The sequence below is a fragment of the Bufo gargarizans genome, chromosome 2 (assembly GCF_014858855.1).
Source record: "Bufo gargarizans isolate SCDJY-AF-19 chromosome 2, ASM1485885v1, whole genome shotgun sequence".
NCBI classification, from domain to species: Eukaryota; Metazoa; Chordata; class Amphibia; order Anura; family Bufonidae; genus Bufo; species Bufo gargarizans.
In genome coordinates, this window is record NC_058081.1 from 360342414 (window position 1) to 360630771 (window position 288358).

The 288358-nt window shown below is 43.0% G+C and overlaps 2 protein-coding genes across 2 annotated transcripts; one reads left to right on the plus strand and one right to left on the minus strand.

The window, feature by feature from the left end:
- Positions 1-6252: 6252 nt before the first annotated feature.
- Positions 6253-148686, plus strand: SH3PXD2B (SH3 and PX domains 2B). The gene is made up of 13 exons (XM_044280729.1): positions 6253-6480; positions 32782-32862; positions 44316-44391; positions 65961-66037; positions 87783-87874; positions 109637-109662; positions 113548-113682; positions 119302-119406; positions 120782-120899; positions 128117-128316; positions 131688-131737; positions 138545-138670; positions 145144-148686. Exons 1-13 carry the CDS (start codon positions 6409-6411, stop codon positions 146647-146649), a joined length of 2664 nt encoding a protein of 887 aa, XP_044136664.1. The 5' UTR covers positions 6253-6408; the 3' UTR covers positions 146650-148686.
- Positions 148687-152229: 3543 nt separating this feature from the next.
- Positions 152230-219291, minus strand: NEURL1B (neuralized E3 ubiquitin protein ligase 1B). The gene is made up of 5 exons (XM_044280730.1): positions 219087-219291; positions 169908-170468; positions 160288-160992; positions 157504-157623; positions 152230-156316 (listed from the first exon to the last, which is right to left on the minus strand). The coding sequence occupies exons 1-5, from the start codon at positions 219115-219117 to the stop codon at positions 156075-156077; spliced, it is 1659 nt and encodes a 552-aa protein (XP_044136665.1). The 5' UTR covers positions 219118-219291; the 3' UTR covers positions 152230-156074.
- Between the last annotated feature and the right edge of the window lie 69067 nt (positions 219292-288358).

Genomic DNA, 288358 nt, shown 5'->3' on the forward strand with positions numbered 1-288358 from the left:
GATGGTTTTTGTGACTGCACTTGGGGACACTTCAAAGTTTTCCCAATTTTTGGGACTGACTGACCTTCATTTCTTAAAGTAATGATGGCCACTCGTTTTTCTTTACTTAGCTGCTTTTTTCTTGCCATAATACAAATTCTAACAGTCTATTCAGTAGGACTATCAGCTGTGTATCCACCTGACTTCTCCACAACGCAACTGATGGTCCCAACCCCATTTATAAGGCAAGAAATCCCACTTATTAAACCTGACAGGGCACACCTATGAAGTGAAAACCATTTCAGGTGACTACCTCTTGAAGCTCATCAAGAGAATGCCAAGAGTGTGCAAAGCAGTAATCAAAGCAAAAGGTGGCTACTTTGAAGAACCTAGAATATGACATATTTTCAGTTGTTTCACACTTTTTTGTTATGTATATAATTCCACATGTATTAATTCATAGTTTTGATGCCTTCAGTGTGAATCTACAATTTTCATAGTCATGAAAATAAAGAAAACTCTTTGAATGAGAAGGTGTGTCCAAACTTTTGGTCTGTACTGTACACTGCGCCCACCTGACGCTGCCATACACTGCGCCCACCTGACGCTGCCATACACTGCGCCCACCTGACGCTGCCATACACTGCGCCCACCTGACGCTGCCATACACTGCGCCCACCTGACGCTGCCATACACTGCGCCCACCTGACGCTGCCATACACTGCGCCCACCTGACGCTGCCATACACTGCGCCCACCTGACGCTGCCATACACTGCGCCCACCTGACGCTGGCATACACTGCGCCCACCTGACGCTGGCATACACTGCGCCCACCTGACGCTGGCATACACTGCGCCCACCTGACGCTGCCATACACTGCGCCCACCTGACGCTGCCATACACTGCGCCCACCTGACGCTGCCATACACTGCGCCCACCTGACGCTGCCATACACTGCGCCCACCTGACGCTGCCATACATTGCGCCCACCTGACGCTGCCATACACTGCCCCCACCTGACGCTGCCATACACTGCGCCCACCTGACGCTGCCATACACTGCGCCCACCTGACGCTGCCATACACTGCGCCCACCTGACGCTGCCATACACTGCGCCCACCTGACGCTGCCATACACTGCGCCCACCTGACGCTGCCATACACTGCGCCCACCTGACGCTGCCATACACTGCGCCCACCTGACGCTGCCATACACTGCGCCCACCTGACGCTGGCATACACTGCGCCCACCTGACGCTGGCATACACTGCGCCCACCTGACGCTGGCATACACTGCGCCCACCTGACGCTGGCATACACTGCGCCCACCTGACGCTGGCATACACTGCGCCCACCTGACGCTGCCATACATTGCGCCCACCTGACGCTGCCATACACTGCCCCACCTGACGCTGCCATACACTGCGCCCACCTGACGCTGCCATACACTGCGCCCACCTGACGCTGCCATACACTGCGCCCACCTGACGCTGCCATACACTGCGCCCACCTGACGCTGCCATACACTGCGCCCACCTGACGCTGCCATACACTGCGCCCACCTGACGCTGCCATACACTGCGCCCACCTGACGCTGCCATACACTGCGCCCACCTGACGCTGCCATACACTGCGCCCACCTGACGCTGGCATACACAGCGCCCACCTGACGCTGGCATACACTGCGCCCACCTGACGCTGGCATACACTGCGCCCACCTGACGCTGGCATACACTGCGCCCACCTGACGCTGCCATACACTGCGCCCACCTGACGCTGCCATACACTGCGCCCACCTGACGCTGCCATACACCGCCCCCACCTGACGCTGCCATATACCGCGCCCACCTGACGCTGCCATATACCGCGCCCACCTGACGCTGCCATATACAGCGACCACCTGACGCTGCCATACACAGCGACCACCTGACGCTGCCATACACAGCGACCACCTGACGCTGCCATACACAGCGACCACCTGACGCTGCCATACACAGCGCCACCTGACACTGCTACATACATATTACATACACAGCTCTACCACATGCCCGTTACACAGATAGTTTACTATATACACATTGCACACACAGCTCGCTACATGTCCATTTAACTACTGTGTGTGAAAACTGGACAAAATAGCCCTGCTTAATACAAACCTTCCACAAATAAAGTACCTCTGCATTCTCCACCAGGACAGTCCTACACAGAGGCTGTGTTCCCCTAACTCCTCCCACACATAGCTGATTACATGACTGTGACATCACCACAGGTCCTGTAACCACAATGTAGTTTGGAGCTGCTCCTGGTGAGAGAGATGTCTGTGAGGGGTGGGGCTTCTCGGGAGAGGGGCGGGCTTCATGTGTTCCAGACGTGGCAGCTTCTGATACAGCGCTCCTGACTAGAAAAAGACCATGCGTAAAAATACGGACAAGTCTTTTTCCCAGGGAGTAAAATGGCCTGAACAGGCGTCTATGAGGCTTGTACAGGCGTTATTGCGACCTCTGCACACGTCAGTGATTTAAATCAGTGACTGTGAGCCAAATCTAGGAGTGGGTCTAAACACAGAACAGGTGCAGAGCTTTAAATGATACCTTATGTTTGTGTAGCTCCACTGCTGGTTTTGGCTCACTGACCAAACACTGACTGTGTGAATGAGGCTTTAGAGAGATGAGCTTATCAGTGCAGGTTAAGTCATATGTGGACATGCAACACACACAGTAGCAGTTCAGTCTGATGAATACACTGGAAGTGACAGGATGGCAAGTGCAGTACAGTGCGGGTCTACAAAGAAAGTGAGGGATTTCGGCCTCTTTCACACGAGCGTGACTGATTGGCTCCAGATGTGTTCAGGGAAACTGGCACCATTTTGCAAGCAAGTTCAGTCAGTTTTGTCTCCGCGCGGGTGCAATGCGTTTTGATGTGGTTTTCACACGTGTGATAAAAAACTGAAGGTTTACAAACAACATCTCGGTGAAAAACGCATTGCATCCGGATACAATGGTTTTTTCACTGAAGTATCATTCACCAATATCAGTCATGATGTTTTGATTATGTCAAGAAAACAAAAAAAAATCTGTCGCCGAAAATTCAGCCAAGAGAATTTAGACCTGCTTAGAGAATATCCAGGAGACTTCTATTCTCAAATTATTATGAGTGATGAAACATGGGTCCACCACCATGATCCTGAGACCAAACAAAGGTCTGTGCAATGGAAGCACAAGGGGTCGCAAACTCGTGTGAAGCAGTCAGCTGGAAAGATCATGGCAACTTTTTGGGGGGATGCAGAAAGTGATTTACTACTAGAATTCATGCCACACAAGACAATTACTGAAGACACTTATGCTTGTGGGTATAACTACTGTAAAGGAGCACATGTGGGCATAAATACTGTGAGCGGGCACAATGTGGGCACTGCTGCTGTGAAGGGCATTGTGTGGGCACTACCACTGTGAGGGTCACAATGTGTGCACAACTACTGTGAGGGGCACAATAGAGGCACAACTACTGTGAGGGACACAATAGAGGCACAACTACTGTGAGGGGCACAACTATTGTAAAGGACACAGTGTGGGCACTACTACTGTAACAGGGCACAATTTGGGCATAACTACTGTGTGATGGCATACAGGTGGAATAATTACTATATGTGGGCATTAAGGGGACTGGGAGGGATTGAGTGTGTGTATAGTTATATTTTGGGCGGAGTCAGAGGCGTGGCCTAGTATGAAAAAAACTTGCAGCGGCACACTACACAGTTCCTCTTTTTGCTTTTCAAGGTTTGGGAGGTATAAGACCATGCCATACCAATGATGGATTGGTTTATGGGTACCATGTTGCTTTTGAAGTTGAGCAGCCTCTAGGGTAGTAGTGCAGCCTTTTTCTGACAACCATACATTTAGACAACCCCTTTAAGGCAAGCTCTCAAAACTACACCCTCTTCACAATGTAAACTTGGCAGAAATAGACAACCCTATCATAGGTCAGAAGCTAGACTTAGGGCTAATGCACATGAACGTGTTCCCGTAAATTGTGGTCCCCAAGGCCCGGGCACTGTCCTTTGGCCGGCGCTGACCCATTCAAGTTGAATGGGTCCAAGATCCGTCCGCACCACATAAATAGAACATTTTTGCTGCGCGGAGACACGGGCCAAAATGCCACAGAAGCTCTTTGTAATGCTTCTGTGGTCCTTCCGTTCCGTATCTTCTGGATTGCGGACCTATTCAAGCGAGTGGGTCCGCATCCGTGATAGGGTGCGCACACGCAGGGCTGCACAGCCAACCTCAGGCTGCGCGGCCCTGGTACCAAGTGGGGGGCGGCAGTGCAGCGGGAGATGAGCGCTTCCATTGTGGAAGCGCTCATCTCTATAGGCGATACAAATGGATGCTGTGGCAGGACAGGGGAGAGGTGTCTCCCTTCCCGATTCCTCTGATAGCCTGCAGGCCTGACATCATTGCACCGCCTGAGGCATACTGCACGGGACACAGGCCGGAAGAGGTCTGCATCACATCCCTGAAAGCTGCATGGAGGTAAGTATTTGAGTTTATTTTTTTATATGGCACAATGCAGAAGAGGATTGTTATGGGGGCATCTAGGGGCACTTCTTACTGGTACATTATTGGGGGCACTATAGGGGCATCTGCTAAGGGCAGAAAAAGGGATATTTTGTATGGGGGGCACTATAGGGAAGGGGGGAAGAACACTATGGGGGCATCTACTGAGGGCACAAAGAAGTGGTATTTTATACTGGCAAATTATGGGGGACACTGAGGGCATCTACTGGGGCACTATATAGAAGCATTTTATACTGGCACATTATGGGGGCACTATGGGAAAGGGGGGAGAGGAGTAGTATGGGGGCAGTTTATACTGGCTCACAGTATGGGGGCACTATGGGGACATTAGCTCAACTGGGGGCATTAAAAGGGGGTATTTTTTGCACTGCTACAAATTATAAGGGGGCATTTTTCTATTGTCACATTATGAGAATTATTACTACTGGGGGCATTATGGTGGGCTTTATAACTACTGGGGGACTATGTGGGAACATGTTGGTGGCCCTGTAGAAGCACTATTACTACCAGGCGTGCTCTGGCAGAGAATTATTTCTATTGCTGACCTTGAGGAGCACTATTACTGTGGGTGCACCCTGGCACAGTATCAGCTTAGCTTATTTTCGGGGGACATAATGTTTAAACTATTAGTGTCAGGGACAGTATTTGCTGGGCGCAGTTATTTTAGGACACTGCGTGCCAATAATTATTGAAGGGCACCAGCTGCATGGCACTAGTATTATCAGAGGGTTTATCTGTTTCTTCAGTAAAGAATTTAAAGGGGTTCTGCACTTTGTATTAACTGATGATCTATCCTCTGGATAGATCATCAGCTTCTGATCGGCGGGGGTCCAACACCCGGGACCCCCGCCGATCAGCTGTTTGAGAAGGCAGCGGCGCTCCAGCAGCGCCGCAGCCTTCTCACTGTTTACCGCTGGCCCACTGACGTCACTTGTCTGGGCGGGGCTAAGCTCCGTTCACTTGAATAAAGCTTATCCGCGCCCACGCTAGTTGATACTAGTCGTGACGTCAGTGGGCCGGCGGTAAACAGTGAGAAGGCCGCGGCGCTACTGGAGTGCCGCTGCCTTCTTAAACAGCTGATCGGTGGAGGTCCCGGGTGTCGATCAGAAGCTGATGATCTATCCAGAGGATAGATCATCAGTTAAAACAAAGTGCAGAACCCCATTTAATTTTTGGGGGGCTGGAGATAAAAACATGCTGCGGTTTTATCTTCTGCCTGATCAGTCAAAAAGACTGAACTGATGCATACTGAACGGATTGCTCTCCATTCCGAATGCATGGGGATATGCCTGATCAGTTGTTTTCCGGTGTTGAGCCCCTATGACGGAACTCTATGGCGGAAAAGAAAAACGCTAGTGTGAAAGTAGCCTAAGGCAGCAGAAAGGCTAGGCGCACCCCTGCGCACATGGCCAGTGCCCATATATATTGCAGACCCACTGTTTGAGGGTCCCAATATGGGCACGTTTGTGTGGGAGGTGCTCACTGAAAAGCCTGTAGTTGCAACTGTTAAGAGACTGTGCCACAAAGCATCAGTGCCATAGGACCAGCAGCTCTCCCAGACATGACTGGTGTGGACAGCAGAGGACAAGTGAAGGACCTCTGTCCTGTATGTGGCCATTGTATCAGACACACGGTGCTGCCGCCTGGTAATGAGGGCACAGCACGTACTGAGGCAGTGGAGGGGCTGTGCTGGAATGACTGGCCGCTCCTCCTCACACAGAGGGGAGGGAAGAAGCGCTGAGGGAAGAAAGACGAGCTGGGCGCTGAACCTGGCAACGGGACCGCTTTCTCCCTCGTCGTGAAGAGTCAGGAGCCCACCGCCAGCTCACCTCTGCCCTGTCCGCTGCCCGGCTCAGCCATGCCCAGGAAAAGCATCGTGGAAGTCAGCGTGCAGAACGTGCAGAAGAGGCGCAGCCCCAACAAGCACTATGTGAGTGGCCTTTGTATGTGAGGGGCTGACTGGCCAGCCGGGAGGGCGCTTACCTCAGGGTCCTGGGCTGGGAGTCATTGTCCTCAGGACCTCAGTCATTTCCTGGTGCTGCTGCTGCACTTCTCTACTACATAGCTATGCATGGCACAGCAGATAGTACTGCCACATGGAGGTCTAGGGCACTTGGCTCATACTGAGATTGGTATTGGGGGGCATTTACTTCAGGGGTGTACATCTCAGTTGAGGTCCATTGCCTGTAAGTGATTGTTTCCTACCTCTGGTATGTATACTGTACGTAGAATACATCTATAGGCGATGATGCAGACAGTATGCGGCGGTTGCTTATTGGCAAGGACTTTTCAGTTGGGCGTGTTTGCCAATGTGCAACAGACTAATCCTCCTAATTGCAGCCTGGCGCTGGCTCTGGCATGGCAGATGATGCCCCCAGAGGAGCTGACCGTATATTTTCTAGCTGGATATAGCAATGAAATCTGTGCTGCAGGATATGAGATGGCGGACGCGGGATGGGTAGACCCAGGGAACATTGGGGTCACTGGGTTGGTAGTTGAGCTAGGTAAGTGGCTGCTTCTCCACAAAGGAGGTTTATTAGTGTTCTGCTACTGCTGGGACCGACCCTATCAATATGATTTGTGGCGAAGCGCTCGCCCCTTCCACCAGCGTCATGCAGATCAATAATGGGCAAGACGTTTAGCAAGGATCCTCTGTCTTATTGACTGGAGGTTTACATACCGGTAAAGTGAAGCTCCATTTTAAGGGCTTATGCACATGACCATGGCCCTACAACAAAAATTTAAATAAAACATGGCCTATTCTTGTCCGTTTTGCAGACAAAGATAGGACTTTTCTACAGAAGTGAAAAAAAGAAAGTTTCCTGCCCTCAGCCGGGATCCATGTTTGGTAGATCTGCGATTTGTGGACCGCAAAACGCTTACGGCCACGTACATGAGCCCTAAGGGGGAGCTCCATGGATACTGTGAAGTCAGGATATGTGTGCCAGTTACCATGTAGTCAGTACAGATTAGAGCGTCCTCACACAGGGTAGAAAAAAACGCCACATAAAGACTTTCCCCGTGTTATCCTATGGGGTTGAAAAGTGTCGCTCCCTGCCCTGTGCTCCTCTGCAGGATAACATTGTGCCGCATACGTAATGATGGGTGGCCACTTTTCTCCATTCATTTCAGGGGGGGTGTAATCTGCACAGATATCTGCATCAAAATTCTCAAAGAAATCTGTGCCTTTTGTAAAAACCTGCCCTCTCGTAATCGTTCCGCCCTTGATGTATTGTATGGGTCCATCATATAAAGTATTTTAGTACAGAAAGCTCCATATGGGGCACCATGTTACCTGTAGACAATGCATGGCACAGCCAAGAAGACCTTGCATGCCCGGGTATCTGCCTGTACAATGACCGTATGGCTACATGGTGACGCGTGTCGCAGAAGTCGTACAGCACATGTACTACTTGTCTGCCTGTCGTAAGTCCCTGACGAGTTGCACGCAGGTCTTCTTTTAAAGTCAATGGATGAAAAGTTGTGTGCAACCTGCGACACAATCCAGCATGTCTGGATTTTTTGCGACTGACGCGTTGCAGTCACGGCATGTTGCATTGTAACACCATAGACAATCGTCACATGAAATGCTGCGGAGTAGCCGTACCCTTAGGGCTCATGCTCACGAACGTATTTTCTTTCCACTTCCATTCCATTTTTTTTGCGGACCACATGCGGAACCATTCACTTTAATTGGGCTGTAGAAAATACAGAAGTTACTCAGTGTGCATTTCGTTTCCGTTTGTCCGCATGGGCGTTCCGCAAAAAAGTAGTGCATGTCCTATTATTGTCCGCAAATCACGGGCTGAGGCCCCTTTCAAGTCAATGGGTCCGCAAAAAATACGGAACACACATGGAACACACCCGTATTTTGCGGATCCATACTGTAGAAATGCTATGCCCAGCCCATATGGCTCATGTGTTTGGTGATTAATAAGTTACTGTTTCCGATCCGCAAAAAAACAGATCAAATACGGAAACCATACGGATATGTTTTGTGCAATAACGGTACGGAAGAGGACTTAAATCAGAGAAAACAAAATCTCAGATACTGAACAACGGATCCGTGAAAAACGGACCGCAAAACAACAACGGTCGTGTGCATGAGCCCTTAGGGAAATCATCTCATTTTCTACAGGGCTTTTATGTTCAGTCGGAGTTTCAAAGCCCGTCGCGTGTCCCCTGGCAGAGACTGCTGCGTTTTTTTTTGTGGGTTTTCACGTAGACCCGCAGTAGGTTTTGCTCCACTGAATAGAGCTAAACCACGAGCAGGATCCCGCTGCCACTTTGCAAGGCGTCTGAGCGGCAACAGTGCCAAGAATGGACCTGTGCATTTTTGGGCCAGTATTGAAAAGCGCGCCAAAAATCCCTGGTTGCATGATCCGGGGCGTGGCCTCTCATTGAATCCAGTGGGGGGGGGCGGTTTCATTGCAGATTTGTTTTTGGCATCAAATCTGCACCCAGAATCCTCGGTCTGAACATGCCCTTACAAGGAGGCTGCATGGCTGCTCTTCTGGATTATTGGCATCATACCCACTTATCGAAGGCGCAACATGATGTGAGAATTCACTTCTCTGATACCATGAAGGCCAGCGGGAAGGTCTCCGTTCTTGCTGGTGTGTTTCTGCTGAGAATACTTGTGTCTTGTGCCTTGACGGAGCTGTTAATACATGTTCCTATCTGGCAGGTATCATTTCCAGGTAGAAGGTGCCAGGAATTTGCCTTCAGGTCACTGATTGTAGTGATAGCAGTTACCTCTGAACTTTTGGAAGATGCTTTGGAATGTGAACAGTGCCCTCTGCTGGACAACTCCTGAATCAGTAGATGAAGGCTAGGGCTACACCGCTGCGTTATATAGCTGCAGAAGAATGCATTCAATAGTTAAAGTTGTGCTACAAAAAGTTGCAGTGTAGCCCAGGCCTAAAGTATATATGTGTTTTTTTTTTTAAATGCCACAATTAATACATTTACAAAAATATTGATGCCTTTGTTTACTAAAATAACATACAAATTAAGACCATAGAGCAGTATGAAGAGAAAAAAGATCACTTTTATTTCTGTATTTTGTAAGAAAACTCATGGCAGGGATGTAACAAGTAAACCTGAGGCCCCATAGTAGAGCTTCTTATAGCACTGTAGGACTGAGTAGTCATGTCTCAGATTGAGAACCTTTCTCGTTGACTTTAGGAAGCCACACCAGCCAGGAAGCCAGGATCCTGCAGAAACGCTGGTCAAAGAACCAGGATTAAAGGGGTTTTGCCATCTCAGACAATGGGGGCATATCACTAGTCACCTCTGGGACCGGCATCTACAATTAAGACGGAGCGGGGAAATGAACGGAGGGTGCACTGCGCATGTGCAGCCACCCACCATTAATTTCTATGGGGCCGCAAAAAATAGCCGAGCGATGGATGGGCTATTGCCGTCTGTCCTATAGAAATGAACGGAAGCAGGGGCCGCGCGTGCACGGTGCGCTCCCATTCACTTCTATGGGAGCAGCACTTGGTGGTGGATGGACCCCGGGAAATCCGTGGTCCTCCAGCCACAGCTCTCCCCGCTCCGTTCTCGTTGCAGGTGCGGGTTCCAGAGGTGGGACACGCTCCTATCAGACAATGGGGCCATATCCTAGCGATATGCCCCCATTGTATGTGACGGGAATACCCCTTTAAGGCTTGCTATTGAAGTGCTACAGTAGAAAGGCCTTCCTAACATGTCAAAGATGAAAGAGATCACTGCCCATCTGTAACTTGATGCTCTCCATGTGTGGTGTCCGCTGATCACTTTGAGGCTTTTTATGTATATTGCAGATGTTCCTGAAGGGAAAGGTTCTTTTCCTCCTGGCACTCACTTATCCTCATGTATCATTACCCATGTTTAAGCCTAGGTCTTAGTTAATACATAGAGACAATCTACACAAGGTTATTTTGCACATTCTTTGGTTTTGGTCAGAATTTACATTATGCTCACCCAAAGCTGCCATGTAGGTTGCACAGTACCCTGTCTAGTAGTGCTCTGTGCTACTTCTCTTCATCAGATTCTACAACAGTGGACCACCTGAGCATGGTCTGAGCAGACATTAAAGGGCTTGTCTGAGATTTTGATTATTCTCAGGATCCGACTCCAGCTGTTTGAAGAGGTCTCAGTGCTCTGGTGAGTGCTGTGGCCCCTTCCTAGTGACGTCAAGTTCATTGGTCACATGGCCGAGATGCAGCTCAGTCCCACTCAAGTAAATAGTCCTAGGTTGCAATTCCAAGCACAGCCACTGTACAATGGACGGCACTGTGCTTGGATAGCTGTGAACAGGCTGCAGCACTCACTGGAGCACCGCCGCCTCATGATTGATGGAGATGCCGGTAGTTCAACCCTCAGTGATCAGACACTAATGACCTATCTTGAGAATAGGCCATCGATATCAAAATCTCAGACAACTCCTTCAAACAAGCAGGGAATGTGGGAAGATGTGAGAAAAGAAGCTAAATATGTTATAACACATATTACAGGTACAGTACAGAAACAAACTGGTGTGAATACAGAGTTACTCTGCATTTTATGTGGGTTTTAGCTAGGTCATATTTTATAAAGAAAACCATGTGTTATCTGATGAGTCTAAATACAGGCTAGGGCAGCGCTAAAGCCCACCCATGACATCAGCGGGAACACTGCTAGCAGAGACCCGGTTCGTCACTAGATCTGCTGAAAAAGCCCTTTTCCTGCACGATTCAGCACAGGACAAGGGAGATCATCAGGGCATGAATTGCTCCGATCCTCATGTCAGAGGGGCTGCCTGGGTAAAAAGAGCATATGTCCGGGTTCAGCTCTGAACCTGGACATCCCCTTTAAAATAAGAATTACTTATATGCAATAATATTGTTGGTTTGTTTTTTAATGTACATTATAGTTTTCCTTCTGATGGCTCCTAAGAGACAAGAGCTGCAGAGAGGTGAACATTGCATTGGAGAACAGGGTCTTTTGCATTAATATAATTAAAGGGTTTTCCGGTTTCCTATACTTATGACCTGTCCTCAGCATAAGTCATCAATGTCAGATCAGTGGGGCTGTTTACAAGGCCCCTTTACGTTGACCGACTGAGCAGGGAAATTTTGAGAATGAGACATTGTTCCCTATAATTGCCTGGTTGTCAGTGGAGGTGAAATCTGTATGCACATGCAGCAATCGCCTCCATTGGATGGGGATGAGCGATCGCTACTGCAGACAGTTGTCCCCATACAGATTTATTCTTTCTGGGCAGAAACGGTGATTTTGGTGTTCACAAATCGGGTGACTGGTGGCATATTTACACAGGGCAATTATTGGGAATGAGCATTACTAGGAGCGTTCCTTCCCATGTTTGCTCGATCTTCAGCATATGTAAAGGGGCCTGTAGGGTTTGGAAGTCAAAGAGCTGCTCCCACCAATTATCGGCAACTGGGACAAAATAAAAAATGTGTGTTTTTTTTTATTGGACACAGGTTATAACCATTGGGATTGTCAACTTCTAGGTCACACAACCCCTTTAATGGAAAACAATCAGATAAATGGGGTTAAAATGGATTGGTGTCTGTATAAAGGCGCCCATACCTGTCAAAGAAATATTCTATCTGTGCTTTTTTATATGTTCTTTATTCTCCTAATGCAGGGATCAGCAACCTTCAGCACTCCAGCTGCTGTGAAACTACAACTCCCAGCATGCAAACATGCTCGGCTGTTCTCACAACTCCCAGTGAATGGTGCATTCTGGGAGTTGTAGTTTCAGAACATCTGGAGTGCCGGAGGTTGCTGATCCCTGTCCTAATGTATAACTTCAGCTACAACTGACCAAACTCTTCTTATTCCTCCTGACCAGTGTGGGGAGAGGGGAGTAAGCCTCCGGCAGCAAGTTAGGGTACTTTCACGCTTGCGCTGTTGGATTCCGGCAGGCAGTTCCAACGCCGGAACTGCCCGCCGGATCCAGAAATCCATATGCAAACGGATAGCATTTGTAGACGGATCCGTCTCACAAATGCATTGCAATACCGGATCCGTTTCTCTGGTGTCATCTTGGAAAACGGATCCGGTATTTATTTTTTTCACATCTTTGAAGGTCTGCGCATGCACAGACCAGAAAATCAGATCAGTTTTTCTGGAACACTTGGTGTCGGATCCGGCATTAATGCATTTCAATGGAATATAATGCCGGATCTGGCATTCTGGCAAGTGTTCCGAAATTTTGGACGGAGAAAATACCGTAAGAGTGACTGAACTGAAAACATCCTGATGCATCCTGAACGGAATGCTCTACATTCAAAATGCATGGGGATAAAACTGATCAGTTTTTTTTTTCCGGTATTGAGTCGGGTATTAAGTACCCTTATCTGTCCTGAGGATTGAACAACAACATTGTGCGTGCTGAAATCCAACAGCCTTGATCCTTCTTTCTCCCGACATCTGTCTTCATGGGGAAAGTCCTGACACACCCATACACGTTAATAGGTTGGTTGGTCCTGGCAAAATTGGCAGGTTTCGCAACATTAATGTGAATGGCCAGCTTAGTTATGTGACCCATAACTTATTTTTTTGCGATTTTAAATCTCATATAAGAACTAATGTAAAATTGTAGAGCCAGTACACTCTTGCTAGTGGGTTTTAAGGGCGATTTGGGCTAGCAATGTGGAGTCAGAAAGCTGTCCTACAAGAGATATCCTGTCTGATCATATGTGACTCAGACGTGCAGGCTTCATGGCCAGAGCGGTGATTATAGAGCCAGACACTAAGCAGAGGTCATTAATATGAAGTCATTTCCCTTATCTTACATTTTAATTTTTGAAGGATTCTATAATGTACACTTCAAAGGCTTGTATGGTTACAATTATAAGATGAAGAAACTTGGACACAGCGGTTTCAGGTCAGATAATTAAAGGGAGTCAGGACCTTGTAGGGCTAGCTTGGCTGAATGTAATGATAACTTTCACATAGTGATCTGTTGCTCCATTCTGGAGAAAAAGTACTTTTAATCCATATGCAAATTAGCAGTTAAAGGGGTTGTCCAGGTTCAGAGCTGAACCTGGACATCCCTCCATTTTCACCCCGGCAGCCCCCCTGACATGAGCATCGGAGCAGTTCATGCTCCGATGCTCTCCTTTGCCCTGCGCTAAATCGCGCAGGGCAAAGGCATTTTTCTGAGTTCCGGTGACATACCGGGCTCTCTATGGGGCTGACAGGCAGCCCGGTGACGTCACCGGCACTGATGGGCGGGATTTGGCTCTGCCCTAGCCAGTAAAACGGCTAGGGCAGAGCTAAAGCCCGCCCCTCAGAGCCGGTGACGTCACCGAACACACTGCTGGGCGGAAGTTACCGCCCGGCAGTGTGTTATTGAAAACAAAAGAGCCCGTGCCCTGCGCGATCTAGCGCAGGGCACGGGAGCGCATCGGAGCATGAGATGCTCCGATGCTAGGCTCAGGGGGGCTGCCGGGGTGAAAATAAGGGTATGTCCGGGTTCAGCTCTGAACCCGGACAACCCCTTTAAGTGCACCGAGGGCAGGCACAAGCTACTGTGTGCACCCTCCCTTCTCCTGCTTCCTTTGCCAGTCCCTCTCTCTACTTCTTGAGTGACAGGACTAGGTTCCTGCATAGTCATCTCCCCTGGCCATGGAGACAGGTTCCCTTTAATCCTCAGGTCTACGCTGTTATTGGCATCTCTTAAATCAGGCTCATATTCATCTCCTTTATAGAAACCCAATTGCATTCTCATGCTTTTGGCAGTAGCTTGTGCCTGCCCTCCTATAAGTTAATGTTCGACCCTTTAAATAGGCCTTGAGACATGACTCGGCTGTCTGCAGATGAGGTGCTGGGTTATTTAATATCTGAGTCATGTCTCAAGGCCTATTTAAAAAGGGTCACATCTGCCTTACATCTGGTGGCATTAGAGGCAGAGCTCCATGCTCAAATCTGTGAGCAGGTGGTCAGTGATGCATCCGTGAAGGATCTGTGTTGGGTCCGTGTTTTACTGACATTGAACAGCTGAAAAATTATTTTCAAAGCATCTCTACCTAATGATCCGTGAAACACGGATGCAACACGGATGGCATTCGTGTTGCATCTGTGGTTTTCAAGGACCCATAGACCATAATGGACGTGATGGATCAGTGAACATGGACAAAATAGAGCATGCATCTGTTCTAAAAACACTGACCCACGGACCGTGCTAAAACACTGATGTGGAGAACACGTACAGCACGTCCGTGAAACACTGACGTGTGAATGAGGCTTTAGAATCTGTATTGAAAAACTGATGGTTTTGCATGCAAGTTTAATCAGTTGTGTCTTCGATTGTGTTCAGTATTTCAGTTTTTTCCGAACGGATGCAATCAACCTTTGAAGAATAACACTTCATATCATTTTCTAGCAACCATCAGTGAAAAACGCTTTGTATCCAGATGCCTTCCGCTTTTCACTCAAGTCCAATTTGCTTCCATGGCGCCAGGGCTGTGTGAAATAGGCTAAAACTATGATTCACAAGATGTAAACTCGCTTGGATGTTCTCAGAACTCCATAGAAATGAATAGAGCATGCTGGGAGTTGTAGTTTTGCCACAGCTGGAGTGCTGGAGGTTAGCCATCACTGATTTACTATATGCTGCGATTTTTTCCTAAACACAAAGATGATCAGTGATAAACGACGCTCATGTGCACAGACCCATTGAAATGAATGGGTCAGGATTCAGTACAGATGAAGTCTGTTCACAACACGCTTTGCATCCGGAAAGAAAACTTGCTTGTGTAAAAGAGGCCATACAGTCGAAGGGGGGAATCGGATGAGCTTCTGGGACACATAAAGAGTTCTCTATATATTCTCATTAATTCTAATATGAGACAAAATAGGACCTAGGCCTATTGCACACGACCGTAGGTGTCCCATGCTGCGGACAGCACATGCGGATCCGCAATTCACGGGCACCGTTCCGTGGGCATTCCGCATCACTTCAATGGGTCTGCAAATCCGGAGATGCGGAATGGTGCGGAACGGAAGCACGGAACGGAACACTCTGTAGTCCCGTACTTCTGTTCCTCAAAAAGATAGAACATGTCCTATCTTTTTGCGGAAAGGGCGGATCACGGACCCAATGAAGTGAATGGGTCCGCTATCCGCTTAGGCTGTGTTCGTACATTGCCAAGCATGGCCACGTGGCGCACATGTGTTTAGTGTTGCTATAATAAAGCAATATCCAAGAAAATGTATTTGAGAGTTTATTATATATATATATATATATATATATATAATGGAAGTGCGCAGATTCATGGTGCTTAGCCTTGTATCATGTGGTAGAGAGATGTTAATGATGCTGATGGAGTTGTTAGAAACATTTATAGGCTCCCAGAGGAGACATGCATCCCATCCTGGATGTAATATATCCTTTACTGATAGTAAAGCTACACCAGCTCCTTTCCTTCCATTACTCCACACTTTAGATGAGCAAATCGTGAAAAGCTTCCTGTCTGATGCAGCACCGAGGAATTACAACTAATTTCAAGTTATTTGATTTATAGTCCCTGTGACCTTCATGAAACCTGAATGGAAACAGTCAGGGTATGTTCACATGTGACTTACAGAGGTTTTCCAAGAATCCTCTGGATAAGTCATCAGTATCTGATAAGTGAGGGTCTGGCACCCAGGACCCCCACCCATCAGCTGTTTGAGAGGGCACTAGCGCTCCTGTGAGCACCGCTGCTTTCTCCATGCTCACCAAGCACAGCGCTTGGTATCGCAGCTCAGCCCCATTCACTTCTATGGGGATGAGGTGCATCTAAGCCACATGCACGTGACGCACTGGCCTAGAGAAAGCTGAGAGAAGCACTGGTGCCTTCTCAAACAGCTGATCGAAGGTGCTCGACGGTTATCAGACCCCCACCGATCAGATGCTGATGACCTATCCTGAGGAGTTAGCTTTTATATGGTGGAGGGGTGGAAAGAATACTTACTGCTATACACCAGGAGAGGGAGGAGAGACATACGGAGGGGGAGGTGGAGGTGACTGGGTGACAGAAGCCAGCTCTCTAGAACCTCCAGCTTTAGCAGAACTAGATGTCTTCCCGATAATAGTAATATTTCTGTTACTATTGCTTTTTGTGGCTGATAGATATTTACTATGACAGTATGGTAAGTTTCGCTCCTTGTACTGTCCAAAGGTGATGGCCAAGTGACTCTCCTTGTCCCGTCTGCGCTGTCGAAGCTTTGGGCTGCTCTGTCTGTGAAAACTGGCAGGGAAAATTCTGATGAGGTGAAAAATACAGCTCAAGAGTTAGTCCTGGCATGGCTATAGATAGTGTGGTACTGAGCGCGCTCACTCTTTTCCTTGCTATTTTCTAGCTCTGTCGCGGTGTCCAAATTCCTTGTATGGTTCTAGTTCAATAACTGGAGGTGAGCAAATGATGGGAGTATTTGCTTATCCACAGCACTGCAAACAGGGAGAGCTGCAGACTGAATGAATGCAGGGTTTATTACCCAGCTATGTGTAATAAACCTCTTTAAAGTAGACTACTCAAGGTAAGAGGGAGGATAGGAGAGAAATATGAGCGTTCCACAGTACTCCAGGGAAGTCCAGGGGAACTCCCCCCTGTATCCTCTCTCCTGCCCAAATTGGATATAGTACAGTACTGGCCACATTATGAAGGAGATTAGAGAGAAGTATCTGGGTGGAACGGTCAGGAGGTCACTGATCACTTCTTATCCCACACACATCTGTTGAATCCTTTCCTGGCCCTCTTCCCACATAGACAGATCTTTACTAGCTCAATGAGGTGTTTATCCTGCTTTTTGGCAGGTTTTTTATTTTTATTTTTTAGTCCTTGAATCAACCTTATACTAAGCTCTGTGCACATCAAATTTGGTTCATGTATAGTTGAAGCATATGTATTCTTTAAAGGGGTATTGCATCTTTAGGGACCTTTTATAGATTCAGCTGGAACTGCGTTGTACCTAAACAAACAAATCCACCCTCATGCTCCCTGCCATTGAATCCCAGCGCAATGCTTCTCTCAGATATGCTGGACTTCGGTCACATGCGCTGCTGCAGCCAATCACTGGCCTCTGCAGTGAGGTGTCTCCAAGAGTCACATTAGAGCTTGGTTACATAGTGTTGCCTCCTGACTCTCCCAGTTGGATTTCAACATCTGCCACATTTGTGCTAGGAAGATAAACCGTCGCCAACAGCATCTAACAATGGTGTACTCCCCTCTGAGCATACATGTGTATAAGCGGTTGAAGGTGGGAACAGACGGCTATCTTATGTGTATGGCCAGCCTTAAAGGTCTTTTACATAGGGTGATAATTGCCCGAATGACCAATACATCGAACATTCCCAATCATTGTCCAGTGTGGACATGTGCAGCGAGTGACGACAGAGAAGTGATCAGATGAACAATCGCAGTTACGAAAAAATACACACTATTAGGGCTCATGAACACGACCGTATGTATTTTACAGTCTGCAAAAAACGGATCCGCAAAAAATAAGGGTGACATCCGTGTGCATTCTGTATGTTGCAGAACAGCTGGCCCCTGATAGAACAGTACTATCCTTGTCCATAATGAAGACAATAATAGAAACATAGACATAGAAACATAGAATGTGTCGGCAGATAAGAACCATTTGGCCAATCTAGTCTGCCCAATATACTGAATCCTATGAATAGTCCCTGGCCCTATCTTATATGAAGGATGGCCTTATGCCTATCCCATGCATGCTTAAACTCCTTCACTGTACTTGCCGCTACCACTTCTGCAGGAAGGCTATTCCATGCATCCACTACTCTCTCAGTAAAGTAATACTTTCTGATATTACTTTTAAACCTTTGCCCCTCTAATTTAAAACTGTGTCCTCTTGTGGTAGTTTTCTTCTTTTAAATATGCTCTCCTCCTTTACCGAGTTGATTCCCTTTATGTATTTAAAAGTTTCTATCATATCCCCTCGGTCTCTTCTTTCTTCCAAGCTATACATATTAAGGTCCTTTAACCTTTCCTGGTAAGTTTTATCCTGCAATCCATGTACTAGTTTAGTAGCTCTTCTCTGAACTCTCTCTAGAGTATCTATATCCTTCTGGAGATATGGCCTCCAGTACTGAGCACAATACTCCAAGTGAGGTCTTACCAGTGATCTGTACAGCGGCATAAGCACTTCACTCTTTCTACTGCTTATACCTCTCCCTATACATCCAAGCATTCTGCTGGCATTTCGTGCTGCTCTATTACATTGTCTTCCCACCTTTAAGTCTTCTGAAATAATTACTCCTAAATCCCTTTCCTCAGATACTGCGGTCAGGACTGTGTCAAATATTCTATATTCTGCCCTCTGGTTTTTACGTCCCAGGTGCATTATCTTGCACTTATCCACATTAAATTTCAGTTGCCAGAGTTCTGACCATTCTTCTAGTTTTCCTAAATCCTTTTCCATTTGGCGTTTCCCTCCAGGAACATCAACCCTGTTACATATCTTTGTGTCATCAGCAAAAAGACAAACCTTACCATCGAGGCCTTTTGCAATATCACTTATGAAGATATTAAACAAAATTGGTCCCAGTACAGATCCCTGTGGAACCCCACTGGTAACATGACCTTGTTTTGAATGTTCTCCATTGACTACAACCCTCTGTTGTCTGTCACTCAGCCACTGCCTAATCCAAAATAGGACATGTTCTATTTTTTTGCAGAACGGAAATACGGACATACGAAAACGGAATGCACATGGAGTAACTTCAGTTTTTTTGGCGGACCCATTGAAATGAATGGTTCCGTATATGGTCCGCAAAAGAAACGGAACGAACACAGAAAGAAAATACATTCGTGTGCATGAGTGTGTATTCACACGGCTGTGTCCATTTGACGTACCATAAACCGTGGATCCGCAAACCATGGACACCAGCTGTGTTCACCTTGCATCTTGGTGCGCACTCATTGACTTCATGGGTCCGCGATCTGCATATTGCGTCCAAAGATAGGACATGTCCGTGTGAATAGACCCTGTTGTAACTTATGAATCCAAGCTCTGGGAATGTTAACCACTTGCTAATACAGTCCCGATCAAAAGTTTAAGACCACTTGAAAAATGGCAAAAAAAAAATCATATTTAGCATGGCTGGATCTTAACAAGGTTCAAAGTAGAGCTTCAACATGCAACAAGAGAAATGGGAGTGAGACAAAACATTTTTTGAGCATTTAATTTAATGAAAACAACGAATAAACTGAAACAGCCTGTTTTTCAGCTGATCAAAAGTTTAGGGCCACACCTCCCAAAAAAAACTAAACCCCCTAAAACAGAAATCCAACTTCCAAACATTAACTCAGTAATGAGTAGCTCCGCCGTTATTGTTTATCACTTCCAAAATTTGTTTTGGCATGCTTGATGCAAGCGTTTCCATGAGGCGAGTGGGAAAATTTCTCCAAGTGGTGAAGACAGCCACACGAAGGCCATCTACTGTCTGGAACTGTTGTCCATTTTTGTAAACTTCCCTTGCCATCCATCCCCAAAGGTTCTCAATTGGATTTAGATCAGTGGAACACACAGGATGGGCCAAAAGAGTGATGTTATTCTCCTGGAAGAAGTCCCTTGTCCTGCGGGCATTGTGTACTGGGAAAAACCCAGTCGTTACCACACAGACGAGGGCCCTCAGTCATGAGAAATGCTCTCTGCAACATCTGGACATAGCCAGCGGCCGTTTGAAGCCCCTGCACTTTCTGAAGCTCTATTGTTCCACTGAAGGAAAAAGCACCCCAGACCATTATGGCGCCCCCTCCACAGTGGCGCGTAGAAAACATCTCAGGTGGGATCTGCTTGTCATGCCAGTAACGTTGGAAACCATCAGGACCATCAAGGTTACATTTTTTCTCATCAGAGAATAAAACTTTCTTCCACCTTTGAATGTCCCATGTTTGGTGCTCTCTTGCAAAGTCCAAACGAGCAGTTCTGTGGCGTTCAAGGAGACAAGGTGTTTGAAGACGTTTTATGTTTTTGAAGCCCTTCAGTCTCAGGTGCCATCTGATAGTTATGGGTCTGTCGGCACCAGTAAGGGCCTTAGTTTGGGTCGAGGATCGTTCAGTGTCTTGACGTACAGCCAATTGGATCCTCCGGCTCAGTGCTGATGAAATTTTTGGGGGTCTTCCACTTGACTTTTTTGTGCTTGTTCAGTTCAACAACCCGACCACGTTCAAAAAGGGAACGTGTGACTACCTGACAGAAAAGGACAAGGAATCCACATCTTTGCACAGATTTGGCCTTTTAAAGGCATGTGGTCCTAAACTTTTGATCAGCTGAAAAACAGCCTGTTTCAGTTTATTCGTTGTTTTCATTAAATTGAATGCTCAAAAAATGTATTGTCTCACACCCATTTCTTCTTGTTGCATGTTGACGCTCTACTTGGAACCTTGTTAAGATCCAGCCATGCTAAGGCCTCTTTCACACTTGCGTTGTACTCGGAATTACACGCCGGATCCGGAAAAACGCAAGTGTACTGAAAGCATTTGAGGACGGATCCGTCTTCAAAATGCTTTCAGTGTTACTATGGCACCCAGGACGCTATTAAAGTCCTGGTTGCCATAGTGGGAGCGGGGGAGCGGTATACTTACAGTCTGCGCGGCTCCCGGGGCGCTCCAGAGTGACGTCAGAGCGCCCCATGCGCATGTCATCCATGCGCGTGGGGCGCCCTGACGTCACTCTGGAGCGCCCCGGGAGCCGCACAGACTGTAAGTATGCTGCTCCCCCACTCCCCGCTACACTTTACCATGGCTGCCAGGACTTTAGCGTCCCGGCAGCCATGGTAACCATTGAGAAAAAGCTAAACGTCGGATCCGGCAATGCGCCGAAGCGACGTTTAGCTTAAGGCCGGATCCGGATCAATGCCTTTCAATGGGCATTCATTCTGGATCCGGTCTTGCGGCAAGTCTTCAGGATTTTTGGCCGGAGCAAAAAGCGCAGCATGCTGCGGTATTTTCTCCGGCCAAAAAACGTTTCGTTCCGGAACTGAAGACATCCTGATGCATCCTGAACGGATTTCTCTCCATTCAGAATGCATTAGGATAAAACTGATCAGGATTCTTCCGGCATAGAGCCCCGACAACGGAACTCTATGCCGGAAGAAAAGAACGCAAGTGTGAAAGAGCCCTAATATGATTTTTTTTTGCCATTTTTCAAGTGGTCTTAAACTTTTGATCAGGACTGTACCATTTGTCTTCTCATGTTAATGGACCATAACATTAGGATCACACTGCCCCTTGCCTTTTTTCGTGGATTTTTTAATATTTTAATTTAATTTAATTTAATTTTTATTTTTTTTGGGGGGGGGGGGGCAGTTTTCCCTTAGCAGTTTATGCTATGCATATTGTAAAGATGTTCCTTTTCCTGCCTGCATTACTCCTCTGAGTACTCATAAAGTATGTGGTTTACATGCGCTTTTATGTATTTGTGGCTTTTTATTATATGACAGCCAAACAAAAAGAGCTTTTCAAGTTGAAGACTGAGGTTGGTATGTACTGCGCTAGTCCTGCAGCACATACTGTTTGTTCCAAAGCTTACAGTCTGTGGTGGATAATCCAGGATTGTACTGTACACGTTAATAGCCCGTACCACGCCTGAGGACTACCCAAACAATACAGATTTGGTGCTGCAGAACATCTGCAGGTTGTAGGTTGTGACATAACTGGGTTGTGCAAGACAGAACAACTCTGTTGCCCATCAAAACCATTCAGATTCTAAATGCAATTTCTATTTTTTTGTACAGACTGATGAAATTGAACCATTACAAATTGTTCTAAGAGGTTGACTGCTCGAAACGCTGCCTCCATTCTAATGAACTACTGCTAAAGCTGGATGCAGTCACGGCCTGGCACAGGGATGCCTCATCCCGTCTACACTGCTTATACATTTTGGTAGAGTAGCCTCATGGTTAGTGATGCAAGTAACATTTCCAAAGGAAATGTTTTTTTTCTTTCTTACTTCTGCTGGGACCTGTTCCGGTTTTTATGTATGATGGGATCTAAAGAAGGGAGGGGGGTCTGAAGTTAGTATGGGATGTATAAGCCACAGACACATACAGGAAACTGAAGGCATTTAAAGTGAATCTGTCACCAGCAACTTCCCGATCTGTATATACAGACACATAGCTGTGGTTCACCTGATTAAAACGCGGTTTTTCTTAGGTTGATCCGAGACTCTGTTACCGAGTTTTAATACTTTTGTTCCTGATATGCAATGCAAATTAGAACTTTGGTGCAATGAAGGCGAACCATTGGTATAGGGAGAAGGAGACGGAGGCGTTTCTCAGGGGGAGTCTCCTTCTCCCTGACTGTGGTGCGGTCTAATCGCAGCAGACCACGTTACATCCAGGGAGAAGGTGAGCTGTTAACTTGGTTGGCTGCCATTGGACAGCTCATTGCCAGGGAGAGAAACGGGTCCGTCTCCTCCTCCCTGTACCAATGCTTTTGATTAGAATACATTGTGGCAAAGCAGAAAGGGGGCACAGCGGCACAACAGAGCAGTGTATGAGAAAAAAAATTGCGATATCATATCTCCTAATCTTGGCCTACAGTGCCAGGTTTTGATTTTAGAAAGCACAAATTGATGAAAGGTCCTCTTTATTCAGACGGCCGTAGTGCTTTGCGGATCTGCAAAGCACGGATACCGGCCATAATAGAAAATGCCTATTCTTGTCCGCGATTGCGAACAAGAATAGGACATGTTCTATCTTTTCTGCGGAGCTGCGGTATGAAATAACGGATGTCCGCATCTTTTGAGGGCTCATAGAAATACGCCAAGTAAGAATTATTTAAAAAAAAGTGCTAATAGTTTATTTTTATCAATTAACAAAAGGCAAAGTGAATTAACAAGATACATCTAAAGCAAACCAATATTTGGTGTGACCATCCTTTGCCTTCAGATCAGCATCACTTCTTCTAGGTTCACTTACACACAGTTTTTGAAGGAACTTGGCAGAGAGGTGGCTCCAAACATCTTGGAGTACCACAGATCTTCTATGGAGGTACTGTAGGCTTGCTCAGATCCTTCTCTTTTCCTGTAATCTCAAACAGACTTGATGATGCTGCGATAAGGGCTCTGTGGGAGCCAGATCATCACTTCCAGGACTGTTTGTTCTTCTTTACGCTGAAGAAAATTCTTACTAACGACATTGGCATATGTTGGGGGTCGTTGTCCTGCTGCAGAATAATTTTGGAGCCAATCAGATCCCTTTCTGATGGTATTCCATGGTGGATAAGTATCTGCCTGTATTTCTCAGCATTGAGGAACACATTTTTTTTCCACATCTGCCTAAAACTTTTGCAGTATTGTATATTGTGTGACAAATTGTTAATCATTCCCCTTGTGCCATAAAACTGGCTCCAAAAACTGTGTTTCACACTGTTGTTGTGCAAAATATTGTAATTTTTTGGTGGTTTTACTCACCGCTGTTCACTTTTCAAAGTGGCTAGCGGTGAGGAGCCGAAGTAGGCGGTCTGTCACATCTATTATAATCTACACCAGGAAACTGGTATAGACTGTAACGGAGTCCTACACGAGATCCCTTGCTAGTTTAGATGTCCGCTTTAACGCACGGACCTGAACAGATGCAAATATTAACAGTCATGCACCTTTTATTAATTGTGCCGCATCAATGCCAGCGGAGAGAGGTTAAGGCTGGGTTCACACCTGAGCGTTTTACAGCGCGTTCCTACGCGCTGTAAAACGCTCAACAAGGAGAAACCAATGATTCCCTATGGGAATGGTTCACACTTGGGCGTTTTACAGCGCGTACGATCGCGCTGTAAAATGCCCGACGCTCCAAAAAGTACATGAGCGACTTTTGGGGCGTTTGTGGCCATAGGACACTGTAGTGAATCACACAAACGCGCGTCAAACGCGCGTTTACTATTACAAAAACGTGCATAAAAATGCGCGTCTAAAACGCGCGTTTGCGCAACGCTCAAGTGTGAACCCAGCCTAAGACTGGCGTGTAAAACGCTGGTGTTGATAACTGTCCCCCAGAGTCTTGCCATTTTTGGAGTGATTTTTTTGCTGCCACATTGCACTTGAGCTATAGTCCCCCAAGATCAGCCTTTGGGGTCTGCATTTTGACTTGAGCATATTAGAAAGTTGAGGCACGTGCAGCCCTCGGCTGTATAGATGCTATTATTTATCCCTTCCTGTAGAGGATGCAATCCAATTTAATAGACTGTGCATTGCTTTTTACTCCTCAGAAATGTTCAGGTACCAGTAGCTGAACGTTACCTTATGAAGCCTGGAGCTCTCGTCCCAGTTGGATGAGGCTGTTTTGCAGTAGTGAAGCAGAGTTAGTGTTTTCCTATGCAGCCTTGGACTCCTAATGTGGGATCTGGACGAGCGCTCGTGAGGGCGTGGACCTGAGCCAGCAGTCATCCCAGCCAAGAGGAGAAATCTCTTTGTTTCCTGGCATCTCCATCATTACTCTTTTTTTTTTTTTCCTCCTTCTGATTTTCCACTTTCTTTGTAACCCTTTGCTGATAAAGTATTATTGTGTTTTTCTCTTTTTTTCAGTCTATATGTATAATTTAAGGCATCTTTTTGCCTTGGCTTGATTTATTCTCTACTGTACAGGAAAACAACTTATCTGTGCACTACAATGGTAGTCGATGGGTGACATAAAACTGTAAAGCATTGATATATGAAGATTGGAGCACCTCAGTTATGGAGCAGAGAAGCTGTATGTGCTGCTCACCCATTAGCAGATGCAAAAATAGGTCAATACAGCATATATTTGAGTATAGGCTTATACTATAACTGTATGGGACAGAGTTTTTTTTTGTTATGGATTCTGCATGACTGCAAATTGTGGTCTGCTGCATCACATGCATTCTTCACAATATAGCAGTACACTAATATGGACCTCTAGGCCGCTATACCACTGAACTGTGTTCATGTTCACAGCATTGCCCTAATTTGTTTTTCTATACACTTTTTGGACTTTTTCTTTTACATTTTTCTACATGTCATGAATCTTCTTTGAGCAAAGGGGGTAAGTGTAGGCCTCTACTCTATTGTATATGTAATGAAAGTCATTTGAGGCAGTGGATTTCAACTGACTCATCCCATGCACAGTCAGTTCATCTGGGTGCACATGTGTTCTCAATGGGAAGAGTAAGGGCATGCACACGGCCGTTGCCCAGCCACGGTTGTATTGTGGCCCGCAAACAGCGGGTCTGCAATATCCGGGCACCAGGTCCGCAATCAGGAAGGTTGGGGCGGAACGCAGGCACGGAATCCTACGGAATCACCACGGAGTGCTTCCATGTGGTTTCTGTCAGTGCCTCTGCACCACAAAACAGTACTGCATGCATTAATGTTTTGCAGTGTGGTATGACTACATTAATACCTGTAAAGCAATACTTAAAATCCTAGATAAATCTAAAATTGTTTGTCATGTTTTAGAGATCATAATTATGTCCCCTGATGTCACTGAATACTCTAGACCCAGTAGATGATGTCATCTCACCCATAGTCTTTACATAGGTATACTTCCCTCATTAAATAGTCTAGGCCTCCACAATTCCTTTTCTTTTCTGAGACATGTCCAGTGACCTAATCTGTACACAGACTGTTTTACAAAGAAATCAATCTTGAGATTGACATTTTAATTTAAACATAGTGATGACTTCCCTAAGCTGCTCATACAGGAGATATGAGTCATTGGCCAAATTCTTTGTTCAGTTAAGAGCTACTGTGTCTCTTCAGGCTTCCCCTTCCCCCAAACCGTACATGTTTATGTCAATGGGGAGAAAGGAGTACAGCAGCTCCAGTTTCTTCCATCTGGAAATGGCAAAGGAATTGAACCTATACCATGGAACAAGTGTCTGGAGTGGTGTTATCACCCATTGTTCCCTGTATAGAGATTATGGGGGTCTAAGACACCAATGAATGATACTTAAGAACGACAGGAACAATCCCTAATGTTTCTCTTCATGGGCCCTGAAGTGAAGCTAGCTTAGACTAGATAAATCTGCAGAAACAGATACCATCGGTGATGAACTGGTCACTTTCATTCATCCAAAGCATAATCCTTTATTACATTAAGGGAATAAACTTCTGCCAACCTATTAGACATTGTACTGCCACATACTTTCATTGTGTCCTGTCACCAGGGGTAGTTTGTCTTCATGAAGTGTGTCACCAGCCTTTTATGGTTTCTCAGCCTCCTCATAGGTAGCTTGAGAACCTACACAACAGGGCGCCAAATCTGGATAATCACAGAGGGAGGAGTGGACTTCTGCAGGTAGTTGTCTTCAACTGAAGGTGTTGACACACATTAGATGAATGTCAGCCAAACCTGAAGATTTCTGCAAGTCCTGATAACTATCTAATGTGGATGTGGGCCGCGTAGTAGTTTTTGCATAGGCTGGTGTATGGGGTCTCTGGACATAATGGAGGTGTACATTGGGAAATGCATCCAGCATGGTCAAAAATGATACGTCCTAAGCCATCACCAGAGGTGTTTAACAGCAGCATATTTCCATCTCTCCATTTAAAGGGTTTTCCGAGTGTTTTGTACTAATGACCAATCCTCAGAATAGGTCATCAGTATCTGATCGGTGGGCGTCAGACTCTGGGCACCCCCGCTGATCAGCTGTTTGAAGAAACCGCTGTGGCTTCTTCCTAGGCTAGTGACGTCATGTTCATTGGTGACAGGGGCTTGGCACAGCTCAGTCCTATGTGAATGGGGCTGAGCTGCGATACCAAGCACAGCTGCTATCCAATGGACGTTGCCGTGCCTGGTAAGCTGTGAGGAGGCACTAGTGAGCATCGCAACCTCTTCAAACAGTGGAGATGCTGGGTGTCAGACCCTTGCCAATCAGATACTGATGACCGGTATAAAACACTCGGAAAACCCCTTTAAGAGAATAAAAATGCTCAGCCAAGCATGCATGGTGGGGGGGAATGAACATTCTGCCGATAGCAATCTTAGGTGTATGGGTACCTTAAAACTCTGCAAGCTTTTTATTTTACTACAAAATGAAAACCTGGCCACTTGTTTCTTGGAGACTTGAAGTAGTGATATTGGGATGTCTCCAGTTTTATTGATCTCTCAGGTTATGATTCTTTTCATAGTTTGACTGTAGTTTGCTAGATTTCAGTATGTCGTTATGATTTGTGCATCCCTTCCTTATAATGAGCTGCTTCCTGCACCTCTCTCAGCACTTGAAGAAACAGCCAGCAGGGAAGCCAAGCACGGGTTCTGCTGTTTGACAAATCTGGGAGTACTTAGATTGTGAAATCTTGATGAATCACACAAGTCCTCTCATGAACCCTCATCTCATTATCAAATCAGCTTCTCAAATTGTGAATGCCAAAAAAGACTTCAAGCAAAAGTCCCTTTCAAATCTGGTGGGACTGTTTTCTGTTATGGCTATAGATATATGTATACATCTATATTTTACTGTATTATGGTTTCCAGTTACAGCAAAGAGAACTGATTCTAGTCTAAATTTTTCAGAGAGGAAACGGTAGGACAATGGACAAAAAAATTAAATGCAGTTGAGCTGTGGTTAACACGGAGAAGGTCTTGTTGGTCACATGCAAGTGAGAGGTCCTGTGTAACAAAGTCGAGTAGATCAGATATATTCTGTGACTGATTTAAGCTGACCCCTCCGCCCCCACTTCTGGTTTCCCACAGCCCTGGCAAGGGCACCTATTTTCTGCATAGTAATATGGCACTCATACCACAAGAATATTGCACCATTTGCAATGGCGATCGAATACCTGGGCTTAGGTGGTATGCAGGCATCATTGAATCTGGTTTCTAGATTAGCTGAAAAAAAAAGGTGCAAGCGGGTAAAAACCATTGGATATATGTTTTTTTAATCACATGTCACTTTTTCCATTGCTCACATTTGTCCAGTTTCCAAAAATGTTATTTTGGAATTTCTATTCTACAGAATTGACATATACTGTAAGAGATAGAAAGTGGGGAAAAGCAATTTTTTGTTTACATGCCTGATTTAATGTGAATTTCTAGTAAAAATGACTGGATATATTACTTCATGATTATAATCTGCCTGTACCGACACATACATATAATAAAAGTGCAAGCAGTGTTTTTAGGTTAGATTAGTCAGCACTTTGGTTTACCAACTCCACAGCTCTGCTGATAATTGTTCTATTTTTCTTTTTTCCTTCTTTTTTTTTTTTAATTCTGTTTTCTGTACATGATTATGGGGGCAGCAATTTTTCCTGACCTGTTAACATCATTCAGTGATATGCTTTAAAAGGAACCTGTCATCACCTTTATGCTGCCCATACTAACGGCAGAATAAAGTAGAGAAAGGTGAGTTTATTTCAGCGGTCTGTCATTTATAAGTTAAAAGTAAGTGGTTGCCGAGAACCAACATCACAATCTTTGCAGACTGGGCCCGGAAAAGAGTCCCGGCCTCCTGAGAAGAGTCCTGGTTATTCATGAAGTCCTGCTCTCCTGCCCACCTGCTGATGACTGACAGTCTTCTACCTGGTTTTCTCCCTTTCTGTCTAGGAGAGAACTGCCAATCATCAGCAGACGGGTGGGGAGAGCAGGAGATTAGGAATAACCAGGACTCTTCCCGGGTAGATTTGACTCTTTTTAGGGCCTGTGCTGAAATGATTATGATGCTGGTTCTCAGCAACCACTTACTTTTAGCCCATGAGTGACACCTCTGAAATCAGCATTTCTGTCACTAATGTATGCTGCCCTCAGTGAGGTCAGCATAAAGTTGATGACAGGTTCCCTTTAACCCCTTAAGGACACGGCCATATTTCACCTTAAGGACCAGGCCATTTTTTTCAAATCTGACCAGTGTCACTTTGTGTGAATAACTTTAAAACACTTTTACTTATCCAGGCTATTCTGAAAAAAAAAAAACATTTTTATTTATAAAAAATAAATAAAAATTTACCAAAAATTTGGAAAAATTAGCAAATTTCAAAGTTTCAATTTCTCTACTTCTATAATACATAGTAATACCTCCAAAAATAGTTATTAATTTACATTCCCCATATGTCTACTTTATGTTTGGATCATTTTGTGAATGCCATTTTATTTTTGGGGGACGTTACAAGGCTTAGAAGTTTAGAAGCAAATCTTGAAATTTTTCAGAAAATTTCTAAAACCCACTTTTTCAGAACCAGTTCAGGTCTGAACTGAAAATGGCCCAGTTCTGAAGGAGTTGAGGAGGTTCAGCACCCTGCCTTTAACTAGGATAATAAACTTCATGGTATGCAGGCTGAATGGGTTAAGTCTCCAAACTTTTCTGTAGGATCTTGTCCAGTGATGATGTAATCCCGAAAAACCTCTGTTCACCCTGGGGTCGAAGCAGAACAAAACTGTTTGATTACATGATGTCATCTGGCAAGGCCAAGCGGACTTTTCTGGAACACTACAGTTCTTATGCTGCTTGAATTGGGCTTGCTGCCTGAGGTTTGGGGAAACTGCAACATTTGATTGTCTTAATAATTTAAATGGTGGACTTCACATGTGATTGGTATATAGTAGAGAACTCCATGAAAAGTAAGCTGTTAACCAATTGCAGTTGGATATAGTAAAATTCTGGTTCTACTCCCACAGTCTGGCTGCTCTGGTTTGTACCGGGGATCATACAGTATCTTTTAAGGTATTCCCCAGTAGATATTAGTAGTTATGAGGCTTCATTTATAGACACTTTTTATGTGGCATTTTTTCTTTGTGGAAAAAAGCTTGTAAAAAAGGCTGGAGTTTATTTTATTTTTACGTTCCATGTATTTTGTTGTATTCATTTTTGCAGAATGTTGTGTTTTAGTCCCTGTATTTTTATGTATTTTTCACATTAAAGGGAGTCTGTTGGGTAGTACCAGCAATGGCCCTCAGAACTTTGTACAAGAAGCATGCTAAACATACCTTTTATGTCATTTAGCTCTTTTATTGAATGTCCTATGAAAAAAAAAAAAACGCTCCCAAATGCTCAGCAAGGCGGGCTTTGCCTTTAAAAGGCCCAGGCCCACCGCCCTTCCCCCTGTGTGCTTCTCCTCCAAGCTCCCAAGGCTTTCTCCCCCTCTCCTCTGACGTGAGGGCGATGCAGGCAGCACTACATCATTGTCACGTCAGTGGAGAGGGGTAGAAGCCTTGGGAGCTTAGGGGAAGAGCACACATCGGAAAGGGCGGCAGGATACATAAGGCCAGAAACCGCAGAAATGGCCACAGTTGGATTTCTCAAGTTGACTGAGCAGCAGAAATAAATAACTTTGGCCTGTTGCTGACTATTGATAAATTTGTCTTACAAGAAAACGACAGAACAGTTGCAATTTACTCAGAAATAAAAAACAAATCTGTTTGATAAATCAGGGCTATAGTTCCTGGGAAGCAGATCCATGTAAAAAGGATCTGCTGCCCATTGGCAATAATTCTCTATGGGGTTAAGCAATCACAGCAGCGATCACTCTTCCCCATACAGTGGAGATGATTGCTGCATGTAAATGCAGCTCTCACCTTCACTCACGAACAAGCATTACTGTTACTAAATGGTGCAAAATATTGGTTGGACAGGCATAAAATTGTATTCCCTGTTGTAAAAACAGTTTTATAACCAAGATAATGAATTCCAATTTTGATATTAGAAATCAGTAAAATATGAAACACCAGATGGTTAAATAAAGCCATTGAGAGTAGATAGAAACTATACAGTCAGTGGAGACATTGTGGCTGTCCTCACATGTATGTCTGCCCAAACCTTGGTTTCCTGCCAAATTCTCTCCATTCTGCTGCCTTTTATGTGAAATATCTTCATGATGGTGTAGTGTGTATATTGAGTAAACATTTCCATTTGTGACTGCTGTTGTGGCCTTCACATACTTACTGCTAGCTAATAACCAGGTTATCAAAAGATGTGTTCCAGTAATAATGCTAGTTTCACACTAACGGCAGGGGAGTCCGGCGGGTGAACAGCCTGTCGGATCCGTCCTGCCGCTAGTTCACGTGTGCCCCTGGACTGCCGCTCTGTCCCCATTGACTATAATGGTGCGGGGGCAGAGTTCCTGCGGCAGCACGGCAGCGCATGGTGAGAGGCAGCCGGACTCAAAGTACTGCATGTCGTAGTTTTAGTCTGGCTGCCTCTCGCCGTGCTGCCGCCTGAACTCCGCCCCCAATATAGTCAATGGGGATGGAGCGGCAGTCCGGGGGCACACGTGAACTAGCGGCAGGACGGAACCGACAGGCTGTTTACCCACCGGAACAGCCTGCCGGACTCCCCTGCCACTAATGTGAAAGTACCCTAAGGCTAGGAAAGCTGGTAACAACCTCTGCAGGTATGTAATAGAGGCCACACTTGGTACATACATTCTGGATGCACTATATCCATAAATATGCTATCAGGACAACCATGAGTATATACTATATATGTTTTATCTCCAGCATACCTAAACATGCTACCCAGCTTTCTAGAGCTGCTCAAAGGAAAATATTATGTAGTGAAAGGAGGAATTATCACTATTACCAAGAGATTCCTTCCAACAAAATGCCCAGGCTCACTGTATACACAAAGGTTATCCAGACTAAACCTGCCCACTCCTCCTACACTTCCTCTATCATGTGCACTAGCATCAGAGGGGGGGGGGGGGAGACATGGCTGCAGCCTGAAAGAACAATACACAGCATTTCTGTTGTGTTTTTAATTGCCTGCAATTGTGATATCTAACGAAACAAGAGCAAATAACAGCCACATAAGTTATGTTTTGTTGGTTGTTCTTTGTGTTTGGATTCTGGGTTTAATGGACCTTTAAGGCCTTGTTCACATCACCGTTTAATTTTTTATTCTTCTGATCCGTCAGAGGAACAGAAACATTTTGTTTTAATGGATCCTTTATTTTGAGAATCTGTTGTGCTTATTTTGCATCCGTTGTTTTCAGTTCCTTCAGAGATTTGTTATTTTAGACAAGAGGAAACGTCCTTTGTGGAGGACTTTTTCTCCTGTGTAAAATAATGGATCTTGAATGGAACTGACAAACACGTATGCAAAATAAGCACAACAGATGCTCAAAATACAGGATCTTTTTTTACCTGTTCTTCTGACTCAGAAGAACAGAATACGAAATGGTGATGTGAACATGGCCTGATCAATGTCTGCCTTCACTTTCAGAGTCTCAGACATGTGAGACAAATGGATGTAACTTTATGTGAGAAAGCTGAGCAGCCGTGTGGCTGTCAGAGATAGTAGATCACTGATTGAGCTTTCTTTTCTCTTTACAGGTATATATTATTAATGTCACCTGGTCAAATGGCACCACAGAGGTCATCTATCGAAGATACAGCAAGTTCTTTGACTTACAGGTGAGAAATGGAGAGTGACTATTAGTTAGTACAGAAGAGTATTGAAAGGCTTACCAAAGGATGGACACACACACATTATGATCCATTTACATGTCAGTATTTTGTAATAATTTTGCGGAACGGAATGTGGAGCCATTAATTTCAATAGCCCCGCAAAAAATGCGGACAGCATTCAGTGTGCTGTCTGCTTTCGTTGTTCCGTTCCGTTATGCGGATCCGCAAAAAAATAGAGCTTGTCCTACTATTGTCCGCAAAATGCGGTCCGTAGTCCCATTGTAGTCAATGGGTCCGCAAGAATGCGGATGACATGCGGAATGCATCAATATGTCATCCGCATTTGTGGATCCGTTTCCAGGAAATAGAAAGGCATTTAGTACCCTACCAACATATATTCCTCCTCCAGAAAAATACTGACGTTTGAATGGACCCTTAGTCTAAGGTTGTTCAAAACGGAAAATCTCAACGAAAACCACTGTTCTTCAGGTTGGAATTTAACAATGAATGTTTGTTTTAGTCGACCAATGACAGAAGACGTACGTGTTGATTTTCATCAGACTAGTCTACAATCTTCCCATGAAAGAACATTCCCAGAAAGAGTCATTCCCTTGGAGACATTGAAAAAGTGTGCCTAATTTTAGAAACAGCCAGAATAGATTAATTGTCTATGGTGACATTGGTGTAACAGTCTTATGCTAGATGATCGCTCATTCAACGGTTGTTCCTCCATCAACTTACTCTTTCTAATGTGTATGACTACCTTTAGTCTTCAGACTAGGACAGGTACAATAACATGATACTGGTTGACCATGGAATCCAAGGGGTAAAATGGCTAGGATCAGACACAGCTGCTGAGTCTGCTCATTGTACTCCCCTGCGATATGTGATGTACATGTACATTACGTGTCGAGAAGGGTGGTAAACTATATCATGGAAACTAGCATGCCCCTACTCAAGCTTTTATATTTTTTATACTACATATTAACTTTGATAAAGTTAGACAAAAACAATATGATTTTCAAATATGTTCTATAAAAAGAAAAGATAGAATATCATTGGGTGTCAATGTTTAATACTCGAGGCCCCATGTTCTCCACCAGAAGAAAATACTTCCATGATAACCTGCTCCGGTGAACCCCATGTGCCCATGCATTACATTTGAAGACAAGGGATTATTTACATGAGACAATAATGTTTATGGAGGGGAAGTGACAGGGTTCAGATTGCCATCAACCCTTATTTTGGGGGCAGCTGGATAGGAGAACTTGGTTTAAGCCCAAATCTCATTTCATTGTCCTGTTTAAGATTGAGCAAATGCAGATCTTCGGGTTAAACCGATATTCATTACTTTAAACACTGGGCCGTTTTGACCTATTTTATAAGTCTATCTATAACTGACTGACCAGCCCCAAAGGTGGGGTCTTACTTTACACTTTAACTCTTATGATGCTGCAGTGATGTCAGTTTCTTTCTCTGAATCTAGTTCATTTCTAGCTTTTCACTGCCTCTAAATAAGTCCTTTGGATTTTTTGCCTGACACCACAACATCCTGTATTCTTAGTCACTGTGATATAAATATGCCATTACTTTGGACTTTCCAGACTTGCTGTCACAGAAACGCCTTCTCTGGTTGAGATATGTACAAAGACCACATCCATCATGTGCAGAGACAACATCCAGGTTCTTGATTCTAATCACATTTATTACGGTATCCAGAATCTAGATTTTGTTATACTTTATTCACCAGATCACTAGGAGAGAAGTGGAACGATTGTGCTGTCTTTGGTTAATGCTGGTACAGTCCACCCTACTGGGATTTTCCATATTCAGATGATTCAAATGGCTCTACAGTATCACAGAGGCCAAAGATGCACTCCCCTTTTATGGCAGCCAAAATGTTTCAATCGTTGAGCACACCAATAAACAGTATCAATGCTTTTTTTCATCTAGACATAGAATTAAATGATAAAATAATGGCAACATTCAACCGCCACCAGGGGGAGCTCACTATATATAGTTATATAGCTCCTATTAAAGTCAAAAGGATAAACACAAATACTTAGACAGCAAGTGGTGGATGTCGGTAGCACTTAAAGGGTCACTAGCTTTTTCAAAAAACCTTTGATATATCATCAAGACATATCAAAAGTTTAGATTGTGGAGGTCTGAGTGCTGAGATACTTGTCATGTTTTACAGTGAATCCTAGAGGCCAATAGACGTGGAGCGTTTCTCTGGTTTTAATGTTTTTCCAGTGTTGATAAATTTGGATTTGGTTTCTAGGAAGCCTTTTTTTCTGTTGATAACATCTGTGAGAGTAGGAATATCCTGACGCTTATTAACCCCATTAGAACTGTAGTATTTCTGTTCCTTGAATAATTCGGATACCCAGTTACTGTGGAGGTGTATTTACTTCTGAAGTAACTGCATGAAAATAGATGTACTGCGCACAAATTACATGTCGGGAGTGGCTATTTATACGCCTCAATGGCATGGTCCTGACTGGTGATCCTACCTGGCAGGCTATCTCAGCACCTCCGGGCCATGGCTAGTAATTATATCCACAGTAATTGCCTGCCCATTACAGACTGCTGCTAAAGGATTAAACCCTAGAGGAAAGAGACTTGTAAAGGGTCAGCGAGTCTCAGGGCTTACTTCCTTTCTGCAATACCTTTTTACATTACTTTCACCACAGTTATTGACCCGCTCAGTTCACTCCCCATTGTTTTGGTAACTTTACAAGCTTTTCTGATAAGCAATTTCCTGAACTGGAAACTCTTTACTGTGATTTTTAACATGGATGTCCAGACATCAGACTCAATAACAAACGTTTCATATGTTAAAAAAAGGTATTAAAGGTTAACGTTATTGTTTGCTAAAAACAACTCGAGTGCTGTTATGACTAGACTGATAACCAAAGATCATGAGAACGTCATAAGCAATTTTTTTTGCACGTTATAGCCCAGTGCCAGCCTGTGGGAAACTGAGATCCTTGAGGCAAATGCCAGAGGGACATGGTTTGGGGCTTCCTGCAATACTAGTGGTCTCTCTCTCTTCTAGAAATTTGTGAGGGTCCCAGATCATAGGAGCTCATAAAAGTTTAACAAAACCTGATATACCCCTTATTTCATATCCATTCCATGCACAGGCCTGAAGAAACCCTAGCATCCCTGAAGTAAGATGAAGGGTACAGTAAATGCAGTATAAGAAATGCGCAAGCAGTTCTCTACCTGGAGGACAAAGATGGTCCTGCATGGTAAAAAGATAGCAGAATATTATTAGAATTTTATCATATTTTTGGCTGCACACTAGTTTCTGTGGTGCCAATTTTGCTCCAATGCAGATTCACCACCACGCACAGTAAGGGACATCAACTCAAGCCCACAGCACAGTACATTGCATAGTGGCATAGTTGGTGATGAGGATAACATAGTCCTAACACAGTAGAAAAAAAATCTTTAATGTACTACTACTTTCTGTGGTGCAGATTAAACACTGATTGGCCATAACATTAAATTCATGTTAATTCATTATTTTGTTGACATGTTTTAAGGAGTGGGATATGTATGGCAACAAGTGAACAGTCAGTTATTTGTGTTGATAGCATGAAAATTCTGCACACATAAGGATTTGAGACATAAGGATTCGAGAGACTGAGACAATCCAAACTTTGATGGATATATTACTGGGTCATAACATCTACAAAATTGTAGGTTTTGTGACATGATCCCTGTAGGCAGTGGTAAAAACCTACTAAAAGTGGTCCAAGGAAGGTCAACCAATGAACCAGGACCAGGATCATGACCATTTAAGGCTGATTGATATGCATGGGAAGAGAAAGCAAGCCCCCTGTTCTGATACCTCAGAAGAGCTACTCTAAACGGCTAAAAAAGTTACACCTGGGTGAAATAGAAAGGTGTCAGAATGCAAATGGGACCACAGCTTGCTGAATATGGGGCTACATAACCAGAGACTGTTCATAGTGTCCATACTGATCCCTCTCCACTGGAAGCATCTACAATGCGTACATTACAACTGAGCCATGGAGCAATGGAAGAAGGTGGTCTTCATTCCTTACTTGAGGATCAGATAGCACCAGGATGCCTTTTGGGAAGAAGACAACTCTGCAGAGGCACTGTGATGCTCTTGGCAAAGTTTTCCTGGCGTTCATGTAGGCGTGACTTTGACATTAACTATGTTGCAGACTAAGTGCACCCCTTCATGGTATCAGTATTCCCTAATGGCAGCAGCCTTTTTCAGCAGGATAATGCACTTTGTTACACTGCAAAAAAATAGCTCAGGAATGATTGGAAGAACATAACAAAGAGTTCATCTTTGATGCAAGATTGAAGACAGTTAATGTAATTTCCAGTCTGCACAAGCCATTCAGGGAATTAGCATACTGCCCTTCACTGAGAAAGCCCATTACCTCTAAATGGAAAGTTGCAGGTATGCTGTACTACTCATGTACACAATAATTTGATTGTCATGTGTTCCTGTGCAAGGAAAATACATGTGTATCACTTATAGATGAGTCATATGCATTGAAATACATCGGTAAAAATCCTGTCTTCGGTCCCTTTATTACGTTCATATGGTTCTCATTGATTGTGGTCATTCTATACATTCTGTAACATATGTTTTCAACATTGTCTTTCTCATATTTCTATTTAAGTTCTTAGTATGTGTTGTGCAATCTGTTTTGGAAGAACTACTTCAGAGCGAACCACCCACTGACAACCTAAAACAGCACAAATTTACAAAAATTTACTAACTTTCTTCTTCATGGTTTACAAAATAATCCTCCCCTTTAGTAAATGGCAGTTCAAGGAACACTAAACAAAGAAAATGCAAAAAATATATTATCCCAGCACTTAATCCCTTAATCTCCTCCTTTCCATAGATCTTATTTTGTCTCATATTACTGTTAAAACTGAGGAACACTTTACGGAATCTTCTCTGTGTGTTGGGAGCTTAGCCATCCTGCCCCTTTTCTCCTCCTCACTGTCTAGTGAGCATCTCAGCCTACTTGCAGTTTGCAAGCACAGCGCCGTCCATTGGATAGCGGCTGTACTTGGTATTGCAGCTCAGCCCCTTTCACCTAAGGGTCTGGCTTTTTAACTCTATCAACTAAAAGAGAACAGTTCTCTGCATTACATGTTCTGATGACAATGTAATGTAAGTCCCAGGTTGAGTGTCATTTGGATGCAATTGAAATTTTAATTTCAGCAGCCATTTGCGAACAGCGCTTCTAGCCACTGCCTTTTCTCGCATATACATTTTACACTAACTTGTAGGGAAGAAGGGAGTTATTAACGAGAGAACGCCAAAAATAATTTGGCTCCAAAATTCTCATGCTTGGGAGCCAAAGGTCCCTACTGCACTAGGAAATGTTCCTAGAACGGTTTCTAGGCCACATGTTGGTCCCTTATTTAAATGTCCTGGTTCTTAAGCTCTGTTCCCATCATACTAAGCCTAACTAAATCCCTTTCTTTATTCTACTTTATTCTACCACTTTTTCACCCCGCTACTGTCTCTAATGGGCTAATATAATGTCATCTTGTGTATTTATTTCAGGTCCACTAAACTGTGCATTCCTATTTCTAATGCAACTGTTATGTTCATGTAATATTCCTGGTTCACCAGCAGGTGGCAGCAAACATGGCAGAGCTACACTTAGGTAGAATGGAGATTTCCATTTTCCATTCCATTCTAACCCCCTCTGTGGAGGACTGGGCGAGTCCCACTTCCTGCAAGAAGGGTGGGGACCAGTTCTAGTTAGTCTAGCTTACCCGCTGCTAGGGGAGAGGTCCAGCTTACCCCCTGCCTGCCAAGAGAGGGTCTGTTGGGCCTAGGGGTGGGCAATATGTCCTAAAATCTATATTGCAATATAATTTGAAGCATGTGCGATATATATTGCAATGTATTATTTTCTTCTGTATGTATACAAAAAATACAAATTACAAAACTTTTCAATACATTTTTAATATGTGTGTTGTGTAACAGATCTTTTCCCAAACAATGTAAAGATGACTAAGTGTTAGTAAAACACAAATTTCATACATGTCTCCCAGAGCCAGTGCCATCAGCCCCATGGCATTTGCCATCATCATCATCATACATGTCCCTCAGAGCCAGTGCCATCAGCCCCATGGCATTTGCCATCATCATCATACATGTCCCTCAGAGCCAGTGCCATCAGCCCCATGGCATTTGCCATCATCATCATACATGTCCCTCAGAGCCAGTGCCATCAGCCCCATGGCATTTGCCATCATCATCATAATACATGTCCTTCAGAGCCAGTGCCATCAGCCCCATGGCATTTGCCATCATCATCATCATACATGTGCCTCAGAGCCAGTGCCATCAGCCCCATGGCATTTGCCATCATCATCATACATGTCCCTCAGAGCCAGTGCCATCAGCCCCATTGCATTTGCCATCATCATCATACATGTCCCCCAGGGGCCCAGAGCCAGTGTCATTAGCACCATGGCATTTGCCATGATCATCATACATCTCCCTCAGAGCCAGTGCCATCAGCCCCATGGCATTGGCCAATTGCCATCATCATACATGTGCCCCAGAGCCAGATCCTCCAGCCCCCCCCCAGAAGAATCGCTGTTTTTATACTTACCTTTCCTTCCTGCAGGGTGCTCGGCAGCAGCTGGCTGATGGAGTCCGCAGGTGTCGCGTCTTCTTCCCAGCATGCATTGGGCGGGACCTGAAGTCACACACTGCGTCAGCAAGCGGTCTGACGCTGTGTGCACGCCAGGCCCTGGCCAGTACAGCACGGTGCGGAGTTAGGAGGCCACGGAGCGGTGAATGAGAAGCTTCTTCAATTCACTACCGCTCCGTGGTCATATCGCTGTCCGGCGATATATGCAATATAGACTAAATCTGTATCGTTGCACAAATTCATATCGTGCATATCGCCTATATTGCCCACCCCTACTGGGCAATTCTGTTAGACGTGCCCAATCCAAGCCAGCCAGAGCACCCTCAGCTCTGCTGGTCATGGAAGCCAAAGCTTGAAGCCTCGGGAGCCAGGAGGAGTGTTCCCTGGCCTAATCTAGAGTCAGACTAAAGAGAGAAGTTGCAGCTTAAAGAAGAAAGTAAAGTTATACAATCAGCATGTCAGTACAGCAGAGCCAGAGAGAAACAGAAGTAGCAGAGATAAGTTTTCCTGCCAGAGTTTTACTGCTAAAGCCTGCAGGGACCAAGACAAAGTTGGAAGATTGTGTCTGATAAAAGTTTACCAAAGTAAAGCTGCTTTTAAACTGCATCTTAAGGTCTGGAGTTATTCTTTTATTCCTCAATAATTCCCCCCTATTTGCTGCTTTGGAGCCAACGCCTGGGGTCCAGCTGTATCCATGTAGAAGCACTGTGACACTCACTCAACATAAAGGGACATTTTAGGCCACCCTATACCACTCTGCCATTCCTACACCTAGGTACCCCTTCTCTAATATGGCCCCAGGGGGCGGCCCGTTGCAAATACATCTAAAGTTACTTTTGCTTTTGTTCCGTTATTTTTTGCTACCCGTGAAATTTTGCTACCCTCGTCACTTCCTGTTGTGACGTAGCCACATCGGAAGGTGGCCCGTCATTTTTACCTACCCTCGGCGCTCATGCGCATTGGCTCGTCATTTTTACCTACCCTCGGCGCATTCACAGCAACTCTAAGTGTGAAATTTGCCTACCCCGTCGTTATGCGCCTGCGCCAACACACCTCCTTCTCGGCCACTCTGGTGCCAAGCAGCGAGACACACCTCCTTCCAAACCTTCAGATGCGGCTACATCACAACAGGAAGTGACGAGGGTAGCAAAATTTCACAGGTAGCAAAAAATAACGGAACACTTTAGTTGGAGGAACTAAGGTGAATGGGTACCTGCACCTAATTCTGTATATTGGGATCATTTTACTTATATTTATAATATAAAGTGTGGTTAGAGTCCTAACCAGATGATAAACTTGTAGGATATACTTGTAGAACTTTGAATAATATACTTTTTTTTATGATGTATGATATTCGATGATACAGTACAATAATGAACTGATCATTCTATTGGACAGAAAGTCTTCATTTGGTAGCAGGTTGCCCCAAAAGAATTCAGACTTTTGATGAAAGTTTTGTATTGTTAATGGACTCACAGCACAGTTTGTCGGGAGAAGGTTTGATATCTTAAGAGTCTTTAAAATAGCAGGCTTCCCACATTTTGAATGTATCCGTTTTAGACCTTATTCAACTATGTATTTGAGAAAGAGGAGCCATCTTTGCACCAGATGTTGCACCACCTTCATTTGGATGGCATTCTTCGTCTGTGGTTATACAGTCGTGCAGAGGAAAAGGGAAAATCCTGGACATGTTAGAGAGGCAACATGCAGCAGACAGAAACTCCAAATATCTTTTTGGAAGTAGTAAGCCATTGAGAGTGACACCTTATCAGATGGAGGACTCTGGGAAAAGATGTGTAGGAGGTTTGACATTAGCATTTACTGTACTCTAAGTACAGTAGATAAAGATCTGCTTCTTTTATTTTTTTATTGTTTATTTCTCTTTTTTTACTCTCAGCGCTGAGTTTCTTGTGGTTCTAATTTTTGGGATGTCATCAACAAAACAGCTGTTATCCGTTTCGTAATTCTGCATCTTTTCAGAATGTGGTCCACCCACCCTTAATGCAAACCAACTGTCTTGGTGGTTAGAACCGAGTCTCGCTTTGTTTCTTTTGGAGTAGACTTAACACATTGGCAGCTGCTCACTGCTTATACATTACAAAGGGCTGAGCCTAGCATACTCGCTCATGATTCATTGCAAATGTGATGTGGCAAGCACTCATTCATGTTGTATTTACTGAGAAGGCTTGTTCAGATGTTAACATTCTCAGTGGGCTTATTGGGGGAGATTTATCAAGGCTTTTATGTTAGGCGTTATGCCTATCTACACTGTTCTAAAGTGGCGGGAAATGGGATGCACTTAGCAGAAGTGGGTGGACCCTCCACGGCTGGCCAGATTTACTGTCATTTACAGCAGAAACGGACAAAAATTACAGCTCAAGTCTACGCCATCCCCTATCTGGTGCAGATTTGAGTTTCTAGCACATGGAGGGCCATAAGATGAGCCTACCTTTTGACTCATAATAAATTAAGTGCATCTTACTCCAGCTCACAGGAGATCAAGACTGTTGTATCAAGCACCAATTGGGATAAATCTCCTCCATAGGTTCCTGCTAAAAAGACGTACAGTAGATAGATTGATAGATCTCATCATGTTCTTCTTTGATGTGTGTTTTATTCCCTTTGTGGAAAATGATGACAAAACATAAGACATGGGAGTTCTAGGTGATGTCTTTGGTGAGGTTGATTTCTTATACTTACATGAGGATTAGACATCAGTGCTTTTCTCATTTAGGAATTATCAATGCATGTTTAGGTGGTAGTCTTCTGCATACAAGGGAGGGTACACTGACATACAGAGATTAGTCAGACATTGCACATTAATAAATATCTACTAACCGTCCTGCTTTTTTTGTAGGAGTTTAATATATGGACTTTGAGAGGAATTAGAAGGCTACCTTAATTCGTCTTATGGTTTTCTTGGTACCAAAAATTTCCATCTGAATTTACATCTTCATAGCCTACAGTTTGTTGTGTTGAATCTGACCATAAACTGTAGGTTTAGATATTGCTCCATGAGAGACTTGCTAATTTTGTGTACAATTTGACAATAATAGATTGAAGTAATACGTTGGCCAGTGCAGTCGTAATTAGTTAAATTAGAGATTGTGCAGTACCCAACCGCAGCAGGGCCACACCGTCTGCTCGTACCCTGAGGATATGGGTACACAGGGCGACCATGCTGTGGTCAGGATGTGGCTGCCTTGCATCAGAGTACCGTATGGCAGGATAAGCCACTGCAGCATCATATTAACTAATTAGAACCAGATTGTCTATTTCATCTTTATTTTTAATGGCTGCACGGTTTTGCAGGTTACCGCACAGCCATAAAAATGCTTTTCCCATGACTAATGTAAAAAATGAAAATCAGACCTCATATAGTACAAGACAACCTCTTTCTAACAAAGCTAGAACCAGCCTTGTACCTCACTTGGATCCAGAGATCTCCACATTCATTGCTCTGCTAGATTTATATCAAGCTGGCAGCTCAAGGGGTGTGTCTTTTCTGCTGCAGCTCAGGGGCGTGTCCATGCTCTCCCTATAACAGCTCAGGAGGCAGCTGAAGGATGAAAAGAAGAAAAATACAAAATAGCAGGTGGCGCTATACAGATAAATTCTATTGAATAACTCAGTGGCTATGCAAATTTTTTAATAACATACAATTACCAAAGTATTCAGATCCAGATGCTGTAATGAAAACTGTACAATATTTTTCATGGAACAACCCCTTTAACAATGAGGAACGAATAAACAATGCAGTTCTAATTAGTTAATATGATGCTGCTTTGGCTTTTCAAGCGACGTGGTACTTGGCCGCAAAGCGGATGTATTCCCAACTCCAGCATATCCGCTCTATGTGGCCATACCCTGACAGAGCCCAGTCAGGGATGATAGTATCAAATTGTGTAGGAACACAACCCTTTGACAAGGAGAATTGTAACGCTCTGTTCATAAATTTCGAGAATCAATAATAGGAAAGGTACACTGCAGAAACAGATGTTGCAGAATTATTGTTTCATGGGGAATAAAAGCATTTACTAAAACAGACAAGTCAAGAGAGCTGACAGGTCCTCTTTCCGGACCTCCCCCGTACACGTACAGTGGAAGTCTGGTCTTTAACAATGGCGCCATAGCTGCTGGGTTTCTGCTGTTTTAAACAGCAGACACCCGGTGATAATGTCTGCGAATAATGCTGATCACAGACATTTAGACCCATAGATGCTATGATCGATTGTGACCACGGCATCTGAGGCGGCTTTTGCAGAGATTGGGTTAAGCCGTTTATTCACAGGAAAAAAATAAATGGGCGATATGCCGTTATTTTTGTCACTTCACCTTCTTCAAAAACATTGAATAAAAAGTGATCAAAAAGGCATACACACTCCAAAATTGTATTAGTAAAAACAAAGGTTCGGCCCACAAAAAGTGAACCCTCACACAGCTTCGTAGATGATAATTTTAAAAAGTTTTGGTGGTCAGAATATGGAAAAAAAAGTGAAAAATTGCATGGTCCTAAAGGGGTTGAGGATAGGGCCAAGATCATGTGACAGCCATCAAATGACTGCTGAAGTGTCTGCTTCATTTACTTGCTTTTGTATTTATTCCTCCAATTCTTTCTAATGTACTAGAAGATGTAAAAGAAGATCTGTGTAATATGATCTAGCCTGGCATCTGGTGCTTAAGAAGTTTAGTTACATTTTAGGAAATAGATTTCTGGCAAAATATGTGTGCCTTTAGAGTAGAATGCCATTAATATGTCAATCCATTCTGTTTCAGATGCAAATCCTGGACAAGTTTCCAGTGGAAGGTGGGCAGAAGGATCCCAAACAAAGGATTATCCCATTCTTACCAGGTTTGTGCTATCTGAAGTTTCTTTTTAGGCAAAAGTTCTTCTTTAATCTCATATTGGCTTCCCACCAACAGCTACAGAAGACTAGTGTAAATAAAGCCTTATCACAGTTCTGACACTCTTGGATAAAATCATGTGTCTTATTGAAACTTCAGAGCCAGACAGAGATCACTCTTCAGGCTATGACCAATGTGATTGGGACTTATCAATGGCTGATAAAAGTATTTGAATGTTGAGTAGATCACTTGAGGTAGAGTCATTGGAGGGCATTTATTAATGTGTTTACACTACAATAGGTGTAAAAAAGTTGCAAGTTATGGCGCACGCCATATGTGCACCATCATTTTAAAGCTTCTTGCCACTTTTCAGGAGGGGAAGGGGCTTTGCATGGCCCACCAGATTTATTAGAACTTTCGCAAGAAAGTGGCAGAAGTTATAGCTGAAGTCTATGCCATCCTGCAGCTGGCGTAGACTTCAGTTTCTGGTGCACAGCAGGGCAGAGATGTGCCCGATTTATTAAAAGGCATCTGCCTCACGCTCGTGCAGGGAGATCAAGACTGGTGTATGGATATAGCAGACTTGATACATTTTCCTCATTGTGTTCATAAAACCAGCAGCTGAAATGATTTTTCCCACTCTATAAAATGATGGCATATTGCTAGGATATGTCATAACTTTATGATTGGTGGAGGTCCAAACTCTTGAAGAAAGGGAACGGAGCTCTGGTGTTTTCCCTGCATATCGCCACTCCCCGATATACCTGCACTGTGTCGCCTTCATTCTGCAGATCAGCCTGGATTCAACCTCAGAAACCTTGCCATATACAATCATTTTAAAGGAGTTATGCCATGATTGATGTAAAAAATGAAAATCAGACATCACATAGTACATGACAATCTATTTAAGGAAGATATGGCTGGTGACAGTTGAAGATTTAACCTGAGAGTGTGCGACCAACTCAGTAAGGTGGCTGAAAAATAATGAAAAGCACAAACAGAAGGTAGCGCTATACATACACATTTTTTAATCGAATATATATATATAATTATATGTAATTCAGATGGTGGTGCTCGTGGCTCAGTACCTTTAACAATTATTTTGATGGCCTACATGTTGTACTCTCTGTATGCTGCGAGCTTAGCTCTTTAGTCCCACGATGAGGCAGGTACTTGTAGATTTCAGTTCCATTATATAAGACTATTGCCGGACACTCAAGAGGGAGTTTCATTTAACTGTACTTTAAGAAGTCTGGATGACCAAATATAGCATAGTCTTCCAAGGTGATGAACGGAAGTCCTGGGTTGCGATTTCATTTTGTAATCTAATTCTCATTACTAGGATGACCTGATACAGAAGTAAGTAAAGGTGGAGCAGATCCACTTATTAGATTCTGCTTTCCTTAGAGCTCTCTGGTAGACATCTGCTTCTAATAATGTAAAGAGGATGGAGAGCTATAATGTTAGACTGAATGAAATGTAATTACGGTTTCAAATAATGTAATTCTGTTGTGTAGTGTATGTACCTTATCGTGTACATCAAGGGTCGGCAACCTTTGGTACTCCAGCTTCTGTGAAACCACGATTTTATATAAACCGGCGCATGAGACTTCATTAAAGAGGTTGTCCTGGTATTTAATATTGATGACCTACCTTTAGGAAAGGCTCCGACTCCAGGCACCCCCATTGATCAGTCGTTTGAGATGGCTATGACCGCTGTGGCCTCCTTGCAGCTTACATGAATGGGATTGATCTGCACCAAGGATACAGACGTGGACAAAATTGTTGGTACCCTTTGGTCAATGAAAGAAAAAGTCACAATGGTCACAGAAATAACTTTAATCTGACAAAAGTAATAATAAATTAAAATTCTATAAATGTTAACCAATGAAAGTCAGACATTGTTTTTCAACCATGCTTCAACAGAATTATGTAAAAAAATAAACTCATGAAACAGGCATGGACAAAAATGATGGTACCCCTAGAAAACACAGAACATAATGTGACCAAAGGGACATGTTAATTCAAGGTGTGTCCACTAATTAGCATCACAGGTGTCTACAACCTTGTAATCAGCCATTGGGCCTATATATATGGCTCCAGGTAATCACTGTGTTGTTTGGTGATATGGTGTGTACCACACTCGACATGGACCAGAGGAAGCAAAGGAAAGAGCTGTCTCAAGAGATCAGAAAGAAAATTATAGACAAGCATGTTAAAGGTAAAGGCTATAAGACCATCTCCAAGCAACTAGATGTTCCTGTGAGTACAGTTGCACATATTATTCATAAGTTTAAGATCCATGGGACTGTAGCCAACCTCCCTGGACGTGGCCGCAGGAGGAAAATTGATGACAAATCTAAGAGACGGATAATCCGAATGGTAACAAAAGAGCCTAGAAAGACTTCTAAAGAGATTCAAGGTGAACTTCATGCTCAAGGAACATCAGTGTCAGATCGCACCATCCGTCGTTGTTTGAGCCAAAGTGGACTACATGGGAGACGACCAAGGAGGACACCATTGTTGAAAACGAATCATAAAAAAGCAAGACTGGAATATGCCAAACTACATGTTGACAAGCCACAAAGCTTCTGGGAGAATGTCCTGTGGACAGATGAGACAAAAATCGAAGTTTTTGCCAAGGCACATCAGCTGTATGTTCACAGACGAAAAAATGAAGCATATCAAGAAAAGAACACTGTCCCTACTGTGAAACATGGAGGAGGCTCTGTTATGTTCTGGGGCTGCTTTGCTGCGTCTGGCACAGGGTGTCTTGAATCTGTGCAGGGTACAATGAAATCTCAAGACTATCAAGGAATTCTAGAGAGAAATGTACTAGCCAGTGTCAGAAAGCTTGGTCTCAGTCGCAGGTCATGGGTCTTGCAACAGGACAATGACCCAAAACACACCGCTAAAAACACCCAAGAATGGCTAAGAGGAAAAAATTGGACTATTCTAAAGTGGCCTTCTATGAGCCCTGACCTCAATCCTATTGAGCATCTTTGGAAGGAGCTGAAACATGCAGTCTGGAAAAGGCACCCTTCAAACCGGACACAACTGGAGCAGTTTGCTCATGAGGAGTGGGCCAAAATACCTGCTGAGAGGTGCAGATGTCTCATTGACAGTTACAGGAAGCGTTTGATTGCAGTGATTGCCTCAAAAGGTTGCGCAACAAAATATTAAGTTAGGGGTACCATCATTTTTGTCCATGCCTGTTTCATGAGTTTATTTTTTTACATAATTCTGTTGAAGCATGGTTGAAAAACAATGTCTGACTTTCATTGGTTAACATTTATAGAATTTTAATTTATTATTACTTTTGTCAGATTAAAGTTATTTCTGTGACCATTGTGACTTTTTCTTTCATTGACCAAAGGGTACCAACAATTTTGTCCACGTCTGTATGTCACCAATGAAACCTCTGAGAACAGCTGCTCATCGGGGGTTCCGGGAATTGGATCTCCGTCTATCTGATATTGGATCACCTATCCTGAGGATAGGCCATCATTGTTAAAATCTTAGACAACCTCTTTAAAGGAGTTGTCCATCCCTTACTAAGTGACGGCCTATCTTCTTAGGCTACTTTCACACTAGCGTTCGGGCGGATCCGTTCTGAACGGATCCGCCCATAATAATGCAGACGGAGGCTCCGTTCAGAACGGATCCGTCTGCATTATATTAGCAAAAAAAAGCTAAGTGTGAAAATAGCCTGGGACGGATCCGTCCAGACTTTCAATGTAAAGTCAATGGGGGACGGATCCGCTTGAAGATTGAGCCACATTGTGGCATCTTCAAACGGATCCGTCCCCATTGACTTACATTGTAAGTCTGGACGGATCCGCACGCCTCCGCACGGCCAGGCGGACACCCGAACGCTGCAAGCAGCGTTCAGCTGTCCGCCTGTCCGTGCGGAGGCGAGCGGAGCGGAGGCTGAACGCCACCAGACTGATGCAGTCTGAGCGGATCCGCCTCCATTCAGACTGCATCAGGGCTGGACGGCTGCGTTCGGGTCCGCTCGTGAGCTCCTTCAAACGGAGCTCACGAACGGAAACCCGAACGCTAGTGTGAAAGCAGCCTAACACTGTCTCCTGGTTACGGCCTTAGAAGCTGCTTATTAGCACTGTAGGCTGGTATTTTCTCTGCCATCCTCTCCACTAGTAATTCTGCCAGTTTTGTCACCCACTCAGGACATAAGGGGCATTTGAATTATTAGTCCTAACACCTGACCTAGTGTTACACACTGTATTGTATTCAGATTTCTGCTTGTTGCTGCAACAACTAGTGACCACTGTTCATATGTACATAGTTTTTTCCACCTTTCTGTTCAATTCTAGGAGCAAAACTGCAGCACTGGATACATTGTATGCCTATAGCGCCAGGTGGATCCCATTGACTATAATGGGGTCTGTCAGGTTTCCATCAGGCAACGCAGCAATTTACTAGACAAAATAGCGCAGCATGCTGTGCTACATTGTCCTTTTTTTGTAATGGATCCCGTGACTGAGGCCCACACAGGAGGTCGTTTCTGAGCTTGTAAAGTGGAATCCTCAGTGCTGCAGGCCATTTGTAGTTTTCACCACATCAATACTGTGCAGAGCCTTGTAAAAGTCTATACTCCAAAGAAGGTACTAAATAGCAAGGGTTGCTGTAAGATGAGACTTCAGGATTTTGCAGAATTATGACTGTAGTAGAATATATAAAACTATAAAATGGTGAAGGCTGAGTGCATTTATTAAAAGTGTTTTCCCACAAACCTTAAAGGGCTTGTCTCACTTCAGCAAATGGCATTTATAATGTATTGTGATTGTCCATATTGCTTCCTTTGCTGGCTGGATTCATTTTTCCATTACATTATACACTGCTCATTTCCAGGAGTTACGAAAAAGCACTGGTCTCTCTGGAGGCCAGGACTGTGGGAGCGAGCGTATGTCAGCACTTTAACCGCTGAATACAAGAAGTGTATAATATGATGGAAAAATGAATCCAGCCAGCAAAGGAAGAAATATGAATAATAGCAATACATTAGTAAGTGCCTTGTATTAACTTTATCTACATGATAAATGCCTTTTGCTGAAGTGACACAACCCCTTTAAAGGGGTTTTCTCATCTGAGACAATGGGGCATATTGCTAGGATATGCTCCCATTGTTTGATTCGTGTGGATTCCACCTCTGGGACCCGCACCTATCTCCAAAACAGAGCCCCGAAAGTGGTGGAGGGCGCACTGTGCATGCGCAGCCGCTGTCCGTTCATTTCTATGCGGCTGCCAAAAATTGCCAAGCACTGGCCCGGCTATTTCCGTTGGCCCGTAGAAGTAAATGGGAGTGGTGGCCGGTCATGCGCGGTTTGCTCCCATTCACTTCTATGGGAAGAGCGCTTGGTGGTGGTGGGACCCGCACCTATCAGACAATGGGGCATATCCTAGCGATATGCCCCCATTGTCTCAGATGAGACAACCCCTTAATGTAAAAAATCCCTATGTACATAAAGGGGGTCATTTATTAACCTGAAATATGCCTATATTAGGCGTATTTCAGGCACAGATTGCAGTGCAACAGTTGCACTGCAATCAGTGACTTTTCCCCACTCACGTCAGGTCTAAAAAAGTGGGTGCGTCGGGAAGGGGACTGGCCGGTAGGCCCGTCTCATTCATCATTTTCTACACCTGTTTCAGGCGTAGAAAATGGTCTAAATGTAAGACAGCTAGAAAGTTGTCTTACATTTAGAAACGTCACTGGATGCACCGAAGTTATGTAGAGCCCGGCGCCTCTACATAACTTCAGCAGATTACCACTAGAGCAGGGGCTTTTTTTAAGACTGGCATCTAATACGCCGGTCATAATAAATTACCCCCAAAGTTTGTAAATATCATTTTCAGTTGCTCACTTTACATAATGAATCTTGCTTCACATTCTTTGTGATCCCTAGCACATCCTCTCCTACTCCTATGGGCATTGAGCGAACAGTCATATGACTACATGCTCTGCAGAATACTAAGTCAAGCAGTACATTGTCTGCAGAGTGCGTTTGCTGACTGTCTTGAGTCATCTTTCTTCTACTAGTCATGCTCAGCCTTACCTGTGTTTTTCAGTAGCCTATGTGCTTTCCCAGTGTATAATGTGATGGAAAAATGAATCCAGCCAGCCAAGGAGGCAATGTAGACAATAGCAATACATTAGTAAGTGATGTATATTATCTACATAATAAATGCTATTTGCTGAAGTGAAACAACCCTTTTAATGAAAGATGTATGGGCTGCTTCACTATGAGCTCACTTAGCCTGTACTAAAAGGAGTTAAGGAGCACCGAAGATACAGTCCACCACGGCATACCGAAGAAAGTGGACCAGAATTTCAGCCACAGGAAAAACTGCAGGGGCTCCAACAGAAAATATACTTTGGAGTATACACACAAAATTACATGTATATTGCAATGATACTTCATTTGAAATGGCCTATTGGGTCATCAATAGCAGGTATGCTGAGAACTATCAAACACAGCAAATCTTTAACATTTCTTCCAGTTAACAAAATCTTGACATTTACATTTCCTGTACATTTAAAGAGGGTAAGGTTTGTGGGAAAGCACCTTTAAGTGATTAAATGACAGAACTTAGAATATGCATGGCGAGCTTTTACTAGTCCAGATGACCGGGGTAGGCTTCTTCTTGAATGTGTACATCTGCATAAATGTTCTGTTACTCATTATGTTCAGAACGGTCTTGTCAGCAGTTTTCGGCTCTTTAAAATATGAATCAGCAATTTTATTCCTGATGTTCTGCAGAGCTCTGTTCCTGTAGCCAAATGTGTTATCATTGCACTATGGAGTCATTACATATGGGCAGAGACTGCACTTTCCCAGACACATTTTGATGTTTTGGATTAATAAAGTAATCAAAGTATTCTTTATTAATAATTTAACAGTAATGACGTTATGAGGAATAAGCCCAGCGGCAGATTAAACACTGAACAAAATAAAATAACATCACTTCCTTCATCTCATCTTTTAATTTGATATTATTATTTCCCATTGTGTATTCCAACAAAACCCTTCCCCTATGATAATACATGGCAAACACAAACACGGAGAGGATTTCTGAGATTTTTATACTGATGACCTATGCTCTGAATCAGCTGTTTGATACTGATTCAGAGCATAGGTTTGGCACTGTTGCTCACAGTAGCTCTTTGGCCTACTCCGAGCTCACCAAACACAGCTCCGTACATTGTATAGTGGCCGTGCTTGGTATCGCAGCCCAGCCCCATTCACTTCTTTGGGGCAGAGCTTCGCCTAGGCCCTAGGCCATGTGACCAATGAATGTGACGCCACATGGTTTAGGCAAAGCTGCGAGAAGGCCGTGCCTTCTCAAACAGCAGATTTGCGGAGGTCCCGAATGTTAGATTCCCAACAATCAGATACTAATAACCTATCCAGAGGATAGGTCATTAATATAAAAATCTTGGAAAACCCCTCTAATTGCATATAGGGGACGAGTGGCTGCCAGTTGCTTCATTTTTTATTTTTTTTCTCCAAACTATAGCATTAGAGCTCCTGAGCGCTGTGTCCGTTTTTGGCCACCCCTGGCGCAGCCGCAATATCAAACAGGGCAGGAAGTGTCCAGTTTAAAACGGATGAATTCACTGCTAATAAATACTAAGCTGGCATTTTCAGCATGTCTCATTCCCACGTCCTAAAACCACCCTTCAGTTCAGAAGCCAAGCAAAACTAAACCTGGGTAAATGCAGTCTGGCCAGATTGGAAAGTCACACATAGAAAAGACATGATTAGTCTTTTACCTGCTTCTCTCCTTCCTTCTTAGCTATAGACGCCACTGTCCTGTATGTTTATTTATGATGTCCTTTATTCTTTCTATAGCCCTTTTATTTTGGGAAAATTCTTCTTTATATAAGGTCTTTGGACATTTAGAAGAGTGCTGCTGAAGCTTGTCTGTTGCCAAGGAAGTTGTGTGTGAGGAACACTGATCCTTCTGTATGGAGAGACAAACGTCCATTCATTTAATAGACGGTACTGTGCACGACAGGTCTTCAATGTGTATAAAACAGACTGTGGTCAATATATAGAGTGACTAAAAGACTTTACAGAACCTTGCAAATTATTTTTTTTATTTTATTCTTAGTACAGTAATTAATTGTGTATCAAAAAGAATATCACCCATATTGGGAGCAGGACTTTGAGAATTAAAGATCTTGGTTCCTTGCCTTTATGAAATGTTGTTAGTGTTTTATATATAGCTAACCAATGTGTATTTTAGTTTTGGATATCAGCTATTGCAGTGGCAGTGCGTCTTATAAAGCGAATACTAATGAGTGCTTACATTATGGAAGCGCTTATTAGTACAGTTGGTGAGTGTAGTGCTGCTAGCGCTTGTATTAGTGATGGCTTCCTGGTCTTCTCTGTCTGTGCAACATCCAGCCACAGTGCAGTGCTGCAGGAGGAGTGCCCTGCATCTCCCAAGTGGTGCTGCTGTCCAGAGCAGGAGAGGTATGTTGTTTTATTTATTTTTCGTCTGATCTGAGGTATGATGAAGATTGGGGTCTGATGAAAAATATTTATTTTCTTATTTTCCTCCTCTAAAACCTAGGGTCATCTTATAGAACAAAAAATATGGTAAAGTCTTTTGATATTGCCTTTTTGAAAGTGTAGTGGCAATGTTGGGTTACTGCAGCTCAGCTCCTATCCATGTCAGTGGGTGCTGAGCTGCAATACCCCAACACAGCCACTACACTTTTAACGGAGCTGTGCTTCCTGTTCCATTTTAAGTGCTAATAACATCACCAAAGACTTCTGGGAAAAGATGATAGGTTGGGTGTGGGGTGTCAGATCTTCAGTGATTAGATATCAATGATCTATCGTGAGGAAAGGTCAGCAATGTCAGGAACGTGAAAAACCCCTTTAAGGGTCCATCCACACGTCCATAAGTGTTTTGTGATCAGCAAAACACGGATATTGGCCGTGTGCGTTCCACATTTTGTGGCCCGCACATGGCTGAGCCTATGATAGAAATGCCTTTTCTTGTCCACGGACAAGAATAGGACATGCCCTGTCTTTTTTGCGCGGCCACGGAACGGAACTACGCATGCCGCCAGCACACCATGTGCTGTCCACATCTTTTGCGGCCCCATTAAAATGAATGGGTATGCACCAGTTTCGAAAAATTGCAGAACCGATGCGGACCCAGAACAACGGATGTCTGAATGGACCCAAAGCCAACATACAATACCTTGTTCCCCCCGACAGCAGATGGCAGGGGACTCCCTCAAACACATTGTCGCTGTCAGGTCCTTTTGACATCAGCAGAACATTCCAACAACTGTCTTTTTATTCTTTCTACAATGCACAACATTTTTTCCCTAGTGGCCTCTCTAATGTCCACCATTATGAAATATTTGATATGTCGATGAGACCATCTCTCAGCTGAGGATTGCCTCATCATCTATAAAAGACTGTGTGAATGGGGCAATCACCCTCTGCAATACCACATAAATTATTGATCTCTGGGAAAAGAAGGCTAGGGCATGTTGAAGACCTGCCGGAGGTGTCTGACAGCAGAGGTCACTGACCTCATTTACCCACTCATCCTGCACAAGTAGTTTGACACCTTTCTAGGAGGATGTGTTGTCTCCGATTTGTACAGTACAGGAAACAGCGTGAGACCCTCAGTCTTCACTTACTAAGCCATCAGCAATTTCACACCTCATTCTATCCTTTCCTGATATCGGAATACTTCCATAAACAATCTGCTTTGCAGATGTATAATAGTTCATTTATTGCAACAGTTAGGATGCCTGTTGTGCTGGGACTGTTGTCTCTGTGTCCCCAAATCTCAAAATGTACTCTCAAAGTTAGCCATGTCCTTGTTGACTGATTAAAGGGACAAAGGGATGTTCATGGGTTTGTAAGGCTGCTCGTAAGTTGTCAAGCCACTGAGGGAATTGTTGCCCCCTGCAGTGAAGTTTTCTCCATAGTGCCATGTGGCGTGGCATCACTATGGACTTTACATACTATGACACAGCTGTCCAAGCAGCTAGTCACTTGATCCAAGAATTTTTATGGGGGTGATTATTACATGTCTCTTTATCACCATTGTTTTCCTCATTGTTATTTATGTTGGGGGGGAATAGAAATCCCTGACATTTTGCTATGGATGTGGCATAATGCCATTTTAAAGAACCTGATACATCACACTACAGCCAGCTTTCATATGCTGAAGAGATTTTTTTTCTGCATATACCAGTCATATTGTAGCACAGTTGCAGAAGACCATTACAAGAAAAATATACAGAAGTTGGGATGGTCAAACTGGGGTTCCTTGGTCTCAACAGAGAAAATGATTCTTCCCAACCCCCATATCATCAAGTCTAATAGGTTTTGATTCAAAGAAATAGACCCTTGCAATTTATCGTCTTCCAAGGTAGGCGCCATTTTTTTTTTCCCTCCGGACCACTGCAATGTCGATGGTGAGCCGGTAAACAGAGAAGAGAAGGCACTGCTTGTACGAGCACAGCTTTATCTTCAAACAGCTGATCAGTGGGGGTGCCGGCAGTTGGGCCTCCGCTGATCTGATATTGAAGACCTATTCTGAGGATAGGTCATCAATGTAAAAAAGTGGATCGCCCTTTTTAAAGCTCTAATGAGGAAACTAGTGTTGACTACAGATATGAAGCCTTGGTGCATTTTATCCCTGAGTCTGGAGAGGATGACATTATTACACTTTGTTATGGGAGGGAAGGTGAAATTAGGACACAACATTTCCCGGTCTGCTGACCTGATGAAACGTATGGAAAACATCTGCTTGCTATAGAACTACTCCTACGGCCCCATATTAATCATACTGATGCATTTAGATATTTCTTGAGGACAGCGATTACAGAACCTCCCTTTTAATTCCCCAAATCCAGCAACTCATTTAGTTGCCATTTTATGTGTTGATCAGCACTGGGGATGTTCTCGGATGAGACAAGCTAATGTATATTACATATGTGTCTGTAAAATAAAACATTTACAGGGGAGTCAGTGTCTGGGCCAACTTATACTATTGCATATTCATTTTAAATGAGAAATAGAAATTTAGGAATGAAGTTTTTGACCACAGGTCAGCTTTATAGAGTTCATTGAGATTACCTCATAGTATATGAATACATGTCTTGTGAAACAAAAAGTTCATGAGACACCTCATGATGCAAAAAAGTAAAATTTTATACAGAACATATCACATGAGCGCAGTACCATGTTTGTAGTTTCCACTTGGTTCTTGCCTGTGCATCCTTAGGGTACGTCCACACCAGACAGGTCTGCTGTGGGTTTTACACAGGATATACCCATCTGCAATATCCACAGCTAAGGGAACATCATGACAAGAAGAAAAGACTCTGTCAATGAACTCACAACATCAGAAACTCACCATTATATAGTGAGAAGGACTGCAATAGACAATATATTGGCAGAACCAAACGGCTGTTAAAGACGAGACTGGCTGAACATATAGCCAATATCAAGAAAGGCTATGACAAACACTCTTTGTCTAAGCACTATAAGGAGGTCCATAACAGTGACCCAGCCAGTCTCGTCTTTATGGCGCTGGAAAAGGTAGATCAACATTGGAGAGGAGGCAATTATATTAAACACATGTCCAGAAGGGAGTCTCGACGAATATATGAGTTTGGGAGCCTGCTACCATCAGGATTAAATTCGGAGCTGGAACTCTTTGGCTTTTTGTGAGGGTGTCCTTAATGTGGGGTTATAGGTTGGGCCGTATATTGACACTGCGGCCGTCCCTTAACAGGAGGTTCCCTACTAACCCTATCATTGGAGTAACGAGTATTGCCAGCCTTGTCATCACTGCGGTAGACATGTATTGTGGCATCTATGGCAGGAATTATAAATTTGTGTCCAATATATTCAGTATTGTCCAACCGCTATCAGTACCTTATATCTATATTGTATCAGATATCCACTATAGCCACTTTATTCTGAATCATCCATATCTATTTTAACGTATATTTTAACCTTTATTTGTACATTATCTTATGTATTTATTAAGAATTTTTTATTTAGTATGAAATAATTTCCTCAGCCAAGCATCCAGTATAAACTGGTGTACTATGGCTTTAAATAAAAGCGTATATCCATCAATGGGGTATAGGTTGAATGGAATTTTTCCCTTCTCTTCTGATATTTGTAAGAGAGGGAAATATATCAATGACTGAAAGGCCACATCGATCTATACTAAAAATCGGATATTGTCAATTAAAACAGACAATAAAGACAGATTGTGAGAATTAGAAGTCTCAGACATTAAACCGTGTAGAAACGGAAGTATCAAATCCTGAGGTCCGATCCAGGCTTTGAAGATAACCTTGGGAAGTATATAAGGCGTATTTAGACAGGTATGGCGCAACCACTGAGGAAGGGAGAGTGATAACTCCCAAAACGCGTTTGGGCTTCACGCCATATACCTGTCGACATCTCTTCAATTGCATGGCCATGCAGACAGGACTTCGATATCTGCAAAACTAAAACATCGAAAAATTGCAGTTTGAAATCATCGGACGAAATACAAGGAATACGTCACCACCTGACTATACAGGAAGTGACGCAAGTGTTACTCCGCAAGTATCCAACGCGGACACCAAACAGAACAGCGTGAGACGCTGGCTCCCTACACCATTCGGGGTGCTCCACGTACTCTAGCCGCACTGCAGGACTAAAGTGTATTATCCTGAAGAGGTAAGCAACACAATAGTCGGCAAGTCCGGTCACTGAACACAGCAACGTGAGACGCCGTACCCGATGTGCTCCATCTGTTTAGACTGAGCAAACCGCAGGACTAAAGCTACATATGAAGGGGAGGTAAGCGGCTGAATAGCCGGCAAGCTCACCTTTACTGCACTTCATTGTATGTTACGGGACTATTATCTGATATATGAAATACTGCTAGAACCTGTGGAGTTATGTCAACATCATCCCTATGGACATATAGGCCACAATCAGAAGGCCTTACACACAACCTTGTCTTAGGATTGTCTGGATATTGATTATTACCAATAACCAATTACCCCATTGTGGTTACATTGATATACCCACATTTTATTGTGTTGTTTTATAAGTTTTATATTGCTAGCTATTATTTTATTATCTATAATAAATGTGTGCCAATTGGTAGAGTGCTCGTCCATACACCTTTGTTCAAATATAGTGAAAAGGACCGTTAACAAATGGAGATCATCTCAACATGGGAAATGGAAATAATCTGCTGCCAGACATCTCCGGTGGCAGATTATCTCCTGGAAGTATAAGGTTAAAATCCATCATTGTTTTCTCCGATATTGTTTGACTCAGTTGACAGTTGCTCCAATGTGTCCCCTTGAAAAGCTGATTTCTATCAGTACTTCGGTACCTGAACAGGTGGTTATCCAAGAACCAAGGATTTATAAGAACTACACATTGTAATGTTTTCCTATGTAAATTAATGCTCTTACACTTGTAGAATTATCACATGCTTATGCAAACTGCTTCCCATTCCTATTCTGGCCACATGTTGGTGGCAAATTGTGGGTGTGGGTATGTTTCGTTGACAGTGTTCCCTCTAAACGACTCTTTGGTTACTCCCCCCATCTCAGTGTTTATATCTGTCCTGTTATGATACAGTTCACTAGCCTTGAACAAATTTTGAATAAGAAAAAATAATGCTTCAAAATGGCACAATGTGCCAGTGCAAATACCCAAAATAAAACGATCATGAGAAAAATATCAATGAACAGTGCAGTCACCAGTTGTGTAAGAGTAAGAAATTAGCACATGTTACTCTCAGGCAATAGGCATGTAAACCACCCATTATTAAGGTTAGGATGAAAACACTGCATGCTAACTTAGTACTTACTGGGAACTTATTGAGAAAATGAGGCAGAAATTAAAGGGGTTATCCAGGAACAGATATGGATGACCTATCCTCCACATAGACTCGTGGAACCCCGCCAATCAGCTCTTAGAAAAGGACAGGCGCTCAATAAGCGCCGCTGCTTCTTTCTAGGCGAGTGAAGTCACCATACGTCAGTCACGTGGCCTTGTTACAGCTTAGCCCTATTCAAGTCAATGGGTATGAGCTGAATTACCAAGCATAGCCGCTCTACAATGTATGGCACTGTGTTTGGTAAGCTGCTGAGTTTTGTTGAACATTGCAGCTCCCTAAAACAGCTGATCCCCCCACTGATGTGATAATGATGATCTGTCTTGAGGATATGTCAATAGCATTTCCCAGGATAAGCCCTTTAAAGCACAAATTAATATATTTAATCATTTTATGTTTATAGGCTATTGAGCTTAAAGAGAACCTGTCACCTCTCCTGACATGTCTGGTTTAGAAGCTATGTGCATTCCCCATGTAATAATTCTGGAACATCTATTCTTATGACTTTATGCTGTGTCATTGCTTTATTATTCCTTCTAGAAGTTATGAATGAATTGATAGCAGTTTGCAGTGAAGGCCCAGATGGCTGTTGCCAGTGGGGGAGGGGGTTTCCCTGCACAGTCTGCCACAGGCAGCACTGATTGGATAGTGTGACACTGTGCAAGGACAAGACTCCAACTGGTAACACTATTCATTGCAAACGGCTATCAATTAATTAATTACTTATAGAAGGATTAATAAAGGAATGGTACATAATAGAGTCATAAGAATAGATGCTCCAGAATTTTTATTACATGGGAATGCTAGTAGTTACTAAAATTGTCATGGACGTTCCCGTGGCAGGTACCAGGAGATTGTAGAGACTGGCAACTCGTGGGTTATATTGATAAGTTCCTTGTGGATCTTATTGTGTCTGCGTTTTGGTGAATGCCGCACACCTTGCTTCAGGTGTTGCTTGTTGGTAATTTACCTTTCCCATAAGTAGCCGCTTCTCACTCTTGGAGGTGCGGTTTATAGATTTTCTTTCTGTCTTCTAACTAGCTGGTCGGTTGTACGGTGTGGTGTTTCTGGAGTTGCCAGTTTTCTGCTTTCAGCTAAGTCTTGTGTTTTGTTATTGTATTGTGTTTGTTATATTCCCTGTTGTTTGTATCTGGGCCTGAGACAGAGACTTCTATTCGTCCATCTGGGGAGGAATGGGTTGTCTCTGCTCCTAACCTCATTCCAGGGCCTTATAGGTATATAAGGGCCTAGGTATCCAGCTTATGAATATTCCTACCTTCAAGGTCTATTCATATTGATAGGTAGTTAGGGCCTGGATAGGGGTTGTTTAGGAGGTGATTCCCTAGTTTCCAGGCCCAGTTACTGTTCCCCTTCCTTCCTGTGTTCAGTGCGGAGTTTTTCGCACTGATCGTGACAAAAATAGATGCCCGGAGAGGTGACAGGTCTTCTTTAACACAGACCTATCATATTGTACATTCAGGCTGATCAGTAGGTAGGGATCCAACACCCCATACTCCTGCCAATCAGCCGTTCCTGAGTAGCCATGGCCCTTGAACTACAGTGGATGGAATTGCCTTGTTCCTGTGCTAGAGCCTCTCAGGAACAGCTGATTGGTGGCAGTGTCGGATCCATGCCGATCAGATATGTATGGCCTATCCAGAGGATAAAATTCTGGAAACCCCTTTAGTGATCGGGCAGGCAGTGGAAGGCCACTGTTCTGATTTTGGACAAGAACATCTAACTTGGTAACATCTGAGTTTATTAATTTAAAGGGAAATTTGATTTCTTTTGCTTTCTCTGGATGGCTCTTTACTCCGCACTCTTGATTTTTACTGTAGGACACCTAATTCATGTGAGTGCACATTTTATGTGTGTAAATAGTTGAGCTGCTCCTGCCCTGCAAAGACGACCTGTGAAAAGACAGAAGTAATGGCTGTACATTAAAACCTGAGTCTGTGAGAGAATTCCTTTAGAGGAGAAGACAAATAAACCCTGGTCAGGAAGGAATCGCTTGTAGGATCCCACTCTGGTCTGGTGCCTTATATAAATAAATGCATTAGCTTGACTTGCACAGATGGCAGGTGAAGAATGCTTAGTAAGGTATAGGTTTGTTGTTGACTGTAATGGAAAGTACTGGCTAATGTATACATGTCTTCTAACCTAGCTTCTTCTGATGTATATGGTACTTGAATTGATGTGACTGGAGAAAAAGCCATGGGTTTAGTTAAAACTATTCAGTTCTTGTATATAACATCACTTCCAAAGCTTGAAATAATTAGAGTACATGGGAAAATGTATTCCTTGTGTAAATGTATAATGTTTAGCAAGTTTTTGTTAGAATAATGGTGATTATTTTCCTTGGCAGTGCAGAAATGGGTGTCAAGGGGTTGTAGATAGGATTGCTCTTTGTTATTTGAATCTAGCAGAGCAATGAATGGGGAGATCTCTGGATCCAAGTGAGGTACAGAGCTGCTTTTAGCTTTGTTAGAAATGCATTGTCATGTACTATATGATGTGTGATTTTCATTTTTTATTTTAATCGTGGGGGGATAACCCTTTTAAGTATTAAAGTGAACAGATTGTATATACTTTAGTTTGATGTTTTTTTTCCCAAGTGTTTACTACTGATGACCTATGTTCAGGATAGTTCATCAGTATCAGATCAGTGGGTGTCTGACTCCCGCTTCCCCATCAATCAGCTGTTTAAAGAGACCGAGGTTGCCCCTTCCGGACTTTTGTTAGGCCAGTGACATCAAATTCGTTGGTCACATAGCCAAAGCACAGCTCAGTTCCATTCAAGTGAATGGGGCTGGGCTGCAACAATACCAACACTGCCACTATTAAATGGATGAGCTTAGTAAGCTGTGAGGAGGTCACTGCACTCACTGCAGTGCTCCGGCCTCTAAACACAACTGATTGATGGGGGTGTAGGGAGTTGGACCTCCACCGATCAGATAATGATTCCCTTTAGTGAGAATAGGTCATCAGTGTTAAACACTCGGAAACCCGTACTAAAAAGTCATACTAATTATATGTGTAATTTTGTCCTTGGATTGTAAACTAAAGGCACCTTTGGAAGGGCTGACTTAGCGGGAACTAACTGTTAATTCCCAATCATTGCCCGCTTATCAGTAGAGGTAATAGCTGCATTTACATGCAGCATTCCTCTCCTCTGTATCGGAGACGTGATCACTGCTGTGATCATTCCTCCTACAGAGAATCATTGCTTCTGGTCATCAAATGCCGGTTTACATAGGATGAAATGCTGTCTACAAACAATGATTTCACCTGATGAATGAGAATCTGCGTATTCATCAGGGGATCGGTGGCACATTTGCAAAGAGTTAATTATCGGTAATGAGCTTTCATTCATACAGACATTTGTTCCTACTAATCTACCTGTGAAAAAGGGCCTTTACTGCAATATCAGTCCTTCTCTTCAACATAAGTGCATGTGCTGCCAGGATTTTTTGTTCCTTTTCCGACACATTGAAAGAACAGAAAATAGGAGCTGGAAAACAGATGTATGTGGAGACTAACACAGACCATTATAAATACATAACTGAGTAAATAAATATACAGTCCTGATCAAAAGATTAAGACCACTTGAAAAATGGAAAAAAATCCTATTTAGCATGGCTGGATCTTAACAAGGTTCCAAGTAGAGCTTCAACATGCAACAAGAAGAAATGGGTGTGAGACAAAACATTTTTTTGAGCATTCAATTTAATGAAAACAACGAATAAACTGAAACAGGCTGTTTTTCAGCTGATCAAAAGTTTAGGACCACACCTCCCAAAAAAAAAACTAAACCCCCCCCCCCCAAAACAGAAATCCAACTTACAAACATCAACTCAGTAATGAGTAGCTCCGCCGTTATTGTTTATCACTTCCAAAATTCGGCATGCTTGATGCAAGTGTTTCCATAAGGTGAGTGGGAACATTTCTCCAAGTGGTGAAGATGGCCATCTACTGTCTGGAACTGTTGTCCATTTTTGTAACCTTTCCTTGCCATCCATCCCCAAAGGTTCTCAATTGGATTTAGATCAGGGGAACATGCAGGATTGGCCAAAAGAGTGATGTTATTCTCCTGGAAGAAGTCCCTTGTCCTGTGGGCATTGTGTACTGTAGCGTTGTCCTGTAAAACCCAGTCGTTACCACACAGACGAGGGCCCTCAGTCATGAGGAATGCTCTCTGCAACATCTGGACATAGCCAGCGGCCGTTTGACACCCCTGCACTTCCTGAAGCTCCATTGTTCCACTGAAGGAAAAAGCACCCCAGACCATTATGGCGCCCCCTCCACTGTGGCGCGTAGAAAACATCTCAGGTGGGATCTGCTTGTCATGCCAGTAACGTTGGAAACCATCAGGACCATCAAGGTTACATTTTTTCTCATCAGAGAATAAAACTTTCTTCCACCTTTGAATGTCCCATGTTTGGTCCTCTCTTGCAAAGTCCAAACGAGCAGTTCTGTGGCGTTCAAGGAGACGAGGTCTTTGAAGAAGTTTTTTGTTTTTGAAGCCCTTCAGTCTCAGATGCCGTCTGATGGTTATGGGGCTGCAGTCATAACCAGTAAGGGCCTTAATTTGGGTCGAGGAACGTCCAGTGTCTTGACGGACAGCCAATTGGATCCTGCAGCTCAGTGCTGATGAAATTTTTTGGGGTCTTACACTTGAGTTTTTTGTTCCATAACCCTCAGGATCATTTAAGAAATTCCAAATTACTGTCTTACTGTGTCCCACCTCAGCAGCGCTGTGAGAGACCCTGCTTATGCAGTTCAACAACCCGACCACGTTCAAAAAGAGAGAGTTTTTTTGCCTTTGCAATCACAACGTGTGACTACCTGACAGAAAATGACAATTAATCCACACCTTTGCACAGATTTGGCCTTTTAAAGGCATGTGGTCCTAAACTTTTGATCAGCTGAAAAACAGCCTGTTTCAGTTTAATCGTTATTTTCAATTAATTGAATGCTCAAAAATTGTTTTGTCTCACTCTAATTTCTTCTTGTTGCATGTTGAAGCTCTACTTGGAACCTTGTTAAGATCCAGCCATGCTAAATATGATTTTTTGCCATTTTTCAAGTGGTCTTAAACTTTTGATCAGGACTGTATAAGGGAGCAGTTTTTTCTGGCCCCCTGGAGCCCCCCAGCTGTGTATCTTGCATCTGCGAGAGGATTGGACTTAATTTTCGTGTCTACCTTAATCAGCTATTTATTATTGAATGGTGTAATTATTTGATCAGTATTGTTGTAATATCAAGTATATCTTAGGAATTACACATTGTATAAAGTGCTCCATCCTTGAGCCTTTTTCATTACCTCATAACAGATGTACACTAGCCTGGGGTGCTCCAGTAATTTATTATTTATTGATTATATTTGTACTTTTGCCTCCTACCATTATACTGACACTGTTAGTCCCCTGATGAACCTTTAATTATCTATAAGGGGAAATTTGTTGGGATATTGTATTTTGTATCAGAAAGTCATAGGGCTGTATACGGACAGGTTAGCCCAGGTACATGGACAGAGTGCATCTACAAACCGGATTCCCAAAAAGTTGGGACACTAAACAAATAGTGAATAAAAAGTGAATGCAATGATGTGAAGATGGCAAATGTCAATATTTTATTTGTAATAGAACGTAGATGACAGATCAAACGTTTAATCCGAGTAAATGTATCATTTTAAAGGAAAAATACGTTGATTTAAATTTTCACGGCGTCAACAAATCCCCAAAAAGTTGGGACAAGTAGCAATAAGAGGCTGGAAAAAGTAAATTTGAGCATAACGAAGAGCTGGAAGACCAATTAACACTAGTTAGGTCAATTGGCAACATGATTGGGTATAAAAAGAGCTTGTCAGAGTGGCAGTGTCTCTCAGAAGCCAAGATGGGTAGAGGATCACCAATTCCCACAATGTTGCGCAGAAAGATAGTGGAGCAGTATCAGAAAGGTGTTACCCAGCGAACAATTGCAAAGACTTTGCATCTATCATCATCAACTGTGCATAACATCATCCGAAGATTCGGAGAATCTGGAACAATCTCTGTGCGTAAGGGTCAAGGCCGTAAAACCATACTGGATGCCCGTGATCTCCGGGCCCTTAAACGACACTGCACCACAAACAGGAATGCTACTGTAAAGGAAATCGCAGAATGGGCTCAGGAATACTTCCAGAAACCATTGTCAGTGAACACAATCCACCGTGCCATCCGCCGTTGCCAGCTGAAACTCTACAGTGCAAAGAAGAAGCCATTTCTAAGAAAGATCCAAAAGCTCAGGTGTTTTCACTGGGCCAGGGATCATTTAAAATGGAGTGTGGCAAAATGGAAGACTGTTCTGTGGTCAGACGAGTCACGATTCAAAGTTATTTTTGGAAATCTGGGACGCCATGTCATCTGGACCAAAGAGGACAAAGACAACCCAAGTTGTTATCAACGCTCAGTTCAGAAGCCTGCATCTCTGATGGTATGGGGTTGCATAAGTGCGTGTGGCATGGGCAGCTTGCATGTCTGGAAAGGCACCATCAATGCAGAAAAATATATTCAGGTTCTAGAACAACATATGCTCCCATCCAGACGTCATCTCTTTCATGGAAGACCCTGCATTTTTCAACAAGATAATGCCAGACCACGTTCTGCATCAATCACAACATCATGGCTGCGTAGGAGAAGGATCCGGGTACTGAAATGGCCAGTCTGCAGTCCAGATCTTTCACCTATAGAGAACATTTGGCGCATCATAAAGAGGAAGGTGCAACAAAGAAGGCCCAAGATGATTGAACAGTTAGAGGCCTGTATTAGACAAGAATGGGAGAGCATTCCTATTTCTAAACTTGAGAAACTGGTCTCCTCGGTCCCCAGACGTCTGTTGAGTGTTGTAAGAAGAAGGGGAGATGCCACACAGTGGTGAAAATGGCCTTGTCCCAACTTTTTGGGGATTTGTTGACACCATGAAATTCTGATTCAACATATTTTTCCCTTAAAATGGTACATTTTCTCAGTTTAAACTTTTGTTCCGTGATTTATGTTCTATTCTGAATAAAATATTAGAAGTTGGCACCTCCACATCATTGCATTCAGTTTTTATTCACGATTTGTATAGTGTCCCAACTTTTTTGGAATCCGGTTTGTACCTTCAAGGTGCATCTCTGGGCTGAGCAGTGTTGATAAGGGCAAGAGTAGGGCCAGATATAGTATACCTTGTTTATCTGCCCCAATTGTATCCTATGGCCCTGATTTTCTCTGCTAACCATCCATTGTATTGACAGCTTTTGTGTATGGGACATCACATTTTGTGTCAGAAAGTGATAGGGCTGTATAAGGACAGGTTAGCCCAGGTACATGGACAGAGTGCATCTACCTTCAAGGTGCATCTCTGGACTGAGTAGTATTGATAAGGGCAAAAATAGGAACAGACAGATTATATCCGGATTCTCTGCTGCAATTGTATCCGATTGTCCGAATTCTCCTTGCTAACCGTCCATTGTAGTGACAGCTTTTTGTACTATTTGTATCATGGTCCAGTCTGGACTGTACCTATTATGTTTTATATTTTAATTGTATGTAGATTAAAAGTTAATTTTTAGGAAGTTGCCCTCAGGGATACAAATATGTAATGTTTCTTTAAATTTTTATTCTTCAGGCAAAATCTTGTTTCGGCGAAGTCACATTCGTGATGTTGCAGTTCGGCGCCTGATTCCTATCGATGAGTATTGTAAGGTGAGTAACCCCCCCATTTTCAAATGAAAATGCTTCATTCACCGTGAGTGATAAATAGCATGCCTATTATATGGATGCCAAATATGTATATTTTATGCACTGATGCCAGATATGTGTGTTTTTTTAATTATACTTGATTTTTACAATAAAAGCATATTTCATGTAAAGAAAATAGTTATTTATGTTTCTCCATTTTTTTGTGTCAGGGAACATGTATTTTATGACATATATTTTAATAGGACAATTTTTGTGAAGCTATAAATTATAGATTTATGTGGGTTTTTAAGGTGGGGGCAGCACCTCCACTCTGTTTTTTTTAGTTTTTACATCATTTACTCTATGTTAAAATAATGTGTAGCTTTATTTTATGCTTAATTGCTCTGATTGCTTAGCAACTGCTTTGGTACACTTAATTTTCCAAAACATTATTGTCTGCCACTAGTAAACTGACAGGCAATCTGCTAGGCCTTGCCTTTGACCTTTGTATTTGTTAGGTCCCTGGCTGCCATGTCAACCCAGTGGTGCCCTGTAATCACACATGCTGGCTACCAGTTAGTGACAGAGGGTGTCTCCTTCCTCTGTCAATGGAGTTGTCTGGTTTTCTTATATTAATGAGCTGTCCTCAAGGTAGGTCATTATTATAAGATTGGCAGAGCGCTGTGGCCCTTAGATCATCAATATCAGAAAACCAGACAATGCTTTTAAACCACCTAGATAATGTGGTTGCCATTGACCACAGGTAAGCTTCTTGGTTCAGAGATATATCTGTTCCTAACAAATATACAGATACAAGTCCAACACATCAGCACCAGATAAGAGTTGATATCCTGTATGAGAACCACTTTGATCCAGTTCTTCACCAAATACTGAAAACTATAATCCAGCAGATAAAAAAACTCAACTCCTTTATTTATCAACTGTTGAAATTCACCATGCATTTCTCACGCGTTTCGGGAGGAAATCCCATATGAATAAGAGAGGTGTTTCCTCTTAAAACGCCTAAGTGGTTATGTTTTTTACAGATATTTTTGTTGGATTTTAATGGTTACTAAATAAAGGATTTCAGTTTCTTATCTGCTGGATTATCTATTCCTAGCTGTTTCAGCAGGAGTCTGGTTATAAGTCACCTCAGGCTACCGCTTTGCTTGCTTGGAAACAGATCCTGTTCCTGTGCGTACATGTGTGCTTTTTTTTTAAGAACTACCTCCTGCTGAAGGAGTAAATATTCATATAATGTCAAGATTTATTTTAAAATGCACTGTAGAGAATATATACTATGTAAAAAGATACAATATAACCCGCATACAGTTTAGTGGTCTATAACAGTTTTAAAGAGGTTATTCAACCCTTAGAATGCCTCCCCTTCTGCCCGTTCCCCTCACAGTGAGTCTACTTTTCTTGCTCCCCGGCTCCCACGTCGCTTCTGACGCTCGCACTGCCACTGCTGCATCTCCCCACGGGTGACGCTAGGGAAGCTTGTCGCGGCCTGCTATTGGCTGCTTCCCCCATCACCGGATGTTTTCATCCGCGCGAAGGGTAGATGTAGCAGCGGCCGTGCGGGAGTCAGAAGCGATGCGGGAGCTTGGGAGCAAGGTAAGTAGAATCAGTATGAGGGGCCCGGGCAGTAGGGGAGGCATTTTAGAGGTTGAATAACCCCTATAAAGGGATTCTGTCACCTCCCCTAACCCAAAATCCGATTTTAAAGCAGCCATGCAGCACAGCTTACCTTGATTAGGCTGTGCTCTTTTATCTTGTAATCCGTCCAGTAGTTTCTGTAAAAAACTGAATGTGCCCAGAGGGGCGTTTTGTTCCTCTTAGAGAGCCCAGTACCGCCCCTCTTACAGTGCCCAGCCCGCCTTCCTTGCACTGTCTAACCGCCCCCAGCCTCCCACAGCCTCTCCTCCCCCTCCCTCACGGCCGAACGAACTCTCGCACAGGCGCAGTACCCACTGAGGGCTGCGCCTGTGCGATCAGCAGGAGACTGAGGGCAGGAGCTTCATCCTCGTCACTGGGCATGAGCCGAGCCCAGTGACGTCTGTTTCTCGCTCTTCCCTCAGTCAGCCTGGTAGGAAGCGCAGAGGATAGCCGATCGCTGCTGCACCCTGCGCTTTCTCCAGCCTGCCTGCCACAGTGAAGCCAGCCAGCGATTTCTTTCCCCACAGTCTCCTGCTGATCGCACAGGCGCAGCCCTCAGTGGGTACTGCGCCTGTCAGAGAGTTCGTTTGGCTGTGAGGGAGGGGGAGGAGGGGGAGGAGAGGCTGTGGGAGGCTGGGGGCGGTTAGACAGTGCAAGGAAGGCGGGCTGGGCACTGTAAGAGGGGCGGTACTGGGCTCTCTAAGAGGAACAAAACGCCCCTCTGGGCACATTCAGTTTTTTACAGAAACTACTGGACGGATTACAAGATAAAAGAGCACAGCCTAATCAAGGTAAGCTGTGCTGCATGTCTGCTTTAAAATCGGATTTTGGGTTAGGGGAGGTGACAGAATCCCTTTAAAGGCTATGAGTACCATTGCACTGATTTGTTTCTACTCTGAAAAGCAAAATGAAGCATCTTTCTAATTAGCCTTCATTAGTATCATTTTGCTGTTGTAGAATTCCTTCACATAGCTGGCCGTCCTTCTATTTCTTTCATAGATCCAGTAGCATACCGCTCCTGTATGTGTCAGTTCTTTCCTTCTCCTTTCTCTCAGTGGAAGACATAATAGCAGGGAAGGGAATGAGTTTGTACATGGCATATCAGAGTGTGTGGGGGGGGGGGGGGGAGCATCCAAGTCTTTAGGGTGGGCAGTTCGCACAGGCCATAGATGAGGCGGAAAGCAGAGAGTGTATCATATAGACTGTATCAGTGTACAGAGAGCAGAGAATTTAAGGAAGACTGCAGGGAGTTGTGGAATCACACACTGCTGAGCATTGTTGTCTGTCCCCACAAATGAGAAGAGATGCTTCAGTCATGAGTTGTAGGAGGGGAAATCGGTACAGGGATAAAGCTGTGATTCTATGAAAGCAAGTAAAGGCAGCAGCATCCTGGACACACATGTATTACTGGGAGGAACATGTCCACATGAGAAAAGTCTGAATTTAGGAGTAGGTTTCAAACTGAATATCTGGGGGTCAGAAAATAAATGAGGGATAGAGGCTACAACCTTTTTGTGCAACTTTTTAACTCCTGGTTACCGCAAACATATGTAAAAATCATATTTTTCCATGTCAAAGATATCCATAACATTTAAATCTAATCAAGTTATGCATACCCTCTTATCCAGGATAACAAAGGATGCTTTGCATTAGGGACCAGTCTGCCAAGATACATATTATTAAGCATTTTGTTCTGTTCTCATTCTTCTCTGGCATGTAGTCTTATATATTTTCTTTACTAGAATACATGTGTGTCATAAATTGCAATGTAAGGGGTTGTTATAAATCTGTCTACATTCACTCTAAGCAGTCTTTTTTTTGCCACATATAGTGCAAAGGCCGGCATATTATCTATTGAATAAAAACATCTCTCCATAGTGATCAATGAGGAGCTGCTGTGCAGAGGCTATGTAAAATGCTGGCATGGGGTTGTGAATGTTGGCTGCGGTAGTTGAATTAAAGGCCATGTCTGTTTGACCACTTTAACTGCTGTTCCAGGCTGGTTTCTTGCTACAGATGTTGTCTTCAGCCAACAGTGGTTACAATTTTGCTGAGTTTAAAATATGCAGGCAAGAAAAAAAATGACCGTACTTGTTTGTAACAATACAAATGTGTTTTCTGGCATTTTGTTTTACTTTTAAAAAGAAACAGCAATATAAGTGCAAGCAGTTTTTTTTGCCACTTGCTGTGTTTGCCATGTTTTTGTGGCTTTTTTCCCCCTGGCATTTATTGTGCATGGCAGGACATTTATCAATGTATTTAGGCCACAATAGCAGCGATGAAAGGTTGCAGATTGTAGTGCACACCTTATTTGCATGATCATTTGCAAATTTTAAAGCTTCTTAAAGGGAACCTGTCACTGGAATTTTGTGTATAGAGCTGAGGCCATGGGTTGCTAGATGGCCGCTAGCACATCCGCAATATCCAGTCCCCATAGCTCTGTGTGCGTTTAGTGTGTAAAAAACCTGATTTGATACATATGCAAATTAACCTGAGATGAGTCCTGTCCCTGACTAATCTCACATACAGGACTCATCTCAGGGTAATTTGCATACGTATAAAATCGTATTTTTTACACAATAAAAGCACACAGAGCTATAGGGACTGGGTATTGCAGATGTGCTAGCGGCCATCTAGCAACCCATGTCCTCAGCTCTATACCCAAAATCCCGGTGACAGGTTCCCTTTAACACTTTTCTGAAGTGTTGAGAAAAGGGGCAGGGCTTAACGGGAGGCGATGGAACATCGCACGGCCTGCCATATTTACTATAACTTTCTCCAGCTGGAATCTACAGTAGGCTTGGTTTTCTGGAGCGCGGCAGGGCAGTGATGCACCTAATAAGAGGCGCATCTCACCCCAGTGCAGGCAGAGTGGTGTATGGATAAGTCAGTCTTGATAAATGTCCCGCAGTGTGTCTTACCACTAGCATGGCATTTGTTTCCTATAGAGAAGGTAATGTGAAAATGCCCAAAAAAACACCAAGAGCTAAAGCATGTGGCTTCCCCCCCCCCCAAAAAAAACACCTACCAGTAATTAAAAAAAATATATGCCAGGAGCAAAAAAAACACTTGTGTCCTGTGTTTCATACTTCCTATAGAGCTTCAGCTAACATCTGGAGCTGGCAGTTTTACCACAAAAGTGCAAATATGCAGAAAAATGACACAAAAAAAATCTACGTGTAAGTACCCTAAGGCTACCCGCACATGGGAGTGGGCTTCAAAAGAGGATTACTGTGTGGTTTCTCTGCATTTCCCCACCAAAATCCACGTGTGTTTCTTGCAGATTTTGTTGAGGGTTTTTGATGCATTGCAAAGTGAAATCCACAGAAACAATTGGGATACGGCAGATTTCAAAATCCGCACTGCAGATCAATTTCCGCACAAAACGTATACTCAGAGCGTACATGGTATTTGTCAAATCTCATTCACTTTGCTGGTGCTGAATTACACTGTGGCTTTTTTGCATGAAAAACCGCGCCTTATCCACGCTGTGTGCAGGTAGTCTACGTTATCTTGTGAGTAATAATTGCTGGGAATCATTTACAGGATCCCATATGTTGGTTTGTGAGGCAGATTCTTTATACACGCCGTTATTAATCAATTATTGTCAAGTTTTAGAGATGACTAATTCTAAGGTCTCATGCACACGAACGTATATTCTTTCCTTGTCCGTTCCATTTTTTTTGCAGACCGTATACGGAGCCATTCATTTCAATGGGTCCGCAAAAAAAAAAAACACTTAAGTTACTCCGTGTGCATTTTGTTTCTGTATGTCCGTATTTCCGTTCTGCAAAAAAATAGAACATGTCCTATTATTGTCCGCAGTACAGACAAGGATAGTGTTGTTCTATTAGGGGCCAGCTGTTCCGCAAAATACGGAATGCATACGGATGTCATCTGTATTTTTTGCAGATCTGTTTTTTGTGGACCTCAAAATACATACGGTCGTGTGCATGAGGCCTAAGAAGAAGAGTCAGAGACATGCATTATACTGTTGCACAGCTCATGATAGATGTATTGTTCTAATACACTTTTATAACATACAACTCATCTACAGTGGTTTCCCTCATTGCAAACAATGGGTATAAACTGCAGCATTCGAAGTATTAAAGAATTCCCAGTCATAGTTTTCCATGGATGAGCATTTCTAAGGCCTCATGCACACGGCCCGTATTGTGGCCCGCAAACAGTGAGTCCGCAATATGCGGGCACCGGCCGTGTGTTCCCTGCATCACGGATGCGGACCCATTCACTTGAATGGCTCCGTAATACGGAGCTGTGGAGCAGTGTGCTTCCGTGGCATTTCTATTTGTGCCTTCGCACCGCAAATTATTTTTAATTTGTTCTATTTTTTAACTGTGCGGACGGATCACGGACCCATTCAAGTTGAATGGGTCTGGATCCGGCGCGGCTGCTGCACAGATGGGGCCCGTGCATTAAGCCTTAGAGCGTTTTCTTAGGTTTAGTACAAACACAGCTTTCAATTACATACATTTTTGATCCCGTCTGTGGATGGCAATAGTTTTCTGCGTGTGTATTTGTGCTCTTAGTTATCTGCCTCACGTTCATAGAGAGCCTCAGGGACCAGAGAGATAAATCTTTCCAGGAGAACATGCAGTGTCGTTTTGGTGCTGAAATGAAAGCTGTTCCATTGAGGAAGACTTAAAAAAAAAGTTTTTATAAATTACAAAAAAAATGGCTGTCCAGTAAGAAACTAGTTTTAATGAAAAATTAAAGTAACTAAGATTAAAAAAATAGGATATTTCTGGAGGATTTCCGTATCTGTGACCTGGCCCTGCTTTGAACTTTGCATCCATACATTTCCGTGTTTTTTTCCTACCAATAATGATATATTTTCTCTCCACCAATACACCTTGGTATGTCTATTCCATCCTCTGGAGCTAAAATGGACATATTTGTTGCATTAGACTTCAAGGCTGTCCTTCTAGTCAGCGCTAGTATAAGATGAAGATAGGATATTATTTTAGCTTAGTTCTCAGAAGGGGTCCAGGATATGTGATATTCCATAACCCTACACATTTCCTTTCCAGTCAGTGTTTTTTCTAGAGAGACGCATATGCGTTCTATAATGGAGTGACTCAGTGCCTGACCAGTTACTCTATATTATTATTGGAATTGCGAGGGAGAGATGTCTGTTTGAGGTCATTAGTCATTTTGTAATATTGCACCTGGCTATGGGATGAGAGGAAAGAAGACTTCTGAAACCCATGTATTTGACTTTAAATTAAATATTTATAGGAATACAGATTCTGATCTGCACACATTCCACATATTAGGGGGGTTACTCTACCCATATGTAAAGCACTATAGTTACTGGTGCCACATGCAGAGGTATAGCTTGCTTGTTTCTCCTGGCCAGTTTATAAAGACTGTTGTTCCATATGTCAGTCTAAGGGCTTATTCACACAAACGTAAGGCTCTGTGCTGCAGGCCGCATATGGCGGTTCTGCAATACACGGGTTACCAGACTTGTGCATTCTGCATCACGGATGCGGACCCATTCACTTGAATGGGTTTGAAAATCTGGAGGTGCGGCATGGAACCGAACCACATGGAAGCACTACGGAGTGCATCTGTGGTGTTCCGTGCTTCCGTTCCGCAAAAAGACAGAACTTGTTCTATCTTTTTGCGGAGCGGACGGATCGTGGACCCCATTCAAGTCAATGGGTCTGCGATTCGCACCCAGCTTGCGGTCCACAGCACGGGCACGGAGACCTTACGTTTGTGTGAATAAGCCCTTAATAAGAAGTGTGTGCCAAATTTATTAAGAGGCTTTTTTGTAGTCCATGCGGCAGAAAATCAAATGTACCCTAGCTATGAATTGGCGTAGATTTGAGTTACAATTTAGGCTGTTTTAGTCATTTGGGCAGTTATTTCCATCAGTTCTATTGAGTCCAAACAGGGTCAAAAACACAGAATTGGTGCAAATCAAATCATTACACCCCATCTCTGAGTAGGCTTCACTACTGTTTTTTTCTAAAAGTTTACACAAAAGCACAATTTGCGGATCCGCAAAACACGGACATCGGCGATGTGCGTTCTGCATTTTGCGGACCGCACATCGCCGGCACTTAATAGAAAATGCCTAATCTTGTCTGAAATTGCGGACAAGAATATGTCATGTTCTATTTTTTTTTTCGGGAACTGAATTGGGGACCCGGAAGTGCGGGGCCCTCAATTCCGGATCCGGGCAGTACATTGTGCCGACCCATAGAAATGAATGGGTCCGCAATTCCGTTCCGCAAAATGCCTAACAGAATTGTGGACGTGTGAGTGGACCCTTACACTTCCTCTCACTTCTGGCATCGGCTGATAAAACAGCATAAAAATCTACAGCTTTAGGGCTCATGCATTTTCTTTCCGTATCCGTTCCATTTTTTTTGTGGGTCCGTGGATCCGCAAAACACACACTGACGCATGAATGGAGGCTTAAAAGAGCACATCAAAAAGTTCCACAAAAAAAAAACGGGTGACACTGCCCTAACGGTGAATTGACATGGGACGTTATTTTGTGAAGTGCTTGGCTTTGCAGTTTTTACTGGTAAAATACGCTGAGGACCCCTTCACACGCATTTGTTTGGTTTGGTGTTTTGTTTTTTACATTAACAAAGGCCTAAAAAAACACAGTTTTTTTAGTGATGTTTTTCTCTTCATAAATGTCTAATTGTGTTTTTTTCAGGCATGTTTTTTCCGTTATAGAGAAGGGGATGGAAAAACAATTGAAAAAAAAAAAAACATTGCTTCAACTTGCTGTGTTTAAGAAAAAAAAAAATTGACATAAAATGCTCCCCCATTGCAAAAAATTTGTGTCCTGCGTTTCAAAAAATGTGTGTTCAGCTAACATCTGGAGCTGGCATTTTTCCTTAAAAAAATGCTAAAGTAGAAAAAAAAAACACAAAAAACTACGTACTCCACAAACTGCATTTGTAAATGCACCCATAGAGTCAAGTTAAACTGCAAACATAGGAGGTGTACTTTGCCCATGTGCGAGTGTTTATTTTACTTTGTCGGATGCCTCTATATGGAATAGCCCAGTGTTTAATTGTATTCATACTTGCCTGCTTTTTTTCAGCATTTTTCTCCGCATTCTAGAAAAAATTACCAGAAGATATTTTCCCATTTTCTTTATAACTAGAAAATGTTTGCTCACTTTCTGATGTACTGTATTTTTCGCCCTATAAGACGCATCATAAGACCTAAAAAAATATTTTTCATTAGACCTGAGATCAGACCCCCAATGTTAATCATACCTCAGCTCACAGTCCCAATCAGACCCTCAATGTTAAAGAGGACCTTTCACCAATTATGACACTGTGAACTAAGACTACAGACATGGAGAGCGGCGCCCGGGGATCTCACTGCACTTACTATTATCCCTGGGCGCCGCTCCGTTCTCCTGCTATTCCCTCCGGTATCTCCGGCCACTAAGTTATAGTAGGCGGAGATTTCAGTCACAAAGTTATGGTAGGCGGAGTCTGCCTTTGTTCTGCTCTAGCGCTGGCCAATCGCAGCGCAGAGCTCACAGCCTGGGAGGTTATTTTCTCCCAGGCTGTGAGCTCTGCAATGTGATTGGCCAGCGCTAGAGCAGAACAAGGGCAGACTCCGCCTACCATAACTTAGTGACCCAAGATACCGGAGGGCATAGCGGGAGAACGAAGAGGCGCCCAGGGATAATAGTAAGTGCAGTGAGATTCCCGGGCGCCGCTCTCCATGTCTGTATTCTTAGTTCACAGTGTCATAATCGGTGAAAGGTCCTCTTTAATAAGACCCTCAATCAGACCTCAGATCAGACCCCCAATGTTAAAGGGCTTCTGTCACCCTCCAAAAGTCATTATTTTTTTTTTTAGGCTAATCAAATCCTTATACTGCGATTTTGCAATATATAGGGCTCTTCCCCTTTTCTGTTGGCTAGTTTCTTTAAAAACGGCACTTTTATAATATGTAATTTACCTCTCTACCAGCAAGTAGGGCGTCTACTTGCTGGTAGCCGCCGCATCCTCCTTTAAAAAAAACGCCCCCTCCTCCTACTGATTGACAGGGCCAGCGAGTTCTCTCCTCCTCCGGCTGGCCCTGAAAGAGAAGACATCATCGGCGCAGGCGCACTGAGGAAGTGCTGAGGAAGCGAGCGTACTTCTCTCAGAGCGCCTGCGCCAAATGAGGTGCAGGCACGGGATTTGAATTGCAGACAGGGCCAGCCGGAGGAGGAGAGCACTCGCTGGCCCTGTCAATCAGTAGGAGGAGGGGGCATTTTATTGAAAGGAGGATGCGGCGGCTACCAGCAAGTAGACGCCCTACTTGCTGGTAGAGAGGTAATTTACATATTATAAAAGTGCAGTTTTTAAAGAAACTAAGCCACAGAAAAAGGTAAGAGCACTATATATTGAAAAATCGCAGTATAAGGATTTTAATTAGCCCAAAAAAAAAAAAAAAAAGACTTTTGGGGGGGTGACAGAAGCCCTTTAAAGGGGTATTCCCATCTTAGACAATGGGGGCATATCGCTAGGATATGCCCCCATTGTCTGATAGGTGCGGGTCCCACCGCTGGGACCCGCACCTATATCGAGAACAGAGCGGGGAGCGCTGTGGCTGGAGGACCCCAGATTTCCCGGAGGGAGTCCGTCCACCACCAAGCGCTAATCCCCGCCTCTTCCATAGAAGTGAATGGGAGCGTGCCGCGCATGCGCGGCCCATGCTCCCATTTATTTATATGGGGCAGACGGCAATAGCCGAGCCAGAACTCAACTATTTTCGGCGGCCCCATAGAAATGAATGGAGCGCAGCAGTGCGCTCTCCTTCACTTTCGGGACTCCGTTCTCGATATAGGTGCGGGTCCCAGCGGTGGGACCCGCAGCTATAAGACAATGGGGGCATATCCTAGCGATATGCCCCCATTGTCTGAGATGAAAAAAAACATTTAATAAGACCACAATAAGATTTCAGATCAGACCTCAGATAAGAGCCCCAAAATAAATAAGGACCCCCCCCCCCCCATTCAGAACTCAGATGAGACCCCCAAGCCTCAGATCAGACACCCATGCCGCAGAGCAAATAAAATAAAATTAAAATCAACGCCACCACTCCTGGGATCCAGCTCTCCTCTTCTTCCTGCTGTGCTGTGACCCAATGTGCACAGTGTGAGGTCACAGAGCTTCCTCATGCTGTGCGCAGTTACAGTACAGATGACGGCAGAGGACCAGGAAGCACATCCACTTTGCTTTGATTGACATCATGCTTGGCAGAGCTTATGATGAATAAACTGCTAGCAAAGACTATAGGCAAAGTTGCTTCAATTTTGATTTTTAAAAGCGTTTGATCAAAAGAAAATATGGGATGTTCCCTACATGGTCCTTATCTGTAAGGTAATAACAGGAGGATGTAAAAAGTCACAATAATCTTTTAGATTGACCTAGTTAAAACCCATTTACAGGGGCAGACTGAGTGTTCGTTCCCAATAATTGGCTGCTTGTCAGAGGAGGTGAAAGCTGTATTTACATGTAGCAGTCACCTCTTCTGTGTGGGGATCAGCGATCACTCGTCCCCATACAGATTCTTTGTTTGTGGGCAGCAGATCCTGTTTGAGACTTTAGATCCCCAATTGTATATGTTGTAAACATATATATATCCATGTTACGAACTATATAATCACTTTTAGGCTCCATTCACACGTCCGTGATAATGGGTCCGCATCAATTTCACAAATTGCGGAACGGGTGCGGACCCATTCATGCTCTATAGGGACGAAATGGATGCAGAGAGCACACTACGTGCTCTCCGCATTCGCATTTCCGGAGTGTGCCGCCGATCTTCCGGTCTGCAGCTCAATTGCGGACAAGAATAGGCATTTCTATGGGGGTGCCGGCCGGATGTGTTGCGGATCCGCAATACACTACAGACATGTGAATGGACCCTAAGGCCTCTTGCACACAAATGTTTTTTTTTTCTGGTTTTTGCATTTCGTATACGGACTGTATACAGAACTATTTATTTCAATGGATCCACAAAAATAACGGAAGGTACTCCGTATGCCTTCCGTTTTTCCATTCCGTTCAAAGATAGAACATGTCCTATTATTGTCCGCATAACAGACAAGGATAGGACTGTTCTATCAGGGGCCAGCTGTTCCGTTCCGCAAAAAACGGAATGCACACGGACGTCATCCATATTTTTTGTGGATCCGTTTTTTGCGGACCACAAAATACTGAAAAAGTCATACAGTCGTGTGCAAGAGGCCGAAATGTTGTCCTGCCAAAATGGGGAACTAGCTGTGAACTAATCTTTCCACAGCTTGCAGGTGCCAAGCATAGCATTTCAGTGCTAAACAGGTGGAAAAACAATAGAGCAATTAGACGATTACATTAAACTGCTTGATTTTCTTTCTGGTTTATACCACAAACACTTAGAAAGCATTATATGTCATCTTACATTATTGCTGGAGTCTGTCACCAGGCACAATGCCTTGTAGGACTAGCTCAGCTGAATGTAATAATAACTTTCACTGAGAGATCCATTGTTTCATTCAGGAGAAAAAGTATACCATATGCAAATGAGCAGTTAAGTGCACTGAGGGTGGGCCCAAGACACTCTCCGCATCCTTGCTCTTCCTGCTTCCTCTGCTAGTTCCTCCCTCTCCTTGATTGACAGTGCCAGGTTCCTGCATAGGCATACTGCCTGGCTCTGACAGTCAAGAAGTTATTAAATATCGATGACCAATCCTGAGGTCCTGAGATAGCCATACAAGGCATTGTGCCTTTTTTAAAGGGGTTATGCACATTTGTCAAACCCTCCCCTCCTGGGCAGACCTGCGAAGGGAAGCGTTCTTGCACTCTCTGGCCTCTGCTGCTCCACTCTGGTCCCTGGCTGTAGGTTGGAAGCCCCTGCAGCTAGTTGCTGGTCACAGCATTGACCTGCTCCCTTGAGTCTTGTCAAGTGGTCACAGAATGCAAAGGGAATAGGTCACTGCTGTGGCCAGCGTTTGGCTGCATTAGCGTCAAACCGAAAGTTTACATTCAGGGACCCAAGCAGAGCAGGGGAGGCCGGAGAGGGAAGGAGCCTTCATCAGGAAGCAGGTAAGTATGATGCTTAAGTTACAGTAAATACAGTGGGTTGCGCGAAGCCTCACCCCCTCCAGCTAAGCCCTGCTCCTTTTTCTCGCTACAAGCCCAAAAAGTCGCAAATTATGGAGCACATATGGCATGTGCAATAATGTGAGACTTTTTTGCACTACAGTAAAGGGCTTAGCAAATGTCTCTCAATGTTCGAAATCTTTGCTAATTTATTGAAAGGGAAAAACTAAAATCTTACCGGCATTAGTACCCTGACCCTCATAAGTTAGTTGAAGCACGTTTGACAGCCATTACAACCTCCAGACTTCCTGGGTATAAGGGTCCATTCACACGTCCGTATGTGTTTTGCGGACCGCACATCGCCAGCACTCTCATAAAAAATGCCGTTTTCTTGTCCGCAATTGCAGACAAGAATAGGACATGTTCTATTTTTTTGCGGAATTGCAGATCCACAAATGGGGATGCGAACAGCACATTCCGGCCCCATTGAAAATAAATCGGTCCGCACCTGTTCTGCAAAATTGCGGAACCATTTTGCGGACGTGTGAATGGACCCTAATGCCACAAGGTTTACACACCTGGATTTGGAGATTTTCTGCCTTTCTTCTCTGCAGATCCTCTCAAGCTCTGTCAAGTTGGATGGGACTGTCGGTGGACAGACGTTTTCAGGCCTCTTCAGAGATGTACGATTGGGTTCAAGCCAAGACTGGGCCACTGAAGAACATTCACAGAGTTGTCTCTTAGGCCTCTTTCACACTTGCGTTGTCCGGATCCGGCATGTACTCCACTTGCCGGAATTACACGCCGGATCCAGAAAAACGCAAGTGAACTGAAAGCATTTGAAGACGGATCCGTCTTCAAAATGCTTTCAGTGTTACTATGGCAGCCAGGACGCTATTAAAGTCCTGGTTGCCATAGTAGGAGCGGGGAGCGGGGAAGCGGTATACTTACAGTAGGTGCGGCTCCCGGGGTGCTCCAGAATTACGTCAGAGCGCCCCATGCGCATGGATGACGTGCCATGCGATCACGTCATCCATGCGCGTGGGGCGCCCTGACGTCACTCTGGAGCGCCCCGGGAGCTGCACGGACGGTAAGTATGCTGCTCCCCCGCTCCCCACTACACTTTACCATGGCTGCCAGGACTTTAGCGTCCCGGCAGCCATGGTAACCATTCAGAAAAAGCTAAACGTCGGATCTGACAATGCGCCGAAACGACGTTTAGCTTAAGGCCGGATCCGGATCAATGCCTTTCAATGGGCATTCATTCCGGATCCGGCCTTGTGGCAAGTCTTCAGGATTTTTGGCCGGAGCAAAAAGCGCAGCATGCTGCGGTATTTTCTCCGGCCAAAAAACTTTCCGGTCCAGAACTGAAGACGTCCTGATGCATCCTGAACGGATTTCACTCCATTCAGAATGCATTAGGATAGAACTGATCAGGATTCTTCCAGCATAGAGACCCGACGACGGAACTCTATGCCGGAAGAAAAGAACGCAGGTGTGAAAGAGCCCTAAGTCATTCCTATGTTGCTTTTTTTGTCTTGTGAACCTTCTGGATCAGGTTTTCATTAAGAATATCTCTGTCCTTTGCTCCATTCAGCTTTCCCTTAATGCTGACCAGTTTCCCTGTCCCAGCCGGTGAAAACACCCCCACAGCATGATGCTACCACCATCATACTTTGGGGAATGTATTGGGAAGGTGATGAGCAGTGCCTGGTTTCCTCCAGACATGGTTCTTTGAATTGAGGTCCAATAGTTCAGTCTTTGTTTCATCAGACCAGAAAATTTTGTTTTTCACAGTCTGAGAGTCCTTTAGGTCTCTTATTTTTAGCAAACTCTAGGCAGGCCTTTGTGTGTCTTTTACTCAGCAGAGACTTCTTTCTTCCATAAAGCCCAGATTGGTGGAGTGCTGCAGTGATAGTTGCCCTTCTGGAAGTTTCTCCCGCCTGTACACACACAAAGGATCTTTGGAGCTCAGGTGACCATTGGGTGCTTGGTCACCTGCCTTATCAAAGCCCTTCTCCCTGGATTACTTAGTTTGGTGGGACAGCCATCTCTAGGAAGAGACCTGATTGTTCCATACTTCTTCCATTTAAGGCTACTTTCACACTCGCGTTTTGGCTTTCCGTTTGTGAGATCCGTTCAGGGCTCTCACAAGCGGTCCAAAACGGGTCAGTTTTGCCCTAATGCATTCTGAATAGAAAATGATCCGCTCAGAATGCATCAGTTTGCCTCAGATCAGTCTCCATTCCGCTCTGGAGGCGGACACCAAAACGCTGCCTGCAGCGCTTTGCTGTCCACTTGACGAAACTGTGCCAAACGGATCCGTCCTGACACAATGTAAGTCAATGGGGGCGGATCCGTTTTCTCTGACACAATATGGCACAATAGAAAACGTATCCGTCTCCCATTGACTTTCAGTGGAGTTGATGATGGGTCCGTCTTGGCTATGTTACAGATAATACAAACGGATCCATTAATGACGAATGAAAGCGGTTGTATTATTGTAACTGATCCGTTTTTGCAGATCTATGACTGATCCGCCCAAAACGCGAATGTGAAAGTTGCCTAAGAATTTTGGAGGCCACTGTGGTCTAGTGAACTTTCAGTGCAGCAGAAGTTTTTTCTTCTCCAGACCTGCCCCTCCACACAATCCTGTCGCTAATCTGTACAGGCAATTCTTTCCTCCTAATGGCTTTTTTTTTCTGATAAGCATTGTCAGACCTTACTGTATATTAGCAGTACAGACAGGTGAGTGTCTTTCCAAATGATGTCCAGTCAAATGAATTTACACCAGCTGTAATCACGGAGTAGAAACACCTCAATGATGAGTAGGAGAAATGGGAGGCCCCCAGGGTTAATTTTGAATCATAGCAAAGGATCTGAATAAAAAAAAGTCCATGCAAAAAAAAGTTCCTTTTTAATAAATTTGCAAATATTTCTAAAATTCTGCTTTCACTTTTTTATTAGTATTGAGTATTGAGTGCATACTGATTAGGGAAACTTAACATTTTATTTTTATTTTAGCATAGGGCCATAACATTACAACATAAAAAAAATATTGAAAGAGTATGAAGATTTTCCAAATGCACTGTAAATAAGGTGTGCATTTCTCTATGATGCATTGGTCACTTTAATGACTTCTATACACAGAACAAGCCAAAGAATGCTCCCTTGCACAGTGCCTGCCAGACAGTTTACTCATACATAGTGCCTGCCGGAAAGTTCAACCGAACAGTGCCTGCTTGAAGAGTTCACCCATACACAGTGCCTGCTTGAAGAGTTCACCCATACACAATGCCTGCTTGGAGAGTTCACCCATACACAGTGCCTGCTTGAAGAGTTCACCCATACACAATGCCTGCTTGGAGAGTTCACCCATACACAGTGCCTGCTTGGAGAGTTCACCCATACACAGTGCCTGCTTGGAGAGTTCACCCATACACAATGCCTGCTTGGAGAGTTCACCCCTACTCAGTGCCTGCTTGGAGAGTCCATCCCTACACAGTGCCTGCTTGAAGAGTTCACCCATACATAGTGCCTGCTTGAAGAGTTCACCCATACACAATGCCTGCTTGGAGAGTTCACCCATACACAGTGCCTGCTTGGAGACTTCACCCAGACACAGTGCCTGCTTGGAGAGTTCACCCATACCCAATGCCTACTTAGAGAATTCACCTATACACAATGCCTGCTTGGAGAGTTCACCCATACACAGTGCCTGCTTGGAGAGTTCACCCATACACAATGCCTGCTTGGAGAGTTCACCCATACACAATGCCTGCTTGGAGAGTTCACCCCTACTCAGTGCCTGCTTGGAGAGTCCATCCCTACACAGTGCCTGCTTGAAGAGTTCACCCATACATAGTGCCTGCTTGAAGAGTTCACCCATACACAATGCCTGCTTGGAGACTTCACCCAGACACAGTGCCTGCTTGGAGAGTTCACCCATACCCAATGCCTACTTAGAGAATTCACCTATACACAATGCCTGCTTGGAGAGTTCACCTATACACAGTACCTGCTTGGAGAGTTCACCCATACACAGTGCCTGCTTGGAGAGTTCACCTATACACAGTACCTGCTTGGAGAGTTCACCCATACACAGTGCTTGCTTGGAGAGTTCACCCATACACAATGCCTACTTAGAGAGTTCACCTATACACAATGCCTGCTTGGAGAGTTCACCCATACACAGTACCTGCTTGGAGAGTTCATCCATACACAGTGCCTGCTTGGAGAGTTCACCCATACACAGTGCCTGCTTGGAGAGTTCACCCATACACAGTGCCTGCTTGGAGAGTTCACCCATACATAGTGCCTGCTTGGAGAGTTCACCCATACACAGTGCCTGCTTGGAGAGTTCACCCATACACAGTGCCTGCTTGGAGAGTTCACCCATACACAGTGCCTGCTTGGAGAGTTCACCCCTACTCAGTGCCTGCTTGGAGAGTCCATCCCTACACAGTGCCTGCTTGAAGAGTTCACCCATACATAGTGCCTGCTTGAAGAGTTCACCCATACACAATGCCTGCTTGGAGAGTTCACCCATACACAGTGCCTGCTTGGAGAGTTCACCCATACACAGTGCCTGCTTGGAGAGTTCACCCATACACAGTGCCTGCTTGGAGAGTTTACCCATACACAATGCCTGCTTGGAGAGTTCACCCATACACAGTGCCTGCTTGGAGAGTTCACCCATACACAGTGCCTGCTTGGAGAGTTCACCCATAGGCCCCATGCACACGGCCGTGTTTCACAGCCGTGTGCGGGCCGTGGAACCGCGGCCTGGATCCCTCCCGAGAGCAGGAGCGCACGGCGTCACTGGTTGCTATGACGCCGTGCGCTCCCTGCTGCCGGCACAGTACAGTAATACACTGGTATAGATCATACCAGTGTATTACTGTATTGCGGCGGCAGCAGGGAGCGCACAGCGTCATAGCAACCAGTGACGCCGTGCGCTCCTGCTCTCAGGAGGGATCCAGGCCGCGGTTCCACGGCCCGCACACGGCTGTGAAACACGGCCGTGTGCATGGGGCCTTACACAGTACCTGCTTGGAGAGTTCACCCATACACAGTGCCTGCTTGGAGAGTTCACCCATACACAGTGCCTGCTTGGAGAGTTCACCCATACACAGTGCCTGCTTGGAGAGTTCACCCATACACAGTGCCTGCTTGGAGAGTTTACCCATACACAATGCCTGCTTGGAGAGTTTGCCCCTACACAGAGCCTGCCAGAGAGTTTATCCCTACACAGTGCCTGCCAGAGAGTTCACCCTAATGCCAACCATCTGCGGTCATTACTGAAGTGATGTGTGAGGAGCCGATCAATAGCTCATGACTGCTTGCTCCTTCCTTCTAAGGGTACTTGCACATGTTGCGGATTACTTCAGTTTTTTCCATGCTGCACTAAAACATCTGGTAATACAGTACCAGCAAAGTGAATTCAATTTTCCAAAGCTCATATACACATTGTTGTTTTGTACTCATGTAAATTTGCTGTGTGGATTTTAACCCCTTAGTGACCAGCCTGTTTTGGTCCGTACTGACCAAGCGTTTTGTCTTTGTTTTTTCATGGGAAAAACAGCAATACTGCCACTGAGTTTTTACGTTATAAATTTTATTGCCTTCATTTTTAGGTATAAATAACATAATATCTTTACTCTATGGGTCAGTACGATTACATCGATGCCAAATACATTTAGTATTCTTTTTACGTTTTACTACTTTTCTGCAATAAAACCCCTTTTTTTTAAAGGAAGAAAATCCTTTTCCATCGCTGCTTCCAATAACCTTCGATGGAGTTGTGTGAGTGCTTGATTTTTTAGGATGACTTGTAGTTTTCATTGGTATCATGGAGTGAATTACGCTTTTTGATTGCTTGTTATTATGTTTTTTCGATGGCAACTAAGAATAAATTAGCAATTCTGTTTTTTTGTTTTTTTTTTACAGCGTTTACCGTAGGGGATAATTTACATGATATTCATGTAGTGCGGACGCAGTGATACCAAACATACGAGGGAGATTTTTTTTTTTCATTGAAAAGCGTATTTTCAATAGAAATTGTATTTTATTTTTTTCCTTACTGGATTTTTTTTAACCACTCCCAGACTGGGCCATTTACCCCCTTCCTGACCAGGCCTAATTTTGCAAATCATGTCATGTGTCACTTTATGTGGTAATAACTTTGGAACGCTTTTACTTATCCAAGCCATTCAGATATTGTTTTTTTGTCACATATTGTACTTCATGAAACTGGTAAAATGGAGGCAAAAAAAATAATTTTATTTATAAAAAAATACCAAAATTTCAAAAAAAATTGCTAATTTCCAAGTTTCAATTTCTCTACTTCTATAATACATAGTAATACCTCCAAAAATAGTTATTACTTTACATTCCCCATATGTCTACTTCATGTTTGGATCATTTTGGGAATGCCATTTTATTTTTTGGGGATGTTACAAGGCTTAGAAGTTTAAAAGCAAATCTTGAAACTTTTCAGAAATTTTCAAAAACCCACTTTTTAAGGACCAGTTAAGATCTGAAGTCACGTTGTGAGGCTTACATAATAGAAACCACCCAAAAGTGACCCCATCTAAGAAACTACACCCCTCAAGGTATTCAAAACTGATTTTATAAACGCTGTTAACCCTTTAGGTGTTCCACAAGAGTTATTGGAAAATGGAGTTGAAATTTAAGAATAAAAATTTTTGAGCACATTTTCAATTTTAATCCATTTTTCCCAGTAACAAAAGAAGGGTTAACAGCCAAACAAAACTCAATATTTATTGCGCTGATTCTGCAGTTTTTAGAAACACCCCGTATATGGTCGTAAACTACTGTACGGGCACACGGCAGGGCGTAGAGGGAAAGGAGCGCCGTGTGGTTTTTGGAAGGCAGATTTTGCTGGACTGGTTTATTTACACCATGTCCCATTTGAAGTCCCTCTGAGGCACCTCTAGAGTAGAAACTCCATAAAAGTGACCCCATCTAAGAAACTACACCCCTCAACGTATTCAAAACTGATTTTACAAATTTTGTTTACCCTTTAGGTGTTCCACAAGAGTTATTGGCAAATGGAGATGAAATGTAAGATTTTAAAGGGAGTCTGTCACCAAAATTTGACAATACAAACTGCTTACGTGGCGCTCTAGCACAACTACACAAGATTCCAATGGTATCTTTGTTGTATTGTTCTTACTTTCACCAGCTGAAAAAACATAGTTTTATCTATATGCAAATGAGGGCTCACAAGTGCCCAGGGGCGGGGTTCTTGTTGTAGGTGCCCAGGCTTCTCTGCCTTCTTTTCATATTACCCCTCCCCAGCCTCTTGCTGATCCCGCCCTATAAGGCTGTTTCATCATCCAAAGCACCGGCCGAGATCCGGCGCATGCGCAGTTCATTTGCATGTAGATAAAACTACATTTTCAGTAGGTACTCTGTTCCGATCATCGCCGCAGTAATCGTAAATACACATGACGTACTGGTACTTTATGTGTCCTTAAGTACCAAGGCATCATGACGTAATGGTACATCATGTGTCCCCAACAAGTTAATAGTCCAACAAGGGGACTATAACAGACAGCATTTTGATTGATTTTAAAATACAAGGCACTATCCCTATAGAGTATTGATTTTTAATGTCAGTGTTATACTGACATTGACCATCAGGCTGCACCAGAGAGGCACAGCCTACTGGAAAATACTCAAGGCTGGCTTGGGGCCTATATCAGACCCTATCCAGCCTTTACACACATGAGCACCCTGCAATAGCATTTGCGGGGTACGCGGCATGTAAAGCGTTAAACAGCCCGGATCAGCGCTCCTGCTCTAACAGCCTGGACCTCTCTCATGTGAGAGCTGAGCCTACGCTCCCGGGGGACCCATGCAGCGCTTGGACTGGGCAGCCCCTTAGTGACCACCATAAAATGGCTTATGTGTGGTCACTACGTGGTTAAAATATGCAGCATGTCAGTTGTTTGTGTGATTCCACACCTTATGTATAGTGGCGTACTCTATTGACTTCAATGGTGTTGTAAAAATAAACTGAAAATCTGCAACAAAAACTGCATAAAAGCTGCACAAACAATGCACCAAAACTTTAATAAATAGTGCGGACTCATATGCGGTTTTCCTGCTTTTGGCCTCTTAGTTATTACCTAATAGGTTTTCGAGAAGCAGCCGAGCTGCTGTGATTAAGCAATACTATCAGGATATATGGCTGTAGCACCTGTGTCTGATCACTAAACAAGCAAGGCAACTCTAGACCAGGGTTGGTCATGGAGAGAGGAACTGACTTCCAGTAGTACAGGAGATGTTTTGTAGTCATATGTAATGGTCACTAACTCTAAGCAGATGTCCTTTAATGTAATGCATATTGGATGCCCTATGCCTTTACTGGAGATCTAAAGAGGTTCTTTCTTTGCAATGTATTATTTTTTACAGATATGGATGGATCATCATGCTTCCATAATAGTTGACTGCTGAGAAAGTTAGTTGTAGTCATTAGATTAGTTCTTATCTATTACTCTAAGCTGTTCAAAACTTCTGTTGTATGATTAAACAGTAGATCTAATTAGATCTAATTATCCAGTAGTTAAGAGCGTTGAATTTTAAAACATGTATGAAGCATAAGAATGATCAATTCTTTTGCATCATGTTCAGTCTTTTTTGTGGTATATGTACACAATGAGAGGCTTGTCCTCACAGTGGATGGCCACTGAAAAGAGACGCTTTCGATCTGGACACTTTCTATCATGCGATTGTACAATTCCTTCTAACACTTATGTGGCATTCAGGTAAATCTCGGAGATGGGTGGGCTCAGTCACAAAACGGTTGTCCTGCTGGCTAACATCAGCCATGTTATAAAAGTAGGATTATGGGGGCCTGACCTATTCTCAGTAGGTGAAAGTTAAGGTCCATTTACATGGCTGATATCATTATGCAATGTTGTCTCCTGCTTATAAACTTGTAATCTATGATAAGAAGAGCTGTACCTTACATAACTACTGTGGTGTTTTGTCTCCAGGCCCTCATTAGAATGCCCCCCTACATCTCCCAGTGTGACGAAGTCCTCAGTTTCTTTGAAGCCAGGATGGAGGACTATAACCCACCTAAGGAGTAAGTAACATTGTGTAATTTTATGTATTCTAATACAAGGTTCATCTACTGGGGGAGTATTGTCTGAGAGAACTGCCATGTGTCTATGTCTGGCATTAAAGAGGAGTAATTTATTTTTATTTGTATTGTATATTCAATTGCATATGTTTAGAATACTGAGGTTGTATTGTGCTTACCTGAAAGTTGCCCACAACCCTCACTTAGGTTATTAAAGAGTCACTGTACTTAATATGCCTGTGTCCACCTGAAAAAAAGCTGTGAAGTAATGGCCAGTAGGGGTCATGCAGTCCACTGCCTGTTTTCAGGCAAGATCCGTCCCTGGTAACAGAGACTACTGGGAGAAAGTGGGTGTTTGTCTGAGCTAGCTGAGATCCTGAGCCTGATAAAACCACTGCTTCTAAGCATCACAGAAGCATCCTGCCTTTCTGTGATTTATACTCCTTGTCAGCATTTTTAGTTCCCTAGAAGAAAACAAGCATAATGGGAAGTAAGGGAAGTGAGATCACTGCACATAGTACTGGCAGAAAGGAGACACCCACTGCTTGTGAGAGAAATGCATCTAGTTGTGCAGCTAAATCAGGGAATAATATGGCTGAAAGAGACTTTAGGGAAGCCGAAACTTAACTGTTCCTTTACAGTTATGATTGTACAAAGAAGCACAGCCATTATGCAAACTTTTTTGGAAAACTCAGGTATGCTTTAAGAGTAAGTTATTGCTGAAGTGTTTTCTGCTGTTTAATTCAACAATTTAGATTCATTTTAGACAACACAGTTTGCAGATATCACAAACTAAATTTATTAGTAGCCATATTTATATTCCTAGTAAATGTTAGATTAGTGAAGAGGGGATTTTTGCTTCTTGGAAAATGGAGATTTATGTATATCTCCGTTTTCCATCCCTTCTATTCTATTCCTAGCATGTTGCACTTGTTTCCCATACAACCCGATTATTCTGTGTATAATTACACCTCCTCCAGTCCTTCATATACCCCAGGAGCAACACACAATCCTTGCAGATACATATACATAAAAATAGTTTACTGGTAACATAGAGATGACAAAGCAATGGACATTATACATAGAGATACAGATAACACAATACATAGAGGACACCACCACACACAGCCACCTCAGTTCCTGTCCACCCTGGATGCTAAGCAAATGTGGCTAATAATATGTATGTATATGAAGTATATCGAGAGTCCACCAATATACAGTCTACTGGATCTATTCTTCTAACCAACTCACATCCAGTACCTGACCATTAGTATATGTACATATAGAGAGTCCTGCATAAACAGACTACAAATATCTATATGTACACATATAAAGTCTACTGGGATATTATACTTATATACATACCCACATACGCACACATATAACTTAGCTTCCTCCTGAAGTGCTGTTGTTCTAGTCGGTGGCAGGAAGAGAGAGCCCCAGCCTCACTCCCAACTTTCACCTATATCTTGCTGTGTCCCAGCCCCCCACCATAGACTCCACCCTGTGACCACCCAAATATCTTCCCCCATCTCTTGGTCAAGAGGATGTTGTTCAACTGCGTTAGATATTCTAACAAGGGAAACAATGCTACTGGCCATACTGAATGGGTGAATACCACTGGGTCCAATTATTAGGCATATTTGTGTGGTCATCAGGATGAGGTTCTGGCTGAAAGCCATATTTCCCTTAACAATTAGTAAGTAATAAATTGTTAGGAATATTTTCAGACTCCCTATACAATCTAGGGAGTCCGTATTCCCATGCTTATGGGGCAGTCAGATTTTTTTCTGTATTTTGCTAAAGTGACAAGAGCCTGGTAAATTAATAAATATAACCTCTTCCCTTCCTACACCCACTCCAATCCAGTGCTGCCATTCTATGTATAACCCTGGGCTGCAAGAGTAATGTAATGTTTGGCTTCAGCAGTGATATCTCATATACTGCTGCAGCCAATCACTGGCCTCAGCTGTCTTGTGCTGTACAATGCTGATGAATGTCACTGCTGCAGCCAAACAATACGTCACTGGCTGCATCATAGGCAGATGACAGAGGTGCAGTTCTAGATCATCACTGGAGAAAGAAGGGACGTTATTTTTTTTTATTATTACAACCCCTTTAATGTCTCCGAAAAACCTGCAGTTTTAACTTTGGCAGATCTTTACTCCCTTTTCCTTATGCTACCAGGAAGAAAGGCTGTCATCCGAACGAGCGTTCATTTGTTTAACAAACAAATGTTTTTCCAAAAGATTTTATTTATCCCAAAAATAATTACATTCATTTTGCCAGTTATTTTTAAAGGAGCATTCCAGCCAAAAGCATGTATTAGCTATCCATGGAAAAGGTGATACTCACACCAAACACCTTTGCCCCCATTATCCCAGTCAGCAAAACTGTTCACTTAAGATGTAATGGAAAGAAAAACTCCACGGGGCACCACAACAAGCAAGCAATAGTAATATCTAGACACCGGAGCATTTTTTATACTGTAAATGATTACAAATAGAAATGTGTCATGTTTTGTCTGACCTAATGTGGACATTTAATATTTAATTGTGGACCAACCCAAAAGCAAACTTTTATGTTCTCATATCTAATCTGTACGTTATATCTATTTTGTTCATTGTTCAACCAGTTTTCACTGTATTTACAGTATCAAGTGTGTATATTTCATAGTAATGTTATATTTTTTTCTAATATTTTTTCATAATCTGTTCTTATTTACATGATTATGGGGCAACCTTTTTGCCTGAGCTGCTGTGGGTACCATTCAGAGATATAACTTACAACAGCTCCATGGACCATAGGAACCTGTAGAAAGGAGAGTACCTGTTAACTTCTTTGGGAGAATATTTGAGGCATACTTTGTGACCTGTGCAGAGATCACTGTACGGGAGGAAGGGGGGGTGCTAGGTTTGGTCGGAGTGCTTCGGGGGGAATAGATAAGTTATAACCATCACTTATTGTAAATGGTGGATTCTGTGTTCTCTGTACAGATATTTTTGTCCTTGTAATCCTGCCTTTCATGATAATGAGACGACTGCTAATAAGTGATCAAAACAGGATGTGTCGCCAGAATTCCACAGACAGAGAAAAATAAACAAATCCCCTGATAGAATAATCCTCCATATAAAATTACAGGCATGTTGAGGTACACTATGGCCCTATGGAGGTCACCGAGCCATAAAACATTCTGATGCATTAATTCATACTGTAATAGTAAAAGATGGCTGTATTTTTGTATAATTTGGCACACAAGTGCAGCAGACCTATACTTATAATATGATGCCCAAATTATGATAGCACATTTCATTGACAAGGCCATTCTGAGACAATGAGTAACCGCTCTCTTCCCTGACCACACCACAAACATGCCTATTTGTGTCTGCAGAATAGACATGTTACGTCTGCGGCAAGACAACTTGTCTTACTTTTCCCAAGGATCAGACTGGTTTAACCCCTTTGTAGATTTTGGTCATACCATTTAAAGGGGTTATCCAAACCTTGAAAACCCAGCCACAATGCCTGGGCCCCTCATACAGAGAATACTTACCTGGTCTCCTCCACTGATCCCTCCACACTATTGCTGCATCTTCCCGGCATGCAGATCACAACATCCATCAACGGGGGGGTGTAGTCAATAGCCCCTTCAACCCTTTCCTGACACAACACTTTTCCGTTTTTTGCTTTTTTGTTTTTCGCTCCCTGCCTTCCCAGAGCCATAGCTTTTTTATTTTTCCATTCACATAACCGTATAAGGGCTTGTTTTTTTGCAAGACGAGTTATACTTTCTAATGCCACCATTGTATATGGCATACAATATAGTGGGAATCGCAAACAAAAATTTAAAATGGGGTGCAATTCTGCCACAGTTTTCCGGGTTCTGTTTTTATGGCGTTCACATGCGTCAGCATTCTGACCCCCATAACTTTTTTATAGTTATGTCTAAGAAGGTGTGTGAGGGCTCATTTTTTGTGGGCCGATCTGTAGTTTTTGGGAAGTACAGTACAGCAAATCAGACATTTTTATTTTTTCCATTTACTATATGGGATACGTTTTTTAAAAATTTTAATAGTACGGGAGTTTTCGCACGCGGAGATGCCCATGATGGTATTTTTTTTTCTAATTGCTCACATTTATCTCTACAGGACTTCTTTGCAACACATTTATCAACTTTTACACCTTGCCTGACAAAGTTGTATGGCTATGCAAGAAAGGGGAAGTGTCCTAAATTTGCATGGATAGCATTCTAGTGTAAATCTGGTGCAGGATTTACGATACTCCAAACTTATAACAATCTATTTGCCAGAATAGTAAATTTTTCTAATATTAAAGGTAATGTGCCACAGTGAAAATGCAAAATAATCAGGAGGAGTTGAGCTGGTTAATATATAACGCCTATTAGAGAAATGTGTATGCCCTAATAATAATCAAACATTAGTTACTAAAAAGTTGAATCTTTATTAGCATCACATGGTACATGATACAAATGGTACTGGATACGGAGGGGAGGAGGGGAGGGGGGGGGGGTATCCATATATAGTACATATAATGTGCCAGTGCAAATTATAATCCTATACAAACATAGGGAATTAAAAAAAAGAGTCCAACAGAAAATGAATGCCACTCATTTGATGTCTGACATATAAATCAAGGGCATATACAACATATAACGATAATGATATATATATATATGATAATGTATATAGTCAAAGGGGTATGTAACAACAAATCTCCTATAAAGCCAGCCACTCATAAGATAAACTAGTACATCTGTATAAAGTGCAAATGCATACAAAAAACGCCCAAGAATATGAAAGGATCCACATAAGGTCATTACAATCCGTGCTCAATATCCATCCCCATGTCCCTTACATACCCTTAACCAACGCGTTTCGCCAGTTCGCTTCATCAGGGGAAAATGTCATACTTTTGTTCCGGCGGCCTCTCGGCATGCACTGCCGTGCTGCTGCCGGAACTCCACCCCGCCCCCATTATAGTCAGTTGGACCGGAGCGGTATTCTGGGGGGCATGCGTTCACTAGCGGCAGGATGGATCCGACAGACTGTTGACCCGCCGGAACAGGCTGCCGGAGGTCCGTGCCGCTAGTGTGAAACTAGCCTAAAACATGTATTTCATTGATTTAAATTCCTGCTCACTCTTTGCTTTAAAGTGAAGGAGGAAGAGGTCTTATTAGTGATTGACAGCCTTCCCTCTATGACTGTGTATACAGAGATAGCTGATCACTGATAGGACTGGCTCCTGTGTATACAGAGATAGCTGTCAATCACTGATAGGACCGCCTCTTTGACTGACTGTGTATGCAGAGATAGCTGTCAATCACTGATAGGACTGCCTCCTTGACTGACTGTGTATACAGAGATAGCTGTCAATCACTGATAGGACCGCCTCCTTGACGGACTGTGTATACAGAGATAGCAGTCAGTCACTGATAGGACTGCCTCCTTGACGGACTGTGTATACTGAGATAGCTGTCAGTCACTGATAGGACCCCCTCCTTTACTAACTGTGTATACAGAGATAGCTGTCAGTCACTGATAGGACCGCCTCCTTGACTGACTGTGTATGCAGAGATGGCTGTCAGTCACTGATAGGACCGCCTCCTTGACGGACTGTGTATACAGAGATAGCTGTCAGTCACTGATAGGACTGCCTCCTTGACTGACTGTGTATACAGAGATAGCTGTCAGTCAATGATAGGACCGCCTCCTTGACTGACTGTGTATACAGAGATGGCTGTCAGTCACTGATAGGACCGCCTCCTTGATGTCAAAGCCAAGAATGAGCATGGCTATAAATGACAAGTTGTTATGAATCTTTCCCCACAAAACTATATATCAATCTGTTCAGCTTCATCTACTCTGTATCATGCTGCCTTCATCTCAAACACTGTGTTTAACATGACAGGTTCCTATTAAGACTGGGATAAGTATTCTTGGACAGTGTAACGTGAAACACTATTAGTAAATCTTTCCCAAAGTATTTTAAAAGGCATAACAAAGTATTAAAATAAGAATAAAAAAAACTATGCTTACCATTCAGAAACCCCTTCATTCTAGGGCTATACCTCTGATCCTCCTCTGAGGGTTTTGTTTTCATGACTGCAGTGGTGACATGCCCCTATACTGCATTTGAATGCAGCAACCAATCACTGACCTCAGCGGACTCGTACCATACAGGACATCATCACTGCATCTAAAAACAAAACATTATTGTTGCAGTAATGGGGAGGCTTGGAGCGCTGGCAGTGGTGCTGGATAGAAGGGGATTCACAACAGTAAGTAACTTTTTTAAAATTATTTTTACACCATTCTGTATCTTTTACAGGGGTGTGGAAATAAATAAAAAATAAAAAACTACGAAGGACTAAAGCGGGGGCTCGATCTGCAAAAAATAATTTTAAATCAAAACCATATTTCAATGCATCGCCACGCTTCCTTATGCAGGGAGGTGGCTGGCTTGCGTTCCAGTCTTTGTGGTGCAACATGAATCTAAGTTTAGTCCTCGTTCACACCAGATGACTCTGTCCAGAATGCACTACATCGCGGCCGGCTCACCATGTTGTGGGGCAGGAGGGGACGATCCATTGAAGTGAATGGCACCGTAGCCACAGCCGCAGGCGATCGGATGCACGGGATTGCAAGGCACAATTATGCCTGAGGTCTGGTCAAAATGCTGCTTAATGTGCCTTGCTATCCTGTGCAGACCACTACGCCCCTCCTGCCGAGTATCGTTCTCCCCCCCACCGTTCTGATATTGATATCAATAAAAATACAAACCGGATTCCCAAAAAGTTGGGACACTATACAAATCGTGAATAAATACTGAATGCAATGATGTGGAGGTGCCAACTTCTAATATTTTATTCAGAATAGAACATAAATCACGGAACAAAAGTTTAAACTGAGAAAATGTACCATTTTAAGGGAAAAATATGTTGAATCAGAATTTCATGGTGTCAACAAATCCCCAAAAAGTTGGGACAAGGCCATTTTCACCACTGTGTGGCATCTCCCCTTCTTCTTACAACACTCAACAGACGTCTGGGGACTGAGGAGACCAGTTTCTCAAGTTTAGAAATAGGAATGCTCTCCCATTCTTGTCTAATACAGGCCTCTAACTGTTCAATCGTCTTGGGCCTTTGTTGCACCTTCCTCTTTATGATGCGCCAAATGTTCTCTATAGGTGAAAGATCTGGACTGCAGACTGGCCATTTCAGTACCTGGATCCTTCTCCTACGCAGCCATGATGTTGTGATTGATGCAGAATGTGGTCTGGCATTATCTTGTTGAAAAATGCAGGGTCTTTCCTGAAAGAGATGACGTCTGGATGGGAGCATATGTTGTTCTAGAACCTGAATATATTTTTCTGCATTGATGGTGCCTTGCCACAAGCTGACCATGCCACACGCACTCATGCAACCCCATACCATCAGAGATGCAGGCTTCTGAACTGAGCGTTGATAACAACTTGGGTTGTCCTTGTCCTCTTTGGTCCGGATGACATGGCGTCCCAGATTTCCAAAAAGAACTTTGAATCGTGACTTGTCTGACCACAGAACAGTCTTCCATTTTGCCACACTCCATTTTAAATGATCCCTGGCCCAGTGAAAACGCCTGAGCTTGTGGATCTTGCTTAGAAATGGCTTCTTCTTTGCACTGTAGAGTTTCAGCTGGCAACGGCGGATGGCACGGTGGATTGTGTTCACTGACAATGGTTTCTGGAAGTATTCCTGAGCCCATTCTGTGATTTCCTTTACAGTAGCATTCCTGTTTGTGGTGTAGTGTCGTTTAAGGGCCCGGAGATCACGGGCATCCAGTATGGTTTTACGGCCTTGACCCTTACGCACAGAGATTGTTCCAGATTCTCTGAATCTTCGGATGATGTTATGCACAGTTGATGATGATAGATGCAAAGTCTTTGCAATTTTTCGCGGGGTAACACCTTTCTGATATTGCTCCACTATCTTTCTGCGCAACATTGTGGGAATTGGTGATCCTCTACCCATCTTGGCTTCTGAGAGACACTGCCACTCTGAGAAGCTCTTTTTATACCCAATCATGTTGCCAATTGACCTAATTAGTGTTAATTGGTCTTCCAGCTCTTCGTTATGCTCAGATTTACTTTTTCCAGCCTCTTATTGCTACTTGTCCCAACTTTTTGGGGATTTGTTGACACCGTGAAATTTTGAATCAATGTATTTTTGCTTTAAAATGATGCATTTACTCGGATTAAACGTTTGATCTGTCATCTACATTCTATTACAAATAAAATATTTCCATTTGCCATCTCCACATCATTGCATTCAGTTTTTATTCACGATTTGTATAGTGTCCCAACTTTTTTGGAATCCGGTTTGTAACTCGAGCAGCCCCTTTAACCTCTTAAGGACATGCCCTGGTACTTAAGGACACAGGGCGTACATGTACGCCCTGTGCATTTTCGATCACCGCCGCACGGCGGGCGGTGATCGGAACCCCGTGCCTGCTCATATCATTGAGCAGGCACTTGGAGCAAATGCGCCGGGGGGTCCGGTAACCCCCCCATGTATGCGATCGCAGAAAACCGCAGGTCAATTCAGACCTGCGGTTTTCTGCGTTTCCGGGTTATTCGGGTCTTTGAAGTCCCGATAACCCGGAACAGGATGGTGATGGTGGTGTGATTTCACCCCACCAATCACCATCCAGCGATCCTGAGTGGTGATGGTGACATCACCACTCAGGATCGCTTTCTGATTGGTCTGTGGGCGGTCCGGCGGCAGATTCAAAAGAGGCAGGCGCTCCTCTCCTCCTCCTTTTGTGTTCCGGAGCCGGAGGAGAGAGGAGCTGCCTGCACGTGTCTGCCACCGCTGCCTGCACCCCGATCTGTGCCCCCCAGGACCCGATCTGTGCCCCCCAGGACCCGATCTGTGCCCCCCAGGACCCCATCAGGTACATAGGGACAGCTAGGGAAAGTTTGGTTTAGGCAGGGAAAAAAAAGGGAAAGTTAGTTTTTGAACTTTGATTGCATCACCCTAAGTTAGGGTGTCTGGGGTCCACAGCACAGCTGTGTGACCCTAGACCCCCCAGGGGTGCTGCCACTTGCCCCCCCCCCCTGCCCCCCCACCTTTTTTGGGGTGCATTTTTTTTTTTTTTCGTGTACGCTGACTGTGGCCGGCACTTAGTGTCCGGCCACTGTTAGCGCATCGCACACCCCACCGCTGATCAACTTCGGACGGTTGATCAGCGGTTTTGAATTTTTTTCCCCACATTTTTTGCCCTTTTTTTTAGTTAGTTTATTTTATTTTTTTTCTGTTAGTTTTAGGGTGAGTTCGTGAACACCCGTGCCCCCACACACACGCACACAAAATAAAGAGTTACACACACGCACATATACACGCAGACACACACTCCCCTATGGCCCGCCGGACGTTCTCGGCCGAGGAGGCATACGCCCAGATTGCCTCTGACTCCGAGAGTCCCAGTGAGGATGAGGATGACCCCACATTCCTGTTGTCATCCGCATCCTCCTCATCATCTAGCGATGATGATGAGCCCCCAAGGCGGCGGAGACGCCGCCAGGCGGAGCAAGGGGACCGCCATGTTAGGGACCCTGTGGCCCACACTAGTACGAGCAGCTCTGGGGCTCGTACTGGTTTCCCGGCCCACCAGTTAAATCCACCGGAGCCCCCTGCCGGTGAACTTGTCTGGTGTAGCCCAGAGCGATACGAGCCTGTGATTCCTGATTTTGTAGGCCAATCAGGAATCCAGATTTCCACAGTGGGCTACACTGAATATGACTTTTTTTGTCATTTTTTCAGTGACCCACTGGTAAATCTGATGGTGGAGCAGACGAATCTGTACGCCCAACAGTTCGTCGCTCAACACCCGGGCTCCTTTTTGGCCAGGCCCGGTGGCTGGACGCCGGTCAGTGCAGCCGAAATGAGGACATTTTGGGGCCTCGTGCTGCATATGGGCCTGGTCAAAAAACCCAGTGTCAGGCTGTACTGGAGTGGGGACGTCCTATACCAGGCCCCACTTTACAGTACAGCCATGACACGCTCCCGGTTTGAGGCCATCCGGAAATGTCTGCATTATTCCGATAATGCAGCATGTCCCCCCCGAGGTGATCCTGCCCATGACCGTCTGTACAAGATACGGCCGGTCATCGATCACTTTGGGGCCAAATTCATGGAGGCCTATGTACCTGGAAGAGAGGTCGCGGTTGATGAGTCTCTCATTGCGTTCAAGGGGAGACTCATTTTCCGCCAGTATGTGCCCTCCAAGCGGGCGAGGTATGGCGTGAAGCTATACAAAATTTGTGAGAGTACCTCAGGGTACACTTACAAATTTCGTGTGTACGAGGGGCGAGATTCCCGGATTCAACCCCCAGAATGTCCCCCCACTCTGGGTGTTACCGGGAAACTTGTGTGGGACCTTATGTACCCACTGCTGGATAAGGGTTACCACCTTTACGTGGATAACTTTTATACCAGTATCCCCTTGTTCCAGTCCCTTGCCGCCAGATCCACGTCCGCTTGTGGGACCGTGCGGAAAAATCAACGCGGCCTCCCTGCCCACCCCCTCCAGGTACCTATCCCCAGGGGTGAGACCCGTGCCCTTACCACTGGAAACCTGTTGCTGGTCAGGTATAAGGACAAGAGGGATGTCCTTATGCTGTCCACAATTCATGGTAACGGCATCACCCCTGTCCCTGTGCGAGGTACCGCGGCAACGGTCCTCAAGCCCGATTGTATCGTCGCTTACAATCGGTATATGGGAGGAGTTGATCTCTCTGATCAAGTCCTCAAGCCATATAACGCCATGCGCAAAACCCGGGCATGGTACAAAAAAGTTGCGGTCTACTTGGTGCAGGTTGCCATGTACAACTCTTTTGTACTATCCCGAAGCGCTGGCAGCACAGGGACATTCCTCCAGTTCTATGAGGCAGTCCTCAAGGCCCTGATCTTTTCGGACCGGGAAAGAGCAGGCCGGAGTACCTCGGGAACTGTAGGTGCCCGGATCGTCCCTGGCAAACACTTTCCAGGTGTGGTCCCCCATACTGGAAAGAAGGGACGAACCCAAAAAAAGTGCAGAGTGTGTCGCAGGAGGGGGATACGGAAGGACACAACTACTCAGTGCGACACTTGCCCCGATCATCCGGGCCTCTGCATTGACGGTTGCTTCAGGGAGTATCACACTTCCATGGAGTACTAAATTTATATCCCAATTTAGCACTGACATCGGATAAAAAAAACTGGTTCTCAGACTTGAGACACCCAAAAAAAACTAAAATAATTTATTAAAAGTAGACATATTAGGTATCGCCGCATTGGTAATAATCTCCTCTATAAAACTACCCCATGACCTAACCCCCCAGATTAACACTGTCAAGGAAAAAAAAAAAAAAAAAGGTGCAAAAAAAGTTTTTTTTTGTCACCTTACATAATAAAAAGTTTAATAGCAAGCGATCAAAAAGTCATATAGCCCCCCAAAAAGTGCCAATAAAGCCGTCCACTCATCCCACAAAAAATGAGCCCCCACATGAGATAATTGGATAATTTTTTTTTTTACAAAAATGACCCTTAGACTTTAGAGATACCCCCAAAAAAATTTGAATCAAAAAAGATAATATAGTCTAAAACCAAAATAATTGTAAAAAAAGTTGACTTATCAGGTATTGCCGCGTCCGTAAGAATCTCCTCTATAAAAATACCCCATGACCCAACCCCCCAGATTAACACGGTCAAAAAAAAAAAAAAAATAGGTGCAAAAAAATAATTTTTTTGTCACCTTACATAACAAAAAGTTTAATAGCAAGCGATAAAAAAGTCATATAGCCCCCAAAATAGTGCCAATAAAACCGTCCGCTCATCCCGCAAAAAATGAGTCCCCACATGAGATAATTGGATAAAAAAAAAAAAAAAATGACCCTTAGACTTTAGAGATACCCAAAAAAAGATTTGTATCAAAAAAGATAATATAGTCAAAAACCTAAATAATTGTAAAAAAAAAGTAGACTTATTAGGTATTGCCGCGTCCGTAAAAATCTCCTCTATAAAAATATCCCATTACCTAACCCCCCAGATTAACACGGTAAAAAAAAAAAAAAAAAAAACAGTGCCAAAACCGCTATTTTTGGCACTTTTCCATTTCAATCAGTTTTTTCCGGTAATAAAACAAGGGTTAACAACCAAACAAAACTTAATATTTATTACCCTGATACTGCAGTTCACAGAAACACCACATTTGTGGTCGTAAACTGCTGTATCAGTAAAAGGGAGGCCGCAAAAGGAAAGGACCGACATGGTTTCTGGAAGGCCGATTTTGATGGCCTTTTTTATTGACACCATGTCCCTTTTGAAGCCCCCCTGATGTACCCTAGAGTAAAAACTCCCCAAAACTGACCCCATCTAAGAAACTACACCCCTTAAGGTATTCAAAACTGATTATACAAACTTCATTAACCCTTTAGGTGTTCCTCAACAGTTAATGGCAAATGGAGATGAAATTTCAGAATTTCAATTTTTGGTAACCTTGCGTCACAAAAATGTAATATAGAGCAACCAAAAATCATATTTACCCTAAAAATAGTCCCCCAAAAAATGCCACCTTATCCCGTAGTTTCCAAAATGGGGTCACTTTTAGGGAGTTTCTACTCTAGGGGTGCATCAGGGGGCTTCAAATGGGACATGGTGTAAATAAACCAGTCCATAAAAATCAGCCCTCCAAAAACCAAACGGCGCACCTTTCCCTCTACGCCCCGCTGTGTGGCCGTACAGTAGTTTATGGCCACATATTGGGTGTTTCTGTAAACGGCAGAGTCAGGGCAATAAAGATACAGTCTTGTTTGGCTGTTAACCCTTGATTTGTTAGTGGAAAAAATGGGTTAAAATGGAAAATTAGACAAAAAAATGAAATTTGCTAATTTCATCCCCATTTGCCAATAACTCTTGCGCAACACCTAAAGGGTTAACGACGTATGTAAAATCAGTTTTGAATACCTTGAGGGGTGTAGTTTCTTAGATGGGGTCACTTTTAGGGAGTTTCTACTCTAGGGGTGCATCAGGGGTCTTCAAATGGGACATGGTGTAAATAAACCAGTCCATAAAAATCAGCCCGCCAAAAACCAAACGGCGCACCTTTCCCTCTACGCCCCGCTGTGTGGCCGTACAGTAGTTTACGGCCACATATTGGGTGTTTCTGTAAACGGCAGAGTGAGGGCAATAAAGATACAGTCTTGTTTGGCTGTTAACCCTTGATTTGTTAGTGGAAAAAATGGGTTAAAATGGAAAATTAGACAAAAAAATGAAATTTGCAAATTTCATCCCCATTTGCCAATAACTCTTGCGCAACACCTAAAGGGTTAACGACGAATGTAAAATCAGTTTTGAATACCTTGAGGGGTGTAGTTTCTTAGATGGGGTCACTTTTAGGGAGTTTCTACTCTAGGGGTGCATCATGGGTCTTCAAATGGGACATGGTGTAAATAAACCAGTCCATAAAAATCAGCCCGCCAAAAACCAAACGGCGCACCTTTCCCTCTACGCCCCGCTGTGTGGCCGTACAGTAGTTTACGGCCACATATTGGGTGTTTCTGTAAACGGCAGAGTCAGGGCAATAAAGATACAGTCTTGTTTGGCTGTTAACCCTTGATTTGTTAGTGGAAAAAATGGGTTAAAATGGAAAATTAGACAAAAAAATGAAATTTGCAAATTTCATCCCCATTTGCCAATAACTCTTGCGCAACACCTAAAGGGTTAACGACGAATGTAAAATCAGTTTTGAATACCTTGAGGGGTGTAGTTTCTTAGATGGGGTCACTTTTAGGGAGTTTCTACTCTAGGGGTGCATCAGGGGTCTTCAAATGGGACATGGTGTAAATAAACCAGTCCATAAAAATCACCCCTCCAAAAACCAAACGGCGCACCTTTCCCTCTACGCCCCGCTGTGTGGCCGTACAGTAGTTTACGGCCACATATTGGGTGTTTCTATAAACGGCAGAGTCAGGGCAATAAAGATACAGTCTTGTTTGGCTGTTAACCCTTGATTTGTTAGTGGAAAAAATGGGTTAAAATGGAAAATTAGACAAAAAAATGAAATTTGCTAATTTCATCCCCATTTGCCAATAACTCTTGTGCAACACCTAAAGGGTTAACGACGTAAGTAAAATCAGTTTTGAATACCTTGAGGGGTGTATTTTCTTAGATGGGGTCACTTTTAGGGAGTTTCTACTCTAGGGGTGCATCAGGGGTCTTCAAATGGGACATGGTGTAAATAAACCAGTCCATAAAAATCAGCCCTCCAAAAACCAAACGGCGCACCTTTCACTCTATGCCCCGCTGTGTGGCCGTACAGTAGTTTACGGCCACATATTGGGTGTTTCTGTAAACGGCAGAGTCAGGGTAATAAAGATACAGTCTTGTTTGGCTGTTAACCCTTGCTTTGTTAGTGGAAAAAATGGGTTAAAATAAAAAATTTGACAAAAAAAAGAAATTCTCAAATTTCATCCCCATTTGCCAATAACTCTTGTGCAACACCTAAAGGGTTAACAACGTATGTAAAATCAGTTTTGAATACCTTGAGGGGTGTAGTTTCTTAGATGGGGTCATTTTTGGGTGGTTTCTATTATGTAAGCCTCGCAAAGTGACTTCAGACCTGAACTGGTCCCTAAAAATGTCGTTTTTGTAAATTGCTGAAAAATTTCAAGATTTGCTTCTAAACTTCTAAGCCTTATAACATCCCCAAAAAATAAAATATCATTCCCAAAACAATTCAAACATAAAGTAGACATATGGGGAATGTAAAGTCATCACAATTTTTGGGGGTATTACTATGTATTACAGAAGTAGAGAAACTGAAACTTTGAAATTTGCTAATTTTTCCAAAAATTTGTTAAATTAGGTATTTTTTGGTGCAAAAAAAAATATTTTTTTGACTTAATTTCACCAGTGTCATGAAGTACAATATGTGACGAAAAAACAATCTCAGAACGGCCTGGATAAGTCAAAGCGTTTTAAAGTTATCAGCACTTAAAGTGACACTGGTCAGATTTGCAAAAAATGGCCTGGTCCTAAGGTGTAAAAAGGCTGTGTCCTTAAGGGGTTAAAGGGAGTTTGTCATCTACTTTAGACATATTAAATTGTTATCACTGCCCTGTAGGTGAGATAAACAGTCACCAGATTGTGTTTCTCATTTCTGTGTATTTGGTGTTGAATAAACAAAGTTTGAAGATATATGAAAATGAGTTGCAAGTAGTGTTGCACAAACTTGCGATTTCCAAGTTTGGCGTTCAGGTTATCTAAGAATTCCATAATGGATTCTGTTATCACGGACCATAACAGAATTCTATGATGGCATGCACCACGGAAGCCTGTAAGAGGCATTCTGTATTGCATTCTATGGAAAGTTGCAAACCCCCAAGTGGTAGGGGGGGAATGATAAATGCCTCCCATAGTTTCTGCACAGGTATAGTGGGTGAGATTAGCCTGCCAGATCACTTTAGCATTATTTCATCTCTTTTCCCCTTCTTGTTACTTCAGATCCATTGGAACAAGAAACTTTATGATTTCTTGGAATGTTTGTAGAGAATGATTGCAGTAATGAGGCTGGATAAGCGTCATTCTCATTGCACAACTCCTGTTTGTTACTGTGTCGTGTGACCAGAACGAATCATTGGGAATAACAAGACAGAGCTCTGCTAAAATGAATACATTCTGCTCTGCCAGGGTGACCATGCCGGTAAAGACTGTCTGGCAGATGACATTAATCCTCAATACTTTATGCCTGAACACTCAGGAAATGGTTTGTAATTATTCTGAGAAGATTATTTACAATGTGCATTCTTCATGTCACTGTTTTACATTGTTATAAAGAGGACCTGTCGCCATGAAATGGCAGTCTGCGTGTTATAGAGCAGGAGGAGCTGAGCAGGTGAACGGTGCTGAACTGCAATACCAAGCACGGCGCTATATAGTGTACAGAGGGCAGTACAGCGCCGCTGCCTTCTCAAAACATATTAGACCAGACCCTCTTCCGTGTATCACTGCCTGAAGAGCGGTTTAAAATAAAACAATAAATCTTCAGACCTTCATTAGAACTCACATCATATCCCCCTTGTCAGACCTCAGATCAGATGCCCATCAGAGGTAAAATATATATATTACTAACCTTTCCTGATTCTAAAAATTTCAACAGATTTTTATTTTGTATCCTACCCTCTATAGCGCCCTAGGTGGCCATTGCTCTGCCTGCCCCTCATCCTGGCCCTTTGTTGAGACACTTATTTGAAAATGGTATTATTGTAAATCTGATAATTCTACAAAGGGAAAACCTCACTGATCACATAATCAATTCTTATTGTATTTCCCCAAGATTTGAACTAGCATTTTCTAGCATGACCGCTATCCCTTGCGGTTTTTCCGATCCACCCACAAGACCAAGTTCACTCATGTATGATTGAGCTGTACCCTTCAATGTTAGCATGGCAGTGAGCTGGCATATCCTGCATGTCCTCTTTAACTTGCAGTGCATGTAGCTTATTTTTCTGAGTGCACTTAGGGCTTCATTAGTTAATAGCATTATCTGACATGTTGCATTTTGTATTCGTCCTCTGCGTTTATGGCTTGGGAGGGGACTACTGACCCATTACATCTCCCATGAGTACTGAGATTTCTTACCTACACATCAATACATTTTATGTCACAATCACTTATTATATTGGCTGTATTTGCATGTGAAGAAAGTGACCTGTCAAAGAACGTCATTGTCACCACTATAATAAAGAAGACAGACCAACGGAAATGAATTTAGATTTGTTTTTTAATCTTATGATAATATATGATTGTTTCTAGTTACGGAGTCCGCGTCTGAGGCTGCACTATATTACATTCTGAGAACAGCATTCCTCTTGTGATTTCTGCCGGGTGTGTTGTCAGACATGCAAGCAGTGTGCTGTCATTGTGCAATAGTGCATCCCCCTCAAAACAGCTCATACAGGGATGACCACCATGCTCCCAAATGCAATGACATCCACATCCTGCCCATGCACAGAACTAGCCATATATATGGATGGTCACCTGTGCCATAGGGTAATGTGACATGCGGAAACTGATTTACTAATAGAATTCCCTCTCTTACCATGATCCATAGTTTTTGAGACAATGAAAAACACATTTTACTGGTCAGCAACTGTATGCATTCTGCATGAGTAGTAACTGGAAGTCCCAGTATTTTCACCTCTTGTTCCATTAGGTTGCAATAGCTTTTGTAGCTACATTTATTTGCAACATTCAATTGTAGAGAATTTGCATGTGCATGTGTACGTATATAGTCAATTCATATCTCATGGTAGATATCCTGTGCACATTTTCTAATGACAGCTACCCGACACACTGATTTACCATCCATTAGATCACATCTGGGCATACTACTACTCTGAGCAGCCCAGTGGATATCAACATGCTCATGTGATATTGCTTCACATGAGAGATCTGTGGAACACAATGTCTTGCATACACTTTCCTGCGTTCTTAATCATCTGTGGTACTGAGCCAATGCTGTCTCGGGCTATTCAAGAAGAATTAGGTTTAAGACACTGCATCCTATTTTCTCTCCAAACTTGTGTTCTGGGAGTGCAGACAGAGTGCATCTTCATTTCATTAGGACTAAATAGAAGAATTGTTGAATGAACATGCTGTACTGTGGAATCCCCGTTCATGAGGTTTGAGACAAACAGCTCTTGTGCCAACAGGGCTTCCATTGGCAATATGGAACAACATCCTGGGTGTTATGTGCGTCAACACTTCACTGTCCTGTACTATGACTAAGGGTGGCTTACTGCAGAGAGTTGAGTTCCTGCTTTTCCTAGACATTTGTACCTTATACTTCCAGCACTACAGAAGCTGCCACAGGGGCAGACGTCATGAACAAAACGGATGCACCATATGCCAGTACAGCTCATTCCAATAATTGTGTCTATAGAATTCGGTATACTGCCTGGTAGGGTGGATCATGCTGACTAAAACAACACCTTTCTTTTGTCTGTATGCTAAACAGCTGCAGAGATGTCACGGTTACATGATGAGGGAACGCTTCTTCTTTTTTTTTTCCAGGGCCACTTTAAGTTCCCAGTCCGCTCTTGGGTAGGAAGGCGGGGTAGGAAGGCGGAGTAGGAAAACAGGAGCAGCTTTTCTAGAAAAGTGTTAATTTTAAGGATAGATACATTTATCAAACAGCATGGGACATTTGATAAATGTGGCATAAAGTACTCCCAACACAGACTCAAGTAAAACTGACTTTGCCCATGTTAATTTCTTCCCTGTGTATCTGGATGAGAAGAATTCTGCTGCAGCAGAAACCTTCCCCGCTACCTGCAATGGAGAACAGACCAGAAAAGCCCCTCCTTTTTAGGCAAGCCACTCTCCTCAGCCAGCTTGCAGGGCACATAGCTTAGCATAGGACAAATACTGTAGATTTGCATCTCATTTTAACACCCACTTCACATCTTACTGCAATGTGGACTCCAGAACTCCTGCCATCTTTCATTGAAAGTCTGACAACATATTCATCAACTGCAACTGGAAATGCTAATCTTAAAAGACCTTGAGTTTGTCCTTCTGACAGGGTATAATTTATCCACTTACTCCATGATGGAAGAGTACAGACAGTGCATTTACAATTCCATTTAGTATAGTGCATGATGAACAGCACAGAAAGGCCTCATGCACACGGCCGCAGTTTTGGCAGCTCGGATGCAGACCCATTAACTTCAATGGGGCTGCAAAAGATGCGGACAGCACTCCGTGTGCTGTACGCATCTGTTGCTCTGTTCCGTGGTCCGCAAAAAAAATATAACATATCCTATTCTTGTCCGCACTTTGTTGCAAAATTGCTGAATGCACACGGACGCTATCCGTGTTTTGCGGATCCGCGGTTTGCGGACCACAAAACACACAACGGTCTTGTGCATGAGGCCTATTACTGTTCTCCTTCCGGCAGTGTCCTTGCCCCTGAACACAACTGGGGCAGTACAGACAACAACGTAGTGTAGTTCAGTGCCCATTCACTTGAGCTAGGATAGGTGTCTCCTATGTCTGGTCACTTATGTCAGCTATCTCCGGCATTCTCATAGAGATGAATAGAGGGACAATACACATACTTCACCACTGCTCCATTCATACAGGGGAGAGAACACATGACCTCTGGTCAGTGGTGGTCCCAGCATTCTGTCCCTCACCAATCTAATAGTAATATCTTATCAAATGGATAGGAGATGATTTGTGGTTAGTGGGATAAGCCATTAAAGGGGTTGTACGGGTTCAAAGCTGAACACAGCCATAACCCCGTCTTCAGCCAGGCAGCCCTCTGAGTTCAGCATCGGAGCATTTTATTCTCTGATGCTCTCCCTTTTTTTTTTGCAGATCTGGTGACGTACTGGGTCTCCGCTAGGCGAAGGCTTCCGTCTAGCAGTGTTCCCTATGACATCACTGGCACTAATGGCCAGGTGTTAACGCTGCCCTAGCCTGTAAAACGGCAAGGCCAGCACCAAAGCCCGCCAGTGACTTCAACGGGAACACTGCTAGGCGGAAGGCTCTACCTAGCAGTGTAAAAATGTGAACAAAAAAATCCCCTGCAAGGGAGAGCATCAGAGCATGACCTGCCCGGGTGAAAAGGGGGATATGTCCGGGTTCAGCTCTGTGCACAGCACAGGAAATCATTTTGTTAGTTATGTGCTGTCAGTACACGGTGAAGCCCAGCACCATGCGTTTTATAGGGTATAGTGAATTAGTATGAGCTTTTCCTAGGACTGCTTGTCACAGTGGTTTGTGATGCTCTCTTTTGACAGGTGGTAGTGGGCTGGCTTTGTGCCATACCACTTGTGTGCACTTAGCCCTCAGTATTCTGCTGAATAGGTTTTAATACCAGATTTTGTCGCTGGCAACATCTGGGGCACTTGACATTGCAGTCTATTATGATGATGTCTAAAGGGTTAAACTCGGCCAAGAGAACCAAGCCCTGCATTAATCAGGCATCTCTTTTACATCATTGAATGTGTGCCGAGGGAAATGTACACTCCAGCAGATCATCTGTCACCATTCATCTTTTTATTCTCTTAGTTTAAGAGCTTTCACACATTTTACGCAGCTTGGAATATGAATGGAAGTCTACGGACATTTGTTCAGCATATTGAATATAATCTGGCTGCTGCTCAGTATAGCCCTATTAAGCGCAAGCTGTAGGAAAATATTCTGCTGCAGTCAAGGTACAGCTGCAAATCAAAAGGCGGCACCCATCCAAATGAGGGGGCTTCTTTCTTTTGGAGGAAAACTCGCCATTAAAATAATGTTGAACACAACTTATTCCATTATCACATATTAAAAGTAGAATCTAATCATTTCCAGAAGTAGCCATTGTGAGTGGATCCAATTTCCTCTTCTTTTTACATAATATGTCACAATTGGAGGGGAAAAAAAGGTGTTTGGACCTATTGTAGCGGTGAAGTTCACAGGAAGGGCTCATGCACACGAGTGTAATGGCTCAGTGCTCGTGCTGCGGTCTGTAAAAGGCTGGTCCGCAATATCCAGGCGCTGGCCGTGTGCACTTCGTGGTGCGGATGCAGGCCCATTGTCTTGAATGGGTCTGCAATCCGCAACATATGACGAAGATAGGACTTTACCTATCTTTTGCGGAGCAGAAGCACGCATCAGAAGCACTATGAAGCGCTACCGTGGGATATGGGTCTGTGCCTCCGCACCGCAGTAGATAAGACATATCCTATTTTGCGGATGGCAGAACCATTAAGGCAGTGCATTGCGGACCACTATTTGCAGTCCGCAGCAGGGGCACTGAGCCATTACGCTCGCGTTCATGAGCCCTTAGGCAGATGTGTTTTAAATGATTATGTTCCTCATTGACTATTTATTCTATCACCACAAGCAGAACTTTTGCCTTTAACAACCAAAAGCAGTTCAAAGAAAAGTTCTATATAAGGTTAATAAATCTACCCTGTACCATCCCATCATAAACCTACACACTTGATGGTATCCATACATTCTGTAACAAACCTGCTAGAAACATGTAATAGAAGTCGTGTCCTCTTACCTGGTAGAGGAACAGTTGGGTCACCTCAGGGTATGTTCACACAGCAAAAGCCATGGCAGAAAAATTAGGGGCTGAAATAAGTTGTTTTGGGTGGCGGCTTTAGAAGGGTTTTTAATTGAGGATTTGGATGAGTTTTTAGAGGAGGATTTAAAACCTTTTTTGCCAGGGTTAAGGGTTTCTCTTATCTAGCCCTTGGATGGGATAATTCAGAAGTGTTTTTGGTAAAAGAAACTCTTCTAAAACTACTAGAGTTCTTCCTGCTGCCCCATGACTTCATTACCAGTTCCCTTTTAAGAAGTGACATACCACTTCAGAAGCAGATCTCAATTAGCGGTAGAAAAAAACGCCACCATGTATGCAGATGGTGGCATTTTGTCCATTGAAGTCAGTGGAAAGCTGCTGTTCGCATTTTGATGGTAGATTTCACAGCCGGGCCATTTACTGTGGCGGATTTTACTCATGTGAACAAGTCCTCCAGAAACAAATTGTCCTAGTTCTTGTGGGTGCATTGGCCCTGTTTTTACCAAAATGTGGAGCTGTATTTAGTTTGTGGAGCAAATGGACGGCTTGCCGATCAGTGCATTGCACCATTATTCATTTCATAAATCTATTCTGAGGCCAGACTCATGTTATTTTGTATTAATTGCTCTTTTTTTTCTTTTAGAGAGCCTATTGGGAAGAGGAAACTTGGTAAGATTCTTGTGCATGTTTATAAAAATACAAGTATGAATTCTGATGTATGGTTGTTCATTTATGTGAGGTTTCAGGAAAACCAATGAATTCCTAGCCGAGCCTCTGACAGAAGTGTAAGTTACTTAAACCCCCCTCATATAAAAATTCTGAAGTCTCTTTTCCTTTTCTGTTGTGCTGTTCCTGTTAGGCATCTTTCACACGGGCGTTCCGTCGCGTGTGCATTGTGGGAAAACCGCGCGAGTAGGCACGCAATTGCAGTCAGTTTTGACTGCGATTGCTTTCCGATGTTCAGTAATAGCAAACTTAATACAGAATGCTTACTAAAATGTGGCTTGAGGGGTTAAAAAAAAAATTATTTACTCACCTCATCTTCTTGTTTGCGCAGCCGGCATCGTCTTCTTTCAGGACCTGGAAAAGGACCTTTGATGACGTAATCGCGCTCACCACGTGGTGAGCGCGATGAGGTCAGAGCAGGTCCTGCTGAATGAAGATAGAAGATCCTTCTATCTTCATTCAGCAGGACCTGCGCTGACGTCAGCGCGATTACGTCATCAAAGGTCCTTTTGCAGGTCATGAAAGAAGAAGAAAGAAGACGATGATGGCTGCGCGAACAAGGAGATGAGGTGAGTTAATTTTTTTTTTTTTATAACCCCTCAAGCCACATTCTAGTAAGCATTCTGTATTAAGAATGCTATTATTTTCCCTTATAACCATGTTATAAGGGAAAATAATACAGTGATTAGACTTTAATGGGGTTGCTCATCCCTATCATCTCCTAGCAACCATGCGTTAAAATTGCACCGCATCTGCACTTGCTTGCGGATGCTTGCGATTTTCACGCAGATCCATTCATTTCTATGGGGCCTGCGCTGCGTGAAAAACGCAGACTATAGAACATGCTGCGATTTTCTTGCAACGCACAAGTGATGCGTGAAAATCCCTGCTCATCTGAAAAGCCCCATTGAAGTGAATGGGTCTGGATTCAGTGCGGGTGCAATGCGTTCACCTCACGCATTACACCCGCGTGGAATTCTCGCCAGTGTGAAAGGGGCCTTAGGGTTAGTTTCATATGAGTGTGTCTAGTGCTGAAAGAACGCTCCGTCTGGGAACGCGATTTCCGATTATGGATACTGATCCTTTCACAGGAATTATAGTGATTTATAATGCTGCATGTCTCTGCGTGACCTTGCATCTTCTGAATTATACTGGCAGCATTATATCAGTATAATTCAGTAGATACAAGGTTGGCCAGAGACTCACAACATTATAAAGCATTACAATTCCTTGTGGTCCTGTGAAAGGAGGAGTATCCATAATGGGAAATCTCGCTTTCAGACGGACCGTGTTTTCTGCACTGAACTCGATCATCTGAAACTACCCTAACAGGAACAGCACAACAGAAACGGAATTGACGCTCTAGAATTTGTAAAATATTTTTTAATGCTGTGTGTCTCTGGTCAATCTGGTATCTACTGAATTAGGCCTCCAACACACGACCGTGCCGTGTTTTATGGCCTGCAAATTGTGGATCCGCAAAACACGGATGCCGCCCGTGTGCGTTCCTCAATTTGTAGAACGGAACGGGTGCCCATAATTGAAATGCCTATTCTTTTCCGCAAAACGGACAAGAATAGGACATGTTCTATTTTTATTGCAGGGCCACGGAAAATACGGCTTGGATGCACAAAACAACATCTGTATGCCTGAGGCCTTAGGGTCCATTCACACGTCCGTTTTTTCTTTCCTGATCTTATCCGTTTTTTCAGGAACAGATCAGGACCAGATCTGGACCCATTCATTTTCAATGGGTCCTGGAAAAAACCGGACAGCACAATGTGTGCTGTCCGTTTCCGTTGTTCCGTTCCGCATGTCCGTTTTAATATAAAACATGTCCTATTCTTGTCCTGAAAAATCGGATCCTGGTACAATACAAAGTCAATGGATCCGCAAAAAACGGATGACATTTGGATGTCATTCCGTATGTCATCCGTTTTTTGCGGATTCCGTTCCTGGAAACACATAACAAATTTTTTTTTTATTTTTTTTTTTCAATTTTTTTTCAAAGAAATCCAAACAACTTTATTTGATTATTGAAATGTATACATGTTTCCGTTTTTTGCGGATCCGCAAAAAACGGATGACATACAGATGACATACGGAAACATTTTCAGGAACAACGGATCCGCAAAAAACGGACCGTTTTTCAGGATGAAAAAAAACAGGACGTGTGAATGGACCCTTATACTGACATAATGCTGTCAGTATAATTCAGTAAATGCAAGGTCACGCAGAAACACACAGCATTATACATTATTATAACGCTGTGTGGTTCTGTGAAAAGAGCAGCGCCCATAAGAGGAAGTCACGCTCCCACATGAAATGCGTTTTCTGCATTGGACGCGCTCGTATGAAACTACTCTTATACCTCCTAAATTGACAACTGGGTGTTTTCATTCACATTGTCCAGTCACTGCTGATAGTATCAGAGTAGCTAAGTTGCAGCTCACTTGGTGTTATGTAACAACACATATGAATGTCTGATAATACAGGCATTCATATATACAACGAATGAGAACATGCATAGTCTTTTTAGATGTCTCCCATTGACTAATGGGATTGTCTTATCAGAAAATGACCTATTGTTTAAATCTGGTTTTCATTTGCACTGACCACTAGGTCTATAATGTGTCAATTCCTGTTTGGAAGCAGCTGGGTCATTGACACACTGGACAGGAGGGGACCTCATTGACTTGTATGTTCTGTGACCTGTGATGAGGTCAGGAAGGAGAGGATACGCTTTGTGAATGGTGGATCCTGTCTTACCGATACATAGTTGATATCTGTCAATGTAATGCTGCCTGTGAGGATAATGTGATAGCTACTGAAATGTTACCTGTACAGAACAGGAATTCTCAACTTATTATTAGACCTAGTGGCCAGTGTGAAAACTGCAGTTTTTTTTAAAATAATATAGTGATAAGGAAAATGAAAACAACACTCACCAAAATTGTGTTAAAAAAATCTGTTTAACATAAAAACTTGATTTAAACCATAGTATTTTGTGGTTCGCAAACGGACAAAATTATGACATGTTCTATAATTTGCAGCACGTATGCGGACAGCACACGGATAACATCTGTGTGCTGTCCTCACTTTTTGTGGACCCATAGAAGTTATCCCCTATCCGCAGGATATTTATGTGGGAGCGCCGGAGATAGCAGAGTACTGCTCTCACCTATCTCTGGTGTTCCCATAGAAATGAATGGAGTGGTGGTGTGTTTTTCCAACCAGCCACTCCGTCCATTTCAGGGGGGCTCCACAGAGTTTGGGGCCCTGTTCTTGTGATTGGTGGGGCTCCTAGCAGTAGCACCCCCACCAATCTGATAGCTGTCCCCTATTCCTGTGAGTAGGGGATAACTTGTTATAACTGGAAGACCCCTTTAATCACATTAAGGAAATGGAGATCTTTGTGAGTGTGGATACATTCTTTGTGCAGAGCTGCTGAAGGAAATGTTTTAGTGGTTAGGCACTTCTTGGGTAGTAGTGCCCTCTAGTTGTGACTGAATGTTATAACATTAAAACTGTTCTATCCTAGGACTTTGTATTGTACACATCAATTATTATTATTATTTTTTTTTATATACAAGGCCTGATGCTGCTCAGGTTACACTGATCATGGAAATCCATGGTGATGTGATATTTTTACAGATTATGCAATATTCTTTATGCAGAGAACACTGAGACTTTATCTGTAAGTTTTGATGGTGGCATTACATTTAGTAGATTTTATCTACCGTATCTTCTGGCAGTCACTGCCTACATTTAGGTGTGAATAGCAAACATACACCTTTTATGAACTGTGTAGTCTTTTTTTTGGGTTAGGCGGAGATTCTTCATCGGCTGACCCCTTAGTCTTGGATCAGTATGTGGTGGTTGCTGCATATGACAAACAGGAGAGCACAGAAATCACTCTGCGTGTTGGTCAAGTGGTCGACATCATTGAGAAAAACGAGTCTGGTAAGTAAACAAGTATTCAGAGATCATGTTATGTAAAAATTTGGACAGGAAACCCAGGATAAGAGGCCTCTGCCTCTTAATAAATTAGGCACATCTGACTCCGGGGATCAGGAATGGCGTATGGGAACGCCTGTCTTGATAAATGTCCCTAAATGTCTATTAATTTCTGAAATATTCATCAAGGCTGTCACAGGAATGAATAGAAACACTGGCTTCCTGACCATACATAAGATGCTGTGCCAGTTGGAGAGTCAGAGTGTTTGTCACTGTCACATGACACAGCTGAGGATCAGAGGGGAGGTTATGACAGTAAAAAATAGTAGTCGCCATGAATAAAAATGTATTGCACTACTATTAATATCATGACCTTTCTTGCACCTGGCTGGCAGGTCTCTGCTGTTTCAATCAGCAGAGACTTGCGGCTTATTACCGCGACCGTTAATAATGTTGATTGCGGTAATTAAAGCCTTTAGATGCCGTGATCAAGTGAGACTACGGCATCTAAATGTTCAAAAACCCGAAAGCGCGAGCCAGTGAGGATGCCGGTAATTGATTTGAATGCGCTCAGCCTCGCAGAAGAGGCTGAGGGCAATTAATGCTGCAATTCTTATTTTGGCCACCAGGTAGGCCAACATAAGAAATGAGCAATAGCCAATAATAAATGCATTTTAAAAATCCATGATTGTTCAAAATTAAAATAATGGATTTTATATGCTCAAATACAAGCTTCAAAATCATTACAAAAAAGTAAAAAAACAACTTTCAAAATATATATATAAAAAAAAAAAGTTTAAATCACCCCCCTTTCCGTATAATAAAAAAAATAACTAAATAACAAAAAATATAAACATTATGGCTATCACTGCGACCAAAAACACCCGTACTATTAAGGCTACTTTCACACTAGCGCTTGATCGGATCCGTTCTGGTACGGATCCGATCATATTAATGCAGACGGAGGCTCCGTTCAGTACGGATCCGTCTGCATTAATAACTTAGAAAATTTTCTAAGTGAGCAAGATGCCTGAGCGGATCCGTTCAGACTTTCAATGTAAAGTCAATGGGGGACGGATCCGCTTGAAGATTGAGCCATATGGTGACCTCTTCAAGCGGATCCGTTCCCATTGACTTACATTGTAAGTCTGAACGGATCCGCTCGCCTCCGCAGGGCCAGGCGGACAGCTGAACGCTGCAAGCAGCGTTCAGCTGTCCGCCTGTCCGTGAGGAGGCGAGCGGAGCGGAGGCTGAACGCCGCCAGACTGATGCAGTCTGAGCGGATCTGCTCCATTCAGACTGCATCAGGGCTGGACGGAGGCGTTCGGGTCCGCTCGTGAGCTCCTTCAAACGGAGCTCACGAGCGGACCGACGAACGCTAGTGTGAAACTAGCCTAAAATATTTTTTTTAAAATCCGAGACGGCTAATGGCTTAACGGCAAAAACAGTCAAAATGGCCAGATTGCCATTTTTTCATTGCTTCTCTTGCCCAAAAAAATGTAATAAAATGTGATCAAAATGTCACACACACACAGCTCACAATGAGCCGCCACACAGCTCATTAGATAAAACTATAAACATTTTATGGGGGTCAGAATATGGTGATGTAAAAAATATATATATTTTTATTTTTTCAAAATAAATAGAAGAGATGGATGGCACATTAATATCTGTTGTCGCAAGAATTAAAAGTTGCCATACATTTTATTCGCACACAAAATTACATTAAAAATGAAGTGTTAAAAATAGAAATAAATAAATAATAGTAGTATAAATTCTGTCCCACAATAAATGATATAAACCCCAACGTTAATAATAATAATAATAATAATATTGTTAAAAATAACGTTAATTGAACCACAATGTTGGTAAAACTGTTAAAAATTAACTATAAATAGGAAATAGTGATCAATAGCAGTCTCTGCACCACCTATATTAATTAACAAAGGTGGCAATAATCATAGCCGTCTCTAGATGGCAGCAATTCACAATGACAATAATAATTCAATGGATGCATCAAAGGTCCATAAATTCTCTAAAATTAGTATGATATAAATCCAAAAAAAGAAAATGTAAATTAATAAATAGAAAAATAAAAAATAGAAAAAATGTCTATATTCAATAATCAGTCCTTATAGTGTAACATTCAGTGTTGGCACATATTATAATACTATGTTTTATACGTTACCACTCGCCGATCTGTGGATGCTTTCTCCCCTCCGTGGTATTCTTTCTATTTTTCTTTCTCCGTGGTATTCTTTCTCCTGTTGGCGGCATGGCTTGATCGCAAGTCCCGCTGCCCTCGGCGTCCCACGTGGTGGATTGTTCAAACAATCCACCGCGTGGGACGCCGAGGGCAGCGGGACTTACCCCCAACAGGAGAAAGAATACCACGGAGGGGAGAAAGCATCCACAGATCGGCGAGTGGTAACGTATAAAACATAGTATTATATGTTTTAGCACTGAATGTTACACTATAAGTGATAATAGACTTTGTGACTATACGATCACGGCCTATGTATCAAAGGAGTGACCTGAACTAAGGACCGATCACAGGATAAAACCTAATGGCTCGCTGAATAATATAGATTTCCATGAACTCCTCCACAACGGAATGGGATATGTATACATATGAACTGAAATATTAATTTATATACAGTGACTTGAGGACTGATTATTGAATGAAGACATTTTTTCTATTTTGCATTTTTTATTTTTCTATTTTTCCATATATTTATTCATTTACATTTTCTTTTTTTGGATCTATATCATACTAATTTTAGAGAATTTATGGACCTTTGATGCATCCATTGAATTATTATTGTCATTGTGAATCACTGCCATCTAGAGACGGCTGTGATTATTGCCACCTTTGTTAATTCATATAGGCTGTGCAGAGACTGCTATTGATAATACCACTATTTCCTATTGATAGATATTATTTAACAGTATTACCAACATTGTGGTTCAATTAACGTTATTTTTAACAATATTATTATTAACGTTGGAGCTTATATCATTTATTGTGGTACAGAATTTATACTACTATTATTAATTTTTAAAAATTTTCTATTTTTAACACTTTTCGTTTTTAATGTAATTTTGTGTGCGAATAAAATGTATAGCAACTTTTAATTCTTGCGACACCAGATATTAGTGTGCCATCCATCTCTTCTATTTCTATTGTTTATTTATAATATATAGGCGACGGGTACGCCTAGGATTGAGCACCTATATCCAATGGTCTGAATTAGTTGAGCCTGTGACATTAAATCTGATTTAAAATTTATATTTTTTTCAAAGTTTATATTTATTTTTACACTATTTAGACATAAAAACCTATACATATGGGGTATCGTAATCGTACTGACCCAGAGAATGAAGGGCATGAGTAAGTTTTGCCGCAAATAGAATGTCGTGGGGAAACAAACCGGTAAAACGGTGGAGTAATTGATTTTTTTTTTTTCAATTCTACCCTATTTGGAATTTTTTTCCGCTCCCCACTACATTTTATGTCATAATTAATGGTGGCATTAGAAAGTAAAACTTGTCCCTGAAAAAATAAACCCTCATACAGCTATATGAACGGAAAAAGTTATGGCTTAAGGAAGATAGGGAAAGAAAAATGAAAATGCTAAATAAATAAAAACTCCAGCATTCTAAGGGTTAAAAGGAATGTATTATCAAGAAAATACCTATTGTCTAAATCTTGTTTTTATGTTCACCATATTTCTCAATTTTCAATGTCACTATATTAAAATAAAAAAATATGATCCTGCAGTTTTTACCCAAGCCACCAAGCTCAATAATAGCAACATATTATTAGGCTTGGGTGAAAACTGCAGGATTATATTATTGCTTTTAAAAAAGATAGTGACATTGAAAATCAAGAAAAAAATGTAAAAAAAAAAAAAAAAAGGGTTCTGTACAGGCAGGATTACAATGCTAAATAAAACCTTTGCATAGATAAGACAGGATCCTTTTCCTGCACAATGACTTCTGCACAGGTCACAGAGCATCCTGCGTAAGCTCCAATCTATACTGTCTAGAAATATGCTTTACAGAAGCCACATGAGCCGTAAACAGGAAGTCTTCACATATTATTAGGCTTAATGGTCAGCTTGGAAAATGCACAATTTTAGGATTCCTTTATAAATATAGATAAAAGGGAAATTTAAAAAAAATCACCCAAAATTCTAAAACATGAAAACTTTTTTTTTAAAGGCTTCCCATGGTATACAATAAAAAAAAAGTCATACTTTAGCGATTCCTTGCTGTTTTTATTCCAGTACTTCATAGTCCCCTTTGCCGGTCCTTTTTGACAATCGTTGCTTGTGGCGGGTTACTGCTAACTGGCTGAGAGGGCATTTCCTGTATGCCATGAAGGACCAGGAAGCAAATATCAGCAGGCACATTCATTTCAATGGGTCTGCAAAAAATGCGGACAGCACACGGATGTCATCAGTTTTTTTTGCGGACCGCAAAACACATACGGTCGTGTGCATGTAGCCTAATACACATCTTTAGAAAGAAAATATCTTGCTTAAAAGAAGTGTCTGCTGTAAAGATCAGGCTGAACGCTTTTAAAGCATTCTGGTCACAGCCCTACAGTTCGAGTGAAGCAGCAGGGGACGCTGAATGTCATGTGCACATCACATTGCACTTCTTGTCACAGAGGGCTTTGCCGCACCTCTCACTGGACCCTTGGGCTTGGTTTATTATCCATGTATTTCCATTTTTTATGGTGGGGGTTGTAACTATTCAGTTTGGTTTGGTGTTAGAGAAAAGACTGGGAGACATGACAGGAGAGTAATCCCATTGTGTTAATTGTTATGCCATTATTTCCAGTTTAAGGCTACTTTCACACCTGCGTTCAGGTGTCCGCTCGTGAGCTCCGTTTGAAGGGGCTCACGAGCGGCCCTGAACGCAGCCGTCTGGCCCTAATGCATTCTCAGTGGAGGCGAATCCACTGAGAATGCATCCGCCTGCCAGCGCTCAGCCTCCGCTCCGCTCAGTGAGCGGACACCTGAACGCTGGTGTGAAACCTGAACGCTGGCCGTGCGGAGGCAAGCGGATCCGTTCCGACTTACAATGTAAGTCAATGGGGACGGATCCGCTTGAAGATGACACCATATGGCTCAATCTTCAAGCGGATCCGTCCCCCATTGACTTTCAATGTAAAGTCGGAACGGATCCGCTCAGGCTACTTTCAGACTTAGAAAAATTTTCTAAGTTCTAATGCAGACGGATCCGTTCTGAACGGAGCCACCGTCTGCATTAATATGAGCGGATCCGTTCAGAACGGATCCGATCGAACGCAGGTGTGAAAGTAGCCTTAGTTGTGTAAATCTGTGCACTTTGTAACACAGCTATACTAACCCAGATACCGTTTAGTCACTTAGTATTTACTGTATTTGTCGGTCGCGACTAGGAATGTTACAAAGGGGTTTTCTGTCTGAATTCTTGACATTTTTGGCTGGTGCTCTTAATAAATCTTGACGTTGGCTACCCACAGTATGTAAAATACATTTTAGTCATTGTTATTCAGTGCTCTAGAACGCAACACTTACCGTATGACAAGGGTCAGTGCCTTTATAAAAAAGATAAAATGTGCTGTTTCTCCAGGCTGGTGGTTTGTCGGTACTGCAGATGAACAAGGATGGGTCCCTGCTACTTGCTTAGAGGCTCAAGATGGGGGACAGGAGGACTTTACAATTCAACCAGAAGAAGGTAAGAATAAGAAAAAATGGCTTTTACTATTCAGTCACTTCACTAACAACCATCACAGAATAGTAATGTGCCAATGCACGGTACCCTGGAAACTATCAGCACTTCCATTTCATGCCCCACGTTTAAAAGGATTAAAACACTGAATACATTTGTCAACTAAAAACTGTTCTCTCTCCGTCACAGCTTTATGTGTGTACATCAATATTTGTGTCACGTGCTGTCTAAACAAGTCCTACTAGTCTGTGTATTATGTAAGTGTATGTTGTATTTTAGCCTTTTTAGGAGGTACTCTGCACTTCTGGTAATTGTATGAGAAAAAAACTAAAGGAACCTTTTTTAACAACAGGAAGTAGTATTATTGTTGTAATATGACTGTCTGCTTGGATTCCAAGTACCCAGTGATTAAAAGGGATATTTGAAAAAAAAAAACTGACAAATCCTCATGTCTTATTTTGTCACTTCCTGCTTCCCCACATGCTCCCAGCCCCATGGAGATACTGGTCCTTGCCTAGGCACGTCGGCCGCCGAAGGACACTTGGGGACCTGTACACCAGTGGATGGGGTCCAGGTGCAGAGAGGCTTGTTTTCTTGTCTGTGATTGCCGTGTCTCCTTCTGTTGCACTGGTATTTTGCATGTCTTGCATGTCCATGGTTTGCTTCCAAGTGAAATCTTTATATGCATGCCAAAGGCATGTGCCTCATGCTAAAGATGATGGAATGAGAAGTAGGAACCACAGCTCTATTCACAGAATACAGGTGTTAACTATTTCTATTTGTAAGTAACAAGATAGGGAAGCAACCCTTTAAACATTTGACTAGGGAGGCCAACATTATGCATTCTTTATACTCTGGACAACAGTGAGATTTGGTCAGTTCATAAGAACCCAGGTATGCAGGCATTGAAATCTCAACCATTTTCTTATCAGGTCCAGCACTTGAGGTTCTTGATGGCCTCCTTTGCAGGAGGTCTATTACATCTTTTTTGAAACCTGCCATGCTTTACATTTTTTCCATGATCTGTAACTAAACTTGCCCTTTTAATAATTTATAACGCCCTCTCCCTTTGAGATTTCCCATTGCACCTTCCTTTCTGGGTAAGGATTATAGCCCCATACTAAGACCGACAGAAGACAATATAAGTATATGAAAAGCCCTTACCACTGTTTTGGATCCAATTTTGTAAAAGTTATATGTCCTACAGTAGTTTTGTTCTGTTAGGTAAAAATTCTGATCTATTGGTTTACAGTGTCTCCCTCTAAATCATTTTCCTATAGATTGAGCAAGAATTGTTTTTGGTGAAAAAAATTACATAAGCTTATACACGATTGGCTTGTGGTCTGATTTCAAGTATATACCTGCTTTTTTTTATGAACAGAAGAGAAATACAGCGTTATCTATCCATACACTGCAAGAGATCAAGATGAAATCACTCTGGATAAAGGAGTCATAGTAGAGGTCATGCAAAAGAATCTTGAGGGATGGTGGAAAATTAGGTAGGTTTAGTAATAAATATCGTATTGCTTTTCATAAGACAGAATGTACCAACTAAGGCTACTTTCACATCTGGTCTCAAAACCGCAGCAAACACTTCAGTTTTGTCCTCATTCTTGTCAATGGGGACACAACTGAACAAACTGGAATGGAGCGCACCAGAATGCATTCCGTTCTAGTTTGTTGCGGCATGGGAAACTGAAGAAGCCAGATCCAGCACAAAAATCCATGTTAGGCCTCTTTCCCACGGGCCGTATTGCTGACCACATTTACAGATTCGCAATACACGGGCGCCGTTCTGTGGGCATTCCGCATCACGGATGCAGACCCATTCACTTCAATGGGTCCGCAAATCCGGAGATGCGGAATGGTGCGGAACGGAGCCACGGAACAGAACCCTACGGAAGCACTATGGAGTGCTTCCGTGGGGTTTCGTCCCGTACTTCCGTTCCACAAAAAGATAGAACATGTCCTATCTTTTTGCGATCCGCTGCAGGACGACCATGGGGCGCACACGTCTGTGGGAAAGAGGCCTTAGTCAGTGGTGCTGTATCCGGCGTCCATTGTCTTTCAATGGTGTCGGATCCAGTTTCTTTATTTTTGATATAATACAACCGGATCTATTCTGCACGGGTGCAGCCGGTTGTATTTTGCTGTGCTTTTGAGATCCCTTGCCGGATTGCAAAATCGGACAGCAAAAACGCAGATGTGAAACAATGTGTACAATCCAAGAAAGAGGAGGGAACCTTTTTGTTTATAAAGGTACATATGGTTTTTGCCCATAGCAGCAAGAACATTGCAATTTGTTGTTTTTGGCTTATTTCTGTATTATGTCTAAAATTTCTAATAAATTTCAAGGCCTGCCGTTCCTGACATGCCTTCTTGTGGAACTACAGGTTCAGCAGTGAGCATTGCCTGTGCAGAGACTCTCTTGCAACCCTTCTTGTCTTGCCTGTGTATCTTTTTTTATTTGTATTCCCTGATGTGATATTGTGGCTGTCATTTAAATAACAGCCACAATATAAATCATACTGTAACAGCAAAGGTCCTGTTCACTTCATGAGCCTTGTGTCAGAGATGTGTGTGTCCTGGTATTTCCCTGTATACCTCTGATAGTGGTCTCTGATAAACATCTAATTTGATGTGAACAGGGCCAAGTACAGATCACTGCAAATAGAGAGTAATTCAGTTCCCCTCCAGCTGGGTGCACAGGATCTGGAACACCTCCTTTCAGTATGTCATTGGATTGTAGGAGAAAATCAGAGTACCCAGAGGAAACCCACGCAAACACGGGTAAAACATACATATGAACATATGCTCTATGTTCAAATAAAGTCAAGCTTTTGTTCATTCCGTGGCATGCTGGATTGCTTTTTTGTGGTGGAGGCCAACCACAGGTAGCACATAGTTTTGCTTAAACACAAGCAAACAGAAAACAAATGATGGTTAAAGATAATGGTCCAAGATAATTAAAATAAATCAGCCTATGCTGTGTTTCCCTAGATGTTTTTAGCACCACAGCTCTGGTCTTCCTTGCGATGTTTGTATACAAGGCTGCAGCGTTGATGTAGAGGTATATGGTATGTGCAAACTACAAAAAATGGTGTGGTGTTAAAAGGCAGAAAGTGCTCAACCCCATATGCAGTGGTGCATCTATACCCAGGGGAGCAGATCCTGCACTTGTAGCCTGCTGCTAATGGCTATCCCCAGCAAAAATGCATACAGTGGAGGATGCCCGCAGCAGACCACAAGTACCACAAAAAGACATCCTACACAAGATAGAAAAATGTGTGGATGTAAATAGCTATATGAAATAAACATTAATAAAGAAGGTGCACTACTGTGGAAGCAAACAAACAAGTCTGACTAAACCCTCAAATTGGTGTTAAAATTGAGAATTTTGCCAATATATCCTTATATGAAGGCCATATCTGAGCCAGAGCACCGCGTCAAGGTATCTCAAGTAGCTCGGGACCTAACGCTAACCTACCTGTGCCGTATGGGCAATACCAGGAGCCAGTGGGCGAATTACAGGAGCGTAAGGTCCGACTCACAGCAAACTCCCAGTTACCTCCAGCATGCAGCCATGCTTGCAGAGGGAGGAGGTTGTGAGTCCCACCCAAGACTGACTGATAAGGCCAAGGCCTCACAGGTGCACCTAAATGTTGCATGTGGATGAGAATCTGGCACATTTAAATATGGAGTTTATATACCCCCAAACATATCTATATAAAACTACAAAAAATGGCGTGGTGTTAAAAGGCAGGAAGTGCTCAACCCCATATGCAGTTGTGCATCTATAGTTCCAGAAGATGATGATCGCGCTGCCTATGAGTGTAGGATTCCACTCCCAGATTCTTATCCCAAATGCGCAGTTGTTTCACCTTGTAGCCAAACAATCGGATTCCAGAGGCTGGTGCACTCACGTACACCCGCACCCTAGAGAGAAGTTATAACACAATAGTGAAGTTCCACCTGGTGATTCTGCTAAAAGCTATTTATTCTAGTTACAAAATAGACATAAAAATTCAGCCTTCTAAAATCAAAAAGTTCTCATCACAAAAGTCCACCCGACCCGGGTTTTGCCATTCCAGCTTTGTCAGGGGCGATGGTATCCTCCCTCACAGGTGCGGTATTTATTAGTCCTAGGTCACATACACGGACCGCCCATCTATGCAAAAACCTTTTTGCTCTTCTGAGGTACACATCAAAACCACCTGGGACATAATAGCTCTGGAGAAGTATTTGAGTGAGAGGAAAATCCCAGAAGGGCTTAGATGGCAATTACCCTTGAGCACAGATGATGAGGGTGATTTGGATGAATGGGAAAAGATTGTGAATGAATGTGGGTTTAAAGTGATGACTTTCATTATAGAAAGGAGAAAAATGAAATTGAAAGCCATTAAAGAGAGTGTGGAAAGTTTTAAAAAAAAAGATTAGAGCCATTTAAGAATAATGAACAATATGATAATTTATCAAAAAAATGTCAAACATCGTTGTTGAAAATAGAACAAGAGGTGAAAGAGAAAAAACATAAAAAACATAAAAAATACATGAAAGTGTGTGAAGATTACAGGAGGAAGAAAATATATAAATGGCGTAGTAAAAATGAAAAAAAAGAGGAAATAATGGCAGAAGGAAACAATGTAGCCTTACGTAGAGGAGGAAATTACAACGGAAAGGAAGTTGGGAATTATGGAGGAGGACCACGGGGAAGACAATATGGTTATTACCAACATAATGAACAGTGGCAGGAGCGATATCCGCCAAGAGCATACAATCACAACCAGAATTATGGGAATTCAGGAAGACCTTATGACAGGAGGGGACCTTATAGGGGATACAGGAATCAATATGGACCAGCCGCTGGAAATAAGGAAAATTATAGGTTAAGTAACATAGGAGAGAAACAAGAAAATGTAAAAACAGGGGCGAATAAACCGTAAAATTTTCCACACCAGGCAATGGGAATAGATCCACGAACGGTAAAGACACCACAAAAAAGAAATTGGGGAAAAGGAGGAAGATTGTGACCCCCACCCCAAAAAAATCAGGGAGAACTGAGTGGGATATATAATCTTAGTACATACAAATTAACAGATGAGGAAAAGAATGTGCTGGGGAAAGGCTTGAAATTTGCGCTCTCAAAGAAGTTAATTAAATTTGAGATGTTTTTGGATGTGCATAGATTTATTCGCAAGCTAAATCTAGCAAAATATATGTTGAATAATGAAAAGATAGAGAACAAACCTCCGGAACAACAGAATGATGTAATACATGCGGGTTTGAAGGCTAGAAGCAGTTTTTTCCTGTGAATAAAGATAATGACGGCGTGGAAGTGTGGAAAACATGGATGGTAGAATGAGGGGTCCAAATTTAACATATGAAGAGAAAAATGCGTTAAGGAATTTAGAGTCAAACAGCCAGATTGTAATCAAACCAGCTGAAAAGGGGGGTGGGGGGTAGTGGTACTAGATAGGAGTAAGTATGATAAGGAGATGCACCGACTCCTTTCTGATAGGGAAACCTATCAAGTATTGAGAAAAGATCCCCTTCCTGAATATAAAAAAGAAATGGATGCAATATTGGATAGGGCATTTGAGAGAGGTATTATTAATAAAAAGGAATTGTTTTAAAAAAAAAAGAACAGGTACGGGTACGGTCCTGAACATCATTAAAGAGATTGGGGAAGTTAATACCAATTTGTGGTTAGCTACTGCTGATGTATCCTCTCTTTATACAGTTATTCCTAAAGACCGTGGATTGGAGGCAATTCAAAATTATTTGGAGGAGGATGACTGCATGTCACCGTTGCAGAGAGAATTTATTTTATAATGTTTGGATTTTTGCCTCAGTAATAACTATTTCTGGTTTGATGGTGCGTTTTATCTACAGCTGACCAGGGCGGAGATGGGGGTGAAGTGTGCCAATCTATATATGGCTGCCTAGGAGAAGCTAGCGATTGATCCCCTTCTAAAGAAAGTCCGGGAGGGTGGCACGTTGATATTGTGGAAGCGCTTTATCGACAATTGTCTAATTATGTGGGAAGGTGAACGTTGGGGTTTGGAAAAAATTATGGACAATTTAAACCAGAACACATTTAATTTGAAATTTACTATTGAAATGAGCCCCATTAGCATACATTTTTGGGCTCTGACCATTTTTTTGGTGGATAGTCGGCTGAAGACAAAAACGTACGTGAAACCAACAGATGTGAATGGATACATCGATATGCAGAGCTGCCACCATGCCCCTTGGAAACAAAACATTCCTAAGGGGCAATTGATACGTGTTCGGCGTAACTGTACTGAGGTTAGAGATTACAGAGAACAAAGTAAGGTGATTCAGAAGAGGTTTGAGGAGACGGGATATAATCCCGAAGCTTTGGAGAAGGTCAGGAGATAGGTGGAAGAATAGGAAGGGGGGTTAAATAGAAATAAAAATAAGGAAGTAGATAAGGAGAACAAAATGGATGATTTCAAATGTACTTTCCTCACCCAGTATAACACGCAAGTAGAACCACTGAAAAATTCTTGACAGAAAAACTGACCCAGTGTTGGGACAAGTTATCCCTGAGCGGCCGAGAGTCTTGTTTAAAAGAGCACCTAATTTGCGAGACGCATTAGTACATAGCTGTTTAGTGAAAAATAAAAAGCAAAGTAGGGAGCAGTTCACTTGGTGCGGCTTCTGCAGTGCTTGCAGAAACCACACTAGGGAGGACAAGAAGAGAAAGAACCAGCAGGAAGTTAAATCAAAGGGAGGACAAGTACATAAGATAAAAGGGGAAATATCGTGTGAGATGATAGGGGTTATCTACATGCTGGAGTGCCCTTGTGGGCTCCAGTGTGTGGGTAGAACCCTACGTAAACTGAAGACCCGACTGCAGGAGCATATAGGGAATACCAGGAAGGGTAAAGAGGATCACAGTGTTCCACTACACTTCAAGCTTATGCATGGGAAAAATCCGGCGGGTTTGAAGTTTAGTGGTTTGGAAAAAGTGGAGAGGAATTGGCGAGGGGGGGATCCTGTTGCTAACATCAACCCAAAGGAAGTTGGCTGGATATATATATTGGGGACCCTGAAACCAGCAGGGTTAAATGTTTAGTTTGATCTTAAGCCGTGCTTGGGGGAATGAGGAAGAAGAGGTGTAAATGGGGGGTGGTGTGTTGCCGCTGTCATTGGATACCTGCTAAAGAATATGTTAGTTATGAATGAATAGAATATAGTGGGTTGTGATTGGCTCTAGGGGACCATGTAATCGGAGCGTGACCATGTGACCTTTCTATGAATGGAAATGTGTGAATTTAACGCTCTGGGAAGCAGTGAAGTAGCTAGTTCTTTATGTCAAAATACCGCTAGCATTTGTGGATTTTAGAAACCAATGTTTATTTATTGTTTGAAGCAAGATTGTGGAGTTTTGATGTGTACCTCAGAAGAGCAAAAAGGTTTTTGCATAGATGGGCGGTCCATGGATGTGACCTAGGACTAATAAATACCGCACCTGTGAGGGAGGATACCATTGCCCCTGACGAAGCTGGACACTTTGATTTTAGAAGGCTGAATTTTTATGTCTATTTTGTAAGTAGAATAAATTGCTTTTAGCAGAATCACCTGGTGGAACTTGACTATTGTGTTATAACTTCTCTCTAGGGTGCGGGTGTACGTGAGTGCACCAGCCTCTGGAATCCAATTTTTGGGCTACAAGGTGAAACAACTGGGCATTTGGGATAAGAATGTGGAAGTGGAATCCTACACTCATAGGCAGCGCGATCATCATCTTTTAGAACTTTTGACTGTAAAGCGAACTTTACCCACGTCGCTTGGTGGAGCTGCAGCCCCGATAAGTAACCACAGAGATCAGAGACTGTCTAAATTCTAGTTGTGCATCTATACCCAGGGGAGCAGATCCTGCACTTGTGGCCCGTTGCTATGGTATGTGACCTCTGCTGCCAGTCACTGGCCTCAGCGGTATATATGGCACCACTGCAGCCTTCTATATAAACACCAGGGCAAGGACCAGAGCTGTGATTCTGAAAAAGGCGAGTACAGATTGATTATATCTTGTATAACATTTGGTGGCATGGGAAATTTTTTATTTTTTATTTTAGGCTTCTTTCACACTCGCGGCAGGATGGATCCAGCAGGCTGGTCTCCCTGTCGGATCCGTCCTTCCGCTGTATCGCCGGACCGCTGATCCATCCGCATTGACTATAATGGGGACAGGGGCGGCGCTCCGGCGCAGTACGGCAGTTCGCGGTCAGAGACCGCCGGACTAAAAAGTCGGACATGCAGGACTTTTAGTCCGACGGCCTTTCGCCGTGCACTGCCGTACTGCGCCGGAGCGCTGCCCCCGTCCCCATTATAGACAATGGGGACGGAGCGGCGGTCCGGCGATACAGCGAAACAGCGGAAGGACGGATCCGACAGGGAGACCAGCCTGCCAGATCCGTCCTGCCGCAAGTGTGAAAGTAGCCTTACTGGTAATTACATTTTTGATATTTTACATTAAAAATGATGAATTAAGAATTGCAGTCAAAGTCCCTTAGCTACCAAAGAAGCTTGAGGCAGGGATATTTATACTTCTTCTTTACGTGAGGCACAGTACATGTGTGTTATTCTATGCTTGATAGTAATGTGACTACTGCTAGCAGCATTTGTGGATCTGATTGTAGTATAAGCATCACTAGGAACACATACTTAATGGCTTGTCTTATTCCAGATATAAAGGTGCAGAGGGCTGGGCCCCAGCATCCTACCTGAAGAAAATCAGTGGAGATTTACTATCACAAAAGCTTGCCTCAGGGTCCAGTGCCAATTCCAGTGCTCTAGATTTGGATGGAATCTCCAGGCAGCAGAACTATGCTGGTCGAGATAGGGAAGCTCCAAGTCGGCAACTTCCATTCACAGATTTTAAACGAAGTAAGAATGTTTATATTATTACAGATTCAATTATTATTATTTTTTAATTTCTGCCTACTCCTAAATTTTTGCAAAACATTTTCATAATTTAAAGGGAAGCTGTCACAGTGAACATGCATTTTGATCATGTTGTAAAGCAGGAAAAGCTGACCAGACCGATTTAAAGTTATACTGAATCTTTTCCCATTAAAATACAGACAGTACTGCATGTGCAACTTGATGGGTTCCCCTTAGAGTGGTTGTGCCATCTGGGACATTTATGACATATGAGTCCCATGTCTGGCCCTGTTGTGCAAAAAAGGGCCTCACTGTGAATGGAGAGCACACCATTCATGTGTGGGATCCTCTTCATTCACTGCTATGGGACTTGTGGCATAGTCTGCTGTTTTCAGAAGTCCCATAGCAGTTAATGGAGAGCAAGTCACACATGCGTGGCCTCTCCTCCATTCACAGCTCTGGGACTTTTGAAAATAGCCAAGCACTGGAAGTCTCATAGTTAGTGGTGAAAGGAGGGTGGGTGTGCAAGGGCAGCATGCTTTCTACTCACTTTTGGGCCCCTTTCTTAAAATAGGAGGGTGAGTGACCCAGAGGTGGGACCCACACCAATCGGGCAGTTATGGTATATCTTAGCAATATGCCAAAAATGTCCCAGATAGGAATACCCTTTTAAGTAGTAGATTAATCCTTTGGGCCACGTTGCTTAACCACCTCACAGCCGCCCATAGGATATAAATGTCCTATGGGTGGATGTTTAACTCTGAATGGATGTTCTGGAGCGTCCATTCAGAAATCGCAGCTGCACACTAATCGTGCAGCTGCAGAGCGGGTTGCCCGCTGTCAGTGACAGCAGGGCAACCCAAAGGGAAGGCAGGGACAGTTCCTAGGTGCCCCTGCCTTCTAGATCGCTGTATACACAGCGCTCTCCTGTTTGGCCCAGTGGTCATGTGACCGCCGGGGCTGGGAGAGTGCAGGAGCTGTCGGGTCTTCCACAGACCTCGATCAGCCCTGGACTAAGGCTGTACAGCGCTGTATTATGCTGTACAGCCTCTCTGGGGGTGTATTTTCGCTGTAACTGGGCCTACTATGTCAGCCCCAGTTACAGGAGATATCAATGGTGGGAAGAAAAATAAATAAAAAGTGAGGCATAATGTCCCTCAGAGGTCTTGTATGACCTTATGGGGGGACACAAAGTGTAAAATAAAAAAAAATATTAAAAAGTGTTTTATAAAACAAAATTGTAAAAAAAATCCCCAATTAAGTAATTAAAAAAATATTTAAAATAGGATAAAATAGACATATTTGGTATTGCCGCGTCCGTGACGGCCGGCTCTATAAATATATCACATGATCCACCCCATCTGATAAACACCATAAAAATAAAAACAGTGTAAAAAAAGCCATTTGTGTCACCTTACATCAAGTGCAACACCAAGTGATCAAAAAGGCATATGTCCCACAAAATGGTACCAATGAAACAGTCACCTCATTCCACAAAAAATGAGTCCCTACATAAGAAAATCGCTCTCAAAACATGGAGACATTAAAACATCATTTTTTGTTTAAAAAATGCTATTATTGTGTTAAAGTGAAAAAAAAAAGTTGACATATTAGGTACGACCGCGTCTGTAACAACCAGCTCTATAAATCACATAATCTAACCTGTCAGATGAACATTGTAAATAACAAAAAATAAAAACGGTGCCAAAACAGCTATTTTTTGTTACCTTGTAATATAGTAAGTGTAATATAGAGCAGCCAAAAAACATATGTACCCTAAAATAGTACCAACAAAACTGCCATCTTATCCCGTAGTTTCCAAAATGGGGTCACTTTTTTGGAGTTTGTACTCTAGGGGTGCATCAGGGGGGCTTCAAATGGGGCATGGTGTAAAAAAAAAAAACAGTCAAGCAAAATCTGCCTTCCAAAAACCATATGGCGTTCCTTTCCTTCTGTGCCCTGCCGTGTGCCCGTACAGCAGTTTACGACCACATATGGGGTGTTTCTGTAAACTACAAAATCAGGGTAATAAATATTGAGTTTTGTTTGGCTGTTAACCCTTGCTTTGTTAGCGGAAAAAAAATTATTAAAATAGAAAATCTGCCAAAAAAGTGAAATTCGGAAATTTCATCTCCATTTTCTATAAATTCTTGTGGAACACCTAAAGGATTAACAACGTTTGTAAAATCAGTTTTGAATACCTTGAGGGGTGTAGTTTCTAAAATGGGGTCTCTCAAAGTGACTTCAGACCTGAACTGGTCCAGTGGGTTTTGGAAATTTTCTGAAAAATTTCACGATTTGCTTCTAAACTTCTAAGCCTTGTAACGTCCACAAAAAATAAAATTACATTCACAAAATGATCCAAACATGAATTATACATATGGGGAATGTAAAGTAATAACTATTTTTGGAGGTATTACTATCTATTATAAAAATAGAGAAATTGAAATTTGGAAACTTGCTAATTTTTCTAAATTTTTGGTAAATGTGGTATTCTTTTATAATTAAAAATGAATTTTTTGGACTCAATTTTACCACTGTCATGAAGTACAATATGTGACGAGAAAACAATCTCAGAATGGCCTGGATAAGTAAAAGCATTTAAAGTTATTACCACATAAAGTGACACTGGTCAGATTTGCAAAAAATAGCTCTATCAGGAAGGAGGAAATGGCCCAGATGTAAAGTGGTTAAAAAAGAGAATTGAAAGAAGCCTGCAGTTTAGATGCAGAAATCAGGCCACTGAACCTCCTGAAGCATCCTGCAGAGGGTCCTAGATATCAGCATTATAGTCTTTCTGAATGAAGCATTAATTGGAAAAGTACCTATTACCTTTTTACTATGCAGAAATTACTTGTCTTCTCTGCTTGTTCTCGTTTATGTAAGCTTAGATATTGGGGTATTTTTGGATAAAGGGGGGGGGGGGGTGTTGATCAATGTAAACCTAAACTTAAATGAGTGTCAGTTTTTTTGTTAGGATTATTATAGGTTGAGCACTACATGTATCTGCAGGGAGAAAGCCATATTATTTCATGTGTGCTGAATTATTAATCAGAATGATTGGAATCCTCAGATGACATCTCTCTACTGACCTGTTGGCTGTCAGATCTTTTGGGGCCCACGAAAAAGTAGCCCGCCTCCAAATAAAATCGCCTAATGGTAACTCTGTCTTAGTTGTCCATAGCAACCAATCAGAACTCAACTATTGACAACTAAGACAGATTTACCATTAGGTAGTTTGATTTGGGGACATTGAAGGTGGGCTATGTTTTCAATGGCCACTCTGTATATCACTTGTTTAAAATTATGTCTGCTTCTTCATGAAGTATATACGATACAGTATAGATTATAAAATCTGCTTTCTCTTTCAACAGAATCCCCCATAATGAGACAGAGACCACCTCCTCGCCGGGACCTTACCATTGTAGGTTTTCGCTTTATTTTTATTTTTTTAAGACTATGAAATGACCTGTTCTTCCTTTCTGGTTAGTGGTATTAAAGGGGTTTTCCAAGATTTTAATATTGATGGCCTATCCTCAGAATAGGTCATCAATATCAGATCAGTGGGGGTCCCCGCAAACTTAGCCTTCCCTTCACTGTTTACCTGCTCGCCATCGAAATTGCAGCTGTGAGTAGGCGTTGCCTGTACTGTTGCTGCATGACAATTTGGAAATAGGGAAAACCACTTTTCCGGTGAGTGCTGCTTGTTTATTTTTTCTTTTGTGGGACATTGCTGTGAGTAGGTGTAATTACAAGCCTTCCCATTCACTTCTGTTAGGAAGGAGCCGCCCCATTGAAATGAATGGGACAGCTTGTAATTACACGTGCCCACCACTGCGATGTAATAAACAGTGAAGGGAAGGCTATGCATGCACAGAGAACGGTCTTCTTTTAAACCAGCTGGGGTGTCGGACCCCCACCAATCTGATATTGATGACCTATCCTGAGGATAGGCCATCAATATTAAAATCCCTGAAAACCTCTTTAACACGTTCAGGACCTTGGACGAGATTGCTCATCCTAACTTGCAGGTAATTAACGCACTAGGACGAGCATTCTCGTCCTAGGGTTAACGCGCTGCCACACAACTACTGCCGTGATCAGCAGCAGGGGCCCGGCTGATTCTGATAGACGGGCCCCTGCCTTATCTGTCAGCATCGGTGAAAACATTGATGCCGGCGGATTAACCCCCTGTATGCCTCGGTCACGCTGACTGCGGCATACAGGGGGTTTGCGGCAGCTTGTACATCCTCATCGGGTCCCTGTGCTGCGGTGACCCGATGGTTGCTATGGCAGCCCCGATGCCTTGAACACACATCAGTACTGTCAGCTACGGAAGCCCAGGAGATCCAGCCCCAGCCCCTGGGTCTCCTAGGCAGCTGTTAGCGTCTTACAGTGTAAGACACTGACAGTTCAATGTCAATGACAATGTCATAGAGCAGCAGGAAATGCTAGCAGAATGCTTGGGTGTATAGGGAGAGGCGTTACTAGTAGAAAGAGGGAGGTGCTCATGCCGTTCTACAGAGCACTAGTGAGACCTCATTTGGAGTATTGTGCTCAGTACTGGAGACCATATCTCCAGAAGGATATTGATACTTTGGAGAGAGTTCAGAGAAGAGCTACTAAACTGGTACATGGATTGCAGGATAAAACTTACCAGGAAAGATTAAAGGACCTTAACATGTATAGCTTGGAAGAAAGACGAGACAGAGGGGATATGATAGAAACTTTTAAATACATAAAGGGAATCAACAAGGTAAAAGAGGAGAGAATATTTAAAAGAAGAAAAACTGCTGCAAGAGGACATAGTTTTAAATTAGAGGGGCAAAGGTTTAAAAGTAATATCAGGAAGTATTACTTTACTGAGAGAGTAGTGGATGCATGGAATAGCCTTCCTGCAGAAGTGGTAGCTGCAAATACAGTGAAGGAGTTTAAGCATGCATGGGATAGGCATAAGGCCATCCTTCATATAAGATAGGGCCAGGGGCTATCCATAGTATTCAGTATATTGGGCAGACTAGATGGGCCAAATGGTTCTTATCTGCCGACACATTCTATGTTTCTATAAGTTCAATACAGCACAATACAGATATATTGTGCTGTACTGAAACACGGATCGGACCCTGAAATCTTGAAGTCCCATAGTGGGACAAAAAATAAAGTGAAAAAAGAAGTAATAAAATAAAAGTTGTACAAATTATTTTTTTTCGTTTTAAGTGAAAAAAAAAGCGCCCCTTTCCCAAAATAATGTAAAAAAAAAAATAGCAGAAAATAGGGAAAAAATGAAAAATAGACATATTAGGTATTGACGCATCTGTATCGACCGGCTCTATAAAAATATCACATTACCTAACCCCTCAGGTGAACACCGTCAAAATAATAAAATAAAATCTGTGCTAAAAAAAACTTTTTTTGTCACCTTGCATCACTAAAAGTGCAACACCAAGGGATCAAAAAGGCGTATGCCCCCCAAAATAGTACCAATCTAACCATCACCTCATCCCGCAAAAAATGAGCCCCTACCTAAGACAAAAAAAAAAAAAAAACTATGGCTCTAAGACTATGGAGACACTAAAACATGAAAAGAAAAAAATTATTGGGTATCGCCACGCCCGTAACAACCTGCTCTATAAAAAAATACCACATGACCTAACCCTTCAGGTGAACACCGTGAAAAAAAAATGTGGAAAAAAACCAAACATTTTTTGTCACCTTGCATCATAAAAAGTGTAATAGCAAGTGATCAAAAAGTCATACGCACCTCAAAATAGTGCTAATCAAACCATCATCTCATCCCCAAAAAATGAAACCCTACCTAAGACAATCGTCCCAAAAATAAAAAATAAACTATGGTTCTCAGATTATGGAGACACTAAAACTTAATGTTTTTTGTTTCAAAAATGACATTATTGTGTAAAACTTAAATAAATAAAAAAAGTATATATATTAGGTATTGCCACATCCGTAACAACCTGCTCTATAAAAATATCACATGACCTAACCCCTCAGTTGAACACTGTAAAAAAATTGAAATAAAAACTGTAAAAAAAGCCATTTTTTGTCACCTTACATCATGAAAAGTGTAATAGCAAGCAAAAAGTCATACACACACCAAAATAGTGCCAAACATATTTTTTGTTTCAAAAATAATATTATTGTGTAAAACTTAAATACATAAAAAAAAGTATATATATTAGGTATTGACACGTCCGTAACAACCTGCTCTAAAAAAATATCACATGACCTAACCCCTCAGGTGAACACCATAAAAAAAAAAAAGTTGTAAAAAAAGCCATTTTTTGTCACCTTATATCACAAAAATTGTAATACCAAGCGATCAAAAAGTCATATGCACACCATATTCATACCAATCAAACCGTCATCTCACCCCGCAAAAAAATTAAGCCCTAACTAAGACAATCGCCCAGAAAATTAAAAAAAACTATGGCACTCAGAATATGGAGAAACAAAAACATGATTTTTTTTTGTTTAGAAAATGCTGGTATTGTGTAAAACGGAAATAAAATAAAAAGTATACATATTAGGCATCACCGTGTCCATAAGAACCTGCTGTATAAAAATATCACATGACCTAACCCCTCAAGTGAACACCGTAAAAAATAAAAAAATAAAGTGTGTCAAAAAAAAATTGTTCAATTTGTGCAATTTTTTGTCACCTTACATCACAACAACTGTAATAGCAAGCAATCAAAAAGTCATATGCACCCTAAAATAGTACCAATCAAACCGAAAAATTTTATACCGAAAAAAATTAGCCCCTACATAAGACAAAAAACAAAACAAAACTTTCAGAATATGGAGACACAAAAAAAAATCTTTTTTTTTTAAATAAAATGCTTTATTAGGCTACTTTCACACTTGCGGCAGTGTGATCCGGCGGGCAGTTCCGTAGTCGCCCGGCGCTAATACATTCCTATGGGAAAAAATGCCGGATCCGGCGTTCAGGCAAGTATTCAGTTTTTTTCGCCGGAGAGAAAACCGTAGCATGTTGCGGTTTTCTCTTTTGCCTGATCAGTCAAAACGACTGAACTGTAGACATCCTGATGCAAACTGAACGGATCACTCTCCATTCAGAATGCATGGGGATAAAACTGATCAGTTCTTTTCCGGTATAGAGCCCCTGTGACAGAACTCTATGCCGGAAAAGAAAAACAAATAACCCCAAAAAATTGTCATATTTGGTATTGTTACGTCCCTAATAACCTGCTCTATAAAAATATCATATGATCTAACCTATTAGATAAACATTGTAAATGACAAAAAATAAAAACGGTGCCAAAACAGCTATTTTTTTGTTACCTTGCCTCACAAAAAGTGTAATATAGAGCAACCAAAAATCATATGTACCCTAAAATAGTACCAACAAAACTGCCACCTTATCCCGTAATTTCCAAAATGGGGTAATTTTTGGGGAGTTTCTAACTCTAGAGGTGCATCAGGGGGACTTCAAATGTGACATGGCAGCTTAAAATTATCCCAGTGAAATCTGCCTTCCAAAAACCATATGGCGTTCCTTTCTTTCTGCGCAATGCCCTGTGCCCGTGCAGCAGTTTATGAACACATATGGGATGTTTCTGTAAAGTACAGAATCAGGGCAATAAATATTGAGTTTTGTTTGGCTGTTAACCCTTGCTTTGTTAGTGGATAAAAATTGATTTAATTGAAAAATCTGCCCAAAAAGTGAAATTCTGAAATTTAATCTCCATTTTCCATTAATTCTTGTGGAACATCTAAAGCATTAACAAAGTTTGTCAAATCAGTTTTGAATACCTCGAGGGGTGTAGTTTCTAAAATGGGGTCACTTTTTTGGAGTTTATACTCTAAGGGTGCATCAGGGGGTCTTCAAATGTGACATGGCAGCTTTAAATTATCCCAGTGAAATCTGCTTTTCAAAAACCATATGGCATTCCTTGCCTTCTGCGCAATGCCCTGTGCTTGTACAGCAGTTTACAACTACATATGGGGTGTTTGTGTAAACTACAGAATCAGGGCAATAAATATTGAATTTTGTTTGGCTGTTAACCCATGCCTTGTTAGTGGGAAAAAAAAAAAATATGGAAAATCTGCCAAAAAAGTGAAATTCTGAAATGTTTTATCTTCATTTTCCATTAATTCTTGTGGAACACCTAAAGGGTTAACAAAGTTTGTAAAATCAGTATAGAAATACCTTGAGGCGTGTAGTTTCTAAAATTGGGTAATTTTTGGGTGGTTTCTATTATGTAAGCCTCACAAAGTGACTTCAGACCTGAACTGGTCCTTAAAAAGTGTTTTTTGGAAATTTTCGGAAATATTTCAAGATTTTCTTCTAAACTTCTAAGCCTTCTAACGTCCCCAAAAAATAAAATGGCATATTTTTTTTATTTGTTGAAATTTGTTGAATTAATTTTACCACTGTCAAGACGTCCAATATGTGACGAGAAAACAATCTCAGAATGGCCTGGATAAGTAAAAGCGTTTAAAGTTATTACCACATAAATTGACATGTCAGATTTGCATAAAATGGCCTGGTCCTTAAGGTGAAAAATGGCTGGGTCCTTAAGGGGTTAAATGATTACATGGGAGACCACGTAGTTACAGAGTGAGGTTGCCGACTGCTGAGGGCCATCATGCATAAAAGTTGCCAACGTTTTGCTAACTATAACTGCAGGGTCTTAACCTCCTCCGGCATTGACTTCAGCACAAAACTGTGTAGAAGCTGTTTTATTAAAAAAACAATCAGACTGGCTCACAGTATTTTTGCATTTATTACACTTAATAAAAATCACAATTTGTTACTATTGCAGTTATAAAATGATAAAAAATTGATTGCCCACTAGATATTAGACATATCCTAATAGTATATCAAAATAGCATAAGTAGGTGGGTATTTTAAATGCGGAGCTCACGCATATACCCAAACAACAGGAGTACTCCAAAGGGATAATAGGACCACTTGATTATGCTGTGTGGTGTCGGTCAATAGCGCATTGAATCCGTACATGAAATAACTTGCCAAGTGCTCAACATACCAGTCGGTGAGAAGATATCCACCCTGCGGTCCACGGTATGTTTTTATAACGTCCAGAAGGTACTTTGTACTTGTTTTCGTAGCGGTATTCGCTGACTACCTCCTGCCACGAGGTAGTATCACCGCTTCTCCTTCTCGGCGTCTCACGTGACCTGACCTAGAGATGGTTCGCTGGTCGGTGATGACATCCACCTGCGCCGATCGGAGTAGCGGGAGTTCGTGTAGCAGAGCTATGCCGGTACGGGGTTCAATTCCCCTTCACTGGAACTGTTTAGATGGTAATTAAGTCAGTCCTCTTTTGTGAATTGAATCACTGCCGTTACCGCGTAGATTCTTCTCTTGTGGTTCTAGATGATAAATAGCAAGGATCCTTTTTTGTGCTAAGACAAAAATAACGCACCACTGGCTGGGTCCAGTTCACACTGATTTATCCTAGACGCGTTTCAGAACCGTAGTTCCTTCCTCAGTAGGCAAATGTGAAAAAACAAGTACAAAGTACCTTCTGGACGTTATAAAAACATACCGTGGACCGCAGGGTGGATATCTTCTCACCGACTGGTATGTTGAGCACTTGGCAAGTTATTTCATGACTATCTGAACATTGTCAAAGTACGGATTCAATGCGCTATTGACCGACACCACACTGCATAATCAAGTGGTCCTATTATCCCTTTGGAAGACTCCTGTTGTTTGGGTATATGCGTGAGCTCCGCATTTAAAATACCCACCTACTTATGCTATTTTGATATACTATTAGGATATGTCTAATATCTAGTGGGCAATCTATTTTTTATCATTTTATAACTGCAATAGTAACAAATTGTGATTTTTATTAAGTGTAATAAATGCAAAAATACTGTGAGCCAGTCTGATTGTTTTTTTAATACTCTTCGGTTTTCAGCTGGTATCTGAAATACTGGGCTCCAGTAGGTTGCTGGTGAGCTCCTCTAAATTGTCTATTGCTAGAAGCTGTTTTAGTTGCAGAGAGGGGGACAACTCCATATTAATATCTATGGATTTAGAATGTGTAGGTTTCCCAATACTTTTTGTCAATGTAGTATGTACTTATAGTTCATTAAGCCGTAACATGTTAAAATGCCATATGCATAAACTGGTATCTGCTCTAGATGTATTTATCTGTTGTTTACAAGTGTATTATGTTTATTACTGTCTCTTTTTCATGGTGTTTTTCTGATACATCAGCCACGGGGACTAAATCTTCCTAAACCTCCTACTCCCCCTCATGTTGAAGAAGAGTATTACACTATTGCAGACTTCCAGACCATTATTCCTGATGGGATCAGTTTCCAGGCAGGACTAAAAGTTGAGGTAAGAGTTATTATTTAACCAGATTACCAGCCTGCTAGATTCTCCTTCCAGCAGTAGAAACAGAATGTAGCACAGTGGTCTCCAGCCCATTCCCGCATGCCCTAATAGAGTCTATTTTGTTATACCACTGGACAGGAAATACACCGAATATAATTACTGTGATGTTTTTGCCTTCATGTTTGTAAATCACTTTCTGGACATTTTTGCTCCTTCAGTGTTTTAGAGAATCTGTCACCATGATTATGGACTATTATCTACAAAAATACATGAGTACTGCAGATAAGCAGTCCAGATTCAGATTTTTTTTTCCTAATGTCCCCCAATTCCTCCACTGTTATGCCTCTTTCAAACGGGCGAGTTTTCTGCGCGGGTGTAATGCGTGAGGTGAATGCTTTGCACCCGCACTGAATCCAGACCCATTCCTTTCTATGGGGCTGTGCACATGAGCGAAAACTTTCACGCATCACTTGTACGTTTCGTGAAAATCACAGCATGCTCTATATTGTGCTTAGAAGTCAATGGGGCTGCATGAAAATCGCAAGCATCCGCAAGCAAGTGCGGATGCGGTGCGATTGTCACGCATGGTTGCTAGGTGACTTGGTGACGATCGGGATGGGGACCCGATCTTTATTATTTTCCCTTATAACATGGTTATAAGGGAAAATAATAGGTTTCTTAATACAGAATGCAAAGTAAATTAGGGATGGAGGGGTTAAAAAAAAAAATTATAATAATTAAGCTCACCTCATCTACTTGTTCGCGCTGCCCGGCTCGTCCTCTTTCTTCTTCTTTGAGGACTTGGGAGGAAAAGGAACTTTGGTGATGTAACTGCGCTCATCACATGATCCATCACCATGGTGATAGACCATGTGATGAGCGCAGTAACGTCACCAAAGGTGCTTTTCTCCCAGGTCATCAAAGAAGAAAGAAGACGAGCCCGGCAGTGCGAACAAGTGGATGAGGTGAGTTTATTTTTTTTAAACCCCTCCATCCCTAATTTACTTTGCATTCTGTATTAGGAATGCTATTATTTTCCCTTACAACCATGTTCTAAGGGAAAATAATATAATCTACACAACACCGATCCCAAGCCCAAACTTCTGTGAAGAAGTCCTGGTTTGGGTCTGGGTACCAAACATGCCGATTTTTTTCTCACGCGTGTGCAAAACGCATTAAAACGCTTTGCACTCGCTCGGAAAAATCGCACATTTTCCCACGACGCACCGGCATCCTATCCGGCCCTCACACGCGACGCCCGTGTAAAAGAGGCATTAGGGTTTAAAGCTGCACTGAAATACATTGTCGAGACTGCTCTGCTGTGCATGTACATTAATTCTTTCCATTATGTTAGCACTGCAGTCTAGACTGTGCTTTTCAGTGCATCTTTATGTGGGGAAACTGGGCAGTAAGAAAATAAAAAACGGCAAACTGGACTCCTTATGTGCAGTACTACCTGTGTATTACTGCAGATAATAGTCCAGAACTGTGGTGGCAGATTCTCTTTAATGCTGATCTCTGGTCTAGTCATAACAATATTCAGTGTTTGCCCTAAGTTAAAGTGCCCACCCTACCCCCAGTATTACTTAGGGCTGTATTAGACCTGGAGCAGTGGCGTACATAGAGAGGTAAGGGCCCCATAGCAAGAATCAAACCAGGCCCCCACACAGGACAGAAGGGTTTCTGACTAATCCCTTTTCAGTGACCCTTGGGCCATTTGCTAAAAGTTGTTCCTTTAGAGGGTAGATTTCTGCCCATGTTTTCACCTCCAGTAGAAGAGGGGATGATCCCAACTAAGACTGGGCCCCCTCTTGCCCTGGGCCTCATAGCAGTTGCATGGTCTGGCGCTATGGTAGTTACGCCCCTGACCTCGAGATAGAACAGAGAATAACCTCCAGCACAGAGTATACTACAGTGCTCGTTCTCTTTCTGACTCTCCTTCCATTGTGCGGCTGTAGTTTGAAAAAGGTCTATGGACCGAATTGTCACATTTATTGTAGCTGCCTTTTCAATAAAAGCACATTTCTGCAATTAAAAAATTTCTGTGCTAAAGGTTTGCCACAAAATATTTATTTTTCATTAGACCTGGAGTCAGCCAGAGCACTGCTGCCTGTGTAAAAGTACTGCCGATTACACAATGAACGAGCAAAGGCAAAAAAAGCCTTGTTTGCTGGTAGCAGATCGTGCTGTGCAATCATGGGGACGAACTGTGGCATTAGCATTCTCTCCTCACCATACTGTGGAGGAGATCACTGCATGTAATAGCAGCAGTTTCCTCCAGTGAGGAGCAGGTGATTGTTGGGAAGGTACGCTACCTTCCCTACGATTGAAATGCTGATTTGCAGGTCTAATACAGGCTTTACCTGTTCTTCCCTGATCCAGAGATCTGTGATGATAAATGTTGTGTTCACATTAGTGTTGAAGGCAGGAAAACACATATCACTTAAAATGGTGGAACCTAAAACGTGACTTTTAATGAATAAGGCCTGTATTAGACAGCAGGTGAGGTTGACGATTGTCGGGAAGGAAGTGTTCCTCACCGACAATTGTGATTGCCTGGTGAATGAGCGTTTTCTCGTCCATCGACTAATTGGCGGCACTTTTACACAGGCAGGTCATCGCTTGTTAGTTATGATCTGGCCAACTATCTGCAACTATATACATCCCTAAAGGTAAAAAGGTCAAATAGACCAGTTAATATCACAAGAAATAAAGGACCCAAACAAAAAAATGAGAAACTACTAACAATAGGGTAGACTGAGGAGGGAGGGGGTAAAGGGGAACCACTCAGTTACCTTCGTCCACTTCCAGATGCTCAGTATATATCTTAGGCATTGTGTGTGACGTATTACCTGCGCTGAGTGAGTGGCTCCATCGTGAACCTTGTTTATCTTGCTTTCTGAGTATCCCTGCTTTATTATCATTAATTGGACAGTGCATGCAAGGTTTTGCTGTCAACTCCCTGTGTCATGCCTGCTTTGCTTGGACATATTAACCTTACTAAATATATATCTGTATATTTAGTTTACATCAACCCCCTGATGAACATCTTTGAGTATATGTGTCGGGCAGCTGTTCTGTTTCTGTTTTCTTTCATCAGCGTAGGGTTTATTACAGTATGTCAGGGGTAGGTTACGGAGTAGTCTGCACCCACCATTGGGGTGTTATTCTGTGGAGAGGGATACTTAGGGGTGCCGGTAGGGACAGGTTCCCCTTGCTCCCCCTCCTCAGTCTACACTATTTTTAGTAGTTTTGTTAGGGTCCTTTGTCTCTTGTGATATTATCTGGTCTATTTAACCTTTTTATGCTTATTCATTAAAGGTTGTTTTAGGCACCACAATGTTTGTGACATGCAATATTCTTGGTGATGTTGATCTTGATTATCATTCTATCCTTACTGTTCAGTGATTCTTTGTAGGAAAACAGCCAGAATTTTTTTTGCAACATTCACCCCCCCCCCCCAAAAAAAAAGTTACATAAAAAAATTAATAGTTATTTTAAAAATGAAAAATGTATGGCTTTCTGAATGGAACACTGAAAAAAACAAACACCAGTATTGGCTTGTTAAAGATGTTGTCAGTTTTTCTGATATATGACTCCCGGCACCCCACTGTTCAGCTGTTCGAAGCGGTCGCAGTGCTCATGCAAACACTGCTTCCTTTTCAATGTTTACCTCCAAGCCATCAACATAGCAGCAGTGCGAGGTAATTACAACTGTGTGTCCCTTTAACCACCTCCTGACCGCCTAACGCACGGATGCGTCCGGAAGGTGGTTGATTTACTCCTCCTGGACGCATCCGTGCTTCATCTCGCGATAGCCGAGATTTCCTGTGAACACGCGCACACAGGCGCGCGCGCTCACAGGAACGGAAGGTAAGCGAGTGGATCTCCAGCCTGCCTGCGGCGATCGCTCGCTGGCAGGCTGGAGATGTGATTTTTTTAACCTCTAACAGGTATATTAGACGCCGTTTTGATAACAGCGTCTAATATACCTGCTACCTGGTCCTCTGGTGGTCCCTTTTGTTTGGATCGACCACCAGAGGACACAGGCAGCTCAGTAAAGTAGCACCAAACACCACTACACTACACTACACCCCCCCCCTGTCACTTATTAACCTTTTATGAACCACTGATCACCCCATATAGACTCCCTGATCACCCCCCCTGTAAGGCTCCATTCAGACGTCTATATGATTTTTACGGATCCACGGATACATGGATCGGATCTGCAAAACGCATACGGACGTCTGAATGGAGCCTTACAGGGGGGTGATCAGGGAGTCAATATGGGTGATCACCCCCCTGTCATTGATCACCCCACCCCCCCGTAAGGCTCCATTCAGACATTTTTTTGGGCGAAGTTAGCGAAAAAAAAAAAAAGTTAGCGGAAAGGGGGACTTTGTGGAAAAAATAAAAATAAAAATTTACGCTAACTTGTGCCCCCAATTTTTTTTTCAATGAGCTTGCCATGCCCCTCATTGAATACCTTGGGGTGTCTTCTTTCCAAAATTGGGTCACATGTGGGGTATTTATACTGCCCTGGCTTTTTAGGGGCCCTAAAGCGTGAGAAGATGTCTGGGATCCAAATGTCTAAAAATGCCCTCCTAAAAGGAATTTGGGCCCCTTTGCGCATCTAGGCTGCAAAAAAGTGTCACACATGTGGTATCGCCGTACTCAGGAGAAGTTGGGCAATGTGTTTTGGGGTGTCATTTTACATATACCCATGCTGGGTGAGATAAATATCTTGGTCAAATGCCAACTTTGTATAAAAAAATGGGAAAAGTTGTCTTTTGCCAAGATATTTCTCACCCAGCATGGGTATATGTAAAATGACACCCCAAAACACATTCCCCAACTTCTCCTGAGTACGGCGATACCAGATGTGTGACACTTTTTTGCAGCCTAGGTGGGCAAAGGGGCACACATTCCAAAGTGCACCTTTCGGATTTCACCGGTCATTTTTTTACAGATTTTGATTGCAAACTTCTTCTCACGCATTTGGGCCCCTAGAATGCCAGGGCAGTATAACTACCCCACAAGTGACCCCATTTTGGAAAGAAGACACCCCAAGGTATTTTGTGATGGGCATAGTGAGTTCATGGAAGTTTTTATTTTTTGTCACAGGTTAGTGGAATATGAGACTTTGTAAGAAAAAAAGAAAAAAAAAAAATCATAATTTTCCGCTAACTTGTGACAAAAATTAAAAAGTTATATGAACTCACTATGCCCATCAGTGAATACCTTAGGGTGTCTACTTTCCGAAATGGGGTCATTTGTGGGGTGTTTGTGGGGCATTGTAGAACCTCAGGAAACATGACAGGTGCTCAGAAAGTCAGAGCTGCTTCAAAATTCACATTTTTGTACCATAGTTTGTAAACGCTATAACTTTTACCCAAACCATTTTTTTTTTACCCAAACATTTTTTTTTAATCAAAGACATGTAGAACAATAAATGTAGCGAAAAATTTATATATGGATGTCATTTTTTTGCAAAAAAATCGTTAAATTTTGATTAATTACAAAAAAAGTAAAAATGTCAGCAGCAATGAAATACCACCAAATGAAAGCTCTATTAGTGAGAAGAAAAGGAGGTAAAATTCATTTGGGTGGTAAGTTGCATGACCGAGCAATAAACGGTGAAAGTAGTGTAGTGCAGAAGTGTAAAAAGTGGCCTGGTCATTAAGGGGGTTTCAACTAGCGGGGTTGAAGTGGTTAATTTTATGGCGTGCAGGTAAACATTGAAGAGGAAGCAGCGCTTGCATAAGCACTGTGACCCCTTCAAACACCTGATCGATGGGGCTGCTGGGAGTCAGACCCCGCTGATCTGATGTTGATGACCTATCCTGAGGTTATCAGTAGCGGAAAACCAGACTACCCCTTTAAAGAAATAGGCCCTAAATGCTAAATGAAGAACCACTTTTTTACCCCCCCCCCCCATAAATTCACTGCTGATGGCGGGCCAATTGTCAGGAATGCATGTTCATATGAATGCTTGTTCCCGATAATTTCCCTTGTTAATGGGGACATTGATAACCTGACTAACATGCAAACTACTTGCTGGTTGGTATGCTCATTTATATATAGTCATTGTTTCTTGACAGTACATTATCCTGCGTAAACAGGTATATGCTGCCAACAAACAATGAAAGTGCATGGAAGAAAAATCGTAGTTATAATGGTTCTTCCCCAAACAGAAGTGATGATTGTTACATGTAAATGCAGCTAAATAGGCAGGCAATGATCAGAAATAAATGGTTTGCTCCAAATCATTGAGTGCATGTAAATGTGCCCTTAGTTTGTTCTTATCTGGTAAACAATACTGTGTTTTTCTCTTCATTGCTATAATTTATTTTAAGGTACAAATGCTTTATTTTTTAATGTTCCAGAAAAGTGCGTCTGAAAATCTTACGTAGATGTTATGTGTGCTATATGGCAATATTTAATGTAAAAGTGTACATAATCTGGTCTCCCATTAGGTAATAGAGAAGAACCATAGTGGCTGGTGGTACATTCAGATTGATGATAAGGAGGGCTGGGCCCCCGCTACCTTTATTGACAAGTATAAGAAAACAAGCAGTGCATCGAGGCCTAACTTTCTGGCTCCTTTACCTAATGAGATGGCACAGCTTTGCTTGGCAAATACTTCAGCAGAGAGTAGTTCTTTGGAAGAAACATCTGGGCCTTGTAGACCTCTGCCTGAGCCTCCACAAAATGGCACAGAATCTGTGCCAAAGTGGAAAAACAAAGAAGAAGGCTTCAAAAGTACTCAAGTGAATGGTAAAGAACAAATATTCAATAGTGTATATGATGAAGCTGCTAACGATGAAGGGGAGGAGAAGCCAAGTTTACCTCCAAGAAGGGAATCAATGCTGAAGACAGAAGATGTTTCTGAAAGACCGAGCATGCCACAGCTTCGTGTTCCTCCCCCGAAACCATCACCAAGCTTGATGCCTTCTGGACCACAGAGACAGTTACCGCCTAAAGACATCAAGAAACCAGAAATAAAAAGTGACAAAGGAAAAATGTTTCAGCTAAAAAATGAAATGGGGCTGGAATGTGGCCACAAAGTATCACCCAAAGAGCTGAAAAAGCCCATGCTGAAGCCTGTCCCTAACAAACCAAAGCCTGACCAGTCTATAGAGAAGGCAGACGTGATGGTCCCAAACCCCTTTTTGAAGTCCAAACCGCAAGTGAGACCCAAGCCAATCACTGCAGCTAAAACCGAAATTAACACAGAAAATAAGGTTGATATCTCAAACTTGAGAAGTAGACTTAAACCTGCTTCAAAGTCTGTAGAGAAAGCAAATGAGCAGGAGTCTTTTGTAAACAGTGGAGCAAATGATAGTGCAATGTATACTGCACCTTATCAAGGGGCTGCTGGCAGACCTCTTGAAAAACCAGATTGGAGACCTCAGTACAAACAGGATGATGAAATACCTAGAGAGCCACCATCTAAAGCGTTGCCAGTGCCTATGAGGACTGCAGACAGTGAACCAAAGCCTGGAAGAGATCCACCCCAGAGGCCTGTAATACCACCAAGAAGACCTCCTCCTCCTAAGAAATTGTCCACTGAAACCAGTGAAGGGAAGGCAACACCACAAAAAGAAGGCTCTGATTCAGTACCTACTCCCCTATCAAACAAGCCAATACTGGTCCCACCAAAATCCAAGCCATTCATCCCTTCACCCAGTATGGAAGATACCAAAGTAAGAAATAGCTTTGTCCCAAAGACGCAGGCACCAAGGCAGGTAGATAAGTCAGACATCAAAGAAAGGTCATTACCTTGTGAGATACCCAAAGATTGCTGTTATATAGCCGTTGCTGATTTTGATGGTGACGAAGAAACAGGCAGCTTTAAAGAAGGGACAGTATTTGAGGTTCAGGAGAAGAGCTCAAGTGGCTGGTGGTTCTGTAGGATTATTAATGAAGGCCCAATTTGGGAGGGCTGGATACCTTCCAATTATCTTAGAAAGAAGCCATAATAGCTTGCATTGTTTACTCATTGCCATAGTCTCCTAATTTCAGGTCTATTTAATTAGTCCATTAATTTATCGTTTTTACATGAAGCCTAATTTTTTTTTATACATTCCATTTTTTTTTAATTCACTTTTTTTTAAAAAATAACAAAGGAACGGGAGCGTTAGCTGGCAGGAGTAGAAGCATCCTCCAGTAATCTTTACTGAATAATCAGTGGGGTAAGATGTGAGCTGAAAAGAGTGTAGAAATGTGCTAGCACTCAAGTAATGGAAGATGTCTGAGTGTGGTGCTCAGTATGCAAGGGAACAGTTTGCAGAAGCAGCACACACAAAGCCAGGTTATTAAGACTTCTCCATATTTGGCCTTCTTAGTATGTTATTATTCTTGGCCAAATCATATTTTTGCCACTGTTGACAGTGACATAATAAACTTGGCAGTACAGTACAGTTTAAAACTTTGTTTTACATTTTTTTGTTGTGTTTATAGCAATGTTAACACGAATGGCTCAACTTGATATGTTATAACCTCCTCTGAATAGGAACAGATGATTGTACGTTCAGTAGCACTACATTCCTGCATTTATACAAAGAGCAATGAAACAATATGTGTCATTTTTTAGCTACTTTTTTGTCCTCCCTACAATTTTAGGGATCTTTATATACAGATGCAGAGTGTGTCCTGTAGAGGGCAGCGATGTCCAAGTAATTTTGAAAAGAACACACTGTTAACTGTACAATGGTAGGAATCCCATAAATGAGGGTCTTTACATAAAGTTAATATTAGCTATCCCAGGCTGCTCGGGACTGGCATGAAGTGGGATTGTCAGTATTACCAGACTATGTGCCAGTCTGTTTATTTTTTATTGCTCAACAAGTTGTCGTAATTCAAATAGGAATATTTGCCGAGCTCCTCTAGTGCCTCCTCCCTCAGTTCCAGTAGTGCCACCCATATCTTTTTATGTTAAGCCAGGTGATCAGATTAGTAGTTACAGTTGGCTGTAGTGTCACCCCAGAGCAACACTGGTAGGAAGATGGAGAGTGACAGTGTGTAAATATCAGAAACCTTGCCTGAATCACTAATACTTATCTCTGGCAAGGTTTGGGCCTCTTCGAGAACTCAAAAGGTTGGCCATGCAGCACTAGAAACATTGTAAGTAGCTGGAGCTCTCTATGCTGTAGTACAGGGCTCAGCAACCTTCGGGACACCAGCTGTTGTGAAACTACAGCTCCCAGCATGCGCACTTGAACAGCGGTTCTTATAACTCCCATAGAAGTGGATAGGGCATTCTGGACGTTGTAGTTTCAGAATGGCTGGAGTACCAGAGGTTGCTGATCCCTGCTGGTTTGCATTTATTTTTATCATTAAAAAAAATGTATAATGTTAGGGATGTATTTAAGGCGCATTATTTGTAAAGCTTAGATTGTCATCATGGGAGCTGTGCTCCATGTCTATTGCCACTGCCTATACCTACGTTAGATCAGTGATCTCGAGGTGTATTCCCATCCATGTGGCAGGTGTGATTTTATTTTTTTACTTTTATCTGGGTTCAGTTAATGGCTCATTGCACACTCTCCATTGTACCACAGCAGTATTATATAGCTTGATGCATTGCTTTACAATGGAACATGCTTGTTCCAGTAGCTTTTCCAATTATGTAGTAAAAAACATCCACTCATGTGATTACATTTTCCTTTACATCAGGTATTTCAATGCAGTGTTTGATATAACAGAATGCAACATTTAGGATTGTGTTCATTTTGATGGTGCCTTAAAGAGAACCTGTCACCACAAAATGCAGTGCAAGTAACATGTTATAGAGCAGACAGATATAATTCTGTAGGAAAAGATTCCGTGAAACCTCTGCTTTTTCTGAACTTAAGACCACCCCATAGATAATTATACATTTAAATATCTGCTATTTCTGACTTCAGTTGTACACAGGGGAGTTGTTACACAGAGAATGCTATCAATCACTGATACACCACCCCCCCCCCCCCCATGTACAACAATCAGTGACTGACAGCATTCTGTGTGTGTATATATAGAGATAGCTATCAATAACTGATAACACCACCCCTATGTACAACTATCAGTGACTGACAGCTATCACTATATACACTTACACAGAGAATGCTATCAATTACTGATAAGTGTATATAGTGATAGCTGTCAGTCACTGATAGTTGTACATAGGGGTGGTGTTATCAGTTATTGATCGCATTCTCTGTGTGTGTGTATATATAGAGATAGCTGTCAGTCACTGATAGTTGTACATGGGGGGGTGGTATCAGTGATTGATAGTATTCTGTGTGTGTGTATACAGAGTTATCAATCACTGATCGCTGTTATTATACAACATTCTCTGTGTAAGTATGTATACAGAGAGAGCTTTCAGTCACTAATAATTGTACACATGGATGGTTTTAAACACCAGAAAAAGCTGAGTTTAAGTATATAAAATAAGTTTTACTTAATATTTTCCCATAAAACTATACTTCTGCTCAACTCCTCCAGCTCTAACATGCTGTCTGTAGATTGTGGTACCTGCATTTCTGTGATCTAAAGCAAAACTGCTTTCATAAGCTTACCCAATTTATTCCACCTATAATGGAACCTAAGTGACCTTTTTGCCCCTCTCATTGTGCCTTCATATTCGGTGATAAATAGACACTGTATTTTTAACAGTTTTGGCTGTAACTAAGTCACATAAGAAACACACCAAAGAAGTTTCTTTCCTACATGAACATGGCCATTCATATATAACTGATTTTAATTTGCAACTCAGCAGTTTCTTTTCTGTTCTTGATACCGGTCATTGTCAAGATGTTGCCAGTGGTATCCTGTACAATGAAAAATAAAGCTTTTTTTTTTAACATTGTGTTTTTATGCTCAATTACAATTAAAATGGGCAACAAAATTTGAAGGGGGACTTAGGATATGTCTAGTTTGTGTCACCTACAGTTTTCTGTGTACACAACATCATAATTGAGAGGTGACCATACTACCTGCTTACTGCATTCCATAACTCCGACTTCATTGAGGACTGTGGCTGCCTTGAATCCAGATCTCCGTTCCAAACGAGGGTAAAAGCAGGATTTTTTGGTTGAATATGGAAATATCCACTTTAAATGGGGTTATAGCTAGGGATGAGTGAATTGATTTGCATAAAACTTTGTTTCAATACTGTACGGAGCGAGAGCTCCCTGCAGTATTAGAATGTATTTGCTCCGATGAGCCAACGTTATTGCTTTGCGAACTCTTGCGAGACTTTGCGCAATAACTTCATAAATTTATTTGTACTGTAATAAACCATTTCCCAAACTCTGGTTCAGTTCCAAGTGGTACTTTGGAACCGAACCAGAGTTCGAGAAATGTTTTTAGATTTTTTATTTTTTTTTACACAGTATAAGGCTCCATTCACACGTCCGCAAATGGGTCCGCATCCGTTACGCAATTTTTTCATTCTCTATAGAGACGGAATGGATGCGGCCCCGATCTTCTGGTCCGCAGCTGCAGACAAGAATAGGCATTTCTATAGGGGGTGTCGGCCAGGTGTGTTGCGGATCCGCAATTTGCGGGTCTGCAACACAGCACGGACGTGTGAATGGACCCTAAATGAATTTCTGAATTAGTTATGTGAAGTCTCACACAACTTTGCAAAGTAATAACTTTGGCTCATCTGAGCCAATACATTCTAATACCGTACGGAGCGCTCACTCCATACAATATTGAAACTAAGTTTTATGCGAATCAACTTCAGATGTTTCATCCAAAGTCTATTCGCTCATTCCTAGTTATAGCATTAGAGCACCATGGCAGTTCAGCCCTATTGAAATGTATGTGCCTAAAGGTCCCTTTAGACTGGACAATACAGCAGGCGATTGTTGGTAAGGAAGGGTTCCTTTCCAGCAATCGCCTGCTCGTCAGTCGAGGAGACTGCTGCATTTCCAGACAGCAATCTCCTCCACAGTATGGTGAAGAGCGATCGCTAATGCCATCACTCATCCTAATATAGGCTCCTCGTTTGCCGGCAGCAGTGTGTTAAAACAGAACGATCTGCTGCAAGCAACCAACATTTTTTGTGTCCGCATGAAAGAGCTATTACCTAATGAACTAGTGTTTCACTCCTATGAAAGTGGATAGCGATTATCTGGCGGATTATCAGCCCATGTAAAGGGGCCTTCTAGCTTTGTTACTGCACACAACCTAGATATAGATGATTTTGGAAGAAGGGAGCCATGTTTTACTAATCCTGTACTACCTCTTTACTTATTATTGTGTGATACCACAGATGTACACATTCCATAGAGACCATTCAGAAAATCACATTGGTCCATGAGCTCTTTAATACCAGGTTCAAATTTAGTCCCCAAATACTGAAGCAAGACCTTCAGAATAGCATTCTGATTTCCAGTGACAAAATATTTAGGTTGTGTCACAGCCATGGAAATCAATTGTGCTGACTTGACTCTTATTTATTTATTTTTTATTGGATTCCCCCTTTAGGCTGGGTTTACATTGGTGTTTATGCTGTTTTTTTTTAACAGATGAAACCACTATAAGGCCCCTTTCACACGGGCGAGTTTTCCGTGCGGGTGCGATCCGTGCGGCGAACGTATGGCACCCGCACTAAATCCTGACCCATTCATTTCTATGGGGCTGTGCACATGAGCGATGTTTTTAACACATCACTTGTGCGTTCAGTTGAAATCGCAGCATGCTCTATATTGTCCGATTTCGACGTGACGCAGGCCCCATAGAAATGAATGGGGTGTGTGAAAATCGGATGGCATCCGCAAGCAGGTACGGATGCCATGCGGTTTGCACGCACGGTTGCTAGGAGACGATCGGGATGGAGACCCGATCATTATTATTTTCCCTTATAACATGGTTATAAGGGAAAATAATAGCATTCTGAAAACAGAATGCATAGTAAAACAGCGCTAGAGGGGTTAAAAAAATAAAATAAAAAATAATTTAACTCACCTTAGTCTACTTGCTCGCGAAGCCCGGCATCTCCTTGTGCCTCCTCTGCTGATGAACAGGACCTGGGGTGAGCTGCTCCATTAAATAGAGCTTAAGGACCTTCGATGACGTCACTCCGGTCATCACATGGTCTTTTACCATGGTGAATCACCATGGTAAAAGATCATGTGACGTACCATGTGATGACCGGAGTGACGTCATCGAAGGTCCTTAACCTGTATTTAATGGAGCAGCTCACCCCAGGTCCTGTTCAGCCGCTCAGCGCAGAGGAGGCACAAGGAGATGCCGGGCTTCGCGAGCAAGTGGACTAAGGTGAGTTAAAAAAAAATTAATTTTTTTTTAACCCCTCTAGCGCTGGTTTACTATGCATTCTGTATTCAGAATGCTATTATTTTCCCTTATAACCATGTTATAAGGGAAAATAATACAATCTTCAGAACATCAATCCCAAGCCCGAACTTCTGTGAAGAAGTTCGGGTTTGGGTACCAAACATGCGCGATTTTTCTCACGCGAGTGCAACGCATGACAATGTTTTGCACTCACGCGGGAAAATCGCGCATTTTCCCGCAACGCACCCGGCTCTTATCCGGGCAAAAAAACTCACGCCCGTGTGAAAGAGGCCTAAGCGTCTCTTGATAGTGGTTTCATCTGTTTAAAAATAGTGCATGCAGTTTTACTTTTTTTTTTTCAAAGTTGTATTGCTGCGTAAAAACGCAAAACTCTAACGCATCAGATACACCCTGTGTAAACCCGCTGTATAGTGTTCTGTATGAAAGAAGAGAAAAAAATTGGTGTATAATACTACACAGCTGTAATAAAGTCACAAAAAAATATTAACACTTAAGTACAAGCCGTATTTTTATTTGCTTTTCAACAGAAATAATCCATAAAGGAACAGATAAAAATGTACAATGACAAAACAAAAACACAACACAAAAATGAAAAGTGCAAAAGAGACAACCAATATTAAGCCTTGTGTACAGACTATATATAAGCATACAATGCGGTACAGGCATCACAGTAAATAACTAGAAATTATCTGTATATTTTCCAAAAACAAAACAGCTAAAGATCTGGGGAGTAAAGGTGAAGGGTACAACGTTCACTGAATTATCAAAACAAAGGACCTCAGTGACACTTTATAAAACATGAATGTGTGTTTAGTTAAGTATCTTTTAGTGTTTTATTATAACATGGCGTCTGAATATAAAAAGTGCACAAACAAGCTCAATAAGGCACAGACAAAGTATTTACTAAAGTTACAAATCAATAACAGTTTTACGACGATTGTCTTCCTGGAGAGTGGAGCAAAAAGGGAAAGGACAACAGAAACGAAAACCAATTACTGGGGAGGGAACGGCGCAGATTATTTTGGCATGTTTATTGAAAAGTGGAGGCACAACATGGGGAAGAGTTCCCATAAGAAACCAATGATTTTAAAATCCTGGATTTTACAGGATTATGATCAAAATGTCCTTAATTTATTCATATTAAATAGAATCCTGAGCTCAAGCCTGAATAAACCATCACAAGCCACCAACACCTGCACATAGGGAATAGGTTACATATCTATTTGCGGTGTATGGGGCATGGTTAGTTCAGCTTGGAGCTTTCATTATAAGATTTTAGCAAAAAAGTACTAAATTTGCTTTGAATTCAAATATTCTCAACGCCTAAATAGAACAGCGGAGCAATGACCAAGGTAAATTTACTTCCTTAGAGTACGGCATGTACACATGGTGGTTTTTGACAGCATATACTGTGGCAGTAACTGTCACGGTTTTTTACTTTGGAGCTAAAATGCGAGCAGACACCCATGGTGGCTTCAAGTGACATCTGTCCACACACCATGCCAAGAAGGGACATGCCGCTTATTGCCGTGGTCACAGCTTTAAACCACTGACGAATTAAAAACAATGGAAGGCAGACACCAGGCAGCTGCTGCAGGAGTTTTGGCATGGAGTCCACGCCACAATTCTGGTGGTATGAGAATGTCCCCTTAAAGTATGTGCAAGAAATGCATTCTATAGTTACAGGGCTCCACAGATATTAGCAGCTATAAGATTGTCAGGTTGGAACCATCCTAGTTCTTGAGCAGCGGCAGAGGAAGGTATTTTGCTTGGGAAGCCTGTGTACATATAACCGGTAATGGATGTGACAATAAGAGATGACAGAACTCCTGAAAGCCATTAGTGATTAGATTTTCATCTGTATGGAACTAGCATTCAGACGGCTGTAACGTGGACATATTTAAGGCCGCAGTTAGCCACTTGACTGCAGGTCTCGTGCATCTTAGGCATACAAGATGCTACAAGTTAAAAGATAAACGTGCCCATGTTGCAGGCACCTGAATAAGGCCTAAGTCTGTATATCCGATCCATCTACAAATTAAAATGATCTCTACATAGTTCTCTTCAACTAACATGCCTAGAACGCCAACACACCTTTCTGTACACATGCCATACCTTCAGATACCAGATACCACAATCCTTTCTATACAATGTGATCAAATTCTACATTCGAACGCTAATATGCGCTCCGAGCTATTCCCAAGGTAACCTTAATACAAGTCAGCTACACACAAGAAACACAACACCTGGCTATCTAACACATTGCCTGCTGTGCTACCTCAAAATTATATATATATATATATATATATATATATATATATATATATATATATATGTTAAAAGAGAGAGAAAGATGTTTAATGCTTTGTTCACTGCTGTAATGTCTCAAGGGCTCTGGGAGGCTTCAAATGACATTTTGGATAATTGATCCTGTCTGTCTAGGTGCTCTCGCTCACGTCCTCTATGGAGCTGCTGATGTGAATCCCTTGTTTTAATTTACGTTACGTGAAGGACATTACGTGGTGTATGTAAAATTCACTGCTACCATTCCGGATATAGTGAGGTGAGGATGGCTAGAGGTCAGTTACACTAAACACATTACAGTGTACGTAACATGGGCTGCCAGTCTGTTAAATGGTTTGATAATCATGAGTATGCAGCCAATCCATTCAATAAAAACCTGTACCACCACTTAGGCACAATGTAGACCCGAGCCACTGGTTCTTAGTCAACTGGAAATGGCTACTTCCACCATGTGTAGGCAAGAGGTGCACTTTAAAGCACTGGGATTTTCTTGGTAAATGGATAAGGAGTGCGGCTAAAACACCACTTTCTCATTAATGTCTACATACAATACGCGGTCTATAGAACTGGTGACTTATATCCAACAAATTCTACAAAAAGTGTGTATCCAAATAAATTATCACAAACATCTGCTTTAATAGAATAGGGAAGCGGTGAGTAAAACTATTGCACCAAAAACGCAGCACTAGGAGGATGCAAGAGGATAAGTATCTACTACAAGACCTGAACATTGTGACTGTTAAAAAAAAAAAAAAAAAAGAATGGAGAGCAATGGTAACCTGCTCGCCAGCAAACTATCCCATTTATACAAAGAGTGATGAGCAGCAAATCCAAGACAGAGCAACCCATGGAAACCAGTTCCAGAGTCTTCAAACGGTGTGTCCTCAATTCCAGTTGACTATGTCAGTAAGGCACCAGACTATGTGCTGCACTCCTGGATAACCTTATACACGAGGTATTAGCTATATATAGTTTCTGCCAAATGCTGAGATGTATGGAGGCATCACATTTAATACCTACTTTCTGTTCATGCTATTCAGTCGTAAGCATCTGGTGAACACTGGCCATTTATCTGTGGTTTGTGCCTAAGGGCGGCGTCACATGAGCTATAACCCATGACTTTAGGTGACGTCAATCAATGTGACAGGAACAACAGCCTCCACAAGTTACAATGAACACAATGAATGATGAAGATAAAAGAGCATCATTTCCTATTAATCACAAAACCGGAGTGCTGGAGCTTGTGGGCCACCACCCCGAGATTTTGTACATGGCCTTACAAACATGGTATAGTGTAGCTGTTTGGTAATCCAAATGCCATGAGCCAAGCTCTGTAAAGTAATGGTGAAGGTTTTAATCCCAATCTGGTACTGGCAGAGATAGTGGATGGAAGCGAGAATCTGAAGTCACATATCTGCCAGATTCCCTGCGTCTGGTTTATGTCACTGGAAGGCACTACTTAAAATATGATTTGCTTAAAGGGGCCTTGAGTAATAATATTTTGGTCTAATTGTACCCCTGAGTAAAGGCACCCCTCCACAAGCATAATGATTGTGAGCTGGAAGGTTTATTAAGGACACCCTGAACAATTACTTTATGACCCTGTACTACAGATTTCCCTTTATCAAATGGGCATGAGTAAGGACACTGGCAAGCTAGTATTGTGCCACATCACTACTTTTTGAATCCCAGAGCCAATATATAAAGCATTGTTTCCATACAGGACATATGCTTTATTTTCAGAAAAGTCAGCACACATTACATCCCTGTGAAACTTCATACTCATTTTTTAAGGACGGTATGTTTTGATGACGTCTTTTATCACCCTCCGGCAGATGGGGCAACATGCGTTCACTTGCCTCTTCAACTTCAGCCCACAACTGCTGCACAGACACATGTGGCCACAAGTATAGATGACGGTTTCAACTTCATTATCAAAGCATACTGCGCACTCTCCATCTTTGCTTCCTTGGGGTTCTGGCACAAACACTGGAGATACAGGTGGACTCAGAGGAGAACTAGGTGCAGTCACTGCAAGCAGGAAAAAGGGGAGAATTAATTATAGCATTTTACAAGTAACATTTTCATTTAAAAGTAAACGAGCCAATCAAAATGTGCATGTAAAATCAAATTTATACCAGTGGAGGGTTGTGATCATGGATTTCTACCCTGGTGGATAAAAACACCTTTATCTCTTATTTTACAGAGTTATGGTCCATTCACACGTCCGTATGTGTTTTGCGGATCTGCAAAACACAGACACCGGCAATGTGCGTATTGCATTTTGCAGACCGCACATCGCTGACACTCTCATAGAAAATGCCTTTTCTTGTCCGCAATTTCGGACAATAGGACATGTTCTATTTTTTGGCGGAGCAGAAGTGCGGATGTGGACAGCACATTACGGCCCCATTGAAAATGAATGGGTCCGCACCTGTTCTGCAAAATTGCAGAACAGATGTGGACCCATTTTGCGGATGTGTGAATGCACTTAAAGGCAATCTATCCACCTATAAAATGAACTCCAGTACTGTGTAGGGAGCTAAAACTTTTCTGCAGGGATACCATTGTGTCCCTAAACACAAGAAAAAATGAACATTGATCCAATATGCAGATAAGTTTGCGAGTGCCCAGCCTCTCCTTACTAAATCCTGCCTGGCACTTCCCACTTGGTCTTGACTTGAGTGCAAGAGAGAATGACATGAGACAGCACTAAAGCTTTCAGTCGAGGCGCACAGCAGGGTTTAGTGAGGAGAGCATGTGGCTGACTCAGGATCGCCCATTGGACACCTGCAAACAAGTCCGTCTAGAAGATCAAACTTCATTTTGGTCAGCAGTTAGACCTCTGTCCAGGGACATGAAGGTATGCTTGTACAATATTCCACTACCCAGAGCTGGAATTCATAGGGGGAAAGGCTCTTTAAAGTATGAAATCTGTGGTGGATGGATCATTATAGAACAGCCTGTCACTAGTCCTGGTGTAACATGTGGTCAATATTACAAGGCTCCGTCCATCTATCCTGAAAAATTCTCTGAAATCTAAATCAGAGGAGCATCCAATTTATGCCTCACCTACGGTATCCTTTCCCCATACCTTTTAGATTGTACGCCCTCACGGGCAGGGTCCTCTCTCCTTCTGTACCAGTATGTAAACCCCTTATCATATGTACAGCGCTATGGAATGAATGGCGCTTTAATAATTAATAATAAATACTTACCTAGGGACGACTCAGATGCTGAAGAAGAACGGTTCACGCTAAAGGCCATATCTGAATCGCTGTCATACTGCGAGCCACTTGGAGAGCCAGATGGAGAGAGCACATTGGACTGTACAGTTCCTGAGAGGAAGAAGGATTTGGAAACTTTATTAAAACATGTCTGATCTCTGACTGCTCCAGCTTGTCTGTTCAAAATACTAGAACCAGATATACTGAATCAGATCATCAGCAGAGAACATTAGAGGGCATATAAGTCGTGGAGAACAAGATATAACATAATTTCTTCTGTAACAATATGGAGACGAGAAGTCTCTGGGTATGCCAATTTATATATTCATATAGTGTACAATAATAAACATCAACATCCAGAAGTAAAAGAGATGGCAGCTCCAGTTTCAATGAAGAGGCAACAATCTACCAAAACCTGCAAAGGACCCTCTCGCTGGATATGGGTCTCGACGTTTGAAAGCCCACCTTATTTCATGTGTAATAGGAGGATCCCTTACATTTAGGCCTCATGCACACAACCATTGTTTGGGTCTGCAAAAGATGCGGACAGCACTCCGTTCCGCAGCCCCGTTAAAAAAATATAACATGTCCTATTCTTGTCCGCAGTTTGCGGACAAGAATAGGCATATATATTGCCGGCGCCCTTTCCGCAAATTGTGGAAGGCAACGGTTGTGTGCATGAGGCCTTAGAGGAAACCAAGTTTACTACAAACTCAACAGCTTTACATGTACTAATGATGTAATTGATATAATCTGTGGACAGTGCTAAAATAAGCAACAGAAAAGCAGGAGTTACAGACGGTCTCTAGATCCAGACAATCTACAGGGAATTTATCAATTTCTAATTTCATCTGAACTGCCCTACAACTCCTTAAATGGAATCTGCAGGGGACACAGCGGCTGCGCTGACATCATGGCAGTAGCTGAAGGAGCAGATTCCCACATTATCTTACCAGAAGCCTCCTCCGCGTGGAGGAGAGAACATCTGGGTTATGGAATACACACAGACAAGGGAATAAATATAAATAGCTGTCAGTGCCAGGAAGCTCATTCACACACAGGCCACAGGCACAGTTGGAAGGTCTTGGGAAAAGCTCACTGTCTTGAGGAAACTGAGATGAGAAGCCCCAGTACTCTGTGCTGCTGGATGCTACCGGAGTCCTCCACTCCACAAGGTCCTGTGTTCTGCAGCCATCCAGATGTCATATACTGACCATTCCTGCTGCTCAGGTTCCCATGAAGAGCAGATGAATGAGAAAGTCTAATATATACCAGTGTCCAACCATCATTCCCAATAAAGGGCAGCACTGAAGACCGTGCATAGATTTTAGCTGCCTGCTGATAAGGGCACCACCGGGGGGCAGCCTACATTGATGTAATAACATGCATAAATAGGGACAGTGCTTTGCTTCAAAGTATAAAAAAGTGGAGAGACTAAATATTAAATACATACAGTCTTCTGGGGGCAGGGGAGGTACCCTTTAGATAATGAAAACAATACAACTGTATGGGGCACACCAATGACAAGTCCAGGGCTGTTTTTGTGAAGGAGAATAAGCCGGTCTCTGAAGCCAGCGTTTCATTCCTCTGTTCTTCTATTACAGTTATTTTGCGGACAGCACCTGATGGACCCCCTGACTATAACATGATCTGTCAGGTTCCCATTAGAAAACCCAGCATATGACCGGACAGAATAGCGCAGCATGCTTCACTATGTTGTCCCACATAGATATGAACATGGCCTATACTGGGTCTAAAATGTATGCTTTTACAATATTCCTGCTCCAAAGTTACTAAGTTTTCAAGAAATGTATAACAGGCCCCTAAGGAGCTGTCAAATTATGTCAAGTCCATTAATGGCCTATTAAAGGGGAAGCCACACTCCCCCATGACCAGAACTGGAGCCATACACAGCTGAACTCAATTCATCCTTGTAGTACATGGATGGGCCTTTTTCTGATCACCCAAGTAGCCACATTCACATACTCATCATTGTAATGTAAATGTAATCGACACAAAAAATAAAATCCTGGATGCAGTTTTCCTGCAGAGGATTCTTTTGATCATGTAACCACTGAGTGTGAGTGAAGTAAAGCCCATCACTTACCACTCCGTGGTCTCCCGTCAGCACTGCGCTGCACTGTCCTGGCGTGCACACATAGTCAGCATGCGCTGTGTGACGTCAGGTCCCAGTGCATGTTTGGGGGGGTTAGAGAGAACTGATGGCACTAATGGATGCACAGGATCCATTTTTTTTTTTTTTTCTGTTCTTCTGACGGACTAGAAGAGCGGAAAATTAAACAGTGATGTGGATCCAGCCTAATAGATAAGAGTTCCTCCTCTGAACTCAGCAGCTGCAAGCAGTAATGAAGTCAACAGGGCTTGTTCGAGGTGGCAGAGTCCCTTTAAGATGGACATTACTGACCAATTTGGCAGTTCCATCACTACATGGTATGCTATGATCTCTATATCCTACAACCATTCATATACAGCGTATTGTATGAGAAATAGTGTTGAGCGAACTTGTGTTTTAAGTTTGGCGTCTAAAGTTCGGGCTCGAGTTATCGAAGAATCGCGTTATGGATTCTAAATTCCATTATGGTCTGTGGTAGCGGAATCCATAACGCAATTCTTCAAAAACCTGAACTTTAGACGCCGAACTTAAAACACAAGTTCGCTCAACACTAATGAGAAAGATCATGAAATGACCTCCACTGAAGTCTACCAGGCAGTGCTGGGCTCTAAAAGAGACATATTACCAGAGATTCTACTTACCCATTATTCTTAATTGATTCACAATCCCATGAATTGAAAAAAACATCCAGAGAGGCTGTGAGGAGTCCACACACATCAACAAGCCCCGACTGTTTCCATTAACACCATGATGAATCTCCCCATTGGGCATAAATGAAAAACTATGGATATCCCCGTTGCTCACTGTGAATAAACCTTGATGAACAACCCAATATTCCTTCCTGTCCAATAGGTAGTCTGGATTTGATGGCAGATCATAGGTTCGTAATGTGCTTGGATCGCAGGAGGTGATGCCAAATGATAAAGACCCATAGTAAGGCAGTGGCAATTGACCTGTCTCTATAAAAAGGGTCTCACTGATGTGCACTGGCCTCTCTGTAAACACCATCGTCCTGTTGCTCTCCTGCCAGTTAGTGTACGCCACTGACCGGTCTGGTGAAAGGGTGATGTCAGCGCCACGAGTGGGGTGAAAATGAAGCTCCATGTCCAATAGCGTTGGCATCCCTTGGATACGCTGCCTCCTATTTGGGCAGCAAGGTATGGCATGGTTATCTGTTAGTGGTGGCACTCGGCTTAAGTTCAAGTTAGCAATTTTTGCTACCACCTGATTGTTCTCCAGTTCATTATTGTTGAAGTTTGCAGAATCATGGCTACTTTGAGGCAAGCACGTGCTCAGTCGAGGACTGCTCAGTCGTCCTGGTGGCATGGTGTCGGCAAACATACTATCTGTGGGTGCAAAAACAAACAGTTTAATCAAAGTATAAGGGAAACAGAAACAATAACATGCCATATAAACAAGTCTACGTTGTGATTAACGACTGGGTGGATGAGCACAGGCATTAGTCATTGTCACCTACATAGTCACCAACCTGACAACATCTGTCCTCTGGCCCATGTCAAGAGATTGTAACCTGTCAATCTGAAGAGTTTCAATGCTTAAAAGCATAACTGTAGTTTCATTTTATTTTTAACACTATGTAGGAACAGGGATGTTAGACATAATATAAGTTATTAGGCAAAGGTGTTTCTATTTACTAGACAGCAGGGTGTAAGATATCTACTTAGCAACCCTAAATAAGCATAAGAGTGTCTTCAGCTACTGAGTGCTGAACGTGACTATGTGGAACATACAGAGGCAGTCTTCTCAACCTGCCTCTTATCTCCCTACCCCAGCCCCTTCTATGTCCCTGCCTATCTGAGGCTACTTTCACACCTGTGTTAGGGGCGGATCCGTCTGGTATCTGCACAGACGGATCCGCACCTATAATGCAAACGCTTGCATCCGTTCAGAACGGATCCGACTTACATTGAAAGTCAATAGGAGGTGGATCCGCTTTCAATTGCACCATATTGTGTCAGTGAAAACGGGCCCGTCCCCATTGACTTACATTATAAGTCAGGACGGATCCGTTTGGCTCCGCATCATCAGGTGGACATCAAAAAGCTGCAAGCAGCGTTTTGGTGTCAGCCTCCAGAGCGGAATGGAGGTGGAACGGAGCCAAACTGTTGCATTCTGAACGGATCCTTATCCATTCAGAAGGCATTGGGGCTGAACTGATCTGTTTTGCGCCGCTTGTGAGAGCCCTGAAACGGATTTCACAAGCGGACCCAGAAACGCCAGTGTGAACGTAGCCTGACTTGCTCTCAGTGCTAACTGCCAACGGCTCTGCTCCTTTAGTTCTGTTACCTGCTCTTTTCTCTTAGTTACGGAGTACAGGGAAAATAGCTGAAAACTGGGTTTCTAGCAGTTAGTGATGGCACAGAACGCTGCAGCCTGCTTCTCTACCCATCTTCTAGTACATACATACCATGAAGAGTAGGGCTGGAGATGGTCTCTCCTTTAGCAGCGCTCAGACTACTGGTAAGGAGACTCTTTGCAATCTATTTTCTAGTAAAGAGAAACATTTCCCTAATAAGGTATAGTACAAAAACCATTTACCATCCCTGTCCTTACACTATAATAAACTGGAATGAAAGTTACATCTAATTGCGAATAGGTACCAATAATGAGACAAAATGGTTGCTGCACCATAAACTACAACTCCCAGCAGGGTATTCCACAGCAGGACATGTTTAGCATTTAGAGCAAGCTGCAGACACTGCTTGCCTACTTTTGGCTTGGAGCATCTGGGTACTGAGCCAGGTTTTGAACACAGAATAAAAAGATCCATTTCATAGTAGCGTGATAAATGAGTAGGCGTCAAAAGCGACACAGCTGCCTCCTGTCACAAATGGACGCTGTGAAAGCTTTTCTTCCAAGCCTTCAGCTACACCAGGGTTTTGTAATAAACAAGAATGAGCGCGCAGCCTTGGATCCAAGTTGTATGAAAGGTGTGTTAACACTCATGGGCCTGATGAAATATTAACCGCAGTAAGAATGTGACTTCATACTTTAAAGGTAGATTCCTATACTAGAGAAGAACTAATGCTCATGAATGCAGGAGAAACTCTAGGTCAGCTCCCTGAGATCAAAATGTACACGTAGACGTTAGAAAAGCCACAGTGATCAACTTTATGGTAGGGGGTCAGAATTATGGGCAGCACCGCCAGAGATCGTGGGTTTGGACCTGGCCACAACATTTGTATGATCCTACTATGTAATAAAGTTGCACTAAAAGTCTGCTACGGGGATTAAGGTTGATGCTTAAAGGGAATCTGTCAGCAGTTTTTTGCTGTCCTAAGAGCAGCATAAATTAGTGACAGATCCCCTTTTTAAGTGTTTTGTGGTCCGTTTTTCACGGATCAGTTGTTCTGTTTTTTTTTTTTTGTTTCAGTTTCTGTTACAGTATACAGTAATTACATAACATTTTCAATAGATGGTTCCGCAAAAAACGTAACGGAAACGGATGCATATGTGTGCCGTTTTTTTGGCGGACCCATTGACTTGAATGGAGCCACGGAACGTGATTTGCGGGCAATAATAGGACATGTTCTATCTTTAAACAGAACAGAAAAACGGAAATACGGAAACGGAATGCAATCATTTTTTTTTGCGGAACAATTAAAATGAATGGTTCCGTATATGGACCAGTAATATGGACCAGTAAACGGGAAAAAATAACGGTGTGTGCAGGAGGCCTTAAACTGTCCCAGACGCTTTTCTAAAATCTGCATTGAACAGCTCCAGCGTTCTGATATTCATGAGGTCTCCAATCTGCTCAACTCCTTGCTGCGTGTCATACACTGTGAAGATCAGACCCCATGTTCAGCACGACGGTTTCCCTTTAAAAAAATGGAATGCTGCTCTTGATCAGGGAAAGCTGCGCACACCTAGAAAAGAAGCAGGGATGTGACTGTCTGTTCTGTGCTGTTTACATCCCGTGAAAGATAGCCGAATTCTGTGAACTCCGATACCCATAGCTCTGTTCTTTCTCAAAGTCTCCTTTCAAATGCAGACTTCGTTTTATGAGGGCTCTCTTTATTGCAAGGAAAGGCAAAGAACTAGGAGGAAAAATGAAGGTGTGATTAAAAGTAAAAATACATTCCATGAAGAAGCTCCATTATGTCAGGATAGCCAGTCAGTAGGAAAAGCAGGGTGAATGCTTGGCTGCATAGGAGATTGTGGTCCCATGGTATGGAGCGATAGTGACACCACATCTGGAGTATTGGGTTCAGTTCCGGAGATTTCACCTACACAAGGCATTGATAAACACACACACGGGCTGATGACTGGCCAAATATTCACCTCATTGATTGCCAGGGGCGGACTGGCCATAGACCCTACCGGGAAATATCCTGGTGGGCCCAAGCCCTCTTCAGGCTGCCAGTCAAGTACATAGCGCTCTGATGCTCTCAGCATTAATTAATGCTAGGAGCATCTGGTACTTATGCACCTGCCTGGCACAAGTACCCTCACATGTTCAACTGTATTTCTGTCTTCAGGGGCAGCAGTATTTTATGCTCTACAGTGTATTGGCAGTATTTTGTGCTGCCTACTTATATAGTCCCTGATGTCTGTCAATTTGGACGCACCTACAACATGGGATCACATTTTGTTTTTTTCCAGGGCCAGTCTGCCTCTGATGACTGCCTAGTGTAAAAATGTACAGTGGTCACCCAACAAACGAGAAAACGGTAACCTGTCTGACTGCAGCACATCCGTTGTTGCCAACAAGATATCATTTGTTCAAACCGTTCCTCGTGATTGTCAAATAAAAATGAAAGAGAAATTCACATTCCCATGTAAAATATTTATTGCTTGCTAGTTTTTCACCTGCTTATGCCCAGTAGGTGGCAGAGTACTGCTTTGATTTTAGTATGACTTTGGTTTAATATGCGGTATTAGGGTCCATTCACACGTCCGTATGCGTTTTGCGGATCCGTAAAACACTGACACCGACAATGTGCGGTCCGCATTTTGCGGACTGCACTTCGCCGGCACTCTCATAGAAAATGCCTTTTCTTGTCCGCATTTTTTTTTTGCAAAACAGTGGTGTGGATCGGGAAGTGCGGATCTGCAAATGTGGATAGCACATTTCGGCCCCATTAAAAAATGAATGGGTCCGCACCTGAGGACCCATTTTGCGGACGTGTGAATGGACCCCAATTATGTATGAGCACCTCAATTTCATACTGAATGGCATCTAATTCTGTGTATTTATTATAAGTTTTACAGACACAAACTGTACAAAAACTAGTAAAAAAACCATTTGCACCACATACAAGGCTTTAATGTCAAACACGTCACATGGCCCTATTAAGTTACCGTGACTGCTGTTCTGGGCTCTTGACCTGTCAAGTCAGGGGTCAGAGTGCAGTTGTCACATAGTCACAGATGTCTAAATCTACAGGCAAGATGAAGCTTGGTAGATGTGACCATATGAGGTAATCTAATAAGCCGAAGCCTGAGCAAGAATACATACAAGCCTAGGAATTTGTCAAACTTGTTGTAATCATAATGACAGCGGTGGAGGCCCCCAGCAGCTCCAAAATCGTGAAAACAAAATGTAGATGTGCGATTAAGGAATTTCAACTGCGGGATGCTCAAGTGAGAAGACACATAGCATCAGCAGGTTTATTTTCAGTGACTTCCCTGGATGGATGTTGGTGAAATTTAAGACCGACAACCTCCAGAGATCCAACTATTTTCCAGCACAGCAACCTATAACCTATCAATGTGATAAAATGAAGAAGAAAAAGCAGGCTACTTGTGACATTTAGTGCTACATAACTGTTTGGAAAGAGAAGCCATGCACGCCACATAGCATAGCTAACACAAAGCATCTACCGTCATTCCAGCTGCTTCAAAAGGTCACTGGATTGTATAGAGCATTACAAAAGTGGAAGTAGATTCACCAAACTGTTCTATATTAAGGGAACCGAGTAAAAAGGCATAAAAATGGCTTTTAATAGCGCATAAGAAAGCTAACAATATAAATGTCAGAATGTGATATTTAGAAGCATAATGAAGGGAAACAGCCTTTAATACAAGCAGCATTTCCGGCTAATCTCTAGCCGATGTATTTTTCAGGGCCTACTGGGAGATGCCTCATAAAAGGTGGGGAATCTGTTAATAAGGATGCATTCTCATGTAGCATACCATGTGACCATCATTTAAAGGGGTCATAACAGCTCTCTCCTTTTTGTGGCTATACCATAAAAGTCCAGTAGGCCTTTATTTTGAGAAGAGGGCTTCATTTCCCTACTGCAGTGCATAGAGAGGTGGCTCCACATGCGTGCCTCTCTCTATTTACTTCTATGGGAGAATGGGGCCCTCCGGTGGTACCTGTACCCATCTTGTGGTTATGCCATACAAAAGTCTTAACTTCAGTCCTATGTAACACCACAGAGTGAAAACTTTAGAAGTACAAATAATGTAGTAGATACAGTCCAATGTAACACCACAGATACCTCCGAGTACAGATTATGGAGTAGAGGTAGTTGCAGTTCTATGTGGAGGCTGGAAGCTGGCGCCTCATTCTTGCCACTCCACTGCCGTGACCTCCTCCTCTTCCGGTAATTGCAGCGCGGCAAGAAAGAAGATGAGACACCAACTTCCAGCCCCGCACAGAACCCCCTGAAAGTAGCATCAGGACATTATGACCACTAGTCTGAGGCAGGGCCTACGGGGGTGACCAGCCCTGCAAAGACCCTGAACAGGGGCACTGAATAACACTGCTCTAGGGCCTTTGTATGTCAACGCAAATGCAATATACAAATCATGACTCTCAACAACCTGGGACATATGAACGCACTAATTTGGTTACCCTGTGTCATGAGTTGAGGAGACAGTTTTCTTCAGAATTGGATGAGAAGTTCCCAAAGTGAAGAGACATAATTCACCCATAAATCAGAGAAGTAAAGCTACACGTACGATATAGTATATACAACTGGCAAATTCTTCAGAACCTCCTGCAATGGACATTCAGGGACAGCTGGTCATATCCATTCGGTGAAGCTGTAGGAAGGAAGCAGGTGAAGCAGCAACTGGTCGTCAAATACAGAAGCCCAGTGAAACCAACCACACTCGGTAAACAGCTTTTGTTTTTTAGAGATTGTGATTTGTATGAAAAATAAGTGAGGCATTGTGGGAACCGTTGATCAGCAACAGGTAGTCAGAAGAAATACTTCATGTTATTTTAGTAAAAAGAGAAATGATAAATGATACGTTCTCCATCTTACTCCACTAGTCTGGATGAAAGTAGAAGCAATGTCCTCCTCGCCTCCCTTCTAATGAGGTAATTTGTTGATCTGTTATTTTAATGGTTGTAAGTTTCCAAGATCTTCAAACATGAATTAGACCACTCCTGTATGCAGAGATAAGATGGTAGCCGGAGTTTCTCGTGGTGGGTCAAGTACTGGACTTTCTAAAAACCCTATGCGATAACACAGGAATGCCGTGTAAGAGGCCCTAAGAGTCTCTTGTTGCAGACACAAGATATACAGTCGGCTGCACCATTGATGGCTGGAAGTGAGAGGCTCGACATAACCGGGATTGTACACAGCCATGCATCAGCGAGGCAGGAGATAAAAGGGTCACTAATGCTTCTAATGCTAGTCATCCATTTATCCAACACTAAATTCAGTTTCAGTAGCTTCCCCTAAACTTAAAAAAAATGTAAATCTTTAATATTGAAAAGAAAAAGGCCAAACTGAAAAATTTAATTAAAAGGGTGAAAATGGTCAAGATAGATGATGGCTGGTAAAAGAAAATGAAAAATTTATAATTATCCTGGGAGACATTATGCACACGAGAGTACTGTATACCCGGACAATGTGGGATACTGGATACAATGTTACAAATGTCTATTTAAAGCTACTTTCACACTTGCGTTGTTAATTCCAGCAGAGAATCTCAATATCAGAAGAATTAAAAAGATCAATTTTGATTTTGCACATTAGGTTGCAACCGTTTTGTCAAAAACAGAAATAAAACGGATCTGTCACTAAATACATTGAAAGGCTACATTTAAAAAATATATATATTTTCATATATATGTGTGCACAGAACGGAGATGGAAAGATGCCAAACTAAGAGGAGACTTAATTTTGTTATATATTTTATCCTTTGCATTTCAGTAAATCATTGGATTGTTCCACTTTAAAGGGGTATTCCCATCTCAGACAATGGGGGCATATCGCTAGGATATGCCCCCGTTGTCCGATAGGTGCGGGTCCGACCTCTGGGAACCCCACCTACAACGAGAACAAAGCAGGGAGAGCTGTGGCTGGAGGACCCCGGATTTCCCGGGGTCCGTGCACCACCAAGCACTGCTCCCATAGAAATGAATGGGAGCGCACAGCGCACGCATGGCCCCTGCTCCCATTCATTTCTATGTGGCATATGGAAATAGCCGAGCCAGCGATATGCCCCCATTGTCTGAGATGGGACAACCCCTTTAACAACTGCACAAACAGAGGGGTTGGTTCTATTATACTCTGCATTCATTACTTATTAGAGAGCGAGTGCTGGTCTAACCAGTTACAATTAATGTATATGTTATTAATCTGGTATTGGACAACCAGTAGGACTCGAGCACCTACTATCATCATCATTCAGACAAGGTGATCCACCTACGCTATTTAATGTAAATGAATGGGTGCTATTATAGCCTATGAGTGACCTATCACTGCATGGCATCTGGTACCCATAGGTTATTATGTCATGTATTAACTGTATATGACGCATACATTTAATATGTTATACAGTGGCACACATAAACCATAGGCTATCTAGGTTTAAAAAAAATCATACAATGCAGGTAGAATATTTTTTACTGGCTTAGTCTATACTATTCTGTCCTCTTATTTGATATGCTAATGTTTACTGGTTAGATGAAGGACTTTATGGACACATATTGTGTAATCTGGGATCTTTCAGGCATACATAGTAAAGAGATGACAAATAGGTCATGTGAATGGTGCCCAACTACACAGAATGAAAGAAATAATGAACTCGGAGACCAGAACAATGATTTGAAGATATGAACTTATTTTTTCCTAAAGAAACAGGGAGCAAAATACAAATCTGTGACAGCCTAGCCAGCACAGCCGCCAGATCCCAACTGCAAAAGTCCTAGAAAGAGCTACAGAAGTCATAGGTTAGAAATGTAAAAACTGCAGAATGCCAGAAGTCACAAAGACCACTTTCACACGGTCGGTAGCGGTTTATCAGTATTTGTAAGCCCAAACCACTAGTGGGCCCAGATCATGGGAGAGGTACAAATCTTTCCATTTCTCTGTAGGTTCTGCTCATGATTTTGGCTCATAAATACAGATGTAAAATACTGACCAAATACAGTGTCCAGGTGGCCAAAACTAACTGTACTGGTGACCGGTCAGGTTTCCCAATGCAGTTTTGGAAGTCAAAACCAGGAGTAAAAAAAAAAAAAAAAGTCACATCTGTCCTTAGTCTCCCAAAACTGCATCAGGAAAGCCGACAGTGTGGCGGGGTACCCTAATTGCTGCAAATTGAGAACCCTTTGAGGTGAGGAATTAGTTGATCAACTGTGTATTTCAATCCCGTTTTAACACCCCAAAGACAGCATTGCAGCTGTAGTGGTAGGACTTCATCTTCAGGAGCGGATAGTGACTGCCAGTACCTGGCTAATATAGGATTCCTGTTAACCTGGCGTGAAACTACTTTCGCAATAGGAAAAGTGACTCTGCTTTTTTCATGCAAAGAACAATAGGCCTTGTGTATAGCAAGTAGAGAAATACTCTATAGTAACCACTCAGATTGTTTTTTTTTATATACCAATCTACACTCAGGTCAAAGCCAGTTCCTGACTGATGTCTGTAGGCAAAGTGTAAGGTTAATTGTGGTAGCAACTAAAAGCATTACATAAATTATGTGATGTCTCAAACACTAGATTAAGGCCCCATGCACACGGCCGTGTGCGGGCCGTGGAACCGCGGCCTGGATCCCTCCTGAGAGCAGGAGCGCACGGCGTCACTGGTTGCTATGACGCCGTGCGCTCCCTGCTGCCGGCACAGTACAGTAATACACTGGTATAGATCATACCAGTGTATTACTGTACTGTGCCGGCAGCAGGGAGCGCACGGCGTCATAGCAACCAGTGACGCCGTGCGCTCCTGCTCTCAGGAGGGATCCAGGCCGCGGTTCCACGGCCCGCACACGGCCGTGTGCATGGGGCCTAAGACAGTGTGAAAGAAGTGAAAGGGAACAAAAAAGAAGTTACCTAGTATTTGTACTTCTTGGGTGATTCCATAGACATCAATCAAAGCCCATAGAGGACTGGATACTTTAACTCCACAATGAAATAGAATGGGCTCCTCGTCATTGACACTGTAGAATACTCTTCCTTGGCGGTCAACCCAAAATGCCAAAATATTGTCCCTTTGAGCAAACCTCTCCGGTAAAGCCTTCGCCCAATACCCAGGCCGGGTAACAAGATCAGGGCATGCATATTTGGGTATGTCTTCGGGTTTCATCTGTGCCGGGTCATGAATTGTGAATCCAAAGCGCAGAGCCCCGCTCCACCCGTGGTGCACAGACACCAGCTTCAAGCGGACCTTCTCATACAGATGGATAGGTCGACTCGTAAAAGTGATCCCATTACAAAAGCTATTGCGCCGGATGGCTTTTCTTCCATTAGTGTCCAGTCTGATATTTTTGCCTTTTGTTTGGCAGTGAAAGCGCGGAGACTCTGTACGGGACAGAACGAGTCTCCTCTCTTGACCGCAGTGGAGTAAGGTGTAACAGGGTCTGTTGGCCACTTGACGGTTGTGATGGCTTGTATCTGCGGAAGAAAGAGAAAAAGGTAAAAAATAGTTTTTCAAATAATTCCTGGAGATATTACAGTGGACTGTAACAATCCAATGTAGTAACTGTGAAATGTTAACACATGATACTTCATGGATGCCAACTAGCAGATTCTCATAATTGAGTGAGGCATCAGCACTTCCTTCTGTTACATGGTCCTCCTGCAATTTGCTGCGTTCACCTAGAGGCTTTTTTTTGTTTACTTCATAAAGTAAAAAGTGGAAAATAAGACGTCTCTCTAGAGCATTCTTTGGAGGGAAGCTGGGATTACTGGAGATCAGGGCTGCTCTTTTGTTAATGGAAATATGCAGCAGCCATTTCCTTTATGATATAGGAATTTGTTTCCAATCCTAGGCCCGCTGTCTGACTGAAATGTAAAAGTCGACAGGTAATGTAAATTCATCCCATTGGAACTTACGTGCTGTTCCTCTAGCCTTTCCTTCCTTCCTGGGGCCCTCGTGTTGGAAATGTTTAACCCTTTTATCTGGTACAACAATGGTCAACAGCTGTGCTATTACAGAAGCTGAGGAGTATCATTTCCACAAACTACAGACGATGAAATGGAGCACAGAACTCACTTTTACAGCGCTTCATACATAAATTAAACATTGATATTTAATCAGCAATCCTTTGGTCATTCTATAATGTCAAGTACATAGCCAGAAAAAAACCTCTCAGTTCTATAAAAAAGTTCATCTGAAGTTCAGAATAAAAAATGGAAACACATAGACAACAGGAATGGCAGCAAAGACGGAGAAGTTGCACAACTTGACACAAGCTCCAGAATGTGGAGCATATACATGAGGCAGTTATCGACTCCGATGCCCACATTACCATGTACATTCAGGCAGGAGGAGGTGTGAGCGGCTGCCAGACATCTTCTGAGAACAGCTGTGTTCTCCCATTTATCAGGAAGCCTTAGTCTCTGCTGTCACATGCAAGGACGGAGCGGACCACATGGTGGCAATCATTGTGATCGGTATATATATAGCACTCCCAGATTCTAAAAATGTCTAGCCTGAAGGTGAGGCACGCACAACGGCATCACATCTCAGTTGTCCAACAACATCTAAAACTACAGGATGCACTATATATTCCCCAAGCGCCTACCAATTCAGAAGAGAAAGTCACATTATGGCAGTCTTGTAGAAATGGTGGCATTTTCTTTTTTCCGCCTTTGTTCACTTATCAGCTATGTGACTGTGCTGATAAGATAACTATAGGCAGGTTCTCTGGCACTCCTTGCTACATTTACAGCATCTCCATCATTCAGCTGTATTCTGTATTCCACGGACGGCACCTACCTGGATGACAGAACTACATAAACTGGAAGCACAGGGAGGTGCCTCAGTCATCAATGTAACCTAAGGCTTGCAGGTTTTCCATTTCGATTGCCTCCGTTTTTTTCTATACACACACCAGTGCTGGCTCTCCTGAGGTTTTTAATTCAATAATTTCAAAATTTATCATGCCTTCACTCCTGAATTCTTGAAAAAGTCTCAAAATAGGGCTTTGTGCAAAAAGTTTTGAGTTTTTTCATTTTTACACCACTTACTATTCAAAAAGTCTCAGAAAAAAAGTCATAATTTTACTCCAGTAGGAGAGTGGAATTTGAAAACTGGAGGAGCTTTTCTAGATGGAAGTGTTGGGTTTAAGAATGAGAAAGTTATCAAGTTACATGAGAAATTTGATAAATGTGGTATAAAGTACTCCAAATCTGACTTCAGATATCCCCCTGTATGTGTAGGGAAACCCCTTTGATTGGTACAGACTGGTATATATTTTGGGTGGAATAGATGCAAGGTTACTCTCCAGAAGAAGTGACTGAAACATCTGTGGTCTGTATTTACCTACACTAGGATTTATTTTTGTAGGGTAGTATTGCCTTGTATATTTCTGCTTTGGGGCAGATCGTTATCGGTTCTCTTTGGGCATTTGATTCCTTTTGTAATTCAGTATATTTTCGAATATGAAACCTCTTCGTATGTAGGTGTGTGTCTGGCTCCAACGTTTTAATATTTTTATCATGTGATTAATATTTTTAATCTTGAGATTGTTGTGTGGCGTTACATTGTTTGGGGTGCTTGTACATATTTTGGTAACACCCTGTAAACACGGACAGGAGATTAACCCCTTTCTATATATAGGTGTGGTAAAAAGTTTAGAGGTTGTTCGAGCCTTAAATACTGATGACCTATCCTCAGGATACGTCATCAGTATCTGATTGGTGGAGGTCCGACACCTGGGACCCCTGCTGATTGAAAAGGGGTGCTCTTCCAGCTTTGCCTAGGCTAACTGAAGACACATTGATCGGTCACGTGGCCTAGGAGCAGCTCAGCCTTATAGAAGTGAATGGGAATGAGCTGCGATACCAAGCACAGCCGCTATACAATGTACAGCGTTGTGCTTTGTGAGCATGGAGAAAGCAGCGGTGCTCACAGGAGCACTGGTGCCTTCTCAAACAGCTGATCAGTGGGGGTCCTGGGTGCCAGACCACCACCGATCGAATACTGATGAGGATAGGTCATCAGTATTTAAAATCTCAGAAAACCCTTTTAAAATCAGATTGTATTGTGTATTGCTAGCTGCACTGTAAGCAAGGATCATGAATAATTTTACTAGAATGGGAATTGTGGACAAACCCCCAATGAACAGCATAAAAAAGGGCAGCCATTTTGTAGCTTGACAATTATTACATAGAGTACTGTAAAACGCCTCTGATTAAACTACCACCAAGAAAACAAGAAGTAAGCCATTTATTCTAAGGGATAATTATGGTTTCTTTCCATACTAGAGAAAAGGCGGTGAGTAAATAACAAGTCTCCCTCGCATGAATGGCGGTATATAATATACAATGTGGTGCATGTACAATTATAAAGGCTCAAGACAGGCTGTTCTGGAACATATATATATATATTCACATGCTCCATCTTTGCTCATCCACCTTAAGACTGATGCTATTTATAATGCAGTGCTTGAGCAACTGTGCCATTACGAAACAATATACAGTACACAAGACACTCCTCCGATTAGGAGATGACTGGCAGTCATGTAACATAATTGTGCTCTTCATAAAGCCACCATAGACATGATGTAGAACTTTCCAGACTTCAAACACAAAACATAAGCCATCATTAAGTAAATGCAGATAGAATTGTAGGTCTGCTTGAGGTCACTGGGGAAAAAGAGGTACACAGCCAGGGGCAAAAGGTGGTTAAAATGTGTTCTCCCATAATTAAGGTCATAAATAATAATAATAAAAAATAAATAAAAATCTGACATCATATAGTACATGACAATCTGTTTAGAACAACAGAACCAGCCCTGTGCCTCACATGGATCCAGAGATGTCCCTATTCATAGTTCCCCTAGGTTTATTTCATGCTGGCAGCTCAAGGGGAGTGTGTGTGGAACAGAACACGTGTGTCCACCTCAGTGAGGTGGACAGAGAAATCTGGAACTATACAGTTACATTTCATTGAATTCTTCAGTGGCTATACTAAACTTACAATTACAATGTACTTTGTTCAGGGCACTTGTCCACAGAAGCAGCTTTCTGAGGACAACTAGCCTATAGGTACAATGATCTTCAGGCCAGGCAAATACAGAACACATATAGAAGGTGCATATTCTTAGGCTTTCCAGGAGTACAACATTGACAATCTGCCCTCAGGAGAGGTCATCAATATAAGACCAGAGGGAGTCAGACATCAGCAGTCTAAATAGGCCTGGGCACTCCAGTGAGCAATGTAGCCTCCTCACAGCCTACAAAGTGCAGAGCTGTACAATGCCTACAATAGAGGATGCTGGAGCAGTAATATTGGGAATATTCTGAAAAATCTATATTTTAGGGAGTTAACAAAAAGCGAGCAGCCACATGGCAGAGTGATGTTCCCAAGAAACTGGCATATATCAGCTGGGAGGCATAACACCCAATCTAGCTTTTTCTCAAGAATATATGTACACAACCTGAAAAAAAAGCTACAGATGACTGGCTGGCACACAGTAATTAATGATGCAAGCTGAGGTCTGCAAAAACAGACAATCAAAAGATATTGGTGCAGATTTACTTAAGGCATCAACATTTTAGCTTAATTGGTGCCAAAAAACTATGCTTTGCACCACATTTATTGAGGGACATTTACTAAGGGCCACTATTGCCATATGTGCACTATAATTTGGAACTTTTTAAGCTTCTTGGCACTTTCCGAAGTGGAGAGAAAGGGGCAGGGCTTGGTGCTTTGCATGACCCCATGGATTTACTATAGCTTTCGCCAAGAAGTGGCTTAAGTTATAGCGGAAGTCTATGCCACGGCAGGGCAGAGATGAGCCTGATTTATTAAGAGGCATGTACATCTCGTGCCAGTGCAGCGAGATCAAGACTGATGTATGGGTAAGTTTTGACACTTCTGTGCCTCTGTAAACAAAGTGGCATGGCTTAAAAGTTTCACACAAAATAAACCAGCTAAACTGATTTAAGGTAAGATTAAAGATTCACTAAAATGTATCATGCAGCATAAGCCACTTGACACATTTTAGCACAACTTTAAACTGTCTAAATACCATACAGGATCAGTGAATCTGACCCACTGAACTTACTATGGAAGTGGGGGTGTCATGAGAGTATACGCTATGAAGACTGATACAATGGGGAAGGGTACTGGTGTCCGATCAGTGAAAATGCCTGGAATAGTAAAATAATACGGACAAAAACTGTATGAATGGGAAATTGACAACTGGATAGAGACTGCCACAGCCCTGTACTATATAAATGTATAATGCTCTGTACTATACAGAAACCTACTAACCCCTATAACCCTCAACCAACTGATTGCTATAGCATAGTATTTCCTACAGTTGTCAAGTCAACCTTTGTGAAATGCAGAGATGCACAGCATATGCTTGTAGTTATGTTAGCTATTAAGTGCTTACTTAGACAGAAAATATAATTGGAAATAAAGTGTGTTTTTTAATCACCTTTTTTATATTAAGTTACAGGCAATCGAGCCCCTCCCGGCTGCAAGCTCTGCTGTGATTCCTAGGGGGCCTCCCCAAGAATACGGGGCAGCAATGTGGAAAAGGAAGGAATGAGTAAGTGAATATTTGTGTACGTTCCCAACTAATCAGCCCCTGAAGACACAGACAAACAAAGCAGAGTATTGTTCAAGAGAAGATATGTGCAGAAGGAAAAAACTGAAGAAATGAATTCAGCCACGGTAAGATGGGTTCCAAATGGGGCGCTCCCTCTCGCTATCAGACAGCTTCACAATGTTGGCAGTGTTTATTACACTAACCTCAAGGCAATGAGTTTAACCAAATCCTCTAGGGAGTCAAAATGATGTGCATCACCCATATCTACAAGACACAGTGCACAAACCTTTTACAAGCCAAAACTCCAACCTTAAAGGAAATGTGTCATCAGAAAAGGACCTATTTTTTAAAAATAGAATTTTGGTGATGTTATGTTGAATTTTCCCGGTCAATATCTGTATTTAAGAAATAAATAAAATCCTGCAGTTTTCTCACTAGCCACAAAGCCGCCTAATAATAGGCGCCACTTCTTGGTCTGTACAAATCACTTTACTGCAGTTACCTGCTCATCTGTATACAGAGGTGATATCATTACAGGCAGGATTAGAATGATAGATAAGACAGGATCCACTATTCACAATAGGTGATTGTCAGAGCATATCTATTCTTTCCTTATACAATGACCTCTGCTGAGCACATGCATACTTCATCTGCGTCTGTCTACCCTGTTCCCTCCTCCTCCCTGCGGCATAGTATCTGACGAAGGCATTGGTATGCCAAAACGTTATAAATACTGTCGCATGTGAAATTTACATCAATAAATGTACCCAAGCATCAATATTTAAGGCTGCTGTTAATTTTTATTGTCTCTTTATTGCAGGTGTGTCACAGAAATATTAGCTATTCAATTTAAAATTTTACTTTTAATGGATAATAATTAAGAGAGGTATGTATTCCAAATATTTCTTGATATATTATCAAATGCCAGAATAAAGGTAGAATCCAGACCCACCGTGGACATCAGGACTGTAGGTAATTCAATAATGAAGGTAAGAGATATAGCACTTACAGTTGGATGGTTCATATATGGCTGAATCAAATCCGGTGAGGTCAGGAGGAAATTTTTATCCCTAATGATACCCTAGGGTGTCTACCCCTGCCTACAGGCAGAGCACCCGCCCCGAAAGGGGCGATCCCACCTCTCGGTGGCTAAACCCTTTCCTTACCCTCACGTGACCCTAGGTGTTACCTCACAGTGGGTTAAGAGATTATCCTCTGTTTGATAGGACGAAGGTGTCAGTCATGGATGATAAAAGTTCTTATAAGTTTTTGTTGTCCCGACGCGTTTCCCCAAGTAATAAATCCTTGGTTCCTCAGGGGACTATGTTGGTTATATTCCCATAGCCGAAGGATGGTGGCTATATGCTGGCGATAACAGTGGCTGATATTCTACCTTTAGTCTGGCATTTAATAATATAATCAAGAAATATTTGGAATAAATACCTCTCTTAATTATTATCCATTAAAAGTTAAATTTTAAATTGAATAGCTAATATTTCTGTGACACATTTGATGATAGAGTGTCATGTAGTAGTCTGAAAAGCTGTTATTGTGCTCTTTATTGCAGGGCCACACAATAAAGCAACGGATGCGGACAGTGTGAAACTAGCCTAATAATAGGTTCTCAAAAAGAAGAGGTGTATGATTCAGACATTGCTATGAGCATCAAGCACTTGCACACAAAACTATTGCTACATGTAGCCTGCATCTTGTCACTACCAAAGCCTCTGCCTCCCTATATGTGCCCTACATCTGCTATGTCCCTAGCTGTCAGCAAGCTCTGCCAGTTTAGCTTTCCCTGTGCTTCTCTCTTAGTTACCGGGCACAGTAAAGAGCGTATACACTAATATAGCACACTTACTGCCAGGCCACAACACAGCAGCCCTACTTCCCAGTGTATCTCTCAGCACTGAGAAGACATGAGCTGGCAGTCCAAATCCCGATGTTTTCTGTGAAAAGACCACTAAACTAGCAGGGCTATAAGTGCTGTCAGCAGGAGAGTTAGACCAGGACCAGCAAAGATAGTGTATATAGGGTTCGGATTGCTGTATCCAAACCAGATCCAATCAGCTCCATCCTACTGTAAAATGTATAGCCTCCTTGGAGGTCTTTCCGAAGATTCAGCAAATATCACGAGACTTACATCGTCTCGCCTCTATCAGGTGTTACTTTGTTTATTTGCATAAATTACTGTATCGAAATACAAAGCAGAGCTCTACATTGTGCTTCAATAACGAAGCAGAGTTCAGCTTCATATTTTGATACAGTAACTTATGTGAATAAATGAAGCGACACGTGATAGAGGCGAGAGGACGCAAGCCAGCAGAAGCAATACATTTTACAGTAGGACGGGACTGATATTCTTAACAGTTTTTAAAAGAATTGGTTCAGACACAGCAATCCAAACCCAATTCGCTGAACCCTAATAGTGGACATACAGGGAGGCAGGCCGGAAGCTGGCCTCTAAGTTACACAAAGGCATCTTCAGCGCTCAGAAGACGGACTTTCCTTAGCACTATCGGCTCAATCATGTGGACTTCAAAGATAAAAGTCACACTGTGGCTTAGTGTGAGTCATTATGTCATATAGATAAAACCCCTTTATATCTTTATTTCACACACAAAAAAAAAAAGATATATCTCTTGTTACATAGGTAGATTCTAATTAATGAAGAAAACGAGCCCAACATCTTGGCCACCTCCTCCAATCAACAATTTGGAGGACTGCGATGCTTAAAGAGGACCTTTCACTACTCTTACTGCGATTGGCCAGCAGTGCAGCAAGGGAAACGCCTCCTACAAGAAATCAGTCAGAGGGAGCGCAGACACCGGAGCCTATACCGGGCGAACGGAGCGGCGCCCAGACTTACTAGTAAGTGCAGGGGGACCCCTGGGCGCCGCTCTGCCCACTGATCTAGTTAGTTTTTAGTTTGTAGAGTAGTGAAAGGTCCTCTTTAATTACAATGCTGCTAGGGAAAATCCCTTCCCAGATTTTATTTAGAAAAGATTTGAAAACAAAGTATCATTTTCTTTTCTCTTCACATATACTTGCCACTTTCTGTTGGTCTATCACATAAAATCCCAATAACATACATTAAAGTTGGTGGGTGTAATGTAAAAAAAAAAAATATGTGGCAACGTTCAAGGGGTATGAATGCTTTTTCAAGGCACTGTATATATTTTTTAGCAAGTATGAGAGAAGGAGGAAGGTTATTGTTTGATGGCTTTTAGGGGATATATTAGATATTTACATGCTGAACGTGATGGTAATTCTTGATTCACTCAAAGTTTTCCCAGTATACCAAGAGGTGCAGTGTCTCTTATGCATATGAAAGTTTTGATGTTATCATGTATATGAATAATAATGTATTTATATCTGTGAACCATTGAAGTGAATGTACCGCAGTAGACTGTGGCATTTTAAGCCATGTCTGCGTCATCCTGTTACCATTAGACCATTCTACACCTTGCATACCAGTCTGTCTGTCTTTTTGACCTATTCTGTAATTTACCTTGCCATTTGTCTCCTATAACCATGTAAATTCCTTCTCAAGAAGAATTGTCTAAAGAATCTATTTCAGCTGCGGGCGGAGTCCATTACCCATTGTGTGTGACCCGAACCAGGCACTTGGGTAGGTGCTGAATGCTTCCATTTTTACCTTCTTATACCTTGCGGTGATAACCCTCTTACATAAAATGTTCCATTGTTCATAATCTGCCAATCAAGTACCATGTACCCCGATTACAGAACATTCAGGGGATAGCGATAGCAGAAAGGGACAAACCAACCTTTCCCTGTAATGTATCTATAGGCCAGGTTTCAGAAGTTAGTCTTCCAAGGTGTCCCAAGTGCGGAGGTTAATGTGCTCCCACACATCTTACCAGTGGAGCTTTCTATAACTAGAGCGATCTCTATTATTTCATATAAAACACTGTCTACTCCATCAACCAGTCGGTCACCTTGTATATAAAAAACTGCATTTGCATTCAGAAAATCTCATTGGCATTATATTACAGTAGAAAGTAGGAAATTCACTTGTTCTTGCCAGACACATCAAGAGATATCATTAAGAGAAGACAAACTATTTCTCGTAACATCCTACTGGTTGTCCAAGTATGCTGTGATCACGTACCAGGAATCAGAAGACAACATCTTTCAGGTTGGAAAGAAATGAACTGTGTGCAGATGCAAAATAACAGTAATACGACAAGTTGTCTGCCACGGGACTAAAGTCCTCTAACTAATGAATATTTTCCAGTGTTTACTGGTAATAACTCAAGGGCAAGATACACTCTTGGTTTTTAGATTCTAGGAAAATTGCCAACAGTAGTTGTCACCAAAAACAGCTGTCTGTTTTGTAACGTACAGGTAATAAGGTCTATAAATGTGATAGCCCATGCTTGTAAAGAACACAGTCATACAACCCGTCTCAGGATGAGATGCTCCTATGTACATGGCAGCGCCATGCCATTTGTCTGGTACCTGTGTGCACATCATAAAGGACCCTGAAGAAGCCCCTGACCTCATTATAGATAGTCATTTACAGCTCGCAGCAGCTTCTTCTGGAGGTTATATATAAGCACCTGCTTTATCCATCTTGGTTAACTGCATATTTTTCTTTAATCTTCATTGTCTTATGTTGGGGTGACATTTTGAGGCTTTGGAACCAATTAGTTCTCCATAGAGTTATGAACTCCAGTTACGAGGGCTTCAGCATACTTTTCACATTAGGCCACCTTCACATCCACAGCTACTGGCTTCTCCCTAGATCAGGGGCCATAAAAAATTTTTATACCACTCCCAAGGGCTGCAATAAAACTAAGGTGCATTACCATGTGGCACATTCAGGACAGGTTCCAGCATGGTTAGGGGCTGAACAGAATTCAAAATTCAGGTAATCACTGCAGTAGACACTGGACTGCCAGATAAGGCCTCTCTCGCACACAAACGTGTGCGCCCTGTGGCCGTGCTGCGGCCCGCAATGCACAAACACCAACTGTGGGGCAGCCACAGCGGATCACGGACCCATTCACTTTAGTGGGTCCGCGACCCGTCCGGTCCGCAAAAAGACAGAACATGTCCTATCTTTTTGCAGAACAAAAGTATGGACTGAAACCCCACACAAGCACTCCATAGTACTTCCGTAAGGTTCCGTTCCGCATCTCTGGATTTGCGGACCCATTCAAGTGAATGGGTCCGCATCTATGATGCGGAATGCCCAGGGAACAACACCCGTGTATTGCGGATCCGCAAATGCAGTCCACAATACGGCCACAGAGCGCACACGTTCGTGTGCAGGAGGCCTAAGGCTAGAAATGACATAAGTGTCCTCTTTTGAAATGAGGATGTAAGGCTACTTTTACACTGGCGTTTTGGCTTTCAGTTTGTGAGATCTGTTAAGGGCTCTCACAAGCAGTCCAAAACGTATCGGTTTGCATTCTAATGCATCTTGAATGGAAAAGGATCCTCTCAGAATGCATCAGTTTGCCTTTGTTTCGTCTCCATTAAGCTTTGGTGTCCGTCTGATGAAACTGAGCCAACCGGATCTGTTCCGAAACACAATGTTAGTCAATGGGGACGGATCCATTTTCACTTACACGATCTGGCACAATAGAAAACGGATCCGTCTTCCATTGACTTTCAATGGTGTTCAAGACAGATCCGTCTTGGCTATGTTAGGGTACTTTCCCACTAGCGTTTTTCTTTTCCGGCACTGAGTTCCGTCCTAGGGGCTCTATACTTGAAAAGAACTGATCAGTTATCCCTATGCATTCTGAATGGAGAGCAATCCGTTCAGGATGCATCAGGATGTCTTCAGTCCAGTCCTTTTGACTATTCAGAACAGAGATATTACAGCAGCATGCTACGATTTTATCTCCGGCCAAAAATCCGGAACACTTGCCCGAATGCTGGATATGGCATTTTTTTCAATAGGAATGTATTGGTGCCGAATCCGTCCTTCCGGTCAGCGTATGCGCAGACCGAAGAAAAAAAAAAAAAGTAAATGCCGGATCCGTTTTTCCGGATGACACTGGAAAGGCGGATCCGGCATTTCAATGCATTTGTAAGACGGATCAGGACCCTGATCAGTCTTACAAATGCCATCAGCTGGCATACGTTTTGACAGGTCCGGCAGGCAGTTCCAGTGACAGAACTGCTTGCTGGACCACTCTGCCACAAATGTGAAAGTACTCTTAAAGATGATACAAACAAATCCATTCTGAATGGATGCAGACGGTCGTATTATCTGGACAGATCCATCCATGAGGGATCCGCATAAAAAGCGAGTGTGAAAGTAGCCCAATATAGAAGTTATAGGCTAGGGAGTACAATGCACATACAGGTGAAACTCAAAAAATTAGAATATCGTGCAAAGTTCATTTATTTCAGTAATTCAACTTAAAAAGGTGAAACTAACATATGAGATAAACTCATTACAGGCAAAGCGAGATAGTTCAAGCCTTTATTTGTTATAATTTGGATGATTACGGCTTACAGCCTTTTGAAACCAAGTCACAATTTTGAGGTACCCTTTGCTCAGGGGGTATGGATTCATTCATTACAGTGTGACACTTTGAGCCTAGAATATGGAACCTTTTCACAAAATTCTAATTTTAAATTGCATTAATGCAATTCCTTTTACGTTGCATTACTGAAATAAATGAACTTTCGCACGATATTCTAATTTTTCACCAGTTTCACCTGTAGTTTGTGTTCTTACATCTCCATGCTAACTAATTAGTGAGTCAGACTTCGTCATGCTGGAAAACTCCTCAGAAGTAACCTATTGCAAGTATTAGTCTGCTCACAAATTCCATTCCCAGGCGATCTACATATCCCTGCACCGTCACACATGACACTTAAACGATTGCAATGGCATGCTTTCCAGATATTGACCAACGTGTCTGTAAAGCCTGGAAAGTGCCTTTTGTATTTTCAGTTGGTTCAGGTCATTTTGATGGTCATGAATGCTCATTGCAATGTGGAAATGCCCATGTGCAGAAACAGTGTTCACACATCTATAGGTCTGCTAAAATATTTGATCAGATGTGGATAATATCCAATTCTTAGTTGATCTGACAATTAAAATTGACACATCTTTTAACAATTTCATCGCCATATCAAGAAATTACAGTCTGGTTGTGTGGTCTCAACCTCCTGCAATAACAGCCATTTAGCCTGGACCTCCTCCAAAGCTTCTTAAATGGGGTATCATGGTTATTTCAGGTTAGGGTATTACTATTAGATTACTAGGGGACCCCCATCAATCATGTGCATAGGGGACCCGTATCCCACAGAGTGCTCCGAAATGAATGTAGCAGGTCGGTCCTGCATGCGGCAGCTCCATTCATCTCAATAGGACCTGCTGGAAATACCTGAGAGCTGTACTTCGCCATCACTGGCAGTCCTACAGAGAAAGGACCGCAAACCTGCCCCATTCTTTAATGGGCACCCCGCAGGATATGAGACCCCCGCTCACGTGATCAGTGGGGGTTCCAGCAGTAGGACACACCACCAATTTAACAGTTATAACGGAAATAACCAAAATGTTCCTTTAATTAAATGCGAGTGTGTGTGTGTGTGTATGGCAAGATCTGCATAATTGTGGACTGCTGTGGACTACTTTGTCAAATCACAGGGCAGTAAATATATTTTATGAAGCTCATTTAAACCCTATCCAGGAGAAGAAAGTGGAGACAAGGCAAGCTCACATATTCTGTATATTTCTATAAAGGGGGGGTAGGACTGTAGTAAACAGGAAAGGCTTTTACAAAGTGTAACGATCTGTGCACTTTCATTGACCATGCGGAAACAGATGATTGGCAGGGGTGTTGGGAGTCAGACCTCCACTGATCTGATATTGATGACCTAGATATGTCCATCAATAAGTTAAAGGGATTGTTCCACGAAAAATAATTTTACAGTTTTCAAACCAGCACCTGGATCTGAATACTTTTACAATTGTATGTAAATAAAAAGTTTGTATAGCTACGGAGTAAGGGCTCCTTCACACTTGCGGCAGGACGGATCCGGCAGGCTGGTCTCCCTGTCGGATCCGTCCTTCCGCCGTTTCGCCGAGCCGCCGCTCCGTCCCCATTGACTATAATGGGGACGGGGGCTGAGCTCCGGCGCAGCACGGCGAAAGCCGCCGAACTAAAAAGTCCTGCATGTCCGACCTTTTAGTCCGGCGGCTTTCGCCGTGCTGCGCCGGAGCTCAGCCCCCGTCCCCATTATAGTCCATGGGGACGGAGCGACGGTCCGGCAAAACAGCGGAAGGACGGATCCGACAGGGAGACCAGCCTGCCGGTACCGTCCTGCCGCAAGTGTGAAGGAGCCCTTATTTAATAAAATGTATCTGTATAGTACCACCTGTTTGTTTTCATCTTATTTCTTTGTCCTGCTCACTGAGATGGCCGCACATGCTCAGTTACATCCTTCATCTGCCTCCTGAGCTGTGATAGGGAGATCTGAGACACACCCCCTGAGCTGCAGCAGAAAAGACACTCCCCTTTGAGCTGTCAGCTTGATATGAACCTAGCAGAGAAATGAATGTGTAGATCTCTGGATCCATGTGAGGTACAGGGCTGGTTCTAGCTTTGTTAGAAAGAGATAGTCATGTACTATATGTCGTCTGATTATAATTTTTTATAAGAATCATGAGAACCCCTTTAATGCCGCTTTACACAGGCTGAGAATCAAATATATAATTACTAACATACTTTCATTGAAACACTCGTTAGAGATTATCTGGCGGTGTATAGGTGCTGCGGATTACTATGAAATGCTTGTTCATCAGGTAACACGTTGGTTTGTGCAGACACCTAAATCATTGTTTGCTGACAGCATATTGTGCTGTCTAATCACGCTCTGCTTCCTGCAAACGAGCCTGCATGTGGATAAGCAATGGCATTAGCGATCGCTCATCCCCATACTGTGGAGTAGATCGCTGCAAGTAAATGCAGCAGTCTCCTTCACCGATGAGCAGGCGCTTGCTGGGAAGGAATGCTTTCTTCCTGATAATCACCTGATGTCTTGTCCCGTTTAGTCCTAAATAACCCCTTTAATTTGGGTTTACTATTTAGACAAATTTTGCAATCCAAACCCAAACTGTGGAGAAGATACCTGAGGTAAAGGTAATCATTGTAATTATACGCTGTGCTGTATTTAAACCCATTCAGGTCCGAAGATTTTTTTATGATGAACTTCAAGCCACAAGCAGACTTTGCTGCCTGGCTAGTCATCGGTAATAAACAGGTTGGTCCTTACAAATATGACCCGCACCTTCACTTGCTCAATGATTGTTTGAGTACTGAAAATCCCCAAGCAACTTACTGGAATGTGATCAAGCATGTTCGGCCAAATACTGCGTGTGCTCGAGTGCCATGCTCGAGTCTCCTCCCCGCACGTTTGTTGGCTGCTACACAGCCAATAAACGTGCAGGTAAGTACTGCCGCTGGCACTCACTGTAATGTCATAGCCATGTTGTCTACTGGCATTACAGTGATTGGTTGGCCGGAACGCATCACGTTGTTAGGCAGGGTTGGTGTTAAGAGACCCAAAAGTCCTTTTAAGGACTATAGTTGTATCTGGCAGCAGTATATATTTTTACCACAACCTCCGCCAAATATCTTGCAATTGTTTGGCCGCTGCGACAGCCACATTATCTGCGCTACATCTCCTATATAACGTGTGAGCATACTAAAAATATCTGACATTCAGTGTCCTTTTTCCGTAGACGGTGTCCGCTGTGCACAGTTATATTACCTGCGCTATATCTCCTGTTTTCGCATCCTAAATATCATTGACATTCAGTTTAATTTATTTGCGCATACAATTACAAAACCTGCGCTACTGTATGTGTGACATACTGTACTTGCAAGCATATATACCATTTAATATGCAGAAGGTGAGCAGTAAGGGACGGGAAAGTGGCCCTGCTGCTGCTGAGGACATCAAAGTTTTGTCTGTTGGTACTCTGGCACACATGGCTGACTTTATGTAATGCTGCCTTTCCCACGACCCGTGCGTTATACACAGTCTGGCCAACACCGTTTACCGGTTGTTCACCCTTCTCAACCCCCGCTACAAAGAGAACTCCTCATCTCATTTCTGTGGTGGAAAGGACGAGCAAAATTGGTGCAATACCAGAAGGTCTTTGTGTAAAAATTGCTCCAAAAATTTCCAGCTGACAATGCTGGCGGCAGAGTACGTAGTTCCTTGGCCAACTGAGGAGAGGAGACAAGGGAAACGCACAGCAGTTCCAACAGAGGCAGGGCAACACTCTCCAATGCCTAGGACAGTTTCATGACACCCCGCCAGCACCCTCACCCTGATGCGCGGCCTAGTGTCACAAGGAGAGAAAAGTTTTGAAGATGGTGAAGGAGTACGTAGCAGACCTTGTCAGCGTCCTCAGTGATCCCTCTGTGCCTTACAGATATTGGGTGTCCAAGTTGGACACGTGGCACAAACTGGCGCTCTACGCCTTGGAGGTGCTTGCCTGCCCTGCCACCAGCGGTTTGTCAGAGCGGGTATTTAGTGCTGATGGGGGCATTCGATTGTCAACTGAAAATGCTGACAGGTTGACTCTTATAAAAAATGAACAAGGCCTGTATTGCCCCTGACTTCTCTACTCCACCAGAGGAAAGCGGCTGAACATGAAGGCACTCTTTTTTTTTTTTTTTTTTTTAATTTGTTTATTGGGAAAACTACAAAACATTTGCAATAAAAAAGTTTTTACAATCTCTCAATTCTTAGTGACCCGAGTAATTATATATAAATATATTCCACTCATCTTTTCATGGTATTTAGAAAACCCTCCCCTCCCTCCCTCCCTCCCAGTTTGTGGTGCGTCAAAGTAGGACCCCTATATATGAAACAACTTGATCTCAACTAACCAGACCTCCAACCACCCCATATCCTACTCCATTGGTATTCATTTTCCCTCCGTCTATATAAATTTTTTTCGTAGTTCTTTACCTTATCAATTAAATTTATCCATGTGTTTATGTCTGGAGTGGATCGGGCAAACCAGGTACGGCTGATCAAAACTCTAGCCAACATCAGTACTCTACTCAGGAGAATCTTTTGATGGTTATGATTTTTTAATTTGTAGAGATCATTGAGAACAAATACTTGTGGTTCAAAAGGAATTCGAATTTTTAGTTTACACATAATACAGTTATTGATACCATTCCAGTAGTTTATAAGTTCTGGACAGGTCCATATCATATGGAGAAAGTCTGCTCCTACAGTGTCACATTTGGGACAGTTGGACGTGTCTCTTAGCCCGCATTTATTCATCCACAATGGAGTAATATATAATCTGTGGCAGATATAAAATTGTATCAGGACATGGTTAAAGTTCTGAGATAGTGAAGATAGATTCCCAAAAATATTCTCCCACCCTTCTATTTGTACATTCGGACAATCCACCTCCCACGCTTTTTGTCCTGGTGAGTGTATGTCACTAAACCGTACCTTAAGTAATAACTTATATATATTTGAAATTTTTATTCTAGAAAATGTACCCCCTACCCAATCATTCAGAAAGGATAAATTATCTATATCCAACATCCGCTTATCATCCAAACTAGATAATACAGAACGCAATTGGAAATACCTAAACCATGAAAGATTTTTTATATTTTGTGTCATTTCTATATAGGGTTTAATTTCTCTATCTTTAACTACCTGTGAAATATATAAAATTTTATTCTTCTGCCAAAATGTGTCAGCTGCAATTTCATCCAGCCTTTGTAAATGCAAATTATGCCAAAGAGGCGTAAATGTGAGTGAACCCTTAACCTTCAACCATGTCCTAGTTATAGCCCACACCTTAAGGAGTAGTTTTATAGTCTCTCTATAGCCTTGCTCGTAGCTCTTCAATAGGCCAGATTCCAACAAGGAAAAAATGTTATTGTGGGCGTGACTAGTTACCAACTTCCCCAGTAGTGCGCTATGCTCTGATTCATAGCATCTCAATAGCTGGGCTGCAATAAAGTACCCCTTAAAGTAGGGGAGATTTAAACCCCCGCACTCCACTGATTTATACAAATACTCCAACTTAATTCGAACTCGCTTTCTTCCCCATATTAAATCATTAATTAGTCTCTCCATAAGTTTAAAATGTTTGTCTTGTATCCAAATAGGTGTATTCCTGAGCACATAAAGAAATTGTGGTAGTATCACCATTTTAACTAGTGAAACTCGATCAGCTCTAGATAGGGGAAGTTTCAGCCAGATTCCTATTTTTGCTCTGATCTTTACCATTATGGGGATCAAATTAAGTTCTACAAAGTTTTCAACCCGAGACGATATAGTCAAACCCAAATATTGAAAAGTATCAACAATATCCAACTGTGTAACAGGAGCCTCTTTCTGTGGCAGGGGGTCTATTGGGAGCAGACTGGTCTTGGCCCAGTTTATAAGAAGACCAGACACCTCACCAAATAATTTAACCATTTGAATAATCCTAGGGAGAGTGGTTTCCGTATGATCTATAAAAAACAGAACATCATCTGCATATAATGAGATGCGATCTTGTGTTCCTAGCGTACCAAATCCTTTAACCTGATCGTCCTGCCTGATGGCCATCGCAAGGGGTTCGATATATATATCAAATAATAAGGGAGATAATGGGCAGCCCTGACGGGTGCCTCTGTTTAACTCGATACTACTACTCAAAATTCCATTAAGACTCAATTTAGCCCTTGGAGATCCATACAATAACCTAAGAGTACGTATAAACCTCTCTCCAAAGCCCATCCTAACAAGAACCTTCCAGAGGAAACGCCACTCCACCCTGTCAAAGGCCTTAGAGGCATCCAATGACAGGATGGAGCGGGCGGTCCCCCCAGGGGCCTGGATATTAGAAAAGAGCCGATGGATATTATGATGTGTACCCTTATTTTTAATAAAACCGCTCTGATCGGGATGGACTATGGAGGAGATGACCCCAGAGAGCCTTGTAGCAAGGACCCTCGCCAAAAGCTTTACATCTGCATTAAGCAGTGAAATTGGTCTATAAGATTCTAAATCTAGAGGGTCCTTGCCTTTTTTTGGAATTAGTATCACTGTAGCCTCCATCATTGAATCTGGCAACCTCCCATCCTCCATTGATTCAGCAAAGACCTCCAATAATCTAGGAAAAATACAGTCCCCATATTTACTATAAAATTCATATGGAAGCCCGTCTGAACCAGGAGTAGAATTAGCTGAACCTAATTTAATAGCTCCTTCAAGTTCCTGAATTGAGACCTCAAATTCTAATGCTTTCTTTTGCATCTCAGTGATAGTTGAAAAGTTGATCCTATCTAGATAGAAATCTATCTTATCATCTGTAATATTAGAATCAGCCTTATACAGATCAAGAAAATAATCAAAAAAGGCCTTCTCCACCGGACCCTGTCCAGTAACTATTCTACCATCCCTCACTCGAACCTTGTCTATATGTTTTTTAGGTTGTTGATTGGATGGAGATTACTCTGGAGAGGAGCTTACCGGGTCGCCCAGACTCTGTAAAATATTTTTGCCCTTTAAAGAAGAGATTCTGTTGAGCTTTATCCAGTAAAAAATTAGCATATATTTGTGTGGCTTTTTGCATATTTTCCCTATTATTCTCCGTCTTATTTATATGGAAGGATTCTGTCGCTGAGATTACATGTTTTTCTAGATTTCTCTGTTTTTTTCCATATTCCCTTCTAAGATTCGTGATATTACTAACCATCAATCCCCTCATGTACGCCTTAAAGGTATCCCATACCACTTGAATTTTTGCTGAGCCGTAATTAATATCCCAGAATCGGCCTATTTCATTTCGAATTATTTCATGTGTCTTTATAACTGATAACCAGTAAGGGTTTAGTCTAAAGGGAGGTTTTGGTGTATATCTTTCCTGAGAGAAGCATAATTCAAGTACTAACGGGGAGTGATCAGATATTGACCTTGTTTCATATTTCATTTGTTTTATCAGTTTCACATATTTGCTATTTATCAGTACTAGGTCTATTCTGGACAATGATTTGCCTGCTTTACTAAAGCATGAAAAAACCCTTTTCCCCTGTCCCAGAGACTCCCAAGCATCCTCAAATCCAGCCTCCAGACAAAACCGTGCGAGGGGAGACCCCTGGACCGGGCTGTCACTCCTAGCACTCATAGAGACCCTGTCACATAGAGGATCAATGACACAGTTAAAATCACCAATAATCAATGTTGGACATTCTGGCCATTTATCCATGAATAATAGAAGAGAATTAAGAACCAGAAGAGAAAATGGCGGAGGGATATAGACAAAGGCCAAAATACATAACTCTCCCCCTAACCTGCAATATAAAAAAATAAATCTCCCCTGTTGGTCGACAGAGGATGCCTCACAAACGAAGTCAATAAGTCTATGTATCAACACCGTAACACCTCTCGAGTAGTTGGAGAGGGTAGAATGATACGTATGCACAGCCCATCCCCTGTCGACCACTCTAGTGGTCTCCTCAGTAAGATGGGTCTCTAGCAGGCATACTATTGCTGGTAGATGGGCCTGAGTCAAGTCAAAAACCGCTTGTCTCTTACCTCTCTCCCCCAAACCACGTACATTCCAAGAAAAAATTCTAATCATCGTCATCAACAATGGTTAAATGGAAGATCAGGAGAGAGGGAAAAAGGAGGAAACAAGAGGAAAAAAAAAAGAAAATAATAAACTGAAAAAAGGGGAACCACACCCACTTTGACGCACCACAACCCAACCCCCCCCCCCCTCACCCCCCTCCCACAGGCAATCCACCACATATTGTAGTAGATTTCTTTCCTATGACCAACCCTCGACCCTCCCCCCACTCAACCACCCCCACACCGCCATTATGAAGCAAAGAAAACTACATTTTAGGGGTATGAGCCCCTTATAATACTAATTATTCCCGCCAGATCGTAACCCAATTGGGTCATCGATTGTTTCGCTCAATCCAATCCGCGGCTTCTTCTGAGGTATCAAAAAAAAGGGTTTTATCTTCAAAAATAATCCGCAATTTGGCCGGGAATATAAGAGAATATTTAATATCCCTTTCTCTTAGCTTCTTTTTAACAGTCATGAATGTGCGTCTCTTTTCTTGTATTTCTTTCGAAAAATCAGGAAAAAAGGCCAGTCTAATCCCGTTATACACAACCGGTGAGGATTCCCTCGCCCTTCTCAGGAGGACATCTCTGTCCCCTGTAGTCAATGACTTAGCAAGGATTGTCCGAGGTTGTCTCCCTGGAATTGGTTTTCCTTCTGGGACCCGATGAGCTCTCTCAATCATAAAAAGAGGAGAAAATGACTCTTTACCAAAGTTCTCAAGAATTAATTTCTGTACAAATTCAGTTGGATTTTTTCCTTCCTCACCCTCTGGAATCCCTATTATTCTCACGTTGTATCTTCGTGACCTATCCTCCAGGTCCACTACCTTTTTCTTCAGGAGATTATTTTCCACTTTAAGTATAGAAACTTCCGTATTTATTTTTTTGGATTCCTTCTGTATAAGGGTGACGGAACTTTCAAGGGTGTTGACTCTGTCTCGCATTTTGGACAATTCATCTTTTATTAGTCCCACATCAACTTGAATAGATCCAAGTTGGGTTGTAACCACCTGTATTAAATCCCCGTTCTGTTTAACCGCTAGGAGTATTTCTTCCAGCGGGGAAGAGTTGTCATTAGGGATAGCTTCCCCCATTATTCCATCTTCCTCTTCAGGGTATCTAGCGCCTTTTTGTATTTCTCGCTCAGTTACCTCTGATTCATAATTTTTTTTTTCAAAAAATTCCTTTTGTCCGCCCCTCGTATTGACCCTTGGGGATTTCAGAAACTGGTCCAGTTTTGTTGGTTCAGTAGTTCTGGACCCGTGTTTCTACGCCTAAAGGCTTTTGGGCCCATATCTTATTCCTCTTTATTATATATTTTTTTTTTTAATATATTTTTTTTTTTGGAATATTTATTTGGTTTTTTTTCCCCTTATTCCGCCTCCTTCTCTCCTTTAAATATATATCTTTTCTTCTTGGCTCTTCTTCTTTCTCTTTTTTTTTTTTTTTTTTCCTTTTCTTTTTTCCTTTTTCCTTATCCCCCTTCCCCTTTTTTTTTTTAGTGCCTACTTCTTAGTTCTGTTTTTCTTCTCCTTTTTTTTTTTTTTTTTTTTTTTCCTCTTTTTTTTTTTTTTCGCTCCCCCCCTTTTTTTTTTTTTTTGTGTCCACTCTTCTTTATACTCTTTCTCCTCTTATTCTTTTTTTTTTTTTTTCCCCTCCACCTTATACTTTAAACTTTAAAGTTCACTTTGTTGTAATCATATGCAACTGAGTCAAACTCCGTTCAAGGTTAGTTGGAGTCAGCAGTCATAAGGAGGTTAGTCACTAGAGGAGAGAAGCTTATCGTCTTCTCCAACAAACCATCAGATAGGGGGAACACAGGTAGGGGGAACACAGGTAGGGGGAACACAGAGGTTACTCACTGACACCAGAAAGGGAGGTAGCAGATCAGGCAGGAACCGGAGGCACGCTCCACGGGGGTAAAGGAAAAAAAAACCTCCAGACAGCAAACTGTTCACAGCGACATGGAGGGCAAGAAAGGAGGCAGGAGCCGCAGGAGCGGCAAAACCAGGAATGGCAGAATCGACAAAGAGCCGGAGGCAGCCCCCACATCCGAACCCGACAGCCGATAGCAGCAGCGTGGCAGGCTTGGGCAAAAGGCAACAGCGCCACGGTTCAACAGCGCTGATCACACGGTCCCGGTCGCAGAGAGGGTAGATGGAGGATTCGGCACAAAGACGCCAGCATAATCGAAGCGGCAGCGGAGTAGCTGAGCAGCGGGGAAAGCCGGGAGCGCGACGTCCACTACGTCATCACGTCATCACCACCATAGTTGTTGGGAACATGAAGGCACTCTAAATGTGGCTTTTATGGTGTATTGAATACACTGTATTCCCATGCACCCCTTCCACCACAAAAAAGTGTATAAAGGTTCAATCTTCCTTTTCTCGTCCTCCATCATGATATCAACATGTTTATTAGGCTGCCCACACTCCTAATTTCTTCGATGGTCAGCTCAGCAGCAGGCCCTCAACCATAATTTTTTCCATGGTCAGATCAGCAGCAGGCCCTCGCCCCTAATGTTTTAGAGCGTGAGCTCACCAGCAGACCCTCAACCATAATTTTTTTGCTTGTCCGCTCAGCAGCAGGCCATCAACCACAATTTTTTTCCATGGTCAGATCAGCAGCAGGTACTCGCCCCTAATGTTTTGAGGGTCACCAGCAGGCCATCAATCATAATTTTTCAAGGGTGTGTATGATGCCCAGCTTTATGTGTAATAAAGGGTGTATTGGAGTGCCGGTTCCTTGTAATTTTTGGCAGCCCTTTATAGGCTTTATGAGTGTAGGAGTCCCACTACCTGAACAATTGTACCACAATGTGAATGAGGCCCTCCTTTATGTGATATACAGGTTGTATCGGAGTGCCTCTGCCTTGTAATTTTTGGCAGCACTTGCACTTTATATACGAGTAAATATACAGGAAAGAAGGTTTCCTAACAATTTTTCCTCTAAAATTGATGTTTATTTTCGGTTTTGTGGGTATTATTGTCAGTCTGTAAAAGTGGCGTACTACTCGGACGCTGTTTCCAAACCATTTCAGTGGTGTTTCCATCAATTTCTGACCTTTTCATGTGAACCAGGCACCCTCCCATCTTCAGAGCAGGGGGTGACTGGTTTAATACTCGGGTTCTCCCATTGTGCTTGGTAGAGCACCCGAGAATCCCGAGGTGTTCTACTCGAGCACCCAAGTACTTCGGTGCTCGATCAACCCTAGTCACCGGCCTATATAGAATACTATACAGGATATTACCACCTTTCTGAAATGTCATACATGCCCAGACACATGCAGAAGAATCTATCCAGGGGGAAGAAACCGTAGAAGGCACTTTGTAGCCTGAGCTATTATTCATATATTTTACCCAAAGAAAATAAATATCTATAGCTTTACTTATAAACCTATGTATGTACTGTAAATACTGTATACATACTAGATAATAAAAAGAAGATCACTGCCACAAAATCTTCTGTTTTTGTAGCAAGTTTAGTATAGGAGATATACTACTAACTATAACAGTTTGTGCACACACACATTACACATTCCATAAAACCTCCCAGATCTATAGAGCTGCAATACAGCACCCACATAGACTTATGAAGCCATACTTTACCTCCATAACATGGCAGAGATTTAAACCTGAATGATACAAGTACACAAAATAAACCAAACGGGACCAGAGTACAAAGCAAGACTTCTATATACACATGGACACGTCTATGGTCTCCAGTTAGTTAAGTTAGGATGGCAAGGATCCCACAGTCATTTACTGTGCTGAATATCCTGGCACGACTCTGGGTAACATCCCTCCACCAGGGTGGTCTCCATCATTCCTGCCCTTTCCCATTGTCAGTCTCCTCATTCTTCCGTCCTGTTCACATGCCAGACAGCTGGTAGCTTTCCTCAGCAGTGCATTCAACAGGACTGAAGCAACGGATATTACAGAACCAGAGATCAAGGCAGTTCACCGCATTGTGGGCTAAAGCAGGCAAAATCCACACAGATCCCACTCACACTGGGGGAGTCTACCTGCATGCTCTGCTTTAAAAATGGGCTAATAATTGTATTGACAGACTGCTGTACTAGTGATCTATACTCCCGGATGCAAACGAATGGCATTTGCCGGAACACTTACTGCCGATCCAGCACTAATACATTTCAATGTAAATTAATGCCGGATCAGGCATTCCAGCAAGTGTTCAGTATTTTTTTGCCAGAGAGAAAACTGCAGCATGCTGCGGTATTTTCTCCATCCAAAAAAACGTAAGAGGGACTGAACTGATGCATCCTGAACGGAACGCTCTCTATTCAGAATGCATTAGGGTAAAACTGATCAGTTTTTTCTGGTATTGAGCCCCAGTGACGGAACTCAATACCGGAAAAGAAAAACGCTAGTGTGAAAGTACCCTTAGGCTACTTTCATACTAGCGGAGGCAAACTGATGCATTCTGAGTGGATCCTTATCCATTCAGAATGCATTAGGGCAAAACTGATCTATATTGGACCGCTTGTGAGAGAGTCCTGAACGGATCTCACAAACTGAAAGCCAAAACGCCAGTGTGAAGGTAGCTGCGGTTTTCTTTCCGTCATGAGATATGGAGCAAGACAGATACGTCATGACCCACAACACAAGTCAATGGGGACGGATCAGTTTTCTCTGACAATAGAAAACTGGTCTGTCCAACATTGATTATCAGTGGAGTTCACGACGGATCCGTCTTGACTAAAATAAAGATGATACAACCGGATTGGCTCATAAGGGATGCAGACGGTTGTATTATGAGTAATGGAAGCGTTTTTGCTGAACCCTGCCAGATCAGGTAAAAACAGTGTGAAAGTAGCCTTACTGAATTGCCTCAACAGGGTGTCAGTACATAATATTTGCCAAAATGAACAATTTACCCCCTCGGCCCCGCAAAAATGTCTGTATGTGAGCAGGGTCCCCCCCCCCCCCTAGTTAAACACACGTGGAAAAAAGAAGATTTCTACAGATTCCCTCACATGTTCTTTTTGAATAGCGTGCATGTCTTTCATACTATATGCAATAATGACATGCAACATCTAGAAAATACAGCTAAACACTTCCAATACACATTATTTCAGTAAGTCACATGTATGAATACAGGCGGCATCCTTCTGGAGGAGCAAGATCCGTTCTTCTAATGTCACTTAGCAACAAAGTACTTTGCTACATTATAGCTGGGCCTCGCCAAAAGCAAACAGCAAAATAAATTGTATCTAGAAAATGACAGGAGACAACTGGGAGATATGAGCACACGCTGGACAGGACTGGCACCAGATTATTATGCCCACCCGCCAGTTTCTGATTAATCTTTCTTTGGATACAAGGCACACACCCGGCAATAACCAGGAGTAACAGGATTTCTGTCATGCAGATAATCGATATGGTGAATGAAGAATGCGCTGCAAAAGCACAGTGTAGAAGGACAGGACAGCTACATAGGGCACTGCCATGTTCATGGACCCCTAGAGTGGAAAAATACATTATTGGCTGTTCACATCAGGTTTTGTGTCTACAGTCAGCACATGCGCTGGAAACCTGCTAATGTACATGCCAGGTATTCACTGCCAGACAGAAACCACATTAGAGTTCAGTCGGCCTGACACCGGAAAAAAAAGTAATAAATAGTAAATGGTATTTGGGGTCCTATGAACCCCAAAATAGTACCAATGAAGACTACATTTCATCCCGCAAAAACACAAGACCTTATACAGCCAGTCTGACTGGAAATGAATTTGTTGCAGTTCTTGGAAAGCGGCAACATAACTTTATTGGCATTCTGGATAAACGTACAGAATTGTACAAATCACAGAATGAAGGTAACACTAGTTATGCTGCACCGTGAAGTGCAAATTATATATACACATACACATATATATATATATATATATATATATATATACATACATACATACACACACACACACACACTCCCCCCCAAAATAACTAAATGTCAAATAAAAATTGGTGCCACTAAAATACAATTTGGCTCATAAAAAAAAAAAAAAAAAAAGTCCTCATGCCTACACCAACATAAAAAATTTAAAATTTAGGGCAAGAAAAAAATTAATAATTACCCTTAAAAGGGGTATTCCAGTTGTAAGAAGTCATCCCCGATCCACAAGAAACAAGAATGGGGCCCTATATCCCCTGCAGTGGCCCATAGCAGCCGCTCCATTCCTTTCAATGGGAGTTTCGGAGATGGCGGATTATCGTAATCTATGTGGGTTGGGTCCTGTGGATAGGGGATAACTTGTGACAACCAGAATACCCCTTTAAGTTGAAATTATATATATATATATATATATATATATATATATATATATATATATTTTTTTTTTTATTTTTTTTTTCGCCCAGCCCTTTGTCAAGATTTGTGTGCACACGTGCGTTTTGGAGCTGAATAGCTCTATTTTTTATGTAGACGTTTGAGGGAAAAAAAGCTGCAGTTCCTTTTAATTTCATTTCCTTCCAGAGGTCGGAGCTTCTCTGGCCATAATGAGAAGGTGTTTTCATTCAGCAGTAACTTGTGTCCATCAAGGTCAGAGCTTTGTTCTCTGCTGCTGAACGTTTCACATGGGAATGTGTCAGCCTCCATAAAACAGTCCGACCCACATCCAGATATTGAGAGATCAGAAAAAAGAAGCGATTCCAGAACTGCTCAGGACGTTGACAGCTTCCTCCTCCTTTATCCCAACAGGCGTTTTGGAAAGTTTGTTTTGCGCCAAGTCTAAAAACAGGAAGGACTCTCCCACCTCACACTGATTTTATAAGCAGCATTGAGAAATGCTGCTCCATACACACACCTTGTATCCACCCCTCCCCCGAAGACACTCCTCACTTGATATGTTTATTTTTAAAATGAAGACGACCTAGATTTACTTCATTACCATGAGTTGAGTGGGAGTTCAAATAGCAAAGACCCGACCCGCCAAGGAAAGGAAAGCTGGTCTCATCCCTGGTACTGGGCAAGACTATTCTCCTGTACCGCCTGCAGCAAAAATGTGCGAGACAGAAGAAGTCACTTGTCAGGTTTACCCATGAAACAATAATTTGGGAGCATCTTTTCTACACTGTTCCTCTGTTATTCCCCCTAGAAACTTAGGAGTAAAGTGACAGCTGGGTATTACTGGTTGAGGAAGAGCACAATGCAGAGTTCTAAGTACAAATACTGCAGAATGGTTATTTCATGTGGAATGGAAGCATTTACCTAGGCTGGAAGGGTAGAACTTGCTGCCCAGATGCACACACCGCCCCTTATAGGGGATGATAAAACAAATACTGACTTCAGAAGCTCATGCACACACACTTTTTTTTTTTGTGTCCGTTTCAGGCCCCCAAAAACTGAAATGACTGTGTGCATTCTGTGTCCATAAGAACAAGTCCTATTAATGTCCGCATTATAGAACAGTCCCTATCCTTGCCTGTTAGGGGCCAGCTGTTCCGTTCCACAAAATGCAGACTGAACACGGCCGGTATCAGTGTTTTGCAAAACAGCCAATGATCGTGTGCATAAGCCCTAAGGGTGAATTTGGCAGATGTGTTTCTACAACTTAGGCTGGGTTCACACCTGAGCGTTTTACAGCGCGTTCCTACGCGCTGTAAAACGCTCAACAAGGAGAAACCAATGATTCCCTATGGGAATGGTTCACACTTGGGCGTTTTACAGCGCGTACGATCGCGCTGTAAAACGCCCGACGCTCCAAAAAGTACATGAGCGACTTTTGGGGCGTTTGTGGCCATAGGACACTGTAGTGAATCACACAAACGCGCGTCAAACGCGCGTTTACTATTACAAAAACGCGCATAAAAATGTGCGTCAAAAACGCGCGTAAAACGCGCGTTTGCGCAACGCTCAAGTGTGAACCCAGCCTTAGGCTACTTTCACACTGGCGTTTCTGGGTACGCTTTAGGGCTCTCACAAGTGGCCCAAAATGGATCAGTTTAGCCCCAATGCATTCGGAATGGAAAAGGATCCGTTCACAATGCATCAGTTTGGCTGCATTTGGTCTCCGTTCCGCTTTTGAGGCGGACACCAAAACGCAGCTTGCAGCGTTTTGGTGTCCACATGACGATACGGAGCCAAACGGATCCGTCCTGACTTACAATGTAAGTCAATGGGGACAGATCCATTTTCACTGACACAATATGGTGCAACTGAAATCTGATCCGTCCCCCATTGACTTTCAATGTAAGTCAGAACGGATCTATTTAGACAGACTTTTTTTTAAAGAATAATGCAAACGGATCCGTTCTGAACAGATACAAGCGTTTGCATTATCGGTGTGGATCTGTCTGTGCAGATACAAGACGGATCCACACCAAACGCGAGTGTGAAAGTAGCCTTAGGCCCCTTTCACACGGGCGAGTATTCCACGCCGATGCGATGCACGAGTTGAATGCATTGCACCCGCACTGAATCCCGCCCCATTCATTTCTATGGAGCTATTCACATGAGCGGTGATTTTCACGCATCACTTGTGCGTTGCGTGAAAAATCGCAGCATGCTCTATTTTGTGCGTTTTTCCCGTAACGCAGGCCCCATAGAAATGAATGGGGTTGCATGAAAATCGCAAGCATCCGCAAGCAAGAGCGGATGCGGTGCGATTTTCACGCACGGTTGCTAGGAGACGCATTACAACGTTTTGCACTCGTGCTGAAAAATCGCGTATGTTCCCGCAACGCCCGTCTGAAAGAGGCCTTAGTCAAGCGTTTAAATGGGGCTTGCAGAACAATCCCATACAGATGACTGGAACTGACCTGCTGAAGCTCCTCTTCCCACCACTACAAAATGCCAAGGCAAAGAGAAGCTGCAGAGATTTTCTAGAAATCAGATAAGCTAGTGATTTATTAGGCTAAATTTGCCCCTTGGTCTTCCAGCTTTGGGTCATTTTTAGGAAGAATTGATCTACTGTAATAGTCATTTGTTCATATTTTTTTTCAGTTTATCAGTAACTTTTTGAAAACCAGCCACAAAAAGAAGCGTAGTGAAAATGCGCAGAAACTCAGGAAATTTTCTTCTGTCAACATAGTCCAGTCCATTTTGCCAAACACAACTAGAATCGTGAAGAAGAGCTGGACCGAGTTATTATTTCCCAGTTCATGTCTATGGGGCGCTGGAGAGGGCAGACTCTGCACAAGACTCCCTAATTCATGCAGTCCTCAAATGCTCCACGATGGCACCAGCAGTGATGGCCAGTTCGCCAGTGAACACATGCGGGCTGCCATCTTGACTTACCCATCCGGCGATGCACAGGTAAGCCCTTACCTGTGCCGCGAGCCGGTCTGAAACAAATGCGGTCACCGGGAGCAGGCAGTTCCGAGAACAGCCGCCGGGGGTCTTCATCGGGCTGTTCTCGGAACTGCCTGCTCCCGGTGACCGCATTTGTTTCAGACCGGCTCGCGGCACAGGTAAGGGCTTACCTGTGCATCGCCGGATGGGTAAGTCAAGATGGCAGCCCGCATGTGTTCGCTGGCGAACACTGCGAACTGGCCATCACTGGCCACCAGTGCTCTTAAATCCACTGCCAGGCACCTACACAACAAAGGTTTACTTCTCCATCACAAGGAAAAGTCTGGATTGTGCCTTGGGGCCACTGATCCCTGGAGTTTGCAGGAATGGACACAACTCACTTTCCTTCTACTTTTCCCTTTTATGCAAGGTTCTACCAAGCCCAGGTTTTCCTAGCAGGCAGCTATTGCTGTGGTACATATAGTGCCAACCTAGTCATCCCCATTGAAAATATTAACCGAAAATGATTTTAACGCAGTGATGATGCTAATAACCACAGGCATCCAGACTTCTACAGCTTTGTCTGAAAGTGATTTGCTCTTTGGCAGCCCAGCGATCCATGTTGTCTCCAGTCTTGGGCAGAGGAAAGGATTTCCCACTAATTAAGTTTGGGATGTTTACAAAGTAATACTCAAGTGACAACATTTTATGATGAGTCCCCTGGCAAAAATTCATAAAAGATCCTCTTTGTCTTTCAGCCTTCTCTCTGGCCTGGTTATATCATGAAGCGAGGGCATAGTGTACAAGACTTGATGCGCTCTGACGCACCAAGAGAGATGAAAGACAAAACAATTTGTGCTTTGTCACTTTCCATAAATTATGTCCTACAAACCAGGAATTACAACTTTTTGTTCAAAAGACTAATAAAGAGCTAATGCACTACCAAATGAGTGCAGATCTTTATGCAAATTTAGGTCCATTCAATGGGGCGAATATGTGTGTGCTTACCTTCTGCAGTTTCCACAGAAAGAATTGGCATCTTAAAAAGTCACTCTACTTTCACACTATTTCACTTAAAGGAAACCTGTCACCGTGATTTTGCGCATAGAGCTGGGGACATGGACTGCTAGATGGCCACTAGCACATCTGCAGTACCCAGGTCCCATAGCTCTCTGCGCTTTTATTGTGTTAAAAAACAGTTTTGATCGATATGCAAATGACCTGATGTGAGTCCTGTAGCCGGAGAGGAGTCAAGCGGAAAAGAGCCCAGCGCCGCCCCGCGTCCTCTGAATCTTCTCCTTGCTGGCTGACGTCACAGAGCTGGAGCGCCGAAATCTTGCGATGCGCGAGCTAGCGCATGCGTAGTTCGTTCCCTGTGCTGATGCCAGTACAGGGAATGAACATGATGCCGACACTGCGCATGCGCTAGCTCGTGCATCTCGAGATTTCGGCACTCCAGCTCTGTGACGTCAGCCAGCAAGGAGGAGATTCGGAGGACGCGGGGCGGTGCTGGGCTCCTTTCCGCTTGACTCATCTCTGGCTACAGGACTCATATCAGGTCATTTGCATATCAAAACTTTTTTTAACACAATAAAAGCACAGAGAGCTATGGGACCTGGGTACTGCAGATGTGCTAGTGGCCATCTAGCAGCCCATGTCCCCAGCTCTATGCGCAAAATCATGGTGACAGGTTTCCTTTAATAGAGAATGGTGTAACTAGCAAATTTCTAAATCACTTAATATACCAAATCTGCCTGCATTCACCTGAAAAAAAAAAAAAGCTGTAAAGCCATGACCACTCAAATCCACCCAATTTTCTGTTCACTGTCTGTTGTCAGGCAAGATCCGTTCCTGGTAACAAAGACACAGAAGAAGTTAGACAAGAAATGGGAGGGTGTCAGAGCTAGCTGAGATCCTGAGCCTGACAAAGGAAATGCTTCTACGCTGCTTCTGAAAAATCACAGGAGCCTCCTGCCTTAATGTAAGTGTGACCTCTCCCTCCCCATCTGTTCTATGAGCTCCAGAAGTAAATACCAAACATAGTGGGAAGTAAGGGAAAGGACGTTACAGCAGTACAGTGCTGCCACAGAAGGGAGACGTCCCCTGATTCTGAGAGAAATGCATCTAACTGTGCAGCTGAAGCAAGGAATAATATGGCTGAAAGACTTTAGGGAAGTCCAAAAAAGACCTATTCCTCACAGTACAAAGAAGCACAATATATATATATATATTATATATTTTCACCAGAACTCCTGAAAATGCCTTTGCCCTGCACAATTCAGCACTGGGCAAAAGAGAGCATCGGAGCATTGCCCCGATGCTCTTGACAAGGTGGCTGCCTGGGTGAAATTCTGGGTATGTTCAGGTTCAGCTCTGAACGCTAACAACCCCTTTAAGGGCTCAGGCACACAAACGTATTTTCTTCCCGTGCCTGTTCCGTTTTTTTTGCGGACAGTATACGGAACCATTAAGAACGTTTTTTCTGAAAAAATAAAAATCACAGCATAATACAGTACCAGCAAAGTAAATAAGATTAGACATCTTATGTACATCTTGTTTTTTGATTTCATGCGGATTTTGAAAACTGCAGCATGTCAACTGTTTGTGCAGATTTTACCCTTTTCAATGCAAGGGTGAGATCTGCAGCAAAATCGCCTCAAACCTGCACGGAAAGGTGTGCAGAATTTCTGCACGACAGGCCACACCCGTGTGCAGATAGCCCAATTCCCATTTTAGGCCACATGCACACGGCCGTTGTTCACAGCCGTGTGCGGGCCGTGGAACCGCGGCCTGGATCCCTCCTGAGAGCAGGAGCGCACGGCGTCACTGGTTGCTATGACGCCGTGCGCCCCCTGCTGCCGGCACAGTACAGTAATACACTGGTATAGATCGTACCAGTGTATTACTGTACTGTGCCGGCAGCAGGGAGCGCACGGCGTCATAGCAACCAGTGACGCCGTGCGCTCCTGCTCTCAGGAGGGATCCAGGCCGCGGTTCCACGGCCCGCACGCGGCTGTGAAACACGGCCGTGTGCATGGGGCCTTACTGAACTGATGATAGGCCCAGTCCCAATAAGCACTATATTACAGTGTAGTCTTTTCCCAAAAGCTGGGTATAGGCAGCAACAATAATGGTAGTAATTCTCTCCAAATCTCACCTAAGTACACACTGCAATCTCTCCAAATAACCACAGGCATGCAATTCTGGTTAACTCTTTTTGCAGTTCCATGTTGCAGATCTTAGATCTCAATGGCCATTCAGTCTCAAAGTGTGGTGGGCACAGAAGCAATATACCCTTTCCACAGAGGTAAAGTCTTATAGCCATAAACGTGCAGTACCTTACTGTCTGAATTAGGGATCGACCAATTGCTATCGGCCGATATTCAGGATTTTGAACGTTATCAGTATTGGCATCTATTTTGCCGATATACCGATAATGTATTGGGAACAAGGATCGCGCTGCTGACAGCGCTCTCAGTGTTCCCTCAGCAGCACAGGGGAGAAGGAAGCAGTGTCTCCCTCCCCCCCTGTGCAGCTGCTGCCAATTAGAGGAGGGAGGACAAGAGGAGGGGAGGAGCTGTGGCCACTGCGCCACCAATGATGTTAACTAACTCATTTATTCAAACACAGGAGGCGGGAGCTGGCTGCAGACTCACCTAGCCGGCTCCCAACCTTTATGAGTGGTAGCTGCGATCCGTGGCACCTGAGGGGTTAACTACCGCTCATAGAGGTTGGGAGCCGGCTATGTGATTCTGCAGCCAGCAATCGCCTACTGTATATGAATGAATGAGAGATGTATCTTCATTGGTGGTGCAGTGCGCCCCCCCACCACCCAAGCCCAGTATTAAAGACATTGGTGGCGCAGTGCACCCCCCACCCAAGCCCCCCAGTATTAATCATTGGTGGTAGTGGCCACAGGGTCCCATCTCCCCTCCCATCTCCCCTCCTCATTGGAGGTGCAGTGGAAGCTTCTGATCGGAGCCCCAGCAGCGTAAGCCTGGGGCTCCGATCGGTTACCATGGCAGCCAGGACACTACTGAAGCCCTGGCTGCCATGGTAAGCTCCATGCTGCCGTGTGCACAAAGCACAGGGCAGCAGAGAGTGTGTGAAGTCCTATCCACCCTGATAGAGCTCTATCATGGTGAATAGGACAAGGGTTCTAGTCCCTAAGGGGGCTAATAGTTATATTTAAAAAAAACAACAAAAAAAAAAAACACCACCACACACCAAAATATTAATTAGAAATGAAAAAAAGATTTACAAGAAAAAAAAACTACACGTTAAACAATAAACATTCATTTTCAGCAGATTTGTGTAGGAATTTTATTTTTTTAAATGAAAATCGGTATAAATTATCGGCCATTGGCCTGAAAGTTCATAGATTATAGATTTTTTAGGACCGATATCGGTCGATCCCTAGTCTAAATCCCCTAAATAACCGTTTGTGGATGACCTATTCTCAGGATAGATTATCAATAACTGATCAGCGGGGGTCTGATACTCAGCACCCAGTTGTCTCGGAGGCGCAGTGTAATTGCAAGTACTTGTTTCCTTCACTTGAATGTAGCGAGTACTTGTAATTACAATACAACACTGTTGCAAGTGAGACAACGCAAAGTATTATGAAGCGGCGCCGCTTTTCAGTCTCAGGAATGGTGTTTCCTGGATTAGGCTTCTCTTTGGGCCTACTTGGCAGGAGGTCACACACACATAGGTCTTGACTAGCTTTGCTCAACTAAGACTCTCTACTAACCAGGGGGAGGCACCAGCCCATCACTCTGGAAACAAGGCTAACACTTCCAGTGTTAACTGTCTGTTGTCTATACACAACCATTTGGGACACACATTGCATAAAGAATTAAGTACTGTTAACTGTAAATCACATTTAACGTTTGTATAATAATTAACTTTTAGCTGTAATCTGCTGGGTCATTGTACATGCATAAGGGAATATGTGCCAAAATCTGCATAAAAACATAAATGTGAACAAACCTTAATAGCATATAAAGTAATTCTAGATTCAGGTCATAAGCTAAATCTCTCCATGCATGTCCACAGGAGTTACAGAAACAGCCCAGCACACTTTTAGGATATGCCATAAATGACAGGAAAACACTTGAAAAGATATGGCCTGCCTAGAGGAAGTATCCTCAGTGTATACAATCAACAGTAAAATCTATTATGTAGAAAATATATATATATATATATATATATATATATATATATATATATATATATATATATATATATATACACATACATACATACATACATATATACACACACACACATTTACATATCTAGGCGTTATGTGTGATGATTAGGGATGAGCGAATCGACTTTGGATGGAACATCCAAAGTCAATTTTCATAAAACTTTTAGTGAGCTCCCTACAGTATTAGAATGTATAGGCTCCGATGAGCCGAAGTTATTGCTTTGCGAAGTCTCGCGAGACTCCGCGTAATGACTTCACAAATTAATTTATACTGTTAAAAACCATTTCCTGAAACTCTGGTTCAGTTCCAAGTGGTACCTTGGAACGAAACCAGAGTTCGGGAAATTTTTTACAGTAGAAATCAATTTATGAAGTTATTATGCAAAGTTTCGCGAGCGTTCGCGAAGCAATAACTTCGGCTCATCAGAGCCTATACATTCTAATACTGTAGGGAGCTCCTGCTCCGTACAATATTGGAACAAAGTTTTATGCAAATCCTTTGTGAGGATAGTAGTTTGGGATCTAAGACCTTGAATATTCATGTCTGATTATCTTCGAACCATAGTTCATGAATCATTAACACACTAAGAAAACTCAGAGGAACATTGGTAGCATAAAGCTGCTTACATCAATCACACTATTTCTCCACTTTAAGTAACTTTCCGAACCATCAGGGACGGAGGAAATCCCCAGAACATAAGCTCAAAGCGTTCTCCAAGACTAATTATTAGCAAGATAAAGGAAACTCAGCGCCACCACTGCAGTCTGATGTACCATCATGTATTTGTAGGACAAATATAAAGACTATTTTTTACCCAGGTTTTCTCAGGTCTTGTTCTACCAATGCTGGCCCATCATGTGATGACCTGTAGCTGCCGCAGTCATGAGCCATCACAATCCATAGGAGGTTAGCACATTTTATTGTAAGCAATAAAGCTTTTTTGAGCTGTCTGATGGAGGTCTGTTAACAAGTTTGTTGAACAATGGCAGGTAGCAGAACTATGAATGCAGCTCTAAGATATCACAGAGTATGTATCTCTTTATAGTCAGTGTCAAATATATATGCTATCCAGTGGGGAAGACAAAAGATAATACTTCCCATGCAGAGGGTTGTCCTACCAAGACTTGAGAACAAAAAGCGGAAGAGGTTACAGTCCAAGTGGCTATGGATAAGAGGAAATTATCTTTCCTCTATAGGGTCTCAAGACTTTAGGATTTTTAGCGAAGGCTAGAGGACCCCTTTACAGTAGCCATATTAGTCTAAACTTGATCAACACTGATGTAAACCACAAAGTTGCCCGCCGGGTGGAATTTAACAAGGAACAATTATTTTAGCAGATCATTACCAGTCATCATCTGGAAGAGAAGTTGACTATAAAATTTTCGTCCAATATTCACTAGTCGGCAAACCATCTTTCCCAGAGAAATCATTCTCTGTCATTGACCACTTATAAAAAAAAAAAAAAATTGAAAAGACTGTGATGGCCAATATGGACCAAAATGGTTGATTTGGCATAACAATACACCAATCTACTTCTATGTAATGCGTACTTGCACCTGAACATTCAGTTATGCAAGTCTATGTAATGTATTGTACAGCCAATGCCATTTACTTACCTATTCAGTAATATTCATATTCCAACCAGTTCTACATAGATCAGGATACAAGTGGCAAATGATAAGCTGAGCATTTGGAGAAGAGGTTGGAAGGGATCCTTGCTATAACCATCTGCTCTGTATTCTGAATGTTGGAGCACAGAATGTCTGGAGGCATCTCCTCCACATGGTAATACTGCATCTTCATTTTACATCATTAGAGGTGTCAGGAGATTTACAATAAGACTGTTATGCCAGACTTACATACAGTTCAGTTTAATAGGCATCAGACAGGTTTGGTTTTCTCGTGTCATCCAACCTAAGGACAGAGAACTAACAAAACCTCTCTCCTTGGCAAGTAATGCCGCACCTAGAATGCTAACGCTTGTATCCGTTCAGAACGGATCTGTTTGCATTACCATGAACAAAACAAAATTTAAATTATTTATTTTGTTCATGATAATGCAAACGGATCCGTTTTGACTTACAGAGTCAATGGGAGGCGGATCCGTTTTCAATTGCACCATATTGTGTCAGTGAAAACGGATCCGTCCCAATTGACTTGCATTGTAAGTCAGGACGGATCTGTTTGGCTCAGTTTCATCAGACGGACATCAAAACGCTGCAAGCAGTGTTTTGGTGTCCGCCTCCAAAGAGGAATGGAGGCTGAACGGAGCCAAACTGATGCATTCTGGACAGATCCTTATCCATTCAGAATGCATTGGGGCTGAACTGATCTGTTTTGGGCCGCTTGTGAGAGCCCTGAAACGGATCTCACAGGCGGACCCAGAAACGTCAGTGTGAAAGTAGCCCAAGATGTATTTTCCTCCACAGATGACTACCACAGGGCTGCAATACCGGACCATGAACAAAATGACATCATGCAGTAAGGCATGAATACATTTAAAAAATAATAATTTTGTGAGGCAAACTTCTTCCATTTCTAGGACTATGGGCCACCACCTAGAGGACACCAGTATAAAGAAATTATCTGTATCCACTACAGGATGAAAGGACTGGGGCATGCTGAAGGATACTGCAATCCCTTTAACATCTGGAAGAACTTAATGGAGCTCAAATATTTCTGAAGCAAATACAATTTAGGATATATTTTAGTAGTTCATGAACTTTCGGATTATAACTATCAATTTATAGTGGTGAAATAAGACAATATATTGATTATGACCCGGTAAAGTGGTCATTGAATCCATGTAAAAAAAAATGTAAAGGGAGTGCACATCCTCTTGTTACATAAGAAAAGGCTTATCTACAATTATCAAGCCATTGCATAAGTAAAACTGTTACATATGTAAGGTGAGGTGAGGTGAGAATAAAACTACTACATATTCATAAACTTTATATTTAAGCTTGTGGTGCATGAAGAAGACATCGATGTGCACCCCACAATTCAACACATCCATCCTATGCCAATAGACACGTGACGTGACTAAGCATGGTGTATGAAACACCAGCCTTAGGAGATCTGCCCCATAGGCTTTAGGATTTTTTCAGCGTCCCCCTTATTGTCTGCTGGTGAGACTCGATTATGGTGTTTTCAGCCTCTATCCCCCATTGACCAGGCTCCTGATACTGATTACCTGTCCTCAAGATAGGTCACCAGTATAGGACTGATGGGGTCTACTGTTCTCTCCAGCCTCTGGTACCGGAACTAGCACTTTGCACACAGCCAGCAGCACAGCTCTGTTCAATGTAGTGGCTGTGCAGGGTCACATTCAATAACCCGGCACATGCACTACAACATGGATGGAGCTGTAATTCTGGCTCCATTCAAACTGCTTAGTCTGGTATAGCAGATCGGTGGGGGAAGCTAGGTGTCAGCCCCCACTGATCGGATACTGATGTCATCAATATCAGGAGCCAGGAAAACCCATTTAGAACTAGCCAGTCTTGATGTAAGGGACTTTCATTTTGCTCCTGGGACATGTCCCATATGCATACTGTACATCGAGGTGACCTCTACTGCGAGCTACGAGTGCCCTGAAGCAATTTACAGTCATCAGTGGTAATAGTCATGCCCATCTACAACCTGCTCAACGTATTACCAATTCCATACCCATACCAAGCTCCTATTTAAAAAGTAATTGCAGGTGTTAATTTAAGAAGGCCGAGCCACATCGGATTGTTTGCGGCGCTATACCAGCACTGTCCGATTCAGGCCTAACGCAGACTACCGGATTTTTGGTCCGTGTCCGATCCACATTAATTGCAGATCGCACACAGATCCATTCATTTTTTATGGGACTGCAAAAAAATAAACAAATAAAAAAAGTCATCCATGTGCTGTCTGTGCCTGTGTGGCCGGGCTGCAAATGGTAAGAATAGGAAATTTTTTATCCACTTTGCAGACATTTTTACAGTGGGTCTTGGGGAAACTGAATATTGCGGGATGCGCACAGACCACATCCATATTCCAGAGACTGATACAGTCATGTGTAGCAGGCCTCATTCTCAGGATTAGTGGAAGCCCTACTGATCATAAAGTGATGGTAAACCCGCAGACAGATAAGCCATTACTTTCTAAGATGGGAATATCCCTTTAATGACAACTTTAAAGGGAGTCTGTCACCTCCGAGTAAGCATACAACCAGGTAAGGTAGGTGCAGAAAAACCTAACATGTCTTTCTTATGAAAATCTGCTCTTCTAATTCTGAGAAAAGCATCTTTTCATTCTATCCAGATAAGGTCTCATGCATACAGCGGTTGTGCGGCCGTTCCATGCACTGGGGACCGCAATTTGCACGGGCAACATCCGTGCCGTGGCTGGGACGGATTGAGACCCATTCAACTCGAATGGGTCAGTGATCCGTCCGCACCATAAAAAAATAGAACATGTTTTAATTTTTTTGCGGTACGGAGGCATGGACAGAAACCATGCTTCCGTTCCGCCGCATCTCCCGGATTGCAGACCCGTTCAAGTGAATGGCCAGTGCCCATCGCTGTATGCGGGCCGCAATATGACCACAGCCGTGTGCATGAGGCGGGGCCGCGCCATTTGATGCACCATTCTGCAAAATAAGCATTTCTCAGAATTGGAAGACGGCATTTTCAGTAGAAAGGTAGAGTTCTGTGTCAGGTCACTCTATACAGTGGTATGCTTACTTTAAAACTGATTTTGGAGGGGACTCTCTTTAACTCTGCACCTATTTGGTCGTAAGCAATATACTGTCTGATTGGATCATTATTGGTTGATTATAGAGAAGTGACTTGCTCTGTTTATTGATGATCAAGGTCTAAGAAATGTCCGGAGAAAATATCCATTGCCTGATCTATCACTTCTTTCTTTAAGTCTATGAATACACTGTATAATACACTAACTGCAGGAGAAACACTCAAGCGCAGATACTGCAATTTCTATACAGACATCATGCTTACCACAGAGACATTCATTGGCCTGTAGGGGATACAGTTAATTAATGACTTTTTGCAAAAAAAAGCACGGCAGATCATAAAACCTCAAAGAGAACTGGCAGTAAACATGACAAGAAAAGCCCAAATGAGCGCCTCCAAGAACCCTGTTCAGCGATGCAGGCCACATAAATAGGACAGGACACAAGAAAAAAAAAAAAAAAAAAAAACATAGCAAAAGTTATAAGGGCTCCTGTGTGCAGGAGGCACAGTGTACTCTCCTGATAATAAGGGTCCATTTACACGTCCGTAAGTGTTTTGCAGATCCGCAAATTGCGGATCCACAAAACACGGACACTGGCAATGTGCATTCCACAATTTGCGGACCGCACTTCGCCGGCACTATAATAGAAAATTGCATTCCGCAATCGCGGACAAGAATAGGACATGTTCTATTTTTTTTGCAGAAACGGAAGCTCGGATGTGGAAGTGCGGATCTGCAAGTGCGGATCTGCAAATGCGGATCCGCAAATGTGGATGCGGACAGCACATTTCAGCCCTATTGAAAATGAATGGGACTGCACCCGTTCCGCAAAATTGCGGAACGGATGCGGACGTGTGAATGGACCCTCACACAACATATTGGAGAAAATCCACAGCAATTTCATGTATGGATCTGTCAGTGGCAAAAATGTATCCTTTCTATATTTTTACACAGAAAATGATAAGCCTTAGGGCCGCTTCACACGAGCGGATGCCGTGCGTGGCATCCGCTCCGTGAAAGAGTGCCAAGACCCGCTGCAGACTGCAGAGGCACGGAGCGGTAACATGACTGTTAATGCTCCGTGCCTCTCTGTGATCTCTTTACTACGAAATCACAGTTGTCACTGTGATTTCGTAGTAAAGAGATCACAGAGAGGCACGGAGCATTAACAGTCATGTTACCGCTCCGTGCCTCTGCAGTCTGCAGCGGGTCTTGGCACTCTTTCACTGAGCGGATGCCACGCACGGCATCCGCTCGTGTGAAGCGGCCCTTAAGGCTGCCCATGGAAAGCATTACACATGGGGATCCACAATGTAATACAATACCAGCTAAGCGGATAAGATTTCCAAAGTAGACGATGGAGTGCAGCCAATAGCAGACCGTGACGGGAACAAGCTTCTCAAGCATTGCGGGTGATGCTAAGGAGGCTCATTCCCGTGCAGAGATGCAGCGGCGGCCGTGTAGGTCTCCGGAGCAAAGATAGTGCCTGGGAGCGAGGCAAGTATAACCTGTATGAGATGCCCAGGCATTTTAGGTGTTGAATAACCCCTTTAATGGCTGCCAGCTATCTCTTCCGACTCCCTTCTAGGGTTGGGTGAGATCAAAAATATTCCCACACTAACGATATTAAGACATTTATCGCGATGACGATATATATCGCAATAAATGTCCATTTAGAAAATAAAAACACAAAACATGTACTCGTGTTTCCTTGTTGCCCCCATACATTATAATGTCTCCTTGATGCCTCCATGCAGTAATATCTTAGTTGCCCACCAAGAACGGGGTCACCGTCCCCCCCCCCCCCCCAATCTGATGGCGCGGCTGTGCCCCCTGCTGCTCTATTAATTCTCTATAGGAGTGCTGGAGACAGCAGCGATCAGCCATTTTCACCGCTCCCACAGAAAATGGGACACCCTAGTGGAAAACCCTGATAAGTGGGTTGTGTCAGTGTGCACATGGTCAGGAAGGGCACCTTTTCACCATAAAGATGCCTTTCAAACAAAACATTGGGGGTCATTTACTAAAGACTGGCGCTTCCCATATGAGTCTTAGTCCCTACACACTTCAGCCATATTACCGCAGCCCCCAGAGGGCAGCGACTGTTCTCAGCCCCGGCTTCTCTGTGCAGCAGCCCCCGGAGTGCAGCGGCTGTTCTCAGCCCCGGCCTCTCTGTGCAGCAGCCCCCAACGCGCAGCGGCTGTTGTCAGCCCCGGCCTCTCTGTGCAGCAGCCCCCAACGCGCAGCGGCTGTTGTCAGCCCCGGCCTCTCTGTGCAGCAGCCCCCAACGCGCAGCGACTGTTATCTAGGATTCCTGGCTCTGGGGGGTTTACAGCCATTAGATGCCATTTCTTTGGGACCTAAAAGGACTTGTACCCGCATGACTAGGGTTGTCACAATACCAACATTTTGATTCAATTTTGGTCCCATAAAAAAGTAATGCAATACTCTATACTACGCAAAAGAAAAATTAAAATGCCCCCAAAAAAGTGTGCTTCCGCAATTTATAAAACGTGTGGCCCATAATAGAACAGTCCTATCCTATTTTTTAGGGGAGAAGGAGAAAAATTGAGAATCGTGTTTTTCACATTTCTTTTCTGTTACGGCGTTCACCACATAGGAGATATTTTTCAATACTTTAATAGTTTGGACTTTTTCGGACGTGGCGATATCCAATTTGTTAATTTTTTATTGTTTATATAAATTGGGAAAGGGGGGTGTTTTGTTTATTTTTTTATTTAAAAGGGATTCTGTCACCTCCCCTAACCCAAAATCGGATTTTAACCACTTAAGGACCACAGGTTTATACCCCCCTAGTGACCAGGCCCTTTTTTACAAATCGGCACTCCACAACTTTAGCGGTTTATTGCTCGGTCATGCAACTTACCACCCAAATGAATTTTACCTCCTTTTCTTCTCACTAATAGAGCTTTCATTTGGTGGTATTTCATTGCCGCTGACATTTTTACTTTTTTTGTTATTAATCGAAATTTAACGATTTTTTTGCAAAAAAATGACATTTTTCACTTTCAGCTGTAAAATTTTGCAAAAAAAACGACATCCATATATACATTTTTCGCCAAATTTATTGTTCTACATGTCTTTGATAAAAAAAAAATGTTTGGGCAAAAAAAAAATGGTTTGGGTAAAAGTTATAGCATTTGCAAACTATGGTACAAAAATGTGAATTTCCGCTTTTTGAAACAGCTCTGACTTTCTGAGCACCTGTCATGATTCCTGAGGTTCTACAATGCCCAAACAGTAGAAAACCCCCACAAATGACCCCATTTCGGAAAGAAGACACCCCAAGGTATTCCGTGAGGGGCATGGCGAGTTCCTAGAATTTTTTATTTTTTGTCACAAGTTAGCGGAAAATGATGATTTTTTTTTTTTTATCTTTTTTCCTTACAAAGTCTCATATTCCACTAACTTGCGACAAAAAATAAAAAATTCTAGGAACTCGCCATGCCCCTCACGGAATACCTTGGGGTGTCTTCTTTCCAAAATGGGGTCACTTGTGGCGTAGTTATACTGCCCTGGCAATTTAGGGGCCCAAATGTGTAAGAAGTACCTTGCAATCAAAATGTGTAAAAAATGGCCGGTAAAATCCGAAAGGTGCACTTTGGAATAGGCGCCCCTTTGCCCACCTTGGCATCAAAAAAGTGTGACACATCTGGTATCGCCGTACTCAGGAGAAGTTGGGCAATGTGTTTTGGGGTGTCATTTTACATATACCCATGCTGGGTGAGAGAAATATCTTAGCAAAAGACAACTTTTCCCATTTTTTTATACAAAGTTGGCATTTGACCAAGATATTTTTCTCACCCAGCATGGGTATATGTAAAATGACACCCCAAAACACATTGCCCAACTTCTCCCGAGTACGGCGATACCACATGTGTGACACTTTTTTGCAGCCTAGATGCGCAAAGGGGCCCAAATTCCTTTTAGGAGGGCATTTTTAGACATTTGGATCCCAGACTTCTTCTCACACTTTCGGGCCCCTAAAAAGCCAGGGCAGTATAAATACCCCACATGTGACCCCACTTTGGAAAGAAGACACCCCAAGGTATTCAATGAGGGGCATGGCGAGTTCCTAGAATTTTTTTTTTTTTTGCATAAGTTAGCGGATATTGATTTTTTTTTGTTTTTTTCTCACAGAGTCTCACTTTCCGCTAACTTAGGACAAAAATTTCAATCTTTCATGGACTCAATATGCCCCTCACGGAATACCTTGGGGTGTCTTCTTTCCGAAATGGGGTCACATGTGGGGTATTTATACTGCCCTGGCTTTTTAGGGGCCCTAAAGCGTGAGAAGAAGTCTGGAATATAAATGTCTAAAAATGTTTACGCATTTGGATTCCGTGAGGGGTATGGTGCGTCCATGTGAGATTTTATTTTTTGACACAAGTTAGTGGAGTATGAGACTTAGTAAGAAAAAACAAAAACAAAAACAAAAAATTTCCGCTAACTTGTGCCAAAAAAAATGTCTGAATGGAGCCTTACCAAGGGGGGGGGGGGGGGGGGGGGGGTGATCAATGACAGGGGGGTGATCACCCATATAGACTCCCTGATCACCCCCCTGTCACTGATCACCCCCCCTGTAAGGCTCCATTCAGACATCCGCATGATTTTTTACGGATCCATGGATACATGTATCGGATCCACAGAACGCATGCGGACGTCTGAATGGAGCCTTACAGGGGGGTTATCAATGACAGGGGGTGATCAGGGTAATCAGGGTGATCACCCCCCTGTCACTGATCACCCCCCCTGTAAGGCTCCATTCAGACATCCGCATGATTTTTTACGGATCCATGGATACATGGATCGGATCCACAGAACGCATGCGGACGTCTGAATGGAGCCTTACAGGGGGGTTATCAATGACAGGGGGTGATCAGGGTAATCAGGGTGATCACCCCCCTGTCACTGATCACCCCCCCTGTAAGGCTCCATTCAGACATCCGCATGATTTTTTACGGATCCATGGATACATGGATCGGATCCACAAAACGCATGCGGACGTCTGAATGGAGCCTTACAGGGGGGTTATCAATGACAGGGGATGATCAGGGTGATCACCCCCCTGTCACTGATCACCCCCCCTGTAAGGCTCCATTCAGACATCCGCATGATTTTTTACGGATCCATGGATACATGGATCGGATCCACAGAACGCATGCGGACGTCTGAATGGATCCTTACAGGGGGGTTATCAATGACAAGGGGTGATCAGGGTAATCAGGGTGATCACCCCCCTGTCACTGATCACCCCCCCCTGTAAGGCTCCAATCAGACATGCGCATGATTTTTTACGGATCCATGGATACATGGATCGGATCCACAAAACGCATGCGGACGTCTGAATGGAGCCTTGCAGGGGGGTTATCAATGACAGGGGGGTGATCAGGGAGTGTATATGGGTGATCACCCGCCTGTCATTGATCACCCCCTGTAAGGCTCCATTCAGACGTCTGCATGTGTTTTGCGGATCCGATCCATGTATCCGTAAAAATCATGCGGACGTCTGAATGGAGCCTTACAGGGGAGTGATCAATGACAGGGGGTGATCAGGGAGTGTATATGGGTGATCACCCGCCTGTCATTGATCACCCCCCTGTAAGGCTCCATTCAGACGTCCGTATGCTTTTTGCGGATCCGATCCATGTATCCGTGGATCCGTAAAAATCATACGGACGTCTGAACGGAGCCTGACAGGGGGGTGATCAATGACAGGGCGGTGATCAATGACAGGGGGGTGATCAGGGAGTTTATATGGGGTGATCATGGGTGATCAGGGGTTTATAAGGGGTTAATAAGTGACGGGGGGGGGGGGGTGTAGTGTAGTGTAGTGTGGTGTTTGGTGCGACTGTACTGACCTACCCGAGTCCTCTGGTGGTCGATCCTAACAAAAGGGACCACCAGAGGACCAGGTAGGAGGTATATTAGACGCTGTTATGAAAACAGCGTCTAATATACCTGTTAGGGGTTAAAAAATTCGGATCTCCAGCCTGCCAGCGAGCGATCGCCGCTGGCAGGCTGGAGATCCACTCGCTTACCTTCCGTTCCTGTGAGCGCGCGCGCCTGTGTGCGCGCGTTCACAGGAAATCTCGCGTCTCGCGAGATGACGCCTATTGGCGTTAGTGTGACCTGGGAGCGCCGCAGCATTGACGCCTTTCGGCGTTAGTGTGACGGGAGGAGGTTAAAGCAGTCATGCAGCACAGCTTACCCTGCTGACTGAGGGAAGAGCAAGCATCGGACGTCACTGGGCTCGGCGCATGCCCAGTGACGAGGATGAAGCTCCTGCCCTCAGTCTCCTGCAGATCGCACTGGCGCAGCCCTCAGTGGGTACTGCGCCTGTGCGAGAGTTCGTTCGGCCGTGCGGGAGGGGGAGGAGGGGGATGAGAGGCTGTGGGAGGTTAGGCGGAAGGAAGGCGGGCTGGGCACTGTAAGAGGGGCGTTACTGGGCTCACTAAGGGGAACAAAACGCCCCTCTGGGCACCTTCAGGGCTAATTTGCATAAAAGTCAATTTGATCATAAACTACTGGACGGATTACAAGATAGAATAGCACAGCCTATTCAAGGTAAGCTGTGCTGCATGACTGCTTTAAAATCCGATTTGGGTTAGGGGAGGTGACAGAATCCCTTTAATAACTATTAGCCCCCTTCTGGGGGTAGAACCTGGGATCTTTACATCCCTTGTCCTATGCACCCTAATAGAGATCTATTAGAGTGCATAGGATCTCACATTGTCCCTGCTGCCCTGCGCACACGGCAGCAGGGAGATTACCATGGCAGCCATGGATGGCTTCAGTAGCATCCTGGCTGCCATGGTAACCGATCAGAGCCCTGAGATTTCACTACTGGGGCACCGATCAGAAGCTACCACTGCACCACCAATGAAGAGGGGAGGGGACCCTGTGGCCACTGCCACGCCACCAGTGAATGTAATTAACCCCATAATACAACTATAGACTGCAGACGCCAGCCAAATCACACAGCCGGCACTCGGCCTCAATGACAGGGATCCCACTGAACCATGCCAACTAACCCCTCAGGTGCCGCATTTGAGGGATAAATTGCCTCGGTTCGCCGCCATTGAGATGGGGTGCCGGGTATGTGATACGGCTGGCACCAGCAGTCTATATTTGTATTGATAGTAATTCTCTCAACCACAGCCCCTCCCCCTCCCTATTATCTTCTCATTGGCGGCGCAGCGGCCACAGCCCCTGCCCTCCTCCTCACTATTATCTTCTCATTGGTGGCACAGCGGCCACAGCCCCTCCCCTCCTCCTCCTCCTCATTGGTGGCGCAGCATTAGCATGTTCTCTGAGGGTTCAGCCATCTTTAGACAATCCACCACAGGGGGCAGCATTCCTACCAGTCCATATTCTAAATCAACAACTTCATATTAGTATAAAGACTGGGTACAAACTGTACTTGACCATTTGTCAAATCCAGGACAGAAAAATCACACATCTTCTGAAACTTCCTGAGGGAGCCAAATTATACGGAATTGTCAAATGGCTGCAAGCAAAATCTGTTACTGAGTCGAGCCCCTAGTTACTGGATATGGTAACAATGTCTTTCCTGACAGGCATTCAATTCCTTGTGTACCCTTGAAAGCCTACGGGTTAAGCCTGAATGCTTTCAAGTGTGGTGGCATAACAGCTAGGATTTATCTGGAGGGCCAGCTGACGGCTCCCAATATCCATGTACAGAGACCATCTGCCGGGGTTAGGTCTATTGTACACATATAGAAGAGGAGACGTCACGACACTAATACAAATATAGCGGGCACAGATAGTTACATCTTACAGTTGGCACTAAGTACCAAACCGGGCACTTCCGCCTACCCGGATGGCATAGATGAAGTATACCAGCTGTACAGACGGCCCGGTGTATTGTAAAAGGGGCGACTGATTTCACTAGAAATTCTTGCCCGGTGCATGAACTGCACTCATGTTATTTTTGCAGCTCAGCTGTTTTGTGCCTTTATCCAACATTCGGGACAATGTGGCATCTGTCACCTCTTATAGGGGCACATGGCTAATCCTCTCAGGAGGCATAGTGGCTGGTACCAGAATGCCAAACCTGCGTTCTCCACCACCCAGCGTTTTCATCTCCATCCTAACAAACGGTTAATATTCTGTCATGATGCCTGAAGACGAAACCGCTAATCTCTCTAATCCCTGGTCACACACACAACCATACGGGATATTATGACATGGAACCACAGCCGCTGCGAAACGTAAAGATACCCACAACCCTTAAGCCAGGTATAATTCAGAATGGCGCAGAAACATGAGTGGCTTCACGCTACGGGCGGGTTCACACATAGCGGTTTTCATGCCGTCTTTCCTTTTAAAAATCTATGGCGAAATATAAAAAAAATAAAAATATGTTTGTTTGTGGTGCTTTCTTTAGGGGGGCAGTATAAGGCCGCACGCTCCAAGTGTGGCATTTTTTTTCCCCCCTCGGAAATTGCTTTAAAAAAAAAAAAATGCTATTTTTGATTTTATTTTTAAATAAAGGCCACCCAAAAATGAATGTAATTTAGGGAATGGGACCTTGATCAACGGAAATATTCAAATACCCCAGTTTTATGACGTAATTGCGACTACTATTTTAGTCAGAAAAAGCATCACTGCTTTCAAGAGGTTGTGATTTTTTCACGTTTTGTATTTTATTGACGTTTTACCTGGCATCGCTAGGTAGCGCCCACCATTTTCCCCTCACACAGGTGCACGGTCTTGAGAAATATGGCGCACAAGCAGGTCTACACCAGTACTAGTAAACGCATCCACAAAAACCACGTTAGGTCATGTTCATACAGTGCAGATACCACATGCAACTGTATAGAAAGCCAGGCACATATTCACACCATTACCACACCGTGAAGACGGAGAGAGGGATAAAGAACCCCCATTTTCAGGATTATTGGGGGTCTGCCTGTATCAAAGAGGGGCACTGATGGTTCATGGGGTGAAAGATCCATTCTTCCTGCATATTCATACACTTCAATAGACACATTAGCGCAATAGTTATTTCAATATAGAAACTTCCAACATCCCAATTGCATCAAATAATGAAAGAATATGCAAGTCAGGGTCTAATATACAGAGAGGACCCAGAAAAAGCACTTTCTGGCCCAATGTCGTACATGTAATAATGCAGACCCTATACAGTGAAGGGCTGTCATGAGAAGAAGCCACTTGTATTGTATGGGGCACTGCTTTAGGTGGTAAACCTTGCCCCATTTGACAGATTTTTTTTAAAAAATTAACTCTGAATTGAGGGAAATTAGGAGGAGTACACTTTTGTGAGGGGTACGGAGGCAGAGGGTCACCTGAAGCTCACAGCACAGTGACAGCTGCACTCAGGGAGCGCACCCAGCTCTGCTACACCAGTTCCCTGCCCAGTACAAATTCAAACCAGGCACCTGAGCAGCCTGTGCCCGAGCTTCCCGCCCCACAGATAACACTCCCATAGCAACCGGGGCACAGCCGTTAGGGCTTGAGGGCACACCCGCCCACCATTACCTGCCACCTCGTGCGGTAACAGGTGGGCTCCGGGCAGGGGCTACTACCTACTGTACACGGCAAGTCCTGGCCGGGTCCCCATATTCCAGCAGACGGCACCTCCCCGGCCCCCAGAATGACAGCCTAGCCTTCACCGTCCGAGAAGAGATGCCCAGCAGCCTCACCTGGCAAGGTTTTGTGCACCGTGTTCCCCATAGCAGAGCTGGTAGCAGAGGGAGGATATCACTGAGCCCTGTACCGGGAAGTGAAGGTCCATTTAACCCCTTGCTCCCGGTAGTAACGCACGGCTTGCTCCTCAGTCTCTCGGCGGCTGCTCCGCACCCTCCCTCCGTGCAGAGCTACAGCCCGAAACCAGTGACTGCATCCACAGCCGCCGCCGCTCCAACACGAGGGGGCGTGGCTGAGCGCGGACGCCACGCCCACAGCAGCCCTGTCATGGGAAATAACGAGGCGCAGCGGAGGGGCAGTGTGTCGGCGGCGCAGCACGGAGCCCCGGGCGTGAGAACTCCCATTGTCATAGCTAGTACGGCTCCATCCCCTGCTGCACATGTCACTGGCTGGGGCGCTCTTAAAGGGGTTGTCCAGCTACTTTCACACTAGCATTAATATTCCATCTCAGGGCATCAATACCGGAAAAAAACGCTTCAGTTTTGTCCCCATTCATTGTCAATGGGGACAAAACTTAACTGAACAGAACGGAGTGCTCCAAAATGCATTCTCATACCGGAGAGTGAAAACGTTTTGTGGTGCAGCCGGCACATGATCCTGATGAAAGAGGCACTGCTGCCATTGGAGACTACCAGTCATTAAAGGGAACCTGTCATGTGGGTATTTGATTATAATCTAACTAATTATATACAATCATTAACTACTAAAAAGTACCTTAGATGTATTCACTTACTGGTGTGACAGATGGTTACCTCATAATATACACACAAAGATGCCACATGCCGCATGCTAATGAGCTGTTTCGAGTCCGGCGTGATGTCATTGAGTCCTGCGTATATTTAATTCAGAGCTATAGCCACTCCCCCGCCCACCTGCTGCTGATTCATATGGAAACAAACTGTTATTCAGCAGCAGGTGGGCGGGGAGAGTCAGGAGCTCATGAATATTCAGGACTCATCATTATCAGCTGGAGCTTTTTAATACAAGATGTTGGCAGATTGACTGGGTCAATTAAAGAAAGTGACCCAGCATTTTGCTAAGAGAATCAGTCACTTATTTATATTGCCCTTAGGACACCATAAAACTGGTGACAGGTTCCCTTTAAGGGTGCAATGTTTAGGCGCTGGTACTGTATGTGTATAAAGTCTGGTGCCAACATTACCCAGCACGCTTGTCTTGTTTCTTTAGTCCATCCTGGTGCCATCTCCAACCCCAGGTTAGCAATGCACACAATGGTAACTCCTCAGACCAGGCCATCTGTCACTTCATGGTCTAGTTCTGATGCCCACATGCCAATTATAGGTGCTTTCAATGGCAGACATGGGTCATCATGGACACTACCACCAGTCTACACATACCCCTGTACAGCACGCTGCAATGCACTGTGTGCTCTGACACCTTTCTCTCGGCCATTATTAACTCTGTCAGCTACAGTAGCTCTTATGTGGGATCAGACCAGACAGGCTAGCCTTACAGTACTTTCACACTCGCGGCAGAGGATTTCGGCAGGCAGTTCCGTCGCCGGAAATCCGGACGCAAACTGATGGCATTTGTCAGACGGATCTGGATGCGGATCCGTCTGACAAAGGCATTAAAATACCGGATCTGTCTCTCCAGTGTCATCCGGAAAAACGGATCCAGTATTAATTTTTTTTGCGTTTTTAAAGGTCTGGATCCGTTTTGCCAGAACACTTAATGCCGGATCCAGCACTAACACACTTCAATGTAAATTAATCCCAGATCCGGCATTCCTGCAAGAGTTCAGGATTTTTGGTCGGAGAGAAAACTGCAGCATGCTGCGGTATTTTCTCCGGCCAAATATCGTAAGAGGGACTGAACTGATACATCCTCTACAGATTGCTCTCCATTCAGAATGCATTAGGGTAAACTGATCAGTTATTTTCCGGTATTGAACCCCTGTGACAGAACTCAATACCGGAAAAGAATAACGCTAGTGTGAAAGTACCCTTAGCAACTGATGTGCAATGAGTCTTGGGCACCCATGACCCTGTGGCAGATGCATCGGCTATCATTCCTTCAACCATTTTTGACTGGTGCTAGTCACTACCTGCTGGGAGCACCCTACAAGACCTACCTCCTTTTATACAGGCTTCAGTTACTGTTCAGCTCCTATCCCCAGAATTATTCAGCGGTCTGGTCTGGGGTCTGTGGCCTGTAGTCTAGGGTTTGGTCTGAGGCGTGACTACTTTAGAGTCTAGGATTTGTGCTCTAAGGACTGGTCTGAGGCCTGTACTTTGGCGGTCTACATTCTGGGTTTTGAATCTGATTCTTTTTTTTTTTTTCTGCAATCATTTTGGGATGCGATGAAAGTCATATGCACTACTTGTGGACACGTTAGGTTAGTGATGTTGGGGGCCTATGTAAGTAGAGAAAATTCTGATGTAACTTCTGTTTACATGGTTGGTAATGGGGCGACCAGGGGCCTTCAAAGTTAAGTGTAGATCTTTGTCCTAAACATTACAGTTTATGACCTTTTTTTGGAAAATGTTCCTTTAATCTAGCCAACTAGTTTAAATCCTTATATTTCATGGAGGTAATTTCCTACAAACAGTCCCCAATGTATATGGAGAGGCTGTTGTAATGTCAGAATACAGTTTTTAGATAGTAAAACAGAAATAAATGCTTCAGTTTCCTCGAGACAGAAGGCAGGCGAACCATCTTCTGTTATAGTCACTGGTGGTGTTGGTTGCTAAGCAACAGTGTAAGTGGCAAAGTCAAAATATCAAAAGGTAAAAAGACTGAACAAAATGTGTTATAATACTATAAATAGACAGATTAAAGGGCATCTGTCAGCAGATTTGTAGTTATGAAACTGAGTAACCAAGTTAGTGGCCAGAGGAAGCGCTGTGGCGCGAAACGGCCGTCACCACAAGTGTTTGCCTGCAGTGTGTGGTCCACGCTATGCCTATGACAATTTTATCAGTGGAATAAAGAATACTACTTCCCATTTTTGGGGAGTGCCGCCTGATGTTTCTACTTATCTCTTTATACTCAAAGAATTATTGTGGGCAGAGCACCGCTTACCGGGGAAGTTGGGTCGCAATCCGGTTGGGTGTGTGGGTTTGTGAAGGAGGCTGAGCAGTGCCACCCCGTCTGTGCTCTTCATTTTTATATATTTGTAAAATGTCACCCCGGCATCTGAGAGTGTTAAAAAACGGAAGCGCGGGCTTCCTGCTCAGAAACGCCTTCCCCCAGTGGAGATCAGGGAAAGCACCCTGTTCTAAAAATGAGCTGCAGCCTGTACTAGACTTCCAGGCTCATTGTTAGTATATCCCAGTTCAGGCCACTAGGTGGCAGCAAAAAAATGTGACATAGTGATTTCTATAGAGACTAATGGAGCAATTTCCATTATTCTGTATAAGTTGCAAAGAAAATTAAAAAAAGTTTGGAAAATTATAAAAACAATATTAAAACGTAAAATCACCCCACTTTCCCCAGAAATGAACAAAAAAAGAATAAAATTATGGGCATCGTCGCATGCGAAAACACCCATACTGTTAAAATATTTAAAAAAATGAGCCCATATGGTGAAAAATATAACAGAAAATAAATAAAAAAAGGCTGATTTGCTGTTTTTTCATCACTTTATTTCCCCCAAAAATTGAATAAAAAGTGATTGTCATACACCCTCCAAAATGGTATTGTAAAAAAAGACTGATTTCCCTCAAATGAGCCCCCACACATCTCTGTAGACATATAACTATAAAAAAAGGTATGGGGTTCACTCGGGAGCAGGGGTTATGTTAGGGTTGCCACTTTTCCCAATAAAAATGAGCCCATATGGTGAAAAATATAACAGAAAATAAATAAAAAAAGGCTGATTTGCTGTTTTTTCATCACTTTATTTCCCCCAAAAATTGAATAAAAAGTGATTGTCATACACCCTCCAAAATGGTATTGTAAAAAAAGACTGATTTCCCTCAAATGAGCCCCCACACATCTCTGTAGACATATAACTATAAAAAAAGGTATGGGGTTCACTCGGGAGCAGGGGTTATGTTAGGGTTGCCACTTTTCCCAATAAAAATTAGTAAGGCCTCATGTACACAACCGTTGTGTGTTTTGCTGTTCGCAAACTGCGGATCCGCAAAACACGGATGGTGTCCGCGTGCTTTCCACAATTTGCGGAACAGCGCGGACAGCCATTAATATAACTGTCTATTCTTGTCAGTTTACGGTTATTTTTTTTGGCGGACCACAGAACAGAGCAACGGATACGTAAAGCACACGGAGTGCTTTCTGCATCTATTGCGGCCCTATTGAAGTGAATGGGTCCGCATCCAAGCTACAAATCTTGCGTGTGCATGAGGCCTTACACATTACACAAATTTAAAAGGTTGGGGGAATGGGCATATAATAGTGATCCCCAACTAGTGTGCCTCCAGCTGTTGCAAAACTACAACTCCCAGCATGCCCGCACAGCCAAAGGCATAGCTGGAGGCACATTGGTTGGGAAACACTGTAATATATGCCCATTTATTAACCCTTGTACAAAGGAAAAGTAAAGCAGTTGTCCATAGCAACCAAATTCCAGCTTTAATTTTTTTCATTGCTATCAGCAACTGCGCCGCTGTTTCTTTGTACAAGGTTTGATAAATCTCCTCTATGACTAAATTAAATTGGAATTTGCTGTGAAATCATTACCACACCATAATTGGTATCGGTAATTGGTATCTGTGAGTACTTAAATAAAAGTATCGGTACTCGTACTCGGTCTTAAAAAATTGTATCGGGACATCCTTAATTTTATATATTGTGACACAGTGAGGGGTTGTGTCTGGCAAGGCAGGTATTTTCCTCCCAGCATGTGCGGCTGGGCTGGTTTCCAGCCAGGTGAGGTCAAATACCGCAGCAGAGTTTAAGTGCCGATCTGGGTTTTGGCAGCACATGGCTGTCCTTAAACAGGCAGCCGGGCTCAGAAGAGATGTCTCTGTTTTGGGATCTGAGGCTTGATGCCGTGCTGTACCCTGTGCCGTTCCCTGTACAGCAATCTTCAGCATGCACCTGAGTGAGCCCCCTAGGAGCAGTGGGTGGTCATGCCGGCACTGCCCGGGAACCCCGCTGAGCATCTCTTTAAAGTGGCTCGCCTCTGTCTCCTCAAAGCTTGCCAAGCACAGCACTATGCATTGTATAGCTTCTGTTCTTGCTATCGCATCTCATACCCATTTACTTGACACATGAACATGACGTCACTGTGAGAAGGCTGCAGCACTCCAGTGAGCTGATCAGCAGTGGTGTCAGACTCCCACTAATCAGATACTGAAAACCTTCCCTGAGACTAGGTCATCCATATAAAACACTTCACAGAAACCCCCTTTAAACAGACTATATAGATACAACATAGATTTATTTTACTCACTTATATAGCGCTGACATATTCCAGAGCACTTTACAGTAACTATTATCACTTAGTGCTAGCCACTGAGCCAACGTGTTGTATTTTTTTGCGGTGTGGACGGGTCACGGACCTATTCAAGTTGAATGGGTCTCGATCCGTCCCGGCCTCTGCACGGACATTGCCCATGGAACAGATGCACAATGTTCGTGTGCAAGAGACCTAACATTGTCTAAGCTGGAACGGAGAAGTTGTAGCCTTTCCCATATTACTACTACAATCAACTATGCCAAGGTAATTATTCATAGGGCTTCCGTTAGTAATAATGCAGACATCCATCAACCTTGGAATTCAGGGATCAGTAATTACCCTTATAAATAAAATTACATGTTTTCCGGGACAAATACTATTATATTCATGTCTAGTTCCCAAGGGGCACTCACAATAGTCATTTTCAGCCGATCAGACTTGGAACTGCCTTTTACTTTCTTTATAGCGAAATAAAAGGGTTAATGGGACCAGGCCAAACCAAAATCTGAGACTGTACATTAACATATTTTACTTAGTTAAGTAACCGCTGGAATTTATTTACCTCTCTAACAATGCAGCAAAACTGGACTTTCCTGTTAACTATTGTGATTATAACGACGACGTAACCAGGCCTGAGATCGGGCTGGTAATAATACATGATAGGGTAAGTAACCTGGTGATGCACAGCATTAATGACTGCGCCTGCAGTCCTGCTCACATTAACCATTTCAGTGTTGCCTGATCCATATTAAATCCAAAACCAACTGCATATCTTTTTGTTCATGTCATTAGCAAGCTTTGCCTTTTAGTTCAGTTACAAAGATCCCTTAAAAACAAAAAGATCCCAAAATGTCTTCCTAATGGGACCTCAGCTGTAATCTGTGGGAAACCTGTCAGTGAGTGTTTAGAAAGGTTTTATGAGATTTTAATACCGATGACCTATCCTCGGGATGCGTTGGCTGATTTTCTGATTAATCAGCACCCTATTACGCCAGTATTTTATACATTGCCAAAGGTGCATAAGTCGATGACTCAGCCACTTGATCCAATTGTGGCGTTGACCGATCCCATTCTCTAACCTTTCGCTATATTTTCGGAGAAAGTGTTGACTCCCTTGACCAAATTAGCTCCTTTGTATTTGAGAGATACAGAACAGTTTATGAATGAGATCATACCATTGCAATTGGATGGGGACCGCATTCTTGTCGCATTTGACGTATGCAGCCTCTACCCTTCCATCACACACGCAGTAAAATGTCTCCTTGATAAAAGGGGATACAAGGATGTGGAGCGAAACTACTGGTATTTTCTTTCTCTTTTGACCATTGTTCTGGAGCAGAATTATTTTCTGTTCCAGGATACTTTCTATCAGCAGCGGTGTGGGACCACGATGGGTTCGAACGTCGCACCGCCATATGCAAATTTGTTATATGGCTTATTTTGAGAGAATGTTAATCTATTGTAATCATCTATACCAGCAGCACTGCATTTTTGGGGGAAGATTCATTGATGATGTTTTTTGCATATGGCATGGCGACGTTCGGACCCTAATGGAATTCACCTACTTCCTTAGATCAGTGTGGCCAGAACATCAATTTACCTTGCATTTTGATATGAAAAAAATCTCTTTCCTCGATACTTGGGTCATTAAGGGAGAAGAAGGTAGGATCAAAACTGATCTCTATACTAAGGCCACAGACCGAAACAGTCTGTTAATGTATACCAGCAATCACCCTACAACTTCCAAAAAATCCCTCCCTTATGCTCAGTATCAGAGGATAAAGCGTATAGTCAGTGACCCTGAAGATCAGGAATCAAGATTGCAGGAGATGACCGCTAAATTTGAGGCAAGAGGTTATCCAGTACATTTATTACAGGAACAGAGGAATCGGGTAGCCACCTCCTCTAAAATTGTAAATAAAGAGAAAAAATCTCGTATACCCTTGGCAGTTAAATACCAGCCGTCCTTCACTCACTGCGCCTAATACTAAAATGGACGGCGCAGGCGTGGGATTTGCGGGGCACAGGGGAGACCGAGGATGTCAATCACCTTTACAAGGGCGTGCCAAACGGTGAGAGGACGGAGCCTCTAGGTGCTGCAGCAACGCCCCACCAGTGCCTAGAGGCTCATTAGCATATTATAAAAGTAATTATTTAGTACGAACGGTGGCAGGCAGGGAGATATAAGTCATACAGTTATGTTCTGCTGACATTAGCACATCGCTTATGTCAGCCAGTTACATAACGATTTTTTTGATGACAGAAACCCTTACAGCTTTATGGGTGAAACGATTTTTTTTTTTATTTTTTTTTCAAAAGGCTGTAGCATAATTTTTTTTTTTTGAAAATAGTGAAAGGCTCTGGACTTTTCGAATGCTTTGCAGCATGGTAATCTTTAAACACTCGTGGGGGGTTAGATCTTCTCCGGGGGTCATTCACACAAGTATCGTCACCAGACACCAAGTTTCAGGTCCAAACATCGCTTTATTTGGCACCTCAGCAAACCAAACATAAATGATACAAAATAAACACCTGCCCGGCTGGGCTCTAACTAAACATATAATAACCTGACTCACCTAAAGTATACCTCACAGTTCACACACTGTTTCAGGTGCGGCTTTTTTAGCCAGTAGTCCAGCTCACTTCCAGGCTGTAACGAAGTCAGTCTAGGGCCATCTCCCAGCCTCTTGGTCTCTCAGCCTTGCCCATCTGAGACCACATTCACAGAGCCTCCAGACCTCTGTCCACAGGTAACACACTCTCCAGAGTGAGACACACCCAAGATCCAGTAGCAGGATTAAATAGGATCCCTGGACATGTACATACCCTAAGTCCCGGACTGGAACCTGGGGAACAGGCACCCACCTGCCCTGAACTAGCTGAACCAGCTACACTATCTATATGGTGTCCCCCAACTATTTTAGTGGACACCTGAACTAGGGCTTTTACTCCACCAAGGCCGGGCCCTTGGTCATACGCTCCCGGTGCACACAACACCCTTTTTATCCTGCTTCCCCGGGACTTTACTGCACACCTCAATGTTCACATTGCCACACACTGCATATTAGTACAATTTGAGATTTTTGTCAAAGATAGTATGTTTTCATGAAAAACTCCCTGAACTACTATAGTGCCCGGATACTATAAAGAACTCCAGTGATGTACTAATATTCTTTGTAATACATTATTGCATATGTAGTCAGTGTAGTTTTATTTTACATTTTCTTCTGCCCATGTTAGCCCAGATTCTAATCAGCAAAGTCAGCCATCAGTGACTTCACTCTGAACACCCAGTCTGTCATTCTCATTGAACATGCCTGACCCCCAGTCCTTGCCTGTTGCTCACACGCCACCCTCCTGAAGTATTCTTACCTACCTCCCTAGCTAATAATTGTTCTTTCTTTGTTCATGTGAAGGCAAACCATGTTAGTAAGGTATCCTCAGAGCCATCCAAGATGGTGGGCAATGTGAGAATGGAGTGGCTCCTACAAAAACTATATAGTTATGTTGTGTAGAATTATTAGAATTGAACTAAGTTTCATTCCTCACGAAGTAACCTAGAAAATGGTCTGTGCTCTGCATGGTATTGCATCCCCTGGTATCCAAAGCTCATGGGAATAGTCTAGCACACTCACAATATGATATTAATGAAAGAATTAAAAGGGGTTGTTTCACAAAGACACCCTGCTTTAAAATAAGGCTGGTTTCTCTCACTCCTAGAGATCACATGAGCAGCTAAAGTTTTTTTTCTGCATGTTCAATTCATGGCATTGATATGTATGTAATGTAAGCAGTATATGGTGGTTCCCTTATGTATACAGTATACGATGGCTGGTAGGGAATACGCAACTTCTTGAAGGACATACCTCAGGCAAAATAACCCACTGTGCAGAGATTATTGACAGTCTGTCAACATATTAAAACAGGGATCATAAAATCTCAATGACATTTTCTGCCCTTCCTTTTCCTGGAGAGTCCTTATTTCTTTATTTTTTTCCACTAAAAGGAAGTACCATTAGAGAGAAAACTAATAGAAGACTTGGCAAGTTAGTCTTGGCTGAAAGGAAAAGCTGCAAATTGGGAACTTCACCATGGCAGCAAGCCAGCATAAGCAATATTCCTTATAACTGGAGATGGACAACCCATAAGAGATTTGCACTGTAGATAGTGTCTAACTACTGTGGAATCTGCTAATGCCAAGTAAGTATGGCCTGACAGTGTCCTGCTGAACCAACCAAACATTGGACATGTCTGACTAACGTAGCATACTAATGCAAATATGGAAAAAGCTGTTGTAGCAAATACAAGGCTAGCTTTAGGGAGGGATAAAACAAAAAGTACACCTGGTCTCTCAACAGTCTGAAAGCCTCTACCACATCAGCAGAAGTCCAAGTCCCAGCATCTCTGCACCCCTGTTGATCTGATACTGATGACCTATCCTGAGGATAAGTCATAAATATCTTTTACAGAATAACTCATTTAAGATTCTTATTAGATGATCAATATATGAAATTATTATAGGAGCCATATATATATTTGTGCTCTTTGCAATATGGTCAAGGAACTCCACAAACCTTCATCTGGCCTACTGGATAATCATCCTTTGAAGTGTGGATCCTGAAGAGGATATAGTTTAACGAATCGTGCTTCAGATCACAGATCCGAAGTTCATTCTCTCAAAACTTTGTTTTAATGCAGTACGGAGACCCATATCCGTACAGCATTAAAATGTATTGGCCCCGGAAAGTTGAAAGTAGTTAATAACTTTGGCATTCAATTTTTAAATTTTATAACCATTTTAAAACAGGAATCCAAAGTCGGATTTGGTAGCGGCTGGTACCTTGGTACCAAAGTCAACTTTAGATCCAAGTTTTAAAATGGTCTTCAAGTTTAAAAATCAAATCCCAGAGTTATTCACCAAAGTCCCTAGAGACTTTGGTAATGACAAATTTCCCTTGCTAGAACCCATACATTTGAATGCTGTACGCACTTCTGGGTTTTTGTGTGTCCAGATGCCATGGTCACTTTTGACCATGGCATCTGAGGGGTTTAAAGTCCATAATCGGCATTACTGCTGGGCTGGGACATTAGGCTCAGGTGTCTGCATCTCTAAAACCCCATCAGGAACGAGTTAATTTGATACATGGTCTGTGATGCAGGCAATATTGCACCACTTGTTCACTGGAAGCCAGCCCTGACCCGAAGAGATCGGTCCTGCATTACCAGATAAAAGACCTGAACAAAAAGTTTTTTTAAGGGAGCACAGTGTGAAGTAGACCCTTTTAGGTGGCACAGCACATGGCACTATTTTCAGGGACAAATCAAGCGCCACTATTTTCAGAGGATACATTGTATGGCACTATTTTCAGGCACATCATGTAGCATTATCCTCTTGGTGTACAGCATATGACAATATTTTAAGGGGTTATAGCAAATAACACTATTTAAGGGGCACAGGGGCCCACATTTGAGTGCCCCCTAGATTTTAATGTAATTTGTGTCAAAATGTGGCAGAATTTGGAGCATCACGGTTTAGAGAAAATATCTGTGCCTACCCCAAACTTAGACCTCTGTCTAAGTTTACACCATCTATAGGCTTAGTAAATTTGACCCAGTATGTACTGCTTATTCCACGGAGCAAACCATGTGGCATTATTAAATTCAGGGCCACTGTGTGTGGTGATGTTATTTTTATGGGGCCTAATGTACAATATTGTATTCAGTGGGTACAGTAGTGTACAACCCACCATATTAGCCACTTGTCCAACCATGTACGCTAATCTTTTTTTTTTTTTTTTTGTTGCAAAAATAGGATTGAAGATGTCTTCTAGGTGTCTAAGATGCCAAGTTTTAGAAGTTGAACAGCTACATATAATATGGAACTGTCATGAAATAAATATGTTCTGGATTAATCTAATTGAGACTGGGTATTAGAATCCCTTTCTTCCCTCATGCGGGTAATTTAGAAGTACATACAAGGTGTAAAGTATACCCATACTTTCAGAGAGTTTATTTTCAGGATTCTCTTTTTTTTTTGGATAGATTGTTCATAGCCAGATAAGAGCTTTGTCCAAAAATTCCATCGCTAATGGAATGACTTATTTTTAACAAGCTACTAAATATGAAAAATATAAAATATATAAAACAGAATATCTTGCACATCTGGAAAAGTAAAGCATTTAATAGAGAACAAAGGGGGGTCATTTATGGTGCTGAAATACGCCTATATTAGGCGCATTTCAGCGGCAGATTGCGGTGCAACGGATAGTTATGCTGCAATCTGAAACTTCTCCTCGCTCACGCCAGGTCTAAAAAAGGACCCATTTCATTTACCATTTTTGACGCCTGTTTCAGGCATAGAAAAAGATGTAAATGTAAGACAGCAAGGAAGCTGTCTTAGGGTACATTCACATCACCGTTCAGCCTTTCCATTCTCCTGCTCCGTTATAGGAGCAGGAGAACGGAAAGGACGGATTCGGCACATAACTAAGTTGAACAGAGCCTACAGGCCCCATAGACAGGGGTGCACCTAGTCTTTCTGCTGCCTGAGGCGAAAAAATTGAAAAAGCGCCCTCCTCCTACCTATACCAAATTCTCAACCTAACCCCTTCCCTCCTAACATACAGGGTAATACAGCGCCCCATACCTCTTACATCCAATGACGTTTCCTCTGATGTAGATGTTCTCTTTCCTCCTCATCTCCTTTCAGACCAGACCACCACATTTTTCAGTCATTTCTCGTGTCTGTAGTTTGACTAAAAAAATCTTAGTTTACTACTTTTCCATCATCCTCCCATTTTCTAGACAAATCATCCTGCCACCCCCAATACTGTGCCACTGTGCTCCCCAATATTATACTGTCCTAAAATAACTGCGCCCAGCTAATAGTGCCCCTGAAACTAATAGTGTAAACATAACATCCCCCAAAAATAATTGTGTTAAAGAGGACCTTTCACCGCTTCTGACATTGATGTTTTAATAGATACATGCATTCCCCTTGTAATAACTAGTGATGAGCAGCAAGGGCTATATTCAAATTCGCAATGTTTCACAAATTTTATGTAGAATATTCGTCAAATGTTCGCAAATTTCGAGAATTCAAGATTATTTTATTGAATGCGATAAATCGGTAACATAAAAATCGCATAATCGCGATTTCATAACGCGAAATGCAGGCGTGGGTCACTTTGGCTACATTTTTTAAGCTGGTATAAGTTTCCTGGGACTGGAGAAAATGAAATGGCTGGCACGGCAGAACATTACAATAGCTTTATATGCAGATAGAGTCAAGTGCTCCAATATATTCGCGATTGCGCTATTCGGCAGTGATTAGAATATTTTTTCACACTACGTGCAACTTCACATTTTAGCAGGTCTGACTTCAGATTACTGTTTGGTGCACTAAATATTGTTGTGAACTTGACATTGCTTTCTTCTCATTGGCCCACAAGCAAGAAGCAGAGAGGAATCATGTGTTCAGATGGAAAAAAATGCTGAATATTCGATATAACGAATATATAGCACTATATTCTAAATATTCACGAATTCGCTATTCGAATATTTGTGCTCAACACTAGTAATAACAATTCTGGAACATCTATTCTTATGATTCTATGTTGTGCCATTCCTTTATTATTTCTACTAGAAGTTATGAATGAATTGCTATCAGCCTTCAGTAAAGGTACAGAGGGGAGGTAACAACTTGGGGGGTGTACCTGCTCAATCTCCCTCTATCCAATCAGTGCTGCCATTTGCAGGTACACCCCCCCAACTTGTTAAAACCCCTCTGTACCCTTACTGCAGACAGCTACCAATTATTCATAACTTCTAGTAGAAATAATAACGGAATGGAACAGCATACAGACATAAGAATACAGTCAGGTCCATAAATATTGGGACATCAACACAATTGTAACATATTTGGCTCTATACACCACCACAATGGATTTGAAATGAAACGAACAACATGTGCGTTAACTGCAGACTGTCAGCTTTAATTTGAGAGTATTTACATCCAAATCAGGTGAACGGTGTAGGAATTACCACAGTTTGCATTTGTGCCTCCCACTTGTAAGGGACCAGAAGTAATGGGACAATTGGCTTCTCAGCTGTTCCATGGCCAGGTGTGTGTTATTCCCTCATTATCCCAATTACAATGAGCAGATAAGAGGTCCAGATTTCATTTCAAGTGTGCTATTTGCATTTGGAATCTGTTGCTGTCAACTCTCAAGATGAAATTGAAAGAGCTGTCACTATCAGTGAAGCAAGCCATGATTAGGCTGAAAAACCAAAACAAACCCATCAGAGAGATAGAGAAAACATTAGGCATGGCTAAAACAACTGTTGTTTGGTGTTCCAAACAACTGTTTGGAACACCAGAAGACCACGGAAAAGAACTGTGGTGGATGACCAAAGAATTCTTTCCTTGGTGAAGAAAACACCCTTCACAACAGTTGGCCAGATCGAGAACACTATCCAGGAGGTAGGTGTATGTGTGTCAAAGTCAACAATCAAGAGAAGACTTCACCAGGGTGAATATAGAGGGTTTACCACAAGATGTAAACCATTGGTGAGCCTCAAACAGGAAGGCCGGATTAGAGTTTTCCAAATTAGATCTAAAAAAGCCTTCACAGTTCTGAAACAACATCCTATGGACAGATGAGACCAAGATCAACTTGTAACAGAGTGATAGGAAGAGAAGAGTATGGAGAAGCAAACGAACTGCTCATAGGGGTGCACCGAAATGAAAATTCTGGTCTGAAACCGAAACCGAAAATTCAGGATGCCCTTGACCGAAAACCGAAACGGAAACTGCCTTTTTGCCCAAATACTTTTAAAATACTTTTTTTTTTAAATGATTTTATAACAGTGCCATCCACAGACCCCCACTCACCCCATAACAGTGCCATCCACAGACCCCCCACCCCATAACAGTGCCATCCACAGACCCCCCCACCTCATAACAGTGCCATCCACAGACCCCCACCCACCCCATAACAGTGCCATCCACAGACCCCCACCCACCCCATAACAGTGCCATCCACAGACCCCCACCCACCCCATAACAGTGCCATCCACAGACCCCCCCCATTGCCGCTCCAGTACAGACTAGTTATAAAATGTGTACAATTAATAAGGATTCTATTCATGAGGCCCCCTCTGCAGTAGAACATTCAATATAGCCACATCCTACTCACAGGGCTGTTATCTTAATGCTGGCCGGCCGGGCAGACGAGCGGCAGCGTCACGACTGACGTCACATGCCTGCGCCGCCTCCTTCATTCAGAAAGTAGGCCGGGCACATGACGTCAGTCGTGACGCTGCCACTCGTCTGCCCGGCCGGCCAGCATTAAGATAACAGCCCTGTGAGTAGGATGTGGCTATATTGAATGTTCTACTGCAGAGGGGGCCTCATGAATAGAATCCTTATTAATTGTACACATTTTATAACTACTGGAGCTGGGGGCCGGAGCACAGTGAACGCACCGGCCCCCAGCTCCTCCTCCCAGTCCCTCCCCGCTGATACATCGCAGCCTGCGATGCTGGGGCATGGCAGGCTGCGATGTCAAAAGGTGGCGGAACGCCGTTCCGGTGCGTTCCGCCAGAAAAAAAGCCCTGTATATAACCAACCATATTTTCTGCCGATATGTACCAATATCGTCCGAAATGGATTAGGCCCATTTTCGGCCGCCGGAATTTCGGTGCACCCCTACTCATGATCCTAAGCATACCACCTCATCAGTGAAGCATGGCGGTGGTAGTGTCATGGCGTGGGCATGTATGGCTGCCAATGGAACTGGTTGTCTTGTAGTCTTGTATTTATTGATGATGTGACTGCTGACAAAAGCAGCAGGATAAATTCTGAAGTATTTCGGGCAATATTATCTGCTCATATTCAGCCAAATTCTTCAGAACTCATTGGATGGCGCTTCACAGTGCAGATGGACAATGACCCAAAGCATACTGCAAAAGCAACCAAAGAGTTTTTTAAGGGAAAGAAGTGGAATGTTATGCAATGGCCAAGTCAGTCATCTGACCTGAATCCGATTGAGCATGCATTTCACTTGCTGAAAACAAAACTGAAGGGAAAATGCCCCAAGAACAAGCAGGAACTGAAGAGAGTTGCAGTAGAGGCCTGGCAGAGCATCACCAGGGATGAATTCCAGCATCTGGTGATGTCTATACGTTCCAGACTTAAGGCTGTAATTGACTGCAAAGGATTTGTAACCAAGTATTAAAAAGTGAAAGTTTGATTTATGATTATTATGTCCCATTACTTTTGGTCTCTTAACAAGTGGGAGGCACATATGCAAGCTGTTGTAATTCCTACACTGTTCACCTGATTTGGATGTAAATACCCTCAAATTAAAGCTGACCGTCTGCAGTTAAAGCACACCCTGTTTGTTTCATTTCAAATTCACTGTGGTGGTGTATAGAGCCAAAACTGTTAGAATTGTGTAGATGTCCCAATATTTATGGACCTAACTGTAGATGTTCCAGACTTGTTATCACACGGGGAATGCATGAAGATATTAAAACAAACATGTCAGGTGTGGTGAAAGGTCCTCTTTAAGTTGATACTGTGCCAAGGTGCCCCCACAGTAATAGTACTCCCAAAAGTCCCACTGATAATAATTAATTCTCTGCTAGAGCACACATGGTAGTAGTATTACTCCTACAGGGCCCCAACATGTCCCCACTGTGCCCCAGAAGTAATAATGCTTCCATAGTGCCCATACTAGTAATCATGTTCCCTATAGACCCCCAGTAGTAATAAAGCCCACCATAATGCCCCCCAGTAGTAATAATTCTCTTTATAATGTGACAGTACAAAAAATGCCCCCTTAAAATGTGTACCAGTGCAAAAAATCCCCCCTTATAATGTGTGCCAATGCAAAAAATACCACCTTTTAATGCCCCCAGTTGCGCTAATGTCCCCAGTAAGAAGTGCTCCCATAGTGCCCCGCAATAATGTGCCAGTAAGAAGTGCCCCCATAGATGCCCCTCAATAATGTGCCAGTAAGAAGTGCCCCCAAAGATGCCCCCCCAATCATGTGCCAGTAAGAAGTGCTCCCCATATATGCCCCCAATCATGTGCCAGTAAGTAACCCCCCATAGGGGGTGCCAGATTGTGTCAGAGAAAACAGATTCATCCCCATTGACTTACATTGTGTGTCAGGACGGATCCGTCTCACTCCACATCCCAGGACAAATAGAAAAACGCTGGAGGCAGTGTCTTGGTGTCCGCCTCCAGAGCAGAATGGTGACTGAACGGAGGCAAACTGATGCATTCGAATCCTTTTCCATTCAGAATGCTTTAGGGCAAAACTGATCAGTTTTGGACCACTTGTGGGAGCCCATGACGGATCTCACAAACTGAAAGCCAAAACGCTAGTATGAAAATAGCCTTAGGGGTTTATTAAGACCGGTGTCTCCGGTCTTAATAAATGTGCCCCAAAGTATTTTTTATTCCTTTTCACCCTGCTTGGAGAAACAGAGGGAGATTAAAAAGGATAATGGATAATATATTTTTTTTATCTCATTTTGTAATTTGTGTATTGAAAAATAAAAATATAATAAAAAATATAGGCAATGTCCTACATTTTTGGTAGAGGCTGACTCTTCCTTCTTAACTCAAAACGTCAGCGTTTATTCACACTTGAGGCAATTACACAAAACAGCACGGAACTTTGCAGTCTTGGTGTTAATTCACACACAATAGAAAGTTCATATAACACAAGTTACCTTGCTGGCAAGTCTGACTCCAGTAGTCCACAGCAGGCTTTAGGGGGGCCTGTTTCTCCAGCATGCGGCTCTCAGCCCTCCAGCACGGCACAAAGCCTCAGATCCCAAAAACAGAGAGCCCTCTGCTGAGACCAGCTGCCTATTTAAGGACAGCCAGTTGCTGCCAAAACCCGGACCGACACTTAAACTCCCGTCCGGTATTTGACGTTACCTGGCTGGAAACCAGCCCAGCCACACATGCTGGGAGGAAAATACCTGCCTTGCCAGACACAACCCCTTACTGTGTCACATACCTCCCCTCTTTGTTCAACCCTGAGGGGGTGGACACACGCCAGACAATGCACCCGGGACAGGGCATCCGTGTTTTCCTGCAACCGGCCTGCTCTGTGTTCTACCGAAAACGTTAAGTTCTGCAGAGACAAAAAACATCTGGTGACCCGGGCATTCCTGTCTTTGGCCTGGCTCATCCACTTGAGAGAGGAGTGGTCAGTCACCAGGCAGAACTTTCTCCCCAACAAATAGTAGCAGAGAGACTCGAGTGCCCACTTGATAGCCAGGCACTCTCTCCACTATACTGTACCTGGTTTCGGCTGGGGTGAGCTTGCAGCTTAGGAAGACAACGGGATGCTCCCCCCCCGTTGAATTCCTGAGACAGTACAGCACCGAGGCCTACTTTGGAGTCATCCGTTTGTACCACAAGCTCCCTCTTGAAGTCGGGCGTCACCAAAACCGGTGACCCACACAGGGCCGACTTTAAAGCCGCAAAAGGCTCTTCCGCCCAATCATCCCAGTTAACCATCACTGATTTTCGTCCCTTCAAGAGCCCTGTCAAGCCCTGTCTCATGTAATAGCCCACCATTCCCAGGAATACCTTGCATAGCGGTGACACGTCGGGGCCAATTCCGTATCGCCTCTATTTTGTTCACTTGGGGTTTAATGACTCCGCACCCAATGACATACCCCAGGTACTTAGTCTCTTCTAACCCTATCGCACATTTTTTTGGGTTAGCGGTTAGGCCAGCTTTCCGAAGGGAGTCCACTACTGCCTGCACTTTGGGTAGGTGACTTTCCCAGTGAGTACTGTGGATGACAATATTGTCCAGGTAAGCTGAAGCGTACCGACGATGTGGACTAAACACAATGTCCATTAGTCGCTGAAAAGTGGCGGGGGTGCCATGCAGACCTGTCCTGTCCAGCTTGGGTATCAATACTATAGGACTGGTACCACTCACTTTTTGACTCCTCAATGACGTCTAGCTGTAACATTAGCTGGACCTCCTCCGATATGGCTTGTCGCCGAGTAACCGCTATGGTTTTAATTAGACTTTTGCCTGAGGCTCAGTGACAATGTCATACTGGATTATGGAAGTGCGTCCAGGGAGGTCCAAGAACACATCCGTGTTCCGACTAACAAACTCCCTGGCCTCCTTGTCTGTTTAGAGGAGAGGCTGTCAGCAATTTTTACTGTGGCAGCCGCTTCTCTTGCATCAGACAGAGGGGCCAGTACCTCTTCTCTTAGAAAACCTAGCCACGGGCTGTCTTCTGTACAGGTTTCCCTATCTTTCCACTGTTTGAGTAAATTCACATGGTAAACCTGCTCCGGCTTTCACCGCCCTGGCTGGTGTACCTTGTAGTTTACATCTCCAATTTTCTCAAGTACGTCGTAGGGCCCCTGTCACCTATCTAGGAACTTACTGTCCACGGTTGGCACCAGAACCAAAACCCGATCACCCGGGTTAAACATCCGGACCCAAGCCTGCCGATTATAGACCCGACTCTGGGTTCGCTGAGCTGCCTCCATATGCTCCCTAACAAGAGGCAACACTGTCTCTATCCGATCTTACATCTGGGTACTGTACTCAATGACACTTTTATGTGGAGTGGGTGGTTGTTCCCACGCCTCTTTTGCCACATCCAAGAGACCACAAGGGTGTCTGCCATATAGCAGTTCAAAGCGCGAGAACCCAGTAGAGGCCTGGGTTACCTCTCACACTGTGAACATGGGGCAGAAGGAGGTCGCAGTCCTTCCCAACTTTAGACACAACCATTTTCAACATATTTTTTCAATGTTTGGTTAAACCGTTCTACCAGACTGTCTGTTTGCGGATGGTAAACGGACGTCCGTAGTCTTATGTGCAGCAACTTACAGAGTTCCCTCATCACCATGGACATGAAATGGGTCCCTTGGTCGGTCAGAACCTCTTTAGGTAGTCCCACTCGTGAAAACATCTCCATTAACTTCTTAGCTATGAGTTTGGCCGAGGTATGTCGCAGTGGCACCGCCTCCGGGTACCGAGTGGCGTAGTCTAGAACGACTAAGATGTGTTGATGCCCTTGGGCGGACTTCGGTACTGGGCCTATGAGGTCCATAGCTATTTGGTCGAACGGTATTTCGATAATTGGGAGAGGTACTAAGGGACTACGGAAATGTGGCTGGGGGCTAGTTATCTGGCAGGTCGGGCAAGACTTACAAACCGCTGTAGAATACGATCCTGAGTTTTCTGCAGCCCCAGATGACCCCCGAGAACATGTTGGTGGGCTAGATCTAACACAAGTTTGTGGACCACCAACTGTTCAATAGGCTCACCCTGAAGTTGGTTTACCTGATACAACATATGCAGATGAACCACAAAATGGGGAAACACTGACTCTGCCCCAGGTTGTTGTGGTTCACCATCTACTATTAACACATTTTCCCAGGCACAGGATAGGGTTGGGTCCCGACGTTGGGCGGTACCAAAATTATCCCTGGAGACATTGAGGTCTGCCAATTCAGGACCTGGCGGCAAGTCCTCCACGTCTCCCACCATCACACTTAGCGGGGTTGTCTCCCCCTCTTCCATCGAAGTGGCGGTCACACCTACCGCTGGCCCTTTGGTCAGGTTTCCAGGGTTCTGGTCTCCCCCCTGAGACGGGCCACTCTGCTAGGGTTACCCTTGTCTCATGGGTATCAGTCACTCTCATAGCAGGTCAGAGTGCAGGGAAGCCCGGGAACTCTCTCCCTATTATAAGTTCGTAGTGTAAATTTCAGGCAACTGCCACTTCCTGAGTCCATCTGCCAGCCCCTGTGGTTAGAGACACCAGGGCATTGGGATAGTCTTTTAGGTCTTCATGGATGCACATGACCCCGACTTTCCGGGCAGTTTACTCCGCTGACTGTACCAGGGGACACAATACTCCCTGAGTCCAGCAGAGCCTCCGCTGGAGTGTCTCCGACCTCCAACTGGCACAGGTGGTTTAGAGTTTTTGGGGCACCTGCTGCACACAGCTTCCTTGCATATAGCGACTGACTGTAGCCATAGTATCCATGGGTTTCATCTGACGGGGACAGTCAGCTCTTACATGGCCCGGCTCCTGACACAGCCAGCAGACTATCAGAGCCAGGTCTGTAGAGGGTACACCCTGGGTGGGTTTGGTTGGTACGCTAGGTCTGGGATGGAGATTTACGGGGGTTAACTGCCCCCCTCCTAAAATAACCCCCTGTAACAGTCCTAGTAGCCTCGTAGCGCTCCACCAGGTCCACCATTTCTAGGGCGTTGCCAGGAGACACCTGGCCGATCCAGTGCTGGAGAGGGGATGGCAGACCCTCCAGAACATATCAGCCAATAGTCTATCCAGCATGGCCATGGGACTTAGCACATCAGGTTGTAGCCACTTTTGCAAGAGGTGGAGTAAGTCATAATACTGGGTCCTCGCAGGCTCAGCCGGCTTAAACCCCCACTGATGTACGCACTGGGCCCGGACCAACACATTCACCCCCACTCTTGCCAAAATCTCACCCTTTACTTTTTGGTAGTCAGCTGCTTGATCGTCCGGCAAGTGGAAATACACCTGCTGGGAATCGAATGCCAGAAATGGAGCGACTACCTCAGCCCACTGGTCACAGGGTAGCTTTTACCTGATGGCCACTTTCTTGTACATCACCAGGTAGGTTTTGATGTCGTCTGCGGGGGTCATCTTAGGAATTGTGGCACGGACTTCTTTCCGGGCATTATGGATGCTTGGGGTTGCTTCTGCTGTCTGCAAAACCATCACGTGTTGTAGCAGCAACTGGTTAGTCTCCTGCTGCTTCTTATTAGCCTTGCGTTGTTGTAGATTAGCCTCCATGAGGGCCTTCACAACAGCCTCCATTTTGTCGTGGGGCACTGGTTGTAATACAGCTGGTTTAATTTACGACATACAACCGTGCCTGAACAATACAGAAACCAAAAATATCGGCATTCACGCCAGCCTCACTGCTCTTGCCCACATCCTCCACCAATTGTGGAGTTTTGCTCCGGTAGATAGGGTAAGCGGGCGCGGTACAGAGGAAAAATACAAGTTCTTAACTCAAAACGTCAGTGTTTATTCACACTTGAGGCAATTGCACAAAACAGCTTGTAACTTTGCAGTCTAGGTGTGTCACCTCTAAGGCCTGTGAGAAGGTCTGTTAGACGTTCTTCTATACCTCTTGCATGACATTCTTTGTTTTGGTTTCACTTTGTCATCTCCTTTCCTTCTCCCAGCTGTCACCTATTTACACTAATTGTCTCCCTTTATATTCCCTCCCATACTGCCTCACTTTGCGGTTTATACTTCTTCCTGGATGAGTTGTTCACTGCTGAAGCCTGCTTCTGCTGATTCCTCAGATAAGTTTCCTTTATTTGTGTTTCCTTGCTAGCTTGATTCTAGGTGACCCTGACTCCGTCCGTATTAAGTGCAGGGAGCTGGTGGTCGTGTCTCCTCACTATTGTAGGGTTTTCAGGTGTCACATAGTATTAGGTACGTGGACATGCAATTGTCTACCATAAAGACCTTTGCATCGGCATAGCGGTCAGGGAGAGCTCTACGGGTTTTATAGGGCTCACCCATATGCTCCTTAGTTTGGGATCAAGCCAGTTGGATGTTTATTTATAAGTTCCAGCTTTCTGCAACACCATCCGTGACATTGTGCTAATTCACACAATTGAAAGTTCATATAACACAAGACACCTTGCTGGCAGTTCTGCCTCCAGTAGTCCACAGTAGGCTTTAGAGGGCCTAACTCCCCAGCATGCGGCTCTCAGCCCTCCAGCACGGCACAAAGCCTTAGATCCCAAAAAGAGCGAGCCCTCTGCTGAGCCCAGCTGCCTATTTAAGGACAGCCAGGTTCTGCCAAAACCCGGACCGGCACCTAAACTCCGGTCCGGTACTTGAGCTCACCTGGCTGGAAACCAGCCCAGCCGCACATGCTGGGAGAAAAATACCTGCCTTGCCAGACACAACCCCTCACTGTCTCTCTCTCTCTCTCTCTATATATATATATATATATATCATTATTATTATTATTTTTTTATATACAGTATCTCACAAAAGTGAGTACACCCCTCACATTTTTGTAAATATTTTATTATATATTGTTTCATGGGACAACACTGAAGATATGTACAGTAGTCAGTGTACAGCTTTTATGACTGTAAATTTGGTGTGCCCTCAAAATAACTCAACACACAGCCATTAATGTCTAAACCATTGGGAAAAAAAGTGAGTACACCCATACGTGAAAGTGACCAAAATGTGCCCAAATTAGCCAAAATGTATACTGTTATACACACTGTACACTGACTATTTTACATTGTATCAAAGTGTCATATCTTCAGTGTTGTCCCATGAAAAGATAGAATAAAATTTTTACAAAAATGTGAGGGGTGTACTCAGTTTTGTGAAATACTGTATGTTTTTAATGAATAATATATCCTTCTTAGCTCATACAATGTATACTCTATGAGTAGTAAAAATTATGATACAATAAATTGTCAGAATTTTCATGCATTACATTTTCTGCTCAGATTTTTAGCAGGCAAAAATTATTGTTTCATTACTACAGACATATTATTTGATATGAACACTTATTATTATGCTACTCATATTGCCTGTGCATCAACGTCTATTTAAGCATGATGGAAGGGTAAAAATTGAAAAGTATTGTATAAAGCCAGAAGCAAAAACCGATTAGAGTGTCCATAATTCAACTGTATTAAAAAGTATAATTCTTAAAGGTTTATCCTCTAGATCGAAACTCTGCTGATTACCTGCTGTGATAAAAGTCATAAGTCTGCTTGCAGCTGTATTCTTAAGCATCATCATGTAAAACATGAATGTAAGGCTACATGCACACATATTTCCGTGTTTGTTCTGTCCATTTTTTGGGCGGATAGGATGCGGACCCAGTCATTTCAATGGGTCCGCAAAAAATGCAGATAGCACACTGTGTGCTGTCCGCATCAGTATGTCCGTTCCGTAGCCCCGCAAAAAAAATAGAACATGTCCTATTCTTGTCCATTTTAGGCATTGTCACAATGTATCCACCAAAAAAACGGATGTCATACGAATGTCATATGTTTTATTTTTTTGAGGATCCGCAACACATACGGTCGTGTGCATGTAGCCTAATACTGTAACAGGCTTCAATATAAAAGAAAACTATAGAACTATAGACATTAATGTAAAATGTCCTAGAAAACCAGTGGTTCACATTAGCTGGAACATAGCTTACTATTATTATTAGTAGTAGCAGTAGTAGTAGTGCCATTAACTCCTTAGTGACGAATGACGTACTATGTACGTCATGATGTGGTGTTAGTTACTGTATCATGACATGCACAGTACGTCACAAAATGAAAGTGTCATCGAAAACATACTTGCATTGACACCGGCATCTTAACGGGTGTCACGGAGAGTAGAGCTGTCTGAGCACCCGTCAGGGTACCAATCCCGATTGCTGTGATTGGTCACTCAGATCTGAGTGACCAATCGCAGCGCGTCCTGCTTGCCAGCAGCAAAAATCACACAGCACAGCTCCGATCTCCTCATTGTGACAGTTACACTTCAGGAGATCTGAGATGTGCTACCCTGGTCTCCTGTCAGAGTGCTTACCAGTGCCCCCAAGCGAATAAACACCCCACAGTGCCCCAAACACATACTGTTCCCTGACACCCCATCCTCCAACCACCCTTCCTCCCCACAGAACTTCAGTGACCCTGCTCCCCCTCCTCCTGTCCCCCCACTAGTGACCCTGCTCCCCCTCCTCCTGTCCCCCCACTAGTGACCCTGCTTCCCCTCCTCCTGTCCCCCCACTAGTGACCCTGCTCCCCCCCCCTGCTGTCCCAGACTAGTGACCCTGCTCCCCCTCCTCCTGTCCCCCACTAGTGACCCTGCTCCCCCTCCTCCTGTCAACCCCCTAGGGACCCTTCTCCCCTCCTCCTGTCACCCCACTAGTGACCCTGCTCCCCCTCCTCCTGTCACCCCACTAGAAACCCTGCCCCCCCCACTAGTGACCATGCTCCCCCTCCTGTTTTCCCCCCACTAGTCACCCTGCTCCCCTTCCTACTGTCCCCTCACTAGTGACCCTGCTTCGCTTTCTCCTGTCACCCCACTAGTGACCCTGCTCCCCCCTCTTCCTGTCACCCCACTAGTGACCCTGCTCCCCCCTCCTACTGTTACCCCACTAGTGACCCTGCTCCCCCTCCTCCTGTCACCCCACTAGTGCTCTCCCCTCCTCCTGTCTCCCCACTAGTAACCCTGCTCCCCCCCTTCTCTTACCCCCCTAATGACCTTCCTCCTGTCACCCCAGTAGTAATCCTGCTCCCCCCCACTAGTGACCCTGCTTCCGCTCCTACTGTCACCCCACTAGTAACCCTGCTCACCCTCCTCCTTTCACCCCACTAGTGACCCTGCTCCCCCCACCTCTTGTCATCCCACTGGTGACCCTGCTTCCCACTCCTCTTGTCACCCCACTGGTGACTTTGCTCCTTCTGCCTCCTGTCACCCCACTAGTAACCATGCTCTCCCCTCCTCCTGTCACCCCACTAGTAACCCTGCTCCCCCCACTAGTGACCTTGTATGTTCCTGTACGGAGAGGAGCCTGGCTGGAGTGTGGTGAGGCCTAGCTGTGTGTCTGTCCCTGTGTGTGTGTGTGTCCCTGTCTGTGTCTGTCCTTGTGTGTGTGTGTGTGTCTCTCCCTGTGTCTGTCACCATTACCATGCCCACAGTGTTCCTATGTCTTGACGCAGCTGCATCAGGATGTTTTGTGCGGGGCAAGAAAAAGAAGATGGAAGAGGAGGCATGGAGTCTGTGGAAAAGGCACAGGGAGGCACACTAAGGACATAGGTAACACTACCACATGATCTACACTAGTGTTATCTATGGTTTTACATAGGACTGCAGGTAACACTACCACATTATCAGGACTAGTGCTATCTGTGGTTTTACATAGGACTGCAGGTAACACTACTACATTTTCTGTACTCAGATAGTCCTCACTGTGTTATATGTGTTGTACATAGCACTGCAGAGGATATCTACTATATTATCTGTACTCAGAGAGTTATCACTGTTTAGGGGGGCCCACTGAGACTTTATCGCCCTAGGACCCACATAAGCCTAGAGCCGACGTGGCACAATATGTGGGTGGGGCTGTTTGTGGGTGTGGCGCGAGGGTGGGCAGGGACACAGGGGCCCCATAATCTCCTATTGCCCGGAGGCCCCATGAGTTGTCAGTCTGCCCCTGGTTAGGGTAAGAGGTTTGAAAAATAATAATCTAGCGCCTTTGACCCCCGAATGGATGCCCACAGTCATATACTCCGTCTGTTCCAGAAACTAAATTCTGTCACAGGCATGATGTTATGGGGTTGAGCTAAATTTGATGGTTGAGCAGACCAATTTATACGCTGCTCAATTCATCGCTAGTCACCCCACCTCATATTGGGGTGGCTCTTAATGCACTAACTGATGCCTCAGTCCACTCCTTGTGAAAGTCCCCAACACTATGAATGGCCTTTTTCTGACAATCCTCTCCAGGCTGCAGTCATCCCTGCTGCTTGTGCACCACATTTGTTGTAGCTGTCCAGCTGAGACCTGTCCTAGGTTGCTAATATAGCTTATATGTTTATATAGCTAGACCTGCCAATAACCTTAATACAGTTCCTATGTTTATATGTTAAAGACAAAAGCAGAGTTATTTGCTGCAGTGTCATGTTTTGGATGTCATATAACAGTTATATATTGTGTTCACAGAAGCAGAAAAGATAATATGCCTTTAAGATTCATTATATGGATGTAAGATAAGCTTAACAGAAAGCATAGAGTTAAGCTGTTGTTACTGAGCTGGAGGTAAGACCAATCACAGCCAGCCTCACACTGAGCAGGAGTCTTGGCCAATTGTAGGCAATCTTACACTCAGCCTGTGTGGGATATTCCCCTACCTGGATTCATTACACCAGAGGAGAGGAGCTGACCAGACATTCCCTCCACTAAAAGCTGTTTTATGGAGGCAAGAGGCCAAAAAAGGTATTTAGAACAGTTATGATAATGTTCCTATTGTTAATAGAGTGATTAGAACTGTATACTGAACCAGTTATGTGTTTACTTACAGTTCCGCCATACAAATTGCATACAAACTGCAAACTGCTCATACCAGATCATAAGCAATTGCATAGAGCAAACTGCAAACCAAGTTGAGCAAGTAGAACTATTGGTTAACCTCAGATATACCTCTCAAGGAGATCATAAAGTGCTTAAATAACTTAAAGTTAGAGTACAGATACTGAAGAGAGAAATATATCCATCATTTTTTGTTGAATAACAAGATTGAAGAGTTGAACCACCATCTTATGCAAAGGCGGCAGCGTTATATATAAAGAGAAGTTGAAGTTAATAAAGAAGTTATTTCAAGCATTTGGTGTGCTCTTTAAACCTACTATTTCCATAGAACAGTGCTAGAGGAATTACAGAGTAATAGTTAGTCTGGTTAGACTAAAAAGTCAGAGATATAAAAATTCTTCTAATGCCACAGCGCAAAAGGCACTTTATAGTGCTGTGCCTGCCTTACTTGTACTTCCACATAACTTTCTATTAATGTGCTTTGATACAGCACTTTGGGAACATCCAACTTCTTTTGCAATTACCTTTTGAGGCTTTCCCTCCTTATGGAGGGTGTCAATGATGGTTTTCTGCACAACTGTCAGGTCAGCAGTCTTTTCCATGATTGTGATTCCTATGGAACCAGACTGAGAGACAATTTAAAGGCTCAAGAACCCTTTGCAGGTGTTATGGATTAATAAGCTGACTAGAGTGTGACACTTTGAGCCTAGAATATTGAACCTTTTCACAATATTCAAATTTTCTGAGAATGTGACTTTGGGGTCATAAGCTGTAAGCCATAATCATCCAAATTATAACAAATAAAGGCTTGAAATATCTCGCTTTGCATGTAATGAGTCTCTCATATATTAGTTTCACCTTTTAAGTTGCATTACTGAAATAAATGAACTTTGCACAATATTCAAATTTTTTGAGTTTCACCTGTACTTCTCTAGATTATTAATTTAATCAATTTACATTTTTTTACTTATTTTATGCACTTTTGGCCATTTTTTATTTATTATGCAATCCACTGTTTTTTAACACTCCACATTTTAATATTATTAGCCAATTATAATTTGGAAAATTAGACAAACTTCAAAATGTAAAAATAAATTCTCATTATACCCCTAGATGAATACCATAAAATAATAAAATTCTCACTACACCCCTAGATTATTAGAACCCCTTAGAATACTTTAGGGGGTGTAGTTTCCAAAATGGGGTCACATTTTGGGGTACCTCAGGGTAACTTCAAATGCGACACAACGCCTGAAAACTTTTTACAGTGAAATCTGGCCTCCAAAAACCATATCGTGCTCCATCTGTTCTAAGCTCTGCTGTGTGCCCATGTAGCAGTCAACAACCACATATGCGGTGTTGCCATATTCAGGAGAAAATGCGTAACAAATTTTGTGGTGACTTTCTCCTGTTACCCCTTGTGACAATGAAAAACATGGGCCTAAAGTGTAATTTTTCATTAAAATATGTGATTTTCTTTTTTACAGCCAAGGGTTTCTAAATTCCATGAAAAGCATATTGTGCCAAAGTGCTCACTACACCCCTTGAAAAATTCTGTGGGGGGTGTAGTTTCCAAAATCGGGTCACTTTATGGGGGTTTCCACTGTGGGGTACCTCAGGATACCTTTAAATGTGACACAGCGCCTGAAAATTATTCCAGTGAAATCTGCCCTCCAAAAGCCATATTGTGCTCCATCTGTTCTAAGCTCTGCCATGCCCCCATATAGCAGTCGACAACTACTTATGGGGTGTTACCGTAAACTGCAGAATCAGGGTAATAGATATTGATTTTAGTTTGGCTGTTAACCCTTGCTTTGTTATAGGAAAAAAGTGAAATTGTTAAATTTCATCTCCATTTTCCTTTAATTCTTGTGGAGCAACTAAAGGGTTAACAAAGTTTGTAACATCAGTTTTGAATAACTTGAGGGATGTAGTTTCTTAAATTGAGCCATTTTTCAGTGGTTTCTACTATGGAAGGCCCACAAAGTGACTTCATAACTGAACTGGTCCTTAAAAAAGTGGGTTTTAGAAATTTTCTTAAAAAATGTAAGAATTGCTTCTAAAATTCTAAGCCTTCTAATGTCTTCTAATGTCCTAAAAAACAAAATGACATTTTCAAAATGATGCCAACAAAAAGTTGACATATGGTAAATGTCAAGTAATAACTATTTTGTGAGGTGTTACTATCTGCCTTCAAAGAAGAGAAATTAAAATTTTAAAAATGATAGATTTTTCCAAATTTTCTGTAATTTTGGGATTTTTTTTAAAGTAAAGGTAAAACATATTGACTCAAATTTACCACTAACATGAAGTACAATATGTCACGAGAGAAAACAAGCTCAGAATGGCTTTGATAAGTAAAGACGTTCCAAAGTTATTACCACATAAAGTGACGTGTCAGATTTGCAAAAATCAATCTGGTCACGAAGGTGCAAAATGACCCGGTCATTAAGGGGTTAATTCCATGGTGCTGTACCTATGAAAAGTTGTACACAGACATAATATAAAACAATTTCGAAAAGCATAAACAAGTTCCAAACTGGTACAGACAGTCATAAATGTATGAGGCATCAGCCATACATCAGTAAAGGGGACCACGCTAAAACTTGCATGAGTAGTTCAAGTGCTGCCTTTGATTGTTCCACTCTAAGGAGAAAAAAAGGCTATTTCCAAGTGTAGGGGTAAAAAATGTAAGGAGAGAAATGTAACCAGGATAGCCAGGGAAAGATTAAAAGGAGGCCAACAGCGGACCCTGCCCTAGGGCCTTACCCCCTATTCTCCACTACCTACAGGTTGTTTCTGTCTGTCAATCTATCTACTTTTCTTTCATATATATATATATATATATATATATATATATATATATCTTAATCAGCAGAGAAAAGGTGCTATATCTTTTGAAGATTAATCCCATAGACTTCAATATAAAGAGGAGCACAGGCAACTTTTCTATATGTGGCTGGGAAGGGGAGTCTGGTGGGGTCTGGGTTCCAGAGATGGAATAGGACCTTTACCAAATGTTTGCCCAGTTGCCTTCACTGACCCTGGCATCTTTCTTGTAGTGTTTCCCTGTGTTTGGTACTAGAACACTACTGTACTTTGAAAACATTTCTTCTGGTTAAAATCCCGTTATCTGTCCAAGCTAAGCTACTAACCATTTGCCTGGATAAATGGTGTGGAATAATAGGTTGAACTATATGGATTTGTGTCTGTTTCCAACTTTCGTATATAATTATGTAGTCATCTTGTATAGTGGGGAGTGTTGGGCGCGAATATTCTAATAGCGAATATTAATCGTGAATATCGCCACTTCGAGAATTCACAAATATTTAGAATATAGTGATATATATTCATAATCGCGAATATTCTAGATTTATTTTCATCAGTAACCTCCCTTCTTTCTTGTGGGCCAATGAAAAGGCTACATTGTCTTTGTCTGAGTTTAGCAACATCCCTAGTAACCAATAGGAAAGTTGCCTACCCCTTACTATACAGGTCCTTCTAAAAAAAATTAGCATATTGTGATAAAGTTCATTATTTTCTGTAATGTACTGATAAACATTAGACTTTCATATATTTTAGATTCATTACACACCAACTGAAGTAGTTCAAGCCTTTTATTGTTTTAATATTGATGATTTTGGCATACAGCTCATGAAAACCCAAATTTCCTATCTCAAAAAATTAGCATAGTTCATCCGACCAATAAAAGAAAAGTGTTTTTAATACAAAAATAGTCAACCTTCAAATAATTATGTTCAGTTATCACTCAATACTTGGTCGGGAATCCTTTTGCAGAAATGACTGCTTCAATGCGGCGTGGCATGGAGGCAATCAGCCTGTGGCACTGCTGAGGTGTTATGGAGGCCCAGGATGCTTCGATAGCGGCCTTAAGCTCATCCAGAGTGTTGGGTCTTGCGTCTCTCAACTTTCTCTTCCCAATATCCCACAGATTCTCTATGGGGTTCAGGTCAGGAGAGTTGGCAGGCCAATTGAGCACAGTAATACCATGGTCAGTAAACCATTTACCAGTGGTTTTGGCACTGTGAGCAGGTGCCAGGTCGTGCTGAAAAATGAAATCTTCATCTCCATAAAGCTTTTCAGCAGATGAAAGTATGAAGTGCTCCAAAATCTCCTGATAGCTAGCTGCATTGACCCTGCCCTTGATAAAACACAGTGGACCAAAACCAGCAGCTGACATGGCACCCCAGACCATCACTGACTGTGGGTACTTGACACTGGACTTCAGGCATTTTGGCATTTCCCTCTCCCCAGTCTTCCTCTAGACTCTGGCAACTTGATTTCCGAATGACATGCAAAATTTGCTTTCATCCGAAAAAATGTACTTTGGACCACTGAGCAACAGTCCAGTGCTGCTTCTCTGTAGCCCAGGTCAGGCGCTTCTGCCGCTGTTTCTGGTTCAAAAGTGGCTTGACCTGGGGAATGCGGCACCTGTAGCCCATTTCCTGCACACGCCTGTACACGGTGGCTCTGGATGTTTCTACTCCAGACCCAGTCCACTGCTTCCGCAGGTCCCCCAAGGTCTGGAATCGGTCCTTCTCCACAATTTTCCTCAGGGTCCGGTCACCTCTTCTCGTTGTGCAGCGTTTTCTGCCACACTTTTTCCTTCCCACAGACTTCCCACTGAGGTGCCTTGATACAGCACTCTGGGAACAGCCTATTCGTTCAGAAATTTCTTTCTGTGTCTTACCCTCTTGCTTGAGGGTGTCAATGATGGCCTTCTGGACAGCAGTCAGGTCGGCAGTCTTACCCATGATTGCGGTTTTGAGTAATGAACCAGGCTGGGAGTTTTTAAAAGCCTCAGGAATCTTTTGCAGGTGTTTAGAGTTAATTAATTGATTCAGATGATTAGGTTAATAGCTTGTTTAGAAAACCTTTTCATGATATGCTAATTTTTTTAGATAGGAATTTTGGGTTTTCATGAGCTGTATGCCCAAATCATCAATATTAAGGAATTTTGGGTTTTCATGAGCTGTATGCCAAAATCATCAATATTAAAACAATAAAAGGCTTGAACTACTTCAGTTGGTGTGTAATGAATCTAAAATTCTAATGTTTATCGGTACATTACAGAAAATAATGAACTTTATCACAATATGCTAATTTTTTTAGAAGGACCTGTATAAGAACCTCCCCAGCAGCCCTTGTATGCAGTATTTTGCAGATCTGAGAGAGACAGCAGTGTTATTGCTCTGCTCTCTGCTTTCCTGTGTCATTACATTAGATAGTTAGTTAGTTAGTTAGCTTATATAAATATTACAGATAGTGGGAGATAGTCAGTGTAGGTTAGATAGTGATATAGTGTAGCTGATCCTTACATACATGCATACATAGTGCTGTGATGTCACCACAACAATACTTAGTGCACCAATCACTAATAAGTAGTCAGACCTTTTAAAATGTGAAGTTGCACGTATTGTGCCAAAATATTCGCATCATTAGTGCCTATTTCGCAATCACAAATATATTGGAGCACTCTATCTGCATATAAAGCTATTGTAATGTTCTGGCGTGCCAACCATTTTCTCCAGTCTCAGGAAACTTCTAGCAGCTTGAAAAATGTAGCTATAGTGACCCACGCCTGTATTTCACGCGCATTACGTGAATATTGCATTGCCGATTTTTCTTAATCAAGAAAATAATCCCTTATTCGCGAATATATGATGAATATTCTACGAAATATTCGCGAAATATCGCAAATTCGAATATTGCCCCTGACGCTCATGACTAATAGTGGGCACCATTGTGTCCTAGAAGTAATACAATTGGCAGAACTTCACACTCTATCTAGGACATGCTTTCCACATGAAATAAAAGATGACAGGCACCAGAGATTTCACTGGTGCTCTGCTGTCTATCACCTGCACAAGCCGTCCGCACCTCACCTAATAATCACTGCAGCGAGGAGCCTGAGTCCTGCTCTCTGAAGGTTACCCAACCATTACACTTATATTTTCCAAGTTCCAAGATTTCTAATACACAATAATCAAGAAACGTCTTAATACTGTATTTTTCACATTACATGCCTGAATAACACTTTTATCAGATTAATAATGCTACTTTACTTTTCTTGATTCCTTTCAGCTTTAGATATCAAGAGCATTTTAAATCTTCAAGTTCAGGTTATAATAATGCTCTGAAGGAATCTGCAGATTGAAAGGTCCATGTTCCTCATTCTTCAGGAGATGTTTCAAACAGGAACATGAGGTGGCCTATCATTTTTGCATTTATTTTAGGTTTCCTGTGCTAATGTTGAAAACACACAGGTCTGAATAAGGTCTGGGTATTGTTCTGCGGCAAAACTTTAGGGCATTGCATTCAGGTGGATGTTGACATATAACATCCACCTAAGCATTGTTAAAGACCAAGTACAGGCCTTCATGAAAACAGTGTTCACCAGGGGAAGAGGATAATCCACACTCCCACACAGCAAACATTTTTCAGAACTGCTTTGAGGAATATGACAAAAGCTTCATGGTGTTGACTTGGCCTCGAAATTCCTATGATGGGGGCAGCACGGTGGCTCAGTGGTTAGCACTGGTGCCTTGCAGCGCTTGGGTCCTAGGTTCAAATCTGACTGCATGGAGTTTGTATGTTCTCCCCGTGTCTGAGTGGGTTTCCTCCCACACTCCAAATACATACTGATAGGGACCTTAGATTGTGAGCCCCATTGGGGACAGTTGGATGATAAGGTCTGTAAAGCGCTGTGGAATATAGTAGTGCTATATAAGTGCATAAAATAAAGAAAGAATCTCAAACTGAGAATCTGTGGAATCTGCCGGACAAACAAGTCTCATTCATTGAGGCTCCACCTCACGGTTTACAGTTTACAGGATTCTGCTAACATCTTGGCGCCAGATACCACAGAGCATCTTACATAAGTCCATCAAGTTCAGCCTTTCAGAGGTCTTGTGGTGTGCATATTTCAACAAATTAGAGCTGTTTTGGCTACATGAGCATGATCTACACAATATTAAGCTTGTAGTTTTATTGTTATAATTGACTGATTTATATACTGTATTTATTTGATCTTTTTCTCCTATATAAATATACCGTAATATATATACCAGACATGCCCAGTGTAGCAGTACAAGCGCGGTGGTCATGGTGATTTATTTATTTATTTGTAAAATAACTTTTTAACCCTTTCCTTCCATGCATATGTACAGCAGAAGACATGGCGTCTACTTAGGAGCTAAGCAGGCGCCATAGCTGACAGGGTTTTAAACAGCAGACACCTGGAGCTAATGTCTGTGATCGGCCATAACGCCAATCACAGACATTTATTCCCTCAGATGCCTTGGTCAGTTGTGACCACAACATCTGAGAGGCTTTGTCCTGGGATTGCTAATCTCTCGGGGCTCAAATGGTTACCTCGTGCCGAGATCAAGGGAGGCATTAGTTCCTTATGGAAGTCTTGAGCCTTCTAAAGGCTTAGAGGTTACGACAGCAATAGTTCCTATGACAGGGCTCCACAGGAACACAGCAATATCTCCCATAGACTGCGATGGTAAATCATTGCAGACTATATGAGAAGCGATCTAATGATCACATGTTCAAGTCAGCTAAGGAACTTAATATGTATGGAAAAAAAAGTTTAAATGTTTTTAAAATATAAAAAATAAGTGTAAAAATAAACAAAAATAATAGTTTGCCACCATCCTTTTTTGTTTTACAGTTGTGTGAATATGACTTTAATGAAAATGCAAGTAACAAGGTTTAGTTAAAAAAAAAAAAGAGGAAAAGGAAAGTCAATCTGTGTCTGTTGTATTATTATACCATACTATAGACATATATATGCTTACCGCTTGTATTTGTAAGTGCACTGTTTGATAGTCTATTGGTGAAAAGGCATTTAATAAGATATATATATATATATATATATATATATATATATATAAAAGTAAAAAGCAGCACACAGGAATGAGGGTGCAAATCCTTCAATATGGACCAGAGACCAAGATCCACTCAATAGTAGTAGAAAAAAAGGTTTCAGCTCTACTCAATGGAGCCTTTGTCAAGCTGTGATAACATGTGGCATACATGATATATGAATACTAGTGTCAATCAGGTGTAACATAATTACATCATTAGCAAAAGAAATAAAATAAAAAAAACGTGATTACACTTCAAAATTCCAAGAAAGTGCATAATTATAAGATGCATACTCAATTTGTGACATGATTACATAGAGTCATAATTTTCCAAAAATTATCTGGTGCATAAAATGCATAATGTGACATGATTCCCATTAGTAAATTAATCAGGTGTACCAAATATATCACTTATGCATAATAAAATTGTGAGGAATATGGATTAATATTTACTGTCAGCCATGTCCTCACAGCCCCATTTGCTGACAGATAGCGGAGGTGGTGAAATCAACAGGAGGGCCCAGCTTCAAGCACCCAGCCCTGAGTGTCATTTGAGTCACCTTTTTTGTCAGCCCCTATGCAAATAGGCTCTCGTTCCACTAGATCTGCCATCTGACAAGTACATGGTTGAAATCCACAGGGGGTCCTAGCTCAAAGGATGCCCCAGGTGGATAGACTCACACCTCAGTCAACCCGTTTGGAGCCAAGCTAAATCTTGCAGGAAAACCCCCAGCAGGAGGTATCAGCCCTGTCAGGATCAATTCGACCTCCCAGACATGTTGGCACCTACATTTCATAAGGAATTATGAATCGCCTGGCCATCGCAGGCACAAACCGGATACATATTTGTGTCCCGGTGGCCACAATGTACGTGTCCATGTTCTTTGTTTAATTGGGCGAGGTCAGGGAGGGGAGATATCCATATCTCCCCACAGAAACCAAATAACGGTACCAGGTTTGGACTCTACTTGTAGCCGGAACCCAGGCAGGTCCGTTGGTTCCAGAACCATCTCCCTGTGACCCTTTGGTTTGGAGAAGTTCGCCGGTCCTCCAGCCTCCACATACACAATTCTACTCCAAGTTTCCAAAACAACCCAGCCATTTATCTTCACTTCACTGTAGGAGAGCTTTAAAGGAAATCTGTCATAAGGATAATCACTATTGAAGTAAAGCCATGGTCTAATAGCACTTAGTACCTTATTTCTAGATGTGCCTTTGATCCAGGAATAGATGTTTTATCCTCTGAAAATCCAGTTTATTTGGTATGCAAATGAGCCAGTAAGGTGCCCAGAGGGGCGTCACTCTTGCAGGAAGGAGCCCAGACACGCCCCCTGTGTCCACCCTCAAAAGACTTAAAACCCCGCCCCCAGGTCCAAATATGCCATGCCCCTGATCTGGTTAGGCCTTCCCAAGCCAACTGAGATTGAAAAAATGAAGTTAAAAATCAACTTCTAGGTCCCACTAAGCCATGCCCTTCCACTCCTGAGCCAACGGGGATTGGAAAAATGAGGGTAAAAATTTTCTTCGGTAAATGTCAATGATAAGGTGGTGGACTGCTGTGGAGGTCCAATTTTAAGGGACAGGGCACTGTGGGGGTGGGGGGTCAGTGTTAAGGGGTGGGGGGCTGTAGAGATCACTGTTTTGGGGGCGGGGTGCTGTAGATGTCACTGTTATAGTGGATAGTGTTGATATCTTTTAACGACACACACAAACAAACAAAAATAAGCCAGGTCCTTCAGCTAGTATATATATATATATTTATATTTGTATTACCACTTCACTGTGGATGACAAATACTTTCAGCCTAGACACTATGGTGTCCTTCCTTCTGCTTGACAATATAGTGCAGCATGCTGGGGTCCTTTGTCCTGAATCTTTTCCAGAATCTGTGATGGAGACTGCTAATGGAACCTCCTCAGTAGGTGTGAACCTTGCTTTAAGGAGCTAATCCAGTGAAAATCTAGTATTAGAATATGGTATTGGAAAATCATTAGTTAACTCTTTCATGCCTGGTCTTTAAAAAATGGCGCCTGCTCACAAGCAAAGTGAGCTGCCAAGTTTCTGCTGTTTTAAATGCCTGTAATCGGCAATAATGCCAAATGCAGATATTTAACCCCTCAGATGTCATGGTCAATTGTCACCAAAGCATTTAATGCAGCTTTCCCCGGGAGCCCTGAACAGCTTCTTCAAGCAGAGATTGGTGAAGCTGTTCATTCTTTCTATCTGCTGTGACACAGTAAAGGGAGTTGTATGGGGAGGCAGGTATTTTCCTCCCAGTGTGTGCTGCTGGACTGATTAGCGGCCAGGTGGGGTAAAACACTGGACTGGTCTCATGTGCTGGTCTGGGTTTTGACAACACATAGCTGTCTTTAAATGACAACTAGGTTCAGCAGAAAGGATCTCTGTATTGGGATCTGAGGCTTGTGCTGGGCTTGGAGGTCTGAGACCAGTGTGAGGGGAAACAGGCCGCCTAAAGTCTGTTCATGGACTCTTTGAGGCAGAACTGCCAGCTTGGGGTAAACTAACACCAAAACCAAAAGGGGACTTTTTGTGTTGAATGTGACTTTTTATTTATGAAATTGCCAAGAGTGTGAATAAACACTGTACTGTTTGATTTAAGAACTGGTTGGTGCCGCTATACTGCGTCCGCTTATTCTGTCTACCTGAGCGAATCCCCACACTGGCTGAATCTTGTTGAAGAGTTCCAGACTAAGGCATCTTGCACACAAACGTATTTTGTTTCCGTGTCCGTTTAGTTTTTTTTGCGGACCGTATACGGAACCATTCATTTCAATGGGTCCACAAAAAACGGAAGGTACTCCATGTGCATTGCGTTTCTGGATTTCCGTTCCGCTAAAAAATAGAACATGTCTTATTATTGTACTCTTTACGGACAAGCATAGTACCGTTCTATTAGGGGCCAGCTGTTCCATTCCGCAAAATACGGAATGCACACGGATGTCATCCGTACTTTTTGCTGATCAGTTTTTTGAAGACCGCAAAATACATTCGGTCGTGTGCAAGAGGCCTAATAGAGTGGTATTAATCTTACAGCACTTCATAGAAAAATAGCACAAGTGTCTTACAATGCAAAATAATTAATTGAACTGTACGTGACAAATAATCGTATGTAAAAGGTTCTTAAAGGGGCTTAATAAAAGTGTAAAAAAAAATTCTAATCATCCCCTTTCTTCATAAAAAAAAGAAATTAAAAGCAAAAACATTAAAGATCATTTGCCCCTCACCATCCTAAAACACCTGTACTATTAAAATATAAACATATTTATCCTATATGGTGAATGCTGTAACCTCCCCTAAAATTTAAAAATTGCTAATTTCTATTTTTCTTCACTTCGCCACCCAAAACATTTAGTAAGAACTCATCAAAAAGGCATACACATTCCAAAAAATGACAGATCGGCCCACAAAAAAATGAGAGCTCACACTGCTCTGCAGACATAAATATAGAAAAGTTATGGAGGACAGAATATGATGATGCTAAGAAAAAATACTTTTTTTCCAAATTTTTTACATTTGTTTTAATTTTGAAAACAAGACAAACTATATAAATGTTTTATCGCTGTAATCTTACTCATCCAGAGAATTAAGGTAGCAGGTCATAGGGAACGCTGTAGAAAGGAAACTGTGGTGGAAACTTTTTTTTTTTCAATCCCACTCCATTTGGAATTTTTTCCAGCTTCTCACTACATTGTATGCATTATTATTATGGTGTCATTAGAAAGTACAACTTGTCCTGCAAAAAACAATCCCTCATACGATTATGTAAATGGCAAATTAAAAAGTTATGGCCATGGAAAGACAGGAAGTAAAAAAACTAAATCGCAAAAGCGGAAAATCCCAAGGTCCTGAAGTGGTTAAATGTTAGATGGTACCCCCTCCCATTTAAGGCATAATTGTGCAATTGTACAATTTTATAAATTTTGCAGCATTTGAAAAATTTATATTCATTTCTTTTTTTCTAGCATACTTTAGACCAGTGGTGCCCAACCATTTTTCGTCTGAGGGCCGCACTAGACTTGGTATAAATTTTGTGGGCCGGAACCAGGTAGCTTTGCCAGAAAGAAATGCAAACGCTGTGAGGGGGCACATGTGAACATTTCAAATGTGAAAAGGGCACATATCTGGCATAACTACTGTGAGGGGGAACATATCTGGCATAACTACTATGAGGGGGCACATATCTGGGCATAACTACTGTGAGGAGGGCACATATCAGGGTATAAGTACTGTGAGGAGGACACATATTAGGGTATAACTACTGTGAGCTGTGAGGAGGGCACATATCCGGGCATAACTACTGTGAGGGGGCACGAGTGAGCATAACTACTGTGAAGAGGGCACATATCTGGCATAACTACTGTGAGGGGGCACATATCTGGGCATAGCTACTGTGAGGGGGCACATATCTAGGCATAACTACTGTGAGTGGGCACATATCAGGGTATAACTACTGTGAGGAGGGCACATATCAGGGCATAACTACTGTGAAGAGGGCACATATCTGGGCATAACTACTGTGAGGGGGCACATATCTGGGCATAACTACTGTGAGGGGGCATGTGTGAGCATTACGTCTGTGAAGAGGGCACATATCTTGGCATTACTACTGTGATATCCCCCCTTTAGTGTCGTCCACAGATATCCCCCCTTTAGTGCAGTCCACAGATATCCCCCCTTCAGTGCCGTCCACAGATATCCCCCCTTCAGTGCCGTCCACAGATATCCCCCCTTCAGTGCCGTCCACAGATATCCCCCTTCAGTGCCGTCCACAGATATCCCCCTTCAGTGCCGTCCACAGATATCCCCCCTTCAGTGCCGTCCACAGATATCCCCCCTTCAGTGCTGTCCACAGATATCCCCCCTTCAGTGTCGTCCACAGATATCCCCCCTTCAGTTCCGTCCACAGATATCCCCCTTCAGTGCCGTCCACAGATATCCACCCTTCAGTGCCGTCCACAGATATCCCCCCCACCCAGAGCCGCTTCCCAGCTAATTTATTTACTGCACTTGCTTCTGTGAAATTAAAGGGAAGCGCCGTAATCTCGCACAGGCGCCAAGGCCAGAAAGACGGGGCATGTGCACTTCGATGCCTCTGCCAGTGCGCCTGTGCGAGATTACGGTGCTTCTCTTCAATTTCACAGAGGCAAGTGCAGTGAATAAATTAACTAGGAGGCGGCGCTGGGCGGGGAGATTGCAGGCACAGGCAGCATTGCTTTGCTGCCTGTGCCGTTTGCAGTGAGCCCTGCGCTGATAAAGCCGAAGTTTGGGCATCACTGCCTTAGACATTTCATTGTGTGTAAGACTTCATATTACTTAGCAACTACTTTGCCTTCTGGTGACTACTAGAGTTCAGTATATACAGTGGCATGCAAAAGTTTGGGCACTCTTGGTCAAGATTACTGTTACTATGAACAGTTAAGCCCTTAGTGACCAGCCTGTTTTGGGCCTTACTGACCAAGTGATTTTCTTCCTTTTTTCATCATAGCGTTCCAAGAGCTATAACTTTTAAATTTTTCCATCTATGTAGCTTTATGAGCGCTTGTTTTTTGCGGGACATGTTGTAGTTTTTAATGGCGCCATTTTGGGGTACACATAACTTTCTGATTAACTTTTATTAACTCTTTCTTGGAGGGAGATGGGAAAAATAGCAATACTGCCACTGCGTTTTTACATTATAAATTTTACAGCGTTCATTTTTCACCATAAATAACATAATATCTTTATTCTCTGGGTCACTATGATTACAGTGGATTACAGTGATACCAAATACATATAGTTCTTTTTCCGTTTTACTACTTTTTTGCAATAAAATCCCCTTTTTTTTTTAAGATTTTTTTTTTTTACATTGCCACTTCCCAAGACCCATAACTTTTTTTTTTTTTCTATGGACTTGTGTGAGGGCTTGGTATCATTTTGGAGTAAATGGCACTTTTTGATCGCTTGTTATTAATTTCTTTGACGGTGGCAGCTAAGAATAAATGAGCAATTCTGTCTTTTTTTTATTTTACTTTTTATGGTGTAGGGGATATTTATGTAGTCCGGGTCATTACAGATGCGGCAATACCAAACATATGGGGGGGGGGGGGGGGGGGAATTGAAATTATATTCATTGAAAAGCGTTTTTTTAATGGAAAAAAGTGTAATTTTTTGGATGGGATTTTTTTATTGAATAAATGTTTTTTTCCCTTTTTTTACCACTTAATATTCCCACAAGGCAACTATAACAGAGAACATTCTCATTGATTTTAAAATGCTAAGCATCATCCCTATAGTGCATTGCATTTTAATATCGTGCTATTCTGATATTGACCAGCCGGGCGGCAGTGATCGGAACAACACATGATGTACCGGTACATCATGTGTCCTTAAGTACCATGTGTCCTAAATAGGTTAAATGATCTCCAAAGGGTATATAGTTAAAGATGTCAATGCCCTTTGTATTTTAAGCAAAAACATATTTTCTTTCCATCTGTTACATATACAAAATTACAAAAAAAGAAAAAGGAGCCAAAACAAAACTTTAGACGCCCTGCATGATTAGTATCTAGTAGCACCCCCCCCCCCCCCCTTGGTAAGTATCACATCTTGTAAATGCTTTTTGTTTTGCCAGCCAAGAGTCTTTCAATTCTTGTTTGAGGGATTTTCCTCCATTACTTCTTCCAAAGGTCTCCCCGATTTGTGAGATTCCTGGGCCATCTTGCATGCACTGCTCTTTTAAAATCAGATTTTCAATGATGTTAAGATCAGGAGACCATGAGGGCCATAGTAAAACCTTCTGCTTGCACCTATTGAGCTAGTCTACTGTGAATTTTAGGTGTGTTTAGGATTATTATCCATTTGTACAACACATCATCCTCTTTTCAACTTCAGCTTTTTTACAGTTGGTGTTATGGTTGCTTCCAGAATTTGTTGAATTTCATTGAATATATTCTCTACCTGTACCCGTGAAATGTCTCCATGTCAATGGCTGCAACACAGACCTAAAGCATGTTTGATCCACCCCCATGCTTAATAGTTGATGAGGTGTTTTTTTTCATGAAATTCTATGCCTTTTTTCCCTAAACATACCTTGTTCATTGTGGTCAAAGAGTTCTATTTTAACCTCATCAATCTACAGGACTTGTTTCTAAAATGCATTAGGCTTGTTTAGATGTTATTTTACAAAATTCTGACCCTTCTGATGACTCTTCCATGAAGGCCATATTTGTGCAGGAATCACTGAATAGTAGAACAATGTATCACAACTTCAGAGTCTGCTAAATCTTCCTGAAAGTCTTTTGCAGTCAGGTGGGGGTTCTGATTTGCCTTTCTAGCAATCATACAAGCAGCTGTCTCAGAATTTTTTCTTGGTCTTCCACACATTATTTTGATCTTCTCTGTCCCTGTTAACTGCTATTTCTTAATTACATTTTGAACTGAGGAAATGTCACTCGGAAAACCCTTTGTTATCTTCTTATAGCCTTCTCCTGTTTTGTAAGAGTGTTATGCAGCTGCTTTAAAGAAGCAATGCCTGCTGGGGACAAGGTTAGAGGAGTCAGTTTTTTTTTTAAAGCTTTGAAATTGGCCTTTCCTAATGATGATGGTGAACAAGCCTTAACCCTAACAGGCTATTTAAGGTCGGAGACCTCGGTCAAAGTAATTTGAGCACTCAAATCTTCTTGGGTGCCCATACTTTTGCAAGGTACTTTTTATGTTTTTCCCTCTACAAAACCAAAATAATATACTGACATTTCTAAAAATGTTGAAAAGTGTGTTTCATTTTTAACTTTATGTCTTTAGGAGATCATTTCATCTTCAGCTTGCTTAACTGTTCACAGTCATGGTAATTATGACCAGGGGTGCCCAAACTTTTGCATGCCACTGTATGCATCTGTGGGAACAAAAAAACGGTTAAAGAAAGTTCCCCTCTGTTTTAAAGGGACTGTATCACTGAAACTTTTTTTCTGCCAGTTAAAACCAGATAGAACTACATACCCTTATAAAACATATCTTATTTTTCTAAGGCTCATTTCACACTATCTCTAGGGATCTCTCTGTATTCTGGCATTGCCGGAAGCTTGAAAGTCTCTGTCCAGCCCTATTAACGATAATGGGGACTAGACATTTTGAGATAGAAAATAACAAAAATATCTCTCATTACCGGACCACAGAAAATGACCATACAAGCCCACCATACAAACATTTAGATGTGAGACCAAAATCCAACTTCTTCCCCCACCAGAGCCAGGGACACATTATTCCAACCTTTTTTGAGTTAATTGCACAAGAAATCAAAACAAAAATTAATGACACAAACACCCTAAATTATAAACGGAACCTAACCAAAACAGAACTACTAGCCTTGAACAGTCTCAAAAACAATAATGACATAATCATACGACCTGCAGACAAAGGTGGTGGAATAGTGATACAAGACACTGATGAATATGAACAAGAAGCAGAAAATATCCTAGGAGACCCCGCCTACTATGAAAAAAAAAAAAAAAAAGACCTATTTCCAGAAATAACTAAAAAATTAAACCTAATCATAAAAGAAGCCTATGCACATCAGTACATAAACAAAAAAGAAAATAACTTCTTAACCCCGAAAACACCTTGCATCCCATATTTTACCATCTCCCCAAAATCCATAAAAGCACAACCCATCCCCCAGGATGCCCGGTAGTATCCAACACAGAATGTGCAACCAGCAATTTATCACAATATCTGGATTTATTCCTACAACCATATGTCAAACAGTTACCCAGTTATTTACATGATTCAAGCCAACTGATACGTGAACTACAAACAATAGAGTGGTTACCGGATTATGGTCTACTCACACTCGATGTTACTGCCCTTTACGCCAACATACAGCACAAAATAGGTATTCAATGTGTAAAACTCACTCTTGAAAAAGAAAAGTCATTAAAACCACCTCAGACAGAATTTCTAGCAGAAAGCCTCCTGTTCATATTAGAAAACAATTACTTCATATACAACAATAACACTTACCATCAGCGCATCGGACCGTGATGGGGACGTGGGTAGCACCGGGGTTCGCTAATATTTTTATGGGGGAATTTGAAGATACACATATATGGGGACACCAGATATATAAAAACAATGTTGTATACTATAAAAGATATATAGACGATTTGTTCATCATCTGGGATAGTGATGAGAAATCAGCACTTGATTTCTGTAACAGCCTCAACTTCACAGACTGGAATATCACCTTCACACCTAAATTTAGTAGAAAAGCTATAGAATTTCTAGACATCATCGTAACCACGACAACCATAATCAAGACAACAAAATTATCACAAAAACCTTCTTTAAGACCATAGACACGAACAGCTAAATCCAATATTAGAGTTTCCATCACAAGAAAAGGCTCAGGAATATTCCATATAGCCAATATAAATGCATAAGACGCAACTGCACCGATGATACAGATTTCACTGCACAATCAAAACTACTTGAAAAAAGATTCAAAGAGAAAAAATATCCCGAAAAAAATCATATCCGACGCATACAAAAGAAGCCGTGAATTAACACAATCTGAATGCTTACAGCAAAGTATGAAAGAACCTGCTCCCTTGGAAACCGTTAATTTTGTCACGTAGTACAGTACGTCTAATTCTGTCCTTCTACAGATCCTACAGAAACACTAGCATATCCTACTACAAGACCCATACCTCAAAAAATATCTACCAAACAGACTGAAAATCACATACAGATGAGCCCCCACAAACCGAAACTTACTAGCACCAAGCAAACCAAAACACCATCTCAAAAGACACCCCCCAAAAACACAGACATTAAACAAAACCCCAAAAATACAAAAAAAAAAGTCGGGCAGTTATAAATGCAACACCCACTCTGTTGTAAGACCATCATGCACAAAAAAAAAAAATCTATATACTCTATACTGACAGGGAAAGTCCCACAGGATTGGCGCATAGCAAATGTGGTGCCAATATTCAAAAAGGGTCCAAAAACAGAGCCTGGAAACTATAGGCGGGTAAGTTTAACATCTGTTGTGGGTAAACTGTTTGCTTAGAGCATCTCAACGGAAATAAGCAAATAACGCCATATCAGCATGGCTTCATGAGGGATAGGTCATGCCAAACTAATTTAATCAGTTTCTATGAGGAGGTAAGTTCTAGACTTGACAGCGGCGAATCAATGGATGTCGTATATCTGGACTTCTCCAAAGCATTTGACACTGTACCACATAAAAGGTTAGTATATAAAATGAAAATGCTCGGACTGGGAGAAAATGTCTGTATGCAAGTAAGTAACTGGCTGAGTGATAGAAAACAGAGGGTGGTTATTAGTGGTACACACTCAGATTGGGTCACTGTCACTAGTGGGGTACTTCAGCGGTCAGTATTGAGCCCTATATTTAATAATGATCTTGTAGAAGGCTTGCATAGTAAAATATAAATTTTCGCAGATGACACTTAACTGTGTAAAGTAATTTACACTGATGAGGACAGTATACTACTACAGAGCGATCTGGATTGACTGGAGGCTTGGGCAGATAAGTGGCAGATGAGGTTTAACACTGACAAATGTAAAGTTATGCACAGGGGAAGGAATAATGCAAGTCACCCGTACATACTAAATAGTAAAACACTCGGTAACACTGACATGGAAAAGGATGTAGGAATTTTAATAAACAGCAAACTAAGCTGCAAAAAACTGTGTCAGGCACCTGCTGCCAAGGCCAATAAGATAATGGATTGCATCAAAAGGGGCATAGATGCCCGTGATAAGAACAAAAATCGCTAGTCAGACCACACATGGAGTACTGTGTACAGTTCTGGGCTCCTTTAAACAAGGCAAACATAGCAGAGCTGGAGAGGGTCCAGAGGAGGGCAACTAAAGTAATAACTGGAATGGGGCAACTACAGTACCTGTCACGGCTGAGGATGGGGAAAACCCTCAGCCGTGCGGTGCCAGGTGATGGTAAGGTTGCTACTTGGCCAGAACCACAGAATTAGGGAGCAGGTCACCTCCTAGCGCTTCCCTAATCTGACCCTGACTCCTAGCTGCATGAGCCGCCCTTAAAGGTAGGAGGGCCCATGCTCAGGAACCTCGGATGCCTACTGACCCTCCGTCGTTCCCTGAACTGGGAGCTGGGTAGACAGCCCTTTCCTCCTGGACACGGAGAAACAGGAGTCTAAAGTGGCCAAGCTACAAGGGGAACAGAAACAACTTATGGCAGTGACAGGCAAATGCAACCAACACAACACTCACCTGCCACAGACAACAAAACCTGGAACCCATGTGCAAGTGCTGCTGTTCAGAACACAAACAAACACAGCACACACCAGACATCACACAGGAACCCAGGACCATAAGCTGCAATAATAAGGAAACCCCACACACACCTTCATAACACAGTGTAACATAGTTTTATGACCAGAAGGGTGGCCCCCACTGGCAGTTGGTAAATAACCAGGAGGATGTCTCCAGCAAGCATGGCTGAAGCACCCTCTCTGACTACTGCCTTCCACTGAGGCTTTATAGGGCCAAGAAGCCACACCCAACAGTCAGACACACCCAGTGCACACACACACACTAGGAAGGAAGTTAACCCTTCCAACACCAGGGAAGGGAAAACACCAACTCAAAGGGGAAGTGAACACAATAACCACCGTGCACACCAGACAAGGGAAGTGCACACAAACACATGTTGCCAAGGGCAACCGCACGCATACCTGTTGTCCACGGCAACCGCACTTGAGGCACACAACTAAGTGCCCCCAGCTGCGGTTGACACAACACCAAACCGCGGGCAACTGCATGCGGCTCCCAAGGAGTCACGACCATGACCAAGGGTCGTGACAGTACCCTGAAAGATTATCAAAATTAGGGTTATTCACTTTAGAAAAAAGACAACTGAGGGTAGATCTAATTACTATGTATAAATATATCAGGGGTCAGTACAGAGATCTATCCCATCATCTATTTATCCCCAGGACTGTGACAAGGGGACATCCTCTGCATCTGGAGGAAAGAAGAAGAGGATTCTTTACGGTAAGAGCAGTGAGACTATGGAACTCTCTGCCTGAGGAGGTGTGATGGTGAGTACAATAAAGGAATTCAAGAGGGGCCTGGATGTATTTCTGGAGTGTAATAATATTACAGGCTACAGCTACCAGAGAGGGGTCGTTGATCCAGGGAGTTATTCTGATTGCCTGATTTTTTATTCCCTTAAAGTGGGGAAAATTGGCTTCTACCTCACAGTTTTTTTGGCCTTCCTCTGGATCAACTTGCAGGATGAATGAATGAATATGCAGAGAATCAGCCAGCTTTTATTTTATTTTGCAACAATATGAAAAAATATATATTTGTTGCCAAGCACAATGGCAAAAAACTGATTACAAATCATATGAATTGAATTTGCCAGGTATCAGTCTGTTTAATTAAATATTCAATTATAATGTATATCCAAACATGACATAAAATATAGACTATTATAACTGATCGTTTAGACCTCGCACATTAAATACAAATCTGTTCAGGTACATTGTTTCGTTGAAGTAGATTATTGGTTTACAGTATATAAAAGCAGTTAAATATAGCAGCTGATCTGAAGGCGAAGGAAATGACTCAGTCTGATACCTTGTATAGTGCTATAATGGAGGACCACATGCAGAAGAAAAGGATTAAAAAGGACTGATAAGATCCCAATGCATCCCATGCCGATTGCAGCCAATCAACAAGTTAATCTTTAAAAATGCAATGAAACACAACTATTCACAATGTTATAGCAGAAGATTATACCGTTCATGTTTTTGATTTATTTTTGAAGGAATAGAATAGAAGCCACAGTTAATTGAGGACGTCATGGCTTCAAGTCTCCCTGGAAACCAAGCCTTCTGTTCAGATGCTGTTCCTGCATACACACACTTGTTACCATCGGAATTAGTAACAGATGAACGGAGCGCTGAATCTGTCATTTATTCAATATACAGCACTTAGTACGCTTGTAAATGTGTGTGTTTGGGCAAATTATAAAAGAGCATTTTCACCTGTAATTACATGGACATGATACATGCCATTTTGTGTACTTGTGAATACACCCTAATTACACAGAAAAAAAGAAACTGTGCAAAAAGGGAAAAAAAAATTGTTGTTGCATTACTACTGTCTATTAGATTGCATTTAATAGACTTAAAGGGAATCTGTCAGCTCCAAAACCTGAGTAAGCGTGTGGTGTATAGTGTAAGTGACGCAGAGTCTGGTATTGTCATTTTTATCTTCATATTCATGTGCATTCTGATGATGTGCTCCCACAAACCATCAGTACAAGGCATTGAGAGGACTCCTTCTTGAGTCCTCTCCATTATGTACGTGAGTATGAGCATCACAATGCGAGTATGAAGATAAAAATGACATACACTGCTTACAGAGCTGACAGATTCCCTTTTAAGAATTTACTAAGTGTTAGGATGATATAGAGGGTGCTTTGTGGTGAATTATTGGGCCAAGAGAGCAATGGGACAAAATATTGTTCTTGCTCAGAAGCAATTTCTGTGAGTGCACCTGCTGGACACTATACATTTTGTATCCCTTAGGCCTCATGCACATGGCCGTGGTTTGGGTCCGCATCCGACCCGCAGTTCTTCCGGCTCAGATGCGGATCCATTCACTTCAATGGGGCCGCAAAAGATGCGGGCAGCACTCTGGACCTTTTATCTGCTCATTGTAATTGGGATAATGAGGAAATAAAACACACCTGGCCATGGAACAGCTGAGAAGCCAATTGTCCCATTACTTTTGGTCCCTTAACAAGTGGGAGGCGCATATGCAAACTGTTGTAATTCCTACACCGTTCACCTGATTTGGATGTAAATACCCTCAAATTAAAGATGACAGTCTGCAGTTAAAGCACATCTTCTTCGTTTCATTTCATGGTGGTGTATAGAGCCAAAAATGTTAGAATTGTGTTTGTGTCCCAATATTTATGGACCTGACTGTATATGTACTAAAGCCCTTTTTGGAGTGTATTAGTGGCACAAAAAAAGTATTTGCCGTTGTGTAGTGAAGTAAGAAAATTACAGCCCTTTTTGGCATGTATTAGTGGCAAAAAAATAATACATTTGCCGTTCAGCGGTGCAGTTTCAATTAGGTCCATATATATTTGGACACTGACACAAATTTAGTTTTATTACCTGTCCACTAACACATATTCAAGTCCAGTCCAGACTATTAGCTTTCATTTGAGGGTGTCCACATTCAAATTGGATGAAGGGTTTAGAAGTTTCAGCTCCTTTACATGTGGCACCCTGTTTTGAAAGGAACCAAAAGTAATTGGATAATTGACTCAAAGGCTGTTTCATGGGCAGGTGTGGGTAATTCCTTCATTATTTCATTCTCAATTAACCAGCACACTTCTGGAAGAACATTCTTTGGACAGATAAAACCAAGATCAACCTCTACTAGAATGATGGGGGAAAAAAAGTATGACGAAGGCATGGTACAGCTCATGATCCAAAGATTACCACATCATCTGTAAAACTCGGCGGAGGCAGTGTGATGGCTTGGGCATACATGGCTGCCAGTGGCACTGGGTCTCTAGTGTTTGTGGATGATGTGGCACAGGACAGAAGCAGCCAGATGAATTTTGGGTTTTTCAGAGACATACTGTATGCTCAAATCCAGCCAAATGCAGCCAACTGATTGGTCGGCATTTCATAATAAAGCCAAAGCAACCGAGGAGTTTATTAAAGCAAAGAAGTGGAATATTATTGAATGGCCAAGTCAGTCACCTGATCTGAACCCAATATAGCATGCATTTAACTTGTTAAGGTCCACAAACAAACAGCAACTGAAAACCACTGCAGTAAAGGCCTGGCAGAGCATTAAAAAGTAGGAAACGCAGTGTCCATGAGTGCAAGACTTTAGGCAGCCCTTGCCAACAAGTATTAGAAATTAACATTTTATTTACAATTATTTAATTTGCCCAATTACTTTTGACCCCCTGAAATGAAGGGATTGCGTTTAAAAAATGCTTTAGTTCCTCACATTTTTATGCAATCATTTTGTTTAGCCCACTGAATTAAAGCTAAAAGTCTGAACTTCAACTGCATCTGAATTGTTTTGTTCAAAATCCATTGTGTGTACAGAATAAAAATTAGAAAAATGTTGTCTCTGTCCAATCATATATCGACGTAACTGTATATGTTCTAAAGCCCTTTTTGGCATGTATCAGTGGCAAAAAATATATATTTGCCATTCAGCGGTACAGGCAGTTATATGTTTTAAAGCCCTTTTTGGCATGTATTAGTCTAAAAAAAAAAATTATTTGCCGTTCAGCGGTGCAGTTATATGTTCTAAAGCCCTTTTTGGCATGTATCAGTGGCAAAAAATATATATTTGCCATTCAGCGGTGCAGTTATATGTTCTAAAGCCTTTTGTGGCAGTGGATTAGTGGAAAAAAAGGGCTTATTAGTCATTGTGTGGTGAAGTGAGAAAATGACAGACTTTTTTGGGGTGTTTTAATTTCCTTTTTATTTATTTATTTGAGCTAACAGTATGTCAGACAGAGAAGTGCCAGGACCTGCACAGGGGAGTAGCAGACGCCTAAATGTTTCTGATGCAGGCACATGTCGCAGCTACTTTCACACTAGCGACAGGACGGATCCGTCCTGCTGCTATTTCGCCATGCCGCTGGACTGCCGCTCCGTCCCCATTGACTATATTGAGGACGGGGCGGAGCTCCGACGGAGCACGGCAGTGCACGGCGAGAGGCCGCCGGATTTAAAGTACTGCATGTCCGACCTTTTAGTCCGTCTGCCGTGCTGCGCCGGAGCTCTGCCCCATCCCAATTATAGTCAATGGGGACGGAGCGGCAGTCCGGCGGCATGGCGAAATAGCGGCAGGACGGATCCGACAGGGTGAACAGCCTGCCGCTGCCGCTAGTGTGAAAGTACTCTTAGGGTGCGTGGCAGCAGGAGTCGCAGCGAGAGGCCTGAGCTCCCGGTGTCATCTAGCGGTCGCGTCTTGACCAGCAACCCAGAGGTTCTTGAATGGTTGACTCGGTCATCCACTTCATCCCAAGTGACATCAGACACCCCCAGCCAAGAGTTGGTGAGTTTGTCAGACACAACCCTTAGTTGGAATGGCCCGGGAACAGTCCCTGTGCCCTCACCTATCCTCAACCTGCCTCTGTCCTTTTATGTTCCCTGACCCATATAAGTATTTTATGCAGTGGGCTCAGCTCCACTATACAGCGAGAACGAGCTACTAGAGTATAGTCAGCAGCTTCTGGCCAGCCAAGATGTGGAGGAGACATCCGCAGCTTCCTCCGGTACGCGGGCAAGTAGAGATAAGGAGAGTGGCGTGGGAGCTGGTGTTGCGAGAGGACAGGCTCCTGACCCAGAGACCGTTGAGGAGGACATCAGTGACGTACAGACAGTGCTCTATAATGATGAAGTAGCTGATCGCACTTGGGAGCCGGGTGAATTAGGGGCTTCATCAGCATCTGGAGAAGAGGGTGTCAGCTTGCCGGCAAGGCAACAGTGGAGCCAGCATGTCTTTAGCATGGCCGGGAGTCATCAGGATGGCAGCAGTAGGAGGCCAGGAGCCAAACGTGCCCAGGGTAGACCACCCACTTCACTGGAAAGTAGTGGTGCAGAAGTTCACAGAAGTAGCGGCTGTAGTAGTCAGTCAGTGTGGAGGCAAAATCACCTACTTGGCGGTGTGGCAGTTTTTTTGTTAAGCTGTCGGTGGAGGTGAACATGGCCATTTGTAGAATCTGTGGGAGAAGGTGAAGCATGGCCAATGTTGGCACCATGGCCCTGAGTCAACATATGCAGCGTCACCATAAAGTGGCCTGGGAGAACCGTGGCTCCAATGTGGTGGTCCAGCCTGCCGCAGAAACCGTTGCATCACCCAGTGGCACGCAGCAGATATCAGGCAGTCAAGGTTCCACCACCTCAGCCGAAGGGAGCTGTCTGTCCTTCCCATCATCTGCTGGTCCTGATGCTCCTGCTCCTCCTCCTACTCCTCGTCAGTCATTCCGTCAGCAATTGATCATCGAAGCGATTGCCAAGAGACAACAGTATGCATGCACTCATCCAATGGCGCAGAAGCTGAATGAATATGCTCGTGGCCACGTTACTGGTGCTGCAGTCCCTCCCCTTCCAAGTGGTGGACTCTGCGCCTTTCAGAGAACTGATGGCTTGTGCCAAGCCGAGGTGGAGAGTCCCAAGCTGTCATTTCTTTGCCAAAAAGGCAGTACCAGCCCTGCACACATATGTTGAACAGAAGGTGGGCCAGAGCCTATTGGTGTCTGCGAAAATGCACAGCAGTGCCGACGTGTGGCGCTGTAACTACGGTCAGGGATAATACATGTCCTTTATGGCCTACTGGGTGAATGTGGTTCCAGCACAGTCACACAAGCAACTTGGCCAGGTGATGCCGCTTCCGCCTCCATGTTCTCACGCCGTTGGTCCTGCGACAATGTCCGCCTCTGCTTCCTCATCCTCCACCGTGTCCTCAGCCTCCACTGCAGGGACAATTCGCAGTGCCCCGCAGTGCATGGCGGTCTCACGCTGTTCTGCACCTCGTTTGCCTGGGTAAATGGACTCACACAAGGGATGAACTGTCCTTCATCAAGAAATCGAATCCTGGCTTTCTGCGACAACTGACAATTGGAACCATGGTGACCGACAATGGTAAGAACATGGTGTCGGCGCTGTGTCAAGGAGGGCAGAGCCATGTGCCCTGCATCCTGTGTTCAATCTGGTTGGCAAGCGGTTCCTTCCACCCATCTGCAAGACATCCTAAAAATGCCCTGGAAACTTTGCACACACTTCAGCCACTCATACACCACAAAGCACACCCTCCTTGAGCTGCAGCGGCAGCATCCACTAACATAGGCTGATATGTGACGTTTCCACCCTCCATATTTTGGGCCGACTATACGAACAGAGAAAGGCCATAAACTATTTCTTGATGATCCAAGCGGCCAGGAGTACTCCCCTGTGTAACTTCGATGTCAGTCAGTGGCAGCTTGTGCGTGAACCCTGCCATTTGCTCAGGCCCTTTGAGGAGGCCATATTATTTGTCAGTCGCCAGGACTACGGGATGAACAACGTCATTCCACTACTTCATGTCCTGTAACAGACGCTGGTAAATCTGGCTGGTTTGGGGACTGGAGACGTGGCACCTAGATCTCAGGGCCACATGAGCCCTGTGGGGGCTGAACTGGAGGAGAACATTGGAGCACAAGCGATGTATAACAAAATGGGTGGTTTTTCTACACAGGTGACTGGAGAGGAGGAGCAGGAGCAGCCAGAGGAGCTACAGGGCAATGAGGAAGACGAACCAGAGGACCCAGACACACCGTGGCAGTATGCAGTGGAGATGGAGGTAGGGAGTCCCTCTGAGTCACTTGCACAAATGGCCCGATGCATGCTCGCTTGCTTGCATAGTGACAGCCGAATTGTCACCATTCAGCAGAGAGATGACTTCTGGCTCTCCACATTGTTGGACCCTCGCTAATGGTCCAAAATGGGGGCCTTTTTTACACCTGCTGAGAGGGAGGACAAACTGAATACTATAGAGACATCCTATGTAGTCAGTGGGCCGCTGCCTATCTACGCCATCGTCCATCCTCTCGCAGGTCTGACCGGGGGGCCCTCTGGCTCACGCCATGGCTGCTGTAGCAGGGTGGGGGGGTAGGAGCAGTTCTAGCTCCATCAGCAGCAACTTGAGTCTAGTCACTGATAAGCAGCTTTCTTCACCCCCCCCCCCCTAGTTAAGAAACTACTCACCAGCAGCAGCAGCAGCTAGACCTGGAGCAGGACCTGAACCAGCAGGTGGTGGCATACTTGGACAGCACCCTGCCACCCCACATTGAAGATCCGCTGGACTACTGGGCAGAGTTTGCCCTGGAAAAGCTGTCCTGCCTGGCCAGTAGTGTGGCATCAGAGTGGGTGTTTAGTGCTGCAGGGGCCAGAGTTATCCCAAAAAGAACTCGCCTGTCCACCCAAAATGTGGAGAGACTGACCTTTGTCAAGATGAATCAGGCGTGTATCAGCCAGGATTTCCACCCACCAATGCCTGATGCATCAGACTAGATCATCCATGGTGCCACACTAACCCCTTTGACAAAACAGACTGGTTTCTTCTGGCTACCTGCCTCAGCTACTATTCTGATGCTGCCACCTGCCTGACGCCACACATCTGATACCAACTCCTCCTTCTTTCATCCGCCATCTTCAGCTGGTATTGGCATTGCAACCCACCTCCACCAATCTGTCACCGGGTCACTCTGTGATCTCCTGATGCTAGTGCCACCTCCACACTATATCACCATCCCACTCTGTGGTCTCCTGATGCTGCTACCACCTCCACACTATGTCACCTTGCCACTCTGTGGTCTCCTGATGCTGCTGCCACCTCCACACTGTGTCACCTTGCCACTCTGTGGTCTCCTGATGCTGCTGCCACCTCCACACTATGTCACTTTGCTAATCTGTGGTCTCCTGATGCTGCTGCCAGCTCCACACTATGTCACCTTGCCACTCTGTGGTCTCCTGATGCTGCCGCCACCTCCACACTATGTCACCTTGCCACTCTGTGGCCTCCTGATGGTTCTGCTGCCACCTCCACACTGTCATTGTGCCACTCTGTGGCCTCCTGATGATGCTGCTGCCACCTCCACACTCTGTCATTGTGCCACCTTGGGCCTTCTCCTGATGCTGCTGCTGCCACCTCCACACTCTGTAATTGTGCAACTCTGTGATCTCCTCATACTGCTGCTGCCACCTCCACACTGTCATTGAGCCACCCTGTGGCCTCCTCCTGGTGCTGCTGCCGCCACCTCCACACTCTGTCTTAGTGACACTCTGTGGTTTTCTCATGCTGCTGCTGCTGCCACCTCCACACTGTCATTGTGCTACCCTGTGGGCTCCTTCTTATGCTGCTGCCGCCACCTCCACACTCTGTGGCCTCCTGATGATGCTACTGCCACCTCCACACTTTGTCATTGTGCAACCCTGTGGCCTCCTCCTGATGCTGCTGCCACCTCCACACTATGTCACCTTGCCACTCTGTGGCCTCCTGATGCTGCTGCCACCTCCACACTGTCATTGTGCCACTCTGTTGACTCCTCCTGATGCTGCTGCCACCTCCAGTTCTCCTCATGTTACTTCCACCTCACCACGATGTCATAGGGCCATTCTGTGGACTTCTCATGCTGTTCCCACTCTCCCCACTTCATGACTAGGCCACTATTTTGCCTTCCGCCTGGCTGACATCATCATTTATTTGACCCTTCTTCTGATCTTTTAGAAGGAAGGAAAAATGAGATGCACAACGGATCCTGTCTATGTACCAGCTGTAAGGCCTGCATGACATGGTCCCTATTTTGCATCAGAATCGGCTTATGATTTGGTAGCCAAAAGCAGGAGTGGGTACAAAACACAGAAGACATGCAAATATTCCATTTACTTGTCATCTCTGTTTTGTATCCACTCCTGTTTTTGGGGGCTTTAGCAATACTGATGGATTACTGTAAAAATGCTGACTGAGTGTAGGCGGATGCTCCACAGACAGGATCCGTTTTTTGAGGTTATTGTTCTGATGGCTCAGAAGAAGGGCAAAATAATCAGTGAGCAACACAAACTTACTGCTGACACCCTCTCCACTCTGTTGGGGGGGTTCTACTTGTATAAGTGTTTAATAGAAAAGGTTCTGTACACATCTATGTGGAATCAGCTGATGACGGTGTAAAGGGAGTGCGCTTCTTCTTGACACTAACATTGACTTGTAAGGCTGAGTTCACACTTGAGTTATTTGATCAGTTTTGGCCCAGTAATTGCCCAAATAAGTGAAGTGTGCAATGATTCTAAGAGCGATGCCTGTCATCTGCATGTCATACTGACTCACAGTATTGTTTCACTACCACAGCAGACTCCCTATGCGTGTTACTGCAAGGCACAGTGTTCTATACCACTATAAAGGCAAATTCGCTCTGTACTGGCTACCCATTGCTTAACAATTTCTAGATATTTACAATGACTTATGGTCCATATGTCTTTGCCCTAATATCCTGATACCCTCCCATACGTAATCTCTTGTCCTCAAAATACAGTACCTTCCGCTCTTCTCTTCTGTTATTTTCTCCTTTAGACCATCGCCTCCATAATTTCTGCCACACGTTCCTCATACTCTAGGACTCCTTTCTCAACCAGGGAGGTGACTATATAGCGTTCAGAGAGTGTGCTTGCACCTGGTCCCAGGAGCTTGAGAAGTCCCATAAGGTTTCTCATCTCATATGAAGAGACCAGTACTGTAAATATAGCATGATACAGTAGGTGGGCCACTTTTGATTTTTGGATTGGGATGCTGGAGCTACAAATTAGACTTCTGCTCAACATATCAGAATCCTTTCCACCACTAAAACTTGAGGATTCTTCCAGGCTTTTTAAGAAACCTATGCTTTCTTCAGCCCTATGTAAGAAAGATCTAATCTTTGGTTAGTACTTACCCATCCATCGCACTGCAGATGCCGCTGTCTCCTGTGAACGCTTCTACTTGAGTCCAAATCAGACATATGCACTTCTCTTCCTATTCAGCTGCATAATAGTAAATGCAGGAAGACTCTCAGTGCCGTTTGCTATTAGATAAGAATCTAGCCCTTTTTTAAACTCATATAATATCATATAATAGACATAATATCTGCTATTACTACCTCTTGAGAGAGCGGCTTCCATAATTTGAGCAAGCTAAGAAACCTTTCCTGTATAGATGTCTAAATCATCTTCCCTCCAAATATAACAAATACTCCCCGGTCCTTTGTAAAGTCCTTGGAATTAATAAATCATGTGTCACTTCTTAGTATTGACCAGCCATGTATTTATACATATTAATAAGATCGCCTTTTACAAGATTAAGAGAGACCTTCCATCTCATGTAATAATCTAGTTGCCCACCTTTGAAACATTTCCCAAACGTTTGCACAATAGCATACATTGCCAAGCCTATCTCTGTGACTTAAATGGCAGCTCTAATCCTTGTTGATGTGCACAGCCCATTGAAAATACATTATTTTTGTCCCGTCATAAATGTGAAATAGTTTTATCATGTTTCAGGTGACAAGGCTTGCCGTGCTCTAAGAACTCACAGGTGTCAAAGGGGCATCGCCTCCTGACTAGAGGAATTATATGCCATTTGTAACCTGCCACAGATCTTAGACCTAGACATTCAACCGTGATTTATGAGAAGGGGTGGAAGTCACTGGACTTTCCTCAGGAATTCACTTGTACTATAGAAATGTTAGAATGTGTTTTGCCTTGCTATTCAATGACTATAATTAGCCTGTTAATGTTCTGTATATTTATGTTGGAATTGTTACCATTTTGGCTGTTTGCCATTTGCTTTTAGCGAACATATATAACCACTACAAGACATCCGGTTTGGAACCTAAAAGCCTATTAGTGCAGTAATGTGTAAGTGTCAGCGTGTGCAAGTGGAAAGTGGAAATGCCTGAATCCACTAGAACCGTGTGCTTATGGACAGTTATTTGCATTTTATTTTGAAATCCAAACCCATATGGGTTCCTGTCTGGTTCTTACTTATCTGATTACTGTATGTCAGCAAACTTGTATTACGTTTGCAGTACATTTTTACATTGCAGATACCTCTGTAGGAAGTTGACCTGGGAGACCCCAAAAAGCTATTTCAATATAGGACGTAGTGCATAAAAAGAACATACCCAGAGAGTGCTGGCAATTTGGTAAAAACACTACAGACCCCAACACACTACAAAGACACTTAAAGGCTATGTACATCTTGGGGGAGAATGTATTTTGTATTATTGCATTTCACTTATTTTGAGCTAAAAATATTTTTTTAATTGGTCTTTATTAAAAATATGGCTTTCTTTTTTGTGAACAGAGCTAACATGCTCTAGTAGCTGCCTGTGGATTTTTTGTCTTTTCCGTCATCTGGGGAGCAGAAGGACTCCTTATCTCTGCTCTCTGCTATAGAGCAGTTATTATCTTACTCATAAGAATGTGGCTTAAATAAGTATTGACCTCTTAGTAGTTTAGAGAAAATGGTTATTAGATGACCAGTCACACAACTAGAAAATCAGTTAACCCTTTGTGACAGAATAGCTCAATATTTTTAATAAAGGCCAATAAAAAAAAAATTGCCAAAAATGAGTAACATGCAATCATAAAAAATATTGCCTCCAAAGTGTTTAAAACTATAATGCTATCTATGTAACCACTCATATATACCATATTTACCCATAGACATTAAAGTAACATCTGGTTGCAGTAAAAAAAAAAAAAGTAAAAACTTGGAACCCTTAACCCCTTAAGGACTCAGCCCTATTTCACCTTAAGGACTTGGCCATTTTTTGCAAATCTGACCAGTGTCACTTTAAGTGCTGATAACTTTAAAACGCTTTGACTTATCCAGGCCGTTCTGAGATTGTTTTTTCGTCACATATTGTACTTCATGACACTGCAAAAATTGGGTCAAAAAAGTTAATTTTTTTGGATAAAAAAATACCATATTTACCAAAAATTTAGAAAAATTTGCAAATTTCAAAGTTTCAGTTTCTCTACTTCTGTAATACATAGCAATACCCCCAAAAATGTTGATGACTTTACATTCCCCATATGTCTACTTCATGTTTGCAGCATTTTGGGAATGATATTTTATTTTTTGGGGATGTTACAAGGCTTAGAAGTTTAGAAGCAAATCTTGAAATTTTTCAGAAATTTACAAAAACCCAATTTTTAGGGACCACTACAGGTCTGAAGTCACTTTACGAGGCTTACATAATAGAAACTGCCCAAAAATGACCCCATTCTATAAACTACACTCCTCAAGGTATTCAAAACTGATTTTACAAACTTCGTTAACCCTTTAGGTGTTGCACAAGAGTTATTGGCAAATGGGGATGAAATTTGAGAATTTCATTTTTTTGCCTAATTTTCCATTTTAACCCATTTTTTCTACTAACAAAGCAAGGGTTAACAGTCAAACAAGACTTTATCTTTATTGCCCTGACTCTGCCGTTTACAGAAACACCCCATATGTGGCCGTAAACTACTGTACGGGCACACAGTAGGGCGTAGAGGGAAAGGTGCGCCGTATGGTTTTTGGAAGGCAGATTTTGCTGGACTGGTTTTTTGACACCATGTCCCATTTGAAGCCCCCCTGATGCACCTCTAGAGTAGAAACTCCATAAAAGTGACCCCATCTAAGAAACTACACCCCTCAAGGTATTCAAAACTGATTTTACAAACTTTGTTAACCCTTTAGGTGTTGCACAAGATTTAATGGAAAATAGAGATACAATTTCAAAATTTCACTTTTTGGGCAGATTTTCCATTTTAATATTTTTTTCCCAGTTACAAAGCAAGGGTTAACAGCCAAAAAAACTCATTATTTATGGCCCTGATTCTGTAGTTTACAGAAACACCCCATATGTGGTCGTAAACCGCTGTACGGGCACACGGCAGGGCGCAGAAGGAAAGGAATGCCATACGGTTTTTGGAAGGCAGATTTTGCTGGACTGGTTTTTTGACACCATGTCCCATTTGAAGCCCCCCTGATGCACCCCTAGAGTAGAAACTCCATAAAAGTGACCCCATTTTAGAAACTACGGGATAGGGTGGCAGTTTTGTTGGTACTAGTTTAGGGTACATATGATTTTTGGTTGCTCTATATTACACTTTTTTGTGCGGCAAGGTAACAAGAAATAGATTTTTTGGCACCTTTTTATTTTTTGTTATTTACAAAATTCATCTGACAGGTTAGATCATGTGGTATTTTTATAGAGCAGGTTGTCACGGACGTAGCGATACCTAATATGTATACCATTTTTTTTATTTATGTAAGTTTTACACAATGATTTCATTTTTAAAACAAAAAAAATGTTTTAGTGTCTCCGTAGTCTAAGAGCCATAGTTTTTTCAGTTTTTGGGCAATTATCTTAAGTAGGGTCTCATTTTTTGCGGGATGAGATGACGGTTTGATTGACACTATTTTGGGGTGCATATGACTTTTTGATCGCTTGCTATTACACTTTTTGTGATGTAAGATGGCAAAAAATGGCTTTTTTTACACCGTTTTTATTTTTATTTTTTTACGGTGGTCATCTGAGGGGTTAGGTCATGTGATATTTTTATAGAGCTGGTCGATACGGACGCGTCGATACCTAATATGTATACTTTTTTTTTTTTTTTTAAGTTTTACACAATGATCTCATTTTAGAAACAAAAAAAATCATGTTTTAGTGTTTCCATAGTCTAAGAGCCATAGTTTTTTCAGTTTTTGGGCGATTATCTTGGGTAGGGTATGATTTTTGCGGGATGAGATGACGGTTTGATTGGTACTATTTTGGCGTAAATGCGTATTACCTTTTTTGGGAAGTAAGGTGGGCAAAATTTCAATTTTCTCATAGTTTTTTTTTTTTTATGGCGTTCACCGTGCGGGGAAAGTAACATGACCGTTTTATAGATCAGGTCGTTACGGACGCGGCGATACCTAATATGTGTAGTGTATTTTATTTTTTTTATTTTTATTCAGTGATAAATGTTTTTTTTTTATCTTAACTTTTTTCACTTTTTTTTAACATTTTTTTTGACCCAGACCCACTTGGTTCTTGAAGATCCAGTGGGTCTGATGTCTGTATAATACAGTACTGTACAATATATATTGTACTGTACTGTATTTTACTTACCACTTTGTCTGAACAGATCTCTGCTTTCAGCACAGATCTGTTCAGCACCATGGACAGCAGGATGCCTGAGAAGGCGTCCTGTTGCCATGGGAACCTTCCCCGTCTGCTCAGTAGTGTTCAGAACTTCGCAGACGGGGAAGGGTAAGGACGGGTCTGTCGGGGGGCTGCCTGGGAGCTCTCTCCCTCTCCCATCGGGGGGCTGCAAAGGCACAGCAGCCCCCGATGGGAGAGGGAGGGAGCTCCCTGACCTGTTAACCTTTTCCATACAGAAGTCCGTACGGACCGCTGTATGGAAAGGGTTAAACGGCTGACATCGCATCACCGATGTCAGCCGTTTATACCAGGGTGCCAGCAATGTGCTGGCACCCTGGTATACCCACTAGAAGCCAACGATTATTCAAGGGGAGGCGGGCGGGGGATCGTGATCCCGCCTCCCGCACCGCCCGCCTCCCGCACCTCCCGCACCGCCTGCGACACCCCCCCTGCACCACCCGCCCACATAATATCATTCAGGGGTGCAGGGGGGGTTAATAAAAACTTAAAGGGAACCTGTCACCCAAAAATCGCCTATTAAGCTGTTTACAGTACCTTATAGTGCTGTATAGTCGTTTCCTGATGCACTTTTTGTTAGTTTTGGAGCATGTATGCTCAGTCAGAAATCGATGTTATATTCAGCTGCTGCCCCGTGCTTCAAGTCAGGCTTGAAGTCACGGGGGCAGCGGCCTCGGCGTCTTACATGGCCCTCTCCCCGCCCCCTGCCTCTGTGACTGACAGCCGAAATCCGATTCCGGGACCGCGCTCAGATGCCGGGCGCGGGCGCGTTTGATACAGGATGTCGGGCGCATGCGCAGTGCGGCGAAAGTAAGACGGCGCGTAGTACGCACGGCAGCCGGGACCGCGCTCCTGCCGCCCTTTACTGCGCATGCGGCCGTTGAGCGCGGTCCCGGAATCGGATTTCGGCTGTCAGTCACAGAGGCAGGGGGCGGGGAGAGGGCCATGTAAGACGCCGAGGCCGCTGCCCCCGTGACTTCAAGCCTGACTTGAAGCACGGGGCAGCAGCTGAATATAACATCGATTTCTGACTGAGCATACATGCTGCAAAACTAACAAAAAGTGCATCAGGAAACGACTATACAGCACTATAAGGTACTGTAAACAGCTTAATAGGCGATTTTTGGGTGACAGGTTCCCTTTTATTTCTGGCATTTTAACGTTTGATCCCCGCGGTCAGAGACCGCGGGGATCAGAATCGGCTAAAAGCGCAGCAAACCGCAGGTCTGAATTGACCTGCGGTTTGCTGCGATCGCCGATACGGGGGGGTCACATGACCCCCCTCGGCGTTGTGACAGGATGCCGGCTGAATGATTTCAGCCGAAATCCCGTTCGGATTAACCCCCGGGGCGCCGCAATCTTATTTTAAACTCATGACGTACCGGTACGTCATGGGACCTTAAGGACTCGGGAACCATGCCGTACCGATACGTCCTAAGTCCTTAAGGGGTTAAAATGTGGGTAATTGTCTGCAGACTGAGTCTGCAAAGGTCCAAAATAGTAGGGGTTAAGCACCATTAGTGGTGTATGGAGCCACCTGTAGTTGAATAGAGTCAAGTGCCTTCAACTTAGGCTCTTATACCCCTGTAACCTGCTGTTGGTTGAATTTTATCATCCTACCTAATATTGGTGCAGCTGGTTTACCCACTGATAACAGTTAATAAGTGGTGATATGTCTAAGTATGCCCTGCCATGATTCATTATAGCAGTGGGAAGAATATTGCATATGGTGGTGTTAGGTTCTTGGACAGTGGTTTTAAGGCTATTTAAGTCTATTTTAAATTCTTTCAATTTCCTTTTTTAATCCCAGCCTTCCCAAAGACATAACTTATTATTATTTTTTTCCATTCACATAGCCGTATGAGGGCTCGTTTTGTGTGGAACAAGTCGTACTTTCTAATGGCACCTATTACGGTTGCATACAATGTATTGGGAAGCAGGAAAAAAATCCAAATAGGGTGGAATTATAAAAAACACAATTCTGCCACAGTTTTATGGGTTTCGTTTTTGCAGCGTTTCCTATCCGTTAAAACTGATTTATTGCTTTCATTCTATGGGTCAGTATGATTACAAAGATACCACATATGTACAGTTTTTCTTGTGTTTTAATGCTGAAAAAAAAAAGTAAAACTTTGGAAAAATGTTTTTTTTTTCTTTGCATCGCCATATTCTTAGCCCCATAACTTTTTTCTTTTTATGTGTATGGAGCTGTGTGAGGGCTCATTTTTTGCAGGGTGATCTGTACTTTTCATTGATACCATTGTGGAGTATGTATGACTTTTTGATCAGTTTACATAAAAAATCTTACAGGAGTTTTCGCATGCAGCAATGGTCATGATGTTTATTTTTTAAATGATGTATTTTTATTTTTAGTTTGGGGAAAGGGGGGTGGTGATTTAAATCTATATATGTGGGCAGCACGGTGGCTCAGTGGTTAGCACTGGTGTCCTAGGTTCGAATCCAACCAAGGATAGCATCTGCATAGAGTTTGTATGTTCTCCCCGTGTTTGCGTGGGTTTCCTCCGGGTACTCTGGTTTCCTCCCACACTCCAAAGACCTTAGATTGTGAGCCCCATTGGGGACAGTTGGAAGCTAATGTCTGCAAAGCGCTGCAGAATATAGTACCACTATATAAGTGCATAAAATAAGTATATATATATATATATATATATATATTTATAATTTTTCTTTACTTTTTTTTCTTTACACTTTTTTTTTTTTACACTTAACTTGAACAAGCAATCATTAGATTGCTTCTCTGACTCCAATGCCTTAGCAGGGGCTCCATAGTAACAAATGTGCAGCAGCCTCAGATCAACCATTGGGCTCCGCCAATCCTCCCTAGGGGGGGCCGGTGCACGGACGGGAGCGTGCGCTCATGGGTTTTGACCTCCCAGATGCTGTGGTCACATTTGACCATGGCATCTGAGGGGTTAAATGTGTGCGATCGATCTTTAAAACATCAGGCTGCGGTGGCCGCTGCATTCACGGGTGGGCGCCATCTTTAAAGTCTTGACCATCGACGTATATATACGTAAGGTAGTCAGGAATGGGTTAATAAAGCCATTGCTGAGTCATATCCACAAAGAAAGACAAAATTGTGTTGCATCCATATTGAGCAGAGAATGGATTATGGTTTGGGTACAATTGATGGACTTTGACTTCAGACAAGTTCCTGCTCCAAGGAAAACATAGCATGACAAGGCTGTTCACTGAAATCAACTGACTTCTAAGGGTACGTCCACACACAACGGATTTACTGCAGATTTTTTCCACATCAAATCTACAGTTCTTCAAATAAAGTCCATGTCATTGTGCACGTCCATTGTGTGCACGGCCATTGTGTGCACGGCCATTGTGACTTTGATGCAGATTTGCTTTCAAATTTTCCACCTGAATTGTAGTGAAGTCAGTGGGGAATATCTATGAAAAATCTGCAACAATTCCAAGCACAAATTGACATTCTGTGGATTTAAAATCCATACAGCAGGTCAATTTCTGCACAGAAAATGTACGCTGCCTGTTGATGAGATTTATACCATTCACCTTTTTTGTACTGTAATCCGTCCAAATCTGAGCAGACCCATAACGTGTGGACCAGCCCTAAAAGTGGGTTGACTCCTGCCCATAACCAGCAGTGATGAACAAATTACTTGGCGTTTTGTACACTGTCCAGTGTAAACTGTAAGGAAACAACACAATCATTTGGTCCCTATACAGTTTGCTTATATCGTAAAATATGCAAACAACTGACAAACGAGCATTTGGTTGGTTTCTGTCTGAACGATTCTATGTTTACACAGTCCGATGAACAGGAACGATTATCGACCAGTGTAAAAGGGCCTTAGAGCGTTTGTCTAAGTTTTTATTATTGTTGAACTATCCTCAGGATAGGTCATCAATATCAGATTGGTGAGGGTCTAACGCCCGGCACCCCTGCCGATCAGCTGGTTGAAGAGAAGGCACATGCCGTGCCAGCGCAGCCTTCCCTTCATTGTTTACCTGCAACAGCAGCGGTGAGCAGGTGTAACTACAAGAAGTCATCCCATTCACGTCTATGGGACGGCTCGTTCCTATACACTGACTTATTTTCAGTGAGAAGTGCTGACTCGCTCTTAAAGGCTCATAGGAAAAAACTTTTTAATTTTAGTATTTTGTGGAAAATGAAGGTTACTTCAAAGGGTACCCCATGACCTTGACTTCCAAACACAGTATCATGATGATGGGGAGAAGTTGGGGAGAAGGCTGATGAGGCAAGAAATGGTGGGCCGTTAGGCATTGCACACGCTGCAATTTACTGATCTGCACGTATTTTTTTGTGGACTACTGGTATGTTTGAGTGTTACTTAAGGCCGCATTTGCACACTTTGGCAGACACAGTTGGATTAAACTCTGCCCTCCCATGGCCATCAATTGCCGCACGATTTAGAAAGTAATGCAAAATCGTGTGCCAACTGGCCATGTGTGTGGGTGGAGTTTAGCCCACATGCGTCGCCAGAGCATGTCAGTGTGGAAAATAGAGTTTAATTTAGTTTTGTCTGGGGCATTTACCCATAATTATTAGCCTTCTCTTTGGCTGCAGGAGGTAACTCTATGTGCCTTATTGGGCCGCTTGTGAGATCCGTTCAGGGCTCTCACAAGCGGCCCAAAAAAGATCTGTTTGTATTCTAATGCAATCTGAATGGATAAGGATCCGCTCAGAATGTATCAGTTTGCCTCCGTTCCGTCTCCATTCCGCTCTGGAGATGGACACCAAAACGTTGCTTGTAGTGTTTTGGTGTTCGTCTGATGAAACTGAGCCAAGCGGATCCGTCCTGGCACACAATGTAAGTCAATGGAGACGGATCCGTTTTCTATGACACAATCGGGAATTCAGTTCTTCAGACAGAATAGAAAAGGGGAATTCAGAATATAAATGTGAACTCAGCCTAAGGGCTTGTTCACACGACCGTGTGCTGCCCGTGCTGTGGACCGCAAATTGCGGTCCGCAATGCTTGGGCACCAACCGTGGGGCAGCCGCTTGCGGATCGCAGACCCATTCACTTGAATGCGTCCACGATCCGTCTGTTCTGAAAAAAGATAGAGCAAGTTCTATCTTTTTGCGGTGCGGAGGCACGGAACGGAACCCACAAAAGCACTCCGTAGTGCTTCCGTAAGGTTCCGTGGTACCGTTCCACATTTCCGGATTTGCGGACCCATTCAAGTGAATGGGTCCTCATCCGTGATGCGGAATGCACATGGAACGGTGTCCGTTTATTTTGGACCCGCATATGCGGCCCGCAATACGGCAACGGGACACCCGCGGTCGTGTGAATGAGCCCTAAAAAGGAGGTTTCAACAGGATAAAAAATGTGGTGTGAATCTTACTGTTGGTTATTGCTGGACATTTATAGGAGTAGAAAAATAGTGTTCATTTGTTCTACCGTCTGTTCAGTCACATTGTTGTTGCCGGTAAGCAGTGTGATGTAACATATTTTAAGCTGTTTTTCTAAAAACAATGACACATAGGCTTTGCTTTGTTTCTACAATAATTAAATTTTAGCATGCTATATTTGGTAACTCCCTTCTATAAGATGAAAGATAAACCTGCACCACTCTTTCTGCTGAAGGCAAACACAGATCAGAGTTTACAAATGACATATCTCATGCTTTAGTAATATTAATTTTATGTACATTATTTTTTCAAGTTCACACCTATTTGTCATCAATTCCATTTTTGGGGCTTAAGAAAAGAGGAAAAATGATTAAAAGCTGACTGGACAATATCACCTAATCTCTATTAGACAAATTCCTGAAATAAGGCGTCTTAGTGTTGTCCACGACCATTACAGGTGCTTGGTAGTTACAGAAAGTTTACTGTTTTAATTGACCCATCTGTAACTCCTCTATAAACTTTTATTGCATGCTGATATGGCTCTAAATCAGAGGCGTAACTTGAAGTTCCTGAACCCTCACCCTCACGTTCTTTTTATAGTACTTTGTATATGAGGTATCCAGGAAGACTGCTTCCTTTATATCCCCTGTAGGTACGTTCTACTCTAGATGTTGGACTGGACCATTCACCTCCTCCAGGCTAAGTTTTAATTTTAATGGCAGCCTGAATCCCTTCCAATTTTAACATTTCAAATAAATGTGTCCTCCTTACCCCGGTATCTGTGAACCTAGAGACAGATGAGATAGGAAATAATTCTTCTAGCTTGGGAGAACTTAAAGGTGTTGTCTCACTTCAGCAAGTGACATTTATCATGTAGAGAAAGTTAATGCAAAGCACTTATTAATGTATTGTGATTGTCTATATTTCTTCCTTTGCTGGCTTTCATTTTTCCATCACATTATACACTGCTTGTTTCCATGGTTACGACCACCCTGCAATCCATCAGCGGTGGCTGTGCTTGCACACTATAGGAAAAAGTGCTGGTCTCTTTAGTGGCCGGGATGGTGGGAGAGTGCATAGGCTGGTGCTTTTTCCTAAAGTGTGCAAACATGGCCACCGCTGATGGATTGCAGGGTGGTCGTAACCATGGAAACGAGCAGTGTATACTATGATGGAAAAATGAATCTAGCGAGCAAAGAAAGAAATATGACTAATAACAATACATTAGTAAGTGCCTTGTATTAACTTTATCTACATAATAAATACTATTTGCTGAAGTGAGACAACCCCTTTATTATCAACATATTGCCCATTCTGCTCTATTTCTTCCAAACCCTCCCAATCCTCTTACTGCATGCTTTCTTTTCTAAGCTCTGTATTTTAGAAGGGAAGAAGAATTATTCTGTGTGGGCGTATGAATGAAGGCAACCTCTCCCGTTCCCACTGCTTGTCATATTATAAGGCAGCATCTACCTCCCGCATAGTGGATTCATTTCATTATGCTCAAAGCCAGCTTTGATTAGACTTAAGCACGCCCAGTTGAACACACCCTTGTTGGCACTGCATTGCTATAAACATAAAAAAATCTGGCAATTGCCCCATAAAGATCTTCCCCTTGCTGATCTGACACCTCTTACTAGTGGTGGACCCCGTTACACCCATCATCGAGACTGAAACTTTCACCTTGGGATATACCAACTCTTACATAGTTACATAGGTTGTAAAAAGACCTAAATCCTTCATGGAAAATAGAAATTTGTTGAGCAACATACTTTATATAGAAAAATGTAAAATCAATTGCTCTTACGCGTTTCTGGTGGACAAACACCCTTAGGCACGGCATACAAAGTAGAAAAGGCATGAAATTAATACCAGTAAATATTAAATCTATCGACACTTTCAGGCATTACTAAATCCTGTAAGAACATGTTCCATAACTTTATGGTCCGGAATTCTCTCAAACCTGAGCAATATCCAGTATTTCACACTTTGGACTATCATTTCTATCGATGAGAGAATCGAATACCACAAAGTGGAATTCGTTCTAAATTTCTGGTTAAATTCAATTCGCCTAGAAGCTGAATTTCCTCGTTCTTCATGTCGGCGAATCGATTTATCCTGAAATAGTATAAAAAACTAAAAAAATTCTAACTTACCTCCTCCATTTGCTTGCGATGGGCCGCCAGCCTCCATCTTGCTTGAAGATCTCGGCCAAAATCTTGTGTGGCGCGAGAATACATCATTACACTGGCTTTTCGGCCGAGATCTTCAAGCAAGATCGCGGCGGCAGGCCCGTCGTGAGCAAATGGAGGCGGTAAGTTTGATGTAATTGTTTTTTTATTGTTAATTTTATCAGATGTATGAATGCAGCATCTGAGGGGCACAATGATGGGGGTGGCACTTCCGCAGCTCCCTATCGATGCACCCGCTACTTTAAAAAAATTTGCTTCTTGACAAAGTAATTCGTCACAAAGCAAATTTGTTTTTTTAAATTTGATGAAGCAGCCGAATCAAATTTTTAAGAAATTCTCTCATTTCTAATCATTTCACTTAGCCTTGTAGACACCTCCCTGAAACTTCACACTGTGTTACAGTGCTAGCCTAGAAATTGTTATCAATAAACTTATTATGTGCACTTGTTAAGTGAGAATTTGTTGAGTGTTTTTATCTATCTATCTATCTATCTATCCAGACTAAGGCCTCATGCACATATCCGTAAGTGTTTCAGGATCCACAAATCACGGACCCCCCAACACGAATCCAGACTGTGAGCATGCTGCCTTTTCCGCCCCCACATCTAGAGAAGAGTGCTATTATTGTCTGCACAATGGTCAAGAATAGGACATCCAGGAACTGACTTACTGACGGACTTTTGGAGATGAATGGGTCTGCATCTGATCCATAAAATATTGAGCCTTGTGCATGAGGTCTAACTTTGTTTTTTTCTTTGCAGTCTGCATTTGGAGATGTGGCTGTCTCCATTGGTGGTGACCTGTCTCTCCCACAAGCTGATTTTAATAAAGTCACATATAAAGCTGAAGCCTGCTCACCCTGTATTCATTTGAGGCCATTTGGCACCAGGAGAGGTATAAGCAGAGTGGGCTTAGCATATATGTGGAACCTGCTTTCCCTAAATTTAATGGAGGCCATTCTGGCACCAAAAAGGTAGTATTTTGTGAAGGTTCCTGTCCAAAAGAGATCACTTTTGTGCAAAATGCATTTGCCAAAAATCTCACATTTACATAATGAATATAGCATTAGCACTAGTATATTTTTTTATAGTGAGTATGGCATTATTCTCCTGACAGTTGTGTACATTGGCAAATACGTCACATTCAGTTGTTAATACCCCTTTAAGTTTTATATAAGGTATGAGACAAGGAGGCTCTGTGTGCAAAGGCTTGGGAACAGCTGAATATTGGTGGGAAATGTTGCAGGCATCTTGTGATAGTGTATAGGCACGCTGGGAGATTCATATTGCCTTGGGCAGGACGTGAGGACATTGTAACAGAGCTACACTGGAGGCAGTCAGGAATGTACAGGGCACATTGATGGCAGTGACAGGTTTGGATTACGCATGAGAGCAAGTGCTCTGGCACGCTAATGTGAGCTGCATATTCCTAGAGGAAAAGATGCAGGATAGGGAGATGGAGAGGATAGCGGAGGGGGGTAGCAGTAGCCGT

Bases quoted from the DNA above. Each gene is read 5' to 3' on its own strand.
- NEURL1B (XM_044280730.1), bottom strand. From the start codon at position 219,117: ATGGGGAACACGGTGCACAAAACCTTGCCAG. The intron at 160,993-169,907 runs GTAACTTCTTTT...TTGCACCCACAG, and splicing joins CCAAGAAGTACAAATACTAG to ATAGTATGTTTGCCGACACC. The intron at 157,624-160,287 runs GTAAGTAGAATC...TCTTCCTCTCAG, and splicing joins GAATCAATTAAGAATAATGG to GAACTGTACAGTCCAATGTG.
- SH3PXD2B (XM_044280729.1), top strand. From the start codon at position 6,409: ATGCCCAGGAAAAGCATCGTGGAAGTCAGCGTGCAGAACGTGCAGAAG. The intron at 66,038-87,782 runs GTGAGTAACCCC...TTTTGTCTCCAG, and splicing joins CTATCGATGAGTATTGTAAG to GCCCTCATTAGAATGCCCCC. The intron at 119,407-120,781 runs GTAAGAATAAGA...TTTTATGAACAG, and splicing joins TACAATTCAACCAGAAGAAG to AAGAGAAATACAGCGTTATC.